Raw genomic sequence first — 266,331 nt, forward strand, 5'->3', positions numbered from 1 at the left:
TGGTCAAGGTGCAAATGCATCTTGCGCCTTCTCCTTGCCCCATGCAGCCTTAAACTCATCGCTTCCCCGTGCGCTAGTGAACGACGTCTCTTGCTCCCCATTTCACCACCTCCCCGTGTTGGAGCTGAATTGGCTTAGGGGCTGGCAGCGCGGTAATGACGAACCTGCGTGTGCTGGCTTCCCTCTCTGCTCCTTTATCAACCGTGCTCTCTCTCTGCCGGGATCTAGGCACGTTCTGTATTCCTTGCCCTGGCCCGGCAGCTGCCTCCAGCAGTCGCTTCCCCCGGGCTCTAGGGGACGTTGCTGCCTGCGGAGATCTCTTCCCCACACCCCTGGTGCTTTTTCCGCTTGGTGGGAGTTTAGTTTATAGAGGACACTTCATCTGTGAAACGTGAGGCTTTCCCCGCTGGGGAGCGGGGGGGATCATTCGCATCGCCCTGTGTTTAAAACACCACCTAATTTATTTGTCCTCTCCAAGCTGGGAGCTGCTCGTGACTAATTTGGACTGAATGGCTGGAGGGAGAAAAGCAGCGGGCACACAATGAGCAGGGGAAAGTGTGGGAAAGGGAGTGAAAGAAAAGGGGGGGCCGGGGCTTGCGGTGTGAGAGCTGGTAATGCTGCGCCATGCCCAGATGCAGCATGAAGTCACTTTTCACAGCAGACGCTTGGGCTGCAAACGCAAGTGGGGCTATAGGTCAGCCTGGCTGGAGCAGGGGGGCGGCGGGCGAGGGAGGAAGGGTTGGGCTTGTACAAGGGGGAGGGGAGGAGAGATGGGCCCTGTGTGTGCACGCGCACACGCGTGAGTATGTGCATGCCTGTTCACAAAGAAACACAAACACGTGTTCCTCCCGCTCGCACAGTCTGTCCCCTTCGCCCCGATGGCCTCCTGCCCTGGGGCTGGGCTGGAAGCGGATTGTGTTCCAAGTGCAGATGAAGGCGGACACAAAGGCCGGGGGGGAGGGGAGGGGGCAATAGAGAGAAATACATGTTAAGATTTCTTCTCTCCCTTCCTTCCCCTCCCCCAGCTGTAAATGGCTTGTAGCCCAGCTCAGAAATCTCTGCGGGAGTCGCCAGGGACCTGACTGCAGGTAAACCCCTTTGCTTGCGCTTGTGCCGCGCTGAAATCGACTCGGCTGCAGACACCCCACTCCCCTCACAGTTGTCGCACAGGCTGGTTCATTTCACAGCCGGGGCAGTCCTGGTCTGTCCTGCTCTCTTGAGATGCTGCCACCTCTGTGCAGCCGACAGTCTGACCGCGTTCTTCCCCACACCGCCCTGCATTTGGAGTCGAACGCACCGTTCAAAACATGGAACCCCCTTGCAATACCTGGGACTTGTCAGTGGTGGCCGTGACTGGCTCCATCTCCAGGTGCTCTGGCTAACCTAAGGAGGAGTTAAGCTGGGATTTTCCCCTCCAAAGCGGGGCTTGGAGTGGCTGGTGAATGGCTGGAGTTCATGGTGCCTCCAGAACCCAAGGCTGGGGTTGGGTTTTCTGTATAGTGGTGCCAGGACTCCCGGGCTCTCCTGTCCTCAGAAGCAGTCATGTCTTGCGGGGGGGAGTGGCGCTGGGAGGCTGGAGTCCCAGCCAGGGGTGCAGATGTGCACCACCACAGAAACACTTGCTGGTGGCACCTGAATCGCTCCTGGCTGCGGGTTGGCAAAGCTCAGGCCTTCCAGGGGCCGTCTTAGTGGCCCTGTTGGTGGGAGCCGTGGGTTTCATGGTGGCTTTGGGAAGCGCTTTGAAAACTGAAGCAGCGTTGGTGTCGGTGCTGATAGCAGGGCCCAGACATCTTGTGGGGAGCGATGAGCTAATGTTAAGACAGGCTCTGGCGAAGGTTCCATGGTCCTGCCTGTCCGGAAGCCCACCTGGGTGAGCATTACCCCCTCCCTGTGCACTCCCGCTAGCCAGGTACTGGTAAAGCCTGAAGAGAAGTTAGGGAGGAGCTGGCTTAGCTGGGCTGTCCCCTCTTCCCCACCTCCCAGAGCCTTCCTGCTGTGGACCCTTCCTCCCCAGCTCTCAGCACTGCTGCTCTGCAAGCCAGCTGCCCAGCCACCTGGTGCTGGATGCTGTGAGGGTGCGTCAGAAATTCATATGTTCCAAAGCCAGATGGGCCCCTGTGCTTGTCCAGTCTGCCTCCATGGCACAGGCCAGAGCATCCCACTGCAGTGAAGTCCCTGCATGCAGGGAGGAGTGAAGGGACTTGTGCAGAGCCTCTTGCTTCTGCTGAGGCAGCAGCTCCCAGCGAGGAGGCCCAGGTATTCCCTCTTGCTCCTAGGATGTGTAATTGACTTGGGGGTCTCAGAAGGAAAGATCTCTTCAATCCCTGGGGATCCCCCTAGGCTCATCTCAGGTGCCGTAGAATCATACAACTGGGAGGGACCTCGAGAGCTCACTGAGTCCCGTCCCTGCCTGCCCAGCAGGACCAGGCGCCATCTAGACCATCCCCGATAGGTGTCTGTCTGACCTGCGCTTAAACGTCTGCAGCGATGGAGATTCCACAACCTGCACAGGCAATTTGCTCCAGTGTTTAACCCCCCGACATGTAGGAACCTTTTCCTAATGTGTGATCTAAACCTCCCTGGCTGCAGTGTAAGCCCATTGCTCCTTGTCCTGGCCTCAGGTTGAGGACAACCATTTTTCTCCATCCTCCTTGTAACCCTCTTTTAGGTACTTGGAAACCGCTGTCATATCCCCCCTTAAGACTTCTCTTTTCTAAACTAACCAAGCCCGGTTCTTTCGGTCTTCCCCCATCACTCGTGTTCTCGCAACCTTCAGTCACGTCTGTTGCTCTTCTCCGGACCGTCTGCATTTTCTCCACATCTTTCTCGAACTGTGGGGCCCAGAACTGGCCCCAGGCCTCCAGTGGATGTCTGACCAGTGCTGAGTGGAGCAGAAAAATGACTTCTTGTGTCTTGCTCTCAACACTCCCGTTAACACATCCCAGAATCATGTTTGCTTTCTTGGCAACAGCGTTGCACTCCTGACTCATATTTAGCTTGTGGTCCACAATGACCCCTAGATCCCTTAGAAGCGAATGGTGGGGTTTATAGTTAAGAGATTCTGGTCCCTGGTTCCTGAGAGTGAAGCCCTCTGTTTTCCTCTGCTCAGCTGTGTGCGCACCCTGCGCTGGTCGCACCTGGCCCACGATGAGCTGCCCCCCAGCCTGCCTGGCCTTTCCATCAAGGGCTGCTTATGCTAGGTGTGAAGCAGGACTCAGAAGCATAGGGGGAAATGCCCACAGAGGTGGGTCCTTGGCTGGTCGGCAGAGCTTTGGTCCCAGTGCCATGTGTGCCAGCCCTGCAGAAGTGGTGGCAGAGGCTGTGTAAAGTGTCTGGTAGTGGAGGAGCAGTCAGGGCAGCTGGGTGCTGCGCTAACCCTTAGGACCTGCCTGTCTGGAGGAGGTGGTGGAAGTGCTCCTCACCCCGTCTGCTCTACTCGCTGGGGACCCTGCAACTGAGACCCTGGGCCAGTGAGGGGCATCCTGCTGATGCTTTGAGGCTGGGCCCATAGTGTGAAATCTGCCCCAGATACCCTGCTCTGTTCAGGGTGGGGACATTGGCTTGTGCCTGTCTGGCCAACATGATCACCCTGCTGCTGGTGTTCATCCTTCCCAGGTAGTGCTGGGATCTCTGGCTATGGAGTCAGCAGCCTCGGTGGAGCCCAGCGAGGGCTCCCTGCTTGCTGGTATAATTGCTGTGAATGTTGCAGATGGTCTGATTAGATGGTGGCAGCAGGGCAATGTTAGGGCAGTGGGACGGGTGGAGCTGGCTTGGGGTTGCACTCCTCCCTCTGACAGCTGTGGGGAGTCACCAGGGTGGAAGTAACTGGCTCTGTCCTAATCTGTCTGCCCTCCCCCCGGGCCTGGAGCCCCACCCATGTTCTGCCCCCTCCAGCTCTGGCCTAGGTCAGAGGAGAGCCTGCACAAGCAGGTGACATGGGGCACAGCTCCCAGCCGCCTGGCGGGGGAGGTATGCCCAGGACCAAAGCCAGAGCTGCTTAAACTTTACACCTTCAGAGGAGATGAACCAGCCCCACCAGGCCTGGGCACGACCTGTCCTTGCCAGCTCAGCCCCACCTGCCCCTCGTGGTGCAGACAGATTCCAGAGGCTACCACCCACCTTCGCCTGGGGTTGCGTAGTAAGGGCAGCCTGGAGCTGGGTTCAGCGGTGGGAGTTCCCAGCCAGCACATCAGAACCTGCAGCTGCAAGCCTGGCCCTGTAGCAGTTCGGTCATCTCACTCAAACTGAAGGGATGCTGTGGTGCCTGGACAGTGCCCAGCCCTGAGTCACGGTCCATCACTGGGGCCCTTGGCTGCTGTGCAGCAAAGCGGACAAGTACGTTGGAGTACTCGACCAAGCACCTTGCCGCTTCTAGTGTATTGCCTCTCAAGGCCTTTGAAGCTGGACAGGCTGTTATCCCCCTTGTGCAGCTGGGGAAACTGAGGCACAGAAAGACCTCAATTTGCCTAAGGTCACCCAAGTCCACAGCAGGGCCAGGAACTGAAGCCAGGGCTCCCAAGCTCCTGCATCCTCCGACAGCTGGGCCAGCTCCAGGCAGGGGGAGCAGACCTGGGACGTCATGTTCTGGGCTCCAAGCACCATCCTGTTTCCCTTTCACATCCCCTTTTCATCAGAAAGCCACTGGGGGTGAGGCTGCGCCAAAGGGGGAAGCTGGGGGCTGTCTGGCACCTACCTGCCCCCTGGCTTCCCCGGGGACGGGCTCAGCACCTCTGCAATACAGCTGCATGCGTCTTTCACAACCCCAGTGCCTCTCGCACTGCTGGGCAGGTGGAGTGACAGCTCAGGGAGCCGTTCCTTTCTCCCCAGCTTGGAGCTGTCACACCAGCTGTGCCTGCTGAGGCCTGGCAGGAGGGCCAATGCCCTGGGCACGTGCCCAGCTGCACCTGTCCGCACAGAGGGAAATGGTGCCAGCTCTGTTCACGCAAGGCAGCTGAAGGCTTTCAGCGGGTGCCGGCTCAACAACAGACCCTAGAGAGAGACTCAGCCCCTGGCCGGGCACGTTCTACCTGCAAGGTGATGGCCATGTACCCCCCCGCAGCTGCAGGCACTGCAGGTCCCTCCCCTCTGGTACTGCTGGGCCCTCATTGGGGGAAGTGGCTGGTTACAGCAAGAGGACTCCAGGGGAGGGAGGTCTGAATTCAATGGATCCCTAAGAGCTGCCCAAGCTGAACGGGACAAATGCAGGGAGTGAGCAGGGGCTAGTGGAGGAGGAGGAGGAGGAGGAAGTGCCAGTGGGGGAGTGAGGGGGGAGGAGCCGTGGAAGAAATGATGCCCCTCCCTGCAAGAGTCCAGCACAGACCCTGGAGCCAGCTGGGAGAGAGCTGAGGCGACACTGCATGTGAGCCAGTCAGGGGGGCTGGTGGCCTGGCCGGCCTATGGCAGGAGCTGAGGGCTTGGCAGCAGGAAGTCGGGGTGGTGTTGCACTGAGATCCCTAGTGGCTGGTCCAAGCTGCTCCCAGTTCCACGTCTTCCCTTCCCCTTGTCCTGCCACCCACACGAGCCTGTCCCTTCTCCCCTCCCTCAGGCTGGGCATGCGCATTGCCTGGCTACTGGCCAACAGCCCAGCCAGGTTGGGGGTGTGTGCCCCCTTTGTCCCCCACTGCCTCTGGTCACAGATGTGATTAGCTGTGACATTCTCGGCATACCTGCCAGCTCCTAATGAGGGCTCCATAAAAGCTGCCGTGATCTGGTTTCCTCCAGCACTTGGGGCCAGTTGTAAATCTCGACTTTACAATTTGGAGCTGCGCTGGGAGAAAGCAGCAGGCGGCGCGACGCCAGGGTGGGGCCTGGGCTGTCCCAGTGTGTGGGGTCAGGACGCTGCCAGGGCATTCGGAGCCCTAGCAGAGGTGTCGGCCCGCCCTGCTCTTGCTGTGGGGCCCTTTGCCAAGGAGGTCGGAGCTCTGCTTGGCTCGGAGCGTTACTCTGGGCTGGCCAGTGTGGATGGCCACTTGTTGGGCCTCATGCTGGTGCCTGTGCACCTGGGGATCCCAAAGCCCTTGGCCAGCCATGATGAATGCCCCAGCACTGCCCTGGCTCCCTGCGAGGGCTGTGTCAGCCCTGCTGCACCAAGCAAGGGCCTGAGGCCTGCAGAGATTGCCTTGCCAAACAGTCATGTCCTGTTTGGCTACCCAGGAAGTGGGTGGGTGTAAGCTGCTGAAGCCCCTTCCCCCCCACAGCGTAGTGGGAGGGACCACTGGATGTGGTGACTTTGAGGGGCAACTAATAAGAACACGGGGGTGGGGGGTGCGCAGGGCACGGGTGTAAAATGTGGGAACCAGAGGGGGATGCAGAGCAGAGAACCATGGACAGCGCCCAGGGGGACTCCGTGGGGCCCAGGAGGAAGGGAGCTCAGCCCCCACCTCCAGCCAGCACCCTTCTCCTGTTGTTAGAGGTGGCAGCTTTGGCCAGGGCCGGGAGGAGGTTGGCGAGGAGTTCCCACCAGCTGGTGGGGCCACGGATGGGGTGTTCGTAAATGATCAGGTGAGGAGAGAAATGCAGCCAGAGGTGCAGGGGCAGGGCCTGGAGGAGCTGGACAGGGGGCTGCAGCCTGGTGCACTTGAGTTTCTGCCTCACGCGACGCAAGGGGCAGGTATTGGGGCGGGGGGCTGTGGCAGGCACACACCTATGCTCATGGCTCTATGAAGGAGCCGCCAGCTGAAGGCCCAGGACCTGATGTTCTGTCTGCTGCCATGGCCTGTGTTTTCCAAAGTGAGGCTGGAGGCCAACCCATGGCCTGGTGGGTGAGCCCCTTCCCGCAGGCTGAGCGCCCCTTCCCGCAGGCTGAGCGCCCCTTCCCGCAGGCTGAGCGCCCGCCACCCCTGGCCATTTGGGCCTCTGAGGCTTTGCTCCCAGGCCTCTTGTTGACTTTGGGGAAGTGAGGCCCATGGTGCTTGGCAACCTGGGACCCTCCCTCCCTCTGTCCTAGAGCCGTGCGGCAGGAAGGTTGGAGTCTTGCCCCCTAATTAGCATAGCCCAGGGCCCGTCCTGCATGAGCACAACCGTTCTCAGCTGGAGGGGTTTTCTGTGTCCTCCCAGCCCCCTGAGCAGCCGTGAGCCACTGCCAGGCAGCAGTTTTTAGCTGAAAGACAGTACAGCAGATGCAGTGGAGGCAAAGCGCCTGCTGGATAGCACTGAGCCTGCATGCCTATTGGTTGCCATCACCTGGGCCAAGGGGCTCTTCTGCCAGCCTGGCTTCTCTGGGCTTGGTGCAGGAGGGGGCATTGCAGCTCAATGACCCAGTCAGCCCTGGGCCCCTCTGCTGCAACCACCAGGGCAGGAATGGTGGTTTTCAGGGTGAGGAGCTGGGCCGCCCCCCCCGCCCCACAAACTCACATCAGCCACGGGGCTGTTTGCTGCCCTTTGTCTGGAAGCAGCAGGGTCCCTGCTAGGCTAGCTATCTGGAGGCTCCACATGGTGGTTTTGGGGTGCTGGTAGCAGCCAGCTGGCGGCCAGGAAACCTCACAAGCTTGTACAGAATTCTTTCACTTTCCCCTGGGGACAGCCAGGATGCTTAAGGCTTTCTGCCCTGCTGCAAGGGTCCTGGCAGGAATCCCAGGGCAGACCCTTAACGCAGCATGTGCAGGAGCCATGACTGGCTTCACACCACCTTCTGTCGCTTTGTATGCACTGACCAGGAGTGGGGTGGGGAAGGACCCCTTGTCACTCTCTGGGGAGCCCCTCGGCTGGGGGGTGCTGTTGGGTCCACACTTGGCCTTCATTGTCTGTGCTCATGGGAGCCAAGTGAGCAGATCTAACCAGAGAGGCCAATGCAGAGAGCTGTTTGTGCCCTGCAGACTCAGTGTGGGCAGAACCAGGGTGACCCTGCTACGCTGCTCTAGCCTGTGCTCTGCAGGTATGCTCGGGGGTGGGGTGTGTGTGGAATCTGCACAGGCCAGAGTGCTGCTCTGTGGGGCTGAGGGTAATCCTTGGCAAAGCCAGTTCAGGTCTGCATGACTCAGCTGGCCCCCGTAACCTGGCGTGTGCTGGGCAGAGGGATCCTGGGGGCTCATGGCCTGCAAATAGCACCCTGCGCTCTCTCCTGGCCTACCCCAAAGGGACAGGCAGTGGAGGGCCATTTGTGGGCAACAAGGCAATGTCAGTGCAGCCCCAGGCATGGCGGCTGCACCAGAGGTTCTTCTAGTGGTGTTCCCATCGGCTTTCCTGTTATAGGATCCTAGTGCAGGAAGGGATCTCAAGGGGCTCCAAGTTCTGTCTCCGGCCCTCCTGGCAGGGTGAGGCACCAGCGCCACCATCCCTCAGAGGTGCCCATCTAACCTGCTCTTAAATAGCTCCAACGATGCAGATTCTGCAACTACCCTGAGCAATTTACTTCACTGCTTGGCCACCCTGACAGGCAGGACGCGTCCAGTCTAAACCTCCTTTCCTGCAAGTTAAGCCCATTGCTCCTTGTCCTGAACTCAGAGGCTGAGGAGAACAATTTTTCTCGTTCCTCCTTGTAACGCCCTTTTAGATACTTGAAAACTGCCACCCTGTTCCCGCTCAGCCGCCTCTTTTCTGGACCAAACACCCTCACTTCTTTTTCTCTTCCCTCAGCGCTCAGGTTTTCTAGACCTTTAATCATTTCAGTTGCTCTTCTCTGGACCCTTTCCAGTTTCTCCATCTCTTTCCTAAAATGTCCAGCTCTGGGCCCCACATACTACGCCAGTTGACGCCTAAGCAGTGCAGGGTAAACCACAAGACCGGCTCTTGCGTCTTGCTCCCAACACTTCTGTTCACACAGCCCAGAATGATGTTGGCTTTTTTTGCACGTCACCCTGTTGACTCACACTCAGCTTGGAGTCCACTCTGACCCCAGGACTCCTGCCTGGCACGTCCCTTCCCATGCTGGAAGTGTGACACAGATTGTCCCACCTTGAGTGGAGCACTTTGCATTTGTCCTCACTGAACTGCATCGTCTGGCCGTTTCTCCAGGCTGTCCAGCTCCGGATGAACTCTGACCCTGGGCACTCGCAGCCCTTCTGCTTACTCAGCATCAGCTGCAAATGTGAGAAGCAGACGGACTCACTCAGCCAGTAGCTAAATGACTGATGAAGCTACTGCACAGACGAGAACAGCCTCCATGCTGCATCGACGCTAGTCCCTGAGAACAGCACTGGCATGCCTGTACCATTTTACCTGTGTAGCAAAGGTCTTAAAGTGGCCCAGAGCCCTGCAAAGCCACTGGAAGAGCTTCTGGTTTGGGTCTCGTTTAACCCTGCTCCTAAGGCAAAGCTAGCAATTCGTCTAGGCGGTTGCACGTGTTTCTGTTCCCATCTTGAGCCCCTGTTTCTTGAGTGCCTGGTGAGCTTTCTAACACCTGTTGTGAAGGGGGGAAGGAGCAGCTTTGCTGACAGGTGCCTTTCTGCAGAGCTGGAGGCATTTCTGACTTTGCATCCTTGTTAAAATCACAAAGAGCAAGAGCTACTGCAGGCTTCAGAAAGGAGATGAGGAGGCTGAGTCTGGGCTGGCTGGCATGGAAAAGCAAACTAGGAACTGTTCTGAGCATAGGGTTGAGTCTGGACCCCACTGTGCCCAGCAGTTCCTCCATGCTCACAGGGGCTGGCGTTATGTGTAGCTGCAGGGAATGTGGAAAAAGAGGAGGACCAGGAGGAAACCTGTTTTCAGAGCCAGTTGAAACTGGGGCTCTTGACTCCAGCCCAAGTCTCTGGCGGGAGGAGATGACCAGGGTGTGCTGATGGGCTGGGACGTGCCAGCACATGTGGGTTTGGACGGCTCAGAGGCTGTGTCACCTCAGCTGCAACACTCAGCACTTTTCCAGAGCCCCTCGCAGAGGGAAGAGTGGACCAAGGGCCCAATCCTGAAAGCTGCTCCCCACAGAGCCCTGGGGATCAGCTCACACCGGCCCATCGCCAGGCCCATGGCTGAAGCCCCGGGTTGGGCCGAGCTGGGGCCGGATGCCCTTGCCTTGCCCCGTTTCCTCTTTTGCTACATCAGGAGTGATTTACGATGGCCTTGCAACATGTCTCCTTCCAAAGACTCCCCCAGAACTTTGCCAGCCCAGAGTAACTGGCCGACAGTGAACCTCCCAAGCCAGGTCCCAACACATGCTGCAAACAGGAATTAACACGCACAACCCCCCACCCCCATGTCCCTGGAGATAAACGGAGACTGCAAGTGACTGACGCTGACTGGGACGTGCAGGGAACAGAACCCAGGACTGGTTCCCAGCCCCCTGCAGTCTGATTCACTCCCGTGGTCTTTGCCTCCCAGAGCTGGCGGGAGACTCCTGCCCATCATGGTGAAGTGAGAGGCCAGAGCCAACAGGGAAATCTGGCTCGTGCCACTTGCGGTGTTCCGCAAATCATCCAGTTGCACTTTGGGGACCAGCTCTCCTGCGTTCTGCTCCTGGCATGAGGCTCTGAGTGGGCCTTGCAGGTAGGACAATCGAAACAAGTCACTGAAGGAAAAGGCACTTGGTTGGCAGCAGATTTTTGTTTTCCTTTTTCTTTTTGGCTATATTATTTTATTGTACAAAAAAGTCTAGAAAGAAAGAAATTGGGACAGAAGCAACAGTTATAATATATACAAAGGACTAAAGCTTGGTTTATACAACATGGAAGAGAAATAGGCAATTGTTGTTTTTTTTTCTTTCCTGTAACTCTTTCTACAAAGGTTTCTGAAGGAGAAGCTGTAAATCGCTCCCTGTTCTGCCCCATCTCATCACAAACGTGAGTTGCCTCTGGTTTTTATTTCATACATTTCCCTCTGCCCGACTTTCCTGTTGTTTGTATTTGATTGCGTCCGTGTGAAACACGTCCCTTCGGGGAGAATGTTTGCTGCAGACCATGTGAACTGGGGAGGGCAGTCCTAGAGGGACATTCTTGCATAGCCCAGCCATGGCTTCAATTCGCAGAGCAGTTCCAGTGTTGCCTTCAGCTCAGGGTCACGCTGCAGGTAACTTTTCTCTCAGTTTGGTGAGCAAGTGAAACACACTGAGGCTTTTTAAACCTTGAAGCCAACTGAACCGCGGCTGAACAAGTGGCTGCTGGGAGCAGCTGGGCAGTGAGGGAGAGGCTGTCATGGCCTTTCCTTTTAAATACATTATAGAACCCCCCCTGCCCCATCACACAACCTGTGGTCTCACGCTAATGGAGCCTCACAACACCCTGTGAGGTAGGTATTTGCTTTTTCCCACTGAGGAGGAATGCGGACACTTGCTCCAGGTCAGGAATTCTGCTTCCCTGCTCTAACCACTAGAGACAGCTGCCTTCCCAGGCTGGTGTCTTAAAAATATTTAAAAAATTCTTAACACATGGCAGGCGGTTCCTTCCTGGCCCTTTCCGGCAGGGAGCTGGAGTTCTCCAGGAGCAGTGGGCAGCTGCGTCCCTCTCTCCTGGGCTGGAACACAGGTTCTTCTCCAGCAAGGCACCAGTGGGTAACCTCAGCCATGTCTCACTGGAGCAGAGCCTCTGTTTGGCCCCGGGTGGGGGTGGGGGTGGGGGGCTGCAGGGCTGGGCTGGGAATGCAGAATTGTCCCAGTTTCTCACAGAAGATCTGTCGAAGCTCCAAGAGCTGGGGGATTTCACCTGTTGCGAGCTGAACATGGCGATGCAGCGGCGCGGCCATCCAGAGTCAGTCAAGTATCCCAGTCCTCGGGCCACCGGGCCTGTACTGGCGCAGAGTTCAGCAGAGGGAACGTTCTCCTGGGGCAGCAAGGAAAAGCTATGCAAATGCAGACCCCCCGTCCTCCGCCCAGCCACGCCAAGACGAGAAGCACAGAATGTAGCAGCATCTCCTGTTGAGCCCTTGGTGTGTGGCAAGGGGAAACCCTGCCCCGCTCTCATACGTTTTCTTCACCCTTCCATAGTGCAAATGGTGCCCTAGCCCCGGTCTCTCGCCACGGAACTTCTTACAGTGAACATTCAGCGGTCGAGTCAGACGCGTTGCCTCGCTCCTGCAGGGATTGCACAGGGCTCCGGCCAGGGTGGAGGGGGAACTGGCCCTGTCAATACACATTCCAGGGATTTGGCGGGGAGCTGCAGTGGCGGCAGACGGAACAAGCCACTGTACGGTGCAGTGCCGGGAAACTTAAGGCCAAGCCCTGCCCGAGGAGTCCGTTTCGATGGGAGCGCCTGGGCCGCTCGCTGCCCCGCCTGATGGCCAGCTCAGGCCCAGGGCAAGCAGTCACAGTGCAGGGCCGGAGCAGGAAGCTCTGAACTCTTTGATTTTTTAATTATTACTTATTACTTATTCTTAAAATATTTATTTTGATGTTCAAGTGCTGTGTTTGGTCACGTGATTAAAACGACGACGACGACGACAATGAAAAAACAACCCAAGCAACGAATGGCCTTTTGGTCACATGATTAAAGTAAAAAACACACACCCCCGCCCCCGCCCCGCCCCCCCCCCCCCCCGCCAATGGCTTCTTTCCTGAGCCGCCGGCCTCAAACCCTTCTCTCGTCAGATGCCCAGGGAACACAACAGCTCTGAGCTACGGCCTCACGCCCAGGGACATCACACGACACGCCCAGGGCTGGTCATACAAACACACGTGAGACGCCGTCAGCCCGGCAGATTCCCCTGGACAAAGCACCATGCAGCCCCCACCCGAACCGCTCCCTGGTCTGCCCTTAGCACCTCTGATCTCTGGCGGCACCTGGCTGTAGAAATTCCCCTGGCCTGGGCCTGTGGCATCCGTGTTGGAGAGAGAGAGAGACGGGGTCTGCCCGGCCCCCGTGTGTCGAGGGTGCGGCTGTGGGGGTAACGGCCTACAGGGGCTGCGAGGCTGTTCTCACATCTAACGGCCCTGAGTCAAACCCCAGCCTCTGCCTGCTGCCTGCGGCCCCGAGAATTTTGCCCGCCCCAGGAGAAGGGAGTCAGAGCAGAGGGAACGTGGTGGTGCTTCTCATGGCTGAGCTGTCGGACTCTTTAGGCTTCCTCTTTCCTGGGGAGGGGCTGGGGAGCTTGGCAGTTACCGTGGCCATGGCTGGGCTCCTGCTCACTTTCCTGCCTGGCTGCCGCCTGAGCCAGCAGCTCCCACTGAGGACCGACGGCAGCTGGGGTCAGACACTCGCAGGGAAGCTCCTTTGGCTGCTGTGAGCCGGACCCCGGGGAGCTACGTCTGGGCTGGCCCATTGCTTAGAGCCTTTCGCAGCACCCGGGGTGACCTGCCAAACCGCCCTGCGGGAAGCGGCCCCACCCCAGCGATCTAACTGGCCTTCTCCATCGCTGAGCTCCAGGGTGACGCTTCCCCTCCGAGGCGCAGGGAAACAGCCACCTCCCTCCCCTCGGCTGCCCTGGGGCACAGGCTGGCCAGTGTCTGTCCTGGTCCCCTCAGGACGGCTCCACGTTGGAGCACATGAGGGCCCTGCAATCCCCGGCTGCCCTGTGCAGTGGCTGAGCTGGGTTTGCGAAGGAATGTTCCCCAGGCATGTTGGCAGCGGCGCCTGGGGGCTGGGCACCTGGCCTCCGAGCACCGTGCGAGAACCCTGGGGGAGCTGGCCTAGCTCCCGGCTAACACGGAGGAGCAGCCGAGCCTCGTGCAGCAGCCGCGGGGTCAGCCTGCCTCCAGGTCTGTTCCCAGAGGCTGCGGGCAGCCTGGGAGAGAGGGGACGGCGGCTGGAAAGGGCCCTTGGCCATACGTGGCGAGCAAGCAGGAACCAGACACGCCGGGACGGAGAAATGCCGGGGACCTGCCAGGTTCCGCTTCGAGCTGCTCCCACATAGCGCACATGGCGCTCCTGGGGTCAGGTCTCACAGGGACGCCACCAGCAGTCCCTGGCTGGCCTTGGCTCCCTGCGTGGCGGGGCCAGCCCCTGCCCTTTGGACACCTCCAGTCCCCACAAGGCAGGGCGAGCCCCGGATCAGCTGTAGGGGCTGGTGACAGCTGAGGCAGCAGCTCCCTGAAACAACAGCAGGAAGGGAACCTGGGGCCCTGACTCCCAGCCGCCTGGCTTGGGCTGCAGCCAGGTCAGGCGCACCTTTCCGGTCTGAACGCCTGGCGCATCTCCTGGGCCCCAGGGCGGGGTGTGACGCTGCTCAGGCTGTGTTGCTCTGGAGTGGCAGCAGCCAGCGGGGCGTGGGTAAGAGGGCGAGGGGTGTCCTTAGACCCCCAGGACTGGGGCTGCCCTCTTCACCGGGCTGGGGCAGCACCCTGCTGAACGGAGCCGAGAACCGGTCCCCACCAGTAGACCGGACCAAGGAGCAGGGGCGGGTCCTTGTCGCTGCTTTGGACGCCAGCTGGGGAGGGGTCCCAGGCTGAGTGAAGCGGTGCCGGGCGCCAGGGGTGGGAACTGGCTGGTCCGGCCTGGCTTGTTGGTGGGGCTCAAAAGGTTCCTTGCAGGTGTGGAGCCTGGGGCTGCCTCTGCCTGAGCCCATGAGCCTCCTTGCGGGGCTTGTTGCCCCTGGGCCCTGCCGGCCTCTTCGTGGAGGCTCCTTCCCAGCTGGGCCTGTGTGGCTGTCGCAGTGAGCAGGGTGGGCGCGCTCAGCAGGTGGTGGCCCACGGGCCGGTTGGGTGCGCTGTTGCTCAGGCCTTCGGTAGGAAAACGGGATCGCGGGGGTTCCTGGCCTCCTACCGCATTCCCGAGCCCGTCTCAGAAGTGGCCTTGCTTCGCTCTGTCCTCGCCAGGCCGCCTGGGCTGCCAGGGGCGCACACTGGAGCCCTGAGCTGTGGGAGACCCGAGCCTGCAGTGGCGGGGGGGTACAGGAGGCGCCCCAGCGGCAGAGGGGCGGGGTTCCCTTCCCTTCCCTAGCAGTTCAGCCTGAGTCCTTCCATGGCCCAGCTTTCGCCTGGGCTAGCGGCCGGCCGAGAGCCGGCTCCTGGCTGAGTGAACCCCTGAACAGTGCTTTGAGAAGAAAAGCGCTACAGTCTGTAAGTGCTACGGACGGCGCGAGGCAGCAGGCCGGGGCTGAGGCCTCCGTTTGGGAGCCGTCGGATCTGAGATCTGTGCCAGGCTCTGCTATCGGCTCTCAGTGACGTCCTCTCTGTGCCTCGGTTCCCTGTCCCGCGGGGCCGTCCCCTCGGTAAAGCGCTTTGAGATCCACGGACCAAATGCATGAGACAAGTGCTAAGTCTTGTGGGGCCTTCCCTCTGCCCGGCGGCGGGTGCTGAGGCGGAGCAGAGCGGAGCTGATCTCTCCTGCAGGAGCAGAGGGGGGAAGAGATCCATTCCCAGAGCCTCCTTCATCCTGGCCCACCCCTAAGTGCTTTGCAGGGTGTGTTCTAGAACCAAGGGAAGCTGCCAGGCCCTCCTCCCTGCCCAGGACCTGCAGAGGGGCACAAGGAGGCGCTGGGGTTCAGCCGGGACGTGAGATAAGTGCTAGGCGTGGGGGCTGGAGCCAAGCCTCTCCCCAGTCACAGGCCCGGCCCCGCCCTGTGTCCATCGCAGCGGAAGACCCGGGGCACGGGGACGGTGTGAGAGGGCTGAGCAGCTTTCAGCCTACAGCTGCAGCAGGCTGCAGAGCCAACTCTCTGCCAACCCAGCGTGGGCAGCCGGGTGCTCGGGGGTTTAATGACCACGAGGCAACAGGGTCCCGGTCTGACGTCTGCAGTGGAACGTCGGCCAACTCCCCCGCAGGCCGTCGGCTCGGCGCCGGCCCCGCAGCCCCACGACGGTGTGGAGATGGCAGCCCACGGCTCCCTGCTGCGCAGGCAGGGTGGGGGCAGCCCCCCGCAGCAGGAGCCCATGAACTCTTGCGAACCGAGGCGCCTGGTCTTGTGCAAACGTTCTTCGGACTAATCCAAACAGCCGGGGCCGAGCGGGAAGCAAATGTGCTGCGTCGGCGGAATGTGCCCCGGCTGGGCTTTCCGGCCAAGTCTGCCTGCTTCAGAGATGCACCCGACCCTGCGTCCCTCCTGCTGCACCCCGCCTGTGGCACAGAGCTTCCCCTTGGCCTGAACACAGCCCCCCAGCGCGCCCAGGGCACTGCCAGGCCGGCTTGCCCTGTGCCACCCGCCAGCCAGCTGGGAAGAGTTGGCCGTGACCTCTGGTGACGCTCAGTTGCAAAGGTGGTTTTCCCACCAGGACGCCCTGACCCGGAGGGCCCCATGGTGCAGTGGGGGACCCACATCTCGTCCCTGGGCTGGCTGCAAAGAGGCAGATCAGTGGCTGCTTGATTTCCTGAGCCGGCGAGCACAGGCACGCGGCAGAGCTGCCCTTCGCCTGAATCCAGGTTGGGACCCACAGGGACTGACGAGCAGGTTCACGTTCTCCCAGCGCGCACAGCACCGAGCTGCCTGCCTGGCTCCATGGGCTGCTTCAGACCACGACCACCAGCAAGATTGGGGCCTGGGCGGGAGCTGCCGCCTGCTGCTGTCTCTCGCTGGGACAGTCAGGCCGAGCGCCTGCACCCCACAACCTCCTGGGGGATCACGGAAGCACAAGGAGCCAGGTTCACACTTTCCCAGAGCTCAGCAATGGAGAAGTCCTGAGAGAGCCTGCCTAGGCCACCAGACCGCTCAGTCAGATGTGGCCAGGGCCGGATGGGGCTGTTCTAACGCAGCAGCTCCACAGCCTGCAGCCCCCCACGTCTGCCTGCTTGGCAGAGATTGTCTGGCTGTCCCTGCCTCTGGCGGGGGTCTGCGGCTAAGCCAGGCAGGCTGACAAGCCCTCTCCTGGGCGGGCGGGTCCAGAGCAGAATCTCAGGCCTAGCCTGTCTGAGTCCAAAGGCAGAGCAAGAGGAGGGTTTAGGTAAGTGCATTAACATCACGGCCACTCGCTGTGTGGCACGGGGTCGAGAGCCCGGCCCGAGCCTCAGCTCCTGTGTTCTCGGTCAGTCGCCCAGGTCTGAACCCCTGGGCAGCGCTCAGCCTGTCCCAGGCACCGCTGTGGGCAGGAGCAGAGTGCGCAGGCAAGGTGAGGTGGAACCGCTGGCTTTTCTAGTGCAGTAGCCAGGAGAACTGGGAGCTCCCGTGGGGAGAGGAATTAATAAATAAATAAGTTACCGCGGGAAGCCGTCTCCTCCCTGCTGGGCCCTCGGGCAGCCTGCGCTGGGCACGGCCAGCAGATCCCCTTGCGCCTGCTCCTGCCGTTTGGGAGGCAGAAACTCCCAGGGTCCCGCCAGCTCGGCTCTAGCCGCCCCCAGGGACCCAGGGATAGGGCCCCAGCATGGAAGGGTTTGGGGGTGGGCATTCGGGGGGCTTGGGGTGTGCAGGGGGATGGGAGGTGGGGGTGAGGGAGCGCTAGGGATGCTGGGATAGAGGTTCAGGGGGCACGAGGGGTGAGGGAGTTGGCGGGTGCAGGACAACGAGAGGCGGAGGCTGACGCTTAGGTGAACTCGTGGCACTGGCTCTGGCCCAGAGTGAAAGGGTCTGATCAGGGAGTTTCACCTGTGCTGCAGCAGCAGGATCTGACCCTCCAACATCAGCAACGCAGCCCCCGCCCTGGCTGCAGCCCCTCCTGGCGCTCGGCAGCAGGCGCCGGCTGGGTCCCGCGGGCGTCCCCCTTTCCCTGGAGTCCTCTCTACGGGCAGGCAGCTGAGCCCCTCCCCAGCTGGGCCGAAAGGGCCAGCAATCCAGGGCTCCCTTCCCTTTTCCCAGGCCGGTGTCCTTCGGGCGCGCCAGCTCCCTGCCGCTGGTCTGACTTTCGTTTGTCACTTCAGCTCCTCGAAAGCTTCCACGGCCTGTAACTGGCTGAGTCGCTGTCCTGCCCCCCGGCGGTGCCCACCTCGCTCCCAGGACCTCCGAGACGCGACTCCTGCTCGGCGCCACCTCAGCGGGGGTGGGGGCAGGCGGAGGGCCGCGGCACCCGCTGGCCTCCCCCCGGGGCGTTAGCTTATTGCACAGTGCATGGCGAAGCACGGGAGTTTGGGGCCTGTCCGTTTGCCTTTGGGGGTGTCCCCGCCCCTCCCCGATGTTCACAGCAGAAGAGGAAGGGCCGTTGGTTTCTGGCTAGTACGGGGGAGGCCGAGCTGCTGCGTGCCGGCTGGCCAGGGGCAGGCGGGGGCGCTACGAGCAGCCGCACCTGTCCACCACCATGCCCGGGATCTTGCCGTAGATGATCTGCTGCTTGTCGTTGAAGTACAGCATGTTGATGGGGGACATCTTGGTGGGGGTGCAGCAGGGCCCGGCCGAGCCCCGGGGGTTGGCCTGCTGCACCAGGTGGGTGTGCGGGTACTTCTGCATGAACATGTACTCGCACTGCCCCGAGCAGTAGTTGGCCTTGTACCGCTTGGGGGCGATGATCCAGTCCCAGCCGAAGGCCTCGAAGTCCACGGTGAGGGGGTAGCGGCAGCAGCGGGACTCGGTGGAGTGTTCGTCGCAGTCCAGCCCCAGGTTCCGCCGCGAGCGCTTGTTGTTCTCCAGCACGCGCAGCTCCATGAAGGGATGCTGGGGGAGAGAGCAGGCGGCTGAGCTGGGGCCCTGCCCGCCCGCCAGCCCATCACTGACCTACCCAGCCGGCCCAGCCCGAGCCAGCCTGCCGCAGCTCCCCGTGCGCCCTGCCCTCGCCTCTGCAGCCATCATCCTGCCGTCTCGCCCCCCAGCCACTGCCTCCGCGCTGGCCTGGCCGAAGTGTGGGCAAAGGGTCCCCTGCAGCCGGGGACCAACGATGCAGGCGCTGGGCTCAGCGGCCGCTGCCTCCTCCCCAGGGTTCAGCCAGGCCCTGCGTCTGGCTCCAGCGTGCTTGAAGCTGGGGAGCCCCTAACCGCGTCCGCAGGCAGCTAGAAGAGTCGGGAACGGAGCCCGCCCAGCGGCCGCAGCTGGCCCAGTGACTCTGAGGCCGGACTGGTTGTGGTGGGAGCCAGCCGCCTCCTCGCTGGGTGCGCAGACCTGGCAGCGGGCGGGTGACGCAAGGCCTCTCCCACAGGAAGGTGGCCAGGGGCTGGGCAGGAGGACTTGTCCCCTCCCCTTTCTGCCCAGGGTCAGGTAGAGACAGTGAGGCAGGTGGGGGGTAGGGCACAGGGAGGCCTCCAAACCGAGGAGAAGCTTCTGCAGAGCTAATGGCTCCCAGGACACGGGTTACTGGCCCCCCACATCGGGCTGAAGGCCCCTGCCAGGGGAGCAGAAGGTAATGGAGGGGCGGGTGCCTTCCGTGGGCTGTGCAGCTTCAGCCACGTGGGGGTACCCAGTGCTGAACAGGCCCCCTGCCCTCTGCCAGCCCAGCCCCCAACCCCAGCTCTGCCGGTGCCCCTCACTCCCAGCCCCCAACCCCAGTGCCGCTAGTGCCCTTCACTCCCGACCCGCAGCCCCTGCCAGCCCGGCCCCCTTCCCAGCTCCACCGGTGCCCCTCACTCCCGACCCGCAGCCCCTGCCAGACTGGCCCGCCTCCCCCAGCTCCACCGGTGCCCCTCACTCCCGACCCGCAGCCCCTGCCAGCCCGGCCCCCTTCCCAGCTCCACCGGTGCCCCTCACTCCCGACCCGCAGCCCCTGCCAGACTGGCCCGGCTCCCCCAGCTCCACCGGTGCCCCTCACTCCCGACCCGCAGCCCCTGCCAGACTGGCCCGGCTCCCCCAGCTCCACCGGTGCCCCTCACTCCCGACCCGCAGCCCCTGCCAGACTGGCCCGGCTCCCCCAGCTCCACCGGTGCCCTTCACTCCCGACCCGCAGCCCCTGCCAGACTGGCCCGGCTCCCCCAGCTCCACCGGTGCCCCTCACTCCCGACCTGCAGCCCCTGCCAGACTGGCCCGGCTCCCCCAGCTCCACCGGTGCCCCTCACTCCCGACCTGCAGCCCCTGCCAGACTGGCCCGGCTCCCCCAGCTCCACCGGTGCCCCTCACTCCCAACCTACAGCCCCTGCTCACCTAAACCTGTGCTCCGTTCTGCCTCTCCTAAGCAGAGTTCTTCTCTTTTGTACAGGTATGAGCAGCACCGTGGCCAGCCCTGACTGAGAGGGGCAGTGCCCCCGCCCTGCTCCCTGCGGCACAGGGCCCTTCCCCTGCACTGGGGCACGGGCCCAGCACGGACACGGGAGAGCTCCCCAGCCAGCCACAGCAAGGCGGGCAGAGCCCCTACAGCGCCGGGGCGGAAGCTGGGGCCCTATTCCCACCTACCAGCCCTTCTGCGCCGGGGCCGAGGGAGGTGACTGCCAGGTCGTTGCCATTGGGGTCGAAGGCGTTGATCTCGATGCCCCAGTTGTTCTGCGGCTGCTTGAACCAGTTCTGCAGCACGTGCTTGAAGTCGATGCTCTGCCAGTGCCCGAGGCGGGAGTTGAGGTCGATCTTGAGGGAGCGGATGCGGATGTGGCGGCTGCCTTCCTCGGCGACGGGCTTGAGGCGCAGGATCTGCAAGTAGACGGTGGAGGTGTGCTGCACGGGCCGCAGGTACACCCACAGCTGGGCCTTCACCACCTTGGTGAACATGATCTTGGGGCTGAAGTTGAAGTAGCAGCAGTGGGGGCTCCCCTCTATCTGCACCACGGGGTCCGCTGCGGGGGGGGGGAAAGCAGAAGTGAGCAGAGCTGCCCGGGCCTCGGCCTGGGCCTTGCTAACGAGGGGCGGAACGTGCACTCCTAGGGCGCTAGGAGGTGACGGTCGGGTCATAGGGCCTTACGAAGGGCGTTTGCCCCATCCCTGCAGTGGGGCCCTGCAGCTGACCTCTGACCCCAGTGCCACGAGGTATTAACAATCAGCCTGCAGGTCGTGGCTAGGGGCAGTGCCCAAGCTGGGGGAGCCAGCGCTGGCGTAGCAGTGGGGGCAGCTGCCGGGTGCTGAACGAGCTGGGCTTGGCAGGGGATGGATCCCAGGGCTGGCACAGCAGGGCAGGGTGATGGGCCAGGGAGGGCAGAACCTCGCCAGGACCAACCCACGGGCCCTTTCTTCCACGCTGCCTGTCACTGGTCAGCTTTCCGCCCACGTGGGAAAAGCAGCCCCAGAGCAAACCCTGCACTGGGGCGCAGGAACCCCCCACAATGCAGGGCAAGGCAGCAGAGCCAGCCCAAGCCCCGTCAGCATTGCCTGTGCCCCGAGCTCAGCCCTGCAATTCCCATGCAGAGCGGACACGGGGTGAGTCACTGGGTTATCCCTGGACCCCAGTTTCCTTCCACCACTCAGTGCTGAGTCTGGAGGGGCGAAGCTCTGCGTGTGGAGCTGCGCTTAGGTGACTCCAGGCCGGGGAGAGGCTGCGCACTGGTCAGTAGCATGGGGCTGGTGCCAGAATGCAGCTGGTTCAAAGCAGACAGGCAGCAGCAAATCCAGGTGGCTGTGGGAGGTGATTCGGGACTCCCCTGTGTTACCAAACCACCTGTGCCAAACACTAACCACCCCTGCCCTGCGCTAGCTTCCTCCACCTCAGCCATGCCTGGATCATCCCACCTGGCCCCAAAATGCAGCTGCCTCTGAGGTGGGACGTGCCAGCTAGGTAGCAGCTCCAGCAAAGCTCTTCCAGGGTGTGGGATAACGAGGGAATTTGCTGCCTGTCCAGGAGGAATTAGAAGGGCAGCAGGTGCCAAGTGCCAGGGCTGGGATCACTAACACCCAAGCCCTGTGAAAATCCTTAGGGGCTCTGGAAAAAACACGGAGCCTCACTTGCCAGATTCACCACCAGCAGCACAATGCCTGGCGATGGCGTCCGGGGGAATCGGGGCAGCACTGAGAGCCCCAGCTGGCCCTGGCCCCCTGCACCCCACCCCGCAGCACAGTGCCCCCTAGTGCCTGGCACTGACATTGGGGAGAATGCCCCCTGCTGGGCCCTGCCCCCCACCCCCAGCACAGCGCCCCCTAGTGCCCAGCACTGCTACAGGGGAGAGCGCCCCCTGCTGGGCCCTGCCCCCCCCAGCACAGCGCCCCCTGGTGCCCAGCACTGACACTGGGGAGACTGGCCCTGCTGGGCCCGCCCCCCCCCCAGCACAGCGCCCCCTGGTGCCCAGCACTGACATTGGGGAGACCGGCCCTGCTGGCCCCGCCCCCCCCCCAGCACAGCGCCCCCTGGTGACCAGGACTGCCACAGGGGAGAGCGCCCCCGCTGGGCCCTTTCCCCCAGCACAGCGCCCCCTGGTGCCCGGCACTGACACTGGGGAGACTGGCCCTGCTGGCCCCAGCCCCCCCCGCCCCCAGCACAGCGCCCCCTGGTGCCCGGCACTGACACTGGGGAGACCAGCCCCTCCTGCCCCCCACCACAGCATCTGCAGAAAAGATGTTTGAAATCTGTTTTCAGGTCTCTGCTGCTGGGGTGCCCCAGGAGGGGACAGGGGCAGGCCATGGGAGCAGGCGAGGGGTCTATTTGGTCCAGTCAAGCAGTCTTGGGGGAAGGACGGGGGGGGGGGCCGCCAGCAGGGGAGCAGGCTGCTACTCCTGCCTTTGTGCCATCTGCCCATTTGCAACAGGCCAGGCGGGGCGCTGGGGCCTAGGACCCTCACGCCGCTGGTGGTGTGAGCCAGCCTGGCTCTTAGCAGGGCTGTCTGGCTCTGCGGGGACGTCCTCGAGGCAGCCTGGCCCCTGCCCAAAGCTGGGAGCCAGCTGGCGATGCTCCCCACCGTGCCCAGAACTTATTTGGGCCAAGGGCAAGTGTGCACCTTCCCTGGGGACTGGCAGGGCCGAGGGGCCGGGATATGCTGCCAGGGACATGCTGGCATCTGCCAAGGGAAACATTTCTGCAGGCTGATCCCGCACAGCAGACGGGGGGCAGCAAACACACGTCTGGGCCTTGGAATCCCAGGAACTCGGCACGTCTGCGCTAGCTGCAAACAGCAGAACAAGGAGCCCAGCGCATGGAGCCCCAGGCGGGGCCCTGCCAGCCTGACCAGTATCAAGGCCGGGCCTGGGGTGGGAGCCCCCCACAGCCAGGCACACGCTGCCCTCTGTGCCAGGAGGGACTGAGGGCCGGTGGGTGGGGGTGGGTGCTGCCCAGACCTGCACGTGAAGCCCCATGCTCTGCTCTCTGGCTTTGGTGGCCAGGATTCAGCCCGCACCCCTTGGCAGGGTTACAGCGGCACAAGCTCCCCAGGCCTGGCCCTGCTCTGGGATCACTGGCAGAACCAGGCCTGTCAGGCCATTTGCACAGAGCCTTATTTCTCCTGGGCGCTGGGCCCGGAGAAATGGGGCAGAGGATGGGGAACCCGGACTCCAGGGTTCTGTGCCCACTCCTGATTCTGCCTCGTCATGTGATGTTAGGGCGAGACCTGGCTCGTCTCTGTGCCTGTTCTGTGCTCTGGGGCAGCCCAGGGTACGTGGAGGGCAGTGGGGTGGCTCAGAGAGCTACAGAAGGGAGCACGGCCCTGGCTAAATTGCCAGCCCCAGCCTGCTGGGGCCACTGTCGGAGAGGGACCAGGTGCCATGTGGGGCTGTCGGAGCAGAGCCGGGTGCCGTGCGCCGTGGGGACCGAGAATGGGGGGCTAGGCGCCGGGGGGACTGAGAATGGGGGGGGCCGGGCACTGCATGCTGTGGGGACTGAGAAGGGGGGGCTGGCTGAGAGGGCAGGAATGGGGGAGCTGGTTGAGGTACCTGGCAGTAGGGGAGTGACTGGGGGTCGGTTGGGGGCTGGCAGTGGGGGTAGCTGGCTGGGGCAGGAGGCGGGGGGCTAGCTGGGATGGCGCAATGGCCTCTGGCCCAGTGCACCCGAATAACCCCTCCCCCGACAGCAGCGCTGGCTCTGACCCCCCTTTGGGGAACATCTGGGTTGAATTGAGGAGGGAATTCCCCCCTCCCCAGCAGGTTTAATAGTGCTCAGCTGCAGCGTGGGGCCGTTTGCTGCCAGCGGAGCCTCTGCTAACAGATCGGGGTCATGACACCGGCGGGGGCCAGGAATGTCCCACGTGCCCCCTGCGCCCACCAGGGCTCCATAAACCAGAGTGACAGGCCTGGGCGGCGCTGGGCTAACGCAATTTGCTGAGCGCAAGCCCCCCATTAAACCCTCTCCTGGGACCAGCCAGTAACTCCTCTCGGTCCTGCCCGGCCCCTCTGCACAGCTCTTAAAGCCACAGCGCGCTCTGCCTCCCCCCAGCCAGCCTGCCGTCCCTGGGGCTCTCCACTGCCTTCGGGGCTTTGCTGCCCCTGGGGGGGAACAAGACAGCAGCCTGCCTCTGGGCTGGGCACCCCAGTGTTACAGGAGGGCCCTGGGGAGCCCTGGGCTGGTCCCCGTTCTTGGGCTGCAGCGACAAGCCACTGCAACCTCAGTGGTGCAGAGCTGCAGCCTGGGGAGATACTGTCTGACCTGCTCTGAAACGTCTCCAGCCATGGAGATTTCACAACCTGCCCAGGCAACTTAGTCCTGTGTTTAACCGCCCTGCCGGGTCAGAAATTCTGCCTAACGTCCAACGTCAATCAGCCTTGCTGCAAGTTAAGCCCGTCTCTCCTGTCCTGCCCTCAACAGTTAAGCAGAATCATTTTTTCTTCCTCCCCCTTCTAATACCCTGTTAGGTACTTGAAAGCTGCTGCCATGGGCGTGCTCCGTCATCTCTTCTCCATAGTAGACAAGCTCCGTTTTTTCCATCAGCCCTCAGCGCTCCTGGTCTCTCAAACTCCCAGCACTCTCGTCTCCCTTCTCTGGGCCTTCTCCACATTGGTCCCGCATTGTGCCACCTGGAAGGTGGACGCAAGACTCCAGCTGAGGCCTGACCAGCGCAGAGTGGAGCAGTGCAGAGCGGAGTGGAGCAGACGACTGCTCGCGTCTTGCTCCCTGCACTCCTGTTCACACAGCCCAGACTGATGTTGGCTTTTGTACAGCAGCATTGCACAGGTGACTCGCACACGGCTTGTGCTCTGCTCTGACCTAGACCCCTTCCTAGCCAGTCCCTTCCCCTTTTGGTTGTGTGCAGCTGAGCAGCTGGCGTTGGTCCTTATCGAACCGTGTCCTCAGCGCATTGCTCCAGTCGGTCCAGCTCCGTCTGAATTCTGTGCCTGTCCCCGCAGCACTCGCAGCCCCTCCCAGCTCGGTGTCCCTCTGCCGTCATCCAGCTCGCTGGTGAAGCTACTGACCAGAACTGATCCTTGTGGAGTCCCCCGTCGTGCCCCTCGGGGAACCGCTACGCACCTGCCTCACGGGGCGCCTCTGCAGCACACAGCCCGTTAAAAGCCAAGGTCATCAGAGACTCTCGCCACCTTCGCAGGTGGGAAAAGCACCCAGCAAGTTACTCGCGTACAAGCACGGGGGGCGGGGGGGGGCAGTTAAGTCCCTGTTGCCAGGGTCCCTCTGGAAAGCTACTTAAGCAAAGGGCACACCCACGCGCCCTGTGCTCTACTACCCGGCCAGGGAGCAGCTCGGCTTTAACTCCAGTGGCTGCAGGTGCTTTTCTCACCTCTGCGGCTGCCTTGCTAAGGTCCAGACACCACTCTCCCCTTCCCCTACGCGCCAGGTGGTACCCTGTGAGCCAAGGCTGCCGGCTGGCTTCACGGGGCTCCCATCCAGGCTGACTGGTACTTATCACCCTTTATCTTCTGGGGGTTTGTGGCTCTAGGCTGAACTGGGCCAGAGCCGGGCCAGGCCCTGCTGGGTGCTGCCTCCCCGCCTGCCTGGAAGCTGCCATCGCCGTCTGGGCTCCGCTCTTCTTCCAAGCCACTAGCCCCAGCTCCCAGCCGAGCTGCCACGGCTCCCCAGGCAGGAGGGGTGCTCTGAGCTGGCCGACCCCTGGGCTGCCAGCTCCCCCAGCGGAGGGACCAAGTGGATCCACTCCCAGGGGCTGAGCCCACCTCACTAGGGCCGGCAGCTGGGGCTGAAGCTTCAGGCAGCCTGTATGGCCTGGGCTGGAGGTGCCAGCAGCCAGAACTCCCCTCCCCCGAGAGGTGAGGCTGCAGGGAGCCAGGGCTGGGGAGCTGCTGATCCACTTGCTGCCCTTCACTGCGGGCACAGGCTGGGTAAACACTCAGCTGCCGCACGCACATGCCAGCTGGCTCTTCCCAGAGCTCCTGCTTCCCTCTGCCCCACTGCTAGGGACCCCTCGCTCCAGACCCCCAGCCCCTGCTGCCTGGCCCTGGGCCCCCCCAGCTCTGCTAGGGACCCCTCACGCCCGACCCCCCAGCCCCTGCTGCCTGGCCCTGGGCCCCCCCAGCTCTGCTAGGGACCCCTCACTCCCAACCCCCAGCCCCTGCTGCCCAGCCCTGGCACCCCCAGCTCTGCTAGGGACCCCTCACTCCTGACCCCCAGCCCCTGCTGCCTGGCCCTGGGCCCCCCCAGCTCTGCTAGGGACCCCTCACTCCCGACCCCCAGCTCCTGTCTTTTGAGCATCTGGGCTCCAGGACACCCTAATGGTGGGATGTGAGCGCGAGGTGGGCCCCGCCTCAGTCTCCCTTCGTTGCCTTCCCCTCCCCCACCCAAAGGTCAGCAGGGTCATGGGTAGCCAATAAATGGTTTTAGGACCCAATTAACCTTCTCTAGTTTCTTGGGCAGTTAAAAGGGGGGAGGGGTGCTGGGGGCGGGGTGGGGTGGGGAGGAGAACCCGAGAGGTTTATGGGCCCTACTGCCTATAAAATCTTCCCTTCCTTCTGTTCAGGAACCATAAAAAACCATCTGCAATTGTCAAGCCAACCCGGGGGGGGGGGTGTGTGTGTGTGTGTGTGTGTGTGTGTGCGCGGTGTGTGTGTTCATAATAATAACCAGGGGGAGGACTGGAGTGGAGCCCCCCAGCCTATCGTCCCCCTCCTCCCACAGGCCCGGCCAGCAGGGCTTGCTGCCCACGGAGCTGGGGGAGCACTGGGGGCGGTGAGGCTCCTTCCCCCTGCAGCAGTCAGGGGGGCTTGGTTGTGGGCTCTGGGGTTCCTGGGGTGGACCGGGGGGCCTGTAGGGAGCAGCAAATGCTGCCGCAGGTGAGCAGCAAAGGCCCTGGCGTGTTGGCAATTTTATGGGTAATAAAATTTCAAAGCCGCCCGAGTCCATTAATGCTCACGAAGGAAATTTATCGAGGAGCTGCTGGAGGGACGGGCCTGGCCCTGCCCTTCCTCCCCCCACCCCTGCTTCCGCTCAGCCATTGCCCGCCCTCCCGGCCAGCTGGCACAGCTGCACCAGTGCCAGCCCCCGGGCAGTAACTGGGCTCCCTGCAAGGTGCCAGGCCAGACTGCAGGGGCACCTATGTGTGGGGCTGAGCTCAGGGCCGGGTCAGGATGGAACCAGCCCAGGCCCCTGGCTCAGCCTTTGAAGGAGCCCCAGGGTCCAGGCACAGTCCTGTAGCAGAGGGTGAAGCCAGGTGGTGGGTCCTAGTGACTTACACCCCTGGGAGCACTGCGGTGGGACTGATGCCTTCTGGCCTGGGCAGGCACAGGAGGGGTCTGATTACCTCTGCTCCCTGCGCCGGCTCCAAGCGCCTCAGAAACTCGCTCCCGAGGACCCGGGCTCCCTCGCAGCCCAGCAGCCTGGAGTTCCCTGCTCACGTGGCCCCCGAATGGCCTGGCCTGCAGGCCGAGGGGGCCAGGACAGTAAGTCCCACAGCGGCTGCCCAGTTCCCAGGACCGCTGGCTAAGGGTCCCGCTTGCTCACACCAAGAAGCCCCCAAGGCCCAAACCCCAGAGGGTGGCCCCGTGCAGAGCCTGGGGCCCGGCTGTTCTCTGCCCACCTAGCACTTCTGCCGTAGACGCGGCCTTGAAGGGATCCAAGGGCTGATGAAAACGGGCCAGCAGCCGGGCCCAAGCCGATGGTGTGGGCATAAGAGCGAGGAGGGTGAGCTGGGCAGAGGAAGCTGTACTCAGTGGGGGTCGGCGTGCAGAGAGAACTGGGGTGATCAGAGGTGGCCCTAGGCCGGGACGCGGCTGGGAGGTGAAAGGCCCAGTGGTAGTAGCTGCTCAGGTGGTGGGTTGCCTCCCAGAAAGCCATGTGGCACGGGGTCAAGCCGAACATGGTCGCCACGGCCAGGAATTCAGCGCTGCAGGAGCTCTGCCAGGCGGCCGTCCCACGGCACTGCAGAGCTGGTTCCAGGAGTGGCACAATCACCGTTCTGTCTGCAGCACCGTCCCGGTGGGCTGGGGGCTCCCTGGCAGGCGAGCAGCCCCAGAAAGCCAACCAACAGATCCATGCAGGGGGCAGGCAGGAGCGGAGGCTGTTACTAGGACCCGGAGCTAGAGCTCACCAAGGGACCCAGCGCCAGGCAGAGGACGCTGGGGAGGCGGCGGTGGATCTAGGTGCCTCGGCGTGTTAGCAGCTGAGCTGGAGTGAGACGTGCCTGGCTGGGACTGCCCGGCTAGAGGGTGGGCAGCGTCTCAGACTGGCTCCAGCCAGGTACTCAGAACTTTGCTGGAGAGGAAGGAGCAGATTCAAGACGAAGCTTCCTGCAGCGGCCCTGCAGGGGAGGCCCAGGGAGGCCAAAGCTCAGCCAGAAGGGAGGCGAGAAGGACGAGGAGCGACGGAAGCTGGGGAGGTGCCTCAGAGGGGTTCCAGGACCTCCCAAGTCTCCCCCCTGCAATGATGTCAGACGGGAGGCTACTGAGTGGCCGGGGGATGGAGCCAGAACCCTCCGGCACCCGGGGGCGAGGAACAGCCGACTTGCCGAGGTCACTGGGAGGAAGTAGCTTGGGCTGCAAAGCAACCGAGAGCAGTGGAGCACCAGGCTGGGGTGAGAGATGCGAAATGCAGAGAGATGCAGCGGGCCGGAGGGTTTGGGGTGCCCAGACGTGTGCTCCGCGCAGGGGAGATGTCCTGGGGCCTGGCTTACTGGTGACACCAGGAGAGGGCAGAGCTGGGACGGGACCAACAGCTGGGGGCCCAGGCTGGGGTTTGGTAGTGCAGGGTCTGGGCAGAGCAGGGGGTGAGGGTGAGGAGGCACAGAGGCTTCCAGTGTCGCAGGAGATGGGTTTAGGGTCCTGGACAAACACAGGGGGACCCTCTGGACACGCCCGAGGGCTCGGCTGCAGCCAGGGTGCACAAGTGCAGCGCAGGGCTCGGTGAAGCGGCTGCTGAGAGAACGCCTGCCCCCGGCATGGGAACCGCACCTGCGCCCCGGCGAGGGCAGGGCCTGACGTCCCAGCGTCTCGCTCATGTGAGAAGAGCCTCGTCTGAGGCTCCCACCCAGGACAGGGCCGGGAGACAGAGCAGTGTCAGATGCTATTGCTCTGCAGCCAGGCCACTTCCCTTCCTCACTGTGCTGGAGGGCGGCCTGTGCTCTCCTGCCTGGTGCGGCTTTGCCAGTGATGTCGCCACTGGGGAACCAGCTGGCGGGAAGGCAGCTCTGAGCAGGATGGCAGAAGCCCGGAAGCCCAGGGAACAGGAGCTGCCAGTGCCGGGAGCTGCAGGAGGGATGGAGGAGTCGATGCCTTTGTCTCCGAAGCCCAGGATCTGCTCCCAGCAGCTCCCAACAGCAGAGACAAGAGTGGGCAGAGCCTGGGGTCGTTCTCCACTTTGTCAGGCCGCCGGAGAGTGAGAAGATCCATCTACTGGCTAAGAGAGGACCAGCCGCTGCTGCCGTTCTCCTGAGGAGGGGCAAGGGAGACTCCTGGAGCGAACTGGAGAGTTGGTGCCAAGTAGCAGAGCTGCATCAGCCTCAGGAATCAGAGGTGGGACTGGGCTGGGCTGGCTGGAGCAACTTCCCAAGGCCTGGCCGAGACGGGCAGGGTGGCCTCTCGCACTCCGCTCGGAACGGGCACTGCTTCCACGTATGGCACAGCCAGGCGCAGAGAGGCAGGGGCCTGGGCCCAGGAGACCAGGTGTGAGTGACGGAAGCAGGCCCCAGGATCCACTCCGCTGGAGGGAGACGGGGATGGCCCTGGGCACCCCGAATCTCAGGGGAACGTCGGGGGGTGGGGGGTGGAGACCCTGGGGGCCTGTGAAGCGGCACGGAGCTGTGGTAGCCAGACACCCAGGGGGCTGGCTCCAAGGTTACCTCTATGCCCCATCCTCACTGGCCTCGGGAGCAGCTGCAGTGTGGCTGCGAGAGCAGAGCCCTGGGCTGGCGCTTGGTGCTTGTGAATCTGCCTGGAGAGCAGAGACCGGGGAGGTCAGTGACACGTGGGCAGCCCAGGGCCCTTGAACGCAGAGGGGACGGACCCAGTCCCTAACCCTGCACCCCAGCCCCGCAGGTGCCTACATCCTCCAGCCCTGTGCCCCAGGCAGGCTGCTTTCTGAGAGCTGTGGCCAGCTGTCCGTGCCCTCGCAGGGGAGCCCCTGTGCCAGTGCCATGTCTGAGAAGGCCCCTCCCTGCTGCCCACTGCCCAGAGCCAGGCTGGCTGGCAGGGTGGGAGTTTGGCTACAGCTTGGGGGTGGCAGGATTCGCAGCCCCTCAGGGAAGGAGGTTCTGTTAGTGCCTAGCCCTGGAGGCAGCCCAGCCCTGGTGCTGGCTGGGGCCACTGCTGCTGGGAAGGGGGGAGTGATGCTGGTAGGCTGGGGCCTTATCAAGCCAGCGAACGGCCAGCCCAGCCCGCTGCAGCCTCCCCTGCCCCAAGGGTGGCCAGGGAGCTGACGCCTGTGGTCTGGTCACTCCCTGGCTCTGCGGCAGGTGCAGCAAAGGGCCTGGCCAGGCCCAAGAGCAGAGGGGTCTCCGCAGCGGCTGCCGGCCGGTGCCCGGGGGTGACGGCCCAGCCGGCTCTGCAGAACCCACCAGGCCACGGAGGAGAACTCGGGCAGCACTAAGCGCCCGCCCGGCTCCTTCCAGCCCAGCTGCTCTCACTGGCCCTGGCAGAGTCACCAGCCCAGACTCTGCCCCCGGCTGTCCCCGCCGCTGGCCCACCTGGGGAAACTGAGGCACGCGCTGCAAGTCACGCGCCCAGCCAGGGTGGGTCCCGCCGACTCCTGCCCGCCGGGCGCCCCGCCAACGCGCCGCACGTGGCCGGGGCGCTGCCACCTGCCCCGCAGCTCCGCCAGGGGAGCCGCCGCCGGGGGGCAGCGCTGGGCCGGGCGCTCCGCGAGGGGGCAGCCCCGGGCGGCGGGAGCGGCTCCAGCTTTGGCGCCCGGCCCGGCCCGGCCGGCAGGACCCAGCGGCGCTGCGCGGCGCGGCGCGGCGCGGCGGGGAACAAAGGCGCCACCTACTGCGCTGGGCCATGCTGATGACGGTCTCGGTGGTGGCGTGGTACTCGTCCTCCTCCAGCAGCTCGTCCTGCGCGAAGGCGTCGCCCTGGAAGTCGTGCAGGTCCAGCAGCTGCTGCAGCGGCGGCGCCTTGGGCAGCAGCTGCTTCACCACCTCGCGGGTGATGTTCGGCGCCTCCTTGAGCCGCAGCTTGCTCAGGATCTGCGCCTTGATGCTCTCCAGCCGCAGCTCCTTGCTGTGCTTCCGCCACAGGCACACGGGGCACTCGGGCTCCTCCGCCCGGCCCGGGGCCAGCGCCGCGGCCAGCGCCAGCGCCAGCGCGCAGAGCCACAGCATGGCCGGCCTGGGCTGCGCTGCGCTGCTGCTCCCGCGGGCTCGACGGGCGCGGCGCTGGCGGAGCTGGCCGGGGGGGGGCGCGGGGTTTTATAGCCCGACCGGAGTGTGTCGTACCACGCCTTGATTGGCTGCGGGCGCAACAAAAGAGCCGCTGGCACCGGGCAGAGCCGCGGCCGGAGCCCAGGCGCCCCGCGGCCGCCCCCCGCCGGGGCCGCTCCGCTCCGCTCCGCTCGCCGGGACAGCGGCGCCCCCGGTTCGCCGGACGGGCCGTGCGCTCCCCTGGCTCGCTCGGCGGAGCGGGGCCGGGGCCGGGGCCGGGGCCGGGGGGCGGAGACAGGTGCCGGGCAGACGGGCCGAGAGCAGCCGAGCTGGGCGGACAGAGGCTGCGGAGCAGGAGAACCCCGGGGCGCCTCGTAGCCGGACAGTTCTCGGCGCGTAAGCGGCGTCAGATACCGCTCGACAGGTGCTAGAGAGACGGACGGGGGCGTGGAGGGTCCGGACAGACGGACGGGGAGGTGGAGGGGGTCGGCCGGACGGACAGACGGACGGGGGGGCTGGGGAAGAGGAGGAATCGAGCTGCTCCTGCAGCTTTTGTAAGTTATTTTCAGACAGGCTGTTTGAGACGCTTTTAGTCCCAAGCTCCCGGGCAGTGTGGGGGTGGGGGCTGGGCAGTGTGGGGGTGGGGGGAAGGGCTGGGGTCAGGGCAGTGGGGGCGTCAGGGCACTGGGGGGAGGGTTGGGGTCAGGGCACTGGGGGGGTGGGGCTAGGGCAGTGGGGGGGCGTGCGGAGGTGTTGGGGACCAGGCAGAGTCAGACAGGCCATACGGCGCCATCCCCTGAGACACGCTACGGCCCAGCCAGGGGTCCGTGGCCTGGGCTGCGTGGGTGGGTGACAGAGGCAGACAGCGCGCGCACCCCACTGTGGATTAGTCCTGCCCTACGGCCGGCCGGGGGCAGCGAGGTGGGGGGCGCGGGAAGCAGGGCCAGGCGCCCTTGTTCAGTACTAGAAGATTGACCCGGCCTTGGTCGGTGCCCGGGTGAAAGAGGGGGTTGGGGTTGGGGTTGGGGTTGGTTTCGGTTTTTTCCTGTTCGGAAAATAGAAGGGAAAAGGCGAGTTTGTGCCAATGGTTGGGGGCTGCTGGTGGGGGGAGGCAGCAGCACTGTGCCCACGTGTCTGGGGTGAGGGTAGAGGGGCACTTTCCTCACCTGTCAGGGGCCAGAGCCCAGTCTCCACGTGGCCACTGTTTCCCTGCTGTGGCTGCCCCCAGTGGTCACTCTGCTGTGTCGCTGCCCCCAGTGGTGAGTCTGGAGTATGTCGTCCCTCCTGTCAGGGCCCCTCCCTCTCCTGTTCTGGGAAACTCTGGGATTTCAGGCACTTCCCACTTCCCAGGCACAACTCAACCCTGCCCTGCTTTAAGTGGTGGTAAGAGGAAGCTATGCCAAGGTTTGTGGCTGTAGCTCTTCTGGTTTAAGAGGAGCTCTTGGACAAACACAGCCGCGACAGACAGCCCCACACTACGAGACACAGAGGATTTGGCCGTGGGAGGGCAGCCACAGCTCTGTTTCTTTAGCCGTTAGCAGAGTCCCAGCTGTGTTCTGTTTGGGGTTTTGGCGTGAGGGTCCGTTTCAGGTCTGCTGATTTGTGAGCCATGGCCCGCGGGCTGTGTCTGGCTGTGCTGCGGTTTCCCTGCTCTGCACATGAGGACAGGACTTGCTGCTCTGGTCCCCAGCTTGTGCTGCGTCATGCCTGTAAAGGGAGCAGAGCAGGGGAACAATCTTTGATTGGAAAGGGAGCCCCCCTGGGGAGCACAGTTGCTCTAACCATGGCTCCCTGCCACCCACATTGAGAATGCTCACCTGCTTACCCTTAATCTGCAGCCATGCCTGGGGTTTGCACTGTCGCCATCATAGGGCTGTCTCGTGGAGCCAGCCAGCTGTTCTTGGGTGCAAAAGAGCCTCAGCATAAAGGGGTGTCCCTCATGCCGTGGCCCAACCCATCGCATTTTGCCCTCCCCCTGCTGCAGTTTAATTCAGGCAGAGAATTGCCCAGCCAGGGTGTCAGGCAGTTCTGTGCTTACAGATGGTGTGGTCTGCCCCAGATGTGGCTGCATCTCAGCAGTGAGGGAAGAGCTGTGGTGCTCTGAGCCTGCAGTCTGGCCAGCCCTGCCAAATGTAGACAAGGCTACGCGTGGGCTGCAGCATTTGCAGGGCCAGGCTGTTCGGTGATGTGCTCTACCCTGCGCTTGTCCCCGAGACACCGCCTGGGAGAAGGAAAAGCCTGCGGCCCCACTGACCCCACAGGGAGAGTGTCTCAGGAGCTCTCGCTGCCCTGCCAGGCTGAGTGCAGGAAGGAGCTGGGAATTGGTGCCCCTGCCAAGCCCACTACACCCAAGCTCTGGGCTGAGGGCGTGATGCCCAGTGAGAATCAGCTGTACCCCGCATCCCCCAGGGGGAGGCACTGCAGGGCTCATCTCCCCACGAGCCCTTAGAATTGGGCCCCCACACCTGGAAACACCCCCTAGTCCACCATGTGTCTGGTGGTCAGCAGCTAGACACATGCCCCCCCCTTGTAGCTAGCGGAGCTGGGTGCAGGGGGCTGGGGGGTACTAGTGGCATGTGGCAGTAAAGGGGGTGGGTTTCATGGCAGCCAACTGCACAGCAGGGCTGGGGGATTGCATACGTAAGAAAAGCCAAAAATAAGTTTGAAAAACAACTAGCCAAAAACTCCAGCAGTAATAGCCAAGTGTTCTCCAAATACATCAGCAGCAGGAAGCTGCTACCCAGCCAGAGGGGCCACTGGGTGATGGAGATGCTCTGGGAACACTCAAAGCCATTCTCCCACTCTACTCTGCGCTGGTTAGGCCTCAGCTGGAGTATTGTGTCCAGTTCTGGGCACCGCAGATCAAAAAAGATGTGGAGAAACTAGAGAGCATCCAGAAAAGAGCGACAAGAATGATTAAAGGTCTAGAGAATGTGACCTATGAAAGAAGGTTGAAAGAACTGGGCTTGTTTAGTTTGGAAAAGAGAAGACTGAGGGGAGACATGACAGCGGTTTTCAGGTATCTAAAAGGGAGTCATAAGGAGGAGGGAGAAAACTTGTTCTTCTTGGCCTCTGAGGTTAGGACAAGGAGAAATGGGCTTAAACTGCAGCAAGGGAGGTTTAGGTTGGACATTAGGAAAAAGTTCCTAACTGTCAGGGTGGTCAAACAGTGGAATAAATTGCCTAGGGAGGTTGTGGAATCTCCATCGCTGGAGATATTTAAGAACAGGTTAGATAGATGTCTATCAGGGATGGTTTAGACCATACTTGGTCCTGCCATTGGGGCAGGGGGCTGGACTTGATGGCCTCTCAAAGTCCCTTCCAGTCCTAGTGTTCTGTGATTCTATGAAAGATGATACTGACATTGTGGAGAAACTAAATGAATCCTTTGCTTTGGTCTTCGCGGCTGAGGATGTGTGGGAAATTCCCAAACCTGAGCTGTCCTATTTAGGTGACACATCTGAGGAACTCTCCCAGGCTGTGGCGTCATTAGGGGAGGTTTTAGAACACATTGATAAACTGAACAGTAACGAGTCACTGGGACCAGACAGCATTCACCCAAGAGTTCCGAAAGACCTCAGATGTGAAATTGCAGAATTATTAACGGTGATTTGTAAATTATCCTTTAAATCAGCTCCTGTACCTCTGCCTGGAAGATAGCTAATGTGACGCCAGTATTTAAAAAGGGCTCCAGAGGTGATCCCAGCAGTTACAGACTGGTAAGTCTAATGTCAGTACCAGATAAATTGGTTGAAACTCTAGCAAACGAATAAAACTGTCAGACACAGAGATTATCATAATTTATTGGGGAAAAGTCAACATGGTTCCTGTAAAGGGGAATCCTGCCTTAATAATCTACTAGAGTTCTTCGAGAGGTCAATAAGCATATGGACAAGGAGGCTCCAGTGCACAGTGTACCTAGATTTCCAGAAAGTCTTTGATAAGGTCCCTCACCAAAGGCTCTTAAGTAAAGTGAGCTGTCACTGGACGAGTTACTTGAAAACTGATAACGAGACAGGAAACAACAGGTAAGAATAAATGGTCCGGTTTCAGAATGGGCAGGGGTAACTAGTGGTGTCCCACAAGGGGCCATACTGGGACCAGTCCTGTTCAACCTACTTATAATGATCTGAAGAAAGGGGTAAAACAGTGAGGTGGCAAAGTGCTGATATCTGAAACTGTGTGAGATAATTCAGAACAAAGCAGACTGGGAAGAGCTTCGAAAAGATCTCTCAGAACTGAGCGATTGGGCAACAAGCTGGGAAATGAAATGTAGCGTTGATAAATGTAAAGTGACGCACAGGGGAAAAATAATCCCCCCTCTCTGTACACAATGATGGGGACCAAATCAGCTATAACCACAGGGGAGATCTTGGAGTCACTGTGGAAAGTTCTCTGAAAACATCCACTCAGTGCACAGGGGCGGTTAAAAATGCAAACAGAACACGAGGAATCGTTAACAAGGGGATAGAGAATAAGGCAGAGGCTCTCTTACTGCCTCGATAGAATTCCCTGGTACACCCACCTCTCGAATCCTGCGTACAGATGTGGTCACTGCAGCTCAGAAAAAAGAGCTTGGCGTTGGTAAAGGTTCAGAAAAGGGCAACAGAAATGGCGAGGGGTTTGGGCTGGGTGCCGTATGCAGCGAGAGTGCAAGGACTGGGGCTGTTCGGCTGAGAAAAGAGGAGGCTCAGGGGGCAACAGAGGCCTGTAAAGTTGTGACAGGAGTGGAGAAAGCGAACAGGGGATCGTTACATACGTGCTCCCAGGGCCTAAGATGGAGGGTCACCCAATGACATGAACAGGCAGTCGTTCTCTCCCTGTTGTCATCCACCTGCATTAGTATGGTGCCCAGCCCAGCATCTGAGGTGTCCATGACCACCACGAAGGGCTTGTCAAAGTCTGGTTTAGCCACCTCCAATCCCAGTGAGCAGATCCACCAAGGGGTCATCCCCCTACCCCTCCAGGTGCCTGCACACGGCAAGCACCAAATTCTCTCTGTCCCAATGCGGTTTCATCATGTTGCCATAGTACTGGCGGCGGCTGTGAGCCCATTTTGACAGTTCCACCGCAGAGTTCGCCTCATTTAGCTGTTTGATGACCTTGAAGGGGCCATCCCAGGGAGCTTGCAGCTTGTTCCACTGCAGGCGTATGAGAGACATCACTTGGTCTTTGGAGTTGGAGGCCTAGGCCCAGGCACTGTGGTCACACCAAAACTTCTGCTTCCTTTGAGCCCTGGACAGGTTCTCCTTGGACAGGCCCATGATCTTGGTGAGCTTTTCTCGGAAGGCCAATACTTACTTCACCACTGACTCCCCTTCGGGAGAGGCCGTCCCCTCCTACTCGTCTCTTAGCAAGTCCGGGGTCACCAAACCCTCCTTCCATACACCCGCTCAAACGGGGAGAGCCCTGTGAATTCCTGGGGAACCTCCCTGTATGCAAACAGCAGGTGGGGTAAGTACTTGTCTCAGTCTTGTGGGTCCTGGTTCATAAAGGTTCTCAGCATCTTCTCAGCATCTGCTTTCGGGTCCCTCTGAGCTTCTCCACCAACCTGTTGATCCAAGGGTGGTCGGCTGTGGCCCAGGTGTGCCAGATCCCACATTTGCTCCACAAGCTTTGCAGGAGAGCTGACATGAAATTAGACCCCGGGTCTGTAAGGACTTCCTTGGGGAGCCCCACCTTTCTGCAAATGGACAGCAGCACATCTGCCTCGGGGTCCAGCTCGACAGAGAAGAGAGCCACCACTTCCAGGCAGTGGGTGGTGAAATCTCCCACCACTGGGTGCATTTCTGCCCAGACTGGGTCCCCTTTCTGAAGGGCCCCACTATATCCACAGCCGCCTTCTGGAAAGGCTCCTCTGTGATTGGCAGTGACCTCCAGGCTGCTTTCCCCTTGTCCCAGGCCTTCCCCTGCCCTCGAGCAGGGACTGCAACATGTGTTCTGTTTCTTTTCCTGCGTAAACTGTTCAAATGACATCCAGTGAGCGGCAGGGCAGGCACTCGCTCCTGGCATCCAACTCGGGCTCGTTGCTCACTGTGAGTTATTAGTCCCCTCGCACTGTGCTGCTGCCTGGAGCTCCAGGCCTGTCCCCTGATTGCGCCAGGTGCTGTACAAATGCAGAGCCCAAACAGCTGCCAGTGTGAGCCCGAAGCAGGAAGGGGGCTCTCGGTGGCTCCCAAGGAATCAGAACCGAGCGGCGTTTTCCAGCGCACCCCGAGCAGAGCGCCCCCACCCCGGGCCGTTGGGTGCCAGCCTCGCTCCCCGGTTCTTAGCCAATCAGAACGTGCCCCCCAGCTGGCTGCCTGTCCAGAGCCAGGGTCAGAGCGCCACCTAGCGGCGGCGGCGTGAGTAGCAGCCCCCCCGGGCTGGCCGGGTGCCTGGCCTTCCCCCAGCGCAGCCCAGCCCTGCCCCCGGCCGGTGCCCAGCCATTGCCACACTGAGCAGGGCTGCGGGGTGGGGTGAGCCCGGGGAGAGCAGGGGGCTGCCGAGTGTCACTGGAGATCTGTGTGTGTGGGGAGCCCGGGGCTGGGCTGATGGGGGCTGAGGGGTGTCACTGGAGATCTGTGTGTGTGGGGAGCCCGGGGCTGGGCTGAGGGGGGCTGAGGGGTGTCACTGGAGATCTCTGTGTGTGGGGAGCCCGGGGCTGGGCTGACGCGGGGCGGTGATGGGTGTCACTGGAGATCTGTGTGTGTGGGGAGCCCAGGGCTGGGCTGACGGGGGGCGGTGATGGGTGTCACTGGAGATCTGTGTGTGTGGGGAGCCCGGGGCTGGGCTGACGGGGGCTGAGGGGTGTCACTGGAGATCTGTGTGTGTGGGGAGCCCAGGGCTGGGCTGAGGGGGGCTGAGGGGTGTCACTGGAGATCTGTGTGTGTGGGGAGCCCGGTGCTGGGCTGAGGGGGGCTGAGGGGTGTCACTGGAGATCTGTGTGTGTGGGGAGCCCGGGGCTGGGCTGAGGGGGGCTGAGGGGTGTCACTGGAGATCTGTGTGTGTGGGGAGCCCGGGGCTGGGCTGACGGGGGCTGAGGGGTGTCACTGGAGATCTGTGTGTGTGGGGAGCCCAGGGCTGGGCTGAGGGGGGCTGAGGGGTGTCACTGGAGATCTGTGTGTGTGGGGAGCCCGGTGCTGGGCTGAGGGGGGCTGAGGGGTGTCACTGGAGATCTGTGTGTGTGGGGAGCCCGGGGCTGGGCTGAGGGGGGCTGAGGGGTGTCACTGGAGATCTCTGTGTGTGGGGAGCCCGGTGCTGGGCTGATGGGGGGCTGAGGGGTGTCACTGGAGATCTGTGTGTGTGGGGAGCCCAGGGCTGGGCTGACGGGGGGCGGTGATGGGTGTCACTGGAGATCTGTGTGTGTGGGGAGCCCGGGGCTGGGCTGACGGGGGCTGAGGGGTGTCACTGGAGATCTGTGTGTGTGGGGAGCCCGGGGCTGGGCTGACGGGGGCTGAGGGGTGTCACTGGAGATCTGTGTGTGTGGGGAGCCCGGGGCTGGGCTGACGGGGGCTGAGGGGTGTCACTGGAGATCTGTGTGTGTGGGGAGCCCAGGGCTGGGCTGACGGGGGGCGGTGATGGGTGTCACTGGAGATCTGTGTGTGTGGGGAGCCCAGGGCTGGGCTGAGGGGGGCTGAAGGGTGTCGCTGGAGATCTGTGTGTGTGGGGAGCCCGGGGCTGGGCTGAGGGGGGCTGAGGGGTGTCGCTGGAGATCTGTGTGTGTGGGGAGCCCGGGGCTGGGCTGAGGGGTGTCACTGGAGATCTGTGTGTGTGGGGAGCCCAGGGCTGGGCTGACGGGGGCTGAGGGGTGTCACTGGAGATCTCTGTGTGTGGGGAGCCCGGGGCTGGGCTGATGGGGGCTGAGGGGTGTCACTGGAGATCTGTGTGTGTGGGGAGCCCGGGGCTGGGCTGAGGGGGGCTGAGGGGTGTCACTGGAGATCTGTGTGTGTGGGGAGCCCAGGGCTGGGCTGATGGGGGGCTGAGGGGTGTCGCTGGAGATCTGTGTGTGTGGGGAGCCCAGGGCTGGGCTGACGGGGGCTGAGGGGTATCACTGGAGATCTGTGTGTGTGGGGAGCCCGGGGCTGGGGTGATGGGGGGCTGAGGGGTGTCGCTGGAGATCTGTGTGTGTGGGGAGCCCAGGGCTGGGCTGACGGGGGGCTGAGGGGTGTCGCTGGAGATCTGTGTGTGTGGGGAGCCCGGGGCTGGGCTGAGGGGTGTCGCTGGAGATCTGTGTGTATGGGGAGCCCAGGGCTGTGCTGACGGGGGGCTGAGTGGTGTCGCTGGAGATCTGTGTGTGTGGGGAGCCCGGGGCTGGGCTGAGGGGGGCTGAGGGGTGTCACTGGAGATCTGTGTGTGTGGGGAGCCCAGGGCTGGGCTGAGGGGGGCTGCCGAGTGTCACTGGAGATCTGTGTGTGTGGGGAGCCCAGGGCTGGGCTGACGGGGGCTGAGGGGTGTCACTGGAGATCTGTGTGTGTGGGGAGCCCAGGGCTGGGCTGACGGGGGGCTGCGGGGTGTCACTGGAGATCTGTGTGTGTGGGGAGCCCGGGGCTGGGCTGACGGGGGCTGAGGGGTGTCACTGGAGATCTGTGTGTGTGGGGAGCCCGGGGCTGGGCTGACGGGGGGCTGCGGGGTGTCACTGGAGATCTGTGTGTGTGGGGAGCCCAGGGCTGGGCTGATGGGGGGCTGAGGGGTGTCACTGGAGATCTGTGTGTGTGGGGAGCCCAGGGCTGGGCTGACGGGGTGCTGAGGGGTGTCGCTGGAGATCTGTGTGTGTGGGGAGCCCAGGGCTGGGCTGAGGGGGGCTGCCGAGTGTCACTGGAGATCTGTGTGTGTGGGGAGCCCGGGGCTGGGCTGACGGGGGCTGAGGGGTGTCACTGGAGATCTGTGTGTGTGGGGAGCCCAGGGCTGTGCTGACGGGGGGCGGTGATGGGTGTCACTGGAGATCTGTGTGTGTGGGGAGCCCGGGGCTGGGCTGATGAGGGCTGAGGGGTGTCACTGGAGATCTGTGTGTGTGGGGAGCCCGGGGCTGGGCTGACGGGGGCTGAGGGGTGTCACTGGAGATCTGTGTGTGTGGGGAGCCCGGGGCTGGACTGATGGGGGCTGAGGGGTGTCGCTGGAGATCTGTGTGTGGGGAGCCCGGTGCTGGGCTGATGGGGGGCTGAGGGGTGTCACTGGAGATCTGTGTGTGTGGGGAGCCCGGGGCTGGGCTGACGGGGGGCTGCGGGGTGTCACTGGAGATCTGTGTGTGTGGGGAGCCCAGGGCTGGGCTGATGGGGGGCTGAGGGGTGTCACTGGAGATCTGTGTGTGTGGGGAGCCCGGGGCTGGGCTGACGGGGTGCTGAGGGGTGTCGCTGGAGATCTGTGTGTGTGGGGAGCCCGGGGCTGGGCTGATGGGGGGCTGAGGGTGTCACTGGAGATCTGTGTGTGTGGGGAGCCCGGGGCTGGGCTGAGGGGTGTCACTGGAGATCTGTGTGTGTGGGGAGCCCAGGGCTGGGCTGACGGGGGCTGAGGGGTGTCGCTGGAGATCTGTGTGTGTGGGGAGCCCGGGGCTGGGCTGACGGGGGCTGCGGGTGGGGGCTGAGGAGTGTTGGCAGCACAGGCAGGGAGAGCTCAGGAACAGCAGCGACTGCAGGTTGGGATGCTGGTACCGGAGCACAGTGGAGCTGGGTCCCTCCCTGGCTGTGGCTCCCCCTCCACTTCATTCCCTGACTGCCCTAGGCCACCCCACAGTCATGTGGCCCACCGAGGGGCTGCCCTGGGACCCCTGGTGCCCTGCACCGGGAATTGCTCTTTCAATGGCCTGGTCAGGGGCCTCTGTGGATTTAGGGTTCTGGGCCCACTCTCCAGCCCTCCACTGCCCCCTGGCCCGCAGGCAGCTCCTGTGAGACCGTTTCTGGTGCAGCTCCCTTCCACTGAGGGGGCGAGTGGGGGGTACACAGTCACTGCTGGGAGACTGATGCTCCCAGGGGTGGTGAGAGGCCGAAGCCCCGGATCCTGGTGCAGGAAGCGCGCTGGCCCCAGAGTGCAGTGGGCTAGACTGGGCTGAAGAGTATGTCTGGGGGCCAGAGGGAGGGACTTCCTGGGAGGCGCTGAGCCCCTGGGGGTGGAATGGACTCGGGGTGGAGGGTGCGATTTAATCGTAAAACAAGGAAGAGAGGCGTAGTGGTTAGAGTGGGGGGGGGGCCAGGGAGCCCGGACTCCTGGGTCCAGTCCCAGCTCTGGGGGGAGTGGGTACCTAGTGGCTGTGGGGGGGCACAGGGAGCCCGGACTCCCGGGTTCTGCGCAGCTGTCTTGCTGTGTGACCTGGCTGACGCGCTCGCCTCCCTGCCTCAGTTTCCCCTGATGAGCAGAGTGGCCCTGGGCCAGGTTGGGGGAAATCTGTCCCTCCTCTACCTACCTGCCAGGACCTGAGCACAGCGCTCCCTGCTTCGCCATGACAACCACCGATGACATCACCACGTCGCCACAGATCTCCGGGTTCTTCCGCGCTGATGTCACCAGCGTTGCCCGGGCGACTCAGGACCGGAATTCGGGTCTTGGCAGGTTAGTCCCACGGGCGGGCCCGATGCGGCCCCTACTCTGCCCCTCTCACCCGGGCAGCGCATTTGCAGGGAGACGGGCGGGAGGGGAGGGAGCCCGGACGCCTGGGTTCCGTTCCTGGCTCCGTCCTGATTGGCTGCAGCTCCTCCCCCCCGCTGCGCCGTGCCTCGATTTACCCTGTGACGGGATGGAGCGGAGGCCCAATCCGTCCGGCGCTGGAGGGGTTAATCCCGCAGCGTCACGTGGCCGGGCGGGGACCTGCTCCGGGATCTGCCAGTGCTGCGAGCGGCCGCAGCACCCCCGGTACGGGCTGGGGGCTGCTTTAGGCGGGGGCGGGGTTGGGGTGCAGGGGCTGGGGGCTGCTTTAGGCGGGGGCGGGGTTGGGGTGCAGGGGCTGGGGGGCTGCTTTAGGCGGGGGCGGGGTTGGGGTGCAGGGGCTGGGGGCTGCTTTAGGCGGGGGCGGGGTTGGGGTGCAGGGGCTGGGGGGCTGCTTTAGGCGGGGGCGGGGTTGGGGTGCAGGGGCTGGGGGCTGCTTTAGGCGGGGGCGGGGGCGGGGTTGGGGTGCAGGGGCTGGGGGGCTGCTTTAGGCGGGGGCGGGGTTGGGGTGCAGGGACTGGGGGCTGCTTTAGGCGGGGGCGGGGTTGGGGTGCAGGGGCTGGGGGCTGCTTTAGGCGGGGGCGGGGTTGGGGTGCAGGGGCTGGGGGGCTGCTTTAGGCGGGGGCGGGGTTGGGGTGCAGGGGCTGGGGGGCTGCTTTAGGCGGGGTTGGGGTGCAGGGACTGGGGGGCTGCTTTAGGCGGGGGGCGGGGTTGGGGTGCAGGGGCTGGGGGGAAGCTGCCACAGTTTGGTTTGTCTGTGTCCTGTGATGCTGTTGGCAGGGACGAGGTTAGCGTGGGCTGTTTTGGCAGGTGCCTGGCCCTGGGGGTTGCCCCTGGAGGGCAGAGTCTCTGAGGGGCCCTGGGTGGGAGCTGTATGTACTACTGGCCCTGTATGGCCCAGGGGGAGGGGCTGGTGCAGGAGGAGCCGGGGTGGATAGAGCTGGGGCTGGGGGTCCGGCAGAGGTTCTGTGGGTCAGGGTGCAGTGCCCCTGGGGAGCCTGGGGTGATGGCTCCCTCCCCCTGTGGCCTGGCAGGCTGTGCCCCCACCAGCCTCATCTCCAAATCTGGCCTTTGGGGTAGGGGGGGCTGCTAGGACACCCCCAAGCCAGAGAGCGGGGCTCCTCCTGGAGGGGTGGAAGAGGGAGGGAGGGAGGCTGGTGCTGGAGGGGGTAGGGAAATAGCCCTACTTGGCATCCCTTCCCCCATGCCCTGCTGGCCTGGCCCACTGAGCCAGGCCAGTAACCTCAGCATCTTCTCCCAGGCCAAACTGGTGCCCTGTGGTAGGTGCCCCACCCAGGAGAGGCCAGAGCTGCTCCTCCCTTGTTCCATTCCCGCCAGGCCAGGCCAGGCCAGAGCGCCCCCTCGCCCGCAGGCGCGGCCTGGTTTGGTCACATCTGGTAGCAGTTTGAGTTAATTTTGGCCTGTGCCGTGGCCGGAGCCCTTTGGAGCTGGGGAACCTTGGCAGCCCTGCTCCCCAAGCCTGCAATTACTCCCAGCTATTCCCAGACTGGCTTTGTTAACCCCTTCGGTGCTGGCTGTCCTGCAGCTGGGGCTGCTCTGAACCCCTGTCCCATGGTGGGGGATGGGGGACTCATCTGTCCCCATTTCACAGGGGAAACTGAGCTCTTTTGATGGGACTTGTCCAAGGTCGGGCCCAGAGCCCAGGAGTCCTCATGCTCCTGCTAGCCACACTGGAGCTGGGAGCCCCAGAGCTCCTCCCCTGCTGCTGGGCTCTGGCCTGTGTGGGCTGCAGAACCTGCCTCCCTTTCAGACCCAGCCCCCTGCCTGGCCCCCATGGCGGCCCTGCTGCGGAGCCTGGTGGGGGCATCGGAGAAGGCGGCCGGGATCGCCCAGCTGTGCCGCCAGGAGGAAGCGCTCTTCCAGCTGCTGGTTGCCGAGAAGACCGGCCCTGACCGCAACAAGAAGTTTGTGCAGGATTTCAAGACGCTGGCGGACGTGCTCATCCAGGAGGTCATCAAGCATGACGTGGGCAAGGAGGTACCTGGGGGGCTGGGCCCTTCCGTGGCCGACTGCAGCCACCCAGCACTTCTGGGGCGAGGGTGGGCACCCAGAGGGCGGTGGCGGAGGGCGTCTTAGCTCCGAAGCAAGGAGCTGCCCGCATCCCCATCGGTGGCTGCCCCCACCCCCAGCAAAGGGAGACGGAGCCTCAGGGGCCTGAGCCTGTGGGCTGGTGCTGCTCTGAGCTGCCCCTCTCCCCCCACATCTTCCAGTTCCCGGAGCTGTGTGGCCACATCTGTGGGGAAGAGTCCAACCACTTTCAGAACAGCCTGGGTGAGTGACGCGACAGCGGGGGACGCCCGAGGCTCCTGGTGGGGGCGGCAGGCAGCTGGCTCCCAGGGAAAGCGCAGGGCCCCGGGCAGGCTGGGCCAGCGTGGGGGGCGGCTATGGCAGCTCAGTACTTGGGGGGGCTCTGGGCTGGGGCTTCAGGCAGGAGCTGCTTCTAGGGGAGCAGCTCAGCTGGTGGGGCGTGAGATCCCCCTGCCCCATCACTGATGCCAGCCCCCGGCCCCCTGCAGGAGAGACCCTGGTGGTGCAGGTGTGCGCGACCCAGCAAGACACAGCAGGGCTGCTCGCCCGCGTCCTGGACCAGAACCAGGCGGCGGCTGAGCTGCTGGCAGCGGCTGTGCACCAGGAGGTGCTGCTGCAGGACCCAGCGCTGGCGCGTCTGGCACTGGCGGTGCCCCCGGAGAGCGTGGCTGTCTGGATCGACCCCATTGGTAAGGGGGCTCTTGCTGCCGTCCTAGGGGCTCCAGGGGCTGCTTCTCCCGGCCTTGGAGAGACCCCCACTGAACCCCAGTTGGGCTTCGTGCCCCCAGCCAGGGCCTGACTTCCCCACTCTCTGCAGACTCCACCAATCAGTACATCCGCGGCCAGGCTGGCGTGGCGCCTGTCGATGGCATCTGTCCCTCGGGGCTGCGCTCGGCACTGGTGCTCATCGGGGTGTACGACCGCAGCTCGGGGGAGCCTGTCCTGGGGGTCATCAACGAGCCCTTCTTCCAGGAGGACCCCACCACCCACAGGTACCCACCACCCCCCTGAGCCCTGCCCTGCCCTGCCCTGGGGCACCCTGGTGCTGCAGCTGGGCCTTTCTGGGAAAACCCGCACAGGGCAGGCTGTAGATGGCACCTTTGCCCCCCACCAGGCACTGGGGCAGAGACCCCCCACTGAGGAGGTGGGGGAGTCACTTGGGCGGTGGCTGTGAGGTTCCCGTGATCATTTCACTGCTCTGCCCCAGATGGCGCTGGGAGCCTGCCCAGGGGTTTGGGGCCTGGGTGAAAGGCTGCCCCGCTCCCCCCCAGACCCCACATCCCAGCGCCAGGTGAGCTGCCCATGGGCCCCTGATCAGCTTCAGTTTGTGGAAGGGACCTCCCTGGGGTGTGTGTGACCCTCAGCCCTGCCAGTGCCCCTCGCTGCAGCCCGGCCCCGGGCTCCTGTCCTGAGCAGCTGCCATCCGCGCTACCCCTGCGGCTCCCTCCGTCGCAATGGGGCCGTCCCATTGATTGCTGCTGTCTGCTGCTCTCCCCAGGTGGCAGGGCAGGTACCACTGGGGCGTGGCGTACCAGGGCACCAGCCTGTGCTCGCTGAGCCGCCCTCTGCTGCAGCCTGCGGCCTGCGTCGTGCTGAGCAGCAGCGAGACGCCAGTGGTGCAGCAGGCCCTGAGGCCGCTGTACGGGGAGCGGCTGCGCTTCGCCTCGGGTGCCGGCTACAAGATGCTGTGTGTGATCCTGGGGCTGGCGGACGCCTACGTCCTCTCCGAGGGCAGCACCTTCAAGTGGGACTCATGCGCCCCCCATGCCATCCTGAGGGCCCTGGGCGGGGGGATGGTGGACCTGGCAGCTGCCCTGCAGGCCTGGCGCGCTGGCCAGCGGGGGGCCCTGCCGGAGCTGACCTACCACCAGCCGGTGGAGGGCGTCATGGGGGCCGAGCGCTGGGCCAACCGGGGCGGGCTGGTGGCCTTCGTGCACCGCCAGCACTTGGAGGAGGTGCTGTCCATGCTGGCTGATGCTGGCCTGTGACCCTGGCTCCTTGCCCAGCTCCACATCTGGGGGGGGGATACTGAGGGCATGAGGGGAGTGGGCAGCACGTCTGCAGGGGCAGGAGCTGCAGGCGGCCGCTGCTCTCGGGCGGGTGCTGCAGAGCTGAGAATCTGACACGCGTGGCAATAGGCTGCCCCCCCCCAGCCCCCTCGCCACACTAGTGCTGCCTGTGCTCAGCATGCCCCACTGGGCACCATTAAACACAGAGCTGGTTTCTCTGCCTCTGGCCTTTCCTTTGTTCACTCACCTGCCCCCAGCCCTGCTCCAGAGCCAGTGCCCAGCTCTAGCCTGTGACGTTCACGCTGTGCTGCCAGCCCGAGCCAGCAGGAGGCGGTGTGCAGCCGGGTGCTATCGACCCTGATCCCTCCCCCCATGAGCCAGCAGGGGGTGGTGTGCCAGGGGTAGATGCCAATTCCCCCAGGGGTTGCAGTGACCTTGGGGCCAGCAGCATCCTCTGCCCCCTGCCGAGCCTGGTGGCCTCCCCTGCCAGCGGGACACAGGGTCGGTGCTGGGCAGGATCCCCTCCTCTGCCCTGCCCTAGCTGTGGTGGCCCTGGCCTTGTGCCCTGCTGCACAGACTTTCCTGCCCCATCCAAGGCGGCAGGGCCGTGCCCACTGGTTCTATCTGGGCTTGCAAGGCCCTGGACCCCCGGGGTTGCCACTACCCCTGAGCACCCCTGGGAGCTGTGGTGCGGGTGGCTGGGGGCTCAGGCGTGGCTGGTGTGCTGGGAGCTGGACACCAAGTGGGTAGGTGCCCCCTGGGCTGAGCTGTACGGAAGTGGACACCTGGGGGGGCAGGGAGCTGAGGCACCTGCCCTGCCCAGACCGTTCTATGAGCCGAGGGGCAGGAATAGAACCCAGGTGTCTGGGCTCCTGGCATTGGCTCAAACCAGCAGCTGGGGCCCTGGGGTTCCCCAGCCGGGCTGCTGCTGAGCTCCCAGGGCCAGTGTGTATGCACCTCCCTCTGCTGCTATCTCAGCTGGAGCAGCAGCTCCAGTCCTGTCCCATGCCAGGGACTGGCTGACTTGGAGCCGTGGGGCCAGGGCACGGGGCCTTTCTCCACTGGTGGGTGCAGGCTCTGACACCCCCCCACGCAGCAGGGCCTGTCCCTTTTGGGGGATGCTGTTTCCAGGTGTCTCCTGACATGGGGTCATGTCTGAGCTCCGTACCCACCTTCAGCGGCCAAATCTCTTGGGGGCTTGGTGCCCTGAGCCCGGGCCTTGCTCCTGTCTTGCCCAGGGAGCCTGACCCCTCGCCAGACAAGGGCTGGCCTGATACCAGAGGCCCATCTCACAGGGCGGGTTGTGCAGGGCTGGGGGCCAGGGTGCCCTGCTGTTGGGAGGGACTGCCAGATGCCTGGCAGGGTGTCCCTGCCCTGTGCCGGGGCAGCAGGGCTCCACCCCAGAGTACATCACACACGGTTTGCTTGCCAGTGACTCAGCTTTGCCAGCTGATAACCCAGCTCTGTCCCGGGAACAACACTGATCTGGGTGGGCACAGTCCCGTCCAGCTGCCCTGTGCCCTGCAAAGATCCAGCCATGGGACTGATGACACTGGGGTGTGAAGGGCAGTGGGGCATGAGGCTGCCATACTTGCTGACAGGAGATCAGAGCTGGAGACTGGTCTGGGTCAGGTCCCAGCCTGGGTCATTCCCAGCCTCAAAGCTGCCCCCAGGCCCAAGTGTGGTGTCACTTTTGCTCCATAAGTAACCCTGTTGCTGTGGGCACAGCTGCCATGCTGCACCCCAGAGGTGGCTGCATTTTGGTGGGGGGTGGGCAGCCACTACATGTCCTGCCCCATGTGGAGGCTGTAAAACAGAGGCGTTAGGTGAAGAGAAAGGCCCCACCCGGGTGCCCGACCGAAACTCCAAGGCGCATAGAGGAAGGTTTGTCCTGCCCTGGCTGAGGCCGGGTCTGGCAACCTAGGGACTTTCCTGGGTGAAATGAGGTCACTCTGCCAGGCAGTGCGGCCACAAACGGGCATTGTCTGCACTGAGGCACTGACCAAGCGGCCACCTGCCTGGGGTCACTGCACGGTAGGCGGAGTCAGCAGGCCCTGGGGTAGAACCCCGGAGTCCTGAGCGGCGCCAGGCCCCCGCCAAGGTAAACGGCTCCGCTGGGCTGCGGCCGCCCCCGGAGCAGGCGATTCGGGGCCGGCGCCTGCGGCTCCTGCACCTGCTTCCAGGCCGGAGGAGCCGCAGCCGCGAGACACCGCACCCCCCCCCGCCCAGCAGGCGGCAGGGCCCGGCGCAGAGCCCCTGAGTGCCGGTCCCGAGAAGGGCCGTGCCCGTCTGGGGCCGGGGCGCTGCGCGGGAGGGGGCCGGGTGCGGCCGATTTCTAACAGGATCCAGCAGCGGCCGGGCCCGGCTGAGGGGGTCCCAGGAGGCGACTCGCCCCTCCCCGCCTCCAGGAGCGGGCTGGCCCGGGTGCGTTCACCGGCGGAACTCCCTGCCGGGGTGCGCCCCACGGGCACGGACCCCCGGCCCCGCCCACGCGTGGGCCTCCCGTGACTCACGGGGTCACGTGGTGCCGCGGCCCCGCCCGCTGCCTGAGCGGAGACGAGTTGATCAAGTGACCGGGAGCAGCGGCGCCGCGGGCGGAGGTAGGAGAGCGGCTCCGGGGGGGGGTGTCTCGGGGGGGACGCGGCTTTGCGGAGGGCTCTGGGGGTGGCCCGCGGCTCAGCGCTGTGTCCCCGCAGGCGGCGAGCGGCGCGATGGCGGTGGAAGGTGGCATGAAGTGCGTCAAGCTGCTGCTTTTCTTCTTCAACTTCTTGTTCTGGGTGAGTCTCAGTCCGGTCCCCGGGACCCCCCGCTCGGCCCCCCACGAGCCCCCCGGGACCCCCTCGAACCCCCTGCTCGGCCCCCCACGAGTCTCCCGGGACCCCCCTTTTGGGATCGCCTGCTCGGCCCCCCACGAGCCCCGCTCGCCCCCCCCCACTAGGCCCCGCTTGGGAGCCGCTCCGCTCGCTCCCCCCGAGCCCCCCAGGACCCCCGCTCAGGTCCCACTGTGATTGCGCCCTCCCCCCCGGCTACTCGGGAGCCTTCCTTGCTGGTTCCTGGTCGTATTACCCCCCCAGCCCCCGGGGAGGCTCCACTGGTGGGGCCCAGGTTCCAGCCCGGCTCCGGGGGGGGGAGGGGGTTGGCCCCCTGCGGCTGGGCCTGACCTGGCCAGAGGGGCTGTGGGGTCCCAGCCGCCCTGTGGCAGACCAGGGGCTGGGCTACATGGGCTAGGCTGGCGGAGGCAGTTTGGCTGGTTACTCTGAGCCTGGGCCCCCGGGGCATTCGGAGCTGGGGGCTGGGCCCTTTCCTTTGGGGCCAGCTGGGGGGCTCCAGGGCCCATGCTGTAGCCAGCTCTGGTGGGTGCAGGCGGGGCTGTGGTCTGCCCTCCGTGGCCACAGGCCACTGATGCCCACAGCAGCGCTGCTAAGGCGGCCGCAGTCAAAGGGGACCGGGGAAGGAAATTGTCTGGGGTTGCCATGAACCTGCTGCCACTCTCCCCATGGTGGCCACAGTGGGGCTGGCCCCAGACTCCCTGCTGGCTCCTACCAAACTGGGACTCTCCCCTCCTGGTTCACAGTATAGGGGCTATGACCAAGTCCTGGGGTTCCATCTATAGCTGCTTGTAAAGGCGGTCTGGCTCTTGGCTAGCAATGTCAGGCGGAGTCTCTGGGACTCGCCAGCGAGTTAAAAGAGATCCCATGTAACGTGTGTGGAGGGTGAGAACCCAGCCCCGAACCGCAGGGAGGAGACGGGCAGGGCTGGCGGGTTGGGCCGTGAGGCTTTCTCTGGTGCTCCTGGGCAGGAAGTCTGCAGTGTGGCTCCCTGGGCATGGCTGACATATGTAGGGGGTGGATTGCGTGGTGGCCAGTAACCCTAAAGAGGACTAAGATGGGGAAGGGGCAGTGCCCCATCTCCTCCCACCCCCAGAGGAGCTGCTGGTAGCCTGCCAGTAGCTGCACTATTGACGTGCAGACAGCCACCATTAGGTTTCAGGAGTAACGCCCCAAGTAGCCAGTGCTGACTGGATGCCTGGCCAGGGTAGGCGCTGGGCAGGCAGTGCCAGGCTTCCTCGCCCTCACCTGGGGTCTCGCCTGCGCTTCTGGCCTGTTTGCTCCTTGACAGCCGTGCTGGGGCTACCCAGGCTGGTTTGTGGCCCCACTGGCCTGGGCACTGAGGGCGCTGATTCCCCTGGGTGTGCCGGCCCCCTGCGAGGGCCAAGCCAGTGTGATGCTGTCACCGTGTGGCCAAGGGGAAGTGGCTGGTGGGGAAAGAGTCAGGCAGAGCTCAACGGCTCTTGGCTTTGATCGTAATCGGGCCACGATTGGGCAACGGAGCTGGGGGGCTGTGACTGCAGCTGCTCCCTGGGCTGAGTCATGTTCACAGGCAGGAGGGGGCTGGTGGGCCCTGCTGGCTCCATAGCCGGAAGGAGCTGGTCTGGGAGGGGGGAGCAGCTCAGCTGTGAGGCGGGGCCCTGAGCCCAGCGCTGCTCAGAGCAGGGCGAGGGGACTGCCAGCCCCAGGAGCCCCTGGGCGGTGCCGTGCCAGGCGTGTGGCTGGCAGTGGGGCTCTGCGGTGGGTGTGGGCTGGCACTACGGTGGCACTAGCTGGGGGTGTCTCCCCTCTGGGCTGTGTGCACAAGGGTGGTGCCCGGCCGGATAACCTGACCCTCCCTTGCTGAGTAGCTCTGGGCGCAGCTGCTCTGTTTACCCTCCCACCCACGTTCCCCGGCAGGTAAACACACCTGGGCGGAGCGTGGGGCTTTCCTGGGGCCCTTGATGGCAGCACCAGGGATCTGCCTCTGGCCTCTGCCTGGAACCTGGTTCCCCCCCACGCCCGTCCTGCTGCGTAAAACTCTGTGGTAGCGATGGGCCAGGAGCCGCATAAGCTGGAGCCCCCCCTGCTCTAACTACTGGGCTTCACTCTCCCCGTGTGCTGGGCTGGGCACCCTGGAGGCCTGGCTTCCTGCGCCCTCCCTGGCAGCCCACCCGGGGAGGTGGGCCGGGGCCAGGCCTGCCCCTACGGCAGCCTGCCAGAGGCAGAGGGAGGTGCTTGGCTGCCGGGCTCTGCCCCTTGGCAGGGGTTTGCGGCTAACGTGGCAGCCGCCCGCCCTGAGCGCCGGAGCCAGGCACCTCCCGGGATCCCGGCTGGGACGGGCGTACTTGGCGTCGGCCCCTGTGGCAGGCGAGGCGCTGCTGGGATCCTCTGCCCCCTTCGAGGCCTCCCAACGAGCAGGCCGGAAACCCAGGCTCCATCTGAGGGCTTGAATCGCCGCTCCCCGCCCACGGGCCTGGCTGTGCTGCAGGGCTCGTTCTCTGCTCAGTGCCCCTCCCCCGGCCTTGTCGGACCATCACACCCCCGCCCCCCGTTCCAGCCGATCCCAGAGCCCCTGCTGAGCAGGGAGAAAGGGGGATCCCCAAGTTGGGGGCACAGGACCTCCCAGGGGACTCTCCCAAGTAGTTACAGTGCTCAGGCCTAGGGGTCGTCCGGCCCCAAGGGCTCTGCCACCCCCAGCTCTGCCCTGCTGGTACCAAGTGGCCCTTTTTCGGCCATGGGGAGGGGGGCGTAGGCTACAGCTGAGCTGTACCCGCCTTGCCCAGCAGAGGGCTCTGGGGCAGGCACCCCGAATGTGCCCTCCACCCCAGGGTACCTTGGCCCCTGCTTGACTCTGAGTGACCCTGCCTGGGCTCTCCTGCCCCCTCCTGTCACCCCTCTGCCTGTCCCTGCCACCAGGGCCACCCTCTCTGGTCCGTCTGGGATCCCAGCTGGGGCAGGGGGTGAGTGGAGTTTGCAGCCATGGCATCTGTGTTCCTTGGGCCGGGACAGGTGAACAGGGCTGGGCTATTTGGGAAAGGGGTGGGGGCGATATTGCAGGGCAGGGAGGCAACGTTGCACGGAGTTGTGCTTTGAGATCCTGAGACGGGGTAGGGTGGGGGGAGGAGGCCTCGGTGGGTCTCTCTGTGGGATGCCAGAGGGAGGGGACCCGCTGGGAGGGGGAAGGGGATGCCTTTCTCCAGCTCTGCTGCTGTGAGGCTTGCTGCCCCGCCCCGCCCCAGCGGTGGCTGCATTTCAAGCAGGGCCTCAGTGCTGGGCCTGACTTGTGCTTCGGGGTCCCCAAGGGGAACAGAAGCTCTTGCTGCAAAGAGAGCTGCTCTCGGAGGTCGCCAGGACTGGCACTCGCAGCCACCTTTCACCCCAGGCACAGGTGACGCCCCATCTGCTGCCAGCAGTGCAGGGCTGTGACACACAGCTGAGCAGCTCAGGCGCCAACCAGCAGAGGAGAGGTGGGCAGCAGGTGCTGAGCCGGGGCATTTGTTCACTGGTTCGGGGCATGGCTGCCACGCGTGGGCTGACCTTCCCTGTTTCTGCCCCAGCTGTGTGGCATCGCCCTCATTGTCATCGGGATCTACGTGCAGATCGAGCTCAACAGCACGCTGATCATGCGAAGTGCTTCGGCCTCGGGCGCCCCCATCGTCATCATTGCCGTGGGCGTCATCATCTTCTTCGTCTCCTTCTTTGGCTGCTGTGGGGCCTGGAAGGAGAATTACTGCATGGTCACCACGGTGAGGGCGGGGCTGGCAGAGGGCTATGGGGTGGGTTTCGGGGCTGGGCCAGTGGGGCCTGTGGGTTGGGTTTGTGGGGGCTGTGGGTTGGGAGTGGGGGCCGGGCCAGCATGGCCTATGGGTCGGGTTTGGGGGTAGGGGCTGTGTGTCGAGTTCCGGGGGGCACAGCTCACCCCACTCTGCACTCTTCCCCAGTTCGCCATTCTGCTCACCATTATCTTCCTGGTGGAGATCGCAGCTGCCATCGCTGGGTACATCTTCAAGGACAAGGTGGGCATCTCAACTGCACAGGGGCGCCTCGGGGGGGAAGCTTTCGGGGCTGCCAGGGGCAGCCAGTGGGCCCCAGCCTGGGGTGGGGGATGCGAGAGCTCACAAGGGCCTGTCCTGCCCCTGCGCTCTCTCCCCACGGAGCTCTGACCCGCCTCTTTCTCCCAGGTCCAGTCGCTGCTCCAGGACGGGCTGCAGGACTCAATGAGGAAATACACCAGTGACAAGGTGATAAAGGACACCATCGACGACCTGCAGAAGCGAGTGAGTGGAGTGGGGTGCTGTGATCTTTGACCCCTTTGGGGCAGGAAGGGTGTAACCTTTGACCCCATTGGGTGAGGAGGCACGACCTTTGACCTTTGTGGGGTGCTGCAGTCTGGCTTGAATTTCCCTCATGCAGTTGGGAAGGAAACCCAACCCCTGCTCTGACCGCTAGACCTGCTGCCCCTTGGCGTGCCAGCGCGAGGCTGGACGGCTCCGGCTTGCTCTGACCTCTCCCCGCTTCACAGTATTCCTGCTGCGGGGCCAAAAACTACACAGACTGGTTCTCCATCCCTGAGTTCAAGGCTAACAACAGCGTCCCCCAGTCCTGCTGCCTGGCGAACGCCACCTCGACCTGCAACGTCAACCCCACGTCCGACACCATCAACCGCGAGGTGAGTGCTGGGATGGGGCTCGGGCAGGGGGTGGGGCTGGGGGCGGGGCTAAAGGGGTGGGGGCAGGGCAGGATTAGGCCACAGCCCTGAGCAGCCCCGTCTGCTGCCCTGCAGGGCTGTGCTAAGAGCATCGAAGCCTGGCTGAAGAAGCACGTCGTGGTGGTGGCAGCTGTGGCCCTGGGCATTGCCTTCTTCGAGGTACCGGCCGCGGGGTGGGCTGGGCACAGGGTGGGGGCTGGGGGGGGCCAGGCGGGGTGGCTTTCCCTTCCTCCATCCCTCGGTGGGCGGAGCTCATGGGCACAGGGGGCTCCTGTGGGCGGGGCTGCGGCAGACCAAGGGTTAACACGGGGCGCTGGCCTGACGCCCTCTCTGCTCTCACAGCTCCTGGGCATCATCTTCGCCTGCTGCCTCATGAAGGGCATCCGCAGCGGCTACGAGGTCATGTAGCCCACGGGGCGGCTGGCGGGGCCCCGGGGCTGGAGAATGGGGCGTCTGCCCCTTTAAGCCATCGGACCCGCCTCCTTCCTACGCGCACCCGGGGGCAGCACCGGCCTGCAGCTGGTACCGTGTTTCCTCTAAGGGACGGGCAGCAGGTGCCTTAATGATTTGCCAAATCCCCTTCCCTTTTCTTCCTGCGGCCGCCCCTCGTCGTGCCTGTCTGCAGGGCGGGGGGGCTGGGGTGTTGGTACCTTTGAAGATGTGGTGGTGTGGGGGGGGCTGTAATATTTTGGAAATAAAAAGCTTCTCCCGATTGCTGCCTTCTGCCGCCTCGTGGGCCCCTCTGGTCCCTGGGGCCAGGGCAGGAGCCTGAGGTGGGCTGGGGCGAGGGGAGATCTGGCCTCACCCTGTCTGGCATCGGGGGATCCCCACCCCCAGCACACCCCGTTTTCAAGTCCAGGCTGTGCTGCTCTGGGAGGCGGGGCTGAGGCAGCTTCCTGCTGTCCTGTGGGGGGCCCAGTGGGGCGTTATCGGCGCTGTCTGCGGGCGAGACATGGCGCTCGGTGGGGGTGGGCCAGTGCCAGGGGAGGGCACCTGGCAGCACACACAGAACAGGGGGTCTCCATGTGGGGGGGGGGGTCCGGGGAGCGCCCCCGGGGGTAGTGTTCACTCTTGCAGCAGCAGCCTGGGGGTGGGGAATGAGTGTTTGGGGGCCCCCCCATCCCCCTGCACAGCCTTCTAGCTCAGGGCAGAGCAGGAGCTGAGTGGCCACTAACCACACCAAGAATCGTACGGCTTGGGCTGGCTGGTTGTGCTGGACAGGTGCCCCTCCCTGGGAGCTGGATGGGAGGGGCTGGGCTGGTTCCGTCTTTTTCAGCCCCGAAGGACTCCAGCAGCTGTTCCATGTCCTGGCCACTCCCCTCAGGAAGGGTCATGCTTCCTGCGGCAGGAACAGGGCAGGGGCAGCGCCAACGGGGCCCCGGAGGGTGGGTGGAGACCAGAGAGGCCATGCTGTGCTGAGCTCCAGGGAGCTGGGCCCTTGCCAAGCCAGCTGGAGCCCCTGGGCTGTGGGGTCTGTGGGGTGGGGCCCAGCGTGTGGCAGGGAGGGAGGAGTTGACTTTTTATGGGTTGAGGCTCTGGCATAGTTGCTCCCCTCACTCGCCACCCATAGCCCTGCCAGCCCGGCCAGTGCCCCCCACTCCCGACCCACAGCCCTGCTTGTCCTCTCTCGTCTGCTCTCTTCCAAACTAAACCAGCCCAGTGGTTTTGCTCTCCCTTCCTAGTTCCTGTGCTCTAGACCTTTAATCTCTTGTCCCTCTTCTCTGGACCTTCTCCAGTTTCTCTGCATCTTTCCTGAAATGTGCCGCCGGGAGGGTGGACGCAAGACGCCAGCTGAGGCCTGAGTGGGGCAGGGTGGGGTGGATGGGATGGCTGCTCACGTCTTGCTCACCACCCTCCTGTTCGCCCAGCCCAGACCGATATTGGGTTTTTTTGCACAAGCGTCACACGGGTGACTCATTTAGCTTGTGGTCCACTCTGACCCCCAGATCCCCAGCTGCAGTTCTCCCTCCTACGCAGTCACTTCCGGGGGAGTGGGGGGGGGTGTGTGTGTGAGAGAGAGAGAGATTGATAGGATGGGCAGACCCTGGGGGAGGAGGGATGGCGTTACCCCAGCTGGTCACAGTGCAGGGTGCAGAAGCCCAGGGCTGGGGACCAGTCTGGGAGCCTGGCCTTTAAACAGGGCTGTCTCAGTGGCCCAGGAGTGGGAGCCCAGGGGCCCAGTGTCTGGCCTGCGGCTGGAAGTCTCCACCAGCTCCGGCGGGAGCCTGGCCCAGTGCAGCCCTCAAGAGTCCTGCTCCCCCCACTGCGCAGAGCTGGGGGCTGGCACGTGGCACCGCGCGGCAGGGAGCATGGCCAGAGCTGAGTGGGCCAGGCCTGGCGCCCTGGGGAGCTGGTTTATTTCCAACAGGCTGGAGGGTGCAGGGGCTGGGTGGCATTCCTGGGTCTGGCCGCAGGGCCAGGGCTAGCGCATGCGCTGGGCTGGCTTTGGCAGGATGGTGGCCAGCACGAAGTCCACCAGGAAGGTGGGCAGGTAGGAGGCCGGCAGCCAGAGCAGCTTGGCATCCCAGCCGGCGCTGTAGCGCGTCCGCGGGTGCTTGGCCTGCAGCGCGTGCTCCATGCAGCTGGTCACCTTGGTCAGGTCCGCGTCACAGATGAAGTTCATGATGAGCCGCTGCACTTTCAGGTCTGGGGGGAGGGGCATTGGTCAGGAGAGGGCGGGGCTCAGGCCAGGCCACACCCCCCAGCTCCTATTCCTGCTTTCTGGGCCGCTGGCCATGCAGCCTGTCCCCCTCCCACCCCAGGATGGAGCCACCCCCAGGGAGATGCAGCCACCTCGGGGCTGGAGCACGGCAGCTGTGTGGGCAGGGAGCCCTGGCCTGGCACTGAGAGTTAACGGCGGGGGAGGGGGTTCAGCTCAGCAGCAGCTGGAGGTGGGAGTTGAGGGTAGGAAGTGAAGGCAGCTCCTGCCTCCAGTGCAAGGCCGAGCACTTCCTGGCTTTCCAGGGCCGTGATCTTCTCGTGCCCTTGGCTCTGCCCCGGGCAGCAGGAGGGAGGGGCTCCCAGCCAGGGAGAGCTGCCTAATGGCTCCAGAGGCTGGACTGGGATGGAGGGAGGTGGACACAGGACGACCTAGGATGGGAGCATGGGTGACTCAGTTCCCCGCCAACAGCTGGGTGGCCCCAGCTCTATTGTGTGGCTGGGGAAACTGAGGCAGGGGAGCAGGCAAGTGATGGGCTTGAAGGGGGAGGATGGGGGCAGAGGCCAGGTCCCTGCTTCCCCTGGGCCTGCACCCCCAGCCCCTGGGGGGGGACTCACTGCATCAGCCCAGGGCACCCTGGCACTCACACTGCTGGAAGAAATCTTCCCCATAGCTCTGCCGGGCCTCGGGGGGCAGCTGGTCCCACAGCTGCTGTAGCGACGCCTCGATGGGGCCCAGGCTGGTCACGGCAGTCTTGAAGAAGCCGGGTTCCACAATGGACACCCGCACCCCGAAGTGGTGCATGTCCCGCCTGTGGGGGGCACAGGAGTGAGCGGGATACACCCCCGCGGGGAGGTGCCAATTCTGAATGGCGCCCAGGGCACTGCCTGTGGCCAACTCTCTCTTGAGGGACCACAAGATGGGGGTAGGGCAAGAACTCAGGAGTCCTGGCTCCCAGCGCCCCTGCTCTAACTACTAACCCCCCTTCCCACTGAGCCTGGCTGGGAACCCAGGAGTCCTGGCTCCCAGCCCCCTATTGTAACCACTAAATGCCACTCCCCACTGAGCCTGGGTGTGAACCCAGGAGTCCTGGCTCCCAGCCCCTGTGCTCTAACCAGTAGCCCCCACTTCCCAAGGGGGACCCCAGGAGTCCTGGCTCCCAGCTTGTTCAGCGCCAAGGGCTGGGGGCGACTGGCCGGCTCTGAGCCGATGCCTGCTGGGTGCCAGTGGTGGTGGTGGCGGGGGCTCACCGCAGGCTGTCGGAGAAGGCCTCCACGGTGTACTTGGAGATGCAGTAGCCGCCCCCGTTGGCCGAGAGCCGCCCCAGCACGCTGGAGGTGTTCACAACGCGGCCCCCGGCCCGCTTCAGCAGCGGCAGGAAGGCGAGGGTGACTTCAATGAGGCCGAAGGTATTGACAGCCAGGACCTGGCGGAAGTCCTGGATCTGCATCCACTCCGTGGGGCCGATGGGATTTGCCACCCCGGCATTGTTCACTAGCCCGAAGAGGCCTGCAAGGGAGCCGGGGCGCTGGGCGGGGGGGCCTGTGGTCTGCCCCGGAGCCCTCCCAGCACCTGGGCTCCCCCTGCCTCTGGGGTCTCCCAGAGTCCTGTCCCCCACAGAACCCCCTGACGGGAGGCCCCCAGCACCCCTTCCTCCCAGGGCATCCCCCTGCTGGGAGCCCCTCCAACACCTCCCCCACCCCTCTCACCTTTCTCGCCCACCTCAGCCTGCACCCAGGCCACGGCCCGCTGGATGCTGGGGGTGCTGGTGATGTCCAGCAGGGTGGTGCGCAGGCCGGGCATGCTGGCGCGCTGCAGGGCCTCAGCCCCCTTCTCGGTCAAGCAGCCGGCCAGCACGTGGAAGCCCTTCCTGGCCAGCTGCTTGGCCAGCAGGTTCCCGAATCCTGAGTCGCAGCCCGTGATGAAGACGTGCTTGTCGTGGAAGGTGGCCAGGGTCTGGCGGTCCCGCAGGTACCAGCCCAGAGCCCACACAAGGGCCACCAGGCCCACCCAGACCCACATGGCTGCGCCTGTGGCCAAACACCAGCCTCAGAGCCAGGCCCCTGGTGGGGGCAAGCAATAGATCCAGGCGTCCTGGGGCACCCGGCCCAGCCCTGCTATAGCCATTAGGCCCCACTTGGCTCCTGCGGCTGCCAAGGAACCCAGGAGTCCGAGGTGGGTAACGTGACAGGGCTGCCCCCCCATGCTTGGCACTGGGGTGGGGGGTGGCTGTGCCCAAGGTTGCACGTTGCTGCTGTTAGGGAGTCCTGGGTCCACCCCTCCCCCAGCACATTCTAGCCTCCAGGGGGGGTGCTGGACTCTGCCCTTGGGGGTGGCTCCCGTTCCCCCATTACGGAACCTCGTATCCCCCCCCACTGTTGCTGGGGGGGGGCATCTCCCAAGTTCTGCCCCTCCGCTGCAGGGGGCACAGAACTGGTCCAGCTGCTCCATGGGAGAGGGATATAACCCAGCCGGACCCCTGGCTGAGCACATCTGGGGCTGGCCTGTCCTGCCCCTGCCTGTGCCCCCCGCCTCCATTCCCAAGGGATTGGCCCGATCCTGCCCCCCCCACCCCCGCAGGTGCTGATGCCTGCAGTGGCAGGGTTACCGGAGGGACCCGCTGTCCCCACCCAGGACCCAGCAACCAAGGGCCTGGGCACCAGCGCAGGCTCCAGGCCCACCTGGGTGACATGGGAAGAGGCTCCACATCATGGCATGGCCTCCCCCGATGCACTGTTCCAGGTGGGTAAACTGAGGCTCGCGTGGTGGGGGCTGGCACACGGGCACACCACAGCACCAGGAGGGCTGGGAACAGAGCTCAGGCTCCTGCTTTCCGCTCTGCTGCCCCCCAGGGCTGCTAGGGAGACCAGCTGCAGCCGGGCACACATGGGGACATCCCTGCCTGAGGGGCTCATCCCGCCGCCCCCCCCCCGCCCCGGCAGGCCTGCAGCCCCCTGCACGCCAGGGCCCCGGGCAGGGCCAGCTGCCAGGTCCTACCCCACCCCACAGCCCAGCCAGGCGACGGTGAAGCCCTCCCTGCCCCCCATACTGCTGCCCCCCCCCCCTCCCGGCGCCTGACCCTGCTTCCCTGTGCTGCCTCCCCCACCCAGCCTGGCCCCCTGCCACCTTCGCCCACCTACCTGCCTGCTGTCCAGAGCAGCTCGGCGCTGGGTCCTCCCGCCCTAGCTGAGCTACTCGAGTTCTGCCCCAGTCCAAGTCTGCTCAGGCAGATTTCCCAGCCTTCCCCCCCACAGGGCGGGCCCTGAAGCATTAACCCTTGGGGCCCTGCACAGAGCTCCCCCCCAGGAGGGGATGGGCTCGGCCGGAAGCGCCAGGGTCCTTACAACCCAGGGAAGGGGCAGGGCCAGCTCTGTGCCAGGCCAGGGCAGGAGGCAGCAGTAGGGCCCTGCAGCCCCCGGTAGGTGAGGGTGTAACCGGCGAGAGCGTAAGCAGGGCCCAGCATGGCCAGGCCAAGCAGAGGGGAGATGGTGAACAGGGGCATGACTGGACCATGCTGGGGACTGCAGTCACTCCACACGGGTCACTGGTGGGCCCTGCCCCACCCTGCCAGGGGGTGAGATGCCAAGGACAGTAGCTCTGGGTGTCCCCCCAACACTGGGGGTGGAGGGGGACTAGTGGTTAGAGCAGAGGGCTGGGTCCTGTCCTCAGCTCTGCTCTGATTCCATGCATGACTGCTCCGTGCCTCAGTTTCCCCAGCTGGGCAGTGAGCTGGGGGGCAGCCATATGGTTGCAGCGAAGCGGAGCTGGGCAGATGGGGCCGGCTGGGCAGGGGATGGTTACACAGGCCCTGGTGGCTGGCATGGAGCAAGACCCTCCCTGCCCTGGGCCCCAGGCCTGGCCCAGCCCAGCTGCGCAGGGGGCTGCAGCCCCCAGGAGCATGTGCTGAGCATGGGGCTGGGGCGGGATTAGCGGGTGTCCAGCTCACAGGGCTCCTTTGTCCGTGGCTCAGGCACAGGCGGATTTAAGTGTGAAAGAGGATTTGGGGGCCGGGGCTGGATACCGTGTCTGGCGCTAACCCCCTGCCTGGCTGGGCAGGATCCGGTACCGCCAGCACCCCCAGCCCCTAGGAACTGCCCCCCCTGCTGGAAGCTGCCCCCAGCCATTGCTCCTGCCCCCCACATGAGCTGCCCCAACCAGTGCTCCTGCCCCGCCCCGCTGCAGAGGTTGGGCTCCTGTAACCCCGGCCCCGCACCACACAGAGGCTCTGACAGGCGGCCTAGTCTGGTTTAAGGGCTGTGTTTTATTACATTTCCCAGCCCGGCCCCTGCTGCACGTGGGGTGGAAGGGGCAGATCTCGCCTCAGTCGGAGTGCCCCAAGCCAGCTGCCCCTGCAGGGTACTGCTCAGTGCACCAGCAGGCCAGGCTCCCCTGGGGCCAGGGACCAGCTGGCCCAGCAGCCGCCAGTGCTCAGAGCGACTTGGGACTGGCAGGAGGGCTGAGTTTCAGCAGCCGCTGGCTGTGGCTCCCCAGGGCAGCAGCAGTGTGGGGGACACCGCCTGGGGCCAGGAGCATGTGCAGGGCAGAACAGGTTGTTCCTCCTTTCCCCCCGGCCCATAGGCAAAGGGCAAAGAGGTAGGCCTCACGGCTGCCCATCCGCACCAGGAGAGGGGCAGCACAGGGACTCGGGGGGCGGAGGGCAGCACGGCCAGGCCAGCAGCGCGGGGACTCAAGGGGCGGAGGGCTGCAGCTGCCCCTTGCAGACGTACTCCAAGGCCGTGGCGATGGTCCGCATGTCCATCTCGATGCTGCGCGCCCAGTTCTCCACGTCGCCGATCTCCTGTTGGGGGAGGAGAGCTCTGCACCCCAGCACCCTGCACTGCCCTGCCTGGGCCTCGGGGTGCGGTGGGGCCCACAAGCAGGGGGCTGGGGGTGCCCAGCGTGCTTGTCTCCTCTCAGGCCACCAGGTGGCGCACATCCCCCATTTATATCAGCACCGGGCACAGGACAGCAGCCACCAGTAGGGGGAGCTCCTCCCGCACAGGGTGACCCCCAAACTCCACCGGTGCCCCCCATTCCCCACCTGCAGCACAGCCCACCCTGGGCCCCGCAGTACAGCTCTGCTAGTGCCCCTCATTCCCCTCCTGCAGCCCCAGCCCTGCCAGCCCCGCCCCGCCCCGCCAGGCCTGAACAGCTCCTGAGCACAGAGCACCAGTGGTGCTGAGCCACCCCATTCCTCGCAGCCAGGCAGGTGAGGCTGCTGCCTCGTTGCACCAGTGCCCTGCAGCCCAGGGTCTGGGAGCCAGCAAAGGCAGGGCCCAGCCCCCAGCTGCGGGAGGCACAGCAGCCTCTCAGCAGTGGCAGGGAGCTGCCCATGCCAGGCAGGCAGGGCGTCTGGCACCAGGCTGGGGGGAGGTGGCTGTGCACACACGGCTGTGCCAGTCCTGCTGGGTGGGCCAAGGGGGCGAGTTGGGCACCTCGGGTGGCTCAGCCTTCGTGCAGCGAAGGGCGCCAGCCGGCTGCCCCCACGGCCGACAGGCACAAAGGCAGCTTTCAGGGCTTGGCCAGCCAGGCTCAAAGGGCCAATTCTCTGCCCTGGAGCCTGTGCTGCGGGGGGCTGGAGGGAGACCAGGTGGCGTGGGGAGAGGGCAAGGGCAGTAGGACAGGGGCACAGGGAGGGGGCAGTGCCCTGAGGGTGTCTCAGGCCTGCGTCACCATCCAGTGGTGCCATCTCCTCCCTGCTCCACACCACTCCCAGCAGCTGGGGCCCAGGGAAACCAGAGCGCTCCCCTGGCAGCGGCGTGCCTGGAGGCAGAAGGGCAACTGCCTGGGGGGGGGCAGGCAGGAGGTGGCCCCCCAGGTGGCCAGGGCAGGGGGGCTCTGGGCAGGCAGGGCAGACAGACCTTGAGTGCCTGGTTGAAGTTCTCCACCATGCTTATCCACTGGCCTGTCTGCTTGGCAAACTGGGCTGCTTGGATCTGCAACGTCTTCACCTCCTGGTCCAGCTTCCTCTGGTTCACGTAGGCCTGGGCCACCCTGGGCAGCAGGGCAAGGGGGGGTCAGCTCCTGCCCCTCTGCACAAGGCCATGCACCCCCTGCTGTGTCTCCCCCTTCAGCCCCCGCAGCCGTTGGCTGGGATCCTGTGGCTCACAAGGGGCAGGCCCGAGGGAACAGGCTGGGCGGAGGCAAACGCTGGGAGTCCAGGACCAGGGAAGTTCCCAAGCTGGAGCAGCTTAGCGGCTTTGCAGCATCTGGGAGCCATTAGTGGGCCCCGGGGGTGCCTGGTTCTCAGCGGGGGCAGCACGGGCAGGGGAAAGGGTCCAGAACACACCAGGACCCCAGAGCAGGGAAGGGATTAGCTGACAGCTGGAACGGGATGTTCCAGGCAAGGGGGAGGCCCCTGGGCTAAGCCAGCGTCTCTGTGTGCAGTGTGGACGGCAGCTGCGGCAGCTGTTCCGCCCGAGGGACGCGCACTAGGGAGCAGCGCCGACTCTGGGAACGGGACCCAGGAATCCTGCCTCCTAGGGGCCCTGCTTTAGCCATTAGCCGCACGGCCCCTGCAGCTCCCAGCTCCTCCCCAGGGGCTTTGACCTCTCTGCTGGGACCCCAGTAGGGGTGGTGGGCTAAGCAGGGCTCTTCCCATCCAGAAAATGGCCGAGACCCAGCATGTTTGTTTCACACCAGAGATGCCTCTTACTTTCCCTAGTGCCCGGCATGGCCAACGGATGCCACCAAGGGCTGCCCTCCTCCCGCAGGCCCAGGGGCTGCCATGCCCAGCCTGGCCCAGCTCAGGAAAATTATTTTCCCCAGGTGCTAAGAACACAGCTGCTCTAGCCACAAGCTCCAGCTCAGCCGTGGGCATCTCTGCTGGGGTCAGCGCTGTGTCCTGCTGCCTCCCAGAGCCTGCTGGGAGCCTCCCACGACGCTGACCAAAGCCCTTACACCAATTCCTTCCAGGCCTTTGCCAGGAGGAGCTGAGGGGCTGTTTCCCAGACCAGGGGAGGGGCTCAGTGGCTGGCAGGGCCGGCTGGCCAGGTGTCTACGGAGGGAGGGGCTAGCTGCCCAGAAGCCAAACAGCTCCCTCGGCACGCTGTGGAATGCAGCCACACTTGGAACACAGCTGCAATGCCCCTCTGCCAAGTCACTCCCGCACGAGGGGCGAGACTCACGGCAGCAGAACTTCTCCATCCGACGGTTCCACCGGCTACTGGCCCCCCCAGCCCCAGTGCTGTTCAGAGATGCAGGAACCCCAGTGCTGTTCGGAGATGCAGGAATCGCAGCCTGGATGCCCCCCTGCTCCCGGCTCTGCTCCAGCCTCTCTGCCCACCTGATCTCCTGGTCTAAGAGACAGCCCCCCTCTCAGCCTGCCAGTGCCACCTCCAAGCCCCACGGAGCAGACAACAAGCCCACCCCTTTACCCTCGCCCAGCCAGGCTGCCTCTACCCCCTCAGACCCTCTCCAGCAGCACCAAGCGCAGTGCAGTTTGGTCACCACACCCCAGGCAAACCTCCTGCCTCACAGCGGAGACTGCCCATGTGGTGCTGGACAAGACAGCGGGCACCGGGCTGAGCCCTGATAATCTCATGCCACGTGAGCCACTGGACAGTTTCGCTCGCTGCTGCCCTGGAGATCCCACCCTGCCCTGGGGTACCACCGGGAAACGCCCGTCAGCCTGCGCTGGGCTGGGCACGCTGAGCCACCAGGCGGCTGTGCCACTCACCCCACGTTCAGGTGGTCCGTCAGGGCCTCGGTCAGGCAGGTGGCTGCAGCGATGGCCTCTCGCCGCCGCCGCTCTGTGGGAAAGGCCCCAGCCCCTCATTGCCTGCACAGCAGGGACCCTTTCAGGACGTCTCCCCAGCGCCCATCCCGGAGCTGCCACAGGGCACCGAGAAAAGGGCCGGCCCCCTGGCGGGGCAGGACCCCCTCGGCTCTGCCGGGCACCGAAACACCAGTGCAGAGCGAGGGGCGTCCGCAGGGGCAGCGCCCTGGGGAAGGGCTGCGCGGCCGGAGGGTGTTGGGGTGGCAGGGGGGTTGGCTCCTGGGGCCACGCCCGGGTGGGGGGGCAGGGCTGGGTGTATCCGCTGGGCAGGTGGACTGGGGGGAAGGCCTCAGGACTCCTGGGTTCCGAGTCAAACTGGGTGCCTCAGTTTCCCCACACATGAAGTGGGGAGGCCCACCCCCCCGGTGGTGTCCCCAGCTGGGACAGAGCGACGTCATTACAAACCGTGACGCCATGAGGTGACGTCACGAACACCATCACTGTCCCGCCGAGGCTCCAGGGCGTTCGCCGTCGGGGTGACGTCATCATGCGGCGCCGAGCCGCGCCCGAGGCGTGGCGCGACAGGGACGGGCAAGCCAATAGGAACCAGGCGCGGGCCGGGGTGGTTGCCATGGACACGCCGGGGAGCCCCACCCCCCGCGGGGTCTCACCTTGCAGCTCGCGCCGCTCGCTCTGCTTGGCCTGGTGCTCGCGCAGCAGCCGGGACAACATGGCGGGGCGGGGCACGTGACGGGGGCGGGGCTTTGGGCGCCGGCTCGGGCGGGGGGCGGGGCGCGGGGCGGGGGCGGGGCTTTGGGAGCCGGCTCGGGCGGGGGGCGGGGTTAGACGCCGCCTGTCAGTCAATGCCGGGCGGGGTGTCGGGGCTCAGTTCAGCCCGTGGCCGGCCCCGCCCCCGAGCAGCTCCGCCCCCGCCCCCCCGGGCTGGCGGGGGCGCTGCGAGCGGGGGCGAGGCCCTTGCAGAGCCGGGAGCGGGACCCCACGACAAAGGCGGCCTGTGCGCTGCGGGGGGCCGGGCCCCGCCCCGGGCGAGGGCCTCTGGAGCCCCGGTAGCTGCGGTGCGCAGCCCCTGGGCCGCCCTGGGGCCCGATCCTGGGGTTGCTGAATGGCGCAGGCAGCTCCCCGCGGGGACCGTGGACTCGGAGGGCCGGTCCCCGGCGGCGGTGAGGCCGGTTGCTGACCCCGAGCAGCGTGTGACCCGCGGGGCTGGCACACGGCCGAGTTCTCGCAGGACACGTCCCGCACCGGGCCCGTGGATCCGGCCCACCTCCGGAGCACGGTGACAACGGGGATTGCAGAGCTCACTGGTTCAGCGCTGCCATGCAGCTGTTGCTGGGGTGGGTGGTGGCGGCTGTTAACAGCGAGCAGTACTGCCTGGGAGGGGAATGGAAGAGAAGTCCCACGGCTAAGGGGACGAGTCAGAGGCGGGGTGTGCCAGGCTGAGGCAGCGGGTGAGGCCCCCGGTGTAGCAGAGGATCTGTGGAGCGGGTGAGGAGGTGGCTGGCTGGTCTCGCTTCAGGCGAAGGGCAGCCCCTGCTCCAGCCTGTGGCCTCCTCTTCGCTCAGCGCCCATCCGACTCTGCGCCGCAGATGAGTTAGTGGGCTGGTGCTGGGAGCAGGGGCCTGGGGCTGGCGTGGTCAGAGTCGTGTGGCCCAAAGTTAGCACAGTGACTGTAAAAATAGCCCTGGCCGGCTCCCTGTGCACCTGACCAGCGGATCCACTCGCTGCCTCCAGACACACAAACAAGGTCCACCAGGCGCCAGCCCTGCAGGAGCCCAGCCAGCCGTGGGGGGGCCACCCCCAGACACGTGCTGACCCTGTGGGGTGGGGCTCACTCTGCACCATGTTCATCGCGTCCCTGAGTGCTGCTGGGCCCTCCCGGCCATGGTCCTGGCCCTGCTCCTGCTGGCACAGGGGTGTGTGCCCAGTAGGGAGAGCCGGAGTCACCCCGGGATGGCAGTGGGGCCAAGCTATGAGGCACAGAGGCAGGGCCAACTCCTGGCTCACCCCCAGGGCCCATTTGGCAGGGCTCCTTCCCCACTGGCAGGGTAGCTGGAAGCCAAGACTCTGGGGCCCGGAGGATGTGGGGGTGCGGATCAGCTGACTCTGTGCCCCAGAGGTAACCTCTGGCGCCCGCCCTTCCTGCTTCCCATTTGTCTGCCATCTGCCGGTGGGCACTCCCTGCGGGTGAAGGACTCCCCTGGCCAGTTACAGGTGATGCCTGGGTCTGCGGCTTGCAGGAACTGGAAGAGACCTGGGGAGTGGCCAGTCAGTGGGAAGTCAGTGGAGGCCAGGGCCCATAACCCCTGTTCTCAGCACTCTGCTCCTGGCCCTTCGACACAGCGATTTCCACCCACCGAGATCTCCCCTTGCTCTGGCCTGGCTTTCAGCCAGCTCCACTCCCTGCCCCTTGGGCACCCCCTCCTGGGACTTTACCCTCACTGGAGCCGAGGCCAGGGCCTAGTGCTGCCTTAGGGGCCCTGCAGGCCTTCGGAACCAGAGCCAGGCAGCACTTCCATCCCGTCCCCCTGCATTTGGCTCCTGGCCTGGCTGCCCTGAAAGCATCTCTCAGAAGCTGGCAAGAAAGGAGCTTTCAAATCCACCTGACTCTTCACAGGGGACTTGTTGCAGCCCCATGTGTGCCACACAAGGAACTTGGCACTTGTGCAAAAGCTGCAGCAGGTGCACAGGGTCCCAGGGGCAAGCCGAGTGAGCCCCAGAGCCTGCCAGAGGTCATGAACCCAATGGCCACAGACTCCAGCGAGCACCACCCAAAGCCATTGGTAAGCCAGGCCCTGTGGGTGGCACATGGCATCTCCAGCCCAGTGTGCAGCGAGGCCAGGATGGGTGGCTCAAGGGCTGGGCGGATGGGCTCAGACTAGGGACGGGCTCAGACCGGGGACGTGCAGTGGCTCCAGGCTGGGTGGACGGGCTCAGACTGGGGAGGTGGGGTGGCTCCGGGCCGGGTGGATGGGCTCAGACTGGGGAGGTGGGGTGGCTCCGGGCTGGGCACACTGGGGAGGTGGGGTGGCTCCAGGCCTGGAGGACGGGCTCAGACTGGGGAGGTGGGGTGGCTCCGGGCCGGGTGGATGGGCTCAGACTGGGGAGGTGGGGTGGCTCCGGGCTGGGCACACTGGGGAGGTGGGGTGGCTCCAGGCCTGGAGGACGGGCTCAGACTGGGGAGGTCGGGCGGCTCTGGGCCGGGCAGATGGGCTCAGACTGGGGAGGTTGGGTGGCTCCGGGCGGGCAGACTGGGGAGGTGGGGTGGCTCCAGGCCTGGAGGACGGGCTCAGACTGGGGAGGTCGGGCGGCTCTGGGCCGGGCAGATGGGCTCAGACTGGGGAGGTTGGGTGGCTCCGGGCGGGCAGACTGGGGAGGTGGGGTGGCTCCAGGCCGGATGGACAGGCTCAAACTGGGGAGGTCGGGCGGCTCCGGGCCAGGCAGACGGGCTCAGACTGGGGAGGTCGGGCAGCTCCAGGCCGGGCAGACGGGCTCAGACTGGGGAGGTGGGGTGGCTCTGGGCCGGGCAGACGGGCTCAGACTGGGGAGGTCGGGCGGCTCCGGGCTGGATGGACGGGCTCAGACTGGGGAGGTGGGGTGGCTCCGGGCCGGATGGATGGGCTCAGACTGGGGAGGTTGGGCGGCTCCGGGCCGGGCAGACTGGGGAGGTGGGGTGGCTCCGGGCTGGATGGACGGGCTCAGACTGGGGAGGTCGGGCGGCTCTGGGCCGGGCAGACAGGCTCAGACTGGGGAGATCGGGCAGCTCCGGGCCAGGCAGACGGGCTCAGACTGGGGTAGTCGGGCAGCTCCGGGCCGGGCAGATGGGCTCAGACTGGGGAGGTGGGGTGGCTCCGGGCTGGATGGACGGGCTCAGACTGGGGAGGTCGGGCGGCTCTGGGCCAGGCAGACGGGCTCAGACTGGGGTGGTCGGGCAGCTCCGGGCCGGGCAGATGGGCTCAGACTGGGGAGGTTGGGCGGCTCCGGGCCGGGCAGACTGGGGAGGTGGGGTGGCTCCGGGCTGGATGGACGGGCTCAGACTGGGGAGGTCGGGCGGCTCCAGGCCGGGCAGACGGGCTCAGACTGGGGAGGTGGGGTGGCTCTGGGCCGGGCAGACGGGCTCAGACTGGGGAGGTCGGGCGGCTCCGGGCTGGATGGACGGGCTCAGACTGGGGAGGTGGAGTGGCTCCGGGCCGGGCAGACGGGCTCAGACTGGGGAAGTGGGGTGGCTCTGGGCCGGGCAGACGGGCTCAGACTGGGGAAGTGGGGTGGCTCCGGGCCGGGCAGACGGGCTCAGACTGGGGAAGTGGGGTGGCTCCGGGCCGGGCAGACGGGCTCAGACTGGGGAGGTCGGGCGGCTCCGGGCCGGGCAGACGGGCTCAGACTGGGGAGGTCGGGCGGCTCCGGGCCGGGCAGACGGGCTCAGACTGGGGAGGTCGGGCGGCTCCGGGCCGGGCAGACGGGCTCAGACTGGGGTGGTCGGGCGGCTCCGGGCCGGGCAGACGGGCTCAGACTGGGGAGGTCGGGCGGCTCCGGGCTGGATGGACGGGCTCAGACTGGGGAGGTCGGGCGGCTCCGGGCCAGGCGGACGGGCTCAGACTGGGGAGGTCGGGCGGCTCCGGGCCAGGCAGACGGGCTCAGACTGGGGTGGTCGGGCAGCTCCGGGCCAGGCAGATGGGCTCAGACTGGGGAGGTCGGGCAGCTCCGGGCCGGGCAGACGGGCTCAGACTGGGGAGGTCGGGCAGCTCCGGGCCGGGCAGACGGGCTCAGACTGGGGAGGTCGGGCAGCTCCGGGCCGGGCAGACGGGCTCAGACTGGGGAGGTCGGGCAGCTCCGGGCTGGATGGACGGGCTCGGACTGGGGAGGTCGGGCGGCTCCGGGCTGGAGGGACGGGCTCGGACTGGGGAGGTCGGGCGGCTCCGGGCCGGGCAGACGGGCTCAGACTGGGGAGGGCGGGCGGCTCCGGGCCGGGCAGACGGGCTCAGACTGGGGAGGTCGGGCGGCTCCGGGCCAGGCAGACGGGCTCAGACTGGGGAGGTCGGGCGGCTCCGGGCTGGATGGACGGGCTCAGACTGGGGAGGTCGGGTGGCTCTGGGCCGGGCGGACGGGCTCAGACTGGGGAGGTGGGGTGGCTCTGGGCCGGGCAGACGGGCTGAGACTGGGGAGGTCTTGCGGCTCCGGGCCAGGCAGACTGGGGAGGTGGGGTGGCTCCGGGCTGGATGGACGGGCTCAGACTGGGGAGGGCGGGTGGCTCCGGGCTGGATGGACGGGCTCAGACTGGGGAGGTCAGGCGGCTCTGGGCCGGGCAGACGGGCTCAGACTGGGGAGGTCGGGCGGCTCTGGGCCGGGCAGACGGGCTCAGACTGGGGAGGTCGGCGGCTCCGGGCCGGGCAGATGGGCTCAGACTGGGGAGGGCGGGCGGCTCCGGGCCGGGCAGACGGGCTCAGACTGGGGAGGTCGGGCAGCTCCGGGCCGGGCAGACGGGCTCAGACTGGGGAGGTCGGCGGCTCCGGGCCGGGCAGACCGAGGAGGTGGCTGTTTCCCAGCCAGTTGTGCACTTTTCAGCCAGCTCCCGCAGCTGAGGCCCAGGCAGTTGTACCAGAGGGCGCCCCAGCCCTGGTCAGGATTGTTCCCAAAGCCCCGGCTCCGTGAGCCCTGCGAAGCCGGAACACTTCCAGCCTCCCTGGAGCAGCGAAGGCCTTTCTGGGCCTGGGGTGGCAGAGCGGTAGGACTGCTCCAGCTGGGTGGGTGTGCAGGGGTGGGAGGTACCAGGGTCCTGAACTGGGACCCCCCTGGGTTCAGCAGCAGAGAAGGAACCAGCCGCTCCCTGCGGCAGTGTCGGGATGCAGCCAGGCTGCCACTGGGCCCCTGCAGCCGTGTTGGGCAAGGGGCAGTGCCCCCATGTGGCCCTGCACTACCAGGCCCTGGCCCAGGGGAGCCCAAGGGCAGGCGGGTGGAGGGGCCCTGACTCGCACAGCCGGCACTGGAGCCGACTCCCTTGGCCAGCGTCTCTGCCAACGTGCAGGTCTCTGGTGGGACCCCTGGAGCGCGGGAGCAGCTATAAATAGCCCGTGTGCTGGGAAAAGTGACGCCTCCGGCTCCTGTCTGGGCCCGGCCTGCATAGCGTCCTCCCCGCTGGGACAGCCCCTGGGGTCGCTCTGTCCCCCGCAAACTGCCTTCGGCCCACCCTGCGCAGTGCCTGCCTCTCCAGCAGGGGGCTCGGCGTGGGGGGGGGCGCTGGGTCTGGGGCAGGAGAGGGTGGGTCGGGGGGGTTAGTCTAGTGGGGGAGTCCCAAGCAGGAGGCGCTGTGGACAGTGATGCCTTCAGCCGGCTGCAGAGGCCCATGTGGGGCGCCAGCCTCCTCCGGCCCCGGGCACCCCGCAGCGCTTTGCTAAGCGCCGCGCTCCGGGCCTCGCGCCCTGCCCAAGTGCAGCCGCTTCTGGGGTGGAGCGCGGCTGCCATAGAACAGCCCGGCGCTCGCGCTGCTGCCCAGCTGGTTTCGCGCTGGGGGTCTCGGTCCCGGTGCCGCCCGCTGTCCTGGCCGGCTGCCAGCCCAGCCGGGGCTCCGCCTTCCTGCCCCGCCCCGCCCCGCCCCGCCCCGCCCGGCAGCAGCTGCGGCTCCCCCAGAGGTGGCTGCATCTCAGCGGGAGGGGGCGGTGCCCGAGCCAGCCGCTTCCCAAGTTCCGGCCCGCACCTGCCCAGCGCCGGGCAGAGGGCCGCGGCCGGCGCAGGATGGGGGGCGGGCTGGGCTCCGCGCTCTGCTGCCTCGGCCTGGGCCTGCAGCTCCTGGCGGGCGCCGCCTTCAACCTGGACGGGACCCACACGCTGCTCAAGGACGGGCCCGAGGGCAGCTTGTTCGGCTTCTCAGTGGCTCTGCACCGCCAGCTGCGTCCCGAGCCCGCCAGCTGGTGAGCGCCGAGCCGGGGGTCCCGCGGGGCGAGGGGCGCAGCGCCGGGGGAGCCTGCCGGGGAGGTCCGGGGTCCTGTTACACCCCCACACTCGCCGGGGGTCCGTGCGCTCCTGGGGGGCCGGTAATACACCCTCCCCGCTGCTCCGCGCGCGTCTCGCAGCTCGGCGCCCCCGTCTTGAAACAGCGACTTCCCCGGGGGGGCGCAGCCTCACGTCCGTTACCCCGGGAGGCTGCCTCGGCCTGCGCCCCCCCGGGCCTGTCGCTTCTCTGTGCCTGTAAGGGGGGTGCCGGCGGGGTGGGGTGCCCAGCCTGCGCGCGCACAGGCCCTCGGGGGGCGCTGTCTGGGGCAGCTCCCAAGGGGCTGGGGCGGGGTGGGGGAGCTTGTACTACACCGGCTCCACCCCCGCACCCAGGGGCGCAGACAGCTGGAGGGCGAACACGGGGGGGGCTGAGCTGTGTATAACCCCCCAGCGTAGCAGTGGGGCTCTGAGCGTGCTAGTGTCATTGTCCCCATTGCGCAGGTGGGGAAACTGAGGCCCGGGGTGGACCGCCCCGCGATGCCCTCGGGTGGAGCTCAGAGCGGAAGGCAGGACTCCCTGGTCCCAGTGCTGAGCTCTGGCTGTGGGGCGCCGCTGTCCCGGTCCCGGCCGTGCCCGGGGGCTGCGGCCGGTTCAGCGCTTTGAGATCCTTGGCCCAGCACTACCCCGCTCCGGCCGGCTGCTCCCCCGGGCCTGCGTGAGGCTCCCGGCAGGTCGGGCTCCCCCGGGCCTGCAAGGATTCCGAGCGGCTCTGCTGAGTGGGAAGGGCGCTGCGGCCCCGCTCAGCATCTCTGGGGCCACTGGGGGGCACCGCCCGGCCGCTCCCCCGCCCCGTGAATTATTCAGCAGGGCTGAGGCCGAGCCAGGGGCTGGCGGGGGGAGCCGAGACCCCTGGGCCCTGCGCAGCCCGGCACAGCAGCGCCTCGGGGGCAGAAGTGGGGGAGGGGCTCCTAGCCCCCCCCCCCCCCGGGCTCTCCGGCGCCCTCTGGGCCTAGGGGCGCCTGACAGCTGCGCGGGGCCGGGTGACTCCTGGCTGGCGCTGCTGGCGGGGCTGCAGGGTGGCCTGGGCGCCCGGCCTGGCGCGCCAGCTGCCAAGGCTCGCTTGGATTCCGGGCCGGCGCCCGGCTTCTCGGCAGGGCAGCTGGAGCGCCTGAGCTGGGTGTGTTGGGCCTGGCGGTGGGGGCCCCTCGGGGCCCTGGGCTGCCCCGGTGCTCACAGCAGATAAAAACTGCCCTGTAAAAGAAAATCCCTTCGGCTTCAGCGGGAGCAGAGCCGCCCCTCCGCGCAGCGCCCTGGCCAGGGGTTCCCACGCGCGTCCGTCTGTCCGCTGCCTCCTGCGGGGGCGCGTGGGTCACGTTCCTTGTTCTGCAGGGTGAAGCCCCGTCAAACTTCCCAGGAATTCCTGCTGGGGGCGGGGGGGTCCTGGCAGAGCCGCCCGGGCACTTGCAGGGGAGGGAGGCCCAGGCCGAGGCGGGCTCTCTGCAGACAACGGCGGGGCTTTCGCACGCTTGCCGAGGTGGCCGGGGGCGGGAGCTGGGGTGGGCTGCAGGCCGGGCTGAGAGCCGGCTCCAGGCTGTCCCTGCTCCTGGGGTCTTTCGGGGTCCCCCGGCCCTTTGGGGTGATCCGTGCTGATTCCCTGGCCGCACGAGGCAGGGTCATTTACCCGGCGCACAGGGGGCAGGAGCTGGGGCAGGCTGCTCCGGGCGTGGCTCGCGGCTGCAGGGCCCAGGGAGCTGCCCTCCCGCTGAAATCGGGGCCCCATCCTTCCCCGTGCTGCTCTTCCAGAGTCCCAGACTGTCCGCGCTCTGAGGGGCTCTCAGGCCAACTGGACAGCACAGCCAAAAGGCGGGAGGGGAAACCGTGGCACAGAGGCGCTGGGGCTTTGCCCGCGGTCGCCCGGTGGCACAGAGGCGCTGGGGCTTTGCCCGCGGTCGCCCGGTGGCACAGAGGCGCTGGGGGTCGTCCGCGGTCGCCCAGAGGTCAGTGACCGAACTGGGAATGGAACCCAGGCGTCCGGCTGCCCAGGCGGGGGATAGGGAAAGACCCGGGCCCAATCCTGCTGCCCGAAGGCATTAGTGGGCGTGACTCAGGGCTCAGTCCCTCACCGGGTCCGGCGCAGGCAGGTGCGGAGCCGAGGGCCCAGCCCGGGGGATGCTCCCGGCCTCGCTCGGGACCAGCCAGGATGTCAGGGGAAAGGAGCGGAGGTTCTGGCTGCCCTGGCCGCGGGTCGCTGGTCGGGGACTGGGGTGTCTCCCTGCCCTGCCCCTCGGACATGCTGGTCTGGGCCGCGGTTCGCCTCTGGGGAGATCAGGACTTGGTGGGCTGGAGGGGCCGCAGGGCAAGGGCAGGACAGCGGGGAGGTGGGGGGCTCCTGGGGTGCAGCCCCTCCCCTCTGGGGTTCTATTGCCCCAGCTGGGTGTGGACCCCAGGAGGTGCGTGCTGGGGTGGCGGAGGGAGGGGCAGCTGCAGGGTGGCGCCGTGCCCAGCCCCTGGCACCCCCGGGGGGCAGCACAGCCGCTGCCCGCATCTCTCCGGGCCTGGCCTTTTTTGGGCATGTTGCTGAGGAGTTATTTGGAGTGAATTCCAGTTTATTTTTACCCGCTCCGGCTCGCGAGCTGCCCTGGGCCGGCTGCCCTGCGCCTGGGCGCGGACGGGACCTTGGGATCGGGGCCGGGGGCTGCCAGCAGGGGGCGCTGTGGGGCGGGGGCAGGAAGGGCAGATGTGGGGCTGCCAGCAGGGGGCGCTGTGGGGCAGGGGCAGGGCAGGGCAGGAGTGGCCGTGGGCTGCACTGGGCTCAGCCGAAGCCCCTCGGGAGCTCTCCACCCACAGAGGTCTCCGGGCTGAGCCAGGTGCCCGCTGCCCCCAGGGGCCCTGCATGTGGCAGGCAGCTGGCGGCCAGCGCTGCTCCCTGCTGCTTGGCTCTGCTTGTGTCCCTGGGGCCCTGCGGCCCGAGAGTGCAGCTGGAGCCGGGGGTGGGGGCACGGAGCTGGGAGTGGAGGCCGGGCGGGGGTGTGCCAGGGTCTGGGCGTCGCTCCAGGCTGTTCCCATCCAAATCTGCCCCCCCGCCGCCCCCCTCCCTGCCCCCCTGCCGCTCTCACCCCACCTCCCTCCCTGCCCCCCCGCTGCCCTCTCCCTGCCCCCCCCCCCCCGGCAACCCTCACCCTGCCCATCTCCCTGCCCCCCTGCTGCCCTCACCCTGCCCCCCCTCCCACCATTCCACCAGCCAGCTGTGTGGGGCGAGGGCCCATCCCGGGGGTGCCTCGGGGGAAGGGCACAGCCGCGCTGCCATTGGGGCTGGATCTCGGACCCGGAGGGGAACGTCCGGGGGGGCAGGTGGGGATGAGGTCGGGACCAGCTGTGGGGCCTGGGACCACCCTGACTCCTCCCGCCCCCAGCTGTGAGATCAGCCCTGGGGCTTGCGCCTCAGCCAAGGGCCGACTCTGTCTGGGGGTGGGAGCTGAGCGTGTGGGGGTTCCTGTGTGCAGAGCTGCCGGCAGGGGGCGAGCGCTGGGGCGTGGCCCATTTACTTGTGCAAGGCAGTGTGTGCGCGTGTGGGGCTGTGCGGTGGGGCAGGGAGTGTGGGGCTGTCTGGGGCAGTGTGTGGGGGTGTGGTGCGGTGGGGGGTGGGGCATGGGATGGGTGTGTAGGGATGGGTGTGCTGTGCTGGAGTGCGGGGAGTGCATGTGAGTCAGGCTGGATGTGAGAGGCAAAGATGACCCTGGGGCTACAACTGGCAGGTGACACCTCTGCCCTGAACAAAGAGGAGGGAGGAGCCGAGCTGGGTTTTTGAATGAGGGGAAGGGCGGCAGTTAGAGGCTAGGGGAAGAGAGATCTGGAAGGCAGCCAGCCGGAGGAGGGGGAAAGCTACACCCCAGAGGGGCCCCCCTCGGGGTCTTCTCCCCAGGACGGGTTGGAAGGACTGTCTCTGACTGCTGTACTGTCGCTTCTGTGAGAAACTGGGCATCTGTTGCCTAATAAACCTCCTGTTATACCTGCTGAGTGAGAGTCACTCCTGCCAGCGGATGGGGTGCAGTGCAGAGGGACCCCTGAACCCCATCACAGGGCAGGAACCGGGCTGTGTGCGGGGTGGGTGTGTAAGGGTGGGTGTGCAGGATGGGTGTGTGGGGACCGGGCGGTGTGCAGGACGGGTGTGTAAGGGTGGGTGTGTAGGCACTGGGCGGTGTGCGGGGTGGGTATGCAGGGATGGGTGTGTGGGGACCAGGCGGTGTGTGGGGTGGGTGTGTAAGGGTGGGTGTGTAGGTACTGGGCGGTGTGCGGGGTGGGTATGCGAGGATGGGTGTGTGGGGACCAGGCGGTGTGTGGGGTGGGTGTGTAAGGGTGGGTGTGTAGGTACTGGGCGGTGTGCGGGGTGGGTATGCGAGGATGGGTGTGTGGGGACCAGGCAGTGTGTGGGGTGGGTGTGTAAGGGTGGGTGTGTAGGGACTGGGCGGTGTGCAGGGTGGGTATGCGAGGATGGGTGTGCGGGGACCAGGCGGTGTGCGGGGTGGGTGTGTAAGGGTGGGTGTGCGGGGACCAGGCGGTCTGCGGGGTGGGTGTGTAAGGGTGGGTGTACAGGGACGGGTGTGAGGGGACTGGCCACTGGCTGCACCGGGGATGCAGTGGTAGCGAGCGGCTGGGCAGGTGGAGGACACTGACCCTCTAGCCCCGCCGGGGGGCAGGGGTGTCCCCTGGCAGCTGCCCGGGGCTGGGTCCAGGCACGGGGGTCTGCCCCCCACCTGACAGCTGCCCGCCTTCCCCCAGGCTGCTGGTGGGCGCCCCGCAGGCGCCGGCCCTCCCGGACCAGGGGGCGAACCGGACCGGTGGCCTCTACGCCTGCCCCCTGACGCCCGAGATCCGGGACTGCTGGCGCGTGCCCATCGACCAGGGAGGTACGGGCAGGGCACGGGCGGGGTGGGGAGCGGCCCCCGGGGTGCCGGGTCGGGCCCTGCCACTGGCCTGGCTGGCCCTGGGGCCGTGCGGAGCTGCTGGGTTGAAGGGTGGGGGGGCGGGGGGGTTCCTCCTGCTTTACACCTCCGCAGCCAGGAGCAGGGCCTGGCCCTGTTTCCTCACGCCAGCCCCGGGGTGGGCCTGTGCTAGGTGGCCGCAGTGGGGGCCCTGGGCTTGCTGGTAACTGTGCCTCCCCCCAGTGGACCTGCGCAAGGAGAGCAAGGAGAACCAGTGGCTGGGGGTCAGCGTCCGGAGCCAGGGGGCAGGCGGCAAAGTCCTGGTGAGTGGCGCTGGAGCGGGCGCGGGCAGATCCCGGCCTCCTGGGTTCTCTTCCCTGCTGTGGCTTAGCGCTGGGGCTGGGATGTGGGGGCCAGTGCTTAGAGCCAGGCCGCTGCCCGGCGGCAGAGGGAGCGGGTACCTGCCGTTGCGGGGGTGGGGGCTGGCCCGGGACTCTTCTGCTAACTCGCTTTGCGGCCCGAGGTGAGTGGCACCACGGAGCTGGGCCCTGCACGAGCCCTCGTGTTTCACGAGTGACTGTGAGCAGGTGGCGGGGGCAGCCGGTGTGCTGGGGAGGGGCCCTCTGTAACTGCCTGTCGCCTCCTCGGCCCGGCCCGGCCCGGCCCAGACCTGTGCCCACCTCTACGAGGCGCGGCACCGGGTGGGGCAGCCACTGGAGACGCGGGACGTCATCGGGCGGTGCTACGTGCTGAGCCAGGACCTGTCGGTGAGCGAGGAGCTTGACGGGGGCGAGTGGAAGTTCTGCGAGGGGCGGCCTCAGGGCCATGACCGCTTTGGCTCGTGCCAGCAGGGGCTGGCGGCCGGATTCACCGCCGACCGGCACTACGTGCTCTTTGGGGCGCCCGGCACCTACAACTGGAAGGGTGAGCAGGGCGGTGGGGTATGTGGGGGATTCCTGCCCTGCTGCTGGCACAGGGTGCCCAGCTCGGGGCTGGCGGTGGGGTGTGTGGGGGATTCCTGCCCTGCTGCTGGCACAGGGTGCCCAGCTCGGGGCTAGCGGTGGGGTGTGTGGGGGATTCCTGCCCTGCTGCTGGCACACGGCGCCCAGCTCGGGGCTGGCGGTAGCGCAGGGCCGGGCTGCGGCAGGGGGATTCCTGCTCTGCTGCTGGCACAGGGCTCCCAGCTCCCCAGGGGCAGGATCGGGGAGCACCCTTCCTTCTGCGCAGGGAGCACGGCTGCCTTGTCTCCCACCCAGAGCCTGGAGCTGCTCCGCTGCTGGGCAGAGGAGGAGCCAGGAGAGGCTCTGGTCCCTCCAGCCCTGTGGCCCCCGCCCCGCTGCCCCACTGACCCCTCTCTGGTTTGCCAGGGGACCTGCGCGTGGAGCTCTTTAACCAGAGCTCGCTGGAGCTGGGTGCCTTCGACGACGGGCCCTACGAAGCTGGGGGCGAGAAGGACCAGAACCCCTCGCTCATCCCCGTGCCCGCCAACAGCTACCTCGGTAGGGAGCGCCCCGGCCGCCGGGGCGGGCAGGGCAGGCAGGGCGCCTGCTCCCGGACCAGGGCTAACCCCGTCAGCAGCCAGGGACACCGAATTGGCAGGAACCTCGGGGTGACTGGAGGGGCTCCCAGTGCCGGCTGCCCGGGGCCGACCCCTCGGTGCTTGCCCGCTGCTAACTCTCTCTCTGTCTCTCCCCGGCCTGGCACGGCCCCAGGGCTGCTCTTTGTGACAAACGTCCATAGCGCAGACCCCGATCAGCTGGTGTATAAAACGGCAGAGCCCGGCGAGCGGCTGCCCGGCACCGTCGGCGACGTGGCCCAGAATAGCTACTTAGGTGTGTAACCGCCCTGGCGCCAGCTGCCGGCCAGGCCTCCGGCTGCCCCTCGCGGGCTGCCAGCTGTGCCCCCCCCCGGCCTCCGGCTGCCCCTCGTGGGCTGCCAGCTGTGCCCCCTCCAGCTGCCCCCCGTGGGCTGCCAGCTCCGCCCCCAGCTCCGCCCACCCTGGCCTCCGGCTGCCCCCCGCGGGCTGCCAGCTGTGCCCCCCCCCCGGCCTCTGGCTGCCCCCCGCGGGCTGCCAGCTGTGCCCCCCCCCCTGGCCTCCGGCTGCCCCTCGCGGGCTGCCAGCTGTGCCCCCTCCAGCTGCCCCCCGTGGGCTGCCAGCTCCGCCCCCAGCTCCGCCCACCCTGGCCTCCGGCTGCCCCCTGCGGGCTTCCAGCTGTGCCCCCCCGGCCTCCAGCTGCCCCCTGTGGGCTGCCAGCTGTGACCCCCCCCCGGCCTCCGGCTGCCCCCCGTGGGCTGCCAGCTCCGCCCCCAGCTCCGCCCCCCTGGCCTCCGGCTGCCCCCTGCGGGCTTCCAGCTGTGCCCCCCCGGCCTCCAGCTGCCCCCCGCGGGCTGCCAGCTGCCGGACGTCCCCCAGCTAGCAGGTATCAGTGTTCTCCTTCCCACTCCGGGACGGGTGAGGTTCGGGGGACACCCGGCTCCCAGGAAGGGAAGGGTGGACAGCCTCCTGCATGCCCATTTGCACACTTACCAGCCCCTCCCTGCACACCTCCCCCACTGTCCTCACACCCGCTTGTATCTGCGCACACTCTTCCGGGCACTTCCCTCCTGCACACGTGTGTATTTGCACACTCACACACACCCGCTCCCCATTTGAGGTCCATCTCTGCGCAGCTGTCCCCTTGCTGGGGGGTGGCCCAACCCCCCCCGGCCTGGCCGGGCTTTAGCGCGTGGTGTTCACACGTCCCACACCTGGGCTTAGCTGGCCCTGCCAGTCCTGGCAGGGGGGGCCCTGGACACTTCTCTGCTCAGCTGGCTGTCCCCCCCGCCCCCCGCCCGCTGGCAGTGGGGCTTGGAGCCTGGCAGGGTCTCCGCGGTGCTGTGGGGCACATGCAGCATGTGGGGCGTGGGGTTGCTCTTGGCAGGGTACACACTCTCCCCAGCATGTGCCAGCCTGTTCTCCCCACCGGCCCTGCTCCTGCTGCCGGGGGCTGCCCCGTGCGGGGTCCCGGCTCCCAGGCCTGAGCGCTGTCGGGGTGGGAAGGGCCGGGGGTGGGTCCTTTTCGGGGCCAGGCCCCTCGTTGGCTTTGGAGGGTGAAAGCCTCGGAGTGGGGCCACCGACTGGCTCTCGCCCATGGCTCCCCGCCGGCCCTCCCCGTTAGCTACATAGCCTGGCACCAGCCCTGCACCCCCAGAGCCCCGGAATAGAACTTGGGCGTCCTGACCCCCCACCCCCTATGACCCCTGGAGATTCCTGGGGGGTGTTAGGGAGCACAGCAGGGAAACTGAGGCCCAGACAGAGCAGAGACAGGGTCTCACCCAGCTGCCCCCCAGCATTGCAGGAGACCCCCCCACAGGCCTCTTGCCCCTGCCCTGTGAGGGGCTTGCTAGCTGGCCTTGCCGCTGCGCTGCCCCCGTGCTGGGGCGCCAGGCGGGGCCTCTGGTATGTGAAATCCGAGGCTGTTCCCCAGGGCCCAGCATCTGCCCCACGGCTGGAGCCGAGCAGAGAGAGGGACGGGCGGGCAGAGGGGCCGGAGGACAAGCGGGTGCCCGAAACCCCTCTCCGCCCAGCCCCAGCTGTGCTCCCCAAGCTTCTCGCCGGGGGGACGGGACCAGAGGAGGCTTCGCCCGGCTCGTGGCCCAGCTTCCTGCGGCCTGGGGCCGGCCCATGGCCTGGCGGGTGGCTTCGGCTGCCAGGTCCTTCCAGCCTGGCCCCTGCTGCAGCAGCTATAGGGGAATCCCCACTCGCTCCCGCAGTAGAGAGCCCCTGACACATGCAGGAGCCCCACATGCTGCTTCCCTACGGGGGGCCGTGCATTCGGGTGGAGTGGGGCGGCGCAGGGCAGAGCCCCTCGATCTAGCAGCAGGGGCTCAGCGGGGCGGTGGGGCCAGCTGTTGGGCCAGGGCAGCCCTGCTCCGGGGGAGGCTGGGGGGGGGTGGGGTCGGCCCCCAGCAGGGCATGGGCTGGGGAGCCCTGGCTGAGCTGCGGCAGCTGCTGCCCCCCGCCTGGAGGCTGCACGGGGCAGGACGGGGCGGCCCCCCCGTACCGACCCCGCCCACCCTCTGCCCCCGCAGGCTTCTCGGTGGACTCGGGCGAGGGCCTGACGCGGCAGGGCCAGCTCAGCTTCGTGGCTGGGGCGCCGCGAGCCAACCACACGGGCGCCGTGGTGCTCCTGCGCCGGGACAACGTGAACCGTCTGGTGCCTGAGGCGGTGCTGCCCGGCGAGCAGCTCAGCTCCGCCTTCGGCTACGCCCTGGCCGTGCTGGACCTCAACAGCGACGGGTGAGCCGGGGCGAGGGGCGGGGCTCCTGCGGGTGGGGGCGGGGCAGGGCAGGGCAGGAGGCGGCCCTGGAGCTGGCGGTCCCCGGACCTGACCCTGCCGCCCTCTGCCCCCCAGCTGGATGGACCTGGTGGTGGGGGCGCCCCACCTCTTCGACCGGCAGGCGGAGATCGGGGGGGCGGCCTACGTCTACATTAACCAGGCGGGGCGCTGGGCGGGTGCCCGCCCCCTCCGCCTTAACGGCACCGCCCACTCCATGTTCGGCTGCGCCCTCGGCGCCCTCGGCGACCTCAACCAGGACGGCTTCCAGGGTGAGGGGCCGGTGGGGCGGAGCAGGCAGGGCAGAGGTTGTGTTTGCGGAGGTTGGGGGGCAGGACTGGCTCTGCCTGGGCCTGGGGCAGTCGGGGCTGTGGGGGGGGCATTCATATCCCCCTGCTGTGCTGGGCCCTGGGGAGCCTGGGGCAGTGACAAGAGGCCACGTGGTGAGCCCCCAGCGTGGGGCAGGGTCTCCCTGGCTCTCCTGGCCAAGTGCCTGGGAGCCCCACCCCCCATGTCCCCTCTGGCTGCTCTCTGCCCCCGCAGACCTCGCCGTGGGAGCCCCGTTCGACGGTGCCGGCAAGGTGTACATCTACCACGGCAGCAGCCTGGGCATCGTCACCCGGCCTGCCCAGGTGAGAGGTGGGTGGGGTCACTGCGCGGCCAGCACCGTGGGGCCTGAATCCCCCATCGCCCTGCTCCAGAGCGCGGGGGCCTGGGTGAGGCGGCAGCTGCATGCCCCATCCCCCGCTCCACCCGTCCGTCTGTCACACAGGTCCTGGACGGGGAAGGCGTCGGGGTCAGGACCTTTGGCTACTCCCTCTCCGGGGGTCTGGACGTGGACGGGAACCTCTACCCGGACCTGCTGGTCGGCTCCCTGGCGGACAGCGCTGTGCTGTACAGGTGGGTGCCACGGCTGCCTTCCTGGCCGGCAAGGGCCATGCCAGCAACACCCCCCCCTCCGCCCGCCAGCCTCTCCGGGGGGCCACGCCAGCAACGCCCCCCCCGCCCCCCCCCCGGCCGGCCTCTCCGGGGGGCCACGCCAGCAACGCCCCCCCCCTCCCCCCCAGCCGGCCTCTCCGGGGGGCCACGCCAGCAACGCCCCCCCCGCCCCCCCACGGCCGGCCTCTCCGGGGGGCCACGCCAGCAATGCCCCCCCCGCCCCCCCACGGCCGGCCTCTCCGGGGGGCCACGCCAGCAACGCCCCCCCTCCCCCCCGGCCGGCCTCTCCGGGGGGCCACGCCAGCAATGCACCCCCCCCCGCCGGCCTCTCCGGGGGGCCACGCCAGCAACGCCCCCCCAGGCTCTCCAGCTTCCTCAGCCTCAACCCAGCCCTGCCTTGCTGAGGTGAGAGGCTCTGTAACACACAGGTCTTCCGGCACCACAGGGACCGGCTGCTGCCCCGGGTCACTAGGTACCTGGCTCTGACCCATAGCAGTATGCTGGGCCCCTCCTTCAGAACCCGAACTCGATCGCCTGGAAGAGGACCAGGGCACACGTGGGCTCGTCCCTTACACACTCCAGTCCTACGTCCCTTGGTGCAGGCGGCAGCAGGTGGAATAAGCTGCCCTGAGTGGTTTCTGGGAGCAGCCGTTGTGGGCCGGGCCAGGAGTCCAGTCTGGCCCAGTTCCTAGCAGAGTTGTTCCTGCAAACTGCAGCCTGGCGGTGGCGAAGCCAACGGGAGCCTGCCAGGTCCCTGCTGTAGTTGTGCCCGCCTGGAGGGAGGGCCCTGCTGGGGGTCCCCTGTGCAGTGGAGACGCACATGACAGGTCACTCGCCCTTCCCCTTCCGGGCATTCTGCCGTTGGCCGCCTGGCTGGCGCACACGTCGCAGCTGAGCTCCTGAGGGGTGGATGCAGCGGGGCGTCCAGCCGGGCTTTGCCTGGCCAGGAGGTGGCTGCAGCCTAGAGCGCGTCCCCAGCACTCCAACGTTCCTAAGAGCAGCCCAGAGCCACCCTGGTACCTCCACATGGCCGGTCGCGACTCGCCCCCTCCCTGGGCCCAAGAGTTGGTGCAAACCTGGGACTGTCATTCCCGTCATGGGTCTACTTCATTTAAAATCCAATAACATCACAGGGTGCAGGGCCTGGCCCGGCCTGGTGAGATCGGGGGCAGGTGCGAGTCAGGCTGGATGTGTGTGTGACAGGCAGAGCAGCTCCCACGCGGGGCTGACCCCTGGGGCTCTCACCTGGGCTGGCAGGTAACACCTCTGACCTGCGCCCAGAGCAGGGAGGAGCCGGGCGGGGTTTCAATGGGGGCGGCAGTTGGAAGTTGGGGGGAGATCGAGCTGGAAGGCGCCAGCCTGGCGAGGGGGAAGCTACACCCCAGAGGGGCCCCCCTCGGGCTCCTCTCCCCAGGACGGGTTGGACTGACTGTCTCTGCCAGCTGCACTGACACCTCTGTGCTGAGCGGGGCTCTGTCGCCTCATAAACTCCCTGTTCTACTTGCTGAGTGAGAGTCACTCCTGCCTGTGGGCGGGGGGCAGTGCCCGGGGACCCCTGAGCCCCATCACACCTGGCACTGGTTAGGGGCTGGGCTGGAGGCCTGGCACTGATTTTTCCACTTGCTTCGCAGAGCACAGCCTGTCATCCACATCTCCAAGAACGTCTCCGTCTACCCCCAGCACATTGACCTGGAGAGCAGAAACTGCCCCAGCTCACAGGGCATCTGGTGAGAGCCACCAACTGGCGGTGGGGGGCTGCCTGCCCTCGCCCCGCCCAGCTCCCTTTGGCACAGAGCCAGGCCTAGAAACCCACCGGCATTGAATGGTGCTCTCTCCCAGCCCCCACCAGCTGCGGGCACATTCCGCTCCCAGGGAGAGAGGGAGGGCTAGTGGTTAGAGCTGGTAGGGGGTAGGGCCAGGCCTCCTGGGTTCTCGCTTCGCTCTGGTCGTTAGAGCAGGGAGACTGGGAGCCAGGACTCCTGGGTCCCTCCCCAGCTCTGCTGTTACCCGTTCTTGAGCTGTGCGGCACTGCTTGCCTCAGTTTCCCTACAGGTGAGCACTGCCCAACTCGAAGGAAGTGACGCAGTCTGCGCCCAAGCAAAGGGGCAAATCCTCTCCCCAGCACCTGCTCAGAGCTGGGTTATCCAGGGACCCAGTGGGCCCTGTTCCTCCACCTCCCTGGGGAAGGGGTGGTGCTGAATCCCTTGAGCTGGGTGTGAGGAAGAGCTCGGCTCTGTCACTGGGGCCAAAGGCTGGATTGTGTCTCCCCTTGCAGCGTGGAGGTGCGAGCCTGCTTCAGCTACACAGCCAGTCCAGCCAGCTACAGCCCCCGCGTGAGTGAGTACTGCAGGGCCCAGCCCCCGGGGGTGCACTGCCTGGGAATACCCCTCTGTACTGGCCCAGCCCCCAGCCCCGGCACGGCGGTTCTCTGTGTCCCAGAGTGGAGCAGGATGTGCCCTAGAGCAAGTCTGAGGGGCTCTAGCCTCCCTGGGGAGCTCCTCCCCAGAGGCAGCTGCATCTCATTGCCAGCTGAAGGACCCCTGCGTGCTGCTGCCGCGCTCCACCCCAGAGATGGCTGCATTTCACTGATTGTGTGAGCAATTCTCTGGCTCCACAGCACCCATGACCTCCCTTCTCCCCCAGTGCTCGCCTACACCTTGGACGCTGATGTGGACCGGCAGAAGTTGGGCCAGGCCCCCAGAGTCGTCTTCCTGGGCCGGCAGCCTGCAGACCCCGAGCACCAGTTCACCGATGTGGTTGAGCTGACCCACCCGCGCACCCCTGTCTGCGTCAAGGCCACTTTCCAGCTCCAGGTGGGTCCTGCTGCCCCCGCCCCGCCACGCCCTGCCCCACCGCGGGCTCAGCCCCTGCTCCCTCTCACTGCAGGACAGCATCCGGGACAAGCTCCGGCCCATCACCGTGGTACTCACGTACGGCATCAAGCACGCCCGCAGCAAGCGCCAGGGCCTGGCCACCACGTTGCCGCCGCTCCTGCCTGTGCTGAACCCCCAGCTGCCCAACAGCCAGCAGGCAGAGGTAGGGGGTCCCTGGGCGACGGCCCCTCCTGCAGGCTCCTGCTCTGCGGGTTCAGGCCAGCGCGGCACTTGGACAGAAGACCCACAAGGAGCAGGAGCTGGCAGGAGGTGCTCTCCCCCCTCCCCCAGCGCTGGGACCTGGCTGGCGCCCAGCGAGCAGCTTGTCCTGAGGGGTCAGAGCTCTCAGAGCTGCTCGTCCCCAGGCACCTTCCGCTGGGCCCCAGCCAGCACCCAGGGCCAGAGGCTGTTCTACCCCTCCAGGCAGTTTCAGCCTATGTGCGAGGTGGTCGTGCGCTGTTACCAGCAGCCGGTCCCACCCCAGAGGTGGCTGCACACCGGGGCTGGATGAGCCATCCCCACGCAGCATGGCTGTGTGCTGTTACCAGCGGCCGGTCCCACCCCAGAGGTGGTGTCGCTCCGGTGCTGGGGCAGAGCTGGGGGGTGAGATCTGTGCTGAGCAGGGGGCACTGCCGGGGGCCCCTCACCGCTGAGCCCCTCAGGCATTTGCCCCCAGGTGCAGTTTTTGAAGCAGGGCTGCGGGGAGGACCGGGTCTGCCAGAGCAACCTGCAGCTGCAGTACCAGTTCTGTGCCCGCGTGGGGGACGCCGACTTCCTGCCCCTGCCCCGGTGAGCAGGCGCTGACGCTGAGTCCTGGGGTCTGGTGGCAGAGCTGTAGCTGGGGCTGAGCCTGGGGGATGCCAGGTGGAGGTGGGGCTCAGCCCAAGTGAGGGGCTGTGGAGTGGTGCCACCTGCAACCTTAGGGTCCCAGGGTGGGGCTGTGCCCAGGTCAGAGGGGTGCAGGCTGGGACTGAGCCCTCATGATTCTGGGGTTGGGGGTGGGGCTGAGTCGGGGGTCCTGGGGTGGGGCTGAGCCAGGCTGGGGGGTGTAATAGCTGTGTGCATGGTGTTGCCCTCTCCCACTTAGCTGTCTCCCCCTTAGCTGGCCAAGTGGGGCTGGGATTCCCATGGAGGCAAGGCTGGATCGGGGGGAGGCTGGTGCCCATGGGCCAGGGGTTGAAGGAGGAGCTGGCCGGGCGCTCAGCGCTGTATCGGGGGGACGGTGCCCGGGGGCCGGGGAGGAGCTGGCCGGGCGCTCTGTGCTGTATCGGGGGGACGGGGGCTGGGGAGGAGCTGGCCGGGCACTCTGTGCTGTATCGGGGGGCCGGGGGAGGAGCTGGCCGGGCGCTCTGCACTGTATCGGGGGGACGGTGCCCGGGGGCCGGGGAGGAGCTGGCCGGGCGCTCTGTGCTGTATCGGGGGGCCGGGGGAGGAGCTGGCCGGGCGCTCTGCGCTGTATCGGGGGGACGGTGCCCGGGGGCCGGGGAGGAGCTGGCCGGGCGCTCTGTGCTGTATCGGGGGGCCGGGGGAGGAGCTGGCCGGGCGCTCTGCGCTGTATCGGGGGGACGGTGCCCGGGGGCCGGGGGAGGAGCTGGCCGAGCGCTCTGCGCTGTATCGGGGGGACGGTGCCTGGGGGCCGGGGAGGAGCTGGCCGGGCGCTCTGCGCTGTATCGGGGGGACGGTGCCCGGGGGCCGGGGAGGAGCTGGCCAGGCGCTCTGTGCTGTATCGGGGGGACGGTGCCCGGGGGCCGGGGAGGAGCTGGCCGGGCGCTCTGCGCTGTATCGGGGGGACGGTGCCCGGGGGCCGGGGGAGGAGCTGGCCGGGCGCTCTGCGCTGTATCGGGGGGACGGTGCCCGGGGGCCGGGGGAGGAGCTGGCCGGGCGCTCTGCGCTGTATCGGGGGGACGGTGCCCAGGGGCCGGGGAGGAGCTGGCCGGGCGCTCTGCGCTGTATCGGGGGGATGGTGCCCGGGGGCCGGGGAGGAGCTGGCCGGGCGCTCTGCGCTGTATCGGGGGGACGCTGCTCTCTCCGTAGTGATGCCTGCGCCGGGCTCCTTTGCTGCAGGGACGCGGACGGCACAGCTGTCTTCGCCATGAGCGACCAGAAGGACGTGGCCCTGGAGATCCAGGTCACCAACCTGCCCTCAGACCCAGCGGCACCACAGCAGGATGGGGACGACGCCCACGAGGCCCAGCTGACAGCCAACTTCCCTGCGGCCCTGCCCTACGCCGGGGTCCGGTCCCAGGAGCCCTGGGCTCCGCCTGGCCTGGTACGGGGATCCGGGGGGCAGCGGGCAGGAGGGGTTGGAGCCCCCAGTCTCTGATTTCACCTCCCTTCCAGGAGAAGCAGCTCTGCCTCCCCAGCCCGAACGGCTCCAGTGTGCACTGCGAGCTGGGGAACCCCATGAAACGGGGCACTCAGGTGGGGAGCAGCCGCTGCCGGCCCATGGCCCCCGCGCCCCCCCCATGCACCGTACCTCCGCCCCTCCACCCCCCCAGCCGTGTCCCCGCCCTGCGCCCCACCCCCCCGCATGCCATGAGCTCACCTGCCCCCTGGGCCACGTCCGCCCTGCCCCAGACGGGGACCTCGGCGCCCCCGCCCATGCTGCGGCCCAGCCCCGATCTCTCTCTCTGCCCCCAGGTGCGGTTCTATCTCATTGTCAGCACCTCGGGCATCACCCTGGAGACCCAGGAGCTGGCGCTGGAGCTGCTGCTGAGCACGTGAGGGCCCCTCGCTCCCCCGGCAGGGCTGGGCAGGGGGCCCGGCGGGAGGGCCGGCCTGGGGAGTCAGGTGTCGCCACTGGTTGCTGGGGGTTGCAGGGAGGACACCCCTCCCTGCCCCCATGCGCCCCATTTCTCTCCCCCAGGATCAGCGAGCAGCCGGGGCTGCAGCCAGTGACGGCACGGGCCAGGGTGGTCATTGAGCTGCCCCTCTCGGTCACAGGGTGAGTGCTGGGCGCGGGCGGCACAGGCAGGGGCCGGCTGAGCCGGGGGGGCGGTTGGGCTGGGGGTGGGGAAGGGGGAGCCGGGCGGGGATGGGGGAGGAGCGCTGGCAGGGGATGGGGCAGTGTGGGGCCCCCTGACTCTGCCCCCCCCCCCCCCCGCAGCCTGGCCGTCCCGCAGCAGCTCTTCTTCGGGGGCCAGGTGGTGGGCGAAAGTGCCATGCACCGGGAGGCCCAGGTGGGCAGCGCCGTGCGGTACGAGGTGACGGTGAGTACCCCCTCGGGGGAGGGGCAGTGTCCCCATCTACCCCTCAGTCTCCCCCCACGGCCAGACTGCACATGGAGCCTGCCCAGCAACCACCCCCAGCACGCAGGGGAGGGGACCATGGGGGCTCAGGACACCGGGCTCCCTGCCCAGCTGGGGCTGGGAGTGAGGACTCCCCTTACCCACTGTGCCTCAGTTTCCCCACCTGGCTGGCGGGTTGGCCTTCGACCCTGCCCTGCACGCGCCTGGGTGGCTGGAGGAACTCGGGGGCAGAGGGGGCCTGGCGCTGGCTCTGGCTCAGGGTCCCTCCCTCGCAGGTCTCCAACCGGGGCCAGTCGCTGGACACGCTGGGCTCGGCCTTCCTCAACCTCATGTGGCCCCAGGAGATCGCCAACGGCAAATGGCTGCTTTACCCGCTGCGCCTGGAGCTGGCGGCCCGGCCGGGACAGCGCGTGGCCTGCAGCCCGGCAGCCAACCCCCTGGGGCTGGCACTGGTGCGTGATGTGTGGGGGGTGCTGGCAGCTGCTGGCCTGTCCTGGGGGGGTCTCCGAGGCCACAGGCAGGGAATGGAGGGGCTGGAGCCTCCAGGCACAGCGATGGGCATTGGGGCCCTGGCGGGCATGTGGCAGCCCCTGCCCTGAGCTGTGCCAGGCTGCTTGCCCCAGGGGCACTGCCTCAGCCGCCGCAGGTGGCACAGCTCCGGGGGGGCAGCCCTGGGACGGGGCGGCACTGTGACCCCTCCCATTCCCCCAGGAGGGCCACGGGCAGGGCAGGAGCAGGCGGGAGGCGGAGCACCTGGCGGTGCCCAGCGCGGGGCTCTGGTGGCAGCGCAGCCACGCCGAGCGGAGGAGGAACGTCACACTGGTGAGTGGCTCTCCGGGCCGGAGGCTCTGGGTGGGAATCTCTCCTCCCTGCACAGCCCACAGCACCCTCTGCTGTGTGTGCAGCCCCTCTGGGGTGGAGTACACCCACTGCTGAACATGGCACTGCCCAGACGCCCCAGAGGGCCACAATTCCACCCCCTCTCCAGTTCAGCTGGGTCAGGCTCCCCCCAGTGACCCACTGTCCCCCCGCCCAGGACTGCGCCCGGGGCACCGCCCGCTGCCAGATCTTCCATTGTCCCCTCCCCAGCTTCGACCGCTCGGCCGTGCTGACTGCCTGGGGCCGCCTGTGGAACAGCACCTTCCTGGAGGTGAGCTGGGCGGCACCTCCCCGGTCCCTGCAGTGCAGCCAGCTCTGGGGTGGGGCGCGGGGGCTGAGTCACTGCCACGGTGGATGGCTGGGGCGGGGCTCTGTATGTAGGGCCCAGGGTGCAGCCGGGAGCTGGCTAACTCTGTTGGTTCAGGCCAGCCCTGGCAGGTCCCCACTGGGCGCCTGGGCCGGGGTGGGCACCAAGCTGAGCCCTGTCCCTGCTGCCAGGAGTACCCAGCTGTGACCTCTGTGGAGCTGCTCGTCCGCGCCAACATCACTGTCAAATCCACCATCCAGAACCTGGTGCTAAAGGACGCCGCCACCCAGGTAAACGACTAGCTGCTCCCCCGCCCCTGCTGCCTGGCCCCCGGTCTGATCCTGCTCGTCCTGCCCCCAGATCCCTGTGACCATCTACCTGGACCCGAGTGCAGCAGTGGCCTGGGGCATCCCCTGGTGGATCATCCTGATTGCGGTGCTGGCTGGGGTCCTGGTGCTGGGGCTGCTGGTCTCCATCCTGTGGAAGGTGAGAGCTGGGGGCTGGGCATGTGGCCACTCAGCCCTCGTCTCTGCTGCGGGGCTGCCGTGCCCCAGAGACAGGGCCTGGGACAGTTGGGGTCACAGGTGACCCTTGGGATGCTCCCCGGGTGCCGGTCAGGCCCCTGACACCACCTCCTCCCCACCCTGTCCGTCCAAGCCCACCCTCTGGTGCCCCCAGGCAGGCACAGAATCCCTCTTTGGCCCACTTGAAGCTGCTGCTCATCCGCTGGCCCTGATGCTCGCTTCCCACACTCACAGGCTGGCCAAAGCATCGGGGTTCTGCATATTCATACCCCAATTTCCAGAGGATGGGTGGGGTCTGTAGCAGGCCCTGCCCCTTCCCCATCCCCCAGCTTGCCCAGTCCCCCATGCACCCAGCCCAGGGGCCGACGGCCCGGCCTGACACCCTCGCCTCGGCCTCGCTTCCTCCCCAGTGTGGCTTCTTCCAGCACAGCAGCCGAGCGGCCCCCTATGCTGCCAACTATTACCGGGCCCGGCTGGCCGTGCAGCCCTCCGAGGTGGAGAAACAGTGCGCGGAGGCCTAGCGGTAATGGCCAGCCCGGCCCCCCATCAGTGGGGGGATGGGTGGGCGTGCACGGGTGTGCAAGAGCAACTGTGCATGGGTGTGCAAGTGTGCCCGGAGCGGCGCCTAGGGCGAGTGCATGGCTGTGCCCTGGCCTGGCGTGCGACGGGCCGCGTGGGGCTGAGCCTCTGCTTCAGCCCCGGGAAGCTGCTGTCTGCGGGGCTCCAGCCTGGTCCCAGGCCCTTCCCCGAGGGCAGAGCAGCTGCCTGGGCCGGGGAGCCGGGCGCTGACGCCCTGTCTCGGCTTCTTCCCAGCTGGGCTTCTTCAAGCGCAGCCGCTACCCGCTGGCCGTGGTGCCGCAGTACCAGGCGGTCCAGATCCCACGGGAGGAGCGCCAGCTGGGCCACCAGGAGAAGATGGGCACCATCCAGAAGCAGTGGGCGACGGACTGGAGTGAGGGCAGCCCCAGCTCGGCCTAGGCCCCCACCCCTCCCGGCTGGCCCCGGCCCATGGGGGAGCCTGCTGGCTGGCACGGGGGAGGGGTTGTGTGGGGCAGGGCTGGCTGTGCCTCAGCGGGGCGGCTTTTCCAGCAGGTGCAGGACCTGGGCTGCAGCCGTCCCCGAACTCTGGGGAGAGGGGGCTGGATTCCTCCAACCCGACCCCCAACCCCCAGCTCCTAGGCAGAGTCCAGCCAAGGGACCCCTAGCCCAGGCCTGCTGTCCCTGTCTGTTTCCTCTGTCCCTGGCGGGCAGGGCTATTCCCCTCGCTGGCAGAGGGTGGAGGCCCCAGGAGACTCTAAAACTTCCCTGCCACAAATGCTTCGGAGTCACTGAGCTTGGGTGATCCGCTGCCCCCCACCGCCTGCAGACTCCCCTCAGTGCGCCCAGGCGTGTCTCTGGGGGGGTCCTAGGCTGAGCCCACCAGCCATCCATCTGCACCTGGGAGTGGGTGGAAGTGGGGCTCAGTGGGGAAAAGTCCAACAGCCCCCGAATAAAGAGAAAACCAGCTGGCATCTGCCTGAGCGTTCCTCTTTCACATACGTCTCTGTCAGTTCCATACTGAGCCCTTCCGCACCACCGCTGCTGCGGGGAAGTCCAGGCCTTGGCCCTGCCCCCCTCCAGCTCCCTGCTCCGCACACTGCCAAGTCCCAGCTCCTGCTGCCTTCCCGGGGCTCTCCTGGCTCCCTGCTTCCCTCGCAATCCCAGGGATGTGCTATGATTTGGGGCACCATGGCCCCTCACTGTGCCTCAGCTTCCCCAGCGGTGGAAGGGCTCAGCTGGGGCTTACCCCCCAAGGGGGAGGTGGGCCCTGGCTAATGGGGGCCTAGAAAGTATGAGGCAAGGAGGTCAGTTTCTCTAGGCCCAGGGGAGCCACCAGCACAAGTTCCTGAGTCTCCATTGGCAGCCAGGGCCCTGAAGAGCAGCCGCGGGGTGTTGGGGATCACTTGCGACCCGGAGAGAGGGACAGGAAAGGGCCCAGGCCCATCCTCCTCATGGGGGGCAGGGAATGGGGCACAACGTCCAAGCGGAAAGGCCAGCGCGGTTTGCCTGCCTGCAGGACAGTCCCCTGTCCGTGGCGCCCAGCTGATCCCCACCTTCCCTTGCTGCAGCCTGGGCGCAGCTGCCAGGCCTGGGCGGGGTTCCCAGGGGTGGGGTGGGAGGCTGGGCCTGGGGTTGCTATCAAAGATGCAGCTGGCTCCTGCCCTACAAAGCTGCCCCCTGCCAGGGGGCAGGCAGCTCTCTGCTGGCTGGCACCTCCATGCGCCTACCCCCCATGGGCATTATTAACCCTTTATGGCCTGGCGGGGGAGCTCACAGGTGGCCACACCAGTTGATTTCACCTTCTAGGGCTCCCCCAGCTGGAGAGCTGCCTCTGCAGGGGACAGCAGAATAATTACACAGCAGTGGTGGGATAGCAGGGGGCTGGAGACTCCCAGTCTCTGTGCCAGGGACTGCCCCCAGCTATGCCTTTGCCTACCCTGCGGATGCCTGCAGTGGAACCAGCAGCCCCCGTGGTTCCAGGGCTGCTGGGGCTGGCCTCCAGCTCACAGCCAATGCAGCGGGTGACAGGGACACCCCTCCCCGTCTCTGAGACCTGCCATGCTCATCTCACCCAGGGATTCTGGGTCATCAATGACCCAGGCTGGATTGGAACTAGCAGCTGGGTTCTCTCAGCTAGCACATCCCCTGCCTCTCGCCCTGCTCCTTGGCCAATGCTCAACCACCACAGCTCTGCCTGCCTGCCCCAGCCCCTTGCTCCCTCCCCCGGCCAGCAGCAGCCCCCCAGAGATCAGGCTCTGGGGGCGGGCCAGGAGGCTGGGACCAGCCAGTCCAACAGCTGGTTGTGCCCATGCAGGGCAGAAAGGACAGCACCATTCGTGGCAGAGGCTGTAAGGGGGTTCCTGGCTGTCATCGCTCCTCAGCGCCAAAGGGGCTGGTGCAATGAGCTGGGTCTGCCTCACACTACCCAGAGCAGCCAGTTCTGACCCCTGCAGCCTTCCCAGTCCAGCTCCTCTCCTGTCCACTCCAGGCGGGTGCTGAAGACTCGTTGGGAATCCAACCTGCCCCCTTCTGTCTCTCCAGCTCGCTTGCTCCTCCCCAGAGGTGGCTGCATTGTGGCAGGGTGTGATGGAGTGTGAGAGAGTGCGTGTGAGACTCAGGCTGGATGCGTGTGACAGGCAGAGCAGCTCCCAGCCACTAAGGATGACCCCCTGGGGCTGTAACCTAAGCTGGCAGGTAACACCTCTGACCTGAACAAAGAGCAGGGAGGAGCCGAGCTGGGTTTAAATCAGAGGGAGTGGTGAGAAGCTGGCAGGGAGAGAGAGTTGGAAGGCAGCCAGCCTTCCTTGGGGGGAAGCTACACCCCAGATGGGGCACCCCTCCGGCTCCGCTCCCCAGGACGGGTTGGAATGACTGCCTCTGCCGGCTCTGCTGACACCTCTGCACTGAGCTGGGCCTCTGTCGACTAATAAACTTCCCGTTCTACCTGCTGAGTGAGTGTCACTCCTGCCTGTGGACAGGGTGCAGAGCCTGGGGACCCCTGAACCCCATCACAGGGGGCCAGATCACGGCTGCTGCCGAGCTACTCAGGGCTGCCTGTGATACTGGCGCTGGGCCCTCACCTCAGTTACTCAGCAGCCACCAGCCCTTAGACAGCATCAAGGGAGCCTTGGCCACTCCACGCCCCAGAAGGGCTGAGGCTGGCCTGCGTTTCAGCTGGGGCTCTGCAGCCGTGCTGTGACTGCTGAGAGCCGGGCGCTCCCTCGGCAGCCAACGCTGCGGGCAGGCGGCGTGCGCTGTGCCTGACGGGCGCTTGCTTTATACGCCCGTCGCGTTTGTAAGCCCAGTGGGGAACAGCTACACCGAGGGGAACCAGCGACTCCAGCAACCCTATGCAGGGGCAGTGGCACCAAACACCTGGTCGGCCACGCAGGGAGCCCCGTGGGGCCACAGGCAGCAGGTGGCCCACTACTGGGATAAGTGGCCCTAGGGGAGCGTGGATGGCGGGGGGCCCCAGGGCAGGCCGGGAAGAGGCAACGCGCTGCAGCAGAGGATGCTGGGCCGCAGGACACCTGGGTTCTCTGGCCTGGGAAGGGGGAGGTGAGGGCTGTGTGTGTCCCACCCACACTCCACTGCCTGGTCTCACAGGCGGGCCTGCCTGTCCCTCTGGCAGCGCCCACCCGGGGGCCGATCCTGGCTGGGCCCCAGGCAGGGCCATGTGCACCTCGGGGGCGGTGGGGCTCAGGCACTACATGGGGGATGCTGAGTCTGCCATGGCAACGGGGCGGGCGCCCCACTGCCATGGCGATGAGCTGTGTGGCCCCACCCGTTGCCAGGGCACAGCCCCCGTTGCCATGGCATCAGGTGTGCACTGCCCTTCCTTCACAAGATGGCGCCGCCCATGCGGCCGCCAGGGCCCGAGCGCAATGGCGGCGCCCACAGACGCGTCAGACCCCTTGAACCGGAAACAGTCGCTCTCCGCTGCGGCCGCCCCCGGAAGTTACCGAACCCTTCCGGAAATTATCCCCTATGGAGGCTCCTGCTAGACGGACGCCACCGCGGAGCCGCCGCACCTGGGAATGGTGAGGCCGCGGGTTCTCCGCGTCCCGCGGGGGGAGGTGGTCCTGCCTGTCGGGGGGAGACCGCCTGACCGCGCGGGCAGCGTGCGCATGCGCGGCCTGGGGAGGGCGCGAGGAGCCGGCCAGAGCGGCCTTTTGCGCATGCGCATGGTCAGTGCCCGTGCGTGGGTGTGTCCGAGCCTCGCGCGTGGCGAGGGAGCGGTTGCCATGGAGACCCCCCCGCACCCGGCCGAGGCCGCCTCCCACCGCTGCCCCGGGGTGCGGGAGGGCACCGGCGTCGCTTCCTGTCCCGCGTCACCCCATCCTCATGGCAGGGCCTGTCCGCTTTGCTGACGTGCCCGGCGCCTGCTCTGGGCTGTTATGGTCGGCGGTTATCAGCCCTGCGTTCCTCCCCAGAGCTGGCTGCATTCCAGCGCTGTGCCAAGGCCAAGCGCCACAGTCCTGACGGGGGGGGTGTGTGTCTCCCTTGCTGGAGCCGTGGCAAGCTTTGCGTTATGGGCTCTCCAGCCTGAGAGGCTTTTTGGCACAGCGAGTGGGAGGTTTGCCCACAGCTGCCGGCTCCTGGTACGGGGCAGGCTGGCACGAGGGAGTGCAGGGGTGAGACCCGGTCTCCTCTGTCGCCACGCAGACGAGCTGGACTCTGGACTGATGGCGTCGGGCACAGCGAGCCGCTCCGAAGACGAGGAGTCGCTGGCAGGACAGAAAAGGGGCTCGTTGCAGGTCTCGGGCACCATCCCCAAACGGCGGAGCTCCTCCAGGTACCCAGCCAGGGCCCAGGGCTGGGAGCAGGGAGTGGGTTAGCCTGTAGCGGGCAGAGCCCCCTCAGGCAGGAAGGGTGGCTCAGCTCAGCTCGCTGCAGGCCCAGAGAGGGGGATGGGAAGATTGGCTGCAGTGATGGTTGGACCCGGCGGCCCCAGGGGGCCCTGCACCTGTCTTGCAAGCTGTTGTGCGGGTGGCTGGTGCCAGATGCTGGGGGGGGTGGGGCAGGCGGAGGGGCCTCACTGGGGCCTGCTGCGTTTGTCCCACCAGGTTCATCAAGAGGAAGAAGTTTGACGATGAGCTGGTAGAGAGCAGCCTGGCCAAGCCCTCCAGCCGTGCCAAGGGGCCCAGCGGGGCGGATCCAGGCCGCTGCTCGGGCAGCGAACCCTCCTCCAGCGAGAAGAGGAAGGTGAGGAGGAGGAGAGGGAGGGTGGTGCCCGCTGGACTAGTGCCCTGTCTGCTGCAGGGCAGGCCTCTAGACAGCACCGGAGTGACTGTGTTGGGGGCGGACTTCCTGACGTAGGCCTCAGCACGGAGGGCTGAGCGGCTTGATGCCTGGGTGAGGGAGGAGCAGAGAGCCATCATCAGTCAGTAGATCTCATCACACTGGTGAGGGAAGAACATGCAGGCCTGGCATAGCAGACCCCCACCCCCGCCAGGCTTCGAAAGGGCTGAGGGTGGGAGGCTCCTGCTGCCAGCGGGGGAGCTACGGAGCACCCAAGGGACACCATTGCGATGGCAGCCAGCAGCCTTTCCTGCTGTGCGGGGAGCCCCCGGCAGAGCCTCGCTGGCTCCTGCTCTCCCCTGGGAGGCTGGTTCCTTGTCAGCTTCCTTGGCTCCCTGTCCCTGTGCCGCTGAGGAGTGGGGCCGCAGGCTGCCCCCAGGGTGGCGGGGGTCTGTGAACTGCAGCCCCACGTGGCCTGTCTTGGTCTCCAGCACTGGGCCCGGCGCTCTGAACTCCTTTCCTGCCTCGCGCAGGTCTCCAAGTCCAGCTCGGCGCCCGTCCCGCCGAGCCCGGTCCCCACCCCCGGCCTCCCCAAGCGGCTGAAGAAGAGCAAACAGCCCCTGCAGGTGACCAAGGACCTGGGCCGCTGGAAGCCTGCCGATGACCTGCTCCTCATCAACACTGTGCTGCAGGTGCTGCTGCTGAGCGGGGCCGGGGGAGGGCAGCGGAGCTGGGCCCATGGTTTTGCGGGACTGTTCTGTCAGGCTCTGGCCACCTGCCACAGCATAGCCCTAACCGGGCCCTGGCTGGTTCCCACCACCCTCACGCTGGCATGGGAAGCTTTTCCCAGCTGGATGCGATTCTGTGCCGATGGCTGGTGTGGCACTAGCTGCCCAGGGTGTGCTCGTAGCTGTGTCGGAGGTGGGGTGGGGACTCAGCCCTGAATCTGGCCTCTCTTCGGGCCCCTGCAGACCAATGACCTGACCTCGGTCCACCTTGGTGTGAAGTTCAGCTGCCGCTTTACCCTGCCGGAGATCCAGGAGCGGTGGTATGCTTTGCTGTATGACCCCGTCATCTCCAAGTGAGTGCCAGGCTGCGGGGGCTGGGGTGTGCCAGGCCCCGGTACGAGGGAGCGGCTTCTGCTGCGCCAGTCCCAGCTGGTTTCCTGCGGCATGAGCGGGGGCTGGTTCTGCCTGAGGGTGTGGGGAGCCGCCCCCTCCCCAGCTGGGGCTCTAGGGAGCAGACTCTGTCAGTGGCTGACGTGTGCTCTCCCTGCCCAGGCTGGCCTGTCAGGCCATGCGGCAGCTACACCCTGAAGCCATCGCCGCCATCCAGAGCAAGGTGCTGTTCAGCAAAGCCGAGGAGCAGCTGCTGAGCCAGGTGGGATCGGTAAGGCTTGTTCAGCCGCAGCGTGCAGAGCCCGGTAACACCCAGACGCTGAGCCAGGCACGTGGGGCTACTCAGGCAGGCGCTGCTCATCCCCCGGTGCAGGGCCTGTGATGTCTGGGTTTGTGAATGAACAAGGGCCCCCAGAGTCCCCTCCCTGCCAGCAGGGGGCCGGGCGCTCTGCGCAGGGCAGGGAGGGACGTGCCCACAGAGCGTCCCTCGCCCTGTGCCGGTGCCCCCGGGGAGCAGCGTTCCCTCCAGCTTCCCCCATACACGTGTGGAATACGTGCTGGTGTGGGCCACCGAGAGGAGCACAGGCTGCTGGATGCGGGCGCGCTGCCAGCCAGCTGGGCAGCCCCTGAATCTCTCCCGTGCAGCCGGCTCAGTGCTCAGCTCACAGGGAGCACTGCGGGGGAGCCCCGTCACGTGGGAGCCGCACAGGCCTGGCCCAGGGCTGACTCCTTCCCGATCGCCCAGCTCTCGTCTCTCCTGAGAGCAGAGCCTGGAGCCTCCCGCATGGCGAATCCTGGCGCTTGGGGTGCTGCCTGTGTGTGGCCCCTGAAAGCCCAGCACAGCCCCCGAGCCAGGTCTGGCACCAGCATCCAGGCAGGCGCTTTCCCCAGGCTCCGGCGCTGGTCTCCGGAGCTGCAGTGGCTGCTCTGTCCCCCAGACGAGCCAGCCGACGCTGGACACCTTCCAGGAGCTGCTGCACAAGCACCCCGAGGTGTTCTACCCCTCGCGCACGGCCAAGGCCCTGCAGATTCACTGGCAGCTGATGAAGCAGCACTACCTCCTGGACGACCAGACAGGTACGGCCTGGCCTGAGCTACGGCCGGCTGCCGCCTGCCCTGCCCTGCCCTGCGCTGCGCTGCGCTAACCTCCTGCCCTTCCCTGCAGTGCAGCCGCTGCCCAAGGGAGACCAGGTGCTGAACTTCTCGGATGCGGAGGACATGGTTGACGACAACAAGCTGAAGTGAGGGTCTGTGGGGGCAGCTGGCCGGGGGCCCTTCTGTCAGGGCTCAGTTCCAGCTCATGCTGCGGGCCTGATCCTTTCCCACTCCCCAGCAGCAGTTGCCTGGTCCAGTTACTGCCTGCTGCTCACCAGCCACTAGCAGGTGCTGCCGGACCCCTGGAGCCCTGCTTGCAGCACTGTGTGCTGGCGCCCCGAGCAGGCCCGGCCGGCGCCAGCGCCTGGGGGGCAGACACGGGGGGGTGTGCCTGCGCGGTGACCGTGGGCGTGTGGGGTGGGAGCTGCCTGACTCCTCCCTTGTCCCTTCCCTGCAGGGATGTGCGAGACGAAGTGCTGGAGCACGGTGAGTCCACTGGGGCCTTGCACCCTCCCCTCCCCCAGGGCACCGGGCGGGGGCTGGGGACGATGGTCTGGCCCCTGGCAGGTTTGGTGAGTGCTGTGCCTCACCGCCCCCTTCTGGCCTGGGGCTGGGCTGGTGCGCCCAGCAGGGACAGGCCCACTCACAGCCCTCCCCTACAGCCAGCCAGTTCTCCGCCCCCAGGCTCGCTGAGAGCCAGCCCCTCCCCGAGCCAGCCAGTCCCTGTCCTGGGGCTGGATAGGAGCTGGTGCCCCTTGAGGGGAGAGGCTACATGGCCCTGGGCCAGTCCCAGCCCCAGCCCCACCGTGCTGGCTGTGCCGGGCGCCTGCACTGGCCTGAGCTGCCCCTGCGTTCCCCCGGCAGAGCTGACTGTGGCCGACAGGCGGCAGAAGCGGGAGATCCGACAGCTGGAGCAGGAGCTGCACAAGTGGCAGGTGCTGGTGGACAGTATCACAGGTGAGAGCTTGGCTGGCCGGGTGCAGCCTCTGGTGCTCAGGGCAACACTGAGCCCCCAGCATCCTCTAGGGCAGTGAGCTGGCACCTGGGAGCCCAGGAGCTGTGATGCTAGGGAGGGGGCAATGGCTGGCTGTCCCCTGGGGGAGGGGCTCTCCGGCTGTCCCCTGGGGGAGGGGCTCTCCGGCTGTCCCTGGGGGAGGGGCTCTCCGGCTGTCCCTGGGGGAGGGTGAGCCTGTGTATTGGGCCGTGGAGGGAGGGGCTCTCCGGCTGTCCCCTGGGGGAGGGGCTCTCCGGCTGTCCCTGGGGGAGGGTGAGCCTGTCTGACCTCTCCCTTCCCCCTGCCCCAGGAATGAGCTCCCCGGACTTTGACAGCCAGACGCTGGCTGTGCTGCGAGGCCGGATGGTGCGTTATCTTATGCGCTCCCGCGAGGTGAGTCTGGTGTGCCAGCAACTTCCCAGCAGCTCCGTTCTCCACGGGCCGTGGCCCTGGGCGCTGGCAGCAGCGGGAGAGGTCCAGCCGGGGGGTGGTGCTTTGGGGCTCAGAGCTGCTTGGCAGGAGGGGGCGCAGAGGGTGGCACCTCACTAAAGCCCCCCCCCCTTTCCAGATCACGCTGGGCAGAGCCACCAAGGACAGTCAGATCGATGTGGACTTGGCGCTGGAGGGCCCTGCCTGGAAAATCTCCCGCAAGCAAGGTACTGGGGGGGCAGCAGGGGGCAGCCAGGGCTGGCCTGATAAGCCAGACTATGGAGGGGGGGCGGGGGTGGGCGCCACCCAGCTGGTGGGGGCTCAGGGCTCTGGGGTGTGTGGCAGGGCACTGCCCAGGGGCTGGTCGCCGGGCGTGGGGCTCCAGCCTGTGCCGCGCCGGAGGAGCCCGTGGGAGGATGGGGCTGGTGAGTGGGCTGGGGGTTCTGCCCCCTGACCGGCCGCTCGGCTGCGTGCTGCAGGTGTCATCAAGCTGAAGAACAACGGGGATTTCTTCATCGCCAACGAGGGCCGGCGGCCTATCTACGTGGACGGGCGCCCCGTGCTGGGGGGCAGCAAGTGGAAGCTGAACAACAATTCGGTGGTGGAGGTGAGCGCCCGGCCCTGCGGGGGGAGGGGCACGATCTCCCTTGGGCGGTGTCACTGCCCGGTGCTGGCAGCGCCCCTCCCCCACGGGCACTGACCTGCCCTTCCTCCGCAGATCGCCAGCCTGCGCTTCGTCTTCCTCATCAACCAGGACCTGATCGCCCTCATCAAGGCCGAGGCTGCCAAGATCCCCCCCCAGTGAGGGGGGGCAGCCGCTCGGGGCTGGGCTGGGCAGGGCAGGCGCTGCTGGCTTGAGCAGCTGCTGCATTCTCCAGCCACAGGCTCCCATCCCCCCCTCCCTGTCTTGCACGAGCCTGGCCCTGGTCCTGGCCCTTCCCCCCGCAGCCTGCTCCCCTCTGGCCGGGCCCAGCTGGGGCATGTGACCTCCCCAATAAACATGTCCAACCTGGTGCTGGTGTCTGGGCCTGCTGGGCTCCGGGCGGGGCTGGCGCCAGGCTGTGCCCGGGAGCTGTGCCCGTGGCCCTGCTGCAGTCAGTGCCCGCAGTAGCAGGGCAGCCCCAGTGCTCACAGGGCAGTGGCCGGCTCTGCCCCCTCTGCTGGCAAAGGGCCCCGGCTCCCCACCCCAGCGCGTGGCCCACAGGCACGAGACCGGAGAGCCAAATGCAGCTATTTTAATGCAAAAAGTAAAGGGGGGAGGGGAAAGCTGACACCCTGGGAGCCTGGCTCCCCCGCTGCCTCCACCACGACGCAGGCTGGGTGGGGGTGGGGCCCTGCCCCTGCCCCTGCCCCTGCCCCTGCCCCTGCCCCTGCCCCTGCCCCTGCCCCAGGACGGGTGTAACCAGGCTGCTGCCCCAGGGGGCTGCTGCCACGCAAGGCCTAGGCCCCGGGACCGGCAGGGGCAGCCTTCATATGCCTGTGCCCTCCTCCCGGGTCCAGCAGGAGGCTGCAGGGCAGCCCAGCAGCACCATCTCCAGCCCAGCCGGGTCCCAGGGCAGAGGCAGTGTGGCGGGTGCGGGCGGCACCTGGGGGTCCATCTCTGTGGCTGGTGGCACCGGGTTGGCGGCCCGCTGGGGAGCTGGGGAGGCTGGTGCTGCGACAGGAGTGGGGCGGTCCCTGGGGCCGGTGGCTGGCCCGGTGCTGCTCAGCTCCCCCGGGGCAGGGGCCTCACGAGCCCCAGGCTCCGCGTCTGTGGGCGCAGGCCGCGGGGCGCTGGGCCAGGGGGCGCTGTGTGCAGCAGGCAGGCCCCATGCCCAGGGGGGAGCTGGCCGGGCACGGGGGCAGGCGGCGTTGAGGCAGGGGCCGGGCGTGGGGCTGTGCAGGAAGAAGGCCGGGATGCCAGTCTCCACCCGCAGCGGCTGCAGCAGGGTGGCGCTGGGGAAGGCCGGGGCGGCGTAGGAGGCTGCACCCTCGGGGCGGGTGAGCGGTGCGGGCGGCTGGGCCAGCAGGAGGAGCTGCAGGGCCTGGCGCAGGGACAGCAGCCCCTCACGCATCTGCAGGACCTGCCCTGAGAGTTCCACCACCTGGGGGCAGGGAGCCAGGTGAGAGGGGCAGGCGAGGCCCCCCGGCCATCCCCAGGGGCCCCTTGGGGCAGGGTGTGGCCCAGGGCTGGGCTGGAGGCCGTTCCCAGGGGGGCCTCTTCCCTGACGGGGGGCCTGCCTGCCCCGGCATCCACAGCCACGGCCCCAAGGAGGTGCGATGCCAAGAGCCCCCGCCCCACCTACCGTCTGCTGCAGCTTCTCCATGGCGTCGGCACCCGTCAGCTCGCCGGGCCCCAGGGAAATGGTGAGCAGCCCGCTGTCTGGGGCCGGGGGACAAAGTGGGTTAGCGCCTGTACCCCCTGAGCAGGGAGGGAGCCCAGGAGCTGGCGTGCCCAGCCCAGCCCCCCTGCTCAGGAGCTGGGAGACCCCTGGAGGACAGCCCCCAGCCCCCCTTCGCTGTGCTACCTGGCCCAGGGGAGGGGCTGCTGCAGTCAGGGCCCTCGGGCCCCACCTGGAAGCTGAACATGGGTGTGTCGGAGCCGCAGGCGTCTTCGATGCCGTCCACCACCCTGCAGCAGAGAGCAGCGTGTGGGGGGCGGGCTCCTGCCACCAAGGGGTGTCCAGCAAGGGCAGGGCCGTGCCACCCGGCTGGCTGTCTCTGAAAAGCTTGTCCCCCCGCCCCCAACCTCCCTGTGGGGTGAGGGCACTGCCCTGCACCCCCTTACCTGGGGCTGAGGTCTGGGGGCCCCGTCCAGGGCAGGCTGTGGAGCTGCAGGGCGGGCGAGAGGTGCTGTGTCCGGGGTGGGACCCCCCTCCTGGGCGATAGCAGCTTGTCTCTCGTGGGTGTGGGGTCATGGCCAGGGGACAGCGGGGGGCTGGCGGGTGCTTCTGGGGCTGGGCCAGCCAGCGAGCGGGGTGGGGGCACTGGGGCCCCCTGGGAGGCCTCAGCTGCCTTCTCCTCCAGCGTGGCCAGCAGGCTGTTGCCACTCAGTGCGCCGGTGTCACTCTGTGGGGTAGGGGGGGTCAGCGCCGGGCCCCGGGCCTGGTGTGGGGTTTGGGGCACGAAGAGGGGCCCCATTTGCCGGTCCTGGCCTGATACTGGCACTGGAGCACTGCGTGGCCAGAGCACAGCGCCCGCCCCCCTGGGGCTGCACGGCCGGAGCACAGCCCCCCCCCACCCCTGGGGCTGCACGGCCGGAGCACAGCGCCCCCCCACCCCTGGGGCTGCACGGCCGGAGCACAGCCCCCCCCCCACCCCTGGGGCTGCACGGCCGGAGCACAGCGCCCCCCACAACACCCCCCGGGGCTGCACGGCCGGAGCCCAGCGCCCCCGCCCCCCATCCCTGGGGCTGCACGGCTGGAGCGGGGCCCCTCTGAGCCCCCTGCCCAGGTGTCCGACGGCGCCCAGCCAAGCAGCAGGGGCGCTGTGCTGGGCAGGTCAGGCCCCGCCTCACCTGAGCCCCGGCGCCCCCCAGGTTGAAGCTGAGCTGGGCGGGGATGTCGCGGCGGAACTTGCAGGCGAACTCGGGGTACAGGGCCAGGCTCTCGGCCAGGCCACGCAGGCTCAGGCACTGCAGCGCGCAGTAGGTCAGGCCCTTCACGTCCGCGCTGGCTGTGGGCACGCGGCCCTGCGCCGAGAGCTCGCAGCCGAGCAGATCGCCCTTCCCTGGAGCCGCACAACACGGAACGGGGCACCTCGCGGCGGCCCAGCACCGCCCGGCCAGCTCCCCCCGCCCCGCGCACGGGTCTCCCTAGTCCCAGCCGCGCCTTGCCTGGCCCGGAGCCCGAGGGGCCAGTTCGTCTCCCTCCTCCTCCTGCCTTCGCTGTGGTGTCCCCGCTCAGCCGCCCTCCCCCATCTCCCCGCCCGCGGCCCGGAGCCGGACACCGGGGCGGGAGGGTGACTCGGGGCTGGCTCGCAACGGCCCGGCCGCGCCGCTCACTCGGTTTGCTGCTTTTGCACCAGCGCCGCACGGTCGGCTCCTGTTAGCTTGTGGGCCAAGGACCAAGGTGGGTCGCTGAGTCCCGCCCCCCGGGCGTTACAGCCCAGCTGGGGCAGCCTGCGCCACTGGGTCCAGGCAGGGCCCCACTGGTGAGGTGGGGTGGGGGAGGTGGGACACAGCCATGTCCCCATAGCACAAAACCAGCAGGGACCCCCCCCAGGGTGGGGCTGGCAGGGGCTGGGGGTCGGGCATGGGGGGGGGGTCAGGCATGAGGGGCAGTGCAGGGCGGGGGGTCGGGCATGAGGGGCAGTGCAGGGCTGGGGGTCGGGCATGGGGGGGGTCGGGCATGAGGGGCAGTGCAGGGCTGGGGGTCGGGCATGGGGGGGGTCAGGCATGAGGGGCAGTGGCAGGGCTGGGGGTCGGGCATGAGGGGCAGTGCAGGGCTGGGGGTCGGGCATGGGGGGGGTCAGGCATGAGGGGCAGTGGCAGGGTTTGGTGGGGGGTGGGGGCATTTATTCCCTTTGCGTTGCCTGTGTTTGCTCCTGTCCTCCGGCAATCCCAGGTGGGTGCCTCAGTTTCCCCTCAGAGCACAGAGGTGAGGGGAGTCTGATGTGGTGACGTCTCACACTAGGCAATGGCCCTCCAGGCACCAGGTGACCCCTTTGTTCCCTGGCCACAGGACAAAGGGGGGGAGGGGCCGGGCTGGTGGGGGCAGGGCCCGGCTCAGGGACCGCCCCCCCCCCCAAGACAGATGGTTCGGAGGCTCCTGGGTTCTGGGCTGTGTGAGCTGGGCCGGGTCCCTGTCCGTTCTCCCCACCGAGTGTCGCATCTGCCTGCAGGTGGGGGGCAGGGCCAGGGGACCCCACACCCCACAAGCGGGGCCCCTCCCTGCCCGGCTCCGGCAGGCTCGGACCTAGGATGGCCATCACAGTGCCGTCCCGCAGCACCTCCATGGAGCCGGAGCCCAGGAAGTAGAGGGCCTGCAGGGCATCGCCCTGGCGGATGAGGAACTCGCCCGGGGTGCAGAAGGCGGGCGTGATGCTGAGCGAGAGGGCGCGCAGGCAGCCCCGGCTGGCTGCCTCGAACAGCGGCAGCTGCAGCAGCTCCTTGTTCAGGTGCATGGCGATGTCAGCCCGCAGCTCGTCTGGCAGGCTCCGCAGCAGCTGGGGGGTGGGTGGGATTAAGGACCCTGGTGGCAGAGCAAGGGCTGGACTCCCCCCCCCCCACCCCTCGTGCCCAGCCTGAGGCAGCCACTTCCTGCTCCCCAACCGGGCGGGCGCCAGAGCAGCAACCACAAACCCAGTCCTGGGGGAGAGAAAACAGGCTGCTCCCTTGGCCTCAACATCCCACTGTGCCCTACGCCAGTCCCGGCCTGGCGGCCGGCCCAGGAACAGCCGCCACAGGCTGGGCAAGTGCAAGTGTGTCAGCGACCACGCCAAGGGGCAGCCCCCCAACCTGCTGTGCCCCCAGGAGTCCAGCAGCGGGCAATGCTGCGACGGGCCAGGGCGGGGGCGGTGGTGCTCACCTCGTGGGTGTCGATGCCGTTGTGCAGGGCCCAGCTGGTCTGGAAGAACGCCAGCATGCGCTGGCGCAGCGGCTTGGGGATGCGGTGGATGCGGATGAAATCGTGCAGGTCGCGCGTGCGGCTGTGGTACAGGAAGCGCCGGGCGTACATGCGCTGGATGATGGCGGTCACGTTCCCGAACACCACGGCGTGCATCAGTGCTGCGGGGCACCGTGCGAGGGGAGCGGGACACCAGAGCGCAGCCCTCAGTCCCTGGCCTGGGCATCTGCTGCCACCCAAGTGCTTTGTAACTGTGCCCCCGGCCCCCCCCCCCCCGTGGGCCTCAGGTTGGGCATGGGGGGCACTGGTGAGATGTGGGGGGCAGAGTGGCTGCCAGGCTGGAGAGGGAGCTGAGGCCTGTGAAGCCCCCACCTGCCCATCTCCATGCCAGCAGCCCATGGCAGCATCCAGCACCGGGGGGGAGGCAAACCTGGGGGGGGGCATCAGCCAAGGCCCCTTTTCCCAGCCGCCCCAGCACCTCTGCGAGCCCCAGCCGAGCCTGGACAGGTCACTGGGGGCAGCGCCCCCACCCCCAGGAGAGCCTCCAGCACCGTTCCCCAGCTCAGCACCACCCCCTCCATCGGGGCGCCCCGTGACCTGCCTCGGCCCTCACCCCCCACGAGCATGGTGCAGATGGAGAAGAGCTTCTCGGTGTCGGTGTTGGCCGAGACGTTGCCGAAGCCCACGCTGGTCAGGCTGCTGAGCGCGAAGTAGAGCGAGGTGAGGTAGGAGCTGCGCAGTGAGGGGCCCCCCAGCAGCTCCCAGCTGCTGCCATTGAGGCTGCAGTTGGCCCCGGGGGGCAGCGTCGGCCCTGTCCCGTTGGGGGGGAGGCTGCAGCTCTTCCGTGCCAGGTAGTAGGGGGTTTCCAGGCGACGCGCCAGCTCCTGCAGCCAACCTGGCAGGGGAGACGGGTCAGAGCCCCCCCAGGGCTGAGCAAGAGCAGCCTCCAGGCTGGGAGAGGCCGAGGGGAGCACGCGGGAGCCCCAGCGGAGGGACGGCCGGGGGCAGGCTGGGGAGAGATTGGCTCTGTGTGTGTGTGTGTGTGTGTGTCCAGGTGTGACTGGGCACACGCGTGCACACCCTGACACACTGCTTGTACGTGTGCTGCCAGGGAGTTGTGCCCCCTTGATCCCCAACAACGGGGGGCACAGCCAGAGGCCATGTGCGGCCGTGAGCACTGGGGGCGAGCGAAGGAGAGCCCAGGCAGTGCTCATCCCACGAGGGCAGCATTGGAGCCGGCAGGACCTGCCCCTGCTGGGCGCGTGGGGCCCCAGGCAGGCGCCCCCGGCACAGGTGGGGGTGTGCTCACACGAGTGCAGAGTGGTGCGTGCAGGCCTGGTGCACTTGTGCACGTGTGAGGCAAAGCAGCAGGCACGTGTTGTGACTGGCTGTGCGACAGCACACGCATGGTGCAGCATGGCAGGTTCACACCTGTTGTGACTGGGCACATGATCACACGTGTGCAGAGCAGTGGGTGCCCCCAGTGTAGTGGGGGGGGCATCCTGTGCCCCCACCACCCCCGCCCCCCCGCCGGCCCCGCCCACCGATCTCCGGCAGCTCGGCGCGGCTGCTCTCGATCTCCAGGCGGCCGATGAAGAACCAGACGCAGGCGACCCAGTGGGCCAGGAGGGCGAAGACGATCATGAGCAGCGTGAGCACCACAGCGCTGTACTGCGAGTACCGGTCCAGGTTCGGCAGCAGCCGCAGCAGCCGCAGCAGCCGCACCGTCTTCAGCAGGTGAGCCCCGAAGTACTGCAGGCAGAGAGCGGGGGAGTGCCGGCCTGCCCTGCCCTGCGCTGCCCTGCCCTGCGCTGCCCTGCCCTGCCCTGCCCTGCCCTGCCCTGCCCTGCCCTGCGCTGCGCTGCCCTGCGCTGCGCTGCCCTGCCCTGCCCTGCCCTGCCCTGCGCTGCCCTGCCCTGCGCTGCGCTGCGCTGCCCTGCCCTGCCCTGCCCTGCCCTGCGCTGCGCTGCCCTGCCCTGCGCTGCCCTGCCCTGCGCTGCCCTGCCCTGCGCTGCGCTGCGCTGCGCTGCCCTGCCCTGCCCTGCGCTGCCCTGCCCTGCCCTGCCCTGCCCTGCGCTGCCCTGCGCTGCCCTGCCCTGCGCTGCCCTGCCCTGCCCTGCCCTGCGCTGCCCTGCGCTGCGCTGCCCTGCCCTGCCCTGCGCTGCCCTGCCCTGCCCTGCCCTGCCCTGCGCTGCCCTGCGCTGCCCTGCGCTGCGCTGCCCTGCCCTGCGCTGCCCTGCCCTGCGCTGCCCTGCCCTGCGCTGCCCTGCCCTGCGCTGCGCTGCGCTGCCCTGCCCTGCCCTGCCCTGCCCTGCGCTGCCCTGCGCTGCCCTGCCCTGCGCTGCGCTGCCCTGCCCTGCCCTGCCCTGCCCTGCGCTGCCCTGCCCTGCCCTGCGCTGCCCTGCCCTGCCCTGCCCTGCCCTGCGCTGCGCTGCCCTGCGCTGCGCTGCGCTGCCCTGCCCTGCCCTGCCCTGCCCTGCGCTGCCCTGCGCTGCGCTGCGCTGCGCTGCCCTGCCCTGCCCTGCCCTGCCCTGCCCTGCGCTGCGCTGCGCTGCCCCGGGGCCGGGTGCGGCCGGCAGACTCACCACGTTGACCTTGAAGGCGTAGAGCAGGTCGAAGGGCAGTGCGGCCACCAGGTCCAGCAGGAACCAGCCGGTGAGGTAGTGGCGAGAGATGGCTGGCGGGTCGAACACCACCTGGCCCGACTGGCTGACGAAGGTGGTGCGGAAGTTGAGCAGGATGTCTGCAGAGAGCACAGCGCTCACGGGTTAACGCCGCCCGGGGCCGGGCTGCAGCCCCGCGGTGGGAACGGCTGTCCTGGAGGGGTGTGGTGCAGCACCAGGCCGGGGGCTGCGGGCTGGGAGTTACTGGCTTCTAAAATGAACGGGCAAATGTCTGGGCAGCCCCCGCCCGGGGCTTGCACCAAGGTTTGGGCCCCGTGTGGCGTCACTGCCTGGGGGTGCCAGGCCCTACGTGGGTTGCTGGAAGGGCTGGCTCTGGGCTGGCTGCTGAGGTGATTGTTTCCGGGAGACCGGCTGGGAGAGGTTCCTAGGCAGGTGAGGCCGGACTTGGTTCCCATCCGCAGCTGAGGAGTTCGGCTGTGGCCGTGTGGCCCGGCAGACGGCCCAGAAAGGACCTGGACAGGTGACCGGCTCACGTGACAGGCACCGACTCGGACGTGCCGCCACACGGGGAGGAACAATGGAATTCCCTCCGCCCGGGCCAGGGGATAAAGGGGCGCTGAGGTTCCTTCGTCTCGTCTCCAACCCAGCTCGTCACTGCAGGAGCGTCTCTGCCGTGACCCGAGCCCGGAAGGATCGCTGGGCTGCCCCAGCAAAGGACGGGCCCCAGAGACGTGTAAGCGGCAGCAATTCCACCACTGCTGCAGCCGCACCCAGGACTCGGTGGTCGGTGTGTGTAATTCAGCTTCAACAATTTGACTCTCATCCTGGTCTCCCCTTCTTTTCATTGCTAAACCTTTGGACGCTAAAGGACCAGCCCAGCCACTCGCTCGGGTGAGGTCTGAGGCTCTCATCCCCCTGGGGAGGCGGCTGCTCCCTGGGGACCGGGAGAACCTGTTCGGATTTGGGGAGCTGGGTTTCCGGAACCTCGCACCCGCGTGAGGAGGGGACTGGCTGCGGCACAAGGGAGCTGGAGTGTCGGAGGGAATTGGGGTGTGACTCTGGCGGGCGACAGACGTGCTCACTGGGCCGGGTTTGGTGCCTTGTAATGGAGGATCCCCAGGCTGGGCTGTCAGTAGCCCCGTTCTAAGCAATTTGCCCTGGTTTGGCTCCCAGCTGTGCCTGGAGAAACCTCCAATAGCACCAGGGCAGCACAGCACCGGTACGGGGCAGGCAGGCAGGGCTGCAGATCGGGAGTGAGGGGCACCATGGGGCCGGCACCGGGCAGGGCCCTTACCCAGGATAAAGAGGATCTCCACGCACAGGTCGCAGACGCTAGGGGGCCCGCGGGCGGCCGGGAGCCCCTCGTCAGAGCCAGCGCCCACGCAGACGCTGTAGGGCACCGTCACGGCCACGTAGAGGGTGGCTAGCAGGATGAGCCCGTCCCAGCCCGCCCGGAAGGCACCGTAGTGCAGCAGGATGAAGGGCGACTTGTGGATGGCAGCGACCTTGTACTCGGGCAGCGACGGCTTCTCGCCAAACACACCCTGGGCCAGGCGGTGGGGTCAGCGTGGGGGGGGGCAGCTGCTCCCCCCCATGGCCCCCCCCCCAGCCTGCTCCCTGGGCCCCCAGCTCAGCCCCTCCCCCATGGGGGGAGCAGCCTGCTCCCTAGGCTCCTGCTGAGCCAGACAGCCCCCCTACAACTCCCTCTTCCAGGCCCCTCTGACCCTGACAGTGCCCCCCTGGGGCTACCCCCCAGCCTGTGCCCCTGGACCTCTCACCCTGGCAACCTCCCTGCTCTCCGCCCCAGAGCCCCTGACCCAGGCAGCCCCCTCCCTCGCCCACCCCCAGCTCTCCGCCACGCACCTTGTTGAGCTTGTGCTTGCTCTTGCCCTGTTTCTGCAGGTGCCCGGACAGGTGGTAAAGCACAGCCCGGCTCCGGCGCCGGTTGGCATTGAATCCTTTGGTGCCAGCCCGGCCGAACCGGCGCTTCCCCCCTGCCCGAGGGAGACAGACCAGTGAGGGTTCCCAGGGCCGGGGCTTCGCCTGTATCCGTCCCGCTGCCCCCGTCCCTGGCAGAGCCAAGCTCCGTGCAGCCAGGTACCGTCACACACGTGTTGTGTGCGTGAGCCACCGTGTAACATGCAAGCCCCGATCCAGCTTGGGGCCGGTGCCCCCAGCAGGCCACCGTGGCTGGGGGGTCACTCCACCCGCTGGCCGGCAGCAGCAGTAGGCTCTTACCCTGCACGCGACCCCCTGCTTTGCTTGGCCAGCGGGCATGAATCTCTGAGGCCCCTTTGCCATGGAGACTGCCTGCGTACCCCGCCCCCCCATCCTTCAGCCCCCCCCGCACCTTCCTTCCAGTTCTCGGCGCCTGGACGGCTCCTGCTCTCGGTGAGGTCCTTGTGGGAGACCAGGAACAGCGCCACCTCGCCCTTCTCATTCTTAATGGGCACCACGTCCAGCAGGCACCAGAACGGGGCACCTGCAGGACAACAGGGAGCACTGTGCACGCCCCTCCCCCACTGCAGCTCAAGGGGAAACTAAGGCACAGAGCAGGGAGGGAATTTCCTCTGAGCTGGCGCAGGAGGGCAGAGAACCGAGGTGTCCTGGCTCCCAGTGCAGAACCCGCACCCCCCCCACTCCATACCACAACGCCCCCCTCCCTGCCCGGAGCTGAGGCGAGAACCCAGGCAGCCAGGCCCCTTGCTGCAAGCAGAGGGCTCCAGCCACACACTCACCGCTCTTCCTGTAGAGGACCAGCTCGGCCTTGAACTCCTGGCGCTCATCCAGGGCCCGGCGGATCTGCTGGCGGACGCGCTCGCTGGTCTCGGGCCCGTAGAGGAAGGTGCAGGCGCAGCTGCGCTGCATCACCTCGGCCCGCGAGAAGCCGGTGAGGTCACAGAAGCCGTCGGAGCAGTAAACCACTGGGAAGGCGCCGCGCACCTGGGCGTTGCCCAGGACAAAGTTACTGTCTGCAGACAAGAGCGCAGCGTGGGGCCAGGGAGCGGCACCGGAGCAGGCGTGGGGAGCCCTGGTGTGGGGCTGGGGCACCAAGGCAGCGTGGGGCCAGGGAGCGGCACCGGAGCAGGCGTGGGGAGCCCTGGTGTGGGGCTGAGGCAGCGTGGGGCCAGGGTGCCAGGCAGGGAGCCCTAACATAGGCTCAGGACACCAGACCGGGGTGTTGGACGCCAGGCCAGTGGGGACACTGTAGAGGGACGGGAAGGTGGTGGGGCTATGGCACCAGCTTGCTCCTCACTTGGAGCCTGGGGCCCAGCTGGAGCTGGGGGGGTGTCCACTACCCAAGCCCCTGTCTTGCCCAGACCCCAGGGCAGTTAGCACTTGCCCCCCCCCGCCCCCCTGCTGGTTATTTTTACCCGGCTGCTCTGGTTAGTCATTGCTGCGCCATTTGGCCAAAAACCCACGCGCAGGCACCAGCCCACGCCATGCCCTGCCTCATTTGCATACATTTGCATTTGAACAGCAGCAAGAGGGGCACGTGTGTGGGGGAGGGAGCAGCTGCTTTCAGCCAGACCCTCATGCCAAGGCGAGTGTCAATGCTGAGCTCCCACGCACCCTGGGAGCTGGCTTCATGGGGGTGGGGATGTGATAAAGTGGGGCTGGGGTGGGCTTGAAGGATTTTCATGCGGGGGGGGGGGCAGTGCTCAGCACCTCAGGGATTTGCATGTGGGGGGGTCAGCGCTCAGCACCCCAGACTTTGGATGCAGAGGGGTGGTGCTCAGCACCCCAGGATTTCCATGCAGAGGGGGCAGGTGCTTAGCACCCCAGGGGTTTGTATGCAGAGGGGGCAGGTGCTCAGCACCCCAGGGGGTTTGTATGCAGAGGGGGTGGTGCTCAGCACCCCAGGGTTTGCTGAAAGTTGCTGGGCAGAACAGGGCTGCACTGCTCGCTCTGGGTGTGGGCTCCCTGGGGGCGGGGGCAGGCCAGGGGGACGCCACAAGTGGTGTGGCACAGCCGGGTGTGCTGGGGTGTCAGAGAGGTGCAGCCCCACTCAGTGCCAGGCCCAGGCTGTGACAAGTCCCTGTGGCTGGGGCAGTGGCTCGTGGCTGGGGTGGCCCAGGAGCACAGAGAAGACACTGTGAGGCCTCAGGCTGCTGGGTGAGCAGCGCCAACATCACCCCACCGGGGTCAGGGGCGGGGCGGGACCCACACCTCTTGGCTGGCAGGCTTTGTGTCCCCCCCTCCAAGCTTCAGGGCACAGGCCAGCCCCCCGCAGGGATCACCCATCTGCACGTGCACCTGCTGCCCCAGCCCCAGCCTGCAGCTGCCTCCCGGCACCACTGCCGCTGCAGGCGCCCTCGCGGCGTGGCTTGCACGGCTCAGGCTGAAGGGAAGTCACAGATACCAGCTGCCTGGCTCCCCAGAGGCAGTCGCAGCTCAGCACTGTGCAACCCCAGGGTGATGGTGCCACGAAGCCTCTGTGGTGCCCCCTGCCCGGCTGTGGGGCTGAGAAGGGCAGAGGGCCCAGCCCCTGGGTGCTGGCGTCGTGCCAGGTGGGTTGGCAGTGCGCAAGTGCGGTCTGGGCTGGAGCCGGTCCTGCAAAGCCATGGCCCTGCCAGGGCGCGGCTGCCCCAGAGCTCAGTCACTGCTGTTTGCACCGGCCCGGGGCAGATGAAGCCCAGGTTGCTCCCTGGAGCTCACAGACAGCTGGGCAGAGGGCAAAGTCACCCTGTCCACCCGGCTCATCTGGAGGGCGGAAAGGAGTTGGGCCGGGTGGCCGGGGGGGCTGCTCCAGCTGGGCTTCACCCTGTGCTACCCCACGGCGTGCAACCGGGGTGCGCGTGAGCCAGCACATGCATGGGGTGGGGGGACAGTCACGCAGCCTCCCCCGCCTGCTGGTGCCTGAGTCCCCAGGGCTCGGCCCTGGCACAGGTGGCAGAGCTATTGTTCTGTTCCCAGCGAAGCCTATTTATACCCTGGGACGCCACGTGCTTCTGTCTATAACCGTATCCTTCCACCTACTCAGGGAAAGTCGCCTGTCTGTCGAACAAATGGGGGGCAGGTGCTAGCTTGGGGCTGGAGCTGCGCTGCCCCCCGCCCCCAAGTTGTATGCCCTGCAGCTGGGAGAAGGGATGACCCACATGTCCCAGGCCCTGGGGGGTAGCTCTGCAAGGGGCGGGGGGGGGGGGGGGGGGGGGGGGGGGGGGGGGCAGGCAGACAGCCAGGGGAATCCAGCTCTAAAACCAGCCCAGTGTGCACTACCAGCCTGTGCCAGAATGGACACGACTGGGTGCGAAGGCTCAGCTGAGGGTTGGCACCCCCCCAGTGCTGGGAGGATGGTGGGGTCTGCACCCTGTAAGACTGTCCCGAGCCCACTGCCGGGGCCGAGTGCCCCCTGGTGAGCCCCCTGCAGCACCGCACCCCTAATGCTCCGCTGCCCCGAGCCCACTGCTGGGGCAAAGTGCCCCCTGGTGAGCCCCCTGCAGCACTGCACCCTAATGCTGCCCAAAACCCACTGCTGGGGCAGAGCACCCCCTAGCGAGCCCCCTGCAGCACCGCACCCCTAATGCTCCGCTGCCCCGAGCCCACTGCTGGGGCAAAGTGCCCCCTGGTGAGCCCCCTGCAGCACTGCACCCTAATGCTGCCCAAAACCCACTGCTGGGGCAGAGCACCCCCTAGCGAGCCCCCTGCAGCACCACACCCCTAATGCTTCACTGCCCAGAGCCCACTGCCGCTGCATCGCACCCCTAATGTTGCTGCCCAGAGCCCACTGCCGGGGCAGAGCGCCCCCTAGCGAGCCCCCTGCAGCACCGCACCCCTAATGCTGCTGCCCAGAGCCCACTGCCGGGGCAGAGCGCCCTCTAGCGAGCCCCCCGCAGCACCGCACCCCTAATGCTACACTGCCCGCCCAGAGCCCACTGCCGGGGCAGAGCGCCCCCTAGCGAGCCCCCCGCAGCACCGCATCCCTAATGCTACACTGCCCAGAGCCCACTGCCGCGGCAGAGCGCCCCCTAGCGAGCCCCCTGCAGCACCGCACCCCTAATGCTGCTACCCAGAGCCCACTGCCGGGGCAGAGCGCCCCCTAGCGAGCCCCCCGCAGCACCGCACCCCTATTGCTACACTGCCCAGAGCCCACTGCCGGGGCAGAGCGCCCTCTAGCGAGCCCCCCGCAGCACCGCACCCCTAATGCTACACTGCCCAGAGCCCACTGCCGGGGCAGAGCGCCCCCTAGCGAGCCCCCCGCAGCACCGCATCCCTAATGCTACACTGCCCAGAGCCCACTGCCGGGGCAGAGCGCCCCCTAGCGAGCCCCCCGCAGCACCGCATCCCTAATGCTACACTGCCCAGAGCCCACTGCCGGGGCAGAGCGCCCCCTAGCGAGCCCCCTGCAGCACCGCACCCCTAATGCTGCTGCCCAGAGCCCACTGCCGGGGCAGAGCGCCCCCTAGCGAGCCCCCCGCAGCACCGCACCCCTAATGCTACACTGCCCAGAGCCCACTGCCGGGGCAGAGCGCCCCCTAGCGAGCCCCCCGCAGCACCGCACCCCTAATGCTACACTGCCCAGAGCCCACTGCCGGGGGCGGGGGTGGGGGGAGTTCCCCCCCCCCCATCCCGCAGCACCGCTCCCCTAATGCTGCTGCCCAGAGCCCACTGCCGAGGCAGAGCGCCCCCTAGCGAGCCCCCCGCAGCACCGCACCCCTAATGCTGCTGCCCAGAGCCCACTGCCGAGGCAGAGCGCCCCCTAGCGAGCCCCCCGCAATACCGCACCCCTAATGCTGCTGCCCAGAGCCCACTGCCGGGGCACAGCGCCCTCCCCTCCCCCCAAGTCCCTCCCATGCACCGAGCGACTCCACGACCCTCTCAGCACTGTGAGGCCTGCCATGCTCATGGCACGAGGGGCAGAACGTGCAGCCGTGGGGTCGCCAGCTCCCTCCCCTGGTTCCCCTGGAGCAGGTGGGCGCGCGCGCGTGTGTGTGTGTGTGTGTGTGTGTGTGTGTGTGAAACAGGGGGCCTCAGAGCTCTCATTCACCCAGTACCCAGCTCAGGCAAGCTGTGGGTTGGGTCTCAGGGGAGCCGCTCTGCAAGGTGGCTGGGACAGGGCCCCTTCCCCCCCCCCACGCCCAGCCTGCAGCGGCCTGTGGTGCCGCCCTGCCGGCAGGGAGCTGTGGGGCAGGGGACAAGGTGAGCTGGTTGCACACTGGGTGGTCCATACACCACCCCTGGGGCATTGCCCAGACCCGGCGGGGGTGGGGGGTGGGCGGTGCTCACACAGCCAGGCCCAGAGGTTGCCACAGTGACTGTTCAGGTCAACATTGCAGTGGGGCCAGCAGCTTTCCCCAATCCACCACTCTAACTGGGCTGCCTGGAGCCTGGTCTTTGCCTCCGTTTCCCCAGAGCTAAGCCGGGGCGGGGGCGGGGGAGACGCTCCTGGCAGAACACCCTGCCTACGTGCCACGGGGCTGCCACTTTGCTGGCTCCAGCTGCAGCTCCCCACTCTGCCCAGGGAGTGACTGTGGCTAGGGCTGGGTTTGAACCCAGGGGGCCAGACCAGGAGCCCTTGCCAGGCGCTGGCTGGGGAGGGGCTGATGCCTAGCAGGATTGGGGCCTGTTGCAGGCAGCTGCCAGCTGTGGGACTATACCCAGCCCCCTCCAGCAGCAACTTGGGGCCCCACGGGGCGCTCAGGCCGCTGCCGCTGCAGGCAACCAGCCCTGAGCCCTGGGGCTGGGGAAGCGCCTTTTCTTTGTCCCAGGCAATTCCACCACCCCCTCCCCGCAGGCAGGTGACCTGGGACAGGCCTAGGATACAGAGGGCTTTGTGAGGCATAGGGAGACACTTCCCCCCCCCCCCTTGGGGTCTGCTGTGTCAACCCCCTCAGGACCCAGCCCAGCCACTGACTGGGCCCTGAGAATGAGGCCCCCCCCGCCAGACTTGGCTGTACCCCCTACAAGGAGCAGAGGCGCTGTTCCTGCACTGCCTACCTCAGGTGTTCTCATTAGTCCACCAGCTACCCTGACTGCCAGGGCCCCACTCTCCCTGGAGACACGGGCTGTGGGAGCCCCTGTCCTTAGGCTGGGTTTGTGACAAGGGACATGCCCAGCAGCCTGCAGGAGCTCAGTGGCAGAGGCCAGTGCAGGCTCCAGCTCTGCAGGGCAGCATCCAGCAGCCTTGGCCATGAGACCCTCCATCCCTGTCCTGCAATCCCCTGCTCTGTTCACCACACTCTGCCGGGCACCAGCGGTTGGGCCCCAGTCATGGCCTAGCCCTGCTTCGCGCTGGGTGCATTGGCCACCCAGCACACAGAGCCAGCAGGGCTGTGGCTGGGGTGGGCCAGGCTGCCTTTGGGGGCTGCCTCAGTCGCTGGCATTTCCTAAGGTCAGCGTGCTTGGCTCTGCACCATCAGTGCTTGTGCGAAGCGGAGGGGGGTAGTTTATATCTGTGTGTATGTGTGCACACTATTTCCATGCTACAGGGCCCCACACCCTGGTATGTAGGCACATTTGTGTGCGTGCATGTGTGTGTGTGTGTGCGTGTGCCTATAGTGAATTATTTATGTCAGTGTGCACACTCAGCACAGAAACACATCTGTAGAAATGGGCCTCTCCATGCATGAGTGTTCATGTGTGTGTGTGTGTGTGTGTGCGCGCGCACCAATTACCCAAATTAGAGAGCAATGCCCACGCGCGCGCGCACACACACACACGCGCACGCGCACGCACACACACGCAGGCACAGAGCACAGCTGCAGAATTAGTCAGGGGTGTGACATGCCGGCTTGTGCCCCCAGCAGCGTGTGTTTGCACATGGATCCCAGGCCCTGGGGGAGGGGGGGCACCGAGCTGGGTTCTGTTTACTCTCGGCCAGCAGGTGCGAGAACCAGCGGGACTTTTCCCCAGCTCCAGGGCAGGATGGGGCGTGACAGGGGCACCTGGTGGCACAGGCAGCTGGCAGGTCAGTGGATGCCCCCCCCCCAACCCCTGGCAACCCAAGAGACTTCCACACAGCCCCACTGTAGTGACAAGTCCCTGGAAAAATAAAAGGCGCAGAACCCCCCTTGGCCAGCAGGTGAATGGCCCAACCGCTGGGGTCCCTGCCCCTCCTCTCACGCCCCCACAAGTGTGGGGCAGAGCAGCCTCTGGAGCTCGGGTGCCATTGAACTCCCTGAGCCACAGCCCCCAGGGCCAGGAGAGGGGTCGTGACCCCAGAGAAACGAAATGGCTCTGAAATCCCCCAGTGTCACTTGGGTGGCTGAGACAGGAGGTAACTCCCCACCTCAGCCCTCCCCGCCCCCGCCTGACCCCAGACCTCCCCACCCCCACCTGAACCCATTTCCCCTACGCCAGCCCCCCATGTGCCCCCGCCTGACCCCAGACCCCCTGCCCCAGCCCTCCCCACCCCCACCTGAACCCAGTTCCCCTACCCCAGACCCCCAGGTGCCCCCGCCTGACCCCAGACCCCCTGCCCCATACTCCCAGGTGCCCCCACCTGACCCCAGACCCCCTGCCCCAGACCTCCCCACCCCCGCCTGGCCCCTGGTGTTCACCCCAGCTCTGCAAGGGGAGCCCGTCGAAGGGCAGCGCCTGGGAACCAGCCGGGGTCCTCCCCCACTCCGACCCCGGCCGGAGCCGCTCTGCGAAGGGGCTGCGGGCGCCCCGGGGCAGTGCCCGGAGCCCGCCCGGCAGGGAAGTCGCGCAGCCGGAGCCCGGCGGGGCACTCACGGGTTCCGTCGAAGCGGGTGGCGATGGTGTCCAGGAAGGTGTTCTGGGGCGCCAGCAGCCCCCGCATGGCCGCGGGCATGTCAGGATCGGGGCCCCCCCATGCCCGCTGAACGCGCTCCGGCCGCCCAGCCGCGTGTGAACGCGCCGCCCCCGGGAGCCGGCTGGGGGGAGCCGGAGCCGGCGCTCTGGGGAGGGGAGGGGCCGCGACAACCCTGCAGCGCCCCCCCCACCCCCCAGCAGGGCTCCGCGGGCCAGAGGGGGAGGGGCCAGGCCAGGACTCCTGGGTTCTTCCGCTGGCTTTGTCTCGGGCAACCCCCGCGATCAGGCCACGCCCTCAAACTGGGGCGCACCCCTCGGGAGCTGGACCCCCGCGGCGGTCCGGGCTCGCCAGGACTCGGGGGGTGCGGAAGGGCCCTGGCTCGCAGGCGGGTTCGGCCCAGGCGCTTGGGGCAGCTGAGAGGGGGCCCCCCGGGAGACCCGCCCTGCCCTGCCCCTTCTTGGCTCCCCTGGGCTGAGGGGGGGGGTAGCCCCCTGGCGCTGGTGCAGGGCCTGGCCGTGGGGCCAGGAACTGGCAGTGTGGCCCCAGGCAGCCGGACACTGCAAGAGCTTCTTCTGCTTACCCCAGCCTGGAGGGAGAAGCCCAGGATCAAGCCCAAGGTGGTTTCCTGGCAACTGGTTGCCCAGGAGATCCCCGGGAGAATGGAGCATCCTGGCCCAGCCCGCCTTGGTGCCCAGCACCGGCCCCAGGGATGCTGCATGGAGGCCCAGGCCCAGGCCCAGGCCCAATGACCCACTCTGCAGCTGCCAGGCTGCAGCCCTAGTCCCCTTAACTCTGCCCAACAAGCATCTGCATGGGGGGACCTGCCCTTCACCACCTCAGAGCCCCATCCCAGCGAGCCTGGGGGACGGGGGCTGTCAGGCGCTCTGCTGTAGGAGCCTCCTCACGTGATCAGAGCAGCTCCCCACCCTGCATCAGCAAAAGCCCCAAGAAAGCCCATGGCAGAGCACCCCCCCACCTGGAGATCTCACTGCCACCAGACAGCCCAGGCAGCAGGGTTCAGACCTGCCCCAGGGGCAGCTCAGCCCAGGACTGCCCTCTGCAGGGTCTCTTGCACCTACTGGTGCTGAGCTGGTGGAGGCAGCCCGTGGGCCACAGCCTGTCCTGTCCTGCATGAGCTGCTGGCCAAATTGCAGCTTCCCGCTCAGGACCTGCACCCGTGTCAGACAAGGGCCCCTCAGCGGCATTACCAGCCTGCGAGCCCCCTTCCTCAGCCCCCCCCCAACGCTGCCCCCCACTTCTGCACAGCTCTTCCTGTGACCCCACAGGCTGGGGCCCAGGCCAGCAACCCAACTGCAGGCAGTGGGCAACTTGACCCGGCCAAGGGCACAGTAAGGAGGGCATCTGACCCAGGCAGGACCAACCCCAGAGCCTGGGACCGTCCACCTTGCAGCTTGCCCTGGAGGGCCACTGCCCAGGGCTGTACCGGATGAGCCCCACAGCCACTTTGTATGCGATGCCCAGCCAGCACAAGCACCCGCCCTCCTACCAGCTGTGCCTGGCATGGGCGAGCCCCAGCCTGTGCAGACAGCATGTCAGCGGCGCCAGCTGTGTGGGCTGGACAGGGGGCGTGCTCCAGGCCACGAACAGGCAGTGCAGGGCGCTCAGCAGCGGTGCAGGAAGGCACGAGGCCTCAGCCCCACAGCTCAGGTTGCTGCTAGCTCCCTGCCCAGGCTGGGCCACGGGGAAGGAGCTCATCTCCCTGTGCACTTCATTCAGAGCTGTGGTTAGTTCAGAGACCCGCAAATGTGAGCACCAGCCTGCAGCCAAGAGGGGATCATGTCCCTCCAGGGGACAGGCCTGCCAGCCCTCTGGTGCCACCCTGGGACCTCCAGCGGCTCCTCCCCAGCAGGCAGGGCTGGGTGATTAAAGCAGCTGGCTTCCCTCTCAAAACATGCACCCCCGGTTCCAGGGTCACAGGCTCACCCCCTCCAAAGCCCAGCCCAGGTCCCCCTGGAGCAGGGAGAGCTGGTGACCGGAGAACTCAGGGAGGTGGTGGGATAGGAATGAAGACAGGAGATTTCTGCTCCAAGACTGAGCCCAGCACCTGTGCAAACACCACAGGCAATGGGTGTGGGCCTTGCTCCAGCAGCCAGTGTGCAGGGTGAATGCCAGGGCCCAGACAGGCAGCGTAGCGCAGCCCAGCCCAGCAGTCAGAGCCGTGTCTGGATTCCACCCTGGCCTGGGCTGCCCCTTGTTTATTTACACCATAAACCCCAGAGGGGCCGGCATCTGAGCAGGGCCATGTGCTGTAAGCACAAAGCCCTCCACCAGCCAGCAAAGCCGGCTCATCCCAGAAGGTGCAACGCCCGCCTTCGCCTGCACATTTATGGGATTTTACAAACCCCACGAGGAGCAGAAATGCCACGTTTCCATGGAAACCCACAACTCCTGAAAGCCCAGGGGGAAAAGGGAGCTGGCTGCAGCTGGGGCCTGGAGGGCAACCCCCAAGTGACTCAGGGAGGGCAGGGGGTATTCGTAAGAAGGGAATTTAAAGTGGAACAGGACGGGTCATTCAGTGGGACTGTGGCATACTCCCAGCCAAGTCATGGGGCTGTCATGCCTCAGTTTTCCCACCTGGGCCTTGCAGGACATGGTAACAACAGACAGGACAGCTATTAATGGGACTGCTCCAGCATGAGCCCTGCAAAGTGAATCCCCCACCCCACCCCGAGTTTGGTTTTTAATTGTGAAGCTGGTTTAAGAAGCTGCAGGGCTACTGGATGGGGAGCGCTAGGCTCAGGCCACCTACGATTTGATTTATTTATTATTTTGCAATTAGAAAATTGCACCCAAAAAGCCCTGCAAAAATCTGCTCCTAACACCTGGCTTTAGCTGTGTCCTTGGCTGCCTAAGCATGCTGAGGACACGCTCTCCTTCACAGCCCTGGGCACCACGGAGCTGCAGGAGCTGTGGTAGAGCCGTGTCCATTTCCATTTTCTCAGGACGCCCCAGAAGCCAGTGCCCCTGTTGCAGCAAAGAGCACCAGGCCTGCCCGTGCCAGAGACCTGGGCAGCCCCCGGGAACAGGACTAGTGCTCTGAAAGGCCGATTGTTAGCTATAGGCAGTGAGAGGCAGGGGCTGAACTTTTGGGTTTGTTTAATATAAAGATTTGGCACACGAGAAGTTTCCTCTCAGGACAAACCTTCAGCTGCTGCCCATTGTACCGCTGCTGCTGGCACAGCCCAGGCCAAGGGAGGCCAGTGTAGCACCCTTCTGCAAGCCGACAAGGCCAGAGTGCTGTGTGAAAGCAGGTAACGTGGCCCCCACTGACCTGGAAGGGAGGCGGCTCTGACGGGACTGAGCCCAGGCTCCGGTGAGTCCAGGAGGGAGAGAACAGAATCCAGGTGCCACAGACTTGAAGAGTCATTAGAAATCCCTTTCCAGCAGCACCCCCCAGCGACTCTGGGCTAGGAGAAGGGAGGGATGGGCTGTCACGTCGATTTCCTCCAAGCTGCCCTGAAAGCCGCCGGCAAGCAAAAAGCAGCATCAAGCCGGGAAGAGTGAGGAACCGAGCAAGGCAGCCAGGGCTCTGGGCTTGTGTTCCCGAGATTTGACTGAAAACGCCTGGGGCAACTGGGAAGGATCAGACCTCAGAGACGAGAGAGGAGCAAGAAGCAAATGCCATTTATCCGCTCCATGTGGCTCCTTGGCTGCGCGGCACTGGAAACGTGGCATTTTGGGGGTGGGGGCAGCTGAGAAACTCCCACTTTTGGTCACCGTCCCTCCCCTGCCCGGTTTCTCTGGATGCCTCGCATTCGACCAGGTGGTCTGCTCTGAGCAGGGGAAAATCATTGTGTAAGGCAGCGCTGGGCAACCTAGGCTAGTGAGTGGGCTGCCTGCGTGGCCCTCCTGCATCTCAGCAGATCGCAAGCTGGTCTCCTGGGCGGGGGTAGTTTTGCTCACTGGGCTCGTGTCGCTGGGAGTTGCAGGGGGCACCGCGTGAACCGTTGCAGCGGTGTGATCAGATGCAGAGGGAGCGCACGGCTCTCATGTCCCTGCTGGATGGGGGAGTCGCTAGTAGTAATACTGCTGGGAAAAAACCCGAGCAGGACACCACCACAAACAGCCAGCGGCTCCAGCCAGGCAGTAAGTAACATGCCCCTGGCTAGAGAAGGTCAGGGTGGCTAAGCCAGGGTACCTGTTAGATTGAGGCCAGGTTTACACTAGGTAACGACTTGTTTTGAAGGCGTGTAGGCAATGCAAGGCCAGGTAAACTAAGGCTGCCTGGCTTGCGGCCCGAGGGCACTGCACATGCACAGACGCATGTATCCAGGATTTTAACAAGCCACCTTCCGACTTTGGTGAGGGGCTGCGCGCTGCACAGCCAGCAGCAAGTTTTAGAAGCCAGCTGAGTTAGCTAATCACAGATGACACCTGAACTTTTAAAGCTCACAACTAAGGGGTTTCTTAAAATAAGAACATTGGCTGGACTCAAAACCCGGAAGGCCGGAACCGCCTGCCTGCCAAAAAAAAGTCCAGCGCCCAGGAATATACGGGTGGGCTGGACACCAGGAAATACGGCCTTTGGAGAAAGTCACTCCTCGGCCGCAATCACAATCCTGCTGCTGTCATTCACACTGATTTGCAGAGAGCTTTCGCTGCCATCCACATTTACCTGTGGGGTAGGCGCAGGGGCTGTGGGTGCCCCCAGAGAGTCCATTTCAACAGTCCAAAGCAATTTCTCTATCCACGCTGCCCGGCCTGGGCTGGCCCAGTGGAGAGCTCCAGCTGGCCGGAAGGAAGCCAGGAGTTCCCAGGTGCTGTCTGATCTGCAATGCCATAGCTGAGGGATGGGGCCTTTTCAGTCCTCCTCAAGTTCTAGGTGCTACCTCAGATGTACTAATGGCCCCAGCCAGCTCTGGGCTGATGCAAGGCCTGGCAGATGCCTGTTGCAGTCACTGCAACACCTGCCTGGCTCCCACTGTCCCTGCAAACCAGCTGCCACTACCCACTCACCCACCTGGAACATAAGCCCAGAACTTTGCCTAGGGCTGAGAACAGGGGCCCAGAGACCTGTGTTTGGCCCGCACCTACTGCCCAGCAGAGAAACCTGCAGCTCCTGCTGAGCTCGGGAGGCAAGGGCCAGCCCCACTGCAGGAAAGCGCAGACAACGTGAGTTCAACGTGGACGTCGTCGGCATTTGCTTTATTTGTACAGCTCTAGAGAGAGAGGGGAGCGATTCTGACGGACGATCCCTAGGGGCACTGCTCATTTAAACGGGTGTAGATTTAGTTCAGGGAGTAGATGGGGCTGGGAGGGGGATGAATAAAACAGACCCCAAACAAACATGGAATGGATACAGGAACTGGTATGCCTGGCTCTGCTGATGGGCCCAGAGAGCCAGCGCTTGGGACTCGAGACCAGCTGCATGTCCCGTGGGGCTGCTTGGATTCATGTTAGCTGCCAGGAAAAGGAGGCACTTGCCAGTCTGAGCGGCTCCCCTCGTTAAAGCCCCGGATTTCATGTCACAGCAACCCTCCTCACTGCCAGCATGAGCAGCGTGCGGTGGCGGTGAGAGCTGGTGGGGAGGGGAAGGAGGCCCTGCACCTCTGGGTGTTGGCTGTTGGCTCGCCCAGGACGGCCACGCGGAGGTTATCGTTGGCTTGGATTCCGCCAGTCCTGCAGGGAAGGGAGCTCGGGAGGTTCTTGCAGCGCCCGGGGAAGCAGCAGCAGCAGATCTGGTGGCGGCGGAGGCGGCGGCAGCAGCAGCATGGTCCCAGGAAAGCCTGGACCCATCCCATGGCAGGACACCTCCGTGAGCAGCCTCCGAAGAGAGGAGAGGGAAGGAACCGTGCAGGACGGGGCGGAGCAAGTGTTGAGGTCCCTTTGTTATGCGCTCTACCCAGGAGTTCCTGCAGTCCCCCCCTCAAGCCCAGGGAAAGGATTCAGGTCTCTGCTCAGGAACTGACCTCTTCCGGCTGCCTTGCCCTGGGCTTGCGCTGGGGGAGCCCTGCGGGTTGTGTGCGCGGAGCACCTGCGTGCGCCTGTGCTGAGAGGACGGGCTGGCTTGCTGGGCAGGGCCCCGCGGGCTGAGTCTGGCCAGGGTTGTTTGCCATCCCTGCAGCTTGGCACTGGGCATTGTGAGCCCTGGAACTGGCCTGAGGCCCGTTTCTGCTCCGGTTCGTGCTGTCGGGTCTCCCGGGATTGGCGGGGCCGGGGTGGCGCTGGCCTGGGGGCCGGTAGCCCTGACCTTGTCTCCTGCTACCCTGGAAGGCCTGAAACAGAATGAAGGGCTGGCAAGTGACTGGAGAGGGGAGACCAGCAGTCAGCCCCCGCCAAGAGCAAGCGACATGCAGCAGAGATGGTGATGAGGTCCGGGATGGTCCCAAAGCAGGTTCCTGTCTCCTCTCCAGCCGCCGCCCTCCATGTCCAGCGTGAGGCCCCTGAGGCCTGTGGCACTTCCAGGGATGGCCTCAGAACCAGGTGGGTGTTGGAGGGTCACTGGGGCTCCTTGCCAGGATGGGCTACAGCATGCGGCTGTGCTATCTTCCTGCCAGCAGTGGCCACTGCTGCTCTGAGGAGTGAGCCAAGTCAGGCCCTGCTCTGGCGCCCTGGACTCGCCTTGTGACCAGGGCACAAGGGGCACTGCCCAGGCTGCACCAGGCCAGACAACCAGCCTCAGACAAGGCACTTGGCAGGAGGGTCCCACTAGCTGCCAAGAACTCAGCCCCCAAACTGGGCACAACCTCCGGCCTTACTTAAATGCTTCCCATGCGAGGCCACCACCTACCTCTCGGTGAGGCTGGCACGGACGGCTGCCAGCACTGGCTCCGGCTGCAGGTGCTTCTGCAGCGGACGGGGGCTTCCTGCTGGCTGGGGGGAGGCTGGGAGCAGAGGCACACTCCGGGGCGGAGGGAGCGCTCGGGCTCAAGGGCCCAGAGGGGACGGAGCTGCAGCGTGATCTGGTTGAATAACTGTTCTTTGGATGGGAAACTGAAAGGGACAACATGAGTACCGCATGGGCGATGCTCTCCTCCTAGGCCACAAGGAATTGCATGCCCTCCCCACACCCACGTGCCCAGAGCTCAGCCCCGGCTGCGGTATTGTGAGCTTGCAGCATGGATGGAAGAGCAGATGGTCCCAGGAGGTGGTGCTCTTCCTAGCTGACTGACCTACAACTGGCACTGAAGCTCAGCTGGCCAGGGCAGCACACTGGCTCCAGAACACCATGGGGAAGGGCCCAAGTGACACGGGCAGGCTGGGGAAAGCAGACAGACAGGTACGTCTCACCTCCGTTCTTAGACGTGTCCAACTTCCCCAGCCGCCTGGCAGAGGAGACACTGGGCTCCTGCGTGCCATTCGGCGCCTGGGAGAATTTACTGCTCTCTGCAGAGGGGCTGTGGAGTGCGTGTGCACCCGTCAATGCTGCTCGCGTAGCTGTGTGTATAACCTGAGTACAAGGGACCCCAGCAAAGATGTTCCCTTGCCCTAAATGAAACAAGCACTGAACAGCTGGCAGCCCAGTCCCCGCCCAGCCTCCAGGCTCGCCGACATCAGCAGACTGGCTGTTCTGAACAGTGAGCAAGATTCTCCCAGAGCAGTGGGCCTCTCCCAGTCCCAGAGCACTCACCACTGGCCCTGTGCTCAAACCCAGGAGCTCCTCTGAACCGTCTTCTCTGCACCGGGGCCTGTCCCTGGCCACCCCTCCCCATGCACCACCTCGCCTGCAGCCCAGCCAGCTCACCTTGCCCAAAGGAGCTGATGCTTTTCACCACCACGTCCAGGTCACAGGTGAATCGGGCCACTCTGCCCAGGTCTTCGTCATATTTGCGTTCGCTGACAAAGTGCTTAACAGGAAGGAAACGCTTTCAGGTTAACATGATTGTTAGGTGACCGCCTGGTGACAGACAGGCACTAACAGGTGACGTGAGAGAAGCTTGTCCCTCACCCGGAAACAGTGGCTCTGGTACAGCACAGCTCTGACAGCCGTGCCAAGCAAGGCAACAGTTACCACTGCGAGTCGCACCAGAACAGCATGTCTCCCATGCAAACACACAAGCACCTGAGCCTTCACCAGCAGCTACACTTCATGGTGGCAATGCAGGGGGAGCCGGAGCTGTCGCTCCCCTTCCTGTGGAGACCAGGGTGCTTCACAGCCTGTCTGGGGGCTAACAGCAGCGGCAGCAGTCCAGGTGGGGGATGACCAAGCTGGTCTAGGACAGAGTGCTGCTGGGAGAAGAGAGTGGGCCCCGCAATCTGACTGCCAAACCAGATTTTACTGCAGCCAAGTCAGTAACATGTGGCTGACCTCTGGTGGTAAAAGTGAGCGTGTGTCTGAATGCAAGGGGACTCAGTGGATATGGTGGAAGAGACAGCAGCTGCCAGCCTCAGCAGGAGAATGCCAGCCATGCCCACACAACCCAGGCTTGTGAGGCACCAAACCCTGTTCCACCAGTTCAGGACGGCCAGGTGCTGCACTAAGCGATGGGGTGATGAGGACTGAAAGACACTGTTTGCTTGCTCAGCTCAGTGTTTTGCCAACCAAAGGCCGTAAGAAAGTCACTGGCCAAAGTGTTCCGCAGCTTCCACGCTGCTGCGGCCCATGGGCATGTGCACTGCTGGGGCGAGCGGCACAGAGATGCTGCACTGAAGACGCGGCAGTGGGATTTTATGTACACACCAGGCTGGAGCAGAGAACGCGAGCCAGGGCCCCACTGGGCTGGGAGTAGGAAAAGGCTCACCTTTATGTCAGCTCTCAGCTCTATCAACTGCTCCTCAGACATGCGCACGGCAACGTCAGTCAGCTTCTTTAGGGCCCCCGCTCTCTTCTGCCGGCTGGCCAGGATGTCCACTGAAAGGCACAGAAATGGAGAGCCAAGCGTGGGCACAAGTAGCATTGAAGGAAGGAGTCAGTCTGTTGAAACTTACACGACGAATTCTGTGACACAGCGGCTCGGTGGCACGCAGGTGACTTAACCACGCACCCAGGGGAGAGGTAAGCACAGGGGGGTGCTGGCTCAAGCACCAACACAGTCTTGTTTTGTAACTTACAAGCTAACAGCAGCGCAGAGGTGAAAGGGGGCAGGTCCGACCTACTGGTGAGACCCATATGGGGCTGATGTTAAAGTACTGCCATGGCAGCACTTTACTGATGTCACCCCCATCCCCCACCCTGACTCCGCTCCTTGGCAGCACTGGTGAACCACCCAGCTGGGCTGGGAGGGAACAGCAAAAATGGGCAGCTGCTGGAAGGGCCCACGGCTCCTGGCCATTTCTTCAGCTTCATCTCACCCCGAAATTATTACCATGGAAAAGCTCTTGCAGCCCCTTCACCATTCACTGATTTTCCTGGTGGTTTCTCCCAACTTGGAACACAAAATAGGCTAGTGGATTTCACTCCCTTCTTGCAATGCCCCTTCTGCAAGGGTCAGATTCCAGCCACAACAAAGGGATGTTTGTTTAACAGAAACTTTCCCTTGGAATTAGAATGTTTTGCAGCAGTGAAGCCCAACAAACTTAAATGTAGCTTGTGACCAACTTTGACTTGCATCCTGTTAACAGCTGCATGTTAGTGAGAAACTTTTAAGTGTGTGTGTGTGGGGCGGGGGGTGTGCGTGCGTTTACTTGGGAAGGAAGGAAGCTGGAAGATGCCCTACACATCCTGCTCTTGGGGAGCAGTGTTTGTCCAGCTCTGCTGCTAGAGCGGAGCAGCCCCAGCGTTGACGGGGCAGTATTTTTTAAAAATAAAACCCATCTTACTTGCTTCTGCTTTCACCTTGTCCATTTCGGCCAGCAGCGCCACTTCTCGGTCCATGAGGCTAAGGAGGAAAGGTGAGGGGGTAAGTGCTAACTTCACAGTCTTTGTACGTACACAACCCAGAATCTAAACACTTTCCCAACGGTCTGGGGGGTGAGCCTGCCCCCGGAGCAGGCTGGGAGCAGCGAAGGAACCCTCCCTTTCCATGGCCAGGCACAGAAGCAGGAAACTTCAGGCAAAAGTTGGCCGAGAGTCAGCACACAAGAGGCCAGCAGATGGCAGCAGAAAACCACAGGGTCCCTGCATCTCCTGCGCAGCCCAGCCTGTGGCAGGCACTGGCCACCCAGCCGCCTGGTTTGGGCGTTCCAGAGCCCAGTGCGAATCTTAACACTGCAAACCCCAGTTCCACAGAACTCACTGTGCTAGTGGCCAGGGCAGCCCACAAGGCACCGGTGCAATCGCCCTGTGACAGACAGGAGAGAATGGGGAAGCTGCTGCACAAAACCGCGCTCTCCAGGCCTGCCTCAGCAACCCTGGTGTCCAGACAAGGCGACCAGGGCAGAGGTTAAGTGAGTCGCCCATCACAGACTAAGTCTGTGGCAGAATCCTGAAGTCTCGATGGCCAAGGCCAGGCCCTCACCACTAGGCAACACGCCCCCCAGAAGCAGTTGGTCTGTAGGGCTACAGCTGCAGCATGACAGACTGGGGACACCACCTCTAGTGTCCCATCGCTTGCTCTCATTCTGTGCAGACAGTGTCGGTCACAAGCCTCGTTACTGTGGAGGTTGTGTGTTTCTGCTCTCCAGACAGGGTGCACACGCGCAGGCAGAGCCGGCTTGGCTTACAAAACGTGCTGAAAGCCAATCTGCTCAGTTCTGGTGCTAGCTGCACGCCTGCTCCCACACCCATAGGACCTGATTGATTCTGAGCCAAGCCTGCCAGCCCAAGGGAGATACGCTCAGGTCCCCTCTGTGCCAGTCTCCGAGCTCTCCCCCAGCCTCTGTCCAGGGCTACTGGCTGCAGAAGGCTCTTAGCCACCAGTGCCCCGGAGCTGGCGGTGCTTGGCAGGTCCTCCACAGGACAGTGAAGGCAACCCATTGCACACGAGAGGCACAAGCAGAGGGGAAACTCCTGGAGCCAGTGCCCAATCCACAGCCAGAGCCAAGGTCCTACGTGTGGCGGTGGCTGACTAGAGCCACGCACCCCACAGAGCTCCACACCTCAGGTGCAACGCACGGGGGTTGGGGCTTCCTCCGCCACAGCGTGCGGTGAACCATTCTGCTCATTGTCTCCGCCCCAGTCAACAGTGCCAACTGGAACTCCGACCCAGAGACAGGAAGAGCAGAGGTGGCTCTACCCTCAGCACAGCCCCAAGCCGTGCCCTGGACTGACCAGACACCAGCAATGCCCACGTCACTGCTGGGGGACGGCCACCCCTGCCTCAGCAGAGCCCCGGCTGGAAAATGCTCTACTGAAGAGTGGGAGCTTCCAACATCAAAGAGAACTGGGGAGTGCAGAAGGTGCCTCAGGCTATTTCCATGCAGACCCCAACCTGACAGACTGGGGCACAGCTACTGCTCCAGGAAGTCCAGTTACAAGCACGGGTCAGCATAAGAGCAGAGGCTGGGACAAGTACATAAGAGTGCCTGGAACTGTCCATCGAATGGCGGTCGTCTCCTGGGGCCCACGTGCACAGCCTCTGCAGTCCAGGGTCCCAACTCCGCCTCTCATTCAATGCCCAGCTCTCAAGGAACAGGCGGCTCTGGTGCAAGCACTCCAGCAGAAAGGCAGCTGGGAGATGGCTCAGCGAACACCGTTAGCGCCAAGATCTCGTTTTGAGCCAACAGGGGTTCAGCGCATCAGTGGAGCACGAGGGGTGGAAGCGACACCCGAAGGCACAAGCCTTCTTCCCAGCCGAGTGGCGAGTGCGTCATTTCAGGAAAGGGCAGCTCATCTTTTCTCTCCAGTTAAATTGACCTGGTTGCAGAGTCACCGCTCATCAATCTTCTAAACACAGCCTCCCGGCAGGGAGCCAGGTCCTCTGGCATTTACTGAAGGAGGTTCCCACTGGCTGCATTCCAGACACGCACTCAACGTCCCTGCTCACGGATCTGCGTTTCCGGGTTCGTGCTGGTTCTGTCTCTCAGCAATCAGAGCTTATCAGAGCTATGCTGCTCAACTGGACTTGAATCTTTACCCTTTCTGAAAACGACAGCCGCATTTTAGAGACTATAATCCAAAGGGCAAGGAATTACTGATCCAGACCCAGACACTTGAGCCAAAAGACTGAAAGCTTTCCATTCTAATGAGAGATTTTGTCCAGTGGGCAGAGCACGAAGCTGCTGACAGAAAGAGGTCCTAGTAACATTAGTAATATTAGTTCAACTCCTGCCAGACAAAAATCTTGTGAATGAAATAGGTCAAACAATAAATACTATTAATTCCCATCCACAAAACATTGTGCTAAGAGTGTAAATATCTCAGTTTACAGGACAAAGTCTCTTTAATATTTTGGGAAAAGTAAATTCTCAAGAGACCAGAAGTCAAAGTTAAGGTTACACGCAGACACCCCAAACAATTAGAAAGTATGGCAAGGAAGGAAAGGTAAACCAAACACCCTTAACTCTGCCCCACAGCTGGGCACCGACTGAGGATGCCTCACAGAGCTGCTTCAAGTCACAACAATCTTTAGCTGACATACTGATTCCAAAAGCTGTGACGCTCGATGACGCATCCCTGCAATCATTAACACACATTTCATCTTACTCCTGGGAGCGGCTCCACTTAAATCAACGGAGCATCCCACAGTAGCAAAGTTAAGCATTGGTATGTTTACAAGACATGCTGCTCGCATACCATCACAGCATCTTACCCGCATTACAAAGGTCTTCACATCACAACAACAAGCCCCGTATTCCTTACTTAAGGCCATCTCAGTTATCCGACAGGTTTTAACAGCTCTGCCAGCCCACCACAGAAATCTACTCTCATCCGCTAACACGACAGCTAGGTTTAACTCCTCGTCAAACAACATTACTCAGGCCAGTGAGTTTTAAACATTTCTTCACCAAAACTAGTCCCAAATATTGCCCTCAGGTGGGAGAATTCCTCAGAAATGTATGACAGGCTCACTACAGATAGCTGTGTGCAACAGGTGTTATCAGCTTAGGAACGCATGGCCACAAGTCCATTACTAACAGGTCTGTGACACTTACAAGGCACAGCAGTCACAGTGTGGAAGGCTGACTTGGGGGCGGGTCAGCGTTACTTACCTTCTGACGCATTCATTCCCTCCTCCGCTACCATGTTACCCTGAACATGGCATTACCACCACCAAGCCCCAACACTTGCACCTTTAAAGAAAACTACAGCCACATTCTCCTGCAGTAACTGGAGGATGAAGATGATAAATACCTGTTTTGCCCATGAATTTCCTGGGATTATCGGGGTCTTAAGAGGGCATGGGTGCTGACCTCGACCTCTGGGTAGTACTGACTGAGAGCTGAGGCTGCCAGATCCATCAGCAGAGTCATAACTTAAAACAGAACCCCTGCGCCTGGCTGCGATCCAGCAGGCTACATGAAGGCTATAGTCTGGGAAGACAGGCGTGCTATGACACGGCAGACTGATGCAGATGTTAGCACCTTCCATTCTTGTTTATTCCTTACAAACTTTGATGTGCTGTGTTCAGGGCAAAGAGAAACCATAAATGAACAAACTGGGAGCTAAAACGTTGGGTTTCCTATTTACTCTGTTTGTTGATCCCAACTGTTAATGACTGGGTGTCTTCCTACTCTGCTTACCAACTCTGCAGTTCAGCAAAGGCTTGCTTCATCTTCTTAATGGAGGCATCCATCTCCTCTTTAACCACCACGCGATACCGAGCCAGTGAGACAGTGCAACGCTGCAGGTCCTTCACAGATTTTTCAATATTGGACCCTATCGACAGAAAAAAATAAAATAGAAAACCCCACCCAGCCAAGAACGTCACCTTATAAAAATCTTCCAGATTGCAATAAATTGGAAAGGAGTCTTTCAGTTCATTTTAAAACCACAGACTGCTTGGCTTTAAATTCCCTTCTCCCTTTCCTGTTACAAAAACACTGGATTTAGCCTGCACAGCTGTGGAGTTTTCCACATGTGGAAGTTTCTCTGGGTTCACAAAATCCCCTCCTTACAGCTGAGGAGACAGACAAGTCGGTGGACTTTCACATGCAGGAGAAAGCTAGTGCATCTTCTGCTTTCTGCTCCTTCGCCACAGATTGGGGCCTGTGAGGGAAGCCCACCTCCAGGAGCAACAAGCAGAAGCACTGGAAAAATTGCCTGGGTGTGAATAAAGTTTTCTGGGGGAGAGAAATCTTTCAGAAGCAAAACCAGATCCATGCAGAGAGCTACCGCCTTGGAAAGCAAAAGGGAAAATTGTTACAAAGGTTAGGCCCTACACTTCAGCTCTCCAGCAGAGCTGATCATTCTGCCCACGTGTGCCTCAGCAGCTCCCCAGCTGCTGTCACCCTCAATGAGTTAAATTAGCAACAGCTCATTCTGGCCCTCATTACAGCAAGAAGGTGAACAACCAGCACTAGGGGCCAGATGTCCTCATCATGCTCAAACAGAGGATAATGACAGTGTTTAAAATTGAGGTCTCAGGTCCTTCCTGCTGACAAGGAGAGAGACCAGAGGTGGAGAAAGCAGAGGAAAAAGAGGTGGTTGTTTCTTGTAACTGGGCCTCCTGGAAGCTGTGGCCCCAAGACAAGCTGGCTGCAGAGGGGAAGAGTGTGCAGGCTCCATGACGGGGCACACAGAGAAACAGGCCAAGCACACGCAGCCTAACTTCTTGCCTCTTTACTGCACCTATCGCAGACGTGGGCTGGCTGCTTCCAGCACCACAGCTGAACTGCTCTCAGGACTCTGGCTGTGCACAGCGAGAAGAGGAGCTCACTACAGGTTACTGGCCAGATCATAGCAAGGATGCTAGTTTGCCTTACAGTCAAAAGTCAGTGTGCCTCTCCCAGCCACCAGCTATTAACCAGTCTGGGACGCACAGCCAGAGCGGCAGCCCAGGAGCACTGCAAGGCAAGCCGCTCTGGGACTCCAGCGCGCGTAACCCCTCGAGCCCTTACCTAACTTCTTGTTTGAAGAGGAAACAGGAACATCTTCCAGCATGGCTGGAGACAAGGAAGCAGATGTCTGGTGGCTTGCCGTGGACCTAGACAGAGACTTGCTGGCATTCCTCTGCTCTGGCTGCAGCCTGACAGATGGAGGGTTCTGGGAAGAGTGCGTTACGGGTGACTTTGGCTCAAAGTCCACTATTCCACTGTCTAGCTCAGACATTGCTGTAGAAAAGCAAGTGAGTTCAGGGAAACAAACAAACAAACAAAAAAAGCTGAAACAGGGAGCACAGAAAGTACCCCAGGCTCAACAGCCCCTTTCCCACCAAAACTTGAACCACCCAGGCAAGCAGCCTGCTTCATGTCAGCTGCCAGAGGGGAAAGCAACCAGAGTATTCACACTGCCAACCCCCAACTATTCAGAACTGGCGGAAACGTAGGCAGCAGTGCCAGAAGGAAGAAAGCAGCTGGTCGAAAACTTACTGAGCTCTTCCATTCCCACAACTCCTCAGGACTAACCTGTTCCATCAGGCACGTCAGGCGTGGCAGAGTCACCATCCTCCGATTCCCTGGCATCTATTGAAAGCGTATCCAAGCCTTCACTGAGCGAGTCCACAGACTCTGTATCATTGGCCGAGCCATTGACATGGTAACCATTAATCCCGCCCTTCTCTGAGGAAGCTGCGGACTGTTCCCCTTCGGTGGATGCCAGTTTCCGGGGATCTGGGAGGCCAGGGCTTGCTTCAGCTGGAGGTTTGGGTTTGGTTTTCTTCTTTTTGTTCTAAGAATTAAACACCCAGCCCCACAGAAAACAGGCTGAGCTTAACTCCCGAAGGGACAATTCATCTTGTGCTGTGCTTACTGCCCTAGACTTCCAGGCTCTTTCAGCCAGCCAGTCTGGGACGCTGGCCTTTTCGCACATGCCCTCTCTTCCCCAGCTCCGATACTGTCTGCCTGCCAGAGCTCTAGTATTTTGTTGGTTATTTAGTGAGAGCAGCTTGGTCTGATCACAGCTTAAATTCTTAGGCTGCAGTGTACTGCCCTGCAGCGGCGTTAATCACTATAATAAGGGAAAACGACCTAAGTGAACTGTTCATGTGAGACTCTGAACAGACTAGGAGCAAAATGTGTACTGCAAAGGCAAAGGGCGTCAAAGCAGAGACTTCGGGAAGTAATGGCTGCTCAGCTCCAAAGGGCTGTGAGTGGGCTGACCACATGCAAAGTGAATGACAACTTCTCCAGTGGAGGAGGAGTGAGCGCCTTGCCCGTGTGCTGGGGGACGCCCAGCACGTACCAATGTTTTCATCATCCTGGCAAAGGGCAGGGGAGGAGAATCCATGGCCTTGGTAGTAAGTATTCCTGGTGATTCTGCAAGGCTGTGCCAGCAACATTACACCATGTAACTGAGCTAAGGGCTTTATGGGTTTTGGTGGGTGGGGTAGGGGTCTCTCAAACCTTTTGAAGTAATCAACGAGAGCATTCTGCCTCACCTGGGACTTACACTAGCCCGAGCAGTGACTACCTAGGGCGAGGCAATTCTGCCCAGAGCAATACATATATACACACTGCCCTGGGTTCTTTCCTTGCTCCTCATGATTTAGCAGAGAATTATAAAGGCCGCTGGATCGCCAACACACCCTGGTGCTTTTAAAGACATACCAGGGTAATACCAACCCGAGCCAACTAAGTGAAAATGCATTTTAAAGGTTACCTTCTTCTTGCCTGTTATTGTCCATTCTTTCAATACTTCGCTGGCATTGCCTGAAAAGAAACTTCTGATAAGCACTGGAAAGTGCCTCCCACTGCCCTTCCCCCATGCCACACAAGAAACCAGGAGTCTCCATGACTAGAGTTGAGCGGGGAAGGTTTCCTCCAACTCGTGCCATACAGAAGTTAAGTTTCGGTTCTCACAGCTCATGAAATGAAAGGGTCAGTTTCAGTTTTGCTTTGGAACCATCCCACTCAACAGAATGGCTCCTCCCATACAACCTTCTGTGCTGGCTGCTTCCAGCGGCCCCTTACTGGCACAGCCATGCTCAGACCTTGACCATGTTGGAGCTTGGACCAAACAGGGTTTAGTTCAAGTCAAAGGGTTTATATGGCTCCCCTTCGAACCACGACAGTTATATAAAGTTTTTCTAGGCATTTGTAAGAGCTCCACAACTCAGAGGCACTGTGAGCCAGAGGCAACACACCGCGTTCTGAGTACAGGAAACAGCCAAGAGGTGCACAAAGACAGTTTCACTGGTGAACAGCTTCTGTCCTACAAGCTAGGAACCAGCATTCGCTGGATGCTGAGTGCTCGGTTGGCTACCCAGGAGAGTCAGGGGCCACCCAGCTTATTAGCAGAGCACCCACAGCGAGCAGTGTGTATTTCTACTGGGAGTACACATCATACATGCATTTGTGCACAGACCAAAGTTTATTCTGCATGTGGATTTTAAAAAACACAAAAAAACAAACAAAAAAAAAAAACGCAGAGGGAACATTGGTAGGAACTTTAGCAGCTGCAATGTGCCACCCGAGCCAGGAGCTGCCATTCACGTTCCAAAAGGCAGTAGAGAGCCACCTCAAGGCTGCTGCAGACACTCCTTTTCTTGTGCATGCCAGCAAGAAACATATCTGTTCACTACCTACTGCAGAAGATACCACACATCTTCTGGTACAAAGTAATGATCTCGTCTTCTTTTAAGCCTCATGGGGCAGAGTGTGAATGAAATGTTGGGACGGATGAGAGGACCATCTCTGGACTGGCTTTCAGAAAAGCCAATGTGGAATGAGTCCACACTTGGCTGGATTGCAGAGAAGATCTGGGTATCCTGTCAGACAGGGTACACCCTGTACAAAACAGCCAGTGGCTCTTTCCTGAAAGCTGTGCAGTGCCTGCTGAAGGGACAGTATTTCTCAACAAAATCCACAAGGAACATTGTAGCTAAAAGCCCGGTTACTCAGATCACGGAACTAGAGTTCGTTACCTTCCATGAAGGCCTGCACTGTTCTGTCCACACAGTTATCAAAGTGCTGTAGCACTAGGATGATTTCATTGTTGCTCCTGTTGGGGACCACAGCACGCACTGCGCTGATCTGGAAGAAAACAATAAGTCAGGCCTTTGCCGCTTCCTTGCTGCATGTCAAGACTGTGGTTATGGCTCAGCTGGCATTGGAGGGTATTGTACTGTATGGAACATGCACTCACTGGATATGGTTTCAGAAGGCCAGGACAAAGCACTGTGGAGAGTGAAACTCTCAACCTGTCAGTTCACGTTGTCCCCCCACGTCCCAATTAACACCAAAGAGATATCCACTCGCTAGCAGTTCCATTGCAACACTAACCTTCTCCTTCATGTTTTCAAAGGTTCCTCCTTGGGCCATCACAGTGTTGGACTGCACATCAAAAATAAACCCTGCTGGATCTGGAAAGACAGCAAAACACTGTGCTGTGAACAGGGACCACCAGGAAGAGACGTTCAGAACAACCTCAGGCACCTGGCTCTAGCTCAGAGGCTTGCCATGCAGTAGACAGCACGAGACAATTTTCTGAAACTTTCACTGATTGCTTAGCAGTGAACTAAAAGGCTCCCAGCGTGTTGGGAACAACAGGGAAACAGATAGAAAGGAGGACAGAAGCTGTCCTCAAGCCACTGTGCACATTTGTAGTACAGCCACACATAGAATACTGTGTCCAGTCCTGGACGTCTCATCTCAAAAAGGATATAGCGGAGCTGCAAAAGGTTCAGAGGAAGGCAACAGAGATGATCAAGGGTAGGGAGTGGCCTCTGTAGGAGGAGAGGCTTAGGGCTGGTCAGACAACGAGAGAGACCACAAAGGTGGGATATCACAGAGGTCTGCAGAATCCTGAATAGTGTGGAAAAGGGGACTAGGGAAGGGTTATTTACCCTTTTCCACTACACAAAAACCCAGAATCACCCAACAAAATTAATAGGCAGCAAGACTTATGCAAACCCTCTTCATAAAACACACACTAACAAGTGAAGTGTGTATCCAGGGAATGCTGTAAGGCCAAAAACATACCTGGGTTCCAAAGAGAACTGGGTAAGTTCATGGTGAACACATCAGCCAGTGGCTGTCAGCCAACATGGCCAAGAATGCAACCCTACGCTCAGCGTATACAGAAGTCTGGAGGGGAAGAGGTGGAGAATCACCCCAATCGCCCTGTCCTGTACACTCTCTTAAAGCTCTGGCACTGTCCACCACCAGAGACCAGATATTGGGCTGGGGGTCCAGTATAACTGGTCTGACTTTATCACCTGCAAAAGTATAATATTAATTGGCTAACTATCATGCAATCAGTGGAGCAGAAATAGCAGCAGAGACTCCAACAAATTATAGCCTAACCTAAGACCATGAGGCAGATCAATCCAGCACACCGTATCCTACCTTGCAACCAGAGTGTCAATGGGACAAAACTAAGGCTCTCCAAATGACCTTGTCTGTGATGAAAAGCCACGGGACAGTCCACCAAAGGGATAAGGTCTGTGGAAAGCTGCACTTGGCTGATGAGTTATGCCCTCAACACAAGCCCCACAAAGGCCAATGTTAATCTCATCACTTAAGCAGTGCTGAAGGGACCTTCACCCTGCTGCCAATAAGAAGGGCTCTAATATCTGGAACACTCAGCCAAGTTACGAACTGCCGCTGCATTGGCTAGCATGAACGGTATGTGTTTTTCAGGAAACACAGAACACGTATGTGCAACATCAGAGAAGTTGGCACCCGTTGTTCTTTGGGAATATTTTCATAAAAACCATTTTACTAAATAAACCCTTTGTAAAGTCCCAAGTATCAAGCCAAAGGCTGCTCCTGCCTGACCCCAGGCACAAAAAATGTTAAAAATAAAAAAGAAATGTTTCAGTTTATTAAAAAAATTAAGAATGATTCAACATGTTCAAAAAGCAAACTATTTCAGCCAGCCGCATCTTTAATTAAATGTGCAGCGAATTACAGTTTGTATTACAGCCTTTAACCGTCACCGACATTCTGATTCATCCCTCAGCTCCGGGCCAACTGAAATAAAGAATGAAGCACTGCAGATCACAGCAGGAAGCCAGCAACATAATCCGCCACCAGAGCTGGTCTGACACACTATGTTACATTGAATTTGAGCAGCCCAGTGCAGCTTTTGTAGTTCGGTGTCTAACTTTGGAGAATGTGCTTCAATCAGGCTCAATAATAAGGAAACTCCCCACCACAACCTTTACTTTATATTGAGCAATTCCACCTCTCTGGAAAGATAAACTGCGGACGCTTTGAAAACAGGGTCTGAAGGGCATCCAGTAGTATCTGCTAAGAGCTACATAACATTTATTTTCTGCCTTTCAGTCAAATATCCTGAAAGCGTTTCCACTTCTCTGCCCTGTGGTGGAAACAAACTCTCTGTCAGGACTCGGACGTCACCTACCCTAGCTGCAATACATTAAAGTGAAGACTTAAAAACAAGTTGGTAGCTGTTGACTCCAGCTGGATGAAGATGGCTGCAAAGGAGCTGAGTTCACTGCAGGCAAGCCATCCAAGCAGTGTCTCAGCTCCACTAGGTTTGGTTCCCACTAGCCAGGAAAGGTCACACCAGTCTGTCAAAGCCTGCCATTTTACCGTGACGCAGCCACAGGGGTGGTATGTGAGCCCATGCAGGGGGGTCTGAAGGGTGTAGGTATCAAGTCGTCTGGGGACAGGTACTATCACCCATTTGTTCCACTTCCATACTGCAGACTTCTTGTTTACATTTTAGTGCATGTAGCCCCAGAGCGCATACAGACAGCTGCTGCTGGTGACATTAACACTATTTCAGCGCGAGCATCAGCTGGGCAGGCTCCGGAGGTCTCTGTGAAGTCCGACTTCCTTTCCTCCCCAGCCAGCATCACCTTTGCATCTTCAGGGACTTGGGTTTTTTAAAGTGTGATACCAGTTTTCAAAAGATCAGGTTTGCTTATGTGGAGCTCATCCCCTCCAAGGGCTGAACCAGACCACGCTGTACTTGACAGGCTGCTGATTTCCTGTGAAGTCACAGACAGATTTCTACAGTGCGGGCTGGGTCTTCTGAGGGCAACAACCCTTTGGAGTGAGGCACAGTCTGCCCAAAGAGCTACACCCACATCAGTCACTGGCCTCCAGGGTTTAGTTCAACTGAGTTTCGAGTTACTGACCTAACCTCTCCCTCACCTTCTCTAAATAATTCACCCTGGATTTTGAGACACCACATTGGCATCCCTAGTTCTCAGACACCAAGGTAGAATTTAAACAGAGGTGCCTCCAAGTCCTGGGACAGAACCGATGTTTGATGGAAAGGGCAGCTGCTTACTAAAGACATGGATGAATGGTTAAATTTTGCCTCACTCTGTTTCTCTTCCCATTCCAGCCTCATCAGCAAATTTTCCCTTATTTCCAGGCCTTGGAGACAAGAAGCGCTGTATTTCCTGCTGTTTAACTCTTAACAGTCTTATGGTTTGTACCCATGAAAAAAGCTGGTTGGTAAATCCAATATGCCCAATTCCCACTCAAACTCTCTTTTGCGAAGAAGTCTCCTTATACCCTCTACGCCCCAAGAAATGCTACGCGGTCCTGAAACAGCAGATTACAATACTCTGCTGGACGCAATGCTACCATGACCTTACGTCTAACCTGCTTACCCTCAACACTTGCTTTACATCCGTTTACATGTCATGAATGCAAGTTATTTTCTGGAATTTTACGTTCTGTATATATTGTTTTCTAGTAGTCCCTACTCTGTCTTAGGCACGGAGTGACAGTTAACTGCCAGAAGAGATCGGCAAGCAGCTGGAAAACGGCTATTTCTAAATGGTAATATTTGTAATCCTATTTGTACATAGTTACAAATTTGGGATCTTAAACTTTTTCCTTTAAATGTTTTGCAGTTCAATTAGAAAGCCATTGTAACCCTGCAAAGCACCAAACTCATTTTTAAGACTGCTCTTAATTTCTAAGAGTGTGCAGTTTGGGATCTGCACGTTTAATACAGTGGTTTTCTCTGTAAGAGCCTCATTACTTCACATGAAGTCAGACTATGTGATGTCCCAAAATATCAGCTGAAGACATCAGGCCAGATCCTGGCCCCAAGCAGAACCTTTAACACCACTGAAGTTTGGTTGCACAGATGTAAATAAGGATTCCAAATGTGCTTTAACTATTGTATGTCAGCTAATGCAAGGGTTACTCGCACAGTGGAGTTGAAAATGCAGCGAGTACTATTCTGTACAGCCTTCACCTGGATTCAGATGTCTGGAATCCAGTTCTTCCTGAATGACTTAATTTCTTCTTGTGGCTGAATATTTTTTGTGTAGGACCTTAGAGAATTCCTCTTGTTTGAGCCACACTGCACACATTACGTATTGCAGGGTAGCACTCCCAAGCGTTACAGAGCAGGGATGGCAAAGTTTGGCTCTCAGAACCCCACCCCCCAGGGGAGGAGGGCTTGAGACCTTTGACATGCAGCAGGGTGGTGGGGTAAGAGCTTCTGCCCAGTGGGCAGGGGAGTCTCAGGGTTCTGGCCCAGCACAACAGACCTGCTGGGGTTTGGGACTTCACCAGCAGCAGGGCTGAAATCCTGAACCCTGGGGCAGCCACATCCCAGCTCTCAAACATCTGAAGACAGTTGTACACAGCTCAGAAGGTCAGTAAGTTTGCTAGCTGTTAGAGAGGGCGGTTTCCATACAGCGGGCTTGATAGCACTGACACGCGTCAGAGAAGAGACAGCAGTTAAATTACTCATTGCTACACCTTTCATAAAATCCTGACTCCCATTAAAAATGTTATGACTGTATCAATGGATATCTCACTGTCACACTCTTTTCGAAAGCTTCAGTTCCACGTATAAATATAACACGAGTCATTTAGTTCAGCATAAGTGAGGCCAGATCTCTGTAGCACTGAAATATAAACCACACAGCAGCCGGCCCACTGATTTGATGTGACAACCTAAATTGCTGTTTTGTTCATAACCTTGTCTCCTCTTGAGAGGAGAATCAATAAGGAAGAGGGCATCACAACTCCAGTTCCGTGCTTTTATTAGACCACTATTTATCATACAAATTAACTCAGGCTTCTTTAAGAGAACAGAAAAAAAACCACTCCATGCTGCTTGAACATTTGGGTCTATTCTGACTACAACTCCAGTAATAAGTCCCTTCAATGCATGGCACTCACATCAGGGCTGATATAAAAGAAAAGCCAGCCATGCTTAACGTGTTAAAGCTTGGCGTACGAGCTGTTCACCACTAGAATGTACCTTTCCTTTTTAAATTCAAATGCAGCTGTTTCCAGTTCAATGCTCCTTTATGTACACATGTCAGGAGCTAGAGCTGTGCAGTAATCCCCATTTATTTCAAACCACATTTCCGAGACTATGATCAATCACGGCACAAGAGACGTTACCATGTTTGGTGGCATTTGGTGCTTCTTCTAATGCTCTCAATTACCTAGTCTAGATCACTGTTTAGGTGCACCTGAAATGTTAGATAAATATGACCATTTATACAACTGACGGACCTTTTCAAACTCAACAGGGTGCACCTGTGGAAAAAGAGAATGTGTTTTATCTATAGCAGTAGGGCTTGTGCCCAGTCCTTTGGAAGATGCCAGAGAAAACAAGTGGCAGTGCCAACAGTTAAAGCAAGGGCTGATAGCAACGCAAACTCTTTCCATTTGCACTGGTGAAGAGAAATTTGAAGGACGAAATAGAATGCCCCTCTCCCTAGGTATGTGGAGCTCTAACATCGTCACCTAACCTGATCTGAAGAAGGGCGTCCGTCCCACAAAAGCTGATCACCTAATAAATTATTTTGTTATTCTTTAACATGCTACCAGACTGCTTTTTTGTCTTGTTAATAAAGTCGATCACAGCACTCTGCTTAAGCTACGGGCCATTAAAAGTCACCAGGTAATAGAACAATTGTTCCTATAACACGGATGTGAGGCAAATACCGATACTGCTAGCTGGGGAAAAGATGCGTACTCCCTGAGCAGCAAAACATAGGTCTTTAGGGAGCTGTATGTGCTCTTTCACACTCAACTATTGTTTCAAAAAGGTTTGTGCACAGCCACATGACTTCTACAGTGCGGTTCTGTAGAGGCAGAGTGAGTGACTTTGTTATATAACCCCTCCTCCTCCCACTTCTGAAGAGCCTCACCCTGACTGCACCACTGGGTTTAAAGAAATCCCATCCCTCAAAGACTAGACAGTGTGCCCTCCAGGGTAAAGACAGACAGTGACCCAGGTCAGAGTTTCTAAACAAGTAAAAGCTGGGAGCTGGGGGATGACGAAGAACATATACGGTACATCTTATGATGTACTTTAGTTGTTTGACTCTCCATCTCCTGTTATTCCTGACAGGAAGTATCTTCTGTAGCATGCTCACTATTTAGTGCTCGATACTGAAAGTGTTATAATCAATCACAAAACCATCACCTTATGGGGTCAGAAAAGTTAGAGGTGGAGACATGCAAAATCTCCAACTCCTTAACGGCACACAGACCTATATGGTTCAGTTTTAAACACTTCATTCAGTATACTTGCTACTAGACCATATGGAAACCAAGTTCTTATTCCCATTAGCCCTGCACAGACAATACAGCTCTGGCAGGTTGAGGTGGGTTCTAGCTGGTCTTGTACAGCATCACTAGATAGCAAATTCACAAGCGTAATGTGCTCGAGTCACAAATCAGAACACAGGTGGATTTTTAGATTTCACAAAATTTGTAGGACCAGCAGCTAGAAAAATAATCTTTTAATTTATAAGCTAAAATCATTAGCCACGGATTCACGGAAGGAGGATAAAATCTAATACAATTTTTACAGTCCCTTTATTAACTATAATTTCACTTGGAAGGGGCCATCATGAGAAACGGGCTGGTTTCCAGAATCATTTTAGTAAGTAGAATGATTCACCACCAAATACCACAAGAATGGAGGGAGAGAAAACAAACAAAAAACAAAACAATTCTCTTGGTCTTCAACAGGCAGTGAACAAGTTCAGATATAACTTATTTGTTACACAATTCCAGCCTTCCTAGACTCACAAAAACCCACCCATTACACACGGGACAAAATTTACGCTTTCCTTCGGGCAGGCTTTCTGGTCAAGACAAACGTTACAAGACTGTGAGGCAGGCAATCAAAATATTTTCTTCTCAGAAAGGTATTTCAGAAATTCTGGGAAGTGAAGTACCTTCACTGCTGGACTGCGGCGAAGCAGTAGTGAAGAACACTTTACCGGGGTACTCTTGACAGCTAACAGAGGCTACATTAGAGTAACATAACATCACACACATTCTGAGAATGGAGACCTGCCTTGTCTCAAAGGCAGCATGATGAATCTAAGTCAAAAAAAATCTTCCTGCACATGGCTGGTCTGGTTACCGTCTTGCTCTGCAGTAGATAACCATGGTCCATTACCCACTGCCTGGTACGGCACACTAAGTCAACACTGGCCTTGATGTCACAGGCACTGCCTATATCCCGTTGTTACAAGAGCTCCTGGAAAGCTCACTTAGGTCTCTGCTCCCTGCCCAACAACTCAAATCATGCTCTAGACAAATGGCAGTCCTCCTTCCTCTACCAGTAAAGGAAATGGCAACTATGAGGAATGAGGCAGCATATGCTTGAAATCCCACCCCCAGTAAAACTTCAGCTCAACTGTGAATCACCTACAGTCACAGTGGCTGTTCAGGTCGGAGGTAGCTGTTCACATTCTCTCTGGCGTAACATATCAGACTGTAGCTAATATGAAATTAAAAAGCTATTTAAGAAACGGAATTTCACGGAAGCTCAGAGCAACTTTAATATGCTTCAATTACACATTCTCTTCAGCTGTTCCTAGATCACAGAGATCATTTAAAAAAAAAAAAGTCAATAGTGGATATTGCACAGAAGACCAAACCTGAATGATCATTGAGCATTACTGGATAAGGGGAACTGCCTCGATCAAATTAGACTAATAAGAAAATAGCATTACTTTGCCGTTGATCTACCACCTTCTGCAATTCCTGAAAGGCACAGAAGACCTGTGAAGAAATTTAGACCTCAAAATTCATTGTAAAAATGCTCTATAAAACTAAGACCTAAATCCCAAGAGCTGTCCTGGTTTTGCTGGCACCAGGACTTGGGGCATCATGCTCTAAGAATGCACAATGCGATGAATCTATTTCTAATCTACACTGCATTTCATATCTTGCTGTACTTCCCACCTTTGTGGAAATATCACTGCAGTTCTACAGAATGGCGACTGGAGCCACAGACATGAGATGCCTTCCACAGAGTTACACAACTGGGACCAGAATCCACATTCTCTAAACTGCCCACTGCGGCTTTAATCACCTGAAAGCTCACTGTTTTCCCCCTCAATCACCGATAATGCCACATCAGAATAAACATTCAGAGTGACATTATAAACATTCTCACTTCAGCCAGACTGTACAGACACCTTAGGTTTACAAAGCATAGCTTAGCCAAGGCATTCCAGGGTGCGGAGAAGTCAGGTTAAAGCTTCATGTGTGGTTTTTGCTCCTAAATGGCAACTTGTACTTTCCTTTGGGGTCTTTAGAAAAGAACGTCTCTTTCACACACCAATGAAATATAAAAAATAAAAACAGGTTGATCAATAAACGTGTATCTTAAATTACTCCCACCTCAAATCACTCATGTAACAGCCTGCTCAGATACAGAAATCTGGGTCTGAGGCCTCAACCTGTTTCTAAGGAAGCTATTTTTAACAGCACACGGGCCCCTGTCTGTTGTGATCTCATTGTACTGTCAGCCACGGGGAAAACAGTGGCAGCTGCACACAAGGTGTCTGTCCAGACAAAATTCACTTCTATTCCTACTTTCCTCAAACAACATTTTTAATACATTTCCAAGTAGGATACAGCCTCTGTAAAGTCAAATAAAAAACACTGTATTTGAAGGTTTTCAGCTTATCAAATTTTAATTAAAAAAACCTGACTGACAGTCTTATACTGTCTAACCACCATGAGACTCCGTGTGACAGGATTCAAAAAAATTCCTTCACATGTGAGCGGATTAACCCTGCCCTACATAGGACGCTCTGTTTAGACATTTGTGAGGTAGCAACAGAGACCTCTTCTTGAGGAATAGGCTGATCTTTGAATTGGTCAATGAGATGCAAACCCAGTGTACAGACATACGGCCATTTGGAGACCGAGGGGCTGGAAGAGAACAGCAGTAAAAACAGTATTTTAAAAGGTGTCATGTTCCCCAAAGACCTAGTGCCAAAGAACCAGGTACGCATTTCCGCACATCAATTAGTGCTGAGGGAGCCCGTATACTGTTCAGGCACTGTGAGCAGCAGCAGCATTTCGACTCTAAAGCCAGTCATTTCAACCTGACAATTTAGTTATACAGGCAAAACTCCCAGAAGACGAAGGAAAATTGGATGGTCTGGAGACAGGGCTCTTAAAAGCACAGCACTTTCCAGAGACAGGTGGAAACCATTCTGAAGCATCTCTAATTACTCATCCAGTTATCGCCTACCGATTCAATTTAGCAGTCACTGGCTCACTACAGTTTACGGGTGACAGTAAGTCACAGCTGGCGATTTTAACCCAAGGTCTGCACATCAAGAGGAGGGAAAACCTGGCTGAAACCTAAGCAACAAACCATAATTTAAACAGCAGAATTTTCACTTTACTCCATGTACTCCCCATCTGTAACCACAAATTAAATTACAACTGCACGTTTCCAGCAATTTACCTAAAGACAATGCTGTTAATTCTCCAATACACTGACTGTTATGGTATAAATATATCCAGCAACTTCTTACTCCCCTTTCGACTGTGGGCAGCATCTGTTCATGTCAAATCTGTTGACTTCACTCACAAGCCAAGTTTGGACTCCTATCAATGACAGAAGAGCATGTTGGAAACTCTTCTCCCTTGTGCATTATCAACAAAGCTACCAGAAAACTTCTGAGTCGAAGCAGCTACTTTAGCCCAGGTCAGAGGCAGAAAGAGCTCTGCTGAAGTGTTCTGATCAGAAGCTCAAATTCACAGCATGGGCAGTGTTATAAAGTGACCTTGATTTATAAATTGGAAAGGGCTGCTAACGAAGGTCGCCAAGAGAAAATTCATAAGAGTCCTTTACAATTGGAGTATCAATTTCCTGCATAAACTGTACTTGAACTCTTTCCACAGTGCGGCAGCTTTACTGACATGCCTGCCTCTCATGCTACGCAGCAGCCTGTACGTTTCTTTACTCCCACCCCGAGGGGAAGCAGCAAAGTAACTGGCAGCAGAGGGGCCAGGCTGGCAAATGAAAGCGAAGCGAAGAGATTGGCAATACATACAATGATGCTATTATTTCAGGCAGCCATGAATCAGCAGAGCCATCAAACTAACCAAAATATTTACTCAGACAGCACCACTGAGAGTATCTTTCCATTGACTCGCTCAGCAGTTCCACAAGGAAGAAGTTAGTCACAGATTTAATGAAACCTACCGTATAACTCAGAACAGGGCTGCATCCAGACTCGAGAAGTTAGATTTCAAATGGGGATCACAGGACTGGGTTCAAGTACCATTGTTTCTTCACAGCATGTATCTTTCAGTAAAAGATATGTAGTACAGCAACATGCAAAAGGTACAAAGTGAACAGATGCCAATACTTTGCATGCAGACTTTCAAAAGATTTTAAAAATATCCTTCGCAACAGTTCACAGCAAAATTCTGCTCTCTGGTGTTTCAGTGAGAGCAAACAGAGGGACCCATGAGTTGGTTTCAAAACTGCTGTGCTATTTAAAAATAGTTACAGGGCTGCTGACAAGTCTTTCAATAGTTCTCACTGAGGCTGTTGTGAAGTGGAGGTGGCTTTTCTCAGGGAAAAGAAAAAGTATCGGAGAATAAAAATATTCCTTATCTAGTCAGGCTTTTAGTTTTTTAAACAAAGCAATTAAAATCTGTTCATTATGTTAAGGTAATAAAACAAAACGAAGACAGGACCAAAAACGGAGGCCAGGTTCAAACATCTCTATTGAGGGTAGGTCTACACAGCAAAGTTTTTTTGAAGTAGCAGCTGTGATTTCAAAATAGCCATCCTCATGTTCACATGACACAACTGCTATTTCGAAAGAAATTCAAAATAGCAGCTGGCCTACTTTGAAATTGGTTACCTCATTTCATGAGGAATAGTGCCTATTTTGAAATAGGTGCTGTGGATAGTGACTATTTTGAAATAAGCCACAGCACATCCAACGGCTCTATTTCAAAATAGGCTCTGCATGTTCAGACTATGTATTTCGAAATCGCTAAGTGCTATGTCAAAATACATTGTCTGTAGGGGCGTTACTTCAAAATACCTATTCTGGAATATCTTATTTCCAAATAAGGCTTGGGGTGTAGACATACCCACAGAGTCCTTGCATACCCAAATCCTGACTTAAGGACCAGAGCCTTCCAGCAGAAGTCCATTTCAGTGTAGGAGCTCCCAGGAAAATCCTTTGAGGCCAACAACTCCTTTTTTCAGGTAGAAAGCTTTCATTGAGAAATCCATTCACTTCAAAATGTTCATTGATTAAATGACTAAAGGTAGCACACAAATCAGTTCAAAATAAATACACAGAAAATTAACAGATAAGGAGGGAAATTTATCAAAATTGTCTTAAGGAGTCGACATCTAATCTTCAAAAGACTAAGGCACTTTCACCTAAATCCCACAGAGTCAGTGGCACTCTGGCTCCTGTGCCGAAGCCCCTTTTAAAGACGGGCGTGAGGCATATTTGGAAGTCTCGCCCAAAGTTTCTAAATGGACATTCAGTAATGGGTTTAAAAGTGGCCATTCTACAAAAGAATTTTATTGCCCAGCTACAAGAGGGAGACATCTGAATTGGAATTCATTTACAAATTTGACACCAACCTAAGCCGGGAAAAAAATCTTAACTGGCTATCACATTACAAGGACAATTTCCCCTCTTTAATACCCACTCCTCTACATCTCATGCCATGAATGAGACACAACCAGCTTAATTTGCTTCATTAACTGGTCCTAATAATGACAGGTAACTTTTTTTTTTTTTTGCTGATACATATGCACTGGATTATTACTGTTATTTCCACCCATGTGATGAAGTGGGTTTTATCCACAAAAGCTCATGATCTAATAAATGTGTTGGTCTGTAAGATGCCACAGGACTCCTTGTTTTTGAAGTTATGGACTAACATGGTTACCCTGTGAACCTACATAACAATATTACGAAGGTCTACTATTGAAGCAATTTGAGTTACAATTACCCTCTTTCCAAAACAATGGTTTGCAAAAGGTTTGAGAAAGATTAGCTGTAAACCCAGAATTCCTTGACCAATTTCCTTCGACTGTTCAGAAAATTTACTAAGATTTACAAGGACTTCTTTTAAAGAAAGGCAGAAGGGTATCCACAAGGCTTACAACTAAATCTTATTACACCCTTAGCTGCAAGATGGCTACCCATGCATCCACCAATAGTTTCAATAATTAACAATTACTATTACATTAAAAGATGGCCTCAGCAGCTCAGCTTCTACAATAAAGAACAAGGAAAGCAAAGATTCGAAAGAAGAGAAACAAAAGCAGGAAGTCGTTTTCTAACAGGAATTAAACAAACCAGCAAAAATGTAGCACTTCAAAGACTAACAAAATGATTTATTCAGTGATGAGCTTTTGTGGGGCAGACCTGAAGAAGTGAGTCTGTCCCACAAAAGCTCATCATCAAATAAATCATTTGTTAGTCTTCAAAGTGCTACATTTCTGCTGGTTTCTTTTGTTGGAGTACAGACTAACATGGCTACCTCTCTGCTACTATTCTACCAGGAATAGTTAACATAGGGAATAAAGCTACTTTAATTGTGAGAATGACGAGTCAAAGTATGCAAGCAAACAAGATGATGGCTAATTTAAAAGAAGAAATGGATCTAACATGCCTGTTAGTTTCAAACTATGATGTATGCACATATTGAAAACCTCTCCACTTTGAAAGTGCCCAAGGCAATATCAGGTGGATATTGGAACACAGGATGTGAGAATATCAAGTGGGGACAGACGGCCGTGAAGCTAAACCAGATGGATATTTGTATATTTCCGTGGTCTGTGACAGGAACGCGCTTGTGTAGATTTTGTGGCTGTTGCAGAGACTACATGTTGTAGGGTTTAAATTTGATCTGGCTACTGCACAATTACAAAATCCAGCTCCAAAACCCTATTTTTCATGTCACTTGGAGAGGCAGATGCAACTGGCAGGCCAAAAAGGCACGTGCATGATGTAAAGCAACTTCATTCAGATCACAGCTAACCTAGGTACACATGGGTGCAAGATTACGTATTGAGCAACTGTGTGCCCACCACATCAGATAGTACTATCTAGATGTGGTAAGGAAGCAGGATGTGGGTGGGGATTGCAGTAGGATTCATTGGAGATATGAGATGTCAACAAAACCCATGACAGACATAACTGTAGTTCCAATGAAATCAAAATTAAGTACTTGCATAAATATTTGCAGGATCAAGGCTGTAATTAAAACAAATTAAAATTTCAACCATCACCATACAGCTAGTAATTATATTCTTTGTCAGGGATAAAATTGGTACAGGTTGAACCTCTGATCTGGAACACTCTCTTCCGGCAACATCCATAAGCCAGCATGACTTTAGTTAGGTGGATGACCACTTCTCACGGGTGTGGCAAAGTTTCCTGTGATCCCATGAGGTTTGTTTACCGCTACCAGTCCTGGTTTGCAGTGTTCTGTGCTGTAATTTACCCCAACTGTCTCTTAAGAGCCCAGTAAGCAGTGAAAGTGTTGGTAACGTGCTAGACAATAATGACCTCCTGTAGTCCGGCATATTCTCTCTTCCAGCACTGGTTGGGTCCCAAGGGTGCTGGATTAGAGAGGTTCAACCTGTATTCAGTTTTGCCAGAGTGTTTGTTTAACACTAGCAACTCAAGCAAAATAGGAAAAACAGGTAAGCTTATATAAAATTTCAGAGGGAGACTAAAAGTTTCTTTTCCCAACTAAAAGTTATTTGGCAATTTATTATTTTTCAGTAAGACACTCAAATGAAGAACAGCAGGAGGTCGCTCTTCAACAAATTGTGGGAATGATGTAAAAGCCCATTAACGTGTAAATAAAAAAAAAATCAGCTCATCACCAACTGATATTAATATCTGCATAAACAGTTGACTTTACCATGAGCTGTTAGTCATCTATTTTCCCACTGACCTTTGTTCTCTGGGATACAAACAAATCCTGTTACAGAAATACAAACCTATACAGTCACTCAAGGACAAGTGGGCTAATAATTTTAAATGAGATGTCACTCACTATTTAGTTGTTGTACCTATTTCCAGACATTACAGCAGAGCCTACTAATGTGACCCTAATTAAGGCAGTGTTGGTATTTCAGACATCCGGGAAAAACCATGTACTCCAGAATTAGCGTGTAGGTCTAGGACAGAAGCTGTCAAAAATTTTTTCATAGGGTGGATCACATCTGTCATTGGAGCTGGCAAGGAGGAGAGTCCAGCTAGGATGAGAAAATGCTCTAGGATCAAGCGTGATATGTAAACCAGAATCTGAGACTAAACCCCAACTTTTGAGGGCCACAGCCAGGAAGAAACTCTTTCAGGAACAGTTGGTGACTATTGGGGTAAAACATCCATGTGTGTATTGGACTTTTGGATCCCATGTCAAAGACATTTCAATGGTCACTACTTTGAAGCCAGTTCGGGAAAGTGGTGACCAAAAGGTGGTCTCATACACCATTTGGCATCTGTTCAATGTCTATAAAACAAGTAGGGGGTTTCACACTGGTTCCTATTAGGTAGGTGCAAACAGCCACAACTCATGCTCTTGTTTAAAGTTCCAGCAAATGGCTCAGTCCACACAGAATTCCAAACACTAGGCCCGGGAAAAGAAAAACAGAACAAACTACCTACACACACTTGGGACATCAAGCCTAGTGCCTGAATTTTGACATGGAGAGCAAACAACTGCTCCCAGAACTGACCCCTAGGGCAAGCGGGGAATGTCTCACCAGGCAGTGTGAAGAAACTTACATGGTCATTGCCTCTCCTTTGGCAAGATGACCTCCATTTATCCTACATCAAACCTGAACCTTTCACTAGCTCTAATGTGGACAAAAACTGCTGTCTAGAATTTGGTCTAGCCACTTATGCCAGAAGCTGGAAAAGAAAAATACTGAAAGGGTCATTCAACTTACGGGGGGAAAAATAAATTCAGGCTTCTGTCAGAACATTTTACAGGAGAATATAAGATCCTGTTCCTGCAATGCAGATGGACCCACGATTGCAAGCGACTCCCTTTCCTTTAAGGAGAGACAGAAATTTCCCTGGGTGAACCCCACCACAGGATATGGGCCTGCTATTGTTACAATGGAAAGATAAGAGGCAAAGTTATGTTCCGCTAGGATTTCAGCTTGTGTAATTTGTGCTTTTGACAGCACTCTGTAGCTAGTCCATCCCTCCGTTTCCCTGTTGCTTCTCTTTTCTTGCTCTGTGAAAGGCACTTCAAAATTAGGACAGCAATTTTAGAGACATAAATTGGCAGGACAACTCGAAGGAAAATGTAGTAACTGAAATGAATTTTAATACATACTTTTAAAGTACTAGATTCTAACTTGACAGTATGCTTTTTACTGAGATGTTATGCATACGGAGTCATTCTTTACAAGTACTTTAACTGCATACAGAGCATGTGACAAAGACACTGCTACACCATTTTTAAAAGGAAGCAAACCTGTTAAGCACTTCTGGAGCGAAAGAATAATCATACAAAGTGTTAATGGACCACAGAATGCCCATAACTGGATCAAGTCCAACGTTTGATATGTAGGACTATTCACAGTCACAAGTGCAACAGCAAAAGAGCGTTTTGCATTAGCTCCGCCGGGTATCCCCACAAGAGATTATGTTGGCTCTAGAAGATCACAACTATCAACCCAACTCTCTGACCTTATTTCCATACAGGCTGATTGCAAAAACAGTGCAATGTTCAGACTGCATGGGAATTGCCAGGAATCAGATGTTGTTACCTGGATGAACAAGTGAAGCGTTAATGGAACCAAGAACTATATGGACTCCACAAAAGTAGCAGGAACAAGCTGCCCAGTTACATTGTTAGATCTGGAAGGAGACAGGGAGCTCAGTTATCCCCCAAAGTTGTCAAAGCTTTTTCCAAAGTGATCATTTCAGAACCAATAACCACATTACAGAAGCACAATCTAGTCTGCCCACACATGCCTCTTTCACACGTAACCTTACCTTTCTGATTTTGTTTCTTAGACATCCCTGTGTGTTTCTATGCTCAGCTATGACAGGAAAACTAGTAGTCCTGTCCCTTGAATAATGGGGCTGACAGCTGCAGTTTATCAAACAGGAAATAGAAAATGTCTGGTTGGGATGGCAAATGAGAATCAGAGTCCTCAGAAATACTACTGATGGAACAAAGCAGCACTCTCTCTCTCTCCTTCCTCTCAACACCAACTTATCAGGACGTCTGAAGGTAGCAGCTCACATTGTCCATTTCACAGATTCTGAAAGTAAAAAACAAGAAGGGAAATAAGTTAGAAAACTGCTATATTAGCCACATCCATATAGAACTCACGTGTCACTGGGCTCTTTTAAGCAAAGTGTTTTAAAAATAAAATTTATGTCGCTTAAAGGGTGTTGGGAAAAGTACCAGAAAAACAAATCTAGACATATAGAAGTCCCGAAAGACCTTGCCTGGTGTTTCACAAATCTTGCAATTCAGAGTTAGTGTAGCCTCTACAAAACAATTTTATTGATGCATAAAAGCATTGCTGCCAACTTACAACCCATTCTAAAAACTGTTGCCTAAACGGACACTAGCATGAGAATTAAACGTGTGTGTGTGTGTGCGTTCAGAGATCATCATGAACAGGACCAAGAGCCCAAAGTCCTATACAAGACAATAAAATTTAGTAGAACTTTCATTTAGGAATCGCTCTTAATAAGGAGCATTAGCATGTTCCATTGGAGCAAGGCACATAATTCTTTGCTTTACTTTTTTCTCTTACCACACCCATAGCCTCTGTTGGTTTATTCCAGTAAAGAACATGGTAAACTAACTAAACCAGGAATAGTCCTCTCTGCAATGCATATTTTTAAGGTGAAGAAAAAGAACTACCGAAATCATGTATGTAATTGTTCTTGCTTCTATTAACTAGTGCAGGAGCCTTGATGGCAGTCACAACAGTCAAGCATGACTGATGAAACAAAAACCAACAAGGTACAAACCCGCCCCTCCGCCCTGCCTCCCGCCCAGTAACAAAGAATTCTTTGCTGTTGTAAACTGGCACGGCTCAGGACCACTAAAGCCTGACAGATACACTGAGTATCAAATGCAAAAACTCAAAAAGTGGCAATTTTAGTTTTTTGGAAACACACACTTTAAAACTTAAGGCACAAAAGTATCTGGAAAAAAAACTGACACTCCTACTGGAACCCATAAATACTTGAGCATGAAGTTACAGCTCCTAGTCCATTGTTTTAAAAGCAAAAGCTGTATCGAGTTTACCTGAGGCATAATGAATAGCCGACATTAAAGCCCTGCTTAGGCACATGTTCTAAAAACATTCCCAGGATATGGTTTACATGTCTAGGGAATGCAGCAACACAAACATGATACACAAAATTGTTAGCACTTGCCAACTGCACAGTAGCAGATCCTACAATATAGGTGCTTACACAAATGCATTTGATTTATAAACGTGCCATTTGCTATAACTGAAGCTTTCCAAACAAGACCAAGAAGGCAGTTTAAATACATTTTACTTCTAGTCCCAGAATCCAAACATACTTTTTATAATCAGGAAATACAGAGGAAGCTGCTAGAACACAGTTAAGGCTCAGGGCATAAGTGAGCCCTTTTACCGGTCAGCAAAGCTCTGGGAAAAAGGTGGGAATGCAGACTCCTGTCTTGCTGCCTTTGGCTCTTGGAATTAAATAACGCAACTGGTTAGGTTTTGCTGCCTTGAGGCTCACCCAAACCATTCAACGTGCGGCGTGTCAAATGGAACTGAGAAAATAAAATGAGGTCCCTGCAAAAGCCAAGAAATTTAGCAACTGACTAAATCGTCAATATCTGACTTAAAAAAGGAAACCAGATCAACATTTTCCTATTGCCAGCACCTGCAGAATATCACTGCTTATAGAAACACCCTCAATGCTCAAAACAGATGTGCTCTGGATCAGAGGAGTACACGTGTAAGTTTCATTTCCCGAGCCTGCTGCCTGCTCCCGGGCAGTGAGCCTGCAGTACAGGGTAAGTAACACAAGGGCCCTGCTGCTAGAAAGGCTAGAACTGAACACCTGTGGATTTCAAGACAACGCCTGCTCAGGGGCAGGAATGTGGCACTGGCATACACATCTGAGCACAGAACTAGTAGCCAGAAGTCTGCTTTTGTAGGATCTTTTCAGGAGCAGAACTACAATGTGGAGTCACATGCAACATTTATTTTTTCAGACAACAGAACAGCTTTTGTGATTCAGAGTCGCATGTGAAAGGATGTCAGCAACTTTAAATACAGAATCAACATTTTATCTGTAACACCTGACCAGCAGCAGATTAGGGGATCGTGGGGCTCTGGGCCAGAGCAAGTTGGGGAGGTCCCTTCCCAACCCTTTTACCTGCTGTTCCTCCCTGCTTCTCCCCAGCACTCCTGCAGGGCAGCTAAGCCATGATCCACCTGCCCAGAAATGTGAGGGAGCAGGGTCAAGATGCTGGGGCTTCCCCCGCTCACTGGTAGGAGTCCCAGGCAGGTGGAATAGGAATGGGAGCACCTATTTTTCTGGGGACCCTGGGCACGAGCCCACTGCACCTTACAGCCCCTTTAGCTCAACTCCTCTGTTTTATGGGATTGCCTTAACCTTGATTTAAAAAAGCAGTACTTTTGACTCTGTGGAGTTTCCGTGAATACATATTCCTGTAAACAGCAGACAGCTAGGGAGATGCCTCATTCAGACAAAATATGGCAGTAATACACTTAAATAGCCTAACCTATTATATAGCCCTCTTCTCCAATGCCTTTTATCTGAGGAGCTTAAAAGACTTTGGCTAAAAAGTTACACAGTATCTTTGTTTCTAAGACAAAATTAAAATCATTGCAGTAATTAAGTACTGGAAAAAACCAAGGCATTTACCAACCATTCTAAGTCATTCTATAGCAAGCCTGACAATAATACAGAAAGATACTTAGTAATGGATCAAAGGAACATAGGCATTGATGAATGAGAAGCAGTAAATGGCAGGGCAGTACATGGAATCAACAGGACATTATCAACTGAAACTGCCAGGGTGGAAATGCAGCTCGGAAAATTTGACACAACTTCACTTTTATGTTAATACTAGCAGATGTACCTGGCTTTGCTCGGGTCCTGAACTGAAGCGGGTTTTTCTCCTGCTACTCCTGGGCCCATCTCACCTGGTGGTAGGGGGACAGGACCTGGGGCTGGAGTGGTTTGGGCCACAGCTCCTGCCCGTCCCTGGGTTGGGGGATCGCTTTGCTCCCTCCCACCCCTGCACATGTATCCGTGGATGAGGGACAGTTTGGGCTGCAGCTTCCAGCTCCCTCCCGCCTCAGACAGGCAGAAGAGGCCCAGTCAAGCCCCAGCTCCCAGCCACAGCCAGAGATAGGTAGAGGGGCTGGAACTGAGCTGTTTTCCCTGGCCCTGTGTGATGGAGTGGGGGGAGTGCATGGGTGAGTCAGGCTGGATGTCCGAGGCAAGCAGCAGCTCCCAGTGGCTAAGGATGACCCTGGGGCTACAACTGGCAGATAACACCTCTGCCTGAACAAAGAGCAGGGAGGAGCTGAGCTGGGTTTTTGAATCGGGGGCAGCAGTTAGAGGCGAGGAAAAGGGAGAGCTGGAAGGCAGCCAGCTGAGGAGGGGGGAAAGCTACACCCCAGAGGGACACCCCTCGGGGTCTTCCCCCCAGGACAGGGTGGAAGGACTGTCTCTGGCTGCTATGCTGTTGCTTCTGTGAGAAACTGGACATCTGTTGCCTAATAAACCTGCTGTTGTACCTGCTGAGTGAGAGTCTCTCCTGCCAGCGGATGGGGTGCAGTGCAGGGGGACCCCTGAACCCCATCACACCCTGTTGCTCACATCAGGCAGGATGGGGGTTCGGGGGAGCCAGGCCACAGCGCTGCACCCAGTCTGAGTTCCAAGGGTAGGGACAGTGAGTGGATGGGGGACCATGGGGGCTGGGGCCGTGCTGCAGTGCTGGGCCCAGCACTGGCCTGAGCTGTGGGGTGAATCCAGAGGGGGCCAGGCTGCTGCCTGAGCTCTGGGGTGAGGGCTGGCCTGGCCAGCACTCGGGGGTGTGGGGCACAGGATGGGGTACCTACCCATCCGAAGGCAGGCAGGATTGAGAGCCCCATCTGCACTTGGCCACGGTATTCCTGCTGCAGCTTCCCCCAGTGGTCACTCTGCCGTGTTGCTGGTCCCTGTGCTCGCTGCCCCCAGTGATGAGTCTGACGGATATCATCCCTCCTGCAACTGCCCCTCCATTTCCATGTTCTGGAAAATCCTGGGATTTCAGGCATTTCCCACTTTTCAGGCACAACCAAACCCTGACCTTGGCTTAAATTGGGATAAGAGGAAGCTGCATCCCAAATGTCGTGGTCGTAGCTCTTACAGTTTAAGAGCTCTTGAACAAACGTAGTACTGGAGATACTCTAAAATATACAGCAGACTAGAAGATTTAACCAGTGTTGCTGAGGCCTTTAACTCAATGAATTTTGTTCTTCACTGAAATCATTGCTGTGGAGTGAGCCTGGGGATGAGGGGTTCAGTGTGCAGGCTGCCCCAGGGAAAGAGGGCTACCTCATCCCTCTCTCACTGCAGCAGGGGGAGAGGGGGCAGGTGAGCTCTCTCCATGGCTGCTGCAGTTCCAGTGGGCACAGCTACAAGAGGGCTGCATGTCCCCCAGCTGGGGCAGGTACAGGGTTGTCTGCCCATGCGCTCCCCAGAGTGAGGAGTGCAGCAAACTGAGCACTTTCACCTTGCTCTCAGACGAGGAACAGCCAGCAACATTCCACTATGAATCAGGGAGGGGAGGTTCAGTCCCCGCAGCCTCCCTAAAGGGCACCTGGGGAGTGGAGGACTCTGGCAATCCCATGTTGGGGAGAGGATGGGGGTGTTGTGCTCCCACCTGGCCCCTTGCACCTGCTGGTGATTCTGTCTCTTTTCTCTATGGTTTTTATTGGCTTGGCACGACCAAACCCTGACCTTGCTGTAAGTTTTGATAAGAGGAAGCTGTATACCGAATTTGGTGCTCCCAGCTCTTACTGTTTAGGGGGAGTTCTTGACCAGCCAGGCAAAGAGATATACAAATTCTCTCAAAATGTATGGCAGATTCAGTTCCATATAGTTGCACAACGTTCACAACCACAGGCTGTGCAAATAACTGACCAAAAGAGAAACTGCAATATGGTTCTTAGATGAAAGGCTTAGATAAAGCACTTTAACAAAAGAGTGGATGCATCTCTTTAAATTAAAATAACCAAAGAGTAGTTTAAGTTAAAAAATGTCAAAGGATAGTGCAGTTAGTCAGAAAAGCTGTGTCATATATGCTGTATGGTATAGTTCAATAAAATCTGTACAAAGACAAATATTAACCTTTTAAACCAGTAAGAAACAACCAAAATAAACATTGGGCATTTTTGCACTTTAAACACTCCAGTATTTAGTTTAAACCCATAGATTACATAGGACAAAGAAAAAACAATTTGTGGATTTTTTTTCTGGCTCTGCAGCAATCAAGGTATTTCCAGGGCTGTGCAGTCAGTCAGCTGATTACATAAAATAAAGAAGCCAGAAATAAAAATTAGTTTTTCTAAAGCAGCTTGAAATTTAGACTTAAAAAACCCAATGTTTTCCAAATGTAATAACAACATGAGTAGGGAAATATTTTTAAATTTTTATGCTTTTACTGTAGGAAGTACAGTACCAACTTGATATATATATATATACACCCATCCATGGTCTATTTGCCTGGGTTACATTTATTAAATGAGCTACAAAAGTTGCTTCTGCTGCCTGAAGCCTAAAGCACTGATCGACTACTAAAAAGGGTTTTTACCATATTCACGCTGGTATATCAAGCAAGTAGCGTTTTCTTCTCTTGAGCTTAAACAACATAGTTCGTGGTGTACAGCAGCATGTGGCTAATTGGCTTTTGAGTAAAGTAGTCCATTACCAAGTTATTTTAATCTTGTTGATCAAGCATACTGAAGTCCTTGTGATTCTACACACAATCCCATTTCATTAGGACAAATCTTTCAATTTGTAATTTATAATCTTCTCAAAAAGAAACTCCAGATACCCAGGTCATTACAGTTAGCAGAGGCCTCAAAGCACAAAGATGTTTATCCAAAATATTAAGTTATCTGCTTCGTAACACACAGACATGAACACTGGATTAAAGACTAGTTAAGTTCCATCTACTAGAAACACTTCCCAATTAACCTAGCAATCCAACAAAGTATCATAATTTGTCTTACTGCATGAATATTTAGAGCACTAACAGGTTTCTCTTCCCCACTAGGAGTAGGAATACTACAAACACCACTTAACAAAAATCCTGTAAGATTTTTGTTGTTCTATTCCAGCAAAAAGCCCTGCCTCACATTTGAGAGCAGTCACTTGATCAGCCTGCACTGGATCTCTGGGAGGACAGTCTTCACACTTGCTCTTTAAGCGAAATCCAATTAAGCCACAGAATTGCCACTGCCTCCCCATCACTCCTCTTGGAAGACTTTCAGCTTTTCTGCTCCAGAACAGATTTAAACCTGGTTCACAGACTATTGAGCCCAGATGGCCCCCACCACATGCTAAGCTGAACCCACTCTTCGTAAGTAACAACAGGGTGCCTGTGATATCTTCTGTCTGAAGAGGGACCAGACTGTGCCCAGGGCAGCTAGCACAGTGGAGAGCCACTGAAGTAAGCTGTAAACCACTTCAAGCCAGGAGTCTGGCAGCATCCCCAGTCCCAGCACTATACCTTAAACAGGTAAAAGCTGTTAGAAAAGTATGATAGAAACTGATCTGGAATCTATGCAGTCAGTTTCTAGAAGCTTACCAATGAGCAAAGGCATACTGAATACACACTGCTAATAACGTGACGTGGGGAAGAAGGGAGAGGTAGAGGGGAACTTTTATGCACTCCTTGGTTTTCTGAGCACAGGTCTGAGAAGTGTCTCCAATACCAAAGGCCCAGGGGAGTCTCTGTTTGCATAAAGCAGCTTTTTTCTCCTGTCCCAGACTAATTCTTTGATGTTTCTTGGAGAGGACAGTAACACGGTTTTGTAAACAATCTTTCCACTCTTTATAAACCACTCCTACTCAGCATTTCCCTGTGCAGTATCGAACACATCTTGCTCTAACTGGTTAGTTGTTTTATACAAGAATGAACAGAATACTGGAATACAGAGCCACCGCTGTCTAGAATCTCCTTAAACACACACCTGTATTGTTCTTGCAACAAAAGCATTATGCAGAGGACAAGCTAGCATTAGATATTCTAGAACACACATACCTCTTCCAATCTAGTTTTACGAAATGCAAGCACAGCACACACCACTCTGAACCACACTGATTATTTGTTGCAAAAACCATGTATGATGCAGCGTACACAGAGATGAAAGCAAGAGACAACCCTTTTGCTTTAGCACAAATTTCAGGCCACCACAGGACCTTGCCCCCGCCATGTCAGATTATGCAGTGTTTTACCAATACAATAGGGAATGAATACCATCGCGTGCACGACGGTTCTTACACAACTTTCAACATCCTAAACGCTGCTAGTGACAGAAGCAAGAACTCCAAAATCCTGATTTGAGCATTGCCACAAATGTGCTATGTGGCTTTGGGGAAGTTACTTAACTTTCGTGCACCTACTGTCACGTGGGGATAATTCACATTTGTTGCCATATGTTTGTATAGGTGTGAAGTACCCCACGTTACTCTGGTCTTCAACTGTTTCATTCCAACCTCTCTGGTCCTGAGGGAGGCATGTGTGCCCTGCATATGGTGCTGTGGAGAGGAGGGATAGCTCAGTCATCAGCATATTGCCCTTATAAATTCAGGGTTGTGAGTTCAACCCTTGAGGGGATCTTTCAAGGGCCTGGGGCAGGTTAGATTTAAAAAAAAAATAATAATAATAACAATGAAAAACTTCCGAGCTGGCGATAGGTCCTGCTACGAGCGCAGGGGACTGGATTCAACCACCACTGGAAGTTCCTTCCAGTTCAATTCCTTAAAGTTTGATCAGGGCCCTGGACAGGAAGAGATGCTCTAACAGCCAGCCATTCTGGATGGGTGTCACAAGCCCAGCTTGTCCATAAAAACAATTTGGCCAAATCAAACTGCAGTAGAGACACTGTGAATGCATATGAGAAGGGGAGACAAGAACAGATAAGGAGGGGTTAAGAAAAAGGAGCAGAGACTAACCAAAGTCCCCGTCTCCAGAGCTCTGTAAGAAAATTAAGAGGAAAAGGAGAGAGAGATTCTCGTCCTGAAGGGATCTTGCTGTCTCTTACAACCAGCTGTGAAGCTTTAAGGTGTACTTTGGACTGCAGCTGGGTGCACCAGCAGGTGTTCAGAGCCATGTCCAAGTGCACTGTAACCACCACTAGTTTATTAAACTTTTACTTACCTATTGCAAACATTTCTTAACTCTTCGTTCTACAAAACCTTCCATTAGAGATCTCAAAGCACTTTGCAAACATTACATAAACTTTAAGACAGCTCTCCGCACCACGAAAAGTAATGGATATGAGCTGTTTCCTCATTAGATGTAGCTTGCATAGCTTATAGGTGTAGCATGCGCACACAGTGAATTTCTCTCATGTGTTATTAAGCCACAACAATTACTTTCCGATAACTTTTGGGTGTGAAAGACACAAAAATAAGATTTTAGTTCAATGGTGAACGACAGAAGGGCTTTTTAAAATTCTTTGTGGCTGTTCTTTTAATATCACCTGTAAAAGGCATCTGAAAGTTTACAAAGAAATAATCAGAAAAAAATCATTGAAGACATCGAAGAAAACTTACTGTAAGTCTCAGAAGATGTATGCTGGGAGACCTCTGCCTTAACTGAAAGGGCAAAGGTGTCAAGTCTTTAAGAAGATCTCCTAAATATGGGGTAACAGCAAGTAAAAGATTAATTTTAAGAAGTCTTCTGAAACTTTCTCTCTCTCATTTTTCACACTCCTGGCCTTGTGATGTCAATTTGAACCACCTCTTCCTTTATCTTCAATATAATCAGCACTTTGTGCTTCAGAAAACCCTAACCCCTAACCCTATACTGCAATTGTTCAGCAAAATCATAAAAAATAGTTGAAAGCCACTTCAAAAGTAACCCACAATTCAACACAGAAGTCATCTGTCCCTCAGAAGAGAGGTAAGGGTTGGCAAGCTCTTAATTACAGGGGCTCCAGCAACCACCACATTTGCTGTACATTTATGATTTAGGGCAAATTAGCTGATAGATATGTATTACCTCTGTGTGGGCTGTGTTTGAAAGTTTGTTAGAAATATTTACAGCTAGAGACAGCAAATGTTTTTGAACTGCAGTATTACTAGAAAGGAAAAGAATATTTAATAGCCAAAATACAAGTGAAATAGGCCTCAGAATGGATTAATACATAGGCTTTCATCCCGGGAAACCTAGGCTCAAATAGATCACTAACAAGAATGAACCTTTATGGGTCAATCACCACCATAAATTTAGGTACTCAGGCAAGATTTTACTAGATGTTTGCCTACATCAAAAAAGCTGTCTGGCATGACTGGTAGTTGCTGTTAAGGAGAGGTCTACAGCTGAACTAGACAGGGTGCTGCAAGTGAGGATTCATGTACACTAGCAGGAGAGAAAGTAGCATAGTTTCTCTCACCCATGCATCCTTAACAAAGAAAAGTACAGAGAGGCCTGTGCCCCCTCCACAAAATCTTACTAGAGAAAGTCAAATGTCACACTGGGGTTCTGACTCCACAAATATTTTCTGGGCAGTACGTATTTCAATTAAAAATACTCTCTTTGGAAAAGCGGGTTTTCTGTTTTCTGGCTCTGCATTAGAAAACTGAAAATTGAATAGAAAATCTCAGCAGAAAATTGAAACAAACCCAAACACTTTGATTTAACTGAAGTTTTCACCAAAATGTTTTACAGCAGTGCTAAAAATTACTAAACCATTACTGTAAGACCTTCCCCTCCCACAGCAGCCCAACAGATTCTTTACTAAATGTTACCTGTTAAACACTTGACAAGCCACAGAAGCCATGCCAAACCCTTGCTGTTTCCAAACACTTCCCTGCCCCTTATCCTCCTCACAGTGCTACTTGACTTTCAGCATCAACATATGTCTGCTGCCTCTTTCTCAGTCATCACTGGTTATTTGTACTAGTGGAAAGCCTGCAGGCCCCAGTAGGGATTGGACCCCCACTGCAGTGGGAGTCAGACCACATAAGACACCACCCCACCCCAAAGAGTTTAACAATCTAGGATGCTAGCAATGAGTGTAGATACAGACAAGGAGCAAGGGATAGAGCACCAGACACCTGGTTGTGTATGTCCACAACTTGCAGTACAAGCCGCACATTAAAAACTACAGGGGTCCTTCCCCTTTACAGGATTGGTACATGTGACCCATGTGTCCCCTTTTACATTCTCCCACCCCTGCCATCATACTTGTTCCTCCTAATCCCTGTCCAGCCAGTTGCCCCTACTCATCGCTCTGTTCTCCTTCCTTTCCCGCACCTCTGCCCACTGCTCTCACACTAACCTCCCACCCTTCCCCATGCCGTTTTGCACCTCCCAGACTACAATCACCCCAGCACCAGCCTCAACGCCCTCTCCCATCACCTGCTTATTCCTTCCACCTCCTTTCACTGTCCCATTCCTCTGCCAACACACAGAACATCAAAAATCCCACTGCTCTTGCCAACCCCAACACTTACCCCCTTAGGCCTCCAGGTCCATTCCATGTGCCCAACCCCGCAAGGACTCCCTTTGGCTTTACTTCTCATTAAGCCCCACCCCACCTTCCCCAAATCCCACTGACTCCTCTGCCTGCTCTTCATTCCCACCCCTCCCCCGCCACGCAGACCTCTCCCCTTGTCCCCCACTTAGAGTTTCTCCCCGCCCCTTCCCCGTCTCTCCCCCATCACCTGCATACAGCCGCCCCACTGCCCGGCCCCTCCCCCACTTACACCCCCACTGCCCCACTCCCCTATTCCCCCCTTACAGCCGCCCCACTGCCCGGCCCCTCCCCCACTTACACCCCCACTGCCCCACTCCCCTATTCCCCCCTTACAGCCGCCCCACTGCCCGGCCCCTCCCCCACTCCCCTATTCCCCCCTTACAGCCGCTCCCCCATAACCCACCCCTCCACCCTTACACCCCAACTCCCTACCCGGCCCCCCCGCCACTGCTGAACCCCTCCCCCAGTCTCCAACTGACACCTCCTCCCCCACGCTTCCCCATCACCTTCTCAAAGCCCCCCCCGCGCGCTCACCGTTCGCTGGGCCGCTGCGCCCGAGGCCGCCCCCCACCGTCTCCTCAGGCCGCCGCTGCCAGGCACCGGGGAACGGGGGGGGGCGGGACCCGCACCAACCCGGGCAAGAGCCATTGACCTCAGCCAACCAATGGAAAAGGGCGTCGGAGCCTCCCAGTCGCGGCAACCAATGGCGAGCGACGGAGACGGAAAGCCGGAGCACGAACAGTGAAGCCAACCAATGGCAGCACGTGTCTCGAGTCCCGATAGCCAATAAGAAGAGGTGAGGGGCTGATCTAAGTCCTATCGGCCAATAAGACAAGGAGAGGGTTCCTTCGCGGAGCAGCCTCCGCCCTGCCGCCAATGGGCGAGCAGAGCACTCGAGCCAACGCGGTTAGCGAGGACGCCCTCGGATAGGGGCGTGGCTAGAGGCGGTCGAGGCCCAATCCAACAGCGTCCAGGAGATACCTGACTCCGCCCCCTTCTCTACCCGGGAACGGCCGAGTTGGGGGGGTGGGAGAGAGACCGAGCGGAGCCGGAAATTACCGAAGCCGCCACGGCCTGCTTGGCGGAAATAGCCGAATTCGTTCCGGAAAGGGCCGAAGCTGGGACCTGGCTTGGCCCTAGCAGACCCACAGTGTGCAAAGCGTGTCAGGGGCCCCGGGGTCCGGTGCCCCCCGTGAAATATGGTGTCCGCCGATGAAATCTGATGCCCCCCAGGAAATCCCGTGTCCCCCGTTGAGATCTGGTGTCCTCTTGTGAAATCCAGTGTCCCCTGGTGAAATCTGGGTTCTTGTGGGCTTTTACCCCAAACTCCAGTGATTTCACAGAGAGACCAGCGTGAGTTGCAGGGGGTTATTTTCCGAGGGTCACCTTCCCAGCCAGCAGCCACCATTCTCCAGCTGCCCAGCTCTGAAGGCCACACCCCCGCCAAGGGCAGCTCAAACTAAGAGAAGCGGCACTGCCACCCATAACCTTGTGACTCCCCCCCAGAACTCCTGTGGGGGTCAGGACCCTACAGTTACCAGCCCCTGAAATTTCAGATGTAAATAGCTGAATTTACATTTACTCTTTTAACAACCCCATGACCGTGAAACTGACCAAAATGGTTGGTGAATTTGGTAGGGCCCCCTGGATGAGTCAAGGCTGGAGTCAGGTGGAAGAGTGAGAGCAGCACCACTAGGGTCCTGGCGTCACTGATCCTGGGCGGGGGCTTAGTCCTGGGGGTTCCTGGGGTCACTGCTTCCCCACCACCAGCGCCCCAGCACACTCAAGTTCCCCTCGCACTGGGATCCCTAGTCCCACTGAGGGTGGCTGCCCCATGCCTGGTGCCAGCTCCCATGGGGACTGTGGGAGAGGGGTTGCTGGCCACCCCTTTCTGTGTCCCATGCAGAAGGGCTGGTCCCCAGCCATGTCCAGTCTGGGGAGCTTTGTTCTGCCAACTCCAGGGTCCCATGTCCCAAGTAGCCTGTCCAGAGCCTTGTTCTGCCCAGACTCCCCCCACCCCACAGGGTCCCACCACACCCTTCTGGGGCTGGCAGAGCTGGACAGCAGCAGGTGCTTCCTAGCCTGGGCTGTACTGGAACTGGTGACTCAGCAGCCAAAAGCTCCATCCTTAGCGTCCACCAGGGTCTCACCCAGCCTGGCCTGGAAACATTGCAACAGGTGACCCAAAACCCCCTCTTGTTCTCACCGCTTGGGAGCTGCCCACCCATTTCTTGCAGCCATCAGCCCAGCCTCGGGGTTTATTTCCTTTATTCCTGGCTTTTTCAGCTGCAGCTGGAGGCCGACACCTACTGGGTCCAGGCGGCATCGCAACAGCATTCAACACCAAGCTCCGTTTCCCGCATGAAGCCCAAGTGCATCCTCAGCACTGCATCCTGGTAGCACAGGAGACTGCAGGCCTAAAGCAGGGCTGGGGCTCTACAGACACAGGGAAGAGTCCCACCCGCCCGAGCAGCTGCAGTGCTTGCACCAGCCTCAGCAGCACAAGGCAGAGCCCGCAGGCTGCCACCAAGGCCAGTGCAAGGGCAGTGGTCAGTGACACGAGCCCCTGAGGGCATCCACAGCCATGTGCAGTGTTACGGATCCTGCCCTGTGGACTGTGCGTTCCAGACAGCCAGGCCAGCCCCAGGGTGAGGGGAGGACCCGGGATCAAGTGACTTGCCCAGGAAGGTCTGTGGCAGAGTAATCCTGGCTCCCAGACCAGTGCTGCAGCCACTAGCCCATGCAACATCCCTCCAAAGTGACAAACGAGAGAGACCCCATGCTTTGTGACAAGCCACTGACCCAATCCACAGGCCACTGGGAGCTGCTGGGCTGGGGTCTTCGGGCCATTTCATTGAGGCTCTCCTAATACACTGCCCCCAACTCCTGGGGTGCTGAGGAGGCTCCGCCCAGCATGGCCATCTTCCATTCCTGGATTGCAAAGCACCTACAAACCACCATTCCCCTCCAAACCCATCTGGGAGCCCCTTTCACAGACAGAATGACTGAGGCATGGAAAAAGAGGCGTGGCTGGTGTCACATCACACAACGACCCAGCAGCAGAGCTGGCACAAACGACTGCTCCTGGCTAGGCCCCTTCTCATAGGCAACAAGATGCCACCTGCCCCTCCCTGCTCAGGGTGGGGGAGGGGAAACGGGGGTCCCACCTCTCCCTGCTGCACTGTCAGCATGGAGCCGGATGCCCTCTGGCCATGAACATAAATCCCAGCTGAAAACTAACTGCCGGCTGGTTTCTTTGCACCTGGACCCTGGGTTTGCACTTCACGGTCCACTTCACTTCCTGGTTCTCATGCCTGCATCTCCTGCGGGGCAGGGAGGAGGCCCCTTCTGGAAAGACTCTCACAAAGCTGGGGGAGGGGTGCGGTGCAAGGTCAGCCTCCCGCAAAGGTCGCTGGCCTCAGACGTCCTTGGCTTTCCGCGGCTGCACCAGGCTCTCGTAGGCGGCCTGCACTTCGATGAACCGTCTCTCAGCCTCCTCTGCCCGGTGGCGGTTGTGATCCGGGTGCCAGAGCTTCACCAGCTCCCGGTAACTCCTGTGAATCTCCTCCAACGAGGCGCCCTCCTGGAGGCCCAGGACCTGGGGGGTTGCAAGGAGAAATGACCCCACTGGGCTGGCAGCAGCGCAGGGACACAGCAGGCCTCCAAGCTCTGGGGTGTCCTAGTGGATAGGGAGGGGAGCTGGAGACCCAGCACCTGCATTCTGCACCGTGGCAGAGGACGGGCAGTGCTGGTTCAGAGCCCTGGGCAAGGCCAAGCTGGCCGTGCAGGAGTTCCCCCGCAGGAGGTGATCTGCGAGCCCCCTGGGAGCAGCACAGCACAGAGGGGGTCAAGTGCTCAACGTGGCACCGAAGGCACCCTGTGGGCCGTGGGGCTGAACAACCCCCACCAGAAGCTGCTGCCTTGGCTATTCCCTCGGGTCCTGCTGGTTCCCCTCCACGCTGGAAGTGGAACAGAGCAGAGGCTGGATCCCAGGAGCCCTGGCCCTGCTTTTTCCGGGGCTCAAACCCTCAGACCCTCCTCCCGCCACGTCTAGGAACAGAACCCAGGAGTCCTGATCAGCGTTCCCTGTCAGCTAAGTGCTGGGCTGCCGGCTCAGGAGAGATTTAATGCTGCCCAGCCGATTGGCTGAGCGCCCTGCCAGCAGCGTTTCTATGGGTGGTTCACAGAAAAAAATTTATTCCACCCCTTGTGATGTAGTGGGCGTGACAAGCCGAGCAGCTCCCAGGATGACCCCCTGCTGTCTGCAAGCTAAGCTGGCAGGTCACACCTCTGCCCCATACAAAGCGCAGGGAGGAGCTCGGCTGGTTTGAATCAGAGGAGGCAGTTAGCAGGGGAAGGGAGAGTGGAAAGGCGCCAGCCTGGGGCCAGGGGGCAAGACCCCAGAGGGCACCCCCGGCTCCTCTCCCAGGACTGTCTCTGTCGGCTCATAAACTCCCCGTTCTACCTGCTGAGTGAGAGTCGCTCCCGCCTGCGGGCGGAGGCAGAGCTTGGGGACCCGGAGCCCATCACGGCTGGTGCCAGCTCACGCCCCGGGGGTGGAGAGGGTTAGAGGGACGCTGGTCCTGCGCCGCAGGCCCCTGCCGTAATCATGGGTCCCTCTGACCCGCCTTTGTCCACCCACCCTGCCGCCAGCCCAGCCCCTCGTGCGGGGACAGACCCTGGCCCGGCAGCCGCCCACCTGGTACGCCAGCCGCTGCTGCTGGGTCCGGAAGCTGCGCAGGAGCTCGTAGGCCGCCTCCCAGTCCCGCAAGGAGCCGGCCCAGCGGCCCGCGCCCTCCGCCAGCAGCGCCCAGCTGCGGTAGGGCAGAAGGAGCAGCGGCTCCAGGACGCTGCTCAGGGCGGGGAAGAAATTGATCCAGTCCCAGAGGGCCCCGACGGCGCCGGCCATGGAGCGGGCGGTGGCGGCGGTGCTACAGAAGGCGCCGTAGGCCAGTGGGGCGGTGAAGGCCAGGTAGGCCAGGCCCAGGGGGTAGAGCCGGGCGCGCAGCGGCTGCTGGGGCCCCCCCCAGGGCTTGTAGCGCCGGCACCGCTGGGCGGTCGCGCTGGCCGCCAGGCTGATGGGCAGGATGGCCAGGGCGCGGCCGTAGAAGACGGGAGAGGCGAGGACGGCCGCCGCCAGCGTGCGCTGGAGATCCGAGGTCTGGTCCCCCACGCTGGAGACCGCGTGCACCCCCAGCCCCACGGCCAGCGGCAGGGCCAGCAGCGGGAAGCCGGGCAGGGAGGACAGGCCGAGCAGCGCCACCAGGCCGAAGTAGATCCCCACCAGCAGCTGGCCGCAGAAGCGCCCGGGGCTGAGGGCCGGGGGCTCGGGGCGCCGAGGCTGCGGCTCTGGGGCAGCGTTGGCTCGGGCCACCCAGCCGGGGAGGCGCCAGAACTCCCAGAGCCAGCCCACCCCGAAGCCCCCCAGGGTGAGCAGCCAGAGCAGGGCGTGGCTGTCCCGGCCCAGGTAGACGTGGTGCAGCCCCAGGGGGCCCCCCAGAGCCCAGAGGGCGTAGGCCACCAGGAGCCGCTTGGCCATCCCCTCTGCGGCCCGGGGGCTCACCCGGGGCGGGGCCTCGTCCTGCTGCGACGCCCCCTGCGGGCTGCCGGCGGTACTGCAGCTGTCCTGCGGGAGGGGAACACATCATTGCATGGCCTGGGGGAGGCGAACTCCCCCTCCCGTGCTGCGCGGCCGCCCCCCTGTCTGAGCCGCGGGGAGCCGGAGCCGGGCAGAAGGGCCCTGTGGCTCTGTGCCCTTCACCCTCCCGCGCCGGGCTCGGGGCCCTGGCTGCCCCCCCGCGCCCAGCTGGGCTCATGGCCCGGCGCTCGCAGGCCCCAGAGCGGCCCCCTTCCACTGCGTGCCCCCCGGGGGAAGAAAGCCCAGCCCCCCCACCGGCTGTCCCCTACCTGTCTGGCCGGGCTGGGCGCTGGGCGGCCCCGCAGGACTTTGCTCCCTGGCGGGGCAGGACTTTGCCCCCGTCCCGAGAGCGGCGCTGACTCAGGGGCTGGGCGAGGGCGCTGCCCGGGGGCGGCTCCGGCAGGGGCAGGAGCGAGCCCGGGTGCAAGGAGGGAGACCCCCGCCCCCTGCTCTCCCCGCAGCCCCCCAGGGCCGGAGCCTTGGGATGTAGAGGCTGCGCCCGCGGGGCCAACGCGTCCCTGGGCCGATCTCTTCCACCCAGGGCGGAACACGTGTGGTCCTGGGCACCGGGGCCGCCCCAGCGCTCAGCTACCCCCGCCGTCCCTGGGGCTGTCCGCGAACCCCCGGCCCCCGCTGCGCCTCCGCTCTCCAGCTGCCCCCCTTCCGCGCAGGGCCCCCCAGCCAGGGCAGCGCCCCCAGGCTGCGGCGGCCTGTAACTGGCACAGGGGCTGGGGCCCCACACCCCAGGGGTCCCCAGGCTGCAGAATCCGGCCCTGCCCCGCGGCCGACCCCCCCGGGTGCCAGTAGGCAGCGGGGCTGCTACCGCGACCCAGAGGCGCCAGAGGGCTGGGCCAGGGGGAGCTGGGCTGGGGGACCCCTTGTTGTGCTGAAAAGTCCTGCAGGGGATCTTCTCGGGGGAAAGCCAAAGTGCCGCATTTGTTGGTAATACACACATAGCAACACACACAGCAATCAACACACATAGCAACACACACAGCAATCAGCACACATTGCAATCACCGCACACAGCAATCAACACACATAGCAACACACATTGCAGTCAACACTTACGGCGTGTGTGTGTGTGTGTGTGTGTGATATCCCATTCACTCACACACACCCCCACACTCACACACACGCTCCTCTCTTGTTGCTGTTACCAATAGTTGCTCCCCAGAACTGCAGGGGCCCGGTGAGTTAGAGGGGGGAGGGGTGGAGCCGGGCTTCTGCCCACCCGGACCGGTGCTCCAGTGATGACAAGACAAACCGGGGGTCCCTGTGCCAGAGGCCTCTCTCGCAGGCTGCCCCCAGTTAGCATCTCATGCGGATGCATCGTCTGGGAGAGCGGTGTTAGGAATATGCATTTAGCCCCTTCTTCTGGTGCTGCTTCCAAAGGCGGCACTTGCTGGTGGCTGCCCAGGCGTCCATGGGCCCACTGCACAGGCTCCATTGTTCTTCTCCCCGGGCTTGGATCCACCTCCTCCACCCCGGGAGGTGCTGGCCTCCCGCCTTGCCGCTCACACCTCATTCACTCCGCCGGGCAAGCCATGAAGCAGCCCAAAAAGAAGGGGCGCAGAGAGTTTTGTTTTCACCTTCGCTACCCCTAGGAACGGTTCTCCAGCCCAGCCCAGAGCTACACGCCGCTTCGGGGCTTCACACAAGGACACCTCAAATGACTTGACAATATTTAAAAATTCCGGTGGGAAGCTGGTGAAGCCAGAGCTGGATCTACGCCCCCCGCAGGGCCACGTGCCCTCGCTTCCAGCCAGGGGAGGGGGCACATGGGGGCCCGATCCCGGAGATCTCCGGTTCCCCCGTAGGGGGAGGGACAGCTCCGGGCGGGGAACCAGGCCGGGCCCCCACTTGCCCCCAGGTGGCCATCCAGCGGCTGCAGCGGCCGTGCCTGGTGGGCGCAGCGCCAGCCCCCCCGTGTCCCCCCCCCCGGCCGGCTGGGCACGAGGCGGGGGGAGGGGGGTTATTTACACGGATTAGCCGGCGCGGGCCGCCAATTTGCTCTAATTCATTATTCATCAGCCCAATCTCCAGCCGCTCGCCGCGTGTTGACTTAGCTGCGCCCGCCGGCCCCGCGCAGATGGGCTCTCAGAGCGCGTTAAATATTCATTCGGCGCTCGGCCGGGCCGGGGAGGGCCGGGCCGGGGGGGGCTCAGCCCCGCGCAGTGGGATCGGGCCCCTGCGGGCTGCTCCCCGCCCCGCCGCCAGACTGCCCGGTGTCCCCACGGGGCGGGGAGGCAGGGCCCTGCGGTTCCTGGTGCAGGCAGGGCGGGGTAGTGGTTAGAGCAGAAACCAGCCCTGAGTCCTCAGCTCGGCCCAAGTCTGGGGGTCTGGGCCCCGACATTTGCAAACGCTAGTTCCAGATCCGAGCCAGGGCCCCTCACTGGACGGGGGAGGGATGGGGCAGCGCATGTGCTGGGGCCATGGGACAAGGGAGCGCAGGGGTGACTGGAAAGGGGGCCACGGGGTAGGGCGTGTACGGGTGATCCCTCTGGGGCCATGAGGCAGGAGCCATGGGGCGACCCGTTCGGGGCCATGGGGCAGGGTACATGGGGTGACCCGCCGGGGCCATGGGGCAGGGGACATGGGATGACCCGTCCAGGACCATGGGGCAGGGAGCCGTGGGGTGACCCGTCCTGGGCCATAGGGCAGGGACCAAGGCGTGACCCGTCCAGGGCCATGGGGCAGGGACCAAGGGGTGACCCGTCCTGGGCCATAGGGCAGGGACCAAGGCGTGACCCGTCCAGGGCCATGGGGCAGGGACCAAGGGGTGACCCGTCCGGGGCCATAGGGCAGGGACCAAGGGGTGACCCGTCCGGGGCCATGGGGCAGGAGCCATGGGGTGGTCTGTCTGGGGCCATGGGGCGGGAGCCCTGGGGGTGACCCGTCCGGGGCCATGGGGCAGGGGACATGGGGTGACCTGTCCAGGGCCATGGGGTGACCTGGGTTGGATCGACCCTGGGCCTCCCCCACGTGTCCGCCTGTCCGTCGGGGCCGGAGCTCGGCTACTGGCCCCCCCACTTCAGCCCTCCGCCTGTCTTATTCCATGACAGCAGCGTCTGCGCAGCGGCTCCCACCGGGCCCGGCCGAGAAGCTTCCAGCGCCGCGGCCCAACGCTTGGCTGGCTCGGAGCTCGGCCGCCCCGGGGGGCTCCTGGGGAGCAGCCAAGGGTGGAGCCCAGGGGGCCGGGGGCTCTCAGGCGAGGAGCCGCTGCTGGGAACGGGAGGGGCCTGGGAGGGGGCTCGGGGGCTAATTATGCCCCTCACTCCCTCCCACCCCCCCGGGGCCTCTTACCCCCCCCCCGGCCCTGCCCCCGCCCCCCTCACTCCCTCCCCGGGGGTCCCGCTCAGATCCAGCCCCGATGGTTATTTTTACACCCCCCACCCCGCCCCTGCGCCTGCGCACTCCGGCAGATCGATGCCGGGGGGGGCGCCTGGGCCCCAATCGATTCCTCTAAGTATCTGGATTTAAAAATGTCAGATTTGCCGTTTGCAGGCGGGGCCGGAGCTGCGCTGGGAATGAAACGCGCCCGGATCGATGGAGCTGTGCCCGGAATGAGAAGGCCCCCGCCAGCCCCCGCCCCCAGCCCCGGCGTGGGACCCTGGCGTCCGGACTCAGCCACCGCCACCCCCCTGCTGCCAGTGCGGCCGGGGCCCAGCGCACAGAGCGTAAACCGCCTCCCCGCTCCCCCGGGACGGGTCCAGCCCTTTATCCCAGGCACGGCCCGCGAGTTGTCAGGGAAACACGGACTTGGCATTTCTCCTGCCCGCAGACAGGTGCCTGACAGCGCGGGGCGCAGCCTGGGACCCACAGGGGGCTCCCCCCAGCACAGTGCGGCGGCGGCTGCAATTGCCCCCCTCAGAGCAACGGGTCAGGGTGGGCTGTGAGGTGGGGGGACGGGGGGGAGAGCCGGGGTGTAAGGTGGGGGCAGGGGGAGAGCCGGGCTGTGAGGTGGGGGGCAGGGGGAGAGCGGGGGTGTAAGGTGGGGGCAGGGGGAGAGCCGGGCTGTGAGGTGGGGGCAGGGGGAGAGCGGGGGTGTAAGGTGGGGGCAGGGGGAGAGCCGGGCTGTGAGGTGGGGGCAGGGGGAGAGCGGGGCTGTGAGGTGGGGGGCAGGGGAGAGCGGGGGTGTAAGGTGGGGGCAGGGGGAGAGCCGGGCTGTGAGGTGGGGGCAGGGGGAGAGCGGGGCTGTGAGGTGGGGGGCAGGGGAGAGCCGGGGTGTAAGGTGGGGGGCAGGGGGAGAGCGGGGGTGTAAGGTGGGGGCAGGGGAGAGCCGGGCTGTGAGGTGGGGGCAGGGGAGAGCCGGGCTGTGAGGTGGGGGCAGGCCGAGAGCGGGGGTGTAAGGTGGGGGCAGGAGAGAGCCGGGCTGTGAGGTGGGGGGCAGGGGGAGAGCGGGGGTGTAAGGTGGGGGGCAGGGGAGAGCCGGGCTGTGAGGTGGGGGGCAGGGGGAGAGCGGGGGTGTAAGGTGGGGGGCAGGGGGAGAGCCGGGGGCAGGGGGAGAGCCGGGGTGTAAGGTGGGGGCAGGCCGAGAGCGGGGGTGTAAGGTGGGGGCAGGAGAGAGCCGGGCTGTGAGGTGGGGGGCAGGGGGAGAGCGGGGGTGTAAGGTGGGGGGCAGGGGAGAGCCGGGCTGTGAGGTGGGGGCAGGGGAGAGCGGGGGTGTAAGGTGGGGGGCAGGGGAGAGCCGGGCTGTGAGGTGGGGGGCAGGGGAGAGCGGGGGTGTAAGGTGGGGGGCAGGGGAGAGCCGGGCTGTGAGGTGGGGGGCAGGGGGAGAGCGGGGGTGTAAGGTGGGGGGCAGGGGAGAGCCGGGCTGTGAGGTGGGGGGCAGGGGGAGAGCGGGGGTGTAAGGTGGGGGGCAGGGGGAGAGCCGGGGGCAGGGGGAGAGCGGGGGTGTAAGGTGGGGGGCAGGGGGAGAGCCGGGGGCAGGGGGAGAGCTGGGGTGTAAGGTGGGGGCAGGCCGAGAGCGGGGGTGTAAGGTGGGGGCAGGGGAGAGCCGGGCTGTGAGGTGGGGGCAGGGGAGAGCCGGGGGGCAGGAGCTGTCCTGCGAGGTGACGTTTGGGATCCGAAATTCATTTTCCGCGAAGCCCGGGGATTTCCGGCTGCCTGGCGAGGGCCTGGCGCAGCCCAGTGGGCCTGCTGGACCCCGGCGCCATTTTCAGGGCGCAGCCGGGTCCCCCCTCGCTTGGAACAGCCCGGAGCCCGGGCAGAGTCACAGACGTCTTAGCGGCCGGAGAACCCCGCCTCGCGGGGAGCAAACCTGGGCGTGGGCCCCCCCTTCCCCGCACTTAGTAAAGATTCATTAAGGAACAGCGGCTCAGCACCACCTCTGCACAGACAGGGAAACCGGGCACAGGGCGACCAATGGACTTGCTCAACTGGAGTCAGCGCCAGGAGAGAACCCAGGAGTCCCGGCCCCCAGCTCTAACCACCAGCCCCCACTGCCCGCCCCAGCGCCGGGGAGAACCCAGGAGTCCCGGCCCCCAGCTCTAACCACCAGCCCCCACTGCCCGCCCCAGCGCCGGGGAGAACCCAGGAGTCCTGGCCCCCAGCTCTAACCACCAGCCCCCACTGCCCGCCCCAGCGCCGGGGAGAACCCAGGAGTCCCGGCCCCCAGCTCTAACCACCAGCCCCCACTGCCCGCCCCAGCGCCGGGGAGAGAACCCAGGAGTCCCGGCCCCCAGCTCTAACCACCAGCCCCCACTGCCCGCCCCAGCGCCGGGGAGAACCCAGGAGTCCCGGCCCCCAGCTCTAACCACCAGCCCCCACTGCCCGCCCCAGCGCCGGGGAGAACCCAGGAGTCCCGGCCCCCAGCTCTAACCACCAGCCCCCACTGCCCGCCCCAGCGCCGGGGAGAACCCAGGAGTCCTGGCTCCCGGGCCCCGCTCTAACCACCAGCCCCCACTGCCCGCCCCAGCGCCGGGGAGAACCCAGGAGTCCTGGCTCCCGGGCCCCGCTCTAACCACCAGCCCCCTACGAGAGCTGGCCCGGATCACGACGCTGCCGCTGGTGCGGGACAGGGTTTGCTCGGGGCGCCTCTGCTAACCCGCTGGGCCGCCGCTGATTACAGCCCCCGTGTTCTGCAGGGGCCAGCAGCGCCCCGGGCTGCCAGCGCCCTGGCGAGGGCAGCTGGGGAGGACGGCGGTGGCCGGGGCGCGGCTCCTGACACCGCTCAGACGCCTGCGACGAGCTGTAATTGGAACCATCGATCCGGGCCGGCCACCAGCGTTTAAGGCATCGATTTCCGGAGCCTCCCTACTAATTGCAGCATTTGTCAGCCCTGGTTCCGCGGAGCCCAGGCGCACCTCCACGCGGCGCCGGGAGCTCGGGGGGCAGGCGGGGCAGGGGAGCCAGGACTCCTGGGTTCCTTCCCCAGCTCTGGGAGGGAGGGAGCCGGGTCCTGTCCCTGCTTGTGCCGCCGCCCCTCAATCACTTCCCAGTCCCCGTGCCTCAGTTTCCCGGCTGGAGAGCGGGTGGGGGGGTCCGGGGCTCTGAGCGCCACAGGCGGGGAAATGGCCCTCGCCACCCCAGGGAGCGGCCTGAACACAGCTGCGCCCCCGCCCAGCCGGACGCCCCGCGGTGGCTGCTGGGGCGGCGGGGCGGGGCCGTTGGGGTCTATACAAGGGCAGCGGGATGCCCGCACCGGCTCGGAGCAAGGGTCCTTCCCGACCAGCCGAGAGCGGCCAATGGCGGGGGCCCAGAGGGCGGGACCAGCGCAGGGAGGTCCCGCCCCGCCCCGCCTGGCCCAGGGCCCTTTGGGAGCTCTGACCTGGTCAGGAGCAAAGGGCGCCGCTGGGAGAAGCACCGGGCCCGGCCACACACACACGGCGCCTGGGCGCGAAGGAGGGAATTCAGCAGCTCAAACGGGGGGCGGGGTACAGCACCCCCAGACCCCGCTCAAGGGCCTGGGCCGCGGGCACACAGGAGCCCTGCGCACAGCGCCTGGAAATGAATAGAGAGGTGGTTAGAGGTGCACACACACAGGTGTGCACACACACACAGCTATCAGCACGCACACGTGTGCACACAGGTACACGTGTGCACACATGGGATGGCCGCATGCTCACACACGTGCACGCGGACACCGCTGCCAGAACACACGCACACGTGCACACCCCAGCTGCCAGGATACACGCACAGAGCCATGTGCGCCCCTCGGCACACACAGAGGCGCCCCCGGCCCCTGGCACGCCTGTGGCTGCCCTCATGCGCACGGAGCGGCCCCCGCCAGTTTCCACGCCGCTCGCGTTACCGACAGGCTGGTTAAAGGAATCCGGCGCCGGCTTCGCAATGTCACGTTGGCCTGTCAGTTGGCTGGTAATTAATGCGAACTCTGGGCCTGGCGCCCCTCCGGACTCGTATATCAATGCCAAATCCGGCGCTGCCGAGCAGCCCTGCTAGCCGCGCGCTGGTATTAGGGGAGTTTGATATGTATTAGCTGTTGATGCACATTAATACATTAGAAATGTCAGCCGCGGAGGCCAGCTAATTGTCTGATTTAAATGTCTATTTGTCAGCGCGCGGCTCAGGTGGGCATGAGGCGAATCCGCAATGAGGCCCGGAGCCTGTCACCGGCCGGGGCGGGGGCTCCCGGCCCGCGGGCTGCGCTGCACAGGGCGGTTCGGCTCAGCTCTCGCCCACAAACCCGGGTCAGCAGCAGGAGGAATTGAACCTGCAACCTTGTGGACCAAGGGCGGGTGCTCTGACACAGGGAGGGGCCCGGGAGACGGCTTCGCCAGTGCGGGCCTCTTCCAGCAGGGGGCGCCGTAGGGCAGGGGGCGGATGCTGTGGGTCGGGGCAGGAGTGATGACTGTGTGGGGGGCAGCCTGCAGCTTCCCAGCCTCTCCCCGCAGGGGGCGCCGTAGGGCAGGGGGCGGATGCTGTGGGTCGGGGCAGGAGCGCCGTGACACGTGCAGGGCGAGCACAAATGCAGCCCAAGCGGGCCCTGAGCCCGGCGTCCGGGCCCCGTCGGGACCCCAATCCATCTGCCCTGCTCTTCCGCTGCCTGCCTAATTGCCAGCCGTCTAGGATGGATTTCTCCGGCCGACAGCCTCTGAATCCTTAATAAATGCCGCCTGTCCGGAGAATTCACCCGGCCGCCCGGCAGAGATCCATCTCGCCAGGCGCTGGCAGGCCTGTGATCTACCGCCGCGCTTAGGAGCTTGGGGAGGTGGGAGGCGCACGGTGGCCACTGAATCCCGGCTGGAAACCCCGGGGGACAGGCTCGGGGTGCAAATATCAGCCGTGCAGAGACACAGCGAGGAGCGGGGGCAATGCAGAGTGACCGCCTGCGGCTGAGCAACGAGGGAGCCCTGGGGGCCGCCCCGCATCTGGGGCGGGGGCTCCAGCATCACCCCAAGGGGGCGGGAAGGAGCCCCCCGACCCACACACGCTAACTGCAGCGGCCTCCCGCTGGTCACTGGCCCAGCTAGAGCTCCGTGGCAGCTTCAGGGCTAGAGCCCAGGCCTCTGCTCTGCCGCCAGCTACAGGAGAATCCCAGGCGCTGCTGGCCGTACAGGGACTATGGCACACCTGAGAGCAGCATGTGTCCACTTTCTAGAGGGCAGCCCCTTCTGGTGGGGGTGGAAGCGGCCTGTCCCGGCTTGGAGCGATGCTGGGGGTGGGTATTACGAGCATTTTCCAATCACCACGGAGCCAGGAGAGGCTGAATCCAAGCGGCACCAGACCAGGACCCCTCCCCTGTGCCCAGGCAGTGCGGGCCAGGCTGGGGTCCCTCGCCTCCTTTGCCCGAAGCTGGGAATGGGAGCCGGGGGTCACTCCATCCCCTGCTCGGTTCGCTCCCCCTGGGGCACCGGCCTTGGCCACGGCCGGCAGACAGGCCCTGGGCTGGAGGGGCCTTTGCTCTGAGCGAGCCTGCTGCAGCGCTAGGTCCCCGGCCCCCTTCGCCTAGCCCCTCCCATAGCCCACTGGGGCTAATTTCACCGGCCCCGATGCCCCCCCTTCCCCGAATGTAATATCCGAGCCGGCGGCAGGCAGCTGTCTGTCACCAGCCAGGCCTTCAATATTTCATTAAGCAGAGGAGCGAGGTGACTGCACGGGGCGGGGGATCTCCTCCCCCTCACACTCTGGGGGGCACTGACAGCGGCTCGCTCGCCCGGCTGTCTCTCTCGCTCCCCTATCGCCTGGCTGGCAGGCGGCAGGTGCCGGGAGATGCCACGAGAGTCTGTCGGCAGCCCAGCACGCTCGGGAGCACCGCGCGTCCTCTGGGCCGGCGCAGGCGGAGGCCAAGCCCTTCAGATAGGAATCTCTCTGCCCGGCCCTGAGATGCAGCCACCTCTGGGGTGGGCCATGGCAACCCACCACACCTGCGGGCACTGGCCAGGCAGCAGCGGGATCAGAGGGTGCCGCCCACCTCTGCCCAGCAGGGGGAGCTGCTGGGCAAGGGGTTGGCGTGCTGGCTGTGTGGGAAGGGGCTCCCCGCAGGGACGGGGGGAGCTCCCAGCAGGGGGCGCTGGCTGCGGGGGGAGGGGGGAGCGTGCCAGCCCCAGGGGACCCCCCACTGAGGCGTGCCAGGCCGCTGCTCCTAACCCGGCAGCCATCAGGCAGCGCCTGAGCCGGCCCCTTGCCCCCGGAGTCAGCCGCCCGCCCTGACGCTCTTTAAATTGCTTTCTGCCAGCCCAATTTAGCGGCGTGAGCCGACTGCAGAGCGGGCCGGCTGACAGCTCGGGGACCTGCCAGCTCCTCGGGAGCCCTTAATAGAGAGAAACCTCCCGGGGGGGGTCCGCCAGCCGGGGGACCTGGTGCCGCGCGGCCGCCACTAATTACCCGGGGCGCAGCCGGGAGCCCCGGCTCCTGATCACCAATTAGGGGCTGGGCGTTAATTGCTACTGGGCGGCCGGGCAGGGCTCCCCCTCCGCCCAGCGCTCGGGGCCCCTTCCAGCCCGCAGGCCTGTGGATGAGCCCCCTGGGCCGGGGGACGCAGCTGAGGGCGGCCCCGGGGGGCGCAGGCGCCCGGCCAGGCGTGACACGAACCGCTGCCGCGCCCGGCCCCTTCCGCTAAGGAATCAATTACCGGCGGCGCGTTCCGGGCCAGCGCCCCAAGGCCGGCGGTGCCGGTCTGCGGTCCCCCCCCGGCGCGGCGCCGCTCAAGGACGAGTCTGATCCAGTCGGGCCCGGGGCGAACATGCCCCCAGGAGGCGGCGCGGCGGCCCGGGCGCGCCCATCTGTATTCATCTGCGCCGCTCCGCTGCCAGGCCCGCTCCAGCCGCTGCTGACAGGCCATTTGTCTCCGGGTCGCGGCGCAGCCGAGCACTCAGGGGAAGGGGGCGGGCTGGGCCCTGGGGCTGCTGGCTGCGGGGGGCCTGTGCCCCAGCCAGCCCCGCTCCAGCCAGCCGCCCTGGGGACAGGGACAGCCCCAGCCCCTGCCTGCATGGGCTGAGCTGGGGGGTTCTCAGCCCAGGGCGCCGGGGTCAGGCAGAGGTCAACACCGGGGCTGCACCTTCAGCACGAGCTGATGTCGCTTCCGCCGGCCCCCAGCGTCCCCCAGCTCGGAAGGGCCCTGCTCTGGGGGGCGCTGACCCGACCCCGCCCAAGGAAGCTGCTGGTGAATGGTCATGGCCTCCAGGCTGGGCTCTTGCAGGGCGCCGGCATGCCTGGCCTGGCCTCCCAAGAGGTGCGTGGGGTTCTCCTGGGACAGCGCTGACCACCACAACTGCACGGAGCTGAGTCCGGGCTCCGAAGACCCCTGTCCCAGGCGGCAGAAGCAGAGCCGGCAGGGCTGGGCTGATGCTGGATTTCCGCATCCATGGCGACGTGAGCAGAACGCTGAGCTCCGGGCTATGGGAAGTGTCCCGCATTTTCCAGCGACTCGGCACTGAGTTCAGTAGAAGATGCTGTGATGGGGTTCTGGGGTCCCCCAAGCTCTGCACCCCGTCCGCAGGCAGGAGAGTCTCTCACTCAGCAGGAGAACAGCGGGTTTATTAGCCGACAGGACACAGCATCGTACAGAGGAGTCAGTACAGCAGGCAGAGACAGCCGGTCCCATCCATGTTGGGGAGAGGAGGCCCCAAGGGGCCCCCAGAGCTGGGGCCTTGCCCCCTCCTTTGTCTCGCTCTCCCTCAGCCCAGACTAACTGCTTCCAACTCCCAGTTCCAATTCAAACCCCTCAGGCTCTACCTCCTCCTTTGTCTGCAGTACAAAGGTGTTACCTGGTTGTCAGGGTTACCCTCAACAGGAGCCCCCCACCCTCTGTGAGCCCCTCACACACACACAGGTATCCCCCACTCCATCACATCTCTCCCCCCTTCCAGACCGAACTGAGCGGGGTCACTCAGCCAGTGACCTGGGGAAGTTTGGGGCCCTCCCCTCGTGATTGGGCATCGGCTGCACCCTCAGTGCTCCCCTTGATGTGCACCACCTCCATGTCATAATCCTGCTGGGGGAGGCTCCAACTCAGGAGCTTGGTATTGGCCCTTTTCATGTGATGCAGCCGGGCAAGTCCCTTTAGTTCCCTCAGGTTGGTCGGTCTCCCTGCTTCTGTCTCTGGTCCATCGGCCACGTTCTCAAATCGGGCAGGCAGAGCCCATACAGATGCTGCAGCTCCAACAGATCAAATAGTTCTCTTCTGGTCTGGGCCCTGCCCTGTCTGACCACCAGCCCATACAGCTGCTCCGGCCAATGTTTGGAATTCAGTTACGGTCCAGTAAAAGAAGGTACAAATGCTTCCACCCTTGGCATTTAGCCAGACCACCAAAATGGTTGTGTGCCTCAGTTTCCCCTTCCATGCCACACAATAGGTTTGGAATGTTCCTCCTCACGTGAGAGGTTGCAAGACTAGTTACAGGGAACAATGGTGACATTTCAGAGTTACAGAGTTCTTCAACATACAACTCATGCTTCTACATCAATGTCATCATGTCACATGGCTCTTTCCAAACATTCAGTGCATGGTACAATTCTACAGCTTTTGGTAGCAGCACCCCTTGGTTACAGCAGTCAGCGTGAGTTACAGAACAAACCCATTGCAACTGTACATTTACGTTGCTCTTTGGTAGACCACAACCTTTGTGCAACATCCTTGAGAATCTGGTATTTTGGGGATAAATGGCTGAGGCCTTTCTTAGCACCATCAAGTTCTAATCTTCTCCCTTGCCCCCTGGGGTGGAAATTTGATCTCTCTGGCTGTGCCCTCCCTTCTAACAAGAGCTGGGCCATTGATGATCTCAGGGAGACTTCCCGCTCCCAGCCAGCCTAGAAATTTGCAAACCAAACTGGTTTCTAAAAGTTGTTTTGTGAGTCCCAGACGCAGAATCCACATGGAGGAATCCCTGTTTATCCCTTATCAGCCCACCAGGCCCAAAGCTCCTTTGTCCTTCCACCTCCAACTACTGCCTCCCCATGGAATCAGAATTGGAGTCCAGTGTGAGAATATAAGTGTTTCTAGCATCTGGAGATGGGGAATTGCTGGCCCTCTCCTGCATCCTACAGAGATTGACTGTGCAGCCGTTTCACTTGGTTCTCACAGGGCTGCTCACATTCCCTGATAGTTTTCACTTTACTTGCACCAACTTCCAATTCCTGAGAAACTTTTACACTGCCTGCTTTGGACCCTTCCAGAGCACAGCCAGTGGTTTCACACTCAGGCAGGTCCTGGCCATCAGGAGCTGAAACAAACTTCTCCCCAGGCAAAGGGCTGCTCTGGCTCTTACAGACAGACAAGCACCTTTCCTGTTCACTTTCCTTCACCTCACTCCCATTTTCTGCAGTCCCCACAGACGGGTCAGGAAAAGTTTCAGGGACATTCTCTTCCTCAAGAGCTCCCCCAAACAACAACTCACCCCTGTCTTGCTCCACAGCGGCACTGCTCCCTTGAGCCACAACCAGCTCCTGGGGTTCACCTACACCCAGGATCACTTCTGGCCCATCAGGCAGATTCCCACATAATCCCCCTCCAAGCAGACAGCCAGTACCACCGGACAGAAGGTTAGGGTCCCTTTCCTCCCTTCTGCTACCAGCTCCTTTATCTTCATCAGTCAGCGTAACTCCATTGCCCGTCTGTTCTTGTGTCCTGGCGAGAGGATGACTCTGGTAGGACAGAGTCCTCTCACCCCCTCCCAGTAACACCTCAGCATCAGGCAAAGAACAAGTACCAGAATCGTCTGGTCTCTGGGATTCCCTGATGATACTAACTGGATTAGACCAACTTAAAGCATCATCCCCCCTGAGAGACACAGAGGTAGGCCCACTTCCCATCTGGGCTTCAGCTGCCCTCAGATCCAGCTCTGGGATCTTGGCTCCATCTCGAGCCCCCACAGGCTCAGGCAAAGGATTCACTTCCCCAGAAGCAGAAGCACTTTTCTTGCACCAAGGACCAGTGTCCTTAGCAGGGACACCACTGCCCATCCCAGAGCCATTCCCTCTGCTCCAGCCCCCATGGCTGGATTCAGAGACACACCTGGAATGCTCTTTTCTGGTGGATCCTTCTCCAGCCACCCTAGGCTGAGGAATCCTCCTCAGACAATGGGCTAGTTTCCTCATTGGCACCTTTTCCAAACGCAGGCTCTGCTCTCTCCCCAGGCTGCTGCTGCTGTTCAACACAGACAGACAATGGGAGACACTCTCTCCCTTGTCCCAGCCCCCCAGCTGGTTTCCACACACACACAGAAGGTGAAGCAGCTTCTCTCACAGACAACTTGCCATTCCCAGTGGATCAGCTGCTTTCCTGCACAGACACACAGGGACCTTCCTTGGCCCAGGCCTGGAAAACTCTTCGCAGGTCTGTCTTGGCCACTAGTAGATGATGGGTTGGAATCGCTCCTTCCCTCCTTGAGCTGTGGCAGGCCACTCGGTTCACAACTCCATGCAGTCCAGGGTTCCCTGCCCCGATCCGGGCTCACCTCTGCAGGATTCTCCTTAACCTTCAGCTCTGCCACTGCACATCCACGCTGCCTTGTCCAGCTTCTTTAATCTCGATTCAGTTTCCAGGTGCTGCCACTTCACAGCGGAGTTGCTCAGCGTGGTTGCAGGCTCTCAGACTGATGCCCTCTGCACCCCATGATTCCTGGAAGAATCCCTTCAGTGTGCCAGGCTTCTTGCGGGTCACGAGCTGCCCGGGGTTAGGCCGTAGGCCCCTCTGCCCTCTGGGACCGACTCCAACAGACTCCCAGCGGAACCCCTTCTTCAGTGTGACACCCGCTCTCAGGGACCATGAGCACACTGTCTTGGGAAGAACTCATTCAGCGTCAGCCTCCTCAGGGGTCACTTGTTCCTGGGGGTTGGGCTCTCGGCCCCTCCACCTTCTGAGATCGACTCCAACAGATTCCCAGGGGTAACCCCTCCTCGGGTGTGACACCCCCTCTCGAGGACCACGACCGCAGTTGCTTGGGTTCGGCCACAGGCCCCTCCGCCTTGGGGAACTGCACCTCACTGTCCTTCAGCACACCTGGGTCTCGCAGGCCCCACTTCTTCCGGGGCCCCGGTCACTTACTGCTGGATGCTCCATCCTTGGGGTGCAGAACATCCCACTTCTGACACCAGTGTGATGGGGTTCTGGGGTCCCCCAAGCTCTGCACCCTGTCCGCAGGCAGGAGAGTCTCTCACTCAGCAGGAAAACAGCAGGCTTATTAGCCGACAGGACACAGCATCATACAGAGGAGTCAGTACAGCAGGCAGAGACAGCCAGTCCAATCCATGTTGGGGAGAGGAGGCCCTGAGGGGCCCCCAGAGCTGGGGCCTTGCCCCCTCCTTTGTCTCTCTCTCCCTCAGCCCAGACTAACTGCTTCCAACTCCCAGTTCCAATTCAAACCCCTCAGGCTCCACCTCCTCCTTTGTCTGCAGTACAAAGGTGTTACCTGGTTGTCAGGGTTACCCTCAGCAGGAGCCCCACACCCTCTGTGAGCCACACACACACACAGGTATCCCCCACTCCATCACAGATGCACGAGGTGGTCCCGTCAGCCAGGGCTGGTGGAGCACCTGGGTCTGTCTGACGTTCAGCGTGAGGCCCGGATTCTCCTGTGCTTCGGCAAAGGCTCTGAAGATGGTCTGAAGGGCTGCGGGAGAAAGAGCAACAGCCCTATTGTCATCCAGGCGCCGGAGGTGGCGGTGCTGGAGGTTTTGCCTTTAGCCTGGAGTCTCCTGAGACTGAGAAGTTTCCCCTTCGGCCTATTGACAATCCTCGCGCCACCTGGAGCTTTGCCATCCGTGCGGGGACCGGGCCTGGCGAAGATGCAGAACAGTGATGGGGCGACCACGCAGCCTTATTTGCCTCCCGGTTTGCCCTCCAAGGGTGGCTGTGGGGTCAGTCCGTGCTCAGCGCTGTGGCAGGTGCCTTGTTGTGAAGCGGCCTCTGAAAGGTCGTGAGGTTTTGGGGCAGCCGATCTTTGAGGGGAGGGTCCACAGGGTGCTGGGCCTGACCAAGGGAATGCTGGGGTCAGGTCAATGAAACTTGCGTACAAGGCTTGGTTGTGCCTGGCACTGAGGATCACATCCGCTGGGCCCCAGAACAGTGCGAAGCTGTGCTGGATTCTGAGCGTGCCAGGAGCTGCTTTGCGAGGCTTCGAGCTGAGCTTGCCAGGACAGCGCATGGGGTGGCTGTAGGGCTGTGGCCCTCCCGAGCCAGGAGCCTTCATGCCCCACCGGTTCGCTGCTGGCCCTGGAGTGCCCTGACACAGCCGCCCAGGCCTGCCCAGGGGGAAGGGCACCGCCCAAGATAAAACTGCAGTTTTAATCCCTCCCCAAGAGCCATTCCCACGGCTCGTCCTGCCCGCTCCCTGCCCCTTTGGGGAGAGCGAACAAAGGAGTCCTCACCTACCGGCAACCCACGCTGGTCCCTGCAGGCAATACGCTTCAGGGCACAGCTCAGATGCCGGGGCACCAGGACAGAACCAGGGACTGGGGGGACAGGGAAGGAACCAGGTAACCCCAACAGCCTTCAGAGGTCACCCAGGGCATCCAGCTGGCCCCCAAGTCTGCCAGCACAAACTGGACCCAGTCTGTGTGGGGTATCTCTTCACTCTCTTGTCCTGGGCCAGCCCACGGGGTGCCCCCAGCCCAGCTGTAAAGCCACTTCCCCACAGAGCACTGCGGTACAAAAGCAGGCACCCAAGACGACGGTAGGAAAAGGAAACGTGGTGGGCAGCCAGCTGGGTTTACCAGGAAGATCCCTGGGGAGCATAAACTGAAGAAGGAGGCGCGTGAGAGGGGAGGCTCGGACACATGAAGAAGGGGGAGTAGAAACACACGGCTGGAGAATGCTGGGCAGTAATCAGGAAGGCGAAAGCACAAGTGGAACTGCAGCGAGCAAGGGATGGGAAGGGTAACAAGAAGGGTTTCTACAGGCCTGTTAACAGTAAGGTCAGCGCCCTGCCTGCGGCACTAGGCAATGCAGTGTGGGGAGGAGGGGGCAGGCCTGGATGGGGAAAGAACAGGGGAAGAGTGTGATGGGGTTCCGGGGTACCCCAAGCTCTGCACCCTGTCCGCAGGCAGGAGAGTCTCTTACTTAGCAGGAGAACAGCGGGTTTATTAGCCGACAGGACACAGCATCGTACAGAGGAGTCAGTGCAGCAGGCAGAGACAGCCGGTCCCATCCATGTTGAGGAGAGGAGGCCCCGAGGGGCCCCCAGAGATGGGGCCTGGCCCCCTCCTTTGTCTCTCTCTCCCTCAGCCCAGACTAACTGCTTCCAACTCCCAGTTCCAATTCAAACCCCTCAGGCTCCACCTCCTCCTTTGTCTGCAGTACAAAGGTGTTACCTGGTCATCAAGGTTACCCTCAGCAGGAGCCCCCCACCCTCTGTGAGCCACACACACACACAGGTATCCCCCACTCCATCACAAAGAGCTAGTCAGAAAAGCCAGACGCACACAAATCCCTGGTCTGGATTTCACGGAAACACAGGCACTGTGGGAATTGGCAGCTGTCATTGCAGAGCCTTTGGCCATTGTCTCTGAAAGCCGGTGGAGATCGGGAGAGGTCCCGAGTGACTGACAAAGGCAGATGTGGGGCCCAGCTTTGGAGAAGGCAGGCAGGACAAGCCAGGGCACTAGGGACTGGTTAGCCGCACCTCAGTGCCTGGAACACTCACGGATGTTACCCAGAATTGGGCCAGCTGCGCAGCTAGGGAGGCCCAGTGACCCACCGGCATGTGGCAGAAAGGGACACGTTTGTTCTGATGATAACTAAGCTCTAGGAGGGGGTCACATTCACACTCGCACATTCGTCCTCATGCTCCCAGGCCCTGGAGATGGCAGGTTCTGCCAGGGCAGGCGTGGCACTGGAGACATCTTGCCGAGGCAGGCTGGAATGCGACATGCGGGCCACTGGCCAGGCGGTCTGGGCAAAGGGCCTTCCTGGGAGGTGCCATCTTGCGAGCTCGCTCCCGAGCGTCTGGCTCCTTCCCCTTTGAAGGACCTGCTCCTCCCAGTCTGTGGCTAGAGAAGACTTGGGTTTGTCTGGTTGGTCAAACCCCACCTCAGGTAGTGTCCAGTGGGCATCCTTCAGTCTGCAGAGACTATGGATCGCGCCCTTTATAGTTTCAATTGAGGGCTTCATTTACAGCGTCTACTGTGACTATGAAGGCCCACACGAGAGTGACAGTCCTTGCTGCATCTCTTGCAGATGTGGTGGGTGTCTGACAAGTCCTTATTGTGCTTTCTGTGCGCTCGCTTCTCCTCTGCTAGCTGTCTGATCCTCATCTTGCCCTGCTGAAGGCCCTTGTGTAACCCCTGCCTCCATCTGCTGCGGTCGTCTGCTAGTTCTTCCCAGTTGTCCGGCTCGATGTCTACCTCTCTGAGGTCTCTCTTGCAGACATCTTTGTAGCGCAGCTGGGGGCGACCGGGAGGTCTTTTGCCAGAGGCTAGCTCGCCATACAGGATGTCTTTTGGAATCCTTCCATCAATCATCCTGTGGACGTGGCCAAGCCGGTGGAGCTGACGCTGCCTGAGGAGGGTGTGCATGGTTGGGATTCCAGCTTGCTCGAGGACGGCGGTGTTGGTCGCTCTGTCCTTCCATGATATTCCAAGGATGCGCCTGAGGCAGCGCAAGTGGAAGACGTTCAGCCTCTTTTCCTGGTGGGCATACAGGGTCCAAGTCTCGCTGCCATAAAGGAGGGTGCTGAGGATGCAGGCTCTGTAGATTTTCATTTTGGTGTGAGCGCACAGCTTGTTGTTATTCCACACTCTCTTGCTGAGTCTGGACAGAGCTGTGGCCGCTCTTCCTATTTAGCTCAGTGTCCAACGACAGGGCGTCGGTGATGGTGGACCTGAGGAAAACGAACTCGTGGACGACCTCTGATGTACAGTTGTCAATGCTGAGTGATGGGGATTCAGCAACATCCTGACCAAGTACGTTTGTCGTCTTTAGGCTGCTGGTGAGCCCAAAGTCCTTGCACGCCATGTATGGGGCATGTGACCGCAGCCTGACCAGGGTCCCAGGCACTTTGTCCACCTGGGAGCTTTGCTGGTCTCCCAGCTGCTCAGACAGCCCATTCATCCCACCCCACATTCCAGGAGAGGGGGGAGGGGGAGCCATCTCCCAGGCATCCAGCGAGAGACAGGAGCCGGAGGTGTTAACAAGCTTTTCAGACATGCAGATCCCTGCGGCTCCTACCACAATGGAGGGGCTCTTCAAGGATCCATCGTGAAGCACTTGGAAGAGGGGAAAGCGATCAGGAGTAGCCAGGATGGATTCACCAGGGGCAAGTCCTGCCTGACCCAGCTGGTCAGCTTCTGCGAGGAGGTAACTGTCTCAGTGGCCCTGGGGAAGTCAGTTGACTTCAGCAAAGCTTTGTGCGACAGTTTCCCACCACATTCTTGCCGGTCAGTTAGGGAAGTGGGGCTTGGATATGTGGGCTGTAAGATGGGTAGAAGGCTGGCTAGATGGGCAGGCCCAGTGGGTAGTGATCAATGGCTCCAAGTCTGGCTGGTGGTGGATTTCAAGTGGGACACCCAAGGATGGGTTCTAAGGCTGCTGTTGTTCAACATCTGTTCAGGGAGCTGGATGAGGGGGTGGGCTGCACCCTCAGCACAGTTGCAGAGGCCACTAAGCTAGGGGGGAGGTAGACATGTTGGAGGGGAGGGACAGGGTCCAGAGTGACCTACACACATTGGAGGATTGGGCCAAAAGAAATCTGCGGAGGTTCAACAAGGACAGGTGCAGAGTGGGGGGTGGATGCGTGTGAGCAGCAGGCTGGGGGTGACCCCCCGCTGTCTGTAAGCGAGGCGGGGGGTAACGCCGCTGTGCTGAGCAGAGAGCGGGGAGGAACTGAGCGGGTCTGAAGCAGAGGCGGCAGCTGGAAGGCAGCCGACATGCGCTGGGGAGAGAGGGGAAGAGAAGGGGGCTAGTCCCCAGATGGGGCACCCGCGGCCTCCTCTCCCCAGGAGGGGTTGGACGGCCGGGCTCTGCGCCTCTGCGGACTGATCAACTCCCCGTTCTGCCTGCTGAGAGAGAGTCGCTCTTGGCAGCGGAGCCTGGGGACCCTGGACCCACCACAGCCTGGGCCAGAGGAATCCCACGCGGTGTTCCAGGCTGGGGCCCGAGGGGGAAGTAGCAGCAGCAGGAGAGGCCCTGGGGGTCGGGCGCCGAGAGGCTGAACACGGCCGGCAGGGCGCCCTGCAGCCGAGGAGGCCCATGGCATATCGGGGGCACTGGGAGGAGCATTTCCAGCGGCTGCGGAGAAGCGGTTCCCCTCTGCTCGGCCCTGGAGCAGCGCGTCCCGCTCTGGGCCCAACAGAGGACGGAGGTGGGGGCGCCGGAGCACAGGCCCTGGGGAGCGGCTCAGGGATTTGGGCTGGTTTCGCTCGCAGGCGCCTTCCCCTCCCGGCAGGGCTCCGCCCAGGCTGTTCTCGGGGCTGGGCGGCGGCCCCCGCAGCCTGGTCTCAGGTCACACAGCTGCCCCCCCGCTCCCCCCTCGCCAGGACTCCTGGGTTCTGCCCGGGCTCTGGGCGGGCGGCAGGGTGCAGTGGTGAGAGCTGGAGCCCGGGGCTCGGTCCCTGGCGCTCAGGGGGAGGTAACGGGGGGCCGGGTTCTACCCTCTCTCCGGCTCTGTGTGCCGCACCGCCCCCTCCGGGCCTCAGTTTCCCCGTCCAGCGCACTGCGCAGGGCCAGGCCGCCGGCGGCCGTTCTCTGACCCGCGAGCCCTGTCCAGCCCCTGTGCCCTCCTCTCCCGGGCCGGGGAGCAGGCGGGAGCGCAAGGGCGGGCAGCCCCGGCCCAGAAGAGCCGCTCCCGGGGCAGCCGAGCGGAGACCGCCCCGCGCCCCCGGGCCCCGGGCCCCGGGGTCCTGCCCCGCCCCGGCAGCCCGCGCTGCTCCGGCTGATTAGCGGCTGCTCCAGGGGCTTCCCCTCGGCCTCTCGCTAATTAATTCGCTGTTGCTGCTCATTAGGCTGGGCCCGGGCAGGGACGGGAGACGGACAGAAGGACCCGTTGGTCTGCCCGGGGGAGGAGGGGGGCGGCTGGCTGGAGCCCCTCTCCCGGCCGGGGGGCGGCTGGCTGGAGCCCCTCCCCCCACCTCCCCCTCTCCCGGCCGGGGGGGCGGCTGGCTGGAGCCCCTCCCCCCATCTCCCCCTCTCCCGGCCGGCGGGGGGGGGGGGCTGTAATTTGTTGCACAAACATCGGCTGATCGGTTCCAGCGCCGCATCGATCCGGGCGCGGCGGCCCATAAATCCATCCGGCAGCGGGCTGACAGATTAGCGCCCTGCGAGGGGCTGCCCCGGCCCGGGAACGGCTGGACGGGAGTGCGGGGAGAGCCGCTGCCGGCGGGGCCTGGGGCCGGGGCACGGGGGAAACACGCGGGGCCAGGCCCGCTCCGAGCGCGGGGAGAATTAACTGCAGCTCCCGGGGCCGGGGGCAGAAAAGAACCCGAGGGCGAGTCCGCCAACACAAAGCAGCGCCACACACAGGGTCCAGGGCAGGGCGAGCGCTCTCTCTCTCTCTCTCTCTCTCTCTCTCTCTCTCACACACACACACACACACACACACACACACACACACACACCACACACACACACACAGAGGGTCCAGGGCAGGGCGAGCGCGCTCTCTCTCTCTCTCTCTCACACACACACACACACACACACACACACACAGGGTCCAGGGCAGGGCTAGCTCACACACACACACACACACACACACACACAGCATCCAGGGCAGGGCTAGCTCGCTCACACACACACACACACACACAGACACACACACAGGGTCCAGGGCAGGGCTAGCTCGCTCACACACACACACACACACACACATACACACACACTATCCAGGGCAGGGCTAGCTCGCTCACACACACACACACACACACAATATCCAGGGCAGCGCTAGCTCACACACACACACACACACGCAATCCAGGGCAGCACTAGCTAACACACACACACACATGCAATCGAGGGCAGTGCTAGTTCTCTCTCACACACACACACACACACATACACACACACACAATCCAGGGCAGCGCTAGCTCACACACACACACACACACACACACACTATCCAGGGCAGCGCTAGCTCACACACACACACACACACACACACACTATCCAGGGCAGCGCTAGCTCACACACACACACACACACACACACACTATCCAGGGCAGCGCTAGCTCACACACACACACACACACACACACAATATCCAGGGCAGCGCTAGCTCACACACACACACACACACACTCACACAGCCCAGGGCAGGGCATTGCTAGCTCACCCCCCCACCAGCAAGGGGATTTTTAATGACCTGTCACTTGCTGTGGTTCCCAGGATCGTGCCCCTGGTGCAGCACCGCTGGCTCCCAACACTTTGCTCACCGCAGCCCCTCCCAGTGTGCTGGCGCAGGGGCCGAGGTGCTGGGACTCAGGGCCGGGGGCTGCCCGTGTTCTGCTGTAGACGGGTTTGGCAGTGTGGTCAGTGGCTCTCGGCCCCCCCGTAGGGATGACTCCAGCACCCCGGGCGGTCACTGGGGGGCAGAACACGCAGCAGGCTCAGAAAAGCTGTCTATGAAATGCCTCGCTCCAGCCCCCGGTGCTGGGCGTAAACCTGCCTAGGCTAGCACCGAAGGGGCCCGGTTGCCAGTCAGCCGGCAGCGGGCTCTGCTCCAACAGCCAGTGTGGCGGAGAGCTGGCTCCCTCTCTTGCACACACACAAACACACCCAGGCACAGGCAGCGCTTGGTCAGCAGTGTCTCACTCTCCTGTGTTACACACGCGCTGTCGCCTCGCACACCTCGAAGGGCCTGACGCCTGTAGAGAACTGCCGTGCCAGGCGGCCCGTGGGGGGCAGCAGCCGTTCTTCTCGGATGCGCAGGTAATTAGCACATCCCCAGTCTGCCCTGCCAAAAGGAGTGTGTCGTACGTCGATACAGCCTCACACCCGCACCTGGCGACACGAGACCACACACCCACCTGCATGCACACGCCTTGGCCAGGGCTGCCAGGAGGAGCTGGAGATTTCCAGGGGCTTTGCTTTGGGCCTGCTCAATTCTCCTGCCCTGAGACAGGCCCCAGGGAGGTGGGACGAGTTGGGTGTGTCAATGTGAACCCCCCCGACTCGCCGGCCCCCCAGCAGCCAGAGAATACAGAGGCGGCCGGGGGCTGACAATGGGTCACTCCTCAGGAGTGGGGCCCAGCTCGGGGGGTGGGGAGCTCTGGATGCGCCATCACGGTGGAGCTCAGTTCTGCAGGTCACGTGGGCTTTGGGCCCCAGTGCTGCACACACACCTCAGAGACGCTGCTTGGGGAAGGCCAGAGCTGAACCCCACAGGACATCAGTGCCCCCCCGCGAAGCCAGTCAGTGCCACCGGTGTGTGCAGTGTAAACACAACACATGCACGCCTCGCTCACGGGCGGGTGCGCCTTTCCTGCCTCTCACCCTGGCTACCGCCTCTTCCAAGCGCCAGCGGTTGGATCCCTGGATGGGGGGAGGGTAATTGATTAATTAATGACTGTGGTGGTTTGCAGCCCCTGTGGCTGGTCTGTCAGCTGTTAATCAGTCTCTGCAGACAGAGGCAGGGGAGGCACCAAGGTGAAGCGCTTTAATTGCACAGGGGAATGGTACAAACCCAGCATATAAAATGCAGCCTTAAACAGGACTCCAGCCGGGGCGGGGGCTGGAGCAGCAGGATTAAGCTGCCCAGAACGGGGAGAGCGTGGTAATGGGAGCCAGGATAACACCAGTGCCCAAGGGGCCAAGCAGCAGGAGTGCGGGGTCACCCATCCGCCGGCTCCACGTCTTATCTGAAGAGACGGGATGTTTCCATGCATGAGCCGCGTCCCTCCAGCAGCACTTGGGGGCGATGCCCCTGGAGCCCGAATGCCTGTGGAGCAGGTGGCAATGGATGGGATCCGACATGCTGCGGCTCCAGGCCGGCTCCATGGTAAGGCACCCAAGGTGGCTCCGACTGCCTGGGAGCTCCATTCTCCCGCCACTCGGCCCTGCCCTCTCGCTCCCCCCAGCTGAGCACGGGGAGTGGGGGGAGCCAGGGAGGCGGGGGGACCTGAGGCTGGGATCCCTTCCCGCTGGTGTCTCACTGCACAGAGATGATGCCCATATGAGCTGGCACGAGGAGCTGCCTGGAGCTGCCACGGTCACCAGCTGGGTTCTCAAGAAGACAAGGGGCGAAGACAAAAATATCCCTGGCTAGCTGCACACACTCACACTCCTCCCAGCCATCGCGGACCCCCCCTCCTGCTGCTGTTGCCGCTGCCGCTGCCGCCGCTGCGGCCAGTCAAGTGCGAGCAATCCACCGCGGCTCCTGGAAAGGCGAGTGCGTCTCCGGCCAGGGGAGCGCGTGGCAGGGAAGGGAGAGCCTCACTCCTGGGCCGCTTGGCGGTAACTTTCCCGACCCTCTGAGCCGAGGCAACGAGCGGGAAGGCAGCCGGCAGCGCGGGCGAGACAGAGGCACCAGCAGGCACCGCGCCGGGGCCGTCTCTCCTCCGCTGACTCGTCAAGGAGGCCCAGATCCACCTCCCCAGGCTCCGGCTCCTGACGCTTCCACCATTACTTCCAAAAGCGGTGACGACGACCTCCTCGCCCTGGCCGCCTCCCGGCTGAGCCGCAAGAAGAGGGTGATCGGGGCGGCTGTCGGCGTGGCCATGGTGCTGGTGCTGCTGGTGGCCATCCCACTGCTGGTGCACAGCTCCAAGGCCACGGCGCAGTACGAGATGCTGGGCAGCTGCCGCATGGTCTGCGACCCCTACACGCCCCAGAGCCATGGAGCGGCCTCCGCCGAAGCCAGCCAGGAGCTGGCCCTCATCTCCCCGGCCCCCTTCCTGCCGGGGGGCAAAGGAGACCAAGGGAGGAAGGGCAAATCTGGGCTCCGGGGCCCCCCGGGCCCACCAGGGCCACCAGGGCCACGCGGGCCAGTGGGAGAGCCAGGCAGACCAGGCCCACCAGGGCCGCCGGGGCCAGGGCCGGGGGGGTACGTCCCCTCCTTCTACAGCCCCAAGATCGCCTTCTACGCCGGGCTGCGGAAGCCCCATGAGGGCTACGAGGTGCTGCGCTTCGACGACGTGGTCACCAACGTGGGCAACTACTATGAGCCGGCCAGCGGGAAGTTCACCTGCCCCCTGCCCGGCATCTACTTCTTCACCTACCACGTGCTCATGCGCGGCGGCGACGGCACCAGCATGTGGGCCGACCTCATGAAGAACGGGCAGGTAGGAGACCACCCCACCCCACCCCACCCCAGGCCTGCGGCTCGCTGCTCACCTGCAACCCGCCCTGCTGGCTCCGCCCAGCTCTCTGCAGCCCAGCTACTATTGGCTGTGCTCAGCCTCCTGGCTCCACCCATCTTACCTGCACTCCAGCTTCTATTGGCTCTGCCAGACCTACTGGCTCCGCCCAGCTCACAGCAGCCCGCCCCCTGCTGGCTCCGCCCACCCTGCCAGCTCCGCCCAGTTCACCTGCAACTCACTCCCTTCTGGCCCCGCCCATCTCACCTGCAGCCCGCCCCTGCTGGCTCCGCCCACCCTACAGGCTCCGCCCATCTCACCTGCAGTCCGCCCCGGCTGGCTCCGCCCACTGCCAACTCCATTTACCTCACCTGTAGCCTGTCCCCTCCCCACTGGCTCCGCCCATCTCACCTGCTGCCTGCCTCCGCCCCCTTACCCGAAACGCCCGTTGGCTCCTCTCCCCTGGCCTGCAGGGCCCAGGCTCTGCCGAGCCCCCGGAAAGGCTGTAGCTTTACCAGCAACGCAGCCCGACCTACCCCTCGCGGAAGGGCCACAGCCGGGCCCTGATCCCGCACCTTTGTGTCCCTGTGGGCGTGGTTGTCCCCCCCCACACCCCGGGCCCCGACTGCAGCCCACCCACGGCCCCGGCGGGCCCGGCTGTTCCCAGCGGCAGCCCGCGGGTAACCCGGGCCTGCGCTGCAGGGAGAGACGGGCGCTGGCCGCGGGACATGGCCGGGTGCCCGAAAAGCCCGAGCCGGGACAGGACGAGCCGCCAGGCGCCGGGGCTGGGCTCTGAGCCCTTGGTGCGATCCGACAGCGCAGGGTCGGGGCGAAGCGGTTCGGCCCGGCGGGGCCGGTGCCGGGGCTGCCCGGTGACTCCGGGGAAGCGGGTGGGCCGAGGCGATGGGCTGGAGCCGTTCTTGGAAGGCGGGTGGAATCCGCCCCCGGCCCCGAAACAGCGCAGAACCCGCCAGCCAGCCAAGCCCCCGGGCCGGGCCGGGCCGGGCAGAAGTTCCTGGAGGCGCGGCGGGCCGGCAGCAGCTGCGGCTCTCTGCGGAGCTGTAACGCCACTGCCCGGGGGAGAGGCGGCGGCGCTGGGGTGTCTGTGCGCGGACCGGGGAAGCGCTTCCCTGGCCGAGCCGCACCGCCCACGGGCCGGACTCCCCGAGCTGGCGGATTTACACTGCCCGTATCTCCCCCCGCGCGAGCCGCTGCCCGGGGGACGGGCCCCTCGGTGAGCGAGCCGCGGGCCCCGCAGCCGGCCCGAAGCCAGCCCCCAGCCGCGACCGGGCGCCTCCGCACGCGCCGAAGCCGGTTCCTGATCAGCGAGCCCGGCTCCTTTCGGCCGGGCCCGAGTCGGCTCGCCCGGGCTGAGCGCCGCCAGCAGGGAGCAGGTCACGGCCGCAAGGCTCGGTTAAGCGCGGGGCAGCAGGGGCCGGATCTGCTCCGGGGCTGCTCGGTGCTCGGACAGGGGATTCCTTTTCTCAGCTGCCCCCCAACGAGGCGGGTGGGAAACGGCCCCTGCAGCCAGCCGCCAACCCGGCGGTTCCTATGGGCGCTCGGGGGCAGGTCCGCTCCGCTCCGCTCCGCGCCGCGAGCCGGACGAAATCCCCGGCAGCCGCTCCAAGGGCCAGGCTCGGGGCGGGTGGGAACACGCACGCGGGACCGGTGAGAACACACACACACACGCAGCTCTCACACAGCTACACGGCGGGTGAGAACACACACGGGTCTCACATGGACATACGGTGGGTGTGAACGCACACACGGCGGTTGAGAACACACACGCACACAGGACTGGCACACGGGCTTCAGACATAGGGCGGGTGTGACACACACAGGACTCACACACACGGCGGATAAGAACACACACACACACAGGATTCACACACGGGGGTGTGAACACACACACGGGCCTCACAGACATAAGGCCGCTGTAAACACAAACACGGCGGCTGAGAACACACATGGGCTTCAGACATAGGGCAGGTGTGACACACACAGGACTCACACACGGCGGGTGTGAACATCCCCCCACGGGACTCACACACGGGACTCACACACACACGCGGGACTCACACACGGCGGGTGTCAATACACACACACGGCTCCTACCGCCGCGCTGGCCCCACGCTGGTTCCTGGGTTACAACCCCAGCAGTGGGGAACCCCGCGGGTGGGCCGCTGACCCTGCCGCCGGCCAGCAGGGAGCCCGCGGGTACCACACGAGAAGCGTCCGGCGGCCCCAGGCAGTGTCGGGCCGCGCCTGGCTCTAAGACCCAAACCCGCGGCGGCCCGGGCAGGAGACGCCCCCCCCACCGGCCCTGGGGCTCGCAGCGGCCGGGCGTTCCCTGGCGCGCCTGGGGCTCCGGGAGCCGGAGCCGGGGCCGGGGCCGGGGCCGACGGGCGCCTGGAGAGACGCGCACTGGAATATGTTGCCCTTTGCACCGCCCCCGCCACACTCGGGCCCGGGGCCGGGGCTGGGCGCTCACGGGCTCCGACCGGCTGCAAATCCGCCGCGGCCCGGAGCACAACCCCCCCGGCCCCGGCCCCACCCCCACCCGCAGGCGGACGTGACTCCCTGGCGGGGGGGACCCGGCGCGGCTCGGACTTGTCAGCCCCGGGACCGGGAACCTCAGCACCATCCGTCTTGGGGAGAGGGGCGGGAGGGGTCCCCGAGCCGGGCCCTGCCCCCCCCAGCCCAACAGCCCAGTTCCCCGTCAAACCAGCCCGGCCCCTCGTCCCCTTTGTCCCGTTCCGGGGGCTGGGCAACCCCAGGTACAGCCCGGGTGCGGCCGGGGCCGGGGTCTCGGGGTGAGAAGTCACCTCCGAGCTCTGAGGCGGGGCCTAGGGAAACTGAGGCACCCCAGGAGGCTCAGCCCCTGAGGCCGCGCCAGGGCTGGGAGGGCGGCCTAGGGTGGGGCGCGCAGCGCAGCGCACTGCCCGGCCGGCGCCCGCCTGGCCGCTCCGCGGGGCCTCAGCCGAGCTCCGGGCCGGGCGGCAGCTGTCGGGGCCGCTGCTAATTGGCAGCGGCCGCGCGACGCCAGGGGCTAAATGGGCCGTGGAGACCCCCGCCGAGCTGCCCCCGCTGCCAGCACAGCTGTCCCCGGGGCCGGCTCAGGAGCTCGCCTCGCTCTCGGCCGCTGCCACTCAAGGGCGACGCGCCCGCCTGAGCCTGGAGGCGCGGAGCAGGCGGCTGGCGCTGCAGCCCAGGCCGCGGGCTCCGGCTCCGGCTGCACCCGGGGACCCGCAGGCACGCGGGCGGGGAGGGCGCCTGCGGAAGGCTGAACACGCGCCTGCGGCAAGGTCCCGGCTCCCAGCACTAGACTCCACTCCCCGCCGGAGCGCGCGGGCGGACAGCGGGTCCCGCACCTGCGCCGCCTTCAAGCCAAGCTCGGGTCGTGCGGGTTGTGCTGGGGCGGACGCGGGGCCTGCTCTGCCCCGGGAGAGCCGCGTAGCTCGGAGCCTGGAGGGGAGCCGCGTCCCTCCCCCACAGCGCCTGCCTCGCCTGGACGTCGGCCCGGGCGCGCCCTGACTGCGGGGGGCGGAGAAGAGGCCGGAGGGTCAGTCAGTGCCTCGGCCGGCAGAGCCCTATCGCCAGCTCCGCGGCCCCGCACCCCGCCGGCGGACACCCCCCGAGCCGGGCGCGCTCATCCGCCCGCCGGAGACAATCACTGCCCTGCCCCCAACGCCGCCGGCCCCGAGCCGAGCGCGCCTCTGCGCCAGAGCTTAGGGCCCGGGCTGCGCACACCCCAGCCCGGGGGTCCTGCCCCGGCCGGTCCCAGAGCCACGGGCTAGCGGGAGCCGCCCGGGCCGTCCGTCCTTCCTCCGCCGCGCGGGTCGGGTCCCAGATGCAGCCCTGTGCCCGGGGGAGCGGCGGCTGAGCCGGGACGCCGCAGCGGCTTTTCCGCACCGCCGCGAGGGCAGGAGGAGGAGGGAGACGAACTGGCCCCTCGGCCTCCGGGCCGGGCAAGGCGCGACGGGCGCCAAGTGCCGCCGGGGAGGGCGCGGCTGGGACTAGGGAGACTCGTGCGGGGAGGGGGGGCGGCGGGGCGCGGGGCGGCGCTGGCGATTCCCGGGCCGCTGGGACAGGGCGGCGGCGGATTTCACCCACAAGGGGGTTCCGGTTCTCCCCGCCTGGCGAACCGGCCCTGGATGCCGGCGGGAGTCTGCGAGTTTCCGGCCCAGGCGCGGCGGGAAGCGGGCGCTCGCCCGAGGCGCAGCTCTCCAGCCCCGCGTTTCTCCGGCGGGACCCGCCAGCCCGTGGGCGCCCCGCAGCGCTTGGCCTCCTCCCGCTCCCGCGGTGGGGATTCCTCGCGGGCCGGAGCAGGGCGAGCCGAGCCGAGCTCAGCTCAGGATCGCGCCACTCGGCCTCCTGCGTGCCCTGCTTTGGCCGCCGACCCACAGAGGGGAACCAGAGTGCCCCGTCCCCGCGGCCTGTTCGCGGCGCTGGGATCCTTCCTGCGGTTCTCCGCTGCCCGGCACCGCGCTGCGTGGGTGCGGCCCTGAGGCAGAGGTGCCCTGTGGGGTGGCCGCGCGTGGAGCAGGGGCTGGAGCCCACTGCGGTGTTCTGGGGCGCGCAGGCATCGGGCTGTTCTCAGGGGGCCGCGGGCCGGGGCCCTGCCGCGAAATTCCAGCGGAAGAGCGAGAAAGCGGCCCCGAGCCCTGCCGGCGGCAGCCGGGGAGCCCCGGCCGGGTTATTCCCGGCCCTTCCGAGCTGGGGGGCAGGTTCGGGGTGCGCAGGGAGCCTGAGCAGCCTCCCCCCGGGGTCGGACTGAGCCCTCGTGTGACACAGGGAGATGGCGGCGTGGCTCGGCCGCCCGCGCACCGCACAGGGATAGGGCGCACACGCGCACACACGCGCACCGCACAGGGATAGGGCACACACACACACACACACACGCACCGCACAGGGATAGGGCGCACACGCGCACACACGCGCACCGCACAGGGATAGGGCACACACACACACACACACACACACACACACACACGCACCGCACAGGGATAGGGCACACACGCGCGCACACACACACACACACACCGCACAGGGATAGGGCACACACGCGCGCACGCACACACACACACACACACACACGGATAGGGCACACACGCGCGCGCACGCACACACACACACACACCGCACAGGGATAGGGCACACACGCGCGCACACACACACACACACACACACGCACCGCACAGGGATAGGGCGCACACGCGCGCGCGCGCACACACACACGCACCGCACAGGGATAGGGCGCACACACGCACACACGCGCGCACCGCACAGGGATAGGGCGCACACACACACACACGCACGCACAGCACAGGGATAGGGCGCACACGCGCACACACACACGCACCGCACAGGGATAGGGCGCACACGCACACACACACACGCACCGCACAGGGATAGGGCACACACGCGCGCGCGCACACACACACACACACACACGCAGCGCACAGGGATAGGGCACACACGCGCGCGCGCACACACACACACACGCACCGCACAGGGATAGGGCACACGCACGCACACACACACACACGCACGCACCGCACAGGGATAGGGCACAGACACTCACACGCACACACACGCACCGGAGGAATAAAACCCACAATCGACACTTTGCCACAGACCCCGAGACTGGCCTGCTCCGTGCCTCAGTTTCCCCAGCTGGGAGGGGACCAAGCGGCTCCCCGTCAGGGCGCACTTGTGCGGCTGATGAGCGAGGCCTGGGGCTGCCGGTGGCAGGAGCCGCCCAGGCCTGGCTCGGTTCACAGAGGGCCGCCCTGCCCCCCGCCGCCCCCCGCCAGCCCTTGCCCTGTCACAGCCCCGCGGGGAGCGGCGGAGGCGGGTTCAGGGGAAGGGCTCGGAGTCCCTCCCGCGCGGGGGCGGCCCGGCTGGTGACTGACTCCTGCGCGGTGACAGGCGGAAGGTTCGGCCGCTGTCGGAGCTTCGCTAGGAGGGGCTCGGGGGACGCCCCGGCGCTCAGCCGCGGCAGCTGGGGGGCAGCGGCGCAGGGCCAGGCGGGGCCCGATCCCCCGGCGCTGCGCAGTGTCGGCCCAGGACGGGCCCCCGCCTTCCCCCGAGGGCTGGAAATGGGGAGCCGGGGGGTCGCTGCGGGGCTTTACACCCGGCTCGCCACGCAGGGACGCGGGAGCGCTCGCGATGCACCGCCCTGTATCCCCCGAGCATCAGATGCTAAGTGAGGGGCCTCGTGCACCCCGCAGGTCCTGCTCACACCTGCCCGCTCGCGGGGATCTGCTCGACTCTCCCCCCGCGACTGCTACGGCCCAGCAGCAGCGCCGGCTCAGGTTCACGCCGCCCCAGCCCCGGCCGGGCCCTGTGGGGGTCACATGCGCCCGGGAAAGGCGACCCCACAAAGCGGAAACTAACCCCCCGCCTGAACCTGAGCCCCGAGCTAGGGGCGTTAGGCGCCGAAAGGCCTTGGAGGAGCACGGCCCAGCAGGCTTAGGAGCATCCACAGCCTCCGGCTTTGCTCTCTCGCCGGCCGGGGCGGGTTCCGTGGCGCGGGGGCCTGTAAAACCCAGCCCGGGGCAGCCGCAGTCGAAACCGGCCCCGGGCCAGACCCAGGCTGGGCGCCCCGGAACGCCTGCTGGGAACCCGCCAGCGCTGGCGCCGAGAGCTCCGGAGAACCGCCGCCGCCCCATTGTACCGGGACCTCACCGAGCGCGGGGCGGTCGCGGCGGCTGGGCCGAGCTGGTCCCGTGTGCGGGGGCGCCAGGCCCGTCCCCTCCCCGCAGCTCGGCAGGGAAGCGGCGCTGCCCTCGGCCGCCTTTGCAAAGCCCGGGAGGCCCCACGCCGCGTGACGGCCGCGGACGGTGCATATCAGACCCCCCCCCCCCACCGGCGGCTGAGCGCTGGGGGTGCCCGGAGCCAGCGTCTTCCACCCCGGGGGCGAAAAGCTCCGCGGCAGCCAGGCCCGGCCAAGAGATCTCCTGGCACCCGGCCCCGGGCTCCAGCTCACCGCTGCGGAGGTTCCCGGTGAGCACCGGCTCCGCGGGGACCCGGGAGGCGCAGTCCCAGGCCGCGGGGGGCGTATGGGGACTCGTTGCCCTGGCGGGTGGCGTTCCTGGTGTGTTGCGGTAACGCCGGGCGGTGCCTCAGTTTCCCCGGGCACAGCGCCGGGGCGCAGCCGGACAGGGGAGTCGCCGTGAGGCCTCCAGGGCCTTTGTCCCCCAGGCACCCCGTGACCCCTTTGTTCCCCACACAGGACAAAGGGGAGGGGGGGCCGGGCTGGTCTGACTGCGAACGGGGTTGCTGGGCCCGGCTTGGGGACCCCCCGCCCCTCTCCCGAAGACGGATGGTTCTGAGGCTCTTGGGCCCGGTGCTGACAAGTCTGAGCCGCGCCGGGTCCCTGTCGCCCCGTGATCCCCGTTCTCCCCCCAGGGAGAGCCGCCTCCGCCTGCGGGGAGTGGGCGAGGACCCCCCAGGCCGTGACAGAGCAGCCCCGGGCCTAAGGCGGGGTGGGGGCGGATTGCCAGGCCCTCCCCTCGCTGGTGCAGCTGCTCCCGGGAGTACATCCCGCTCCGCGCGACCGGCTAAGTACCCCGCGAGCTCCCTGGACGGGCAGGTCTCGGGCGGATTCCTGGTCATCTCCGCGTCGCGTCCACGCGCCGCCAGCTGCGTCTCCCCACAGCCCTAATCCAGCGGGGGGCGCTCCTCTGTGGGGGTCAGCGCCGGGCACTAGGGGGCGCTGTGCTGCAGGGGGGCGGGGCCCAGCAGGGGGCGCTTTCCCCCGTGACAGTGCCGGGCACGAGGGGGCGCTGTGCTGGGGGGTGGGGCAGGGCCCAGCAGGGGGCGCTTTCCCCCGTGACAGTGCCGGGCACGAGGGGGCGCTGTGCTGGGGGGTGGGGCAGGGCCCAGCAGGGGGCGCTTTCTCCCCCCCCCCGCCACACCCCCGTCTAACACCCACGTCTCCCCCAGGTGCGGGCCAGCGCCATCGCGCAGGACGCCGACCAGAACTACGACTACGCCAGTAACAGCGTCATCCTGCACCTGGACGTGGGGGACGAGGTCTTTGTCAAGCTGGACGGGGGGAAGGTGCACGGGGGCAACACCAACAAGTACAGCACCTTCTCCGGCTTCATCATCTACCCGGACTGAGCCCCGGGGCCTGACCCCTCTGCACCCCTCACCCGGGGCCCCAGACTGATCCCTCTGCACCTCTCAGCTGGGGCCTTGCTGTGGGGGAACCAAGTGGGGCTCCCAGGGGGCTGCGGTTGGCTGGGTCTGGGGTGCAGTGGGAACGAGCGGCTACAGAGCGTCTGCTCTGGGAGCCCCCAGACACTACCAGCCCTTAATGGTCTTGTAATTGGCTGGGTCACAGGGTGGGTCCAGAGGGGGGACCCTGGGAGGAAAGGGGTCAGGTGTGGAGAGAGGCTTTGGGATGGGGGGGGCTGCAGTCCTGAAGTGGCCCTGCCCCACCAGCTAGTCCATGGGGGGTCTTGGGGGCGGCCCCACAATGGGATGGAGAGGTGACACTGGCAGAAACTGCCCCACCCCCTGTCCCTGGAGCCTCCCCACCGGCAATGAGCAGACCATGCAGTGATCCTCTGGGCTGGGGTGCAAGGGGATGGCAGTCGGGCGGGGGAAAGAGCCCCCCAAATTCCTAACGGCCTTCGCTCCTGCACTGCTTGGGCCCTCCCACTCCAGCACCCCGAGGGCAGGAGAGAAACCGCCTGCCCCTGGCACTGGGGTGTGAATTGGGCATCCCAGCCCCCCTCCCTCCAGCCACCTCTGCTTGTACAGACCCCCCCTCCAAAGCAGGGAACCTTCCCGACTCTTGTCTCTTCTCCCCAGGCCTGTAGGGGACCACAGCCTGCAGCCTCCCAGGGTTCTGCAAGGAGGGTTGTGGGGTGGTCCTAGATATCACTATATGTGGACTTGGGCGGGGGAGGGCTGAACTGGACATTGCCCAAGGGATGGCCTCATGTCCCATCAACCGGCTGAGGAGCCCCTGTATGTGGTATAATCCTGCCACTGGCCCCTTGCTGGAGACATCAGAGCTGCTCGTGCGTGCATCATAGAGCCGGTACAGTCAAGGGCTGATGGAGAGTCTCCCTCCCAGCCAGCCTTCAGGAGCGTGGAGGTCCCAGCCGCACGGGGTTGCCCTGCAAACCCGGGAGTGTTGTAATAGAGCGATGAGCCTGCCTGGGCCCAGGGTCTCCCCGTCCCAGGTGCCCGCTGCAATGGGTCCCACTGCACCAGCCCTGGGGAGGGGCGTGTGCCGGGAGAGGAGCTGCGCTGAGCCTGTGTCACAAGTAAATGCCCCGCCCCTGCCCCACCTCTGCCTAGTGCACAACAAAGAAAAACAAAACAATGCCCCGCCCCGCCCTCCCCGCCTGACCCGGCCATCCCCTCGCCCCCTCCAGGGGCAGAGGGAGAGCTGACGGGCGCTGTGTACCGCGTGTGAGCTGCTGCTGTGCGCAGGCGCGTGTCTGATTGCGCACACCCACGTGTGCAGGCCAGGATCCGTGCACTAGTGCACACGCAGTATGTCATGCGTGTGCAGGCACGCTTGCGTGTGCACGGCGTGTTTTCCACCTCCGCCGCTCCCCAGCTTCCCCCTCCCCCCGGCACGTCCCAATAGAGCCTCACCCGCCTCTGCTCCCCTCCTGCGTCCCTCGCACACGCCGTGTGATCACCCCCTGCTGGATGCTGCGCGCCACTGCAGCGTCCCGCCTCTGCTGTCGCCGTGCCGGTCTACACGCACCCGTGTGCCCACGGTCCCGAGCAGGCGCTACACTGTGGCCTGTTTGTACTGTCCAGCTCAACACACGTGCTCTGGGGCGCTGGGCCACGCTGCTGCCAGCCGCCTGCTGGGCCCCCCCGGCCGCAAACCCGGCTCTGTGTTTGATCCGCCATTAAAATACTCTGGTTCCAGATTCGCCCTTGGAGGGGTTTTCTCCAGTGCACAGGCTGCGCTCACCCCCGCCCGAGCTGCAGCCACCTCTGGGGTGGGGCGTAGCTGCTGGGTAACAGCCCCAGGGCAGCACCGCCCAGGCTCTCAGGCCTGGAAGTGGGGCACCCGCCCAAGAGGGAAGGAAAATGACTGGCGCTATGATTTGGCTGGGCCCCAGCTGGGAGCCTCTGCACAGCGTGGGCCAGGCCAGCATCATGGGGTGGACAGTGCCAGAGCCACAAGCTGAGGCTAAGGAGGTTCCAGGCCTGGGCGCAATTAACCCCATCCTTGCTGCAGCCTGTTCTCCCCTCTCCCACTGACACGCAACCCCGTCTCTGCTCCACGACCCCCAGCCAGGGCCCCTCAGGCGAGTGCCAGTGCCTTAAGGCAGGCTGCCAGCCCCAGCCAGGAGCTCTCCGGGCTTCTGTTTGCAGGATGCGGTCCGCAGGGCCCGACCTTCCCCTCGCCAACCACTGAGGCAGCCTCAGCAAGGAGTGACACGGGGTGAAAAGGACACACCCCGGACAGTGCTGGGGGGAGAGTGACGCAGGGGGGTGGAAAGGAGACACCCCGGACCGTGGTGGGGAGAGTGACTCGGGGGGGGTGTGTGGAAAGGACACACCCTGAACACTGCTGCAAGGAAGCTCACCACCTCACGGTGCAGGGCACTGCTGTGTGGAAGCTCACAACGCTGGGCTCTCACCAGGGCACTGCCGCCCGGGCGATCACAGCTAGATAAGAAGAAATCTTATACCAGACCTCTCCAGCCCTTTGCTGGGCTGGTGAGTGCTAGTTAAGCACAGCAGCCTATGTAAGCATCAGCAGGCGAGGGTGGGGCAGGGCTCTCGTGCCCAGGCTGGGGTGTGGCTGCTGTGGTGCACAGGGATAGGCGTGCATTGCACCAGGAGGGGTTTTTCACAAGATTCCCACCACTCACCTCTTGCTGCTCTGGGCCAGAGAAGGGGACAGCCATGGGGCAGGGGCTCTGGGGGCAGTGAGGAGTGCCACAGATGAAGACTGCTGGCCCCGCCCCATCCCCACTCACTCACCCACAGAATCGGTGGCTTTGGGCCACTCTGATCCTCAGTCTCTCTCCTACTCGCCCTGCCAAGTGCCCAGTGCCAGACGCAGTAACCTCCCCCCTGCTCCCCCAGCCAGGTGTGGGGCCTGCAGCTGGCCCACTGCACTACCCCTGCACGGCGCCTGCCAGGGCGCCTGGGGTTGGGGGGTTGTGTGGCTGGGCCCCAGCCTGCACGGGGCACTGCAGGTACATGTCCACGTGTCCATTGCACAACCTGGGCAGCTGTTCCACTCATGTTAGACACGTGTTGCAGCCCCGCCTGTTACGTGCCCAGCCAGCCCGCCCTTGTGCCCATGACAGCTCCAAGCCGGTATGTGGCCAGCGAGGCATGCCTGCTCCCTCCTCCAGCTGAGCAGGGCCCCTGCCAGGCACACACAAAAGCACCAGGCACTGACACACCGTGCACCCCCATCCCAGCGCTGCTCCCCTCCCCCCACCCGTGCCGGCTGGCCCAGCTGGCCCTGTCACCGCGCTGACGGCTGCTGAACAGAGCAGGCCTGTAATGAGCTCCCCCACTGCTGCACTGGGATGCTGGTAATTGGCAGCTGGGGCTGAGGAAGCACGAGGCCCAGAGCCCCACTGGACCCCACCGCCCCCAATGGGCCAGTCACTCGACAGGCATCCACTCAGCCACAGCTGCATAGGGGGGCTGAGATCCCCCTCTGCTGTCAGCCTGGCAGGGGCTGTCTGTCCCCAGGACAGGAGGCAGGCTGGATGTGGGGGGCTGGTCTCCCCTCTGGCTTCAGACAGCTGCACCCCAGGCCCCCGTTGTGCTGCAGGGGCACTGCCACCCCCTCCTGCTGCTTCAGGGACACAGCCACTGCCCTCGCCCCTGCTATGCCCATAGGCCCTGTTCCCAGCACGAGGGCTGCTTCCCCTTACCGCCAGGCGCGCTGCAGCTGCTGCCCCCCCCGACCCCTCCCACGAGGGCAGGCAGGTGTACAAAAACCTCCCCCGGGACATGCCCCACAGCGAGCACCCAGCCCCACAACCAGCAGCAAGGGGCAGCCCTCCGGCCACTGACCATCCCACAGGCAAGTAAATCTGGGGTACTGAGGACAGGGGCTGCCCCTGCCCAGCTGAGGATGAGTAAACCCCTGCCCTTCTCTGCCTCAGTTTCCCCTCTGGGCATGGAGGGGGGAGGACCTTCACCTCACTGCAGGGCTGCGCTGCTGAGCTCTTCCCCCTTTACAGACCAAGGAGGTGAAGAGAGGGGGACAGAACCAGGGCCCACCCCACCCCCCACAGACAAAGGGAGCTGGCTGCTGGGCACAGCCCCCAGGATGCTGCCCCTTGGCCCACCAGCACCTGCAGGCCTGGCTGTGCTGCCACCAGGTGGCCAGGGGCTGCTACAGCAGCTCCCCCCCCAGAAGAATGGCCTCAGCCTGAGCCCCCTGCATGGCACTGGCACCAGCCCCAGGGAAGGGGGAGCCCCCCCCACTCAGGCACAGGGCCAGGCCCCAGCTGCCCTCTCCCTTCCTTCCAGCCAGCAGCAGCCCTGTGCTAGGAGGCTCCGCTCCTCCCCAGAAGCAGCTGCTGCCTGGTAGCTCGAGGGGTCTGGAAAGGTACCAGGCTAGGGCCAAGAGAACAGCCAGCACCAGGCATGAGGGAGCACAGCCAAGGTTTGGGGCTGACACCCAGGCTGGGGAAGGGGGAGCCTGCAGGTAAGCAGAGCGGTGCCTGGGCCGGGCCGGGGGGGGGGGGGGGCTGCTGCAGGTAAGCAGAGCGGTGCCTGGGCCGGGCCGGGCCGGGGGGGGGGCTGCAGGTAAGCAGAGCGGTGCCTGGGCCAGGCCAGGGGGGGCTGCAGGTAAGCAGAGCGGTGCCTGGGCCAGGCCAGGGGGGGCTGCAGGTAAGCAGAGCGGTGCCTGGGCCGGGCCGGGGGGGGGGGGGGGGGGGCTGCAGGTAAGCAGAGCGGTGCCTGGGCCGGGCCGGGGGGGGGCTGCAGGTAAGCAGAGCGGTGCCTGGGCCGGGCCGGGGGGGGGCTGCAGGTAAGCAGAGCGGTGCCTGGGCCGGGCCGGGGGGGGGCTGCAGGTAAGCAGAGCGGTGCCTGGGCCGGGCCGGGGGGGGGCTGCAGGTAAGCAGAGCGGTGCCTGGGCCGGGCCGGGGGGGGGGGGGGGGGGCTGCAGGTAAGCAGAGCGGTGCCTGGGCCGGGCCGGGGGGGGGCTGCAGGTAAGCAGAGCGGTGCCTGGGCCGGGCCGGGGGGGGGGGGGGGGGGCTGCAGGTAAGCAGAGCGGTGCCTGGGCCGGGCCGGGGGGGGGGCTGCAGGTAAGCAGAGCGGTGCCTGGGCCGGGCCGGGGGGGGGCTGCAGGTAAGCAGAGCGGTGCCTGGGCCGGGCCGGGGGGGGGGGGGGGGGGGGGCTGCAGGTAAGCAGAGCGGTGCCTGGGCCGGGCCAGGGGGGCTGCAGGTAAGCAGAGCGGTGCCTGGGCCGGGCCGGGGGGGGGGGGGCTGCAGGTAAGCAGAGCGCCTGCTCCCTTGAGCTGCGAGCTGCCCCCGCGGTTCCCTGGGCAGAGCGGTGCCTGGGCCGGGCCAGGGGGGGCTGCAGGTTAACACTTCCGTAAGCAGGTCCAGTGGAGTCCAAGCAGAGACCAGCACAAACCCAGCCCCTGTACAAAACTTTATTACAGTTCCATGGTAACAGACAGCTGGGGGTTAAAACTGGGGCTGCAGCTCACCCCACAGGCTGGAGGCTGTTAATAAATAGGTGGGGGTGGGGGGATGGGACTGGGGCAGGCTGATATGCCAGGCTGAGCACAGGGGAAGGGGGAGGCAGAGCTCTGGCCCAGGGGCAGGGGACAGGCCAGCCCTAGGAAGACTCCAGTGGGGGACAGGAGAGGGGCAGCCACTCAGGCCCCACTGCTTGAGGGGCTCCAGGGCAGGGCCTGCAGATGCTTGGGGGGGGGGGGGCGGGGATCTGAGATGCAGGGCCAGCCCAGACTCCCCCCTCACCCCTGGCCCCCAGAGCTCTCCAGACCCGTCAGTCCAGCAGTGGAGGATGCAGGGGGAGGCGGACCACACACCCTGGTACTGCCGCCGGAGAGCAGAGCCGTAGCCTTGCCCAGCAGGCGGAGGCAGGGAGCAGGTCTGGTCCCTGGCCATCATCTCCAGGGCTGCAGGGAACTCTCCGCTTCCCCGGGGGTGGCACTGGGCCCTGGTTGCGAGATGGGGATGAAGTACTGGAGGAGAGAAGGGGAGAGGTTGTGCCTTGTAACACTGCAGCCACCACCTTCCCTGCTCCCAGCTGGGGACCCAGGAGCTCTGTTTTCCAGGGCCCTGCCCTCCTCGCTGGGCTGTTGCCCCCCGCTCCCAGCTGGGAACAGAACCAGCACCCACCTTGCTAGCTACTCCCTCACTTGCTCTCCCAGGCTGGGGAGAGAGCCCAGGAGTCCTGAGCCCCAGGCCCCTGCCTGAGTCTGGGAGAGAACCCAGGAGTCCGGCTGTAGCTCTGGCCCCGGACCGTCCCCCCTCCCAGGCTGGAGGCAGGAGGCCCCAGGGAACTGACGCTGCAGGGAGGGGCCAGCGTTCACCCTCACCCAGCCCCCAACTCACCATGGCCTCCTGTGCCTCCAGCAGCCTGGCCGTGGGGTCAGTGCAGCGGTGGGGGGCGCAGGCCTGGCTGCTGGGTGCCCGGCTGGTGTAGAAGGCGCATTCGTCGTCCAGGCAGCTCTCCTGGAAGCGCTGGTGGGCGCTGAGCAGTTCCTCCATCCGCTGCTTCACCAGAGCCGCCCGGGAGGAGGGTGCAGGGAGGGGGGTCCCGGCCCCTGCAGGTGAGAGGGAGCTGCCCCATGGCCTGGAGTCCCCAGGGCTCCCACTGCTCTGGCCAGCCTCAGGGACTGCAGCAAGGGCCCTTGGGTAGAGGGGATGGGCCAAGCCCTCCCTACAGCCAGCTCCCGCAACCCCAACCCCACCAGCTGGATGGGCACCAGCCCCACACCCCATTCCCTACCTCAGGGACCGCCCCCCACCGGGAACAGCTCCATGCCCCTTCAGGACATTGCAGGAGGCCCTGGCGCCCCCAGGGGCAGGGGAGGAGCCACACCTTACCTGCAGCACCGGGGCTGGCGGCGGGGGACTTCAGCGAGCGGATGAGGGGGCTGGCGCAGACAGGGCGCTGGGAGGAGAAGGTCAGCGTGGTGCCGGCCCCAGGGAAGGTGGTGGAGCTAGGGGGCGCAGCTGCTCCCCCGGCAGGGCCCAGCCCGGGCTTGGGGAGTGGCTTCGGCCCAGCTCCCGCTGCTGGCGAGGGCCGGGGGGCGCAGGCAGCCAGCAGGCCATGCAGCTCATCCAGGTGGGAGTTGCCGGCCGCCCCCTCCACCTCCTTCCGCAGGAGCTGAGAGAGAACCTGGATGCGCTGCCGGAGGAGGGGGGAGTCAGAGGAGGAGAGGAGAGGAGCCCAGCCCCGCCCCGCCCCCCCAACGCGACTTGGGCCTCAGGCCACGCTGCCCCCTACCTGCGCCTTGCTGTGCCCCTCGCCAGGCTGGCCAAGCACGCTCCTCACCGAGGCCTCCGCAGCTGCCTGGCTCTCCCCGGGCCCGAAGAGACGCACTGCGATCTTCTCCTGGGGGAGGCTCCGTTAGGGGAGGGAACCAGTCTGGAACCCCCTCCCCACACGCAGGGCCCAAGGTGCCCGCTCCCCTTCCCCCCACAGCAACAGAACAGCTCCAGCCCCCTGTGCAGCTCAGGGCCAGGACCCCCAGGCTTGAGCCAGAGCCCCCGTGACGCTGGTCAGACTTGGCTGCAGCCCCCTCCCCTCTGGAGCAGCAGCATGGAGCAGGGCAGGCCCAGCGGGAGTTCTCCTCCTTGGGGCACCTGGGCCTGCTCCCGCCCCCAGCACTCACCCAGGGCAGGGCTGATTCTTCCAGGTCAGAGCTTCTGGGCTGCGGGGAAAGGCCACCGGCCCAGCGGGCTGGGGACTAGAGAAGGGAACAGGGTGTCAGGGAATGGGATGTAGTCAGCCCTGTGGACGCACCCTGGCTCCTTCTGGGGCTTGGTCCCTGGCAAGGGTGGGGGGGGGGCGACTGGCAGAGCCCCATGTGCCGCAAAGCAGCACAGCACCCCACTCCCACCCCGGCTCCGCTGTCATCCTCAGCCCAGAGCACAGGGAATTCACGTGCGACGGTGCTGGGGGCAGGGCAGGGCAGCATCACCCCCACCTGGGTGCACCTTATGGCATGCGTGCGACGGCAGTGGGGCGGTGAGTGCCAGGGGGCTCAGGGCAGGGGGGCCCCAGGGCTGGTTTGCAGAAGATCCTGGCTCCGGGCTGGGAGTGGGGGGAGGAGGAGGGTTACCTGGGCAGCGAGGAGGAGTCTCTCCCACAGCAGCCTGGGAGAGCCCAGCGGGCCGGGGGTGAGGGGCTCCCCACTGCCTCCCACCAGCTGCAGCAGCTTCAAGGCAGGAGACCCCCCCACATGGGCCTTCACAGGAAGCTGCGCAGCCACTCGGCCTAGGGGGAATTCCACGGCTCCTGCAGCAGCCAGGGCCCTTTGCCCACCCAGGGCCGAGTTCAGCCGTCCCAGCCCTGCCCCACCCACCTGCAGTGCCACCTGGGCGCAGCGCGGCGTGCGGGGGAAGAGCGGCAGGCGGTGGGCAGAGAGGCCGGTGCGGTGCTGCAAGAAGAGGGTTACACATGGCCAGAGCCTGCTACCACCCGCCCCACCCCCAGAGCCGACCCTGCCTGGACTGGCTGGGGACTGCTGCAGGGAGTCCACCTGGGGCACAGGGGCTGGACGCCAGGCAGCAGAGCCTGAGCGGGGCCCAGCCCCCAGGGAGGAAGTGCACGTGGGGTGCACTCAGCGGTGCAGCACAGGCAGGTGGAGAGCCCGGGGTCCTGGCTCCCAGCCCCTGGCACATCTGCTTCCTGTCTGTTGCTGGGCAAGGGGCCGGCTGAGCCACGAGGAGGCTTGGAGGGGTTGGGGCAGAGGCTGTGGACTAGCTCTGCCGAGCGTACGAACCAGGGACTGAGGCTGCGTGACGGGCACCCTCCTGGCGGAGCCGAAGGGGGAATCGCGGCTGATCTCTGGAGTCTTGGACCTGGCGGCTCGGAGGCCATCTGGGGCCTCGATACCTGGAGGGAAGGGGGCAGAGGGCAGTGAGCCCAGACATAGAGCTGCCCGGCCCCGGGGCTGGGCCCCACCTGGCTCAGGCATAGATGTAGCCACCAGACAGACCGACAGACCCCAGCCCTCCTGGCTGCCAGGAACCGCAGGTGGGGTGGGTGCTCCGTACCTTTAAGGCCCAGCACCGAGCGGCAGGACATGCGGCTGAACCTTCCCTTTGGGGGGATGCTGCCCCGGGCCCCCAGCAGCGAGATCCTGCCATCCTGGGTGGGGGCAGAGAAGGCAGCATCAGCCCCGCTGGTCAGCGGCTAACTCGTCCTGCCGTGCTGAGCCCACGCCAGGCAGTCCAAGCCCTGCGCCGGCCCCCGACGGGGCGCTGCTGCTCTGTCCCTCTCAGATGCTGGGGGTGCTCCCCATCACTGCTGGGTCAAAGCTGTGCCAGTGGGACTGGCCCAGCTGCTGTGACCCTGGCACTTGACACCTCCCCTGCCCCACTGGGGCCAGCCCCCCCGAGTTTGCACCAGATCGGCTGCCTGGAACTAGCAAGGCCCAGCTCGGAGACCCCGACCAGCTCACCATGGTGCTCCTGCTGAGGTGGGGCGGCAGGTCCTGCAGCCCTTTCACTGGCACCCTCCGCGCCAGCCCGAACTTGCCCCTGGGCGCCGTGCTGGTGTGACTCAGCCCCACGTTGGAGAGGATGCTGGCCAGGGCGGCTGGGTCTGGCACAAAGTGCTCTGTGGGGAGGGGGAGGAGAGGGTCAGATGGGGGTGGGGGTCACACTGGAGCAGCTGCTCCCCACAGCGGTAAAGCATTTGGTCCATTCCCTGGGACTGAGATGCTCAAAGCAGCCAGGCCAGGTGAGGGAGAAGGGGTGAGGGGCAGGGGCGGGTGAGACAGACGCTCTGGGGATTCGCACGCCCACGTGCAAAGCCAGGTCCCAGCACAGCAGCCTTTCCTGCTACTGACCGACCAATCCGACCCCCGGTACCCGGTGAAGGGGGCAGGGCACAACAAGGGAAAGGCAGCAGCCTGTGGGAAGTTGAAACTCAGGGGGTAGGATGCCTGGGTTCTTCCCCAGCAAGCAAGACAGTGGCTCTTACCTGTCTGTGATGCTCCCATGGGGTCCCTTGTGGGTGAGCCGCCGCTGAAGCCAAGAAAACAGGGGCTGCTCATTCCCTGCTCAGCTGACTGGCACAGGTGCCCCCGGTCCTGGCTTCCCCTACCCATGGGCCTGATCCCAGAGGGGGCTGGGTGCAGGGTGGCGTGTAACAAGCTGGCCGGGTCCCAGCACGCAGGCCCTCGTATATCACCAACTGTAACCCGCCTCCAGCCAAAGCTACAGCCCAAACAAACCGGGCCAGGGATGTGCTGCGCCCCACCCCACGGAGCATGCAGCGAGGGGAGCTGCCACGGGGGTGACACAGGTAGGGGCAGCCCAGTGGTTCCAGCAGCGGCCTCGTAAACCAGGGAGTTTCCAGGTCTGGGGCAGGTGAGACTCCAGAGTGTCAGGGGGCTGGACTCGGTGACCCCTCCAGGTCCCCGCGGCTCCAGGAGACATGTACAGCTCCATGTTTCAGAGGGGCCGTTGTTTCAATGGTACGACCCTCCCACCCGCCTGGAAACGGTGCTCCCCTCACCTGTGGGCTGCGCCCTGGCCCGGCTCTGCTGCTTGGCCATCGCTCGGGGACCCCAGCCTGCTGTTGGCAGACTGGTCGCCTGTAGTGCTGCCAGCTTCCTGGCTCCTGGCGGGGCCGCTCGGTGTTGCCGTGGCAATGGGATGTGGGTGCCCCCAACATGCTTCCTTGGTCCCTGTGCCCAGGCTCTGCCGACACGGTGCCAAGAGATGCTGGGTTTAATGGGGGCTGGACAGACCTGCACAGCCCCCGCCCCCTCTGATGGATGGGTGCACTGCAGCCTCCCCAGAGATGGAACCCATGGGACGCACTCCGCCCAGCCCAGCCCAGCCCAGGACTGAGGAGCTGGCAGTGGGGAGCACAGTGCTGGATTCACAGGAGCGCCCCTCGGGGCCCTCCCCAGCCATCAGCCCCAGGCTAGCTCCCCAAGTGCCAGAGGCAGAGCACGGCCACTCCCCACCCTGGATGGGCATTGCCCACTAGAGCTGTGAGCCGGCAGCAGCCCCCCAACATGCAGTGCCAGCGCCAGCCCAGAGATCACTCACCACAGGCTGGTCACAGGGCGCCAGGTCCCTGAGCATTACCGACAGAGCCTGGACCTGCTGGGGTTTCAGGGTCAGGCCATGGTGCTGAGCTGGATCCTGTGTGGCCCAGTCAGCGGTGCCTGGGGGCCAGAGCACAGAGGGTGGAGTCAGGTGGCCAGGAGGGGGCAGGCTGGAATCAGCACCGCATTGTAACGCCAAGGCCCCAAGATCAGCACCTGCTGCCAGGTACCCACCCCCCGCCCCACACAAGCAGCCTCCTGTACTGGCTGGGGCCTCTGCCAAGGGGTCATTCTCCTGGGGAGGCGGCTCTCTGTAGCTCCAGCTGCCGCACCCAGTGCTGCCTGGGCCCCACGCCGCAGGAGCCGGGGGTCTGTACCTTTGGCCGCCACTCGGGAGTAGCAGGAGGTGCGGGATGGATCCGGGCCCAAGCTGAGCGTCCCCGAGGCCATATGTCGGGAGCCGCTGCCTTGCGCAGTCTGGGGGAAAGACGCAGCTGAGCAGGCCCCTGAGCAGAGCCCTGGTGCGAGAAGCCATGAACTCACAGCCCACGAATCCCAACTGCCCCACAACAGCCAAACGCTTTATGGCCAGAGCGGCTCAGACCTCAGCTGCCCTCTCCCTCCTACACTGGGGAAACAGGCAGCAGAGTCTGGAACAGAACTCCCAATCCCTTGCTCTAGCCCACGGGACCCAGGAGCCCCAGCACTCAGCCCCATCCTGCCCTGAGTGGGCGTTTACACAGAGGACAATTTTTTGAGCTCCCTTTTAAAGGAACAACATCAGGATGCTACGTCCCCTCTCCTGTGGCCCAGCAGCATTTGGGATGAGCTGACCCTGCCGAGTCCCGTCACAGCACCAGGGCCCTGGCACAGGACAGAAGAGTTCTCCAGCCAGGCCTGAGACAGGACTTACCTGCGCATTTCCACTGGCCTGGGCTGCGTTCCCCCTCCGCCCACGCAGAGGAGCTGACCGGGCCAGCATGGGCTCCTGAGCCAGGCCCAGCCTGCTGTTTGCCAAACCCACCTGGTCAGCCACAAACTCCACTGGGCCAACTTCTGCAAGAAAGAGCATGGTGCTCAAGGGACTGGTGCTCTGCCCCCAGACTCTGCTCTTAGCCCATCTTTCATCCTAAAGGACCCCAAAATGCTTTAAGATTACCCCAGGCTGAAATGCAGCTACCTCTGGGGTGGAGCGCTCCCACCAGTTCACAGCACACAGCAATGCGGAGGGACTAGAGGCCAGAGAACCCCAAAGGGGGCCAACAGCACAAGAGCAATGAAGGCAATACAGGAAGGGAGCTGGGCCAGGGCATAGTGAAGGGCCAGGGTCTGGGCCCAGGCATTCGGGCAATGTGCCACAGCATCAAACAGCTGAGGTAGCCAGTCCCTGGGCTTTACCACCCATCAAAGATGGAACTCTGACCGCCCAGTCTCCTGGGTTACCACGCTCTGCAGCTGCTTACACAGTTCCCATGGCTGAGCACCCCAGCCCCAGGCTGGGAGACCAGGGCCAGGCCTGAAGCAGTGGGAAGGGCACCAGTTAGAGCAGACTGGTGAGAGTTTCTGGCAGGTGGCTCTCCAGATGCCCCACGCGCACCACCGCCTGGCTCAGCCCTGCTTAGCTTATGTGATCTGAGAGTAGCACTAGAGGAGCCCAGGGTCCTCCATGGACCTGTGCCGGGCCCTGCTGGCGAGGCTGCGATCACACCAGCAGGGCTTTCCCGCACAGCACAAGAGCTGCCCGGCAGCTGCACCTCTGCCACTGGGGCCGCTGTTCCCTGGCGTGTTCCTCCGCACTGCTGCCCCCGGCTGAATCTCCTCCAGGGGGCCTCTGGGGTGGCTTCTGCTCCGCGGCTTGGGGGGTCTCACCAGCGGCTCCGCGGCTGCAGCTGGATGAGCACAGGGCACAGCGTGGTACTTGTCCCCTCTGCAGGTCAGGCTAACCGGACAGGTCTCGGTACAGGGCTTCTCACCGGCAGCCTTCTGGCAGGACAGGAAGACAATCACCCTGCAGCAAGGCAGCCGCCTGCGCTCAGAGGGGCACCTGCCACACAGACGCCATGCACCCAGCAACAGGGGTAAAACCAGCAACCAAGCCAGCTGCAGCCTCATGGCGCCACCCACCCCAGCAGCACCTCCCGTCCACGCTGCTGCAGGGGGCAGCCTGGGACCCAGCCAGAAACAGGGAGGAGCTGCTGGAGCCTGGCCCCACTTACCCATCCTACCACGACAAGCCTGGATGCAGGGGGCCATCCTCTGCAGCATGGAGAGCCACCTGCAGTGCCTGTTGGGGGAACTGAGGCACCCGCAAGGGAAGCAACTTGTCTGACACCACATGGCCCCTGAGGTGGGATGGGACCCAGGAGGCCCTGAACACACCCCTCCTGCCCTGCAGCCAGCCACAGACCCAGGGCTCTGTCTCCCCAGCCCTGGGGCTCTCACCACCATCACACTCCACACGAACACCTGTTCTGTATTACTGGTGCACCAGAGCCCCGTCCCCAGCCCAGGGGCCATCGGAGCAACATGGAAAATAGCTGCAGTGCCCCACATATGGGCGAGTTTGTGCCTTTGAGCCCCGCCAGCCACCCCAGCAGAGAGGGAGCACCAGGCAGGACAGGGGACCCTCCAGGACCAGATGTCTGCTCCCAAGCGCCCCCCAGAGAAGTTAAGAGCTAACCTGCTGGGCAGAAGCACACTTCACTCTGCCCCACCACGGGAGCTGGGCCGGGCCTGCTCCATTGGGGGGTGGCTGTAGATCGGTGAGAGCAGAGAGCCCATTCCAAGAGAACCAGCTTATCTTGTCTTGTGGAGCTGGAAGGGACCTCGAGAGGTCAAGTCTAGTCCCAGGCCCTCATGGCAGGGCCCATCAACGTCCCTGCCAGTTCCGCCCCCTCCACTCTAGCCTGCCCCAGCAACTTGTGAGTTCAATCCTGCAGGGGCCTTTCAACTCCGGGTTTACAAGGCAACGCTCTAACCACTGATCTGCCCCCCACAGAAGGTTCAGTGTGCCTAAAGCTTAGACCCCCATTCGCCAGCCTGGCAGAGACACCCCTGCTGCATCTCAGCCGTGTCCTGGCTTCCTCCCACGCCGCAAGCACAGCGACTAGCCAACCAACGAGGCTTCAAGGCTGGTCTACAAGAGGCTCCAACACCCCCCCCCCCATTACCTTCTGGGGTTGGCTCTCCCCCCGCTGGTGCAACAGCTGGAGGTCGGGAGGCAGGCGGCTTCGGGAGAGGACGGGGATCTTGCTGCGACTGAGGGCGCCTGACCCGGCTGAGGCAGGCGGCTCGTTCTCCTTCCCTGGCTGTGGTTGGCTCCTGGCCGGGGAGCAGGCGTTTTTCCATGCGCCCTGAGGCAGATGGGTGAAGGAAACCCCCTCTGGGCTCGGCCCGACTGGCGCCATGTCTGACCACTGCGCAGTCACTTGCCTGGCAGCCGCACCTGGGGAGAGACGGACTCTGGGAGATGAAGAGCCCTGAATTACAGCCCAAGGCTGTGACTCAGAACATGTCCCCACCAGGCTGGTGGAGCCCCCCGACGGGCTCTTCGAGTCAGGCCCCCTGGCTGCACGGGAGCTGGAAGCAGTGCCTGGGGGATCCCTCCTTTGCCAGCTGTGGCCTGGCGACAGCCCAGAGCAAGGTGTTCATGCGGCTGGGTCCTGGCCACCGCAGAGCTCTGGAACAGCCGGGGAGCTGCACCCCCCAGTGAAGGTTCAGCCCCAGTTCCCAGCTCTCTGCCCTGTGCCTAATGCCGTCAGCACTGGCCCCCAGGAGGGTTCACCCCCTTGCAACTTCTGCCTACCCCTGTTTCCCCCATGCTGCCCACCACAGCTCTGCACAGCCCACTACTGCCTCTGGCCATACGCCAGCTCCCCTCTGCGCTCCCAGAACAGAGAACTGCCCCCAACCTCCCCCCACCACACTGCCCTCAGGGATCCCAGCACCTCGCTGCACAGGGGAACCCCTCCAGCATTCAGCTACCCATTCCAGCCCCCAGACACAGCCTTCACCTCAGGGACTCCCCACAGCGGCTCTTCATCCCAGCTCTCCCTCCCACCATAGCCCAGGACCAGGCACCTGCAGGAAGCCCATCCTCCGCCCCAGGACCCTCCCTCGACCCTAGGCCAGGGACCTCTCACTTCCCATCACCCCCTCCAGCCAATGACTGCACCCGTGCCCTCATGCCCCCCACAGGAAGGGCTGTCATGCACTAGGGTTCACCAGGGTACCCCAGCCAGGGAGACCCCAACATGTCCAGCTGCTCCCAGCCCCAGGGACTCGCTTTGCAATGTGTCCCGGGGTCCCCCCTGCCATACACCCCCCACTGCCAGGGACCTGTCCTGTGCCCAGAGCATGAATCGTCCCCCAGCCAGTCATCCCCCCGGGGGCCCCCCCACCCCACCCCACCAGCGTCACCCCCCCCGGGGCCCCACCATCCACTGCCCCCCATAACTAGCGTCACCCCCCACCTACTGCCCCCCCACCAGCGTCATCCCCCACCCACTGCCCCCCCACCAGCGTCACCCCGGGGCCCCACCATCCACTGCCCCCCCCACCTCGGCTCGGGCCCGGCCAACTCCGCTCCGCCGTTCCCCGCCGGTTTGTAAAACACCAAACGTGCTGATTGGTCACCTCCCGGCGTCTGGGGGCGGAGTCTGACGTGGAGCCATCCAATAGGAATCAAGGGAGGCGGGGCCATAAGAACTACCGGCGTGGGGCGGGGCTGCGGTGACGGCCTATCAGATGCAGGGGAGGCGGGGCATACTCGCCCGGCGCGGGACGATCTCGCGAGATCTGAGATGAAGCGAGTCGGGAACAGGCCCACACAATAGAGGCGGGCGTGGGTAGAGCGGCGGGCGCACGGGCTGATGGGAAAAGCTGCGTCATCGGGGGCAGGGCACGTGCTGAGTCACACGTGGGGACGGTCCTTGGCTCAGGTTCTAGCAGCCAGTGACAGGCAGGGGTCCCAGTCCCAGGGTCACGCCAATGGGTCAGGCACTGGGTGGTGCCCCCTTGTCCCCCCAGTGCCTCTCCTGCTCCCACCGGGTTGGACAGCAGCAGCCTGCCAGGGTGTGAGGTCCTGCCCCTCAGCCCCCCTCGCACCCAGTGCTGCCAGCCTGGATTCCTATGTGCCCTCTCCTCCCTGCGAGCAGGGACTGGGCCCAGGCTGAGAGCAGATTGCATGGTGGCAAGCAGGCACTAAGTGCTCCTGTAGTCTCCAAGGGCAGAGCTTGAATCCAGCCTCTCCCTGCAGAGGCGGCCAAGCCAGGGGGGCTGCGGGGTCCAAGCAGAGTGAGGTTATTTGAGGATGCCCCGCGCCCCGCCCCCCGCCCCACTACTAGAGCTAAGAGTTGACATTTCACCTCACACCGGGGCCTTTGCCAGGAGCTGCCTGTAAGGGACAAATCTGAGACCTCTTTCGCAGCCCTCCCACCATACTTGGCCACTGGTGGGTGGGGATCCTAGACCACAGCACAAGGAGGCACAAACTAGAGGCGGCAGACGCAGAGATTCCTCACTATGACCTTTAGTGGCTGGTAAAGCAAGACAGAACATATTCAGCAGCACAGCTGAGCGCCGGGTCCCACTCGTCTTTCAGGCAGATCAGGAGAGATTTAGGAGCACCAAAGGAACTACCCTGCAGCTCCTGAGAGCCTCCAGGCATCTTGTTCCAGCAGGATGAGGGACCCAACCCCAGCCCTTTGGTTAATGAAGGCAGAGCTAGGGCCAGGGAGGTGGGTCTGAAAGGCACAGGTACTAGGTGGGGAGAGATGGCCTGAGCACAAAAACACAGGGATGGCTGGGGGTGGGCGTGAAGCCTTGTGGGACTTGCCTATTGAGCAGCAGTCAGGCTGGAGCTAGGCTTTGGGAAGCAATTCTACCTCTCGGGCCCTGAGAACCAAGCGCACGTCCAAAATCAGAGTGGCACCAGTGCTAGGGGCAGGCAGGATTCCTATCAAAACAGGAAGAGAGATTCAGCACCTGAACTGGCCTCCTTAGGGAAAGGATCAAATTCAGGAACTGGACAGGCACGAGTGGTGGCTTTGGCCAGGGTGGACCCAGGATACTAAAGACAAGGGGGGAGAGCCCCTGCTTTTAGCCCACAATCTTTCACCCAGGGCAGCTGGTCCCAGACATAAGCTCACACACACACACGCCCCGTGGCTGTCTCGGCCCTGTTGGCTACCACAGGACATAGTTATCCCTTCCAGGCAGCACCCACAGCTCCATGTTGCAGCTCAACTGTGAATCAGCTCCAGGAGTCGGCAGCAGTGGGCCTAGGAACTGCCCTAGCAGCCCTGCGGATGGGGGTTTTACCCGGTGAGCAGAATCCAGGCTGAGCGCGTCAGAGCTAAAGATACAACAGTGCTGAGCAGTCCCTGCACTTAGCTTCTTCTGCACTAAAATGCAGCTTCCAGCCAGGGACTCCGGGGGCCTGGCAGGGCTCAGTCCGAGGAACAGCTGGTCTCAGGACTAAGAGCCACTATCAGCTCTTGGTATCACATGCACACAGGAGGCCCTGGGCTGCAGCTCAGCAGGAACAGTGTCAGCACAGAACCACTGCTGAGGGCAGCAGTCCGGACCCATATTGGAGCCAGGACAACAACTCTCCAGCCTTGGCCTCAGCAGCCACCTTCTCTGTGGTACCAAACTCAGGGGCCTCTGCCTTGGGGCTGGATCACGGTGGGACTGAGGAGCAGGGCTGGGGCTGGTCACAGCAGTCATTGCAGGGAGCTGGGCTTGGGCTTGGAATGGGCAGAGCCCAGGCAGTGGCTGGAGTAGGTGGACAGGGGAGGTGGGGGATAAGGATCCTGCGCTGCCTGACAAGATCAGTCCAGCTGGTCTGGGAAGGGCTGTCATCATGCCAGGGAGAGATGGGGAGGGACAAGGATTCAGGTCCAATCCCAGGGCACAGGATGGGCGGGACAGGAAAGCCTGCAGTGAGTGGGCAGCATGAGGCAGGTGCCACCTCCCTCCTTTCCCTGGGGGAGCCCCTGGCCCTGGCACTGAGGGGGCACTGCTGTGCTCAGGGTGGGTGCGCTGGGAGGGCTTGGGCAGTGCGGCAGAGCTGTCAGAGGTATCAGTAGTAATAAGGCCAGGGTGGCTGCAGGAGAGGGGCACAGCAGGGGTCTCGCAGTGCACGTCAGTTTCTCGTCCTTTCCTCAGTCCAGGGCCGAGGGCTGGATCACTTCTCCAGCTCAGTTCTCTGCTCCGTCCTTGACTCCGTCACCACCTGTCACCGGGGTGGCAGGGGAGGTTGGAACAGAGACCCAAGGGTTAGACTCCCCCTCAGCCCATGCCTGTCCCAAGGGTCCTGCAACCTTTCCCCCAGGCCTCAGCACCAGCCCAGAGGGGAATCCATCAGCCCAAGAGAGGCAGAGCTAGGAACCGAACCCAGAGCCTAGACTCCTCCCCACTGGCCCGTGCTCCCCCATAGCTTGGTACAGAGCCCTGGAGTGCTGCCTCTCAGCGCCCCCTGCTCTGACCACTAGACACCACTACTCCTCTGCACATGCCTGAATTACACCTGAACCCCAGCGAACCTCTTCACAGGTCCCGGCGTCCCCTGACCACCTCCCCCAGCACCCTGACAGCTCCCCGTGCTCCCCCCCATCTCCGAGTAACCATGGGCCAGGACTCACCTCTCCGTCCCGAGTCTCAATGGTTTTGATGAGAACCGTTTTCCTGGTGTGGCTCTCCACAGGCTGCTCTGGCTCAGGCACTGCTGGGGTGCAGGAAAGCCATGAGCGGGGAAACAGCTGCAGCCACTGAAAGCTCTGCCCCAGGTGAGGCCTCCGAGCCCTGGGCCACACATGTGCCAGGACAGACACAGCCCCACGGTCCCCCCAGTGGGCCAGCGATACTGACCAGCAGCCGCGAGTGGGTCCCCAGGCCGCCCCACACGATGGCCAAGGCCAGCGACTCCCCAGGCAGGTGGGGAAGGAAGTGGGGAGCCCAGGACAAACCGCCTGTGGGTGAGATTCCTGGGGGCAGCACCCTCCCAGCCCCCCCAAATGGCACACACTTACCCGAAGCTCTCACGCCGAGGGAGGCCAGCGAGTGGATGGGAACTGAGATCCTGGGAGGGTCAAACAGCTCAGTGAGTGGCAGCAGGACCCCACTTGGCCTTCACCCCCCCCACGCCAGGGGCACCCGTGAGAGCCGCACCCCAGCAGTACACCCACCGGCTCTCCTCGCCCTCCAGCAGCTTGCGGTAGGTGGCGATCTCGATGTCCAGCGCCATCTTGACGTTGAGCAGGTCCTGGTATTCGCGCAGGTGCCGCGCCATCTCCTCCTTCATGTGCTGGATCTCCTGCTCCAGCCGCCCGACCGTGTCCTGGTAGCTGCCGAGCTCTGCCCCATACTGCTCCTCCAGGTCCCGCATCTGGCGCAGCAACGCCTCATTCTGCCACAGTGGGGAGGGCAGGCATCAGAGCCCTGGGCCAAAGGGGGCTGGTCTCGCCCCATCCCCATCCAGCCACTCCCTGTGCCAGGAGCTGGGCCGCAGAAAGCCGGCTGGGCTGGGAGTCCCTGCTCAGGCACAGGCTGTACAACCCCTTGGTGGGCGGCCTCACCAGGAGGTCTCTGCCCTCGGAGCAGGGCTGCAGGAGCTGGGCACCCCACTCCCCAGGGACCAGTACTCACAGCTCCCTTCAGCCCATCCACCTCGCAGGTCAGGCTCTGGATCTGCTTCCGGGACTCCTTCATCTCCTGCTTGGCCTGGCGCAGCGCCTCGTGGTTCCGGTTGGCTGCGTCCGACAGGTCAGCAAACTGCGGGGGAGGGAGCGACCGGGTGGGGGATGCTGCTGCCGTAGCATCCCCCAGGGGCTGCCCCAGCAGGGGGTGCTCTCTGCACTCCCAGGGTGCCTTCCCTGCAGATGACGTTGCACCCCCCCCCAGGAGGAGTGGCCCTGCCCGTCTGCCCCCCCCCCCCCCCCCCGCTCCAGCCCGACTGCCCCAGTGATGCTGACAGCACCAAGCACACCTGCAGCTCGCGCCCGGGGCTGGTACCTTGGACTTGTACCACTCCTCAGCCTCCTGCAGGTTCTTCACGGCGATGCTCTCGTACTGGGTGCGGATGTCGCGCAGTGCGGCCGTCAGGTCCGGCTTGGGCGGCTCAAGCTGCACCTGCACCTGCTGGCTGTGCACGCTCACCTGCATGTCACGGAGCTCCTGTGCGACCCCACGCCCGGGGACAGGAGGGCATGAGACGCTGGCACATCTGCCTGCTGTGGGGAGGGGGTTCCCGCCCTGGGCACCTGCTGCACCCAGCCATGTAAGTGGAGCCGAGTTGTGAGGCCTGGTCTGGGCCCCCAGCCCTTCCCCGGGGGGCTCGGCAGCCAGGCGCAGGGTGGGGCTGCCCTGCAGCTGCAGTTCTGCTCCTCACCACCAGGCGGCAGAAAGGTACCTCAGCCACTGCAGAGCCCAGGGAACAACCAGCGGCTGCCAAGTCCACCCCGCCACCGCCTCATCCCACCAGCTGGGGCAGCTGTCAGCTCCCCCCATGGAAGTGCCAGTGTTGCTCTCTCCTTCCCCATAGGGCCAATACCCCCACCCCCTGCACCCCCATTCCTCCACCTCCTCGTGCAGCTTCTTCAGGAACTCGATCTCATCCATCAGCGACTCAATCTTGCGTTCCAGCTCCAGGCGTGAGAGGGTGGCATCGTCCACGTCCTGGGGAGAGGGGGCTGAGTGCCAGGGACAGGCCAGGCGGGAGGGGCATGCAGAGGGCGGCGCAACCCATAGATCTCCAGCCTGTGCCTGTCCTTGCACTGTGCGCGCTCAGGTTGGATGTCCTGTGACTGGGCATACTGATGTGCAAGAACAAATACCTCTGTGGCCACCCAGGAGCCAGATGTGTGCAGCCAGGTCTTTGCTGATGCACGAGTGTGCGTGGAGGTGCCCGTGTCTGGGTGTGTGCACTGAGCAGGTGGATATGAGCTCAGGCCCACAGGTGTGCACGACTGGGCTGGGTGCGTGCTCAGCGTGCAAGCAGTGCACACATAGGTGGGTCCATCACAACCCTCCTCCCCATTCCCAGTGGCCAGGGCAGCCTGAGGTTGCTAAGAGCAAGGCCAGGGCAGAGCTGGGATCAGGTTTCCATACGTGTATAGGGAGACGTCGGGGTCTCGGCTCCAGGTGTGCCAGCCTGGCAGGTGGGGCTGGCACTGTGTCATTTACACATTTCAGCGCCCGTCGCTTTCTGGGCTTGCTGCATGGGTGTGCGTGAGCAGGTTCACGGGGGTGCAGGGGTGAGCGCACCTGCGAGGACATTTTTCAACTGATGCATAGGCACATTTGCACACGAGTGTGCAAAGATACGATCACGTACACATGTGTACACATGCGAGCAAGAGTCTATGCATGTGTGTGTCTGTGCGTGAGTGTGCACACAAAAGGGGGCAGATGAACATGCTCCCCCAGCTCCCAACACACTCACCTTCCGGAACAGCACCAGGCTGTTTTCCGCATCCTCACGCCTGTGTGTCTCCTCCTCCAGCCTGGCAGGGGCGGACAGCAAGAGGGTCGGATGCTACTCCCTCCAGCCCCTGCACCCCTTTGTGGCAGCTCCCCCCATGCACACACAGGCATGCTCTCTGAGCACCCATCATCCTCCCCGCCCCAGCATGACACCTGCCCCTTATCCCTCTGGACTAGCACCCCCACACCTAGCCCCTAAATCACCTACACCCACCCGCTGCCTCCCTCTCCTGTCTGCTCCATGCCCAGAGGCCCCCCCGGCCCCACCCCTTCCTGAAGGGCTGAGCTAAGCCCCTTGAAGTGCCCTGCCTCAGAGCCAACTAGGGGCGTGGGGCTCCACGCAGCTCCACCCCCACCCAGACCCGGGTACAGGCCCTGAGGAGTACTGGAGGAGTGCCAGGGAAGGAACCTAGAACAGCCTCTGCCCCATCCCCTCCCATCCTGGTGTGGTACGGAATTTCCCCAGCTGCGGGGGGGAGACTCAGCACCCCAGTCTCTCCAGCAGGGCGGGGGAGCCCCACCCTGTGGTCATCTGCAGACTCCATGTGGGTAAGAGCTGGGGGGATGACACACTCTGTGGCCCCCGAGCTCAGAGGAGCAGCATGGACGATCCCCCTCCGCCCCCAGCCATGCGGCCCCAGTCTGGACCTGGCCAGGCTGCCGCAGTCCAGTGCCCCACCTCCTGCAGGCTCCACCGTGGGCAGGGTCTTGGTGGGACTCAGCTTCAGGGGGGCCCACACTGCAGATCTACTCCACCCCAGGGGCTTCCCCCAGCGAGGGGGCCCTGTCCCACGCCCTACGCCCCCGCTGTAAGGGAGGTGGACAGCCCCGCCCGAGGGCTGGAACAATGGCTCTTCGGGGCTGTGAGGCAAACTGCTTCAAGCTGGGAGCACAGCAGCTTCCCTGCCCCCAGCTCCGGCCTTGCTCTGGAACTCAGAGGGCTGCTCTGCCCACGGCGGGAGGGTGGCAGGGGCTGGAGCTCAGAGTCGCTGGCTTCTGCCCCTCCTGCCTCCTACACCCCTTCCCTGGGCCCCACACAGCTGCTTGTTCCCCCCATCCAACAGGCCTCCCCCCTCGCCCCACACTGCACCCCCTCTCTTTGTGCTGCAGCCCTTCACTCCCAGCACCCCATCTCCTCGGCCAGTAAGGGCCCCCAAAAGCACCTGGGTAGGAAAGGTACAGGACCCTGCCCGGCACCCCCTTTCCTTCCCATGGTAGGCAGGCAGCACCTACCACCCCTACGTCTGGCACTCCATTCCCTTCCCAGCACCCCGCAGCTGTGCTGACACAGCCCCCCCAGAGCCCTGCACTCTATTCCTCTCCCTTCCCCTCCGGCACTCCTCAGCTCTGTGACACATGCCAGCAGATCCCCATTCCCCTCCCCCAGCTGTGACACCCCCTACATCCCTGCACCCCATTCCCCTCCAGCAGCTGTGACAACCCTGCCAGACCCCTGCACCCCACTCCCCTCCCCCAGCCGTGACACCTCCCAACATCACTCCACCCCATTCCCCTCCCCAGCTGTGACACCCCCCTACATCCCTGCACCCCATTCCCCTCCCCTCCCCTCCCCCAGCCGTGACACCTCCCTACATCTCTCCACCCCATTCCCCTCCCCAGCTGTGACACCCCCTACATCCCTGCACCCCATTCCCCTCCAGCAGCTGTGACAGCAATCCCAGACCCCTACACCCCACTCCCCTCCCCCAGCTGTGACGCCCCCCTACATCCCTACACCCCATTCCCCTCCCCCAGCTGTGACAGCCCCCCAGACCCCTGCACCCGTTCCCTGTGACATCCTCCACACCCTCCCCATCCAGCCCCTGCCCCCCTTCCGCCCCAGCCCTGCGCCCCCCACCTCTGCTGGAGCACGGCCAGGTCCTCGGCCAGGTTGTCCCGCTCCACCTGCGCGCGGTCCCGCTCCTGGCCCAGCAGCTCCAGCTGGCGCCGCAGCTCGCGCAGCTCGGCCTGGCACAGCTCAGCGGCGCGCTCTGGGCCGCGGGCCTGCGCCTGGCCCAGCTGGGCGCGCAGCGCCGCGTTGTGCGCCTCCAGGGCGCGCACCTTGTCGAGGAAGCCGGCGAAGCGCTCGTTGAGCTCCTGCAGCTCCGCCTTCTCGCTGCCGCGCGTGGCCAGGAACTCGCGGTTCAGCGCCTCGGCCCGCGCCCAGTCCAGCCGCGCCGCCTGCGCGCCGCGCCCCAAGCTGCGCGCCCCGTGCGCCGAGCCCAGCAGCCGCGCGCTGGGGCCGGGCGAGAGCAGCAGCGGCGGCGGCCCGAAGGCGAGGCGGTAGGAGGTGGCCCGGCCGCTCATGGCTACTGCGCGGTGGGCGCCTGGCGCTGGAAGAAGCCGCCGGCTGCGGGACGCCGCTTTATAGCGCCCGCGGGGAGCCGGCTCCGCCCCCCTCGGCCGCAGGCCAGCGCCCCGGGAGCCCAGCCCGCCCCCGGCCCAGCGGAGCGGCAGCCGTGGGGCTGGCAGGGGGGCGAGAGGGGGTCCTCTGCGGGGGGGCGCAGGGACTTCGCAGGTGGGAATGAACAGGAGTCCTGGCGCCCACCTGCCCCCGCAACCACCGCCCCACGGACCTGCAAAAAGAACCCAGGAATCCTGGTGCTCATCTGCCCCCCCCCACTAACCACTGCACCCCACGGACCTGCAAATAGAACCCAGGAGTCCTGGCGCCCACCTGCCCCCCCACTAACCACTGCACCCCACCACCCCACAGACCTGCAAATAGAACCCAGGAGTCCAGGCACCCACATCCCCCCCCAGTAGCCATCACACCCCATTGCCTCCACATCTGGGAACAGAACCCGCACCCCTGCTAAAAACACTCTCCACTTTCTTGCAGGGCTGGTGACAGCAGAGGGCTCCTGGGACTCCCTTTCCTCAGCCCAGTCTGACATCCCCCCTGGGCAGGAGCAGCTGGGTGGCTCCAGCCTGCCACTGGCCTCTTGCGACCACGCGCTCCATGCACACAGCTCTGCCTCTGGCACACACATTGGGGATGTGCATCCCCATCCCCTGACAGCCGCCAGCCAGGTGCTGGGGCTCCCCTATGGGGGCGCTGGTTAGGGCTCAGGCAGCTCTGGGAGTGACTCAGACAGCCCTGCTCCAGACAGCTCACAGCCTGGCACTACCCCCCCCCCGCCAGTCTGTCTGGCACCGCCCTGCCTGAGCCTGAGAACCCCTCCAACCCTGGGCTTCAGGCCCATCAGACACAGCCAGAGCCTCTCACTGCCTGGCAGCTGGGGGAGGGGTTCTAGCGGAGGCCCCCTCCCCCAACCCACGCAGCGGGCAGGGAATTCCCTGCAGCCCCAGAGCAGGGCACAGCCCCCCCGCCCCCAGTCCCACTGCAACCCCAGCCCAGCTCCATGGCCCAGCCAGCATGACACAGCCTCCGGGGCACCAGGCTGAGTCCCAGTGGGGCAGGTGAGGAGGCCCCCTGGCCCCTCTGCATTGACCCCAGCCCCGCAGAGGGCTTGAGCAGCTCCAGGCCCCAGCAGGGCACTTCCCCACTTCCACCCCCCAAGCGCCCCCCAGACAGGAGGGAGCTGAGGCTGCAGACAGCGCCTCCTGCAAGCCCCGAGTCCCCCCCGCCCCCGTAGGGCAGAGCAAGGCCAAGAGCTCAGCCTGGGTCCCTGGGGAGGCGGCTGCAGCGCAGGGCTGGTAGGGATAATGGAGATGGAACTGCCTAATGGATCCTTCCCCTGCAGGGTGGGCGGCGCTGCCAGCCCTGGCCGGAGCCAGCCTGAAAGAGCCCCACCTCCTGCCGCCTCTGTGCCGCTCAAGCCCCCCTGCCTGCTGCTGGCCTACCCCAGCCCCACTGCAGGCTCCAGTCTTCCCCAGACCCCCTCCCAGCCCCACTGGGGGCTCCAGTCTTCCCCAGACCCCCTCCCAGCCCCACTGGGGGCACGAGGCTTCCCCAGACCCCCTCCCAGGGCAGGGGGCTGCTGGGTCCTGCTCCCACCTCTGAGGACCCTAAGGTGCAGTGGTTAGAGGGGGAGCAGAGCTGGGTTGGTTTTCAGGTCTGCCATGACCTATTGCATGACCTGGGTGCTGTCCCTTCCTGCCTGTGCTTTCTCTAGCCTGGGAGGGCTCTGGCCCAGGCTGTCTCACTCACAGGGGCCCACAGCCCCCCCTGGGGCTGCACAGGGCCATGCTTAGAGAACCACTGTGGCCTGGGAACACAGACCCCTGCCCTGAGGTTACCAATTCCCAACAGGTGGGGATGGGGCACAGCCATCCCATGTGCCCTGCAGCCCCACACCCATTCCCAGAGCAGAGGCGGGAGGGCTGATTCTCAGCCTGGGGCAGGGCCCATACTCGCCCCAGCAACTAGGCATGCTGAGTGACATGGCAGGGAGGGATGTCGGATGCTGGGCCAGGAGACAAGATTGGACCTTGGCCAGCTAGGCAGTGGGGGGCTAACAGCTGTAATTGGCCCCTGAGCACCAGCCTGGTTTCTTACTGCTGAGCCGTTCCTGGCCAGGCTTTCCCCTCCCCGGCCCCAGGTTTCTTGGGGGCCGTGCAGTGCGTTATGGGAAGCTGGCCCTGTTCTGCAGGCACCCAGGGACCTCAGGAAAGGCCAGCGCCCGAGGGAAGCAAGCTGGGGTCAGCCTGCCAGCAGCATTGCCGGGCCCGGTGCTGGGCTGCCACCCCACCTGTGCAGGGGGTCTCCTGGGCCAGGCCCCTGCTGACTTGAGCTCCATTTCTAAAGGGAGCCGGAGAACACGCTCAGCTCCAAGGGGGTCCTGGGGAAAGTGGGGGGGGGGGGGGCATGGGTCTGGGCCCTGCAGTGATACATCTACTGCCATCTCAGCTGTCCCGGGGCTCTGTGCCCAGGCCAGAGCAGCAGCAGCCCTGGTGGTAGCCCTCTCCCTCCCCGGGTCAGTAACATCACCTGAGCCAACTGGAGCCAGAGCTCCAGCAATGCAGCTGGGGTGGGGTATTATGCCTTAGGGGCCACCCAGGGGCTGCCTTGCCTCACAGCACCACCCCAGGCACCTGTGGCCAAAAAGCCCAGCAGGGACCCCCCTTAAAATCCCACAACACCCCATGGGAACAGGCTGGAGCCCAGTAGCAGCCGTGGAGGGAGGAGGCACAGAGCTGCTCTAAGCTCTCAAGTCCCTGCAGCTGCAGGCCAGCAGAGCTCAGCCCTGTGGGCCCCCCCAAGGGAATCCGGCCCAGTTCCCCTGCCTGCTCCCGCTGCAGAGCTCAGCCACTCAATGACGCCAGGGCAGGATCCTTAACACCAATCAATGGCCCTGACCATCTGCTATCACTCCCCCTCCCCCCCATGGGGCTGCTTAGTACCAGAAGCTGCCTGGATCTCAGGGGGTGGGGGGTCTGCATGCCCAGTACAGCGCTGAAGCGCGTAGGGCCCCCATTCTCACCGCCTGGGGCTCCTTGCCCCTCCAGAGCATTGCTTCTTAGCAGCCCCTCGCTAGCACAGAGGGCATCTTCCTGTTGCCCTATGGGTGAGGCTCTGGGGGCGGTGGGGCACATTCTGGAGCCTCAGGGCTCCTCACCCAGGGGCAGGTGCCAGGAGGTGGCAGAGGAAAGTGGGGCCAGTTTGATGCTTTTCTTCTCCGCCTCTCCCAACTGCAGCTGGGCCTCTCCACTTGCACCCCCCACATTACTGCATCATCAGCCCCATCGCAGCACCCCATGGGAGGGACCTTCTGTGCCCCAGCCTGCCTCAGCTCCTGCTCGCACTTCTGCACCAGCAGATCCTTCTCCTGTTCCAGCCTGCACTGATGTGCAGCTGTACTGTTAGTGAGCCACCTCATAGCAATGGACATGCCTCACTCCCCACAGCCGAGGGAGGTGGGGCAGAGGCTGTCAGGGAGAGGCATGGGGCCCTGGCTCCACCTTACTGTGAGGCAGCTGTCCTGCCCTGGCAGGGAACATGGGCCCTGCTGGCCCCTCATCCCTGCCCCACAGTCTCCAGGACTTGGGCTTTCCCCGATGCCCCTCCTTGCCCCAGCAGTTTGTGGGTGAAACCTGGGAAACGGGGGAAGAATGGCTGGTGCATTGTGCGCCCCCCCCCCCCCATCCCCTGCCAGGCACAGAACCCACCTGCCTCTGGCTGAGTGCCCTGCCCCAGCGCTAGGACCATGGCAGCTGGCAGGGGCTGAAGAGGCCAGAGGCCCCATACTGGTGCTTTCAGCTTGGGCAGGCACGGAGGACAGCCCTGCCCCCAGCTGAGCCACCCAGCCTGGCAGGGCCCCAGCACAGCCCCAGGGATGCAGGCACCGTGTGCTCCCAATAAACACAGTCCGCCAAGTGGAAGGGCACTTTTAATGAATACTGAGCACAGCGGAGTTCCACCAAGGACAGCCAGCAGCACAGGGAAAGCTGCTAAAACTCTTCCCCTTCATCCTCCCCCTCAACACTGTCTGCCCCCACCTCTTCGTAATCCTTCTCCAGGGCAGCCATGTCCTCCCGCGCCTCTGAGAACTCACCCTCCTCCATCCCCTCCCCAACGTACCAGTGAACAAAGGCACGCTTGGCGTACATCAGGTCAAACTTGTGGTCCAGACGCGCCCAGGCCTCGGCAACGGCTGTGGTATTGCTCAGCATGCACACAGCCCGCTGCACCTTGGCCAGGTCACCGCCCGGAACCACAGTGGGAGGCTGGTAGTTGATACCAACCTTGAAGCCAGTTGGGCACCAATCCACAAACTGGATAGTGCGCTTGGTTTTGATGGTGGCAATAGCAGCATTGACATCTTTGGGCACCACATCCCCACGGTACAACAGGCAGCAGGCCATGTATTTGCCGTGGCGAGGGTCACATTTCACCATCTGGTTGGCTGGCTCAAAGCAAGCATTGGTGATCTCTGCTACAGTCAGCTGCTCATGGTAAGCTTTCTCAGCAGAGATGACTGGGGCATAGGTGGCCAGAGGGAAATGGATACGGGGGTAGGGCACCAAGTTGGTCTGGAACTCTGTCAGATCGACATTCAGGGCACCATCAAACCGCAGGGAGGCCGTGATGGAGGACACAATCTGGCTAATAAGGCGGTTCAGGTTGGTGTAGGTGGGGCGCTCGATGTCCAGGTTCCTGCGGCAGATGTCATAGATGGCTTCATTGTCTACCATGAAGGCGCAGTCAGAGTGCTCCAGGGTGGTGTGGGTGGTCAGGATGGAGTTGTAGGGCTCCACCACTGCAGTAGAGACCTGAGGCGCTGGGTAGATGGAGAACTCCAGCTTGGACTTCTTGCCATAGTCGACGGACAGACGCTCCATCAGCAGGGAGGTGAACCCCGAACCAGTGCCCCCCCCAAAGCTGTGGAAGACCAGGAAGCCCTGGAGACCTGTGCACTGGTCAGCCTGTAAGGAAGGAAAGTGTTACAAGCTCCCTGTGGAGCCTGCAGTGCCATGGCACAAGCACGTCTGTGCCACCTGTGCAGAGATCATGGTCCAACAGGTACCCAGGCACTGCTGGCAGGGAGGCTGAGCCAGCCTGGCTCTGACAAACAATGACAGCGGGGTTGTCATTGGCATGTCCTGAAGAGGAGCATCTGCCATCCCCAGAGCTTTGTGGCTCCAGGGTTGGCTGGTCATTGCCCCTCCCCGTTCTCGCCTGCACAGGAAGGTGCTAGCTCCTTGTCTCACTGTGATGTGCAGTCTCAGGCATGTAACACGGCACATCCATCCACAGCCTCCCAAGGACCTCTCACCTGTCAGGAGAGCTGCTCCCTGGGAGCCGTGCTTTTACACCCAGCTGCCTGTTGCTACAATTATCTGCCTGGTGAAAGGGGTAGATATGGGGGCAGTTTCCCTCCAGTGTCATCCAAGCCAGGACACCCCACCCCCAGGGCAGGACAGGCTCCCAGTTCTTTGGGCCAGTTGAGAGAACCGGCCGCTCTGAAGGCGAGAAGTTGTCAAGGAGCACACACCTGCCTGCTCCGTGCCTGCCCTACCCCAAGGGAACGAGGCTGTTCCAACCCTGTGTTAAATACACATCTACCAAGATCAGCAACATGGGTGCAGATCCTGTCCCCAAAAACCCTCCCATCAAGCAGATCTGAGATAGGCCAGTAGTCACCCTACCAAACCAAGGCAAACTGGGCAGAGCTGTTCACATCCCCAACCTGAAACCAGCTAGTTTCCAGAAGAGGCCACTGCAAGGCCTTGCACTCAGCTAGGAAGGCAGCTACAGAGCCAAGACCTGGCCATGCTGGGAGAAACAGGTACCTCCCTGACCTGGATTGGTCCAGCTCTAGCACCAGTCTACAGCCCACCCTCTGCCCACATGCCAACTGCAGCGCACTGCGCTGACCAGCCAGGGCCACGGGACCTTGTCCCCATCCTGCTGGGCAGAGGAGAGGGGCTTGCGGCTGCCTGGAACAAGAGCTGATTCTGGTGGGATTGGGACAATAAACCTACAGCAGCAGCATTCTGCAGCCAGCACATCCCGGATTGGCCTCACCGGCCAGAGCCTCACCAGCTTGCGGATCCTGTCGAGAACCAGGTCGATGATCTCCTTGCCGATGGTGTAGTGCCCACGGGCGTAGTTGTTGGCAGCATCTTCCTTGCCAGTGATGAGCTGCTCGGGGTGGAAGAGTTGGCGGTAGGTTCCAGTGCGCACTTCATCTAGGGAGAGGAAAGGCAGAGTTGGTTCCTCCCCACCAGCCACACAGGAGCCGTCTGCAGCATGCAGCGAGTTTACAAGGGAGCCCAGAAAGCAGTTAGCCGATGGCTTCGCCTACTCACCTATCACTGTTGGCTCCAAGTCCACGAAGACGGCCCTGGGCACGTGCTTGCCAGCGCCCGTCTCGCTGAAGAAAGTGTTGAAGGAGTCGTCTCCTCCGCCGATGGTCTTGTCACTGGGCATCTGGCCATCCGGCTGGATCCCATGTTCCAGGCAGTAGAGCTCCCAGCAGGCATTGCCAATCTGGACACCAGCCTGGCCGACGTGGATAGAGATACACTCACGCTGCAGGGAGAAAGGGACATGAACAGCCTGGTTAGGGCAACTCTGCAGCCAGTGTCTTCAAGCGGTTGTGGGACATAGTGGCACCAGATTAGATTTATGAATGAACCGGGGGTGATGGTGTGAACACACCTCCAGGAAACAGTCTCCAGGCCAGCGAGGAGCCCGGATGAAGCTCTCAGCAGGCAGGGATCTGGAATTGTGGCCAGCCAGGTACCACTCCCCCCCAGGGGTGAGGGATGATCACGATAGACTAGGTTGCTGAGTGTTAAGGAACATAAGAACAGCCATTCTGGGTCAGAGCAAAGGTCCATCCAGCCCAGGAGCCTGTCTGCCCATAGCAGCCACTGTCAGGTGCCCCAGATGGGCTGGATCAAAGACAATGATCAAGCGATTTGTCTCATGCCATCCATCTCCAGCCTCTGACAACCAGAGGCCAGGGACACCATTCCTAACCCCGGCTGTTACGGACCTAACCTCCATAAATTTATCTAGCTCTTTCTGTTACAGTCCCAGCCTTCGCAGTCTCCTCTGGCGAGGAGTTCCACAGGTTAACTATGCGCTGAATGAAGAACTTTATTTTGTAAGTTTTAAACCAGCTACCCATTAATTTCATTTGGTGTCCTCCAGTTCTTGTATTAGGAGCACAAATAAATAGCTTCTCCTTATTCACCCTCTCCACACCGGTCATAGTTTTATAGGCCTCTATCATGTCCCCCCGCCCAGCCTCCTCTTTTCTGAAGTGAAAACTGTCTTTTTAGCCTCCCCTCATAAGGGACCTGTTCAAAGCCCCAATCATTCTAGTTGCCCTAATTCTTTAGGGAAGGAACCTACTGGAACACACGCAAAGCCCCTGCACCAGGCCAGACAACAGACCCCACAGGCTGACTGGGCTTCTGAGCGGATTTCAACTGTCAGCCATGTGATGAGGCAGCAAGTTCTCAGCTGCAGCCTAGCAACAGCCCTGTTGCTCGTGACTTTGCCCCAGCAGCCTCTGTAGCTGCAGGCTGGTCTCCAGCAGCAGGGAACATTCCTGCCGGGCCCCATGGAAACATGCAAATTCCCCTCCATCAGGCCCTGGCCCTGGCCTCCCAGCCATTGTGTAACCGCACTGATTCTATTGTGTTTGTTCGGTGGAAACCAGCCCCCACCCCGCAGCCAGATTAAACCAGCAAGCTCCAGCCCTCTGACTCAGGGCAACCACCACACAACCAGCTGAGTGCGCTGTAATTTGAAGGGGCTCTGGTCAGTCCGCTGTAACCCGCCCCCTCCCCGCGGGCCGCACACCCAGCCGGGCCTCTGGGTTCCTTTAAAGGACTTTTCCTAACTCCAGCGCAGCGGCCAGAAATCGCAGCAGAAGCAGGACAGGACCCGCCCCGCCCCCTCCATGAACTGTTAAGCGCAGCTGGAAATACAGACTCCCTCCCTCAGTGGCAGAGGCAGCCCCGCCCATGTTCCCCGCCCCCCAGCAGGGTAAGGGGCCCCAACCTAAACCCCAGCAGGAAGAAAGCGCTGGCTGCCTTCGGTCACAAGGAGGAAACTGAGGCACCCGGCGGCGGGGAGCTGCTCGGTTCACTAATGACTCAGGCCTTGGCAGTCACCGCCCCATAGGCACCTGGGGCAGGCGGCGCTCGACTCAGCCACGCTCCCGGACCGCCCCCCGCGAGGTGAGTCAGGCGGCCCGGAAGTCTGCGCCCCACCACGTGGGCTGCCCCCGGGACAGGCCCGTCAGTCTCCTCCTCACTCACGCTCGGCCTGGGGGCAGCGCCCCCGCTCCGGGCCGGAGCTTTGCTGGGAGCCAGGCGGGGCGCTGCTGCCTAGTGGTTAGAGCACGTCTCGGCAGGTCCGGGCTTCCTGGCTCCTGCTTGGCAGCGTCACGCAGGAGGCGAGCGCGCCCTGGTCCGCCCCCGGCGCGAGCCCCCGCCCCCCGGCAGAGCGCGATCCCGCGTGGCGCAGCACGGCCCAGAGGGCGCGGCCCCAGCAGGGGGATGGGGGAGCGCCCCCAAGGTCACGGGGGTGGGCTAGAGACAGTCCCCGGCTAGGCGCGGTGGGGGCTCTTGGGCGCCGCGTGGTGTGGGGGGGTCCCACGTATGCTAGGAGGTCGCTACAGCTTGGAAGACACTGCCGCGCCCCCCCAGTCCCAGGCCGAGCTGCGACGGACTCCGGCGCTCCCCCATACTGCCCGCCCAGCCCATCGCGCCCCACCCCCGTACAGCTCACCCCTCCCCCCCCCACAAAAAAAGAGTCCACCACGTCTCGCGCGTGGAAGGGAGGGGACTCGAACCCAGGCCCCGGACTCACCATAATGCCGGGCGGGATGTAGCGGCGTCTCTCACTATCCGACCCTTAAGGGAGCCTCTAGTGAGTAGAACTTTAGGCTGCGCCCGCAGGCGGGGCCTTATATACCCTGGGGGGCGTGGCTAAGGGCGAGGGGCGTGGCGCTGCGGCCGAGGGCCGGGGAGGACGGGGTGTGTCCCTCCACAAACCCCACCCCTCACCTAAACCCCGCCCCCGAGGTAGCCTCATTGGCAGGTTCGAAAGTTTGAACTCGCACATGACAGGTGGGAGAGTGGAATGTGAGTTGGGGCGGGGGGAGGCCGGCGGGGGTCAGAGAGAGGGGGATGGGCTGGGGAGGCACCAGGATGCGGGAGGTAGGGGTGGGAGAGACAGGGGATGGGGGAGGCAGCAGGATGGGGGATGGGCTGGAGGAGGTAGGGGGTGAGGATTTGGGGGATGGTCCCGGGAAGGTGGGTGCAAAAGGAAGTGAGGTTGGGGCACAACTCAGTCTTCAGTGCATGAGGACGGGCAGATTGGGGCCTGCACAAGGAATGAGCAGGACTTGCAGCATGTCCCCATGGAGGGGAGCAAGGTGGAAGAAGGAGGCAGGGCCTAGGGGCAGGGCTGAGGGGGTGGACTAGTGTTCCCTGTAGGCTGAGCCCGTGGGCAGCCACCCAGGAGAGATTCAGGTGCTGCCCAGCTGGTCAGCAGAGACCCCCAGCCAGCACCATGTTTCTACTGGCGGTGCACATCCACATGTGCCTTGGCACACATGACAAAATTTATTCTGCACATGGATGGAAACATTAGCGGGAACACAGGGCGGGACCTCAGGTGTGGGTGACATGAACAGCAAAAGCCCTGCTAATGACTCTCCCTTCTCCTTGGTGCCCACGTGTACTGAGGGGGCCTCCTGCCCCCCTGGGGACACTGAGATCTGTAGGCACAGGTCCCCAGCCACTTGTGCTGTAGTATTATTGTCAGCTGGGTTCTGCATGAGGCTGACGGAGTGCTGTGGGCAGGTGCCAATGTCAGGGGCCTGCGAGACAAGGTCCTGCAGGCCAGTGCTGATCACGTCCATGTGGGCAGCTGCCTGGCGTGAGGGCTCCTGATTGCCCCCTCCCCCCAGGCGAAAGGCCAGGCCCTCTCTCCCATGCCAGCACTTGTTTGTGCTGCATGCCCTGGAGAGCCCCTGCTGTGCTTTCCCAGGGCACTGTTCCTCCCTCACCTGCTCAGGTCCTCCCCCTTCCCAGCAGGGTGCCCAGCTGAAGGTCTGCTCCATTTGGGGTCTCAAGCTCTGCTCTATGGTGCCCCACACACTGAGCAGGTCAGGCCCTGCCTGGGCAGCAGGGTGAAGGAGTCAGCAGGCTGGTCTGCACAGAGTCCCACCTTGGAGGGGAAGAACAGCATTTAGCCCAGAGAACCCTCGTGACACCCTGGGGAGGCAGATGTTATCCCCATGTGCTGGGCAGACAAGGCCCCACCAGTCCCTGTCAGAGCCAGGGCTTGAACTCTGACCCTTCTCCCCACCATACCAGCCCCATGAGGGGCATTGGCCTGTGACACACTGCAGGCTGAGGGCCTGGGGACCAAGCAACTTCCTGCTCTTGTCAGCAAAGCTGGTCCAATAAAAGGTGTATTACCTCCCCACTGGCTGTCAGTCAGCCTGACGCCGACAGGGCTGGGACTCCATGAGCCTCTGCAACTGACGGCTGTGTGACTACTGCCCTTCCTAGCTGCCGAGCCTGTAACCAGCTCGCTGTGCGGCTTGGTAGTGCCGGTGTGGCGGGGGCTGGGCTCCTCCGGTGAAAGGCGAGGACACACACACAGGCGGGGATTTTCTTCACCTTGTTACGTCATGTGTGAGTTCGATCGTCCGCTAGTCACCCTGTGCGTGCGCCTCAGTTTCCCTGGGCACTGTGCCAATCCCTCGCTGGTGATGAGGGTTTCGGTGTGACAGCCTCCCCCCAGTACACAGTGGCCAGTGCTCTTCCGAACCTGAGCCCAGGCGGGTGTGTGTGTGTCTGTGTGTGTCTGTGTGTGTGTGAGCCGAGGCGGTGTGTGTGTGTGTGTGGGACCAGGAGCTGGGAGTGAGTCAGTCTCAGCTGGATGAGGAATCCCGCCCGGGCTCTGGCCCCACTCTCCCCAAGATGGATTGTACTGACGGCTTCTGGTTTCTCTGCTGCAAAGTCTGTTCTATGCTGTGTCCCTGTCAACTAATAACCCTTCTTTGGATGGGGGTGTGGAGCCCCCTGACCCCCCACACCGCGGTGACAGCTTAGCCCCAGCAAACCCATCTGCAGAAACCTTCCATCTGTGACAGCAACTGGGCCCTTGCACTAGGTAGCCGTAAAACCCAGGACAGACAATCCGATGGGGAGGGGATCCTCAGGCTGACCCCACTCCCCAGGACGGGGTGTGGGGTGGGGACCAAGGCAGGCAATCAAGTCAGTAATTTAACCTGCACTAAGGGAGTCAGCTCGGGTGGGTAACAGCTGTAATGCTGCAATGGTGTTACCCAGGCATGGGCCATTGGGAAGCACAGCCCTGCCCAGGCAGCAGGTGGCAGCACATTCCTACTGGGGGAAGCTGTTTGGAGTCCCATATGAAGTGAGCAGGGGGGTCTCAGCCCACCAATCTGTGGGACAGGAAACGGGACCCAGCTGTCTGCCGCCTCACCAGTGGCCAAGGGTGAGACGGACCACGGAGCCTGGGCACGAGCCCTTCCCGGTCATTCTGTTTCCTGTTCTGCTCCCCTGCCCCCCCCATGCCCTGATCCACCAGCTGAGCCAGATGCGGGTGCAGCCCTGGGCAACGTGTGGGGAAACGGCTCCTGCTGTAAGGCTTCTTGTGGGCACAGAGCCACTGCCCCCACCCCAGCCCTAGGCGAGGGCCTCTTTGGGCTGGGTGGGGGTGAGATGCGATGGGTGCTCACCCTGCTGTGCCTGTTGGGAGGTGGAGGGTGCCAGTGACAGGGCTGCCAGTGTGAGCTGTCTCAATAGGATGGTGATCACAGGAGCACATCCCAGTGTGTCCTGCCCCTCCCCCAGGCTGTTACTGTCTGAAAGGGCCTGTGTAACCCCACACGTTACTGTCACTGTCGGGTGCAGCGTGAGTCTCCTCTCCAGCTTTAGCTGGCAGCCCACTGGCTTTTAGCACCACCTGTAGATGCCCCTGCACTAAGGTTCAGAGATCCCTGGTTTGAGTCCACCTTGGACAGCTACACCTGCACCCCTGCATCTGCAAAAGGGAAGAAGCTTTTCCCACCTCTTGCTCTATTCTCACTCCCAAGGTCTTGAGAGTCAGGACAGGACCTGGGATGGCGTCAGGTCTCCCCATCCCTAGCCAAGTTATGAGCACAGGGGCCAAGCAAACAGTTGTCTGGGGTGACAACCTGCCACTAGCCAACAGCTGCTCTCTGGCCCCGTGTGCTCCCCTGGCAGGCAGGTTCCATCCACCCAGGCTGGCAGACCAGTGTTAAAGCAAAACAGGAACGAAAAGGACAAGCGTGGGCAGCACAAGGGGAAATCAGAGGGTGTGGGCGATGCATGAGTGCTCCAGGGGATCTCCTGGCTCCTTCTCCCCAGGGGAACTGACAAGGACTCTCAGGCGTGCTGGGAACCCCCAGAAGTAGGGAAGTTTCATTAACAAGACACCACCCCTCTCGCTGAGAATTGCAAGCCCTGCTTCACTGGCATTTGCCAGTTGGACTGAGCCAATGGGAGCCTTGGAGATTTTAAGAGCAGTTAGATACCGGTTGGGGATGGTACAGATAAGCAATGGGCAACCAGGAGTAGTGGGTGGGCTGCACAAGTGGGAAGCAGCACCCTGCAGTCCACTGGCGGTCCATCTGCAGCCCTATGCCCCCCTGTGCCTTCCCTCCCTTCCAGCACTTTCGGAGAGCTATGAATTTGTGCTCTGTCCCCACTACTCCACCCCCCCCGCCCCGCTGACTTGGAAGAGCTGCAAACAGCTAATTTGGGGTGTTCCAGCTCTGGGAGTTGGGGGGAGCAGCCGGAGCCAGGAAGTGTGGGGTTCTGGTGCCAAAAGGACTCGTGGGGGAGGAGGCAGCCAGGGGACTGGACTTGATGACCTTTCACAGTTCCTTCCAGTTCTAGGAGTCTCTGATTCTAAAGGCAGCTGCAAGTTACAGCAGGCCTGGGGTCCCCTTGGCCTGCCCCAAGCAGAGCTGACCAGGGCCATAGGCACTCAGCAAGGGCTGGCAGCTACAGAGAAATGGGCCATAGCTCTCCAGCCTGCAGCCCTTCCTGAGTGCAGCTCCTCCCCTGTTCTCCCCAAGATGTGGAAGTACACGGGGGCAGGGGAATAATTCTCCTTGGCTGCGGTTTAGCAGGCACCAGATGCACTGAGGGAGGGGGCAGGCGCCTCCAGGGACCAGGCCAGGGTACCTGTGGCAGGTCTAGGAGGCTGGTGTCACCCCAGAAAAGGTGCAGCTCAGGTGCTAAAACAACAAGAAGTCCTGGGGCACCTTATAGACCAAGCAAATGGGCCAAGAGCTGCTTTGTCAGACGCCTGGGAAGCCACTGGACTCTCCACCCCACTGCACCCCCCAAGCGGGGGTAGGCCCAGGAACGGGTCTGCGCCAGTAAATCTGTCAGTCTCTAAGGTGCCACCCGACTCCTTGTTGTTGTCGCGGAAGCACTGACACGGCTGCCCCCCGCATGCTTGTCAGCTCAGGCGTTAGCGCCCCGGGCCCCCAGCCAGAGGGGTTTCCAGGCTCAGCGGCCGCAGCCTGGCTGGGCTCCTCCGCCCACGGCGCCTGGCTGCATCACCCCGGGGTGGGGACGGCCGCATGTCTCCGCCCTGCCGCTGCGCGCTGCGTCCGGCAGGTGGCGCCGCTGCTAAGGGTTCCCCAGGATCGGGGCGGACGGTGCAGGGGGAGGCCAGCTGGGAAAGGACCAGACACACAGATTAACGGAGAGGGAGACCTGCTAGTCTATATACTGCCAAAGCCAAAAGCAGTCAAGCAGCACTTTAAAGACTAGCAAGATGTTTAAATATTGAGCCTGCTCCGGTTTGGCCCTGGTCTGAAGAAGTGGGTCTGTCCCATGAAAGCTCATCACCTAATACGTTATTTTGCTAGTCTTTAAAGTGCTACTTGACTGCTTTTTGTTTTAATTGAAAGTTAAGGAGCAGTGTTAAGATCTCGGATTGTAATCTAAGTACTAACCGCGATATATCTTTATTGTAGTGGCTTGGCCACGTGCTGCATAGGTGTTATCGTACTATTAAATGAAGCATAGGTATTGTTAAGATCATTGTCTGTGTTCTGACTAAGAATCCCGAGAACTCACCTCAGGCTTTGGCCTGAGCCTTTGCCTCAGATCTCACCGTTAACTCGGGGGAGGTGCAAACCTATAATCTTCAACTTTAGGGCAGATTGTTGAGCTTTCCCAAATGCATATACCTACATACCTGGCTGCCTTTAGCCCGGGTCAACAGGTTATGTAGCAGCTTAAGGCTAACAAACCGATTTGTGAGGTGCTGAGCCTTCGGGGGGCAGAGCTCTGGATGTGGAGAAGGGGGTCTGCCCTGGGAAAGCTCAGCACCTAACTAGTTAGTTAGTCTTTAAGGTGCCATAGGACTGCTGGTGTGTTTTGTGGGACCACAGACTGACCCAGCTACCGCTCTTACTAAATACAAAGTTGGTTCAGTGCCATCAAGTCCGAGATGTTCTGCAGCAGGAGAACAGCTCGGCTTCTGCTACACCTCATTGCCTATTAAACGTTGCTCCTCCAGCCAGGCCACATACACACACACGAGGTCAGCAGCTTCTAACCTCCATGAAAAGGCAGGAATGGAAAAGTTGGGGTCTGACCAAGGCGGGCAGAACAAACGGGAGAGAAACTCCACCCCGCACAGACCAGCTGCGCTGCCACGTTTGCTCCCTGCTCCCCCCGCTGGGCTGCCGGGGCGAACCACAATCCATCAGGAGCATCATTCATTCCTCTCCGCCAGCAAGCGCCTGGCAGAGGCCGAACATGGGAATCGCTGGCACTGACCGGGCAATGCTGAGGTCACCTCTCTGGCCTGGTGCCCGGCCTGGGCCTGAGCCTCAGACCAGGGCAGACTGCAAGGAGGCCCTCTGAGTTAGAAGCAGCTCAGCCAAGGGGCACAGCACAGTCCCCCAGCTCATGGCGGTGAAGGGAGACCCCCTGGGGCCTGGGGATGTGGCCTGTGGGAGCCTCCAGCTCCTGGTGTTGCCCTGACACCGTCCCTTAGCGCAGGCCAGGGGCAGCCTGAGCTGTTCTTCGCCATGTTAGGAGGCGGGATGTGAGCCTTGGGAGGCTGTCAGGGGGTTAGACCACATGTGTGCCGAGGGGCTCCGGGCGGCTGGACTGCTGCCGCAGGCCCTGTACTGCTGGGAGCCAAAGGAGAACCTGGTTTGGCTCCCCTGGGTGGGAGCTCACCTGTGGAGCAGGCTGATCCCAGCCCCAGCTGCCACCTGGCCAGCTTCTCCCAGGACCACCCCTGCTGCAAGGCCGCTGACTGGGGCTGCCCAGCCGGGTAGGTGCCCCCGCCCAGAGGGGCCCCCTGCTCAGAGTTCCGGGGGGCCGGGAGGGGCTGAACTTTGCCTAAGCCGCCAAACCTCTGGGACATCACCCCCGCCCCGCCCCGGCTCACCCCCTGCCCTGCAGCGGCGCCCGGAGCAGGGGCGTAGCCACCCGGGCGAGCAGCGAGCGGGGCGGGCGGGGGCAGCCCTCAGGCAAAGAGGGGCCTGAGCTGGGGATCGGGCCCGGCGCGTTGCGCTGGCGCTGGGGCGGGGCCCGCGATGTGCGGCTGCTCCCGCCGAGCCCGGCTCCAGGCGAGTCAGCCCCGCCTCCCGGCCGGCCTCGCCCGGCTCTGCCGCAATGCGGCCTCGGGCTCCGCCTCCCCCGGCTGCAGCGAGCCCCCCCCGCGGGGACCGCCTTTGTCCCCGGCTCCGGCTCCGGCTCCGGCTCCGGGCCCCGCTGGTGCGCCCAGCCCGGACCCCCAAACCGCCGGGCCCCCGCAGGGGTGATCCCCCTCGAGACCCAGGCGGCCTGGAGGGGCCGTGGCGCCCCATGGTCCGGGCCCAGTTCGGGCTGCCTCAGTCCCAGCAGCCGCATCTGCCGGGAGGGCCCCTCCGACCCTCCGCCCAGCCCAGCCCAGCCCAGCCCCCAGCGGTTCTGTGCCCACCTTGGCCCCTCTGCCCACCCCTGCCCCCAACAGCCCTCTTCCTCCTCTGCCCCCCCAGGACTCCCCTTCCCCAGCCCTCCCCCCATGGGGAAACTGAGGCATGGCTCACGCCCAGGCAGCCAGTGGCAGAGTTGGGAGTAATGCTCCCTCGACGTTTTGCCACCGGCAGGGCAGAACAATTTTTTTCTGTTCACCAAAGCAGGTATGGATGTGCCCCGGCCACGGCCACGGCCACAGGCTGCCGGCTGCGGGCGCTCTGTCAATCGGCTAGGCAGCCCCTGAATCTCTCCTGGGGAACCGCCCAAGCACCCAGCTTGCAGGGCACCTGGTAGGGAGTACAGCCTCGGTCAGCTGCTGGCCCGTCTTCTGCTCTGCTCCCAAGAGCAGGCAGATCTGGCCCTGCCTCGCCAAAGTTCAGGGCATTTAACTCTGCCCTGGAAGCACCTCAGGGCTAAAGAGAGTCAGGTGGTGAGGCTGCCTTTCTCTGTGCGAGCAGCCCTGCGTCAAGGACAGAAGCCACCTTCCTAGGATGGCTGCTGCTGACCTGGTTGTAGCCTGCTTCCGCTGGGGGCTGTGGAGAAAGCTGCATTTGAACAGACATGCTGGCCACGACTGGGTGTCCCATGAGCAGCTGGGGTAGCCACCAGCCGGATGGCCAGACGGAGGGTCGGCATGGATGGGTTTGTACGAGGACCAGGAACCCAGGACCTGCTGCACTGGATCAGAGCCTGGGAACTGTGCTGTGCAGACACTGAATTCCAAGGTCAGCGCAGGCGTGGGTGAAACGCTGCACTTAGCGGCCTGTCCGATGACGTGGTTGTTATCAGAGTAGGGACTGGACAATGGTCAGAGTGCAATGAATGGCTTAGGGGGTTCATATCACCTGGTGGTGCTTGTCAGGGTCCCTGGGGGCGCGGCTGGGGCAGGGCCCCCGGTGGGAATCAGTCTTTGTGTGAGACTCTAGAAGGGCCTAGCTCCATGGCCACAGCTCAGCTGTGGTTCGGACCAGGCAGCCTCATGGTGCAAAGGGCCCATCGGCTTGTGCTGCAGTGGGCACGTTCCCCAGGACACAAAGGGCTGGCGCCCTCCCCATGCTGCCCGCTCAGCTGCTGCAGCCCCGCCCCAGCCTGCTCAGGCACAAAGCTGCGGCCTTCTGAAGCCTTTCTTATGGCAGCCTCATTCCCTGCCGGGCCAGATCCTGCCCCCGCCTCCAGCTGCTGATGCTGCATTCAGTGTGGGGAGCCAGGCTCCAATCTGATTGGTGCTGAGGCCAGGGCAGCTGCCCACAGAGCAAAACTGGCCCTGTGCAATTCTTGGCCCCGCCTGCGGCTTCTCCAGCCGTGTCCTCAGGCCACCAGCTGTGGGACCCCAAAGGGCATGTGAGCGGGGGCGGGGAGATGCTGTGCCAAGCAAGAGCCTTTTCTTGCCAGCCAGCCGAGGAGCCCGATGCATTTCCCTGCCCATCGCAGGGCAGGCTGGAAGGTTCCTCCCATGTCACACACCACAGCGCAGAAGCCCTACCCAGGAAGCCAGGGCTGGGCCTGGGACCCCAGAGGTGCTGCCTCAGCCTCACACTCCTTCCAGGGCCAGCAGCCTGCCCAGCTCCAACAGGCTCACTGGCCTTTGGCCCCTCGGTTGGCGGGTAGGGAGGAGGTAGCCTGGGGGGGGGGCCACTCCTTGCTGTTACAGGCCCCGTCCCTCCTGGGGAAGTCACATGTTTTGCCCTAGGCCTTAGTGCCCCAGCTGTTGGGTGGGGAGATCGTTCCCTGAGCTGGGGCAGAAATCTGCCTATGGGGCCGTGTGAGCACCGAGAGAGCCCAAGCCTCAGGGCCCAGCCCCCCTGCAGAGCTCCCTGGACTGACACCCAGCTGGCACTCAGCTCTCTGGGATTTGCCCAGCTGGGGGGAGGGGAGACATCCCATATTCTAACCATGACGGGAGCTGGGTCCTTCCTGGCGGTTCCCTTACATGGCTGTAATGGGTTTCGCTGCTTTCCTCCTGTCCATGCAAATGGGGGAGGGGGATCTGAACCCCTCCTCCCCCTGCCCGGGTCTGAGCCTGGGGTGTTTGGTGAGTCTGTGCTGGCCCCCCGCAGCAGTGGCTTTGCTATCACTGGTCAGCTCCCCCACACCCCTTGCCTACGTCTGGTTGTGTTGCTCTCTGCAGCAAATGCTGGCTGGCCGTGAAGCCACCGTAGCGGGAAGTGGGGTTTGCATCTGACTGGAACATGTGTGTGACTGTGAGACACAAGACCTTGGCCTAGCCAGGGGGCCCTGGAGCCAGCAGCTGGGAAATCTGCTCAAGAAGCTGCTCATCTGGAGAGAGGGATTGCTAAGCCAGTGTTCGTGGAAGGCCCAGCTCTCCACTGGCCTGGCTCTCCTCCCGGCCCTGATCTCCGCATGCCCCGCTGCCCAGGGCTGCCCTGCAGGAGGCAGCTTAGAGGGTCTCTGCAGTGGGCTCTAGTAAGTGGGTGGCAGGGGGGCTCTTGCAGCTGAGCCAGCCTGGGTTGGGGTCGTGGCCCTGTAGCTGGGGCCCCGCCTGGGCTGGGCTGGGGTGATGGCCGCTGCTCGTCATGCACCAGGGACCATGAGCATCTGTGTGCTCTCGGAGGGAGGGCTTCGCTCGGAGAGATGATCCCTCACCCCAGCAGTCAGGCCACCTCCCCAGCTACTGGGTGCTTCCCTGGCTCCCACCTCTCCATTGTACTTCTCTGCCGGTTAAGAAGAAACCCATCGTCAGCCACTCCTCAAACCCTCTGCTTCAGAGACATTATCTGTCCCCCTCCTGCTGCACCTGGGCTAGGGGAACCCTGCATTCTTCTCTGGTAGGGATTTCCCCTCTGTGTGCCCAGAGCGCCCGGCCCCATGCTTGTGCCTTGCAAGATGGCTGCAAGCTGGGGCACAGGGCCAGGGCCAGGGCAATGCTCTGGATGTCTGTGCTGAGGCGAGGACGCGCTGCCAAAGCCCTTCTTGGAAAGCTGCAAGTGAGACAGTGGGGGGGGCGTGGACTGGAGCCCGCGTGTTTGAGCTGCAATTCTACAGATGCTGGGTGCTAAGGAGCCCACCTGGGGACATGCAGCCTGGACAGACCGGCACCCACGGTGCCCCGACGGAGCTTTCCCCAGGCCCAAGGGAGCAGGGAACTGGTATTTCCGCCCAGGCAGGAGCTGGATCGTCCCCCCAAGCGAGGGGCATCTCTAGGGGCTGGAAATCGGCCTCTGTAGGGGCTCTAATCGTTCCCATTCAGAGAGGAAAAGACACAAAAGGGTTTAGTGAGGAGTCCAACCTTCGCCCAATCCCCAGACAAGGCACGAGGCCGGGCCCTGATCTTTAATGGGCCAAACACGACCCTGAGCCAGAAGGGGCCATGGGGAGCAGCCAGTAACCAATACAGCCACTGCTGTCCCCACAGTGCCAGCTGGAGCAGGGGGGACAAAGCCTCCTGGCAAGTCCTTTTCCCAACCACTTGCCCCCTCTCTGCCCTGTGGGGCCAGCCGCTCACTCTGGGGTAGGGGTGTTTGGGTGAGGCTGGTAGGTACCTGCTGGGAGCCACAGAGACACCCCCCACACCCTCCTGAAAGCCAGGAGCCACCCAGAGCCCAGGGGCCTGGTAGCCTGGGGCCAGACTGAAACTGGCAAATGAGGGTGAAAGGTTCTGTACCCCAGGCAGCCCCAAGCCAGCCAGGCCCACTTCCCCAGCCCTGGTGCCCCCAGCTGCTCCCAGTGCTTCGCACCCAGACTGGGAGTGGAACTCAGGGAGATTTGCTGAGGTTTGGGGCTCCTTGGCTGGGGTTTGGGACTCTCCTCTGCCTGCAGCAGCCTTTCCTCTGGGTGTAACTCCCCTGCAGGGCTTGTTTGTTTGCCACCTGGCCAGTGGTGGGTAACCAGCTCCTAATGGCCTCAGACTCGTTCCTGAAGTGGGGCTGGTCCTTGCCTTGCTGGCACTGCTGTTGGCTGCCTGCAAACACAGCCAGGGAGGCCAGGCAACTGTCACCAGGGAGCCGTGGTTGCTACCAACAATATACAGAATGCAGAAAAAAGGAAACTGGGTCTTTCCAGTGGAGATTTTGGGCCCAGGGAGATGTCCAGGGGCCATGGTGGGGCCAGAGGAATGTCTGTGGGACATGGGGGAACCGGGGGAGTGTCCAGGGGACATGGCAGGCCCAGGGGAACGTCTGGGGCCACGCTGGGGCTGGGGGAACGTGTGTCTGTTCTCCGAGGCCTAAGGCAAAGGAAGCAGAGAACCCTGGGCTCAAAACAGGTGATCCCCATGAGGCACCAGAGAAATCACTTCTCCAGGCCTCCAGCTCCATATGGGGGTGCTCTGAGGCCATGGAACAGGCAGGCCTGGAACCTGGGTGCCCAGGGAGAAGTTCCAGCTGCCGCTCAGGCCAAGGGGGACCCACAGCCTCGCCCACCTCTTGGCTGCTCCAGCCAACCAGATTAGAAACTCAAGTTCTTCCTTTCTCCGCAGGTACAAGCCAGATTGCCCTTGTCGGGTCAGCCTGCCCCGGAACCCCCACCCCAGCGCGGAAAGCAGGGTTCAGTCCTGGGCTCCTCTCTTGGGTCTGCCAGCCAGTCCTGGCTAACTGAGCTGTGGGCACCTGACTGACAGGAGCTGGGCTGAGCTCCGCCAAACTCATTGCCCAGGGGCTGTGGCGCTCGAGTCAGTGCTGAGCAGCTGGGAGGATGGGGGGTGCATTCAGAGCGTGATGCTGTCTGGGGTGATGCTGCGTGCCCGTCTGCCTGTGCCGAGGATTGGCTCTGTCATGGTGCAGCCATCTCAGACGGGAAGAGCATCTGCATTGCAGCCCTGAGCCGAGACCCCTCCCAGCTGTGGCTGGCATCCGAGTCCTGTCAGTCCCACAGCATGTGCTTGGTAGGAATGTGTGTGTCATGAACCCTGCGCTAAGCTGGCCTCTGGCCTGAGCTGTCGCCGCCTCCAGTCTCCTTCTTTTCAGCCTGGCCTCTTGCCTTTTGCTCCCAAGACCCCACAGAGCAGTGGAAATGCGGCCACAGCTCTCTGGGGTGGGGGCGGGGCTGAGGAAGGGACCAGGCCCAAGAATGTGTCTGGAGAAATGATGTGGGCCCCTCTCGCCAAGAAAAGAACCCCCTGGATCTGGCCTGGCTGATTACCATCTGAATGGGGGCCAGCCAGGGGGGCCAACTGCCTTCTCCTGGGGTCCCCCCTCCCTGCTTGCTCAGCTGTCTCTGGCTTCCAGGCTTTTTCTAGTCTCCTCTCCCCCAGTCCCATCCCACCCCCTCTCCACTCTCCCCAGCTTCCCCTGGGCACAGTCATATGACTTGCAAGGTGATAAAGGGAGACCAAATGCCACCAGGGATTCCTGTCCCATCTCCTAGCAACTGAACAGCTCGTTGCCTAGCAGCGGATGAGCAGGGCTCTGTCTTACATACCTAATTAGAGAGCAAGCGCCTGGGAGGCTCCTGTGTCCTTGGGATGGAGCCATGGATTTCATTGCACTGCGCCCTGGGGATAGTTCATCGATCGCTCTGCTGCTCGCACAGAGCTCCCACCACCCCCTGCACTGCTCTAGTGCCTCCCGCCCAGGATCTGGAGTGAACTCAGCCTCACAGCTCCCCTGGAAGGGGATAAGCCTCCTGTTCTGGGTGGGGAAACTGAGGCACGCAGCAATTCAGTGACTTGCACAAAGTCACAGAGTGGGGCTGAGGACAAAACCCAGGAGTCTCAGTCCTTTAAGCACTAGCTCTTCCTTCCCCCTAGAGCTGGGAAAGGAACCCAGGGGTCTTGATGCCCAGACGGCTGCTCTAACTGGTGCAGCCAGCAGCTGCCCAGCAACCCCCTAATCTGCCATACCAGCGGCCTTGCATGAAGCTGGCCCAGGGTCAGACCTTGTGGGGAAGGCCCTGAGGATGCAGAGAGAACAGTGTCTTCCCCCGTCTAGGTGGTAGATGCCCCATGCACCTAACAGAGCCTTCCTCTCGGGACACGCTGCCAGGCTGGAAACACCCCAGTGCAGCAGCAGAGGCAGAAGCAGGCCCCAGCCAGGCACGTTCAGAGAGGACTGCCAGGCTCTCTGACTTTCTGTTAAAGGGTGCAAGAGCCGCTGGCTACACCCTGCCCAGCCAGGGCACTCCAGCAGGGGACCGGGACCAGCACCGAGTTAGCCCACGCCTGACCCACCCATGGGTTCTATTTCTGGTGGCCGTGTGCTGCCTGGCCTGATCCTAAGCAGGGATAAGCCGTGTGGAGGCTGCTCTAGCTCATGTTAGGCCAGATGGTTTGGGGCGGGGGCGGAAGGAAGCGGTGTGGAGAGCATACAAGGGCTGAGCCCCTGGCCTTGTCAGGAGCCAGGCCCTGGGTTTCCCCCCATTTCCTTCGGCCCAGGAGACAATGACACAGAGCTGGAGAGGCTGAAGCTGCAAGGGCAGCACAAGGAAAGGGGGGAGGAGGAGCAGCTGTTGTGCAGGCCAAGTCTGCTTCCTTGTCCGTTTCCCAGCCAGCATGCGAGTCTGCCTCCATGCTGGGTTGGACCCAGCAGCACCCTGCCCAGCTGAGTGTCCAGCGATGGGGCTGCTGCCAGAAGCAGAGACAGGACCGGTGATCCGTGGCTCTGCAGTAAGAGACACTTGGGGGTGGCGGAACTGCCTGCTGAAATGCAGCTGATTTTTCCAACTTTGGGGATGATCTGGGACACGGCTCTGGCGAAGGGCGTTGAGCCCATGTGCAGAACACATTGTCACTTGCACCGAGGCATGCGGGTGTGCACCACCCATGGGAATACAGGCTGCCTGCTGGGGGCGTTCTGCAAATCAGCGGGGCGACCCCTGTCTCTCTCCTGGGCAGCTCCCCAGTGCTGGGCTTACAGGGAACACTGGTTACAGTAAGCGTAGCTGCCCCATTGCAAGCCCCTCGGGAAGCTGTTCTCTTCACTGGTGGAACCAGGGCAAATTCTTGACAGGTGTAAATGGACACGTGCTGAGGATCTGCCCTGAGATGAAGCTGAGGTCACAGATCAGAGTAAAACAAAGGAAATCAGGGAGACAACAAAGGCCACAGACACTTCCTGTCCTCCAGCCCATCAGTGTGTCACTGACCCTGGGGAGTGTTCAGGGAGATGATTGAGTTTCACCTCTGGGTCCTCCAGGCATTAATGCACCCAAAGCCCGGTCACAAACCAGAGCCCAATGACTCCCCGCAGGGTACAGGATTGCCTCAGCTCTCCTCCCTGCATACATATCCCCTACCCGTAAGCCATGCATTGTGCTGGGAGCTCCTGGCAACGGGAGGATGAAAGTAGCATGTTGTGGTGTCCTGGAGTTCACCTAGGAGCCTGCTGGCTCTCCTCGTGGCACACAGGCTGGAGCCCAGAGCAGGGGCCCAGGGTGCCATTTGTGTCATTACAGTGGGGCTGGAAATGTTTAAGGGTTCCGTGACAGAGATGAACTTGACAGAAAAAGCCAAACTCCAAACAGGGCCAGATTCTGATAGTGGAAACACCCCCCCCACCCCCGCTTCCCTGGGCAGTGTACTTAGCTGGTGTAAATCAGTGCAGTGTCACTGAAGTTAATTTGCGCCAGTGAAGGCCTGGACCCCCTGTTCTTCTATATGCCCCAGAAGTTCCTTTGTTCAGCTGTGCAGATGGAATCCTGGATTCTTCTTGTAGCTCCTGGGTTCCCTGGGGAATGGGAGTCTTCTTTGTCCTTTTAGTATTCAGGAGTGGCTCTAGGCTCAGGGCATGTGTGTTGCAGTGTTGCAGGACTTGCCCATTTTCAGGAGGCCAGTATGCACATTTTTTGGATGTTATTCCAAAAAAACCAGCCAGAGGTCTGAGATGGATTATTTAAAACCCTTGCATGGGGAGGGAGATAGAGGGGTGCGGGGAGAGGACAGTCAGTCTGGTGGAGGCAGGAACCCAGAGCCAGCTGCAGAATGTGGGAAACTAGTGGAAAATTCAGATTTCTTGCAGGGGGGATGGAAAATGTTGTTTGCCAGCATGCAACAAAGCAACCAGTCTCAGCTCCACCTGCAGCAGCTGCCGCCTGCTTCCCACCCCCTCGCCTCCCTTGCCAGCCCTGCAGAGATGGGGGACAAAGGTTCCGTAGGCCCAGGAGAGAGACTCTGACCTCCCCTGTTGGAAAAGGGAAATCAGGGATGAAAGACACCCCCATGTGCTAGTCACCCCTTGCATGCGGGCAGTGGAACAATTTGTACAGTGGGTGACTGGGTGGGTGGGGTGAATGTCATCGAGCTGAACTGCAAACCTTGTGTATGATGGGAATCACTTGGGGGGTGGTACCCCCACTTCCAGTGCTTGTGCTTGCCATGCTCGGGTAGCCCCTTGCGCACACCCCCAAAACCTGGTCAGCGCGTCAGGGCTCCATCTCTGGGCTCAGGGTGGCTGTAGGTTGGACAGCTACAAGGCCACCACATGCAAGTTGGCTTAGGGGCAGACACAGCTCATCAACAGCTGGGGTGTGGGGAGAAAGGGCCAGGGAATGGGACTGTGGGGCTGGAAGGGTGAGCTGGGGCTTGCAGCCCTACGTCCCCGCTCCTCTGTGTAATCCCCCCATGCCCAGAATGGGGACTGCTCCCCGCAACTCCGCCCAGCCCTCTAGCGTTGTGCAGGGCTGAGCCATTCTTATAGGTGTGCTGCTAGGAGCCCCGGAACCCGCCTGTAAGCCCTGGGCATGGCAGAGCCACCTGAATGAAGCCGGGGTGACGGCCCCCACCCCCGCTGCCTTGAGCCCCGAGTCTGCCTCTGCCCGCCCCAGGCTCAGCCCTGGCTGGCGGGGGGGTGGACAGCTACTCCCCCCTCCCTGGGCTCATCTAGGCACCCCAAAGCTCAGCCCCTGCGGGGGCACCCCCCGCTTTCCCGGGAGTGGGGGCAGGGGAAGGATTCACACGCGCCCCGGATCGGGTCCTACCGCAAAGCCGCCTGCCCCGCCCGCTCTTTGTCTTCAGCCTGGGGGCGGGGCCATGACCTCATCCGCCCGCGCTCTGCACCAATCAGCGGGCGGAACCGGCCGGGCCGACCAACCGCGGGGAGCCCGGGCCCGTCGCCATGGCGACCGGAGGGTATAAAGTCGCGGGGCTGGCGCGCGCAGCCCAGGTTCTCTTACAGCGACCACCTAAGAGTCGCGCGGTAAGAAAGCGGCCCGACCCCGCCCGTAGCCAACATGGTAAGGGGGCGCGCCGGGCTGCAGCCCCCGCGGAGGGGGGGGCGCTGGGGGGGCGGAGCTGCAGCCCTCCCCGGGGCTGGGGGGGGCGGTTCCCGGCGGGAGGGGCGCGGCTGTATCCTGGGGGGCGCCTACGAGCGCGTGTCGCAGCTCCCTGAGCTCGTCGCACCCCTTTGGGCGCACGCACCAGCTGGGCTGCGGGAGGGGGATGAGCCAAGCCGTGGGGGGCCGGTTCCTGAATCTTGCGGCCGCCCTGGCGCATCGGGGTGGAGGACTACGCCCTGCCCCGCCCCCCGCCCAGGGCAGCCACGGATCCCCCCGAGGTCCTGCAGCATCAGGCTGGGTTGCACCGGCCACGCCCCGTCGGTCTCCTACTAGCCAAGGGGGGGGCCTGATCCAGCAGACAAAGGAGGGTGGGTGCCCAAACGCGTGGGACCGCCCAGAAGGCTCGTTCCAGGGTGAGCCGGACGAGGCTGCTGGATGAATGGCCCGGGCTTGGGAGAGAACTGGGCTTCCGAGCTGGGGTAAGCGCACGCGTGCCCGCGGGGTTGGGCACGCGTGCCATCCCGGGGCACCCGCTGCGGAGCGCGGGCTGCGTTTCAGCTCCCGGGCAGTAGCATGATTGCTTCCCGTCGCTGCGGGTGGGGGGCTGGAGGTGGAGACGGGCTCCAGCCCCCCTTGGCAGGGGAACTGGGTCTGACTGTTCCCGCCGCCTCATTGATTGTCTCCGTTCCCACGCGGGCATGTGCTCAGCGGAGGGAGTTGGCAGGCCAGTCTAATGAGATCATGCTGGAAATAGCCCAGGCAGGGCTAAGCTGGGACTGTCCGCACAGATGCTAGCAGGCAGGGCTCAGAGCAGCGGGGCTTGGCAGAGGATGGCTGTTCTCCCAGCTGTGCTGACTGAACCCAGTCTTCCCAGGCTGGGTGTGGTCCCTCCATTCATTGTTCCCTAGGCTAGGCTGGGGAGGGGTGAGTGGCCATCTGCATGTGAGGGGGTGTCTGACTGTGCTGGGGAACAGAAAAGCAACCACAGTGGCTTGTGGGCTGAACTTACCAGGCACTGAGTGCCTGCAGAGAACAGAGGTGCTCAGCACACCAGTGGGGGACACTGGGGGCCAGACTCCTGGAAGGGCTCAGCACCCATAACTGGGACCAGCTGCTCCATGGACCAAAGGGAGCTGCTGGGGGTTGGAAATCTGCCCCTCCTTGTTTTTATAGGCTGGGGCCCTTATTCGCTGAACTCCCACTCCTCTCCCCTAATCAGAGCATTGCCGGTTCTGTCCCTGGGAGCAGGAGCAGGCCCCACACAAAGAAAATGGGCGTGGTTACCACCTGTCTCGTTCCCAGTTACCACCTGTCTCGTTCCCAGTTACCACCTGTCTCGTTCCCAGTTACCACCTGTCTCGTTCCCAGTTACCACCTGTCTCGTTCCCAGTTACCACCTGTCTGGGTGAACTAGATTTTCCTTCTCAGGGGCCCTTCCTTTGACCCCTATTTTGAGAGCATGCAGTGGTTAGACCATGGACGTAGACAAAAGGCATCTGTGGGGTGTGCTGCTGGCTGTGCTGCCCCCACAGTCCACCCTGTTCAGAGCTTAACCATACCTGCATTTGCTGCTGCTATTTTGTGTGTCCAGCAGCCAAAGACGAGTGGGATTTATAAAGGGAGCTTCTAAAGAGGCCACCATTAATCAAACCCACTAAACATGTGGCTGCAGACCAGTCCATGGTGTTGATATCGTGTCTCCCACCCTTTTCCCTACAGCGTGAGTGTATCTCTATCCACGTCGGCCAGGCTGGTGTCCAGATTGGCAATGCCTGCTGGGAGCTCTACTGCCTGGAACATGGGATCCAGCCCGATGGCCAGATGCCCAGTGACAAGACCATCGGCGGAGGAGACGACTCCTTCAACACTTTCTTCAGCGAGACGGGCGCTGGCAAGCACGTGCCCAGGGCCGTCTTCGTGGACTTGGAGCCAACAGTGATAGGTGAGTAGGCGAAGCCATCGGCTAACTGCTTTCTGGGCTCCCTTGTAAACTCGCTGCATGCTGCAGACGGCTCCTGTGTGGCTGGTGGGGAGGAACCAACTCTGCCTTTCCTCTCCCTAGATGAAGTGCGCACTGGAACCTACCGCCAACTCTTCCACCCCGAGCAGCTCATCACTGGCAAGGAAGATGCTGCCAACAACTACGCCCGTGGGCACTACACCATCGGCAAGGAGATCATCGACCTGGTTCTCGACAGGATCCGCAAGCTGGTGAATACTCTGTGTGTGATTTGGGCAGCAGTTGTGGGAAATCCATTAGCTCCTTCCATCTCCCATCCCAAGTAATCATAATGTTGTGTTTAGCATCACTGTATTCCAAGAGATTTTTTTAATTCACCTTGGGAAGACCTGGAAATAAAGTAATGACTCGGAAGGGTCTTGGGCTAAGGTCACTGTGCGGTGAATGCCTATGTAACTGAGAGATAATGAGCAGTTCTGTAGCATGTTAAAGATCAACATTTATTTATTAGGTAAGGAGCTTGTGTGGGTAAAACAAACACTGCTACCCCTCTGAGTCTAACCCTTAGAGAAGTTAAAGGCATGTGATCTGTCTTGCTGGATTGACAGAGATGGAACTCCAATAAGAATAATGGAGTGGCTGGAGATTTAATAGACAGAACTTGGTCCTAAGAGGAAATAGTGCTGGGATGTGAAGAAAGTAAGAACTTCCCCTGCCATCCCCATGATGTAATGCCAGTTCAATTATCCACCCCACTGATGAAACAACCAGGCAACAGGCTTGAACCAAACAAAACTTCACACAACTCAGGGTCAAACTCTGGCACTTGTTGCAGGGGATGTTATGAAGGTCAAAGTAGAATGGGCTCAAGAGAAATCTAGTTTGTGAAGAATAGGTCCATTGATGGCAATTAGCCAAGATGGTCCAGCATGCAACCCAAGGCTTGGGGTGCTGCAAAGCCTCTTCCTGTCAGGTGCAGGGATGGCAGGATAGATGTATAACTGAGTAACTGCCCTGTTTGCTGCCTCTGAGCCCCTTGGCAGTGGCCGCTGTTGGAAGTCGAGATACTTAGCTAGATGGACGTTGATCAGAACCACGATGTCTGTTAACAGTTACTTCCTTTTGTATTTCCACCTTCTCACAGGCTGACCAATGCACAGGTCTCCAGGGCTTCCTGGTCTTCCACAGCTTTGGGGGGGGCACTGGTTCGGGGTTCACCTCCCTGCTGATGGAGCGTCTGTCCGTCGACTATGGCAAGAAGTCCAAGCTGGAGTTCTCCATCTACCCGGCGCCTCAGGTCTCTACTGCAGTGGTGGAGCCCTACAACTCCATCCTGACCACCCACACCACCCTGGAGCACTCTGACTGCGCCTTCATGGTAGACAATGAAGCCATCTATGACATCTGCCGCAGGAACCTGGACATCGAGCGCCCCACCTACACCAACCTGAATCGGTTGATAGGTCAGATTGTGTCCTCCATCACAGCCTCCCTGCGGTTTGATGGTGCCCTGAATGTCGATCTAACAGAGTTCCAGACCAACTTGGTGCCCTACCCCCGTATCCATTTCCCTCTGGCCACCTATGCCCCAGTCATCTCTGCTGAGAAAGCTTACCATGAGCAGCTTTCTGTAGCAGAGATCACCAATGCTTGCTTTGAGCCAGCCAACCAGATGGTGAAATGTGACCCTCGCCACGGCAAATACATGGCCTGCTGCCTGTTGTACCGTGGGGATGTGGTGCCCAAAGATGTCAATGCTGCTATTGCCACCATCAAAACCAAGCGCACTATCCAGTTTGTGGATTGGTGCCCAACTGGCTTCAAGGTTGGTATCAACTACCAGCCTCCCACTGTGGTTCCGGGCGGTGACCTGGCCAAGGTGCAGCGGGCTGTGTGCATGCTGAGCAATACCACAGCCATAGCTGAGGCCTGGGCACGTCTGGACCACAAGTTTGACCTGATGTACGCCAAGCGTGCCTTTGTTCACTGGTACGTCGGGGAGGGGATGGAGGAGGGTGAGTTCTCAGAGGCGCGGGAGGACATGGCTGCCCTGGAGAAAGATTACGAAGAGGTTGGTGTGGATTCTGTTGAAGGGGAAGGGGAGGAGGAGGGGGAAGAATACTAAAGTACAATGTCATAACGGTGCTGCTCTTACAGGGAACTTAAACTATTCTAAACATTGGAAATGTTTGGTCTGATCAGTTAATTTGTGTAGCCCTGTATGCCCAAATGTGTGTGTGCTGTCTGGTAACTGATCTGTGCTTAAAATCATGGGAGTTCTTGTTAGCCCCAAACCATCCACTTGTGGGTTTTAATAAAAAGCATTCCCTGTCTTAGAGGATCCGTCTTGTGTATTTACTCAACACACTCCTGAAATCAGTCTTCTTTCTAACCTCCACAGCATTGATTGGAACATGTAGCTGCACACAGTGGACGTCTGTCATGAGTTTGACAATGATGTTTTACAGAGGGCAATGTAAAACTGCAGGTGTCACTTGTCAAATGTACACAGTGCAGAATTTTGAACACTTAATTCTGTGGGGTCATTCTCCCTCAAACAGCTGAAGCCCTTGCTTGTAGAGGAGGAGTGCTGGTTTACAAGCATCCCACCTACTTTCTTCTGCTTGAACTGCTTATAAATTAGTGGGGCACTGGGTCTGTACCAGCTTGTGCCAGGAGCCCCAAGGAACTGTTGCAGCCTTGCTACTAGAGAAGACCAGCCCTGCCTTGGCCACTTTCTGTAAGCTTAGAAGTCAATATCAGCTAGGCCTGGACACTAGCCTGTACTCGCTGCAGAACAAGCTTAATGATGTTTCGTCTATATCCAGTTGGGGATGAGGGGTTTCTACCTAGCCCATCACTGACACTGCACCTAAACTAACTAAAACCAGATCAGACTCTATTTCCCTAGTCCTGCTTGGGGGTCCCTAAATGTAAGCTTGTAATGAAAATACTTACAGTTGCTGAAGTTAGTCTTAGGTGACAGAGGCACATAACCAACACACCCATTGAAAGCACATAGTCCAGTCAAATTTGCTCTGAAATCTAAAACTAATGGAAATGCTGGAGTATTTTTCTTTTGAAAATAACCATGGGAATTATTTTCCTTGACTAATAACTATTCCCCTGCAGCCTTTGTGATCAGAACTGCAGCATTGTGCTCATGCATGAGAGCCTGAGCAAGAGAGTAGAAAGGGTTTAATTGGCCAAACTGAAGTGGTTGCAAAAAGCAAATGTCTGAAATGCTTGCTTTAGCCATCTAAGTTATGGCTTGTAACAGCCATAGCAGAATTTAAGTATGTAGTTTTTAGCATGGAAGTGTCACTTAAATGCAGATGCTTGCAGTCATAAATAAAAGCACCTCAGATGATTTGCTGGTAATTATAGGTTGCCATTTGCTCTTCTGTTAAGAGACTCTCCCCCTTCTTATTTGCATTAACTGAAGCCCAAGGAAGAAGAAATAGATGATTTAAAGTTCATGAATAAAGGGCTCTTTGAAAAGGGTTAGCTAGGGTCTGACCCTCTTTCTGTAAACCGACTTTCCTGTGAACTGCTTATCCTGCTGCAAAACAGGTAGCTACCGCTGAAAGCTGTCGCCTCTGGACATGTGTGATATGAAAGAGGGGAAAAAAAGGTGAAATCCTGGCCCTATGGAGAACTCCCAGGGAGCCAGCGCATCTCCCAGAGGCAGGTTCAGTCATGATGTATCATCCAATACTAAGAGTGTGGGCCCTAAGCCCACTGCAGTCACTTTTACTCTTGGCTTCAATGGGAAGCTCAGGCCCAGGTTCTTCCCTTACACTGGGCGTACCTCTGCCTGTAGAACCTGGCACTGCAGCACACAGCACCTGAGATGTTTGCTGTATGGTTTTGCAACATCTACCTGGTCTTCACTGCCTTTTTCAACCAAGGGGGAAGACAATTGCTCGGTAGCAGCACTGGAATATCTGCATTGCATGCATTTTTGTCACACAATACCATGGGCCTATCTGCAGCAGTGTCAGCCCCCAAAGCCCACCCTCTTGCAAAATAAACCAAAACCATTCAAAGGACAAGGGGGGTCTTGCCCACATAAGCTCATGACCTAATAAATGTGTCAGTCTTTAAGGTGCTGCAGGACTTTGTGCAGCTGGAGACTAACTCACTCACCCCTCTGACGTTGTTAAAAGGAGGAATGCCATCTGCAGCAAGCATTGTACATGCAGCCAGCACACTTGCACAAAACCTTTGTGGTTTGAAAACTTAGAGGTGGCTGGCAAGTGGCATAAGGCCCCCACCTTTGCTATTCACTTTTCACTCCGGAAGCGGAATAAATAATGAAAGGGAAGTCGAACAAGGTGAAATTTGAGAGGCAAGAAAGAGCTGCAGACACTTTTGAGCATGCCTGTGGGAAAAGCAGCATATTCACAATGAAACTGGGCTCAGGAAAACTGCTGAATGCAACAAGCACAAGGCTCTGTGTGTTCCCAGCTTGAGAAGAATCAGCTCTATTCAGGCATGCAGCTTTGAATCTCACATTTTGTCATGTCCCGCAGCCATTTGTCTGGGGGAACCAACAGCAACTTATAAATGAGTTCTTGATAGGATTTAAGAGTTATGAGCAGAAGACCTTGGAAGGTTAGAGACTGGGCATTTTGCTTAGGTATTAAAAGCCCTAAAGCACTTCCAAATGGTTAATCAATAGAAGAATTGTAATTGGAGAATGGTCTCTAAAAGACCTTCTCCAGTATCACTGTGCAGCAAGATGGCCACCTGGGGCAAGTCAGAAATGACTGATGCAATTAAACATAAAGTGCCAAATTCTTTGCTGGAGCTGGAATAATTTGGCATGTGTCTTAAATGCACAAGAATCAGGCTTCAGGGCACCGCCATTCAGATGTACCTCTGTCGTCCCTTGGGGCAGGGCCCGGAGACAAACAAACAGGATCCACGCAAGCCTTCCTGGAGAGCTCTTGGGTTAAGTCCGCTCTTACCCACCAGGGCTGAGCACATGTTCATCCCTGCAAACCACTACCTGCGGCAGGTTTGCATTAACTGGCTACAGGAGCCCCCTAACAAGGCTCTTAGAAGCCAGCACACATTTCAGCTGCGCTCTCTGCTGATATTTCCAGAGGTGATCGCTTTCCATCTTGAAGCAGATTATCATTACCTTGTTTGGTCAATGTCGTTGATCAGACAGTTATCCAGGCCTTCAGCAAACCTATCCATCGATTTGGCTTGATTTCCTGTGGCAGTGAGTCCCATGCGATAACTAGATGCTATATAGATGAGTGGTTTTAATTGATTTCATCTACAGACTGCTTCTTGCTGTACCCGAGGTCATCAAAAGGGACTGAGATATTTTTACCACGCTGCACGTAGTTTGCTTTCACTTGCAGACAGAAAGTGCAATTTGCTCTGGCATGTGTCCTACTTTTGTGGAAACAAATGTTCTCCTAATTCTTGTCTACACGGGCAAAAGCGGAACCTGTAGTACTACTTGGACCAGGGGTACGTGATGTTAGAGGCTGCACTGGAGCTGAGAGCATGGCAGGTGATGTCACAGTGATAAAAATGCTCATCTGAGCCCTGTCTATAGGTCTCACTTCCACCTGCAGCACTGCAGCAGTGAGGGGGGATGCGGCCCCAGCTTTGCCAGTGCAGAAGCAGCCATTGTGTGAAAAGAGGTGGTTCTTTGCAGCCTGCAGGGGGAGAGCGCTGAGGTTTACTCACAAACCGTTCTGCAAAACAGGAAATGGGATTATTTTGAATGAGCAACATGAGAGCACATTGAACACGTTTCAGTACTGAGGTAGCAGGGATGAGTGGGGAAATGGGTCAACTTTTGTCCAACAAGCCTCTGAAAGGTCACGGCCAGTCCCTTTCTTTATTCGTCGGACCAAATGTGAGTAAAATGCAAACACTAGCTGGAGGCCTCTGCAGATGCCGCAAGGGAAGGGAAGAATGCTGACGTGATCAAACTGCCAGCCAAACACACTCATGTAATGCTACGGCTGTGTCTGCACTAGCCTTGATTTTCCCTTCAAACCCTCACAGCTGTCTACTGTCGATGCCCTTCCATCAGCAGCAGCAGCAACAGCAGGAAATTTTAGGAAAAAAGCATCATGCCTGAGTGCTAAGATACAGGACAGAAAAAGCCCTTCAATGCCGCATGAAACGGGAAGGAGATGGTTTCCTTTCTGCTGTGCATTGTCCAAGCCTTTAGATGATAGCAAACAGGACTTCCACTGGAGTAGCCTCTCTGTAGCTACAAAGACAGGCTGCTTCATTTGGAATCTGAGCATCGCACATCTCTGATAAATCGCCTCCATACTGCTACTGCATTCAGTAAGGTCTCATTTATATTAATAACCTGGAGAGAAAGCTCCACATCTCAAAACAAACACGAAGTCATTGCCACCCAGGGCTCCTCCTTGCCTGGTGGTTGTGAGAGGGGGAGACAGGGTGAGGCGAGCAGAGAAAGCTTTCCATAGCTCAACAGTGTCTCCTTTGGCTGACTGAAGCGTGGCAGTGACTAGTTGACTGTGGAAACCCATGTCAGAGGAGACGGAGGGCAGGCAGCTGTGCAGTGTGGGGCTCTCAAGGGCAAGGGATTACAATGGGGATGACACAGGCCCCCAAGCTAAGTCCAAGAGACAGGCCGACACGAATGGCCTAGAACAAGCACCTTTTCTCCTGGGTTTTGGGCTGTGTTTGTGGGCCCCTGCTGGGAAAAGACCACTGTGCCACGAAAGCAGCGACCAGTAGCCCTTGTCCTCCACAGGGCTCTTTTTACATCCGCTGGGCGGGCCCACAATCTTCGGCATGGAGCAAGGCCCGTTGAATGCTGTTTGGCTTCCTTGCCTGGGCTTTGAGGAGGGGGTAATGGGTTCTGGCACCACTGCAGCTTGCAGCTTTTTCAAACACTTGCATGGCAGACATCACTTAATACCCACGCCTGCCCTGCTGGTCCTCCAGCTAAAACCTTAAGTCGATTACAGGATTCTGGCAGTGCAGATACCAGCCATGTTTGCAACATGCCATATACCCACATGCTTGCAAAAGACTCATGGTAATGCACAGCAGCGTTCCCTCTAAGCTGTGCACTTCGATGGCCACCTAAGAGAGATTCAGGTGCCATCCAGCTGATTAGCAGAGCGCCCATAATGAGCAGCATTTGTTTCTCCTGGGGGTGCACAGCTGCTTGTGTTTCAGTGCACTTAACAAATTTTATTCTGCACATGGATGGAAGAAATTAGAGGGAACACTGATGCACAAGCAATAAAGAAACTAGCCCATGCAGCCCCTTTTAAAAACCAGGTATTATTATTGGTGCCTATGGAATCCCCCTCCCCTCTTGAGGCACCCCAGGGCGGTGGTGGGCCCTGCACCCTCTCCTCGCTCTTTACCTCCGTGTGGACTTGGTGCAGCACAAGGGGAGGAGGTGGGGCCCCCATTCCTGCTGCTTGTGCTTTGCCTGAGGAAATGGGGATCCAGGCAACACTGCCAGGCCAGACCACTGGTGTTGTGCTGATGGATCTTGAGCAGAGGTGAACATCAAACCCCCCATGCTTGAGCCACAGCTGCTCCAAAGGGAGGAAAGTGGGGGGGGGAGTGAACTCCTCTGGGGTGCTACAGAGGAGGTGGAGGGAAGCTCTACACAGGGCTCAAACACAGAGATGGCAAGGGAGGGAGAGAGAGAGAGGAGGAGGAGGAAAGGAGACATTAAATACTGAGGGGCCCTGTGCTTTGAAGAAGGATGTTTGCAGGGGGTGTTCCTGGCTGGAGGAGCATGAAGCTTCCTGGTGTGCCCCTGCCAAAGGGCAGCGGTTACAGGGTCATAGGGGGCAGGGCCACAGCTTGGCATGTGCCTGGACTGGCTGGGAGGATATTTGATGAAGCGCTGTTTCCCTTGTCTCACCACCCCACCCGCCCCCAGGCCTGCCCAGCCCCTGGCTCCACCAGGCCAGAGCGGTTCCCCCAGGAGTCAGCCTGGTTTGAGCCCAGACTCAGCACCCCCCACCTCTGCTGGCACGTTTCTTTGCTTCCCTTGGCCCTGCTCCCGGGAACCAGGCAGAGCCACGGCTGTCCCTGCTGCCGCATTTTCTCTCTGCAGCCTGGAGCCGCAGTCCCAGTCAGGCGGCCTGGCTCGGCTCTGGCTCTGGCTCTGGCTCCGTCCGCACGCCGCTGTGCAGCTTGCTTCATTATCGGTGGCATCCGGGAACCCAGCCCCAGCTGCCCTTCCTCTTCTTCAGACCAGACCAGACCGTCTCATCCTCCGCACAGGACGGGGCAGGGCTGTTGGTTTGGTTTTAACGCCGAGGACAAAGGCTGGCTGCGGCGTCCAGCTGGCGGAGCTCACACGCGGGCATCACAAAGCCGCCTCCTAACTCAGCAGCTGCAGCTTTGCAAAGTTGCATTTTTGCCTGGTCACGCTGAATCTAATCCGGCATCTGCAGCGAGGGGGTGGTCGGGGCTAGGGGATGGGATCAGAGCTTCAGCTGCAGCTCAAGCGGCAACTATCTGAGCTATTTGGAGGCCCAACGTGCAGAAAAGCCCCCGGGCAGCTGCCAGACATTTGTCTTCCCCACCCACATGGAGCCAGCAGCATCCGCAGAGCGGGTGGAGAGCGATTTAAAACCACAGCCCCTCTGTCCTGTGATGAATGGGTCCTTTGTCGTTGGTTTAAAGCAGCCGTTTTCAATCTGTGGCCCCGGACCCAGCTAAGAAGCCCCCCTCCCCGCACCCCTCCACCGGCCTGCAGGTTTCGAAAGGGGGCCGCCCCGCCGCCCCCTGCGTTGGGAGTGCAGCGGAGCAGCCCGAAGCCCCGGCGCAGCATGCACCCCCCAGCGCCGGGCTGGGGCCCTGCACCCCCCGCGCACGTTGTGCGGCTGGGTGGCTGCTCTGCCGCGCGGGGTGCGCGGCTCGGCTTCTAGCCCGCCCCCCAGCAGGGGCACCCCGAGCCCCAGCGTCCTGCTGCAGGTGGGGGTGCAGCTCCTTGGGGCGGCCCCCTGCGCTCTGCAGAGAGGCCACGGGGAGCGGGGTCCGGCTGACTGAGCTCGGGGGGGCTCTTCCTGTGAGGGGGCGGGCTGGGGGTAGTTGGGGGTCTGTGGGGGAGGGGCCGGCTAAAAGCCCCCCCCCCAGCGGCTGCACCACCCCCCCCCCCAACCAAATCCGGGGGCTCCCCCGCCCCGCAACCCCGCCCTTCCCCGATTGTGAGCTCACAGACGGGCGGGCCCGCCCGCCAATGGGGGCCGGGCTCGGCGCTGACGCCAGCGGCCGGGTCCCACCCCCCTGGGGCCGCGGGTACAAAAGCAGCCGCCGGCGCTTGCCCGCCCCACTCGGTTACTTCCAGCGACTCTTCGCTTGTCGGGAGAAGTAACAGCCGCGCAGCATGGTGAGGGGGGGGCGCGGAGCCGGGGGGGGCGCCTCTGGGGGTGGCGGCAGCGCGCGCACGTCTAGGGCGGGTTGGCGCCAAACGCCGGGGTGGGGGGCGGCGGCGCGCGCGGCTGCTATTGGCGCCTCCCTGCCGCCGGCCGTTGCATTTCCCGCGCAGCAGGGAGGGGCTGCGGCGCGAGGCGGCGGCTGAGGCCGGCTGCGCGCGCACCGGGCGGGCGGGGGCGGGCGTTAAAAAGCCACGTGTCCCTCCCCCGCCCCCCCGCAACCGTTCTCTCGCCAGCCCGTACATAACCCCTCCCCCCGCTGCAGTTCCTTCCCCCCTCCCCCCCAGTGCCACCTCGGCACGCGCCTGCGCTGGGCCGCGGCTCCCCCCGGGGCGGGCTGGGGGCTGCCGAGAGGGGCCTGGGCGCGGGGTGCTGCGCGCCGTGGGAAGGGGAATGACGTCAGCTCAGTCGCGGCCTCGGCTGATGCGCCCCCCCGCGCGCCCGTTTGCTCGGGGCAGGAGCAGCTGCCGCCAGCGGCTCGTGCTGGGGGGCGCTGGCTGCAGCCGTCCGGCGGGGGGCCGGTGCGCCGCTTGTGCGCCGCGTGACCGCTGGGGAGCCCTGTTCCGGCTGCCAGCCCCGCGGTTGCTGCTGTATGAAACCGCAGAGTGGAAAATTCCATTGCCCATTTCCTCCTTCCCTGAGGCTCCTCTCCCTGTGCTGTGAGAAACGTGATGCTGCCCAGAATGCAGCATTCGTCTAGCTGGAGAAACGCCCCCCGCGGTCCAGGGAGAGGATGCGCACAGGTGCACGCACCTTGAGGCAAACACGCCTGTCAAGTTGCAGTGTATTCTGGGGTACAGGAAATATGGCCAGAGATTAGTTCGCCAGCGACTGCAGATCAGTACGTCGTGAACCCAGATGTTCGGAGGCTCCCCTGTAGACGCCGAAGGTTAATATGACTGGAGAAGACAAAACCCAGTTGGGGAAACTGCAGTGCGTTTCCCTGATCTCCCAGCGCAGCATTTGTCCCCTGGAATATGTCTGTTACCTTTGGCACTGCAGTTCCATAGGCTGTGACACTATCCTTTAGACAGACACAGCTATAGGGAGGGGAGTCTTGTCCCAGAAACCTCACCATTGTGGCTTAGACCATGCTTTCTGGGACTAAGGGCTGACACACTGGTTATATTGAAGACATGTCATTAACTGGTTCCCTCCCTTTTGCAGCGTGAGTGTATCTCTATCCACGTCGGCCAGGCTGGTGTCCAGATTGGCAATGCCTGCTGGGAGCTCTACTGCCTGGAACATGGGATCCAGCCCGATGGCCAGATGCCCAGTGACAAGACCATCGGCGGAGGAGACGACTCCTTCAACACTTTCTTCAGCGAGACGGGCGCTGGCAAGCACGTGCCCAGGGCCGTCTTCGTGGACTTGGAGCCAACAGTGATAGGTGAGTAGGCAAAGCCATCGGCTAACTGCTTTCTGGGCTCCCTTGTAAACTCGCTGCATGCTGCAGATGGCTCCTGTGTGGCTGGTGGGGAGGAACCAACTCTGCCTTTCCTCTCCCTAGATGAAGTGCGCACTGGAACCTACCGCCAACTCTTCCACCCCGAGCAGCTCATCACTGGCAAGGAAGATGCTGCCAACAACTACGCCCGTGGGCACTACACCATCGGCAAGGAGATCATCGACCTGGTTCTCGACAGGATCCGCAAGCTGGTGAGTAACACTTGTGGAGGTTTTATTTTTGGGGCGGGGGGACCAGGGGTGAAGGGAGGAACTTGGTTACACTTGTTGGAGCAGCTGCCGTACCAGAGGAGTCCACTTAGCTAGCAGCTGGTTCCCCTTTTTTTTTCCGGAGGGTTAGAGGCCTGGAGTAGTCAGAGCTGGGTGTGACTGAAGGAATGTCAAATTGGCTGCTTGAGTGTTCACTTTGGTGGTGGTTTCTGCATATCCTAGTACAGATCATGAATCATTTGGATCTAAGCTGCCTTAGCTTGAAGGACTAATGGTTTTTCTGTGTAGTAGATCTTGCACATATAGGACTGTAAACCTGTGCACTGCAGATGGGGTAGAATAGTAGTTTTGAGCAGTGAGACCTCCGACCCCGATACACACTGCTCCCACCTCCCCCTCTCACCTGTGAACTACGTGCATTTCTGTCAGGATCGAGGGTAGTATGGGAGAGACCTGGGCTGGGGGCTAGGGCAGTCAAGGAGACTGCAGAGAAGAGACGGTGAAGCCTGTGGGCTGCATCTCTCATCCAAGCTGGTCTGGTGGTTCTTGTCTTTTTTCTTTTTTCTTTTCTCTTTTTTTGCACCTTGGCAGAAAAAGGAACAGATGTGCAGCGCATCTGATTGACTAGAACCTTTCTTACAACAGAAATGGATGTAAAAGATACTAAGGGTGAAAAGTGTAGATTGCCTCCAGCCTCAGTCCCTAACTTAAGACCTGTTGTATTCAATAAATGCTTAAAGTTGGAAGAGAACGTTGTGGGCTGTAGGATTGGAGGCTGCTTTTTTTATATTTTAAACCTTGTATGTGCACAACTTGTACAAAATTCCCTTTTTTCCTCTTCCTCCTCCCTGTCCCTCTCCCCGCCTGCCATTTAATAGGCTGACCAATGCACAGGTCTCCAGGGCTTCCTGGTCTTCCACAGCTTTGGGGGGGGCACTGGTTCGGGGTTCACCTCCCTGCTGATGGAGCGTCTGTCCGTCGACTATGGCAAGAAGTCCAAGCTGGAGTTCTCCATCTACCCGGCGCCTCAGGTCTCTACTGCAGTGGTGGAGCCCTACAACTCCATCCTGACCACCCACACCACCCTGGAGCACTCTGACTGCGCCTTCATGGTAGACAATGAAGCCATCTATGACATCTGCCGCAGGAACCTGGACATCGAGCGCCCCACCTACACCAACCTGAACCGCCTTATTAGCCAGATTGTGTCCTCCATCACGGCCTCCCTGCGGTTTGATGGTGCCCTGAATGTCGATCTAACAGAGTTCCAGACCAACTTGGTGCCCTACCCCCGTATCCATTTCCCTCTGGCCACCTATGCCCCAGTCATCTCTGCTGAGAAAGCTTACCATGAGCAGCTTTCTGTAGCAGAGATCACCAATGCTTGCTTTGAGCCAGCCAACCAGATGGTGAAATGTGACCCTCGCCACGGCAAATACATGGCCTGCTGCCTGTTGTACCGTGGGGATGTGGTTCCCAAAGATGTCAATGCTGCTATTGCCACCATCAAAACCAAGCGTAGCATCCAATTTGTGGATTGGTGCCCAACTGGCTTCAAGGTTGGTATCAACTACCAGCCTCCCACTGTGGTTCCGGGCGGTGACCTGGCCAAGGTGCAGCGGGCTGTATGCATGCTGAGCAATACCACAGCCATAGCTGAGGCCTGGGCGCGTCTGGACCACAAGTTTGACCTGATGTATGCCAAGCGTGCCTTTGTTCACTGGTACGTCGGGGAGGGGATGGAGGAGGGTGAGTTCTCAGAGGCGCGGGAGGACATGGCTGCCCTGGAGAAGGATTACGAAGAGGTTGGTGTGGATTCTATTGAAGGGGAGGGTGAGGAGGAGGGGGAGGAATAGATTCTCTTAAATCCCTGCAGCATGTTCAGTGTCCACAAAGCTTCATCTTAAAACACTTAGCTTGCTTGTGAAGTAGGCAGCTGATGGATGATACCGCAATGGGAGTACAGCAACCTGACTAGCTTGTTCTACAGTTTCGAAATGTGATCATGTCAATTTTCCATCGTCTTTGTAAGCATCATGTCTGGAAATAAAAGCTTTAAAAATATTGCTCTGTTTAATATGGACAGGTCCCATGCTCCAGTCTGCAGGTGGAGTCCTAAGCATAGGCCATAGATGTGTTTAGTGGCAGGGGAGACTTCTGGCCAACTCTTCTGACATGTGTCCTGCAGTGTTTACCTCATTTCCAGTCTAAACACATGCAAGTGTTTCCTGTTCTTCATTGTATTAAAGTCACTGTGAATAAGACTCTCTTCTTCCCTGCTAGAGCTCTCCCATGTGGATGAGCAACAAGGGTCCAGTTTTGTCTGGAAGCAGCTTCAACCATTGGTTCAACTGGCCATCTTCCTGCACTGCAGGTAAGGTGCCTGGCAAGCTGCATGAGGATTTGAGGTAGCACATTGTGAGCAAGGGCCTTACTAGGCAATAGTCTTGGGGCTGGAAGGGACCTCAGGAGCTTACTGAGCTCAGCCATCTGCCTAAAGCAGGATCAACCATAACTGAACCATCCCAGCCAGGACTCAAACTTCTAGGTAACACATTCCGGTGCTTCCCCACTCCCCTGGTTCATCCAGGGGATCCTGGTGTATGCGTAAGAGGTGTAGTCAGGTGCCTAATGCATCTGCTTGTTAGCTTTGAGTGATGCTACTTGTTAAAAGTTCTGGAGAGCCACTTACTGAAGGCTAGGATGTAACATGCTCTTGCACCAGGCTTCTTGTGTTCAGTACTTGCAAAAGCTTGGCAGAACACAGCTCCAGCTGCATTGAGTAAACCAATTTGTGCAAAGGCACCACCAGTTACTTGTAGCTGGGAAGGGAGTGATTTGTGAGAGGGCTAGTCTTTTACGCCTTCAGGGGAAGGAGGTAGACTGGCTTCCTTACAACAAAGGATGCTGGGAGGTGCTCTGGCACAAACTCCAAAGCGAAATGTGGTTATCAGAGATGTGATCAGGCCTAGAGATTCATAGCTCATTGTCTCAATCAGTCTTAAGACAGCACTGCCCTAGAACAATGTCCCACCCAAAGAGCAAAAACTGCAGAATATAGAAATCCAACCTTCAGTTTGCAGTGGTGGGTGTTAATTTAATAGAGGATTCACTAAAACTTCTGCTAATGTGGAGATTGTAAGGGGACTTCTCTGGGGTAGTTTATTTTATTATAGCTTCATGGGCTCTTCTCTATCTTGCTCTGAAACACCAGTATCAACTATTTGATAGGAGAGTGGGCTAGGGAGTGAGGGGAATTCCTGTCCTGATGAGGAGTTATGCAGCTGTTCAGCTGCTCTGCATTGTTCCCTCCTTCCTGGCATGCCAGAATCACTGATACGTAACAGTATCTGAAAGTTAATGTGTGTGTCCAAGCTCTGCAATTCCTGCTCCTTTCTACTACAGCACTTTCCTTCCCGTGGTCCTCTGAATCCTTCCCCTGTGGCTTGAGCTCCCTGGCTTGCATGGCACACCAGTTCTTCTCTATCTCAGGTTTACACAGAGATTTGAGCAGAAGAGGGAACTGACATGGGAGAATCAAAAGGGTGGCATGTGAAAGTGATTTTTAAGTGTCTTTCATGGATGTGGTCACTGACAAGATCACAGACTCGGGGAGGATTCAGCTAGTAGATTGTATGGGCTTCGTTCCCTATGCTGGGGGGAGCTGCTGGGGCTTGGGTGTCAGGCTATGGGTGTCCAGGGAGGAGGGGGTATCAGAAGCAGGCTGGAGGTGGAAGCTGGGAGGGTGCAGGGGTGGGGAGCCCCACACTGGTGGTTTGGATCCAGGCCTGCTCCCTGCTCTCTCACTTTGAGCTGGACTGCTGAAGGACTAAAGGCTTTCCATTGAATCTGGCCTGCAAGTGAAGGCTGCTGACCTGACCCCAACCCACCAGTGCAGCCACTTGTAGCCCTGCTGCATGTTGGATGGTATGGGCACAATTCAGGGGAGAGGCTCTCTTGCCCACTGCCGCTAGCTGTGAAGGCTCACAGGGCACAGGAGCAGAGGTTGTTGGCTGTATTCCTGAGTTAGATCCTGATCTAGGACAGCTGTAGAACCACCATGGGGTCATCTGGACACCCATTCACAATCTGAGATCTGGCCATAGGATGGTTCAGGGTGGTGGTTCTCCAGCCTTACCATGCTGGCAGGAGCCAGAGTGCTGCAGCTGCTTGCGCTCCTGTCCTGCGCTGTGCTCTGGTTTACTGTAGCAGCAGGGCAGCAGTGTGCCCAGCCCCAGGCCACGCCCTGCGGGGCGAAGAATTGGAAGTGCTGATAAATGAATACAACTACGATACCGCTGGCATCACAGAAGCTTGGCGGGATAATGCTACCGCTCTGCTACCTCTTTCTTGGCCTGCAGATGGCGCTCTTTGCACATGGCTCTTTGCAGTGGCAAACCCGGCGTGGGCGCCTGCCTGAGGGGTGGGGTGAGCTCTGACCTGGGCGTTACAGCGCTGCCGCCTGGTCATCAGAAGAGAATGAAAACAGGATGCTCGTGTAGGAGGCACTGTGTTGTTTCCCTGCATTATATAACGTGCAATCTGCATTGCTGCTGGCCCGGTACCCTCTCACTAGGCGGCACTACCTATTGGAGAACACGGGCTCCATCACAAGATGCTGTGCTGGTCTGTAACTTCCAAAACAACGAGCAGTTCTGTGGCACCTGACAGACTAACAACTGTATTAGGTCATGAGCTTTTATCCAGGAAATCTCATGCCCCAAGACACGTGTTAGGCTCTAACAAGCTTGTTCTCTGGTTTAATTTTCTGGTTATTCCTCCCTTCTCCAACTCTGGTTTTGAGGAGTAAAATGCAGGTACTGGATCCCTGCGTTCAAATCAAT

General features: G+C 62.2%; 16 protein-coding genes across 30 annotated transcripts; 7 read left to right on the forward strand and 9 right to left on the reverse strand.

The window, feature by feature from the left end:
* Window positions 1-17,786: 17,786 nt before the first annotated feature.
* GDF11 (growth differentiation factor 11) lies at window positions 17,787-31,173 on the reverse strand. The gene is made up of 3 exons (XM_074980220.1): window positions 30,797-31,173; window positions 19,972-20,345; window positions 17,787-18,309 (listed from the first exon to the last, which is right to left on the reverse strand). Exons 1-3 carry the CDS (start codon window positions 31,128-31,130, stop codon window positions 17,929-17,931), a joined length of 1,089 nt encoding a protein of 362 aa, XP_074836321.1. The 5' UTR covers window positions 31,131-31,173; the 3' UTR covers window positions 17,787-17,928.
* A 3,654-nt stretch (window positions 31,174-34,827) lies between these two features.
* Window positions 34,828-46,069, forward strand: INPP1 (inositol polyphosphate-1-phosphatase). Of its 3 annotated transcripts, XM_074980214.1 has the most exons (7): window positions 34,828-34,888; window positions 41,484-41,693; window positions 43,558-43,784; window positions 44,018-44,078; window positions 44,324-44,524; window positions 44,653-44,827; window positions 45,334-46,069. In XM_074980214.1, exons 2-7 carry the CDS (start codon window positions 41,597-41,599, stop codon window positions 45,821-45,823), a joined length of 1,251 nt encoding a protein of 416 aa, XP_074836315.1. In that variant the 5' UTR covers window positions 34,828-34,888; window positions 41,484-41,596; the 3' UTR covers window positions 45,824-46,069. The 3 variants fall into 3 exon arrangements, with proteins under 3 accessions (XP_074836315.1, XP_074836316.1, XP_074836317.1); XM_074980215.1 differs by lacking the exon at window positions 34,828-34,888 and having other exon boundaries at window positions 41,615-41,693; XM_074980216.1 differs by lacking the exons at window positions 34,828-34,888; window positions 41,484-41,693 and adding an exon at window positions 41,839-41,993 and having other exon boundaries at window positions 45,334-46,068.
* A 2,299-nt stretch (window positions 46,070-48,368) lies between these two features.
* CD63 (CD63 molecule) lies at window positions 48,369-54,018 on the forward strand. Its single transcript, XM_074980217.1, has 8 exons — window positions 48,369-48,444; window positions 48,541-48,621; window positions 52,212-52,400; window positions 52,596-52,670; window positions 52,836-52,931; window positions 53,177-53,323; window positions 53,438-53,521; window positions 53,705-54,018. Exons 2-8 carry the CDS (start codon window positions 48,556-48,558, stop codon window positions 53,768-53,770), a joined length of 723 nt encoding a protein of 240 aa, XP_074836318.1. The 5' UTR covers window positions 48,369-48,444; window positions 48,541-48,555; the 3' UTR covers window positions 53,771-54,018.
* Window positions 54,019-55,682: 1,664 nt separating this feature from the next.
* Window positions 55,683-59,207, reverse strand: RDH5 (retinol dehydrogenase 5). The gene is made up of 5 exons (XM_074979838.1): window positions 59,162-59,207; window positions 57,731-58,051; window positions 57,272-57,530; window positions 56,669-56,832; window positions 55,683-56,008 (listed from the first exon to the last, which is right to left on the reverse strand). Exons 2-5 carry the CDS (start codon window positions 58,041-58,043, stop codon window positions 55,785-55,787), a joined length of 960 nt encoding a protein of 319 aa, XP_074835939.1. The 5' UTR covers window positions 58,044-58,051; window positions 59,162-59,207; the 3' UTR covers window positions 55,683-55,784.
* Window positions 59,208-60,262: 1,055 nt separating this feature from the next.
* Window positions 60,263-64,493, reverse strand: BLOC1S1 (biogenesis of lysosomal organelles complex 1 subunit 1). Its single transcript, XM_074979857.1, has 4 exons — window positions 64,410-64,493; window positions 63,700-63,772; window positions 61,883-62,015; window positions 60,263-60,819 (listed from the first exon to the last, which is right to left on the reverse strand). Exons 1-4 carry the CDS (start codon window positions 64,468-64,470, stop codon window positions 60,709-60,711), a joined length of 378 nt encoding a protein of 125 aa, XP_074835958.1. The 5' UTR covers window positions 64,471-64,493; the 3' UTR covers window positions 60,263-60,708.
* Window positions 64,494-64,963: 470 nt separating this feature from the next.
* Window positions 64,964-90,200, forward strand: ITGA7 (integrin subunit alpha 7). Of its 10 annotated transcripts, XM_074980367.1 has the most exons (27): window positions 70,223-70,661; window positions 75,463-75,590; window positions 75,849-75,928; window positions 76,274-76,529; window positions 76,973-77,104; window positions 77,318-77,437; window positions 79,677-79,884; window positions 80,000-80,193; window positions 80,465-80,553; window positions 80,694-80,821; window positions 82,492-82,587; window positions 83,136-83,197; window positions 83,504-83,673; window positions 83,747-83,896; window positions 84,410-84,522; window positions 85,798-86,002; window positions 86,074-86,154; window positions 86,374-86,453; window positions 86,600-86,677; window positions 86,840-86,942; window positions 87,257-87,433; window positions 87,693-87,803; window positions 88,018-88,131; window positions 88,359-88,457; window positions 88,528-88,653; window positions 89,102-89,214; window positions 89,505-89,644. In XM_074980367.1, exons 1-26 carry the CDS (start codon window positions 70,486-70,488, stop codon window positions 89,210-89,212), a joined length of 3,387 nt encoding a protein of 1,128 aa, XP_074836468.1. In that variant the 5' UTR covers window positions 70,223-70,485; the 3' UTR covers window positions 89,213-89,214; window positions 89,505-89,644. The 10 variants fall into 10 exon arrangements, with proteins under 10 accessions (XP_074836473.1, XP_074836474.1, XP_074836468.1 ...); XM_074980372.1 differs by lacking the exons at window positions 70,223-70,661; window positions 89,102-89,214 and adding an exon at window positions 64,964-65,093 and having other exon boundaries at window positions 89,505-90,200; XM_074980373.1 differs by lacking the exon at window positions 89,102-89,214 and having other exon boundaries at window positions 70,100-70,661; window positions 89,505-90,200.
* A 2,980-nt stretch (window positions 90,201-93,180) lies between these two features.
* Window positions 93,181-99,121, forward strand: MCRS1 (microspherule protein 1). The gene is made up of 14 exons (XM_074980302.1): window positions 93,181-93,271; window positions 93,897-94,026; window positions 94,298-94,436; window positions 95,006-95,164; window positions 95,444-95,553; window positions 95,753-95,861; window positions 96,529-96,667; window positions 96,756-96,831; window positions 97,143-97,171; window positions 97,550-97,642; window positions 97,990-98,072; window positions 98,248-98,335; window positions 98,588-98,715; window positions 98,827-99,121. The coding sequence occupies exons 2-14, from the start codon at window positions 93,917-93,919 to the stop codon at window positions 98,911-98,913; spliced, it is 1,350 nt and encodes a 449-aa protein (XP_074836403.1). The 5' UTR covers window positions 93,181-93,271; window positions 93,897-93,916; the 3' UTR covers window positions 98,914-99,121.
* A 99-nt stretch (window positions 99,122-99,220) lies between these two features.
* On the reverse strand, window positions 99,221-120,978 carry KCNH3 (potassium voltage-gated channel subfamily H member 3). 2 transcript variants are annotated; one of them, XM_074980299.1, is made up of 15 exons: window positions 119,286-120,978; window positions 109,017-109,250; window positions 108,629-108,760; window positions 108,142-108,272; window positions 107,573-107,822; window positions 106,240-106,397; window positions 105,199-105,406; window positions 104,268-104,549; window positions 103,616-103,815; window positions 103,004-103,253; window positions 101,605-101,816; window positions 100,876-101,156; window positions 100,616-100,719; window positions 100,394-100,470; window positions 99,221-100,192 (listed from the first exon to the last, which is right to left on the reverse strand). In XM_074980299.1, exons 2-15 carry the CDS (start codon window positions 109,144-109,146, stop codon window positions 99,578-99,580), a joined length of 3,030 nt encoding a protein of 1,009 aa, XP_074836400.1. In that variant the 5' UTR covers window positions 109,147-109,250; window positions 119,286-120,978; the 3' UTR covers window positions 99,221-99,577. The 2 variants fall into 2 exon arrangements, with proteins under 2 accessions (XP_074836400.1, XP_074836398.1); XM_074980297.1 differs by lacking the exon at window positions 119,286-120,978 and adding an exon at window positions 115,954-116,080.
* A 153-nt stretch (window positions 120,979-121,131) lies between these two features.
* SPATS2 (spermatogenesis associated serine rich 2) lies at window positions 121,132-161,517 on the reverse strand. 2 transcript variants are annotated; one of them, XM_074980301.1, is made up of 14 exons: window positions 161,385-161,444; window positions 158,923-159,002; window positions 150,109-150,380; window positions 134,153-134,232; window positions 133,795-133,903; window positions 132,531-132,580; window positions 131,339-131,600; window positions 130,832-131,044; window positions 129,515-129,650; window positions 125,714-125,772; window positions 124,696-124,805; window positions 123,699-123,801; window positions 122,745-122,947; window positions 121,132-122,229 (listed from the first exon to the last, which is right to left on the reverse strand). In XM_074980301.1, the coding sequence occupies exons 3-14, from the start codon at window positions 150,131-150,133 to the stop codon at window positions 121,912-121,914; spliced, it is 1,668 nt and encodes a 555-aa protein (XP_074836402.1). In that variant the 5' UTR covers window positions 150,134-150,380; window positions 158,923-159,002; window positions 161,385-161,444; the 3' UTR covers window positions 121,132-121,911. The 2 variants fall into 2 exon arrangements, with proteins under 2 accessions (XP_074836402.1, XP_074836401.1); XM_074980300.1 differs by lacking the exon at window positions 158,923-159,002 and having other exon boundaries at window positions 161,385-161,517.
* A 1,591-nt stretch (window positions 161,518-163,108) lies between these two features.
* On the reverse strand, window positions 163,109-166,858 carry DNAJC22 (DnaJ heat shock protein family (Hsp40) member C22). Its single transcript, XM_074980048.1, has 3 exons — window positions 166,758-166,858; window positions 165,550-166,476; window positions 163,109-164,448 (listed from the first exon to the last, which is right to left on the reverse strand). Exons 2-3 carry the CDS (start codon window positions 166,387-166,389, stop codon window positions 164,269-164,271), a joined length of 1,020 nt encoding a protein of 339 aa, XP_074836149.1. The 5' UTR covers window positions 166,390-166,476; window positions 166,758-166,858; the 3' UTR covers window positions 163,109-164,268.
* A 23,196-nt stretch (window positions 166,859-190,054) lies between these two features.
* C1QL4 (complement C1q like 4) lies at window positions 190,055-199,242 on the forward strand. Its single transcript, XM_074980150.1, has 2 exons — window positions 190,055-191,097; window positions 199,063-199,242. The coding sequence occupies exons 1-2, from the start codon at window positions 190,534-190,536 to the stop codon at window positions 199,240-199,242; spliced, it is 744 nt and encodes a 247-aa protein (XP_074836251.1). The 5' UTR covers window positions 190,055-190,533.
* Window positions 199,243-204,740: 5,498 nt separating this feature from the next.
* Window positions 204,741-214,949, reverse strand: TROAP (trophinin associated protein). Its single transcript, XM_074980055.1, has 17 exons — window positions 214,909-214,949; window positions 213,520-213,794; window positions 212,104-212,332; window positions 211,263-211,405; window positions 210,727-210,826; window positions 210,351-210,469; window positions 209,809-209,993; window positions 209,272-209,315; window positions 208,748-208,905; window positions 208,341-208,434; window positions 208,067-208,179; window positions 207,647-207,721; window positions 206,954-207,028; window positions 206,566-206,673; window positions 206,163-206,466; window positions 205,668-205,879; window positions 204,741-205,294 (listed from the first exon to the last, which is right to left on the reverse strand). The coding sequence occupies exons 2-17, from the start codon at window positions 213,754-213,756 to the stop codon at window positions 205,217-205,219; spliced, it is 2,274 nt and encodes a 757-aa protein (XP_074836156.1). The 5' UTR covers window positions 213,757-213,794; window positions 214,909-214,949; the 3' UTR covers window positions 204,741-205,216.
* A 920-nt stretch (window positions 214,950-215,869) lies between these two features.
* On the reverse strand, window positions 215,870-223,154 carry PRPH (peripherin). 2 transcript variants are annotated; one of them, XM_074979794.1, is made up of 9 exons: window positions 222,693-223,154; window positions 220,794-220,854; window positions 219,932-220,027; window positions 219,365-219,526; window positions 218,999-219,124; window positions 218,539-218,759; window positions 218,383-218,432; window positions 217,996-218,075; window positions 215,870-217,586 (listed from the first exon to the last, which is right to left on the reverse strand). In XM_074979794.1, exons 1-9 carry the CDS (start codon window positions 223,139-223,141, stop codon window positions 217,539-217,541), a joined length of 1,293 nt encoding a protein of 430 aa, XP_074835895.1. In that variant the 5' UTR covers window positions 223,142-223,154; the 3' UTR covers window positions 215,870-217,538. The 2 variants fall into 2 exon arrangements, with proteins under 2 accessions (XP_074835895.1, XP_074835894.1); XM_074979793.1 differs by having other exon boundaries at window positions 217,996-218,078.
* A 3,962-nt stretch (window positions 223,155-227,116) lies between these two features.
* LOC142003238 (tubulin alpha-1C chain) lies at window positions 227,117-232,172 on the reverse strand. The gene is made up of 4 exons (XM_074979992.1): window positions 232,071-232,172; window positions 229,550-229,772; window positions 229,281-229,429; window positions 227,117-228,163 (listed from the first exon to the last, which is right to left on the reverse strand). The coding sequence occupies exons 1-4, from the start codon at window positions 232,071-232,073 to the stop codon at window positions 227,189-227,191; spliced, it is 1,350 nt and encodes a 449-aa protein (XP_074836093.1). The 5' UTR covers window positions 232,074-232,172; the 3' UTR covers window positions 227,117-227,188.
* Window positions 232,173-248,299: 16,127 nt separating this feature from the next.
* LOC142003195 (tubulin alpha-1A chain) lies at window positions 248,300-252,721 on the forward strand. Its single transcript, XM_074979923.1, has 4 exons — window positions 248,300-248,386; window positions 250,148-250,370; window positions 250,491-250,639; window positions 251,533-252,721. The coding sequence occupies exons 1-4, from the start codon at window positions 248,384-248,386 to the stop codon at window positions 252,511-252,513; spliced, it is 1,356 nt and encodes a 451-aa protein (XP_074836024.1). The 5' UTR covers window positions 248,300-248,383; the 3' UTR covers window positions 252,514-252,721.
* A 6,945-nt stretch (window positions 252,722-259,666) lies between these two features.
* Window positions 259,667-263,551, forward strand: LOC142003220 (tubulin alpha-1B chain). The gene is made up of 4 exons (XM_074979968.1): window positions 259,667-259,764; window positions 260,978-261,200; window positions 261,321-261,469; window positions 262,366-263,551. Exons 1-4 carry the CDS (start codon window positions 259,762-259,764, stop codon window positions 263,341-263,343), a joined length of 1,353 nt encoding a protein of 450 aa, XP_074836069.1. The 5' UTR covers window positions 259,667-259,761; the 3' UTR covers window positions 263,344-263,551.
* Window positions 263,552-266,331: the final 2,780 nt, after the last annotated feature.

Source organism: Carettochelys insculpta, chromosome 29 (assembly GCF_033958435.1).
Source record: "Carettochelys insculpta isolate YL-2023 chromosome 29, ASM3395843v1, whole genome shotgun sequence".
NCBI lineage: Eukaryota > Metazoa > Chordata > Testudines > Carettochelyidae > Carettochelys > Carettochelys insculpta.

What these genes read in the sequence shown, in the direction of transcription:
- C1QL4 (XM_074980150.1), top strand. Translation starts at nt 190,534, where the DNA reads ATGGTGCTGGTGCTGCTGGTGGCCATCCCACTGCTGGTGCACAGCTCC. An exon ending in ACCTCATGAAGAACGGGCAG is followed by an intron (nt 191,098 to 199,062) that starts GTAGGAGACCAC and finishes CGTCTCCCCCAG; the next exon opens with GTGCGGGCCAGCGCCATCGC.
- LOC142003238 (XM_074979992.1), bottom strand. An exon ending in CTTGGAGCCAACAGTGATAG is followed by an intron (nt 229,430 to 229,549) that starts GTGAGTAGGCGA and finishes TCCTCTCCCTAG; the next exon opens with ATGAAGTGCGCACTGGAACC. An exon ending in TCGACAGGATCCGCAAGCTG is followed by an intron (nt 228,164 to 229,280) that starts GTGAGGCTCTGG and finishes CCTTCCTTACAG; the next exon opens with GCTGACCAGTGCACAGGTCT.
- PRPH (XM_074979793.1), bottom strand. Translation starts at nt 223,141, where the DNA reads ATGAGCGGCCGGGCCACCTCCTACCGCCTCGCCTTCGGGCCGCCGCCG. An exon ending in CTGGCCGTGCTCCAGCAGAG is followed by an intron (nt 220,855 to 222,692) that starts GTGGGGGGCGCA and finishes CGCCCCTGCCAG; the next exon opens with GCTGGAGGAGGAGACACACA. An exon ending in CTGGAGGGCGAGGAGAGCCG is followed by an intron (nt 218,433 to 218,538) that starts GTGGGTGTACTG and finishes TGACCCTCCCAG; the next exon opens with GATCTCAGTTCCCATCCACT.
- GDF11 (XM_074980220.1), bottom strand. Translation starts at nt 31,130, where the DNA reads ATGCTGTGGCTCTGCGCGCTGGCGCTGGCGCTGGCCGCGGCGCTGGCC. An exon ending in CATCAGCATGGCCCAGCGCA is followed by an intron (nt 20,346 to 30,796) that starts GTAGGTGGCGCC and finishes CCCCCCCCGCAG; the next exon opens with CGGACCCCGTGGTGCAGATA. An exon ending in GCCCCGGCGCAGAAGGGCTG is followed by an intron (nt 18,310 to 19,971) that starts GTAGGTGGGAAT and finishes TCTCTCCCCCAG; the next exon opens with CATCCCTTCATGGAGCTGCG.
- INPP1 (XM_074980214.1), top strand. Translation starts at nt 41,597, where the DNA reads ATGACATCACCACGTCGCCACAGATCTCCGGGTTCTTCCGCGCTGATG. An exon ending in CCACTTTCAGAACAGCCTGG is followed by an intron (nt 44,079 to 44,323) that starts GTGAGTGACGCG and finishes GGCCCCCTGCAG; the next exon opens with GAGAGACCCTGGTGGTGCAG. An exon ending in TGTCTGGATCGACCCCATTG is followed by an intron (nt 44,525 to 44,652) that starts GTAAGGGGGCTC and finishes CACTCTCTGCAG; the next exon opens with ACTCCACCAATCAGTACATC.
- LOC142003220 (XM_074979968.1), top strand. An exon ending in CTTGGAGCCAACAGTGATAG is followed by an intron (nt 261,201 to 261,320) that starts GTGAGTAGGCAA and finishes TCCTCTCCCTAG; the next exon opens with ATGAAGTGCGCACTGGAACC. An exon ending in TCGACAGGATCCGCAAGCTG is followed by an intron (nt 261,470 to 262,365) that starts GTGAGTAACACT and finishes GCCATTTAATAG; the next exon opens with GCTGACCAATGCACAGGTCT.
- RDH5 (XM_074979838.1), bottom strand. Translation starts at nt 58,043, where the DNA reads ATGTGGGTCTGGGTGGGCCTGGTGGCCCTTGTGTGGGCTCTGGGCTGG. An exon ending in GCCTTCTCCGACAGCCTGCG is followed by an intron (nt 56,833 to 57,271) that starts GTGAGCCCCCGC and finishes TGCCCCCCACAG; the next exon opens with GCGGGACATGCACCACTTCG. An exon ending in GGAAGATTTCTTCCAGCAGT is followed by an intron (nt 56,009 to 56,668) that starts GTGAGTGCCAGG and finishes CCCTCCCCCCAG; the next exon opens with ACCTGAAAGTGCAGCGGCTC.
- SPATS2 (XM_074980300.1), bottom strand. Translation starts at nt 150,133, where the DNA reads ATGTCTAAGAAACAAAATCAGAAAG. An exon ending in TAAGAAACAAAATCAGAAAG is followed by an intron (nt 134,233 to 150,108) that starts GTAAGGTTACGT and finishes CTGTCTTTCCAG; the next exon opens with ATCCAGCAGGGTTTATTTTT. An exon ending in TTGAAAACATGAAGGAGAAG is followed by an intron (nt 133,904 to 134,152) that starts GTTAGTGTTGCA and finishes GTTTTCTTCCAG; the next exon opens with ATCAGCGCAGTGCGTGCTGT.
- BLOC1S1 (XM_074979857.1), bottom strand. Translation starts at nt 64,470, where the DNA reads ATGTTGTCCCGGCTGCTGCGCGAGCACCAGGCCAAGCAGAGCGAGCGG. An exon ending in ACGGACCACCTGAACGTGGG is followed by an intron (nt 62,016 to 63,699) that starts GTGAGTGGCACA and finishes CCTGCTGCCCAG; the next exon opens with GGTGGCCCAGGCCTACGTGA. An exon ending in ACTTCAACCAGGCACTCAAG is followed by an intron (nt 60,820 to 61,882) that starts GTCTGTCTGCCC and finishes CTCCCCCAACAG; the next exon opens with GAGATCGGCGACGTGGAGAA.
- LOC142003195 (XM_074979923.1), top strand. An exon ending in CTTGGAGCCAACAGTGATAG is followed by an intron (nt 250,371 to 250,490) that starts GTGAGTAGGCGA and finishes TCCTCTCCCTAG; the next exon opens with ATGAAGTGCGCACTGGAACC. An exon ending in TCGACAGGATCCGCAAGCTG is followed by an intron (nt 250,640 to 251,532) that starts GTGAATACTCTG and finishes ACCTTCTCACAG; the next exon opens with GCTGACCAATGCACAGGTCT.
- ITGA7 (XM_074980373.1), top strand. Translation starts at nt 70,486, where the DNA reads ATGGGGGGCGGGCTGGGCTCCGCGCTCTGCTGCCTCGGCCTGGGCCTG. An exon ending in GCCCGCCAACAGCTACCTCG is followed by an intron (nt 77,105 to 77,317) that starts GTAGGGAGCGCC and finishes GCACGGCCCCAG; the next exon opens with GGCTGCTCTTTGTGACAAAC. An exon ending in CTGGACCTCAACAGCGACGG is followed by an intron (nt 79,885 to 79,999) that starts GTGAGCCGGGGC and finishes TCTGCCCCCCAG; the next exon opens with CTGGATGGACCTGGTGGTGG.
- KCNH3 (XM_074980297.1), bottom strand. Translation starts at nt 116,032, where the DNA reads ATGCCCGCGGCCATGCGGGGGCTGCTGGCGCCCCAGAACACCTTCCTG. An exon ending in TGGGGGGCGCCGGGGCTCAG is followed by an intron (nt 101,157 to 101,604) that starts GTGAGGCGGGGC and finishes CCTACCCCACAG; the next exon opens with AGTGACACCGGCGCACTGAG. An exon ending in CCCCCAGACCTCAGCCCCAG is followed by an intron (nt 100,720 to 100,875) that starts GTAAGGGGGTGC and finishes TCTCTGCTGCAG; the next exon opens with GGTGGTGGACGGCATCGAAG.
- CD63 (XM_074980217.1), top strand. Translation starts at nt 48,556, where the DNA reads ATGGCGGTGGAAGGTGGCATGAAGTGCGTCAAGCTGCTGCTTTTCTTC. An exon ending in GGTACATCTTCAAGGACAAG is followed by an intron (nt 52,671 to 52,835) that starts GTGGGCATCTCA and finishes TCTTTCTCCCAG; the next exon opens with GTCCAGTCGCTGCTCCAGGA. An exon ending in CCGACACCATCAACCGCGAG is followed by an intron (nt 53,324 to 53,437) that starts GTGAGTGCTGGG and finishes GCTGCCCTGCAG; the next exon opens with GGCTGTGCTAAGAGCATCGA.
- DNAJC22 (XM_074980048.1), bottom strand. Translation starts at nt 166,389, where the DNA reads ATGGCCAAGCGGCTCCTGGTGGCCTACGCCCTCTGGGCTCTGGGGGGC. An exon ending in AGCAGCGGCTGGCGTACCAG is followed by an intron (nt 164,449 to 165,549) that starts GTGGGCGGCTGC and finishes GCAACCCCCCAG; the next exon opens with GTCCTGGGCCTCCAGGAGGG.
- TROAP (XM_074980055.1), bottom strand. Translation starts at nt 213,756, where the DNA reads ATGGCGCCAGTCGGGCCGAGCCCAGAGGGGGTTTCCTTCACCCATCTG. An exon ending in CGCCCTGTGACCAGCCTGTG is followed by an intron (nt 209,994 to 210,350) that starts GTGAGTGATCTC and finishes CCGTGTCGGCAG; the next exon opens with AGCCTGGGCACAGGGACCAA. An exon ending in TCACGCAGCCTCAGTCCCTG is followed by an intron (nt 207,722 to 208,066) that starts GTTCGTACGCTC and finishes CTCTTCTTGCAG; the next exon opens with CACCGCACCGGCCTCTCTGC.
- MCRS1 (XM_074980302.1), top strand. Translation starts at nt 93,917, where the DNA reads ATGGCGTCGGGCACAGCGAGCCGCTCCGAAGACGAGGAGTCGCTGGCA. An exon ending in CCTCCTGGACGACCAGACAG is followed by an intron (nt 96,668 to 96,755) that starts GTACGGCCTGGC and finishes CCTTCCCTGCAG; the next exon opens with TGCAGCCGCTGCCCAAGGGA. An exon ending in AGACGAAGTGCTGGAGCACG is followed by an intron (nt 97,172 to 97,549) that starts GTGAGTCCACTG and finishes TTCCCCCGGCAG; the next exon opens with AGCTGACTGTGGCCGACAGG.